At 45.4% G+C, this 261,897-nt stretch overlaps 1 protein-coding gene across 1 annotated transcript; it reads left to right on the top strand.

The window, feature by feature from the left end:
• The first annotated feature begins 32,327 nt into the window (after positions 1–32,327).
• Positions 32,328–166,993, top strand: LOC125944714 (uncharacterized). Its single transcript, XM_049665694.1, has 2 exons — positions 32,328–33,100; positions 166,835–166,993. The coding sequence occupies exons 1-2, from the start codon at positions 32,351–32,353 to the stop codon at positions 166,838–166,840; spliced, it is 756 nt and encodes a 251-aa protein (XP_049521651.1). The 5' UTR covers positions 32,328–32,350; the 3' UTR covers positions 166,841–166,993.
• The last annotated feature ends 94,904 nt before the right edge of the window (positions 166,994–261,897 follow it).

Genomic DNA, 261,897 nt, shown 5'->3' with positions numbered 1-261,897 from the left:
CGTCAGCTGCTGTGTGGCTTAGGATCGTCTTCGACTTGATCTAGTTGCTTTCTTGTCTCGCACGCGGTCGTCTCGTGCGTACCCGCCGGCAGGCTGATCCCGCTAATGTGAATATATAGCTCGCGTGACGACGTATCGTCCCCGTGGCTTTTTTTCTCGGTCGCCTCTACTTTTGTTGTTCGGTTAGCCTGTATAAATCAAAGCCGTTCGTATGCCTGCTCCGCCAAGCCGGTGCATTTGTCGTTTGTTGTGTCCATCGCTTGCCCTTGCCGCGTTTTCGCTGCAGCCTCAATTAGTTTGACTTCGTCCCGCGTTGCTGATGTCATCCTCCTCGGATTTTGAAATTCCATTTTAGTGGATATCCAGCGTGAAACTCAGCAATGACAATATGAAAGCTTTAGTTCAATACGCGAGCGGCAATGCGACGTAGCTATAGCTTCCTCATGTGCTCATGTTTTCCGCCTGCATCAGTGCAACTCAGACCGTTGACAGTGAACAGCCGAGTTAAATCGGCCATGGAGTGTGATGTCATGGATATTAGGTTGACTGATAACCAGCAGATACCGGCTGTCACGCAGAGAATGACACAAGAGTCTCGATAAGAGTCTGTATGCAGCAGTCATTAAATATACAAAGCACAGTCGGGAGAAAAAGTCTGGGGACTACGGCACAGACAAAAAAAATGTTTCTTCTAGTACAGTCGTGCAACGGTCAAATTGTCTCAGTGTATTTCATTGGTCGAAGGGGCATGCGTAGGCCGTACCACTTCAGTTGAACGTGCATCCCTAGGCTCAGGAAAAAAAAAGAAATTTCGCGGCATCTGTGTTCCCTAGACTTTTGGTTGCGACGGTACTTACAATACACACACCAACAGGAAAAACCTTTGAATGTGTAATGCCAGAAGAAGCTCTTCGAAGTAATTTAAGTTAGCACGAAGCAACATACAGGGTACTCCAGTTAACTTTAGCTAAAGTTCAAAAATATATCGGAAGCACTTTTAGCCCCGAAAACAACCTACAGGGGCGCTGCGAGAGCAGCTCGCTTGTAGTCAGGGCAAGGACTCCTGACTGTCGTTGGCGGCAGTTCAGCCGGTGTGCGCTCGCCTTCTGCAGTGTTTCCATTCGTTCGCTCTCGCTCCCTATTTATGACGGTCTTCTCAAATATATTTTTACGATGTGTTCGTTCGTTAAATGTTATTCCAAGAGGTTATTTTCTAGACAACGATATGTTTCTCAAAGGCAACATTACACAGCCAGCCGACGGAGCTCAGTCCAGCTCGGTGCGGGTTTTTCATGTGTGGTTCCACACTCTGCTGCAGTAGCTCACGTTAATATTAAAAGCATGACCTCAAGAACATACTGACACGTACACATGTTTATCTTTCACCGGTGGCCGCTTTAACATTGGCTGACAAATGTTAAACGTTATCGCTCGGCGCAGGACGCGCCTGCATTGGAAGCTTCTCGGACGTTATCAATGCTTCTATCCGTCGTCTGTGGTCACCGACGCCCATGTAATCTGATTGTATGAGCGACGCGACTTGTCTAGAACTTTCTGGAAGACACGCGGGCATCAGGGATTAATCTGGAACCTTCGATGACTCAGGTATAAAAGCCGACGCGTTTCGCCGCTGATCAGATTTTCGACGATCGCCGACTGTGTTCGCCGCTATCGTTCTGCTTTGAGTGTAGTTTGTTTTTGTGGGCACAGGTTCGCCCAATAAACAACCAGTTTCGTCACACACAGTTTTGTGACTGTTTTCTCTACCGTCACTACTACGTGACATCTGGTGGAGGTGCTAGTTCGTTCATGCACCGAACGCCCCCGCAAAGCCGCGACCCAAGCCCGAAACCGGAGAACGAGACCAACGTCGCCAAGGACCAGCGAGCTAGCCGTAGGCAGCAAGGACTTGTACCGGAGTTCGGACTTCTTCCAGAAAAGACCACTGCAATCAAGGCCAAGTCAACGACCAAAATGGCAGCACCAGCGTCCCCCATCCTGCTGCAACAACCTCGGGAACCACCGACCTTCCGTGGATCATCGGCTGAAGACCCCGAAACCTGGCTGGAGACATACGAGCGGACCGCGACGTTCAACAAATGGAGTGACGATGACAAGCTGCGCCATGTCTATTTTTCGTTGGATGACGCTGCTCGGACCTGGTTTGAGAACAGAGAGACCACCCTGGTTACGTGGGACCTTTTTCGTGAAAACTTCGTGAGGACCTTCACGAGTGTCGTACGAAAGGAGAGGGCAGAGGTTCTCTTAGAAACCAGAGTGCAATTGCCGAACGAGAACATCGCTATCTTCACGGAGGAGATGACTCGCCTCTTCCGCCACGCCGACCCCGACATGTCTGAAGAAAAGAAAGTTCGGTTCTTGATGCGGGGTGTCAAAGACCAACTATTCGCCGGATTGATGCGCAACCCGCCCAAGACTGTCACCGAATTTCTTTCTGAGGCTACAACGATCGAGAAGACGCTTGAAATGCGCGTCAGGCAATACAACCGCCGTGCCCTGACCAACTACGCCGACGCTCAAGCGCTAGGCGCCGACGACCTGCGCGAGACCATCAGAGCGGTCGTTCGCGAGGAGCTGCAGAAGCTATTTCCAAGGTCGCAGCCTCACGTGGCATCTATCGCCGACGTCATCAAAGACGAAGTTCAGCGCTCACTTGGAGTAGAGGTGGGCAAAACGGCTCACTTCAGTGAGCGGCTCGGAACGGCTCCGCTCACTGAAATGAACCGGCTCATTTGAACGGCTCACCGGTTCCCTTAAATCTGTAGTCTGTCTTATGTACAGTCTAGCTATTTGGCTTTGAAAAATCGATGTATGCATTAGAATAACCGTGTTATATGTGATTTCGCTATGTTTGGAGAATATTTATCAATTACTTATTTTCAAAACGTGAATTTTTAATTGTAATGTACCTTTCTTTCCTGATATTGAGGATAAAATGCTTATACTACTGTAAGACAGAATGCTATGTATTTTTTAGAAAATATAACCTCATTGTCATTACAGGAGCTTTTCTGTTTTTGTGGTGTATTAAAATCAACTTTGGTCAAAATAAGAAAAATTATTGTGAGCGAGCGAGTGCCAGTAGCGCGAGTCGGCCCACACCGGCCACCAATCGTCGGTCAGAAATCGAAAAACATAGAAACCCAGCAGAAGACCCAGCTCTGACGGAACGGTTCGGCACGGCTCATTCAAGGAGAGAGGACCGGCTTCCTCACTCCGAAAGAACCGCCGCTCACTTACTTAACCACGGCTTCCTCTGTCTTCAAAAGAGCGGCCCACTGCTGAGCGCTCAGGAGCGAGCCGGATCTTTTGAAGAGCGAGAGAGCCGAGGCGAAAAGAACGGCCCGCTCCTGAGCGCTCAGGAGTGAGCCGGATCTTTCGAAGAGCGAGAGAGCCGAGGCGAAAAGAACGGCCCGCTCCTGAGCGCTCAGGAGTGAGCCGGATCTTTCGAAGAGCGAGAGAGCCGAGGCGAAAAGAACGGCCCGCTCCTGAGCGCTCAGGAGTGAGCCGGATCTTTCGAAGAGCGAGAGAGCCGAGGCGAAAAGAACGGCCCGCTCCTGAGCGCTCAGGAGTGAGCCGGATCTTTCGAAGAGCGAGAGAGCCGAGGCGAAAAGAACGGCCCGCTCCTGAGCGCTCAGGAGTGAGCCGGATCTTTCGAAGAGCGAGAGAGCCGAGGCGAAAAGAACGGCCCGCTCCTGAGCGCTCAGGAGTGAGCCGGATCTTTCGAAGAGCGAGAGAGCCGAGGCGAAAAGAACGGCCCGCTCCTGAGCGCTCAGGAGTGAGCCGGATCTTTCGAAGAGCGAGAGAGCCGAGGCGAAAAGAACGGCCCGCTCCTGAGCGCTCAGGAGTGAGCCGGATCTTTCGAAGAGCGAGAGAGCCGAGGCGAAAAGAACGGCCCGCTCCTGAGCGCTCAGGAGTGAGCCGGATCTTTCGAAGAGCGAGAGAGCCGAGGCGAAAAGAACGGCCCGCTCCTGAGCGCTCAGGAGTGAGCCGGATCTTTCGAAGAGCGAGAGAGCCGAGGCGAAAAGAACGGCCCGCTCCTGAGCGCTCAGGAGTGAGCCGGATCTTCGAAGAGCGAGAGAGCCGAGGCGAAAAGAACGGCCCGCTCCTGAGCGCTCAGGAGTGAGCCGGATCTTTCGAAGAGCGAGAGAGCCGAGGCGAAAAGAACGGCCCGCTCCTGAGCGCTCAGGAGTGAGCCGGATCTTTCGAAGAGCGAGAGAGCCGAGGCGAAAAGAACGGCCCGCTCCTGAGCGCTCAGGAGTGAGCCGGATCTTTCGAAGAGCGAGAGAGCCGAGGCGAAAAGAACGGCCCGCTCCTGAGCGCTCAGGAGTGAGCCGGATCTTTCGAAGAGCGAGAGAGCCGAGGCGAAAAGAACGGCCCGCTCCTGAGCGCTCAGGAGCGAGCCGGATCTTTTGAGCCGCTCTTTTGAAGAGCGAGTGAGCGGTGGTTCAGTAAGTGAACGGTTCAGTAAGTGAGCGGCGGTTCTTTCGTTCTTCAGCCGAAGGCGAGGGGGTGAAGGCGACTCTTGCGAGGAAGGGCGGGAGGGCAGTTGCTTTCTCGTACCGCTAATGGATGGCGTGGAAGTCGCACCCAGCAGAAGACCCGGCTCTGACGGAACGCATCGGCACGGCTCTCTGAACGCGAGAGAACCGGCTCCCTTTCTCCAAAAGAACCGCCGCTCATTTTTACTGAACGAGCGCTCACTCGCTCTTTTAAAAGAGCCGCTCAGAAGATCCGGCTCGCTCCTGAGCGACCCATCTCTAACTTGGAGTTCCCGATGTGCAGCCACAATCGCCTCAACCCCAGCCGGAAGCGCTGACGTACGCCGCCGTCGCCCGTCGTCAAGGCCCCCCTCCGCGCTCGCGCCAGGGCCCCGTAACGCCGCAGTTCCGTCGTCCACCGCCGCCGCCGCCAGCACGCCCGCCCGTCGCCCAGCGCAGCTACCAGAGGAAGACGGACATTTGGCGCGCCCCTGACCACCGCCCGCTCTGCTATCACTGCGGGGAAGCCGGCCATGTCTACCGCCGATGCCCATACCGCGAGATGGGCCTACGAGGGTTCGCCGTCAACGCGCCGCGTCCACAGCTTGGCGAACGACCACGTGACATCGCCGACTACCTCGCCGGAGCCCAGTGGCAACCACGACGACCCTCACGCTCGCCGTCACCGGGACGCTACATCTCGCCGCATCGCCGTCAGTATACCGGTCCCACCCGGGGCCGATCTCCGAGCCCTTACCCGGGAAACTAAAGGCAGCAACCGATGGAGGTGCGGTTGCTGTACGACGCAATGCCGAAGATCCTCCGCCGCCGCCGACGACGACGACGATTCGCGAATCATCACGACGAGATATCAGCACGCCGCCTAGCAACAGCCTTGACAGCACTTCGCCGCCGCAAGAAGACCGGCCGACGCGACGTAGCAGCAGCGGAGCAAGCCGACGCAGCCGTGATCCGACGCCACGACTTAACCGTAATGCTAGACGACGGTCTACCGACTTAGACGTGCTCATCGATGGTCATAACGTCACCGCTCTCGTCGACACTGGCGCCGACTATTCCGTCTTCAGTGGCGCGTTCGCCGCCAAGTTAAAGAAGGTGAATACTGCCTGGCAAGGACCCGATATCCGGACAGCGGGAGGCCACCTAATAACGCCGGCTGGAATCTGCACAGCCCGAGTCACGGTAAACAACCGCACTTACCCGGCGAGCTTCGTAATCCTGCAGCACTGCTCCAGGGATGTCATCCTAGGCATGGACTTTCTAAACCAATACGGTGCAGTCATCGACTTAAGATCCAAGTCGATAACGCTTTCAACGCACAACGCGCTACCACCGGATACAAGCATAAGTTACCATGCCTTGAATGTGCTTGAAGAACAAGTCACCGTTCCGCCTCGCTCCAGCGTAATGATTTCCGTCGGTACCGAAGTGCCTGCAGACATGGAGGGCATCATCGAGGGCGATCATCACCTACTGCTCGACCGTGAGATTTGCGTCGCAAGAGGCATAGCTAAGCTACGTTCAGGGAAAGCAAGGGTGATGCTCACGAACTTCAGCCCTGAATACAAGCACATTAACAAAGGCACCACGGTCGCCTACATCGACGAAATGGTACAAGCCAGCAGTGCTTTCGCCTTCACGGATTCCAGTGCACCTGCAACGACGACTATAATACCTGAGCCAACTTTCGACGTCAATCAGAACCTTCCCAGGCACAAGAAAGAACAACTAAAAGCTCTGCTCCTGCAATACAAGGACTGCTTCTCGTCGTCGTCAAAAGTTCGACAAACCCCTGTCGCCAAGCACCGCATCATCACCGACGAAAATGTCCGCCCACTGCGTCAGAGCCCATACCGAGTTTCGGCGCGCGAACGTGAAGCCATAAGGCACCAAGTCGACGAAATGCTACGCGACGACATCATCCAGCAGTCCAAGAGTCCGTGGGCGTCCCCCGTGGTGTTAGTGAAGAAGAAGGATGGAACCCTACGTTTCTGCGTCGATTATCGTCGCCTCAACAAGATCACGAAGAAGGACGTATACCCCCTCCCACGGATTGACGACGCCTTGGATCGACTATACAACGCAAAGTATTTTTCGTCGATGGACCTCAAAACCGGCTACTGGCAAATCGAAGTCGACGAGAGGGACCGGGAGAAGACGGCCTTTATAACACCAGACGGACTGTTCGAGTTCAAGGTCATGCCGTTTGGTCTTTGCTCGGCACCTGCGACTTTCCAACGCGTCATGGATACAGTACTGGCAGGCTTGAAGTGGCAGACTTGCCTCGTCTATTTGGACGACGTCGTTGTGTTTGCCTCAAGCTTCGAGGAACACCTCCGGCGCCTTGAAACAGTTCTTCAAGCAATCAAAACCTCCGGACTCACGTTAAAGCCAGAAAAGTGCCGCTTCGCATATGAGGAGCTCTTGTTTTTGGGCCACGTCATCAACAAGTCTGGAGTGCGCCCCGACCCTCAGAAAACTGCGGCCATCTCCAACTTTCCTCTGCCCGCTGACAAGAAGGCAGTGCGTAGATTTCTTGGACTGTGCGCCTATTACAGGCGCTTCGTCAAGGATTTTTCACGGATCGCAGAGCCACTGACGTATCTCACGAAGGCTGACGTCGAGTTCAAGTGGGAGACGCCGCAACTCGAAGCATTTGAAGAACTGAAGCGACGCCTGCAATCGCCGCCAATACTTGCGCATTTCGACGAAAACGCCGATACCGAAGTCCACACCGACGCAAGCAGCGTAGGACTCGGCGCCGTGCTTGTGCAGAGGACTGATGGACTAGAAAGGGTTGTAAGTTATGCTAGCCGGTCGCTATCGAAGGCGGAAGCAAATTATTCCACAACAGAAAAGGAGTGCCTCGCCATCATCTGGGCTACATCAAAGTTTCGCCCCTACCTCTATGGCAGGCCCTTTAAAGTTGTGAGCGACCACCACGCCTTGTGTTGGCTAGCTAACTTGAAGGATCCTTCAGGTCGCCTCGCACGATGGAGTCTGAGACTTCAAGAATTCGACATCACTGTCGTTTACAAGTCCGGGCGAAAGCACTCCGACGCCGACTGCTTGTCTCGCGCCCCCGTCGAACCGCCGCCACAGGACGACCAGGATGACGATACTTTCTTGGGACCAATCAGTGCCGACGAATTCGCCGAACAACAGCGAGCCGACCCGGAACTAAGGAGCCTTGTAGACTACCTGGAAGGCAAGACCGTCATTGTGCCGAAGGTGTTCAGGCGAGGATTGGCGTCGTTTTTCTTGCAAAACGACATTCTCCTAAAGAAGAACTTCTCGCCTCTCCGAGCCAACTACCTCCTCGTGGTACCCTCAGCATTGCGTCCAGAGGTTCTGCAAGCTCTCCATGACAACCCAACGGCTGGACACCTCGGTTTTTTCCCGCACGCTCGCGAGGATACAAGAAAAATACTACTGGCCTCGCCTCTCTGCCGACGTCGCCCATTACGTAAGGACATGCCGAGACTGTCAGCGACGCAAAACACCGCCGACAAGGCCAGCCGGACTTCTACAGCCGATCGAGCCACCTCGCCGACCGTTCCAGCAGATTGGGATGGACTTACTGGGGCCTTTTCCGACGTCGACGTCCGGGAATAAATGGATCGTCGTAGCTACGGACTACCTCACCCGCTACGCCGAAACAAAAGCCTTGCCCAAAGGCAGTGCTGCCGAGGTAGCCCGATTCTTCGTTGAGAACATCCTCCTGCGTCACGGTGCCCCAGAAGTCCTCATCACCGACAGAGGTACTGCCTTTACGGCAGAACTAACTCAAGCCATCCTGCGATACAGCCACACAAGCCATCGCCGGACCACCGCCTACCACCCGCAGACGAATGGCCTCACCGAACGCCTAAATAAGACCATCGCCGACATGCTGGCAATGTACGTCGACGTCGAACACAAGACGTGGGATGCCATCCTTCCGTACGTGACCTTCGCATACAACACGGCCGTGCAAGAAACGACGCACATGGCACCGTTCAACCTGGTCTACGGAAGGAACCCGGCAACGACGCTTGACGCCATGCTACCGGACGTCACCGACGAAGAAAATCTCGACGTTGCCACCTATTTGCAGCGTGCCGAAGAAGGTCGACAGCTCGCCCGACTGCGCATCAAGAACCAGCAGAGGACCGACAGCCGACACTACAACCTTCGACGACGCTACGTCGAGTACCAGCCCGGTGACCGTGTTTGGGTCTGGACTCCGATACGCCGACGAGGACTTAGCGAGAAGCTGTTACGTCGCTTTTTCGGACCATATAAGATCACCCGACGTATTGGCGCACTGGACTATGAGGTCGTGCCAGACGGCATTTCGCAATCACAGCGGCGCCGGGCACGACCTGAAGTCATCCACGTGGTGCGTCTTAAGCCTTTCTACGCCCGCTGACAAACTTAGGTACTTTGTTACTTTGTTATTGTTTTTTGTTATTTTGTTTATTACGCATGGTTTTGTTTTCGCTTTCGTGTTTGTTCGTAGCATCGGGACGATGCTTTTTAAGGGGAGGGTATTGACACGTACACATGTTTATCTTTCACCGGTGGCCGCTTTAACATTGGCTGACAAATGTTAAACGTTATCGCTCGGCGCAGGACGCGCCTGCATTGGAAGCTTCTCGGACGTTATCAATGCTTCTATCCGTCGTCTGTGGTCACCGACGCCCATGTAATCTGATTGTATGAGCGACGCGACTTGTCTAGAACTTTCTGGAAGACACGCGGGCATCAGGGATTAATCTGGAACCTTCGATGACTCAGGTATAAAAGCCGACGCGTTTCGCCGCTGATCAGATTTTCGACGATCGCCGACTGTGTTCGCCGCTATCGTTCTGCTTTGAGTGTAGTTTGTTTTTGTGGGCACAGGTTCGCCCAATAAACAACCAGTTTCGTCACACACAGTTTTGTGACTGTTTTCTCTACCGTCACTACTACGTGACACTCCATTTAATGACCATTCCTGCCGTGGTGAAACAAGCATGCTACAAACGCTGGCTATATGTACAACTTCTACAATATTTACTTCGATTGTAACGCGTAAAACTCTGCAAGTTATGAAATTTTGGCATTTTTTAACAGAAACGTTTCGAACCAGCTAGACGACAGAACTAACATTGCAATCTAGAGTTTGCCGGCGCCGTTTGCTTTTTGAACTGCTTCACAAAATTGGGCCATTGTTCACCAGTTAATTTTAGCGGTAATTTGAATGGAGCCTATGGAAGCTATGAAGCCTATAGAGGGATGAAGCCTATGGAGGCTTCTATCTGTTTGCAGCAAATGAAAATGCATGGATCACTATTTATTCCGTTTTAAGTACTAAACGCTCAACTCAGTTCAGCAATATTTATGTGCTTGTTTCCTTCAGGAAGACTTATGACGTATATGTTCCGCGAAAATGACACAGCTGCTTGGCCCAACTTATAGGGCGAAATATGCCTTTTAGACAGTATGGCTGCAGTAAAGATCCGAAGCCACATTTATTAGTAGTACGGGGCACATTGAAAGTATCATCATTCACCGGAGGAGATCAAAAATCAAGTGAATTCGTATGAAACCGGTATACGAGTTTGTATTTTATGCACTGACGAAAATAGTAGTTCTAAGTTTGTATAATTAAACTCAGCAGAGAAATAAAAATCTTCATGAAAGCTTCGCAGGCAGTCTCGTGCTAAGATAAGGATTTATGATCTTGGCACCAAATACGAAGTTTGCTGTTCCGCCGTGTAAAGTGCAATGTCTGCCGTAGCTAAGCACTAAGGGAATGTTAAGTTTTGGGCGAAGCATCCTACAAAATTTTTCATGCTAAATTTGCAGAGATTCCTTTTACGCCACATTTATAGACAAACATAGAGCGCCTCTGCATTGCAAAAGTAGCAGGCTCCTTCAACGGTACATAGCTTGTGGTATTCAAGCCGCAAGTTTTCACAATTCGCGCGGTTTCGACAAAGAAACTGCACTTTCGACGTCACACCCCAAAGCAGCCGAAACATCCTTCAGGAAGCACGGCTGGCGCACCCAACACCCTGAGAATGCACGAAGCGAACGAGCGCGCGCTGCAGCGGAGCGAGCCGGAGTGAGCGGCGTCCTGGCCGTGACGTCACTCGCCACAGGGCGCCACTACAACTTCTCGCCGCTAATAGGAAGACGCGACCACATACATTCCTTTCGCTGGTTATTGTACGGAGCAAGTCGAACTACTTTCGCATTCAGCTTAATGGCATAACTGTTGAAGATTTCAAGACTAGGACTATCCGACTAAGAGCAAAACTTACAATGGGACCGTTGTAGAACATTCTCTGAAACATAATTTTGCAGCTTATGATTTCCTACTTGTTATGATCATTCTATTTGTGCGACTTAAAGCAAGGCCGCTAAATATTAAAAAATACTCCATCTCCCGCTAAAGGGAACCATGTGTGGATGCGAAGCAGCGGGGAGATGGTTAGCTTGAGCGGGAGATGCTTGAGCGGTTAGCAGCGGCCCGAGCGCTCATCGTGGCGCTGCACAAGATAGAGAATGAGGCCTGCGCGCTCCGTCATTTTCATACCGCGGAACTACCGTGGCGCCCCCAGCGAAGTATGCAGCTGTCGCACCACTTATCGTGCGCGCCGCTCCAGATTCCAAGAAGAGAGAGAGGGGGAGGGGACGCGCATGCGCTGTGGGGGTGTGGGACGCCGCGGGACGCAGGACGGACAAAGCCCCCGGCATAAGCTGCTTCGCATCTAAAAGAAAGGCCCATGAAATTCCGGCTAGTGCGCCGCGATTGCAGTGCTCTCATACGTACCTCGGATGACGAACAGCGCATTTAGACTGGTGTTCCGCCTCTTAAAAAGTGGCAAGGGGTCGATGTAGGTGTCTGCTTATCGCTATCATGAACTGCTGCGACGGATCAAAGGACATCACTTGCGTAAATATTCTTCTTTCTGAGGTTTTACGTGCCCAAACCAGTTCTGGTTATGAGTCACGCCGTAGTGGAGGGCTCCGGATTAATATTGACCACGTGGGGTTCTTTAACGTGCACTACAACGCAAGCACGCGGGCGTTCTTGCATTTCGCCTCCATCGAAATACGGCCGCTGCGGCTGGGATTCAATCCCGCTACCTCGTGCTCAGAAGCGCAACGCCTTAGCTGACTGAGCCACTCCGGCGGGTACTGGCGTAAATCGAGCGACCAACGCGGGCATCTCGGCCCTGTCAGTTGTTAAGCGGCAGGCTAAACTGTAATGGTAGCGTGGTCGTGGTTGGCTCTCATGCAGGCAGTGGTGCCACACCATGGCATATGGCGTCAGATGTTTTTCAGTAGCAAGTGATCGAAAGCGATATACGCCCATTTTACACTATGTTATCGGGTGTCCTGAGAGAGCTCTACGTTACACAAAATTTATATTTGGCAACAATAGGCAGCAAGTTGCTGGGTATGTGTAGGTAAAAAAACCTAAGTATCAAAGTTAATCAAGGTCTGTGAAATGAATTCTGTATTTCAGCGCAACGGGGCGTATATCTTTGAGTTTCATAAACGGTGCCAATTTTAGCACGCAGTTCTATTACATCTACAAATGCGATCAAAATCAAGCTTAGAAAAAATAGGCACACCACAAATGAAATGTGTTTGCTAAGAAAATTATGTTTGTAGACTGAATACAGCTTCTGAAAAAGAAAAAAAATTAAGCAACTGTTTGAAAGTGGCATAACCATTGTTTTAATGAAGTAAAATTTGCGTGTATGAAATAATGTCCTTGTAAAAATGTTTTAGCAAGTTCTCTAAAGTATATTATGCTGGCAAGGTTTTAACTTTACCGCTCAGATAAGGGCGACAGTTTTAAGTCTATGATTTAATTACAGGCAACTGAATTTCTTATAGACCCGCCGGGGTGGCTCAGTCAGCGAAGGCGTTCCGCTGCTGAGCACGAGATCGCGGGATCGAATCCCGGCCGCGGCGGCCGCATTTCGATGGAGGCAAAATGCAAAAACGCCCGTGTGCTTGCGTTGTAGTGCACGTTAAAGAACCCCAGGTGGTCAAAATTATTCCGGAGCCCTCCACTACGGCGTGCCTCATAATCAGAGCTGGTTTTGGCACGTAAAACCCCGCAAAGACGAAGAATGAATTTCTTATAGCAACAACTTGAAAGAAGCAGCTTCGCTAGAAATTGGGTTGTGATTCTGCAAAGTAGCAGTAGACTGCGATCCTTATCCTTTTTTTTTTCAATTTTTTGGGTAGTCCGATTTAGGGAATATATTTTGAGCAGTTGCGGAAATAAAAGAGATTTGAAAGTCAGCGTCCCGGTGCGTCGCCTTGACGTCTGTTTGCGCTGTTAAACATTCAACATGATCCAGAACCAAGTTGCCACCAACAACACGCCATAACTCAGCTTTTGGTTCGGAATTCACGTAAAACTCTCGGCGTATAGCTTTTTTCAAAATCAAATGGAAGTTCGCAGCAACATGTTTCCCATACTTTTCATTCACCTGAAGCACATCTTGATCGGGCTTTCGAGCCGTCTGTGATAACATTTGCTCGTCTTAGTTTTAAGTTGTTTGCGTAGTTGCTACAAAATATTTGCCAAATTTGAAGGTATGACATGAAACGCTCTCGGTCCACTTATTTTGCTATTCTTCACCACTAATTTATATTTAGCTCGCATGGATTTACGTGTCAGTCCCTTCGCGGTTTTGTAAAGCAGGTTGTTTGTTGTATTGCTTCAAAAGTCACATTTTAATGAAAGGCTGTCAGTAATACATCCATGCCGAAGAATTTTCTGACACAGAAACATCTCACAAACATAGCTGACGCGACTAAACTGATGTTCCGCACCATATTTTTATGCTGCATGCTGTCGCGATCGCTGTCCCGTTCTTCAGCGAAACATCAGCCAGCGCGAAATTCTGTGCCTTCATGACTGTTATCAAACTGGTTAACAGGACAGACAATTTGATAACGTCCGTGACGGACTTCTGGTTTTCAGGCTTTACGTTGTCCCCGTTTCCTTTTTGTTATTTTGCCATTCGCTGTCTCACTTCGGAAAGAAATGCTCCACCGGTATTTCCGTGACTAACTCTTTCTGACAGGCCACGAAGAAGTTGAAATCCCTCTTGGCCTTTGTGCCATCAACGTGGGATGGATTCACTGCAGATTTTGTTCGCAGCTGTGATTCACTGATGTGCGATGGTAGCTTGAGATTGCAATGTGCCGGGGGGATTTGAAGCGGGGAACTGCCTGTCTTGATGAAAAAGGTGTGTAGAAGGCAACTTCTTAGTTGTTCTAACGTTTTCGGAAACAATGAACTTCAGAGGATTATTTTGTATGGCCTAACAAAATTCTGAGGGGTTTTTTGTGACGAACGTCGTTGCTCTTGATAAGCGGAACTTCTACGCTACAACGATTTCAGTAAGTTATAAAAAAAGAGGCGGAATACGCCTCTTAGGGCCGCAGTGGCTCACTTGAAGTTGTAGCGCTGTCGTGTCGTGGAAAGCGCGTGCAATTTTTACCTTTATTTCTTCTTCAAGTGATAACCAAACTCTTCTAGGCATCATAAAGTTTAATTGATTTTATTTTCAGACGTGTAGCATGTTTTCTATTTTAAAAACTAATACACGAAAACAATTTTGTCTTTGTTAAGAGCAAATGAAGACTTCCGTGCGATATAAGCATGCGACGTGCTGCTTTGTGCAGTGTAAGTTGACCACCTATGCACTTTCTTGATCACATTAATTAACTAACAGTGGGTTATTTGTTTATACGGCGCACTGCCCAGAATTCTTGAAGTATTCTTCAAGCAGGTCACCGTTGCTTAGTGTTACAGTCATGTCTTGTTACTGTGGAATCCGTTAACGTCGACACGTCGCAATATGGACAAAATTTTCAGTGACCGGTTGGTGGCCGTGTGTGTACGAAAGTGGAAAAGGCATGCATTTTTGTCTCCTTATTAAGGACATTGGTTCGCATTGTGATAGAAACAGCCCATAGGTGCGCGCACGAAATACGTATCTGTTGGTACTAGTAGCACCATGACCAGGGAGAAGTGTGATTACAAAACACTTCCCACCCGCACTCCCCCCCCTGGCCCCATCTTTACGCCTCTGTTGTGTCATGCAATACCATAACGACGCTGATATACAACACGACGCGTGCTATATAGAAGACAAAGTTTAACGCCTTCTGGTAAGTTCTCACTGGAAAATAAAAGAATGACAGGCTTAAAACGTAAGCGGATGGAGCTTTCTGCTCAACTGAAAGCATAAATATGCATATTCGAAGCAGCGACACCTTCAGCATCTGTGCAGTATGTGCAAGAGTGGAGCCAAAAAATTCTCGGCATTTTTCTCGCCAAGTCAACGGTGCACGCAATTTTGAAGGAATCTGACAAGTGGATGAAGGTGCCAACAGCCAGCTTTAGTTCCTCACGGCAGCGATCCCCCAAGATTGAAAACATTGGAGGAAGCCCTCAACATGTGCTTTACGGAATTGCGTTCTACAGGCGCTGTCGTGAGTTATCAGATGTTACAAAAGTAGGCGAAGCAGTTTGGCGTAAAGATGCGTGAGTGATTGTTTGCTGTCACTGTCAGTGCTTCTGACGCTCGGTTCGTCAGCACGTTCGTGAAATAAGTCATCGTCCCTGCTACCTTCGTGGCAGTACTCTCACTTGCCCGCTGCGACGAAAGTACGCTGCAGGCGTGCGAAAATTAGCTGATGCACGCGCACGGTATTAGCACCACGAACGTGATTGCTTCTGGGTTGGAATTTTTCTTTCCAAATTTTGGGCTGCCAATTTGGGAGGGTGGCCCCAGACTTAAAGGTTTGCCACCTTCACGTTTTTATTTTTATTTTTCTTTCTTGTTTTCAAGCGTTTATGATCTGAACTACACTAAGGGCTGGATCTGCGGGTTCAAGGCAAGGCTTGGAATTTCAAGTCACCGTTTTCATGGAGAGAGTGCAAGCGTGAATGCAGCCACCATGGCTGACGCCGCCTCGAAATATTTCTTGCGCAGTATTCACCGGAGAATATTTACAACCGCGATGAGACGTGCTTTTGTTTTACAAGCTAGCTCCATCTTCAACCCTTGCATCTGAACATATGCCTGGGAGAAAGTGCAGCAAAGACAGAATCACTGTGGGATTTTTGTGCAATACGACTGGCGGTCACAAAGAAAGCCTATTGTGTTGGAGAAGAACGCAACAATGGAACGTGGTGTTTTGGGAAGACCTTTGAGCTGAACCTCAATTGCTTCTATAATTGAACTCGGAAGGCATGAATGACAAGTGAAATATTTGAAAGCTTCCTTGGAGAATTTAACTGCTCTTTAAATGCTCAGAAGCAAACGGCTATTTTGCTGCTAGACAATGCATCATGCCACTCCATTAGAATGACTTTTGAAAACCTCACGTTAAAATGTCTGCCGCCAAGCATGACAGCTTCTTTCTGGCGTCGTCGGCACAGCTCACGAGGAAAACCGCTGTACATTACACGATCCAAAGCAACGGTGCTCTCACTAGCCTAAACAAAAGTACGACGATGCAGAGCTTCCTTCACTCTCGGCAGCCAGACGATTTTATTAAAAAAAGCAGTGATGTAGCAGCGGTTTGAAACAACAAAAAATATCCATTTTGGCTACAAAAAACAGCCTTCGTGAAATGCAAGTTAGCTAAAAGCGAGCGCTTCTTCTATGTGAAGTGGCAAGCCTGTCCGCTACTTTGAGGCTGACACACCACTTTTCCATACAGAAGGAACATGGGCTACGGTTTCTTCATTTAATGAGCATGGCGAAGCACGCTGAAAGAAAAAAAAAAAGCTTATCAAAACTTGGCACATTACGTAAAAGAGAGTTCTTGCTGTGGTTTTAATAAGCAGGGCCCATTCATCGTCCATACTTTATTAACGCTATGTTTCCTAAACTTGTTTCTTTAGCGCAGGATTGCTGGGTAGGCTGGCATTCGCAGAGCAAGAAGGCGAACCTCAGAGCAGTTTAGTGGGAGTATCTACGTAATGACGCAACTTTTAGAGCACTGAATATGTCGATACGCTTATGTCGCGCTGTAAATCATTCCTTATTAGAAAACTCACCTAAAACCTGCAACAATCCAGTAATGCAGACACGCAAATAGTGCTCATTAGGTTTTGTCTTTCTTGCATTTCAACAGGCATCCTGAGATACCATTTCTTGTTACCTGCCATTATTATTCGCATTTTACTCTTATAGACTCCCAGAGAACACAAAAATACTTGTTCAACATAATTGTTTTTCAAATCGTTCTGGGGAGAGGGCAGTGCTTTGTAGAGCCTCACTGAAGACTGTGTTGCAATGGTTGCGCAAAGGTGTCACCGCTAAAAATGAAATATTGTTTTCCCTCTTACGAAATATTTGCTATTACTGGAGATAAACACTTCTTTCATGGCGAGCAAGCTTTGTAAGCCATAAAATATGAGTGTACCCTTCGCAAGCACAAGATGAACAAAATACCAATCAATAATGAAAAATGGTCCAAACAAATGAAGTCTGTCACACATGTTGCTTGCGTTTCTTTACTCCTTCGCGAAAATCTCTCCCCGTTTTTTTTTTTCATGGCCCAACAGCGATTTGCGCCACCTATTGTTGCAACACTTATCGGTGTCGCGCGCTGGTCATTAAAGGGGACAAACAAGCATAATTCCCGAGAGGGACGTGCTATCAAGTATCCTTATTTTCTCCAACCAGATAGTTTATGTCCGCATAGAAAATAAGGCTCTCCTAGCACACGCAACAACGAAGGGTCGTTTCGTGTTAAACACTTGATACTTGCGTTTTCACATTTCCTACTGGAATCGCAAGTTCACGTAAATGAGGAGGTCATGCTCTCACCCACTCTTGCCACAATGTCGACACCTTCGTATGACTCAAGTGTGCTCGCATTTTTAATGCAATAACACACCGCTTAAACTGAAGGGTTGAAGAGGTAGGCAGAACGTCTTCTCTATAGGGCGAAGACGTTCTGAGGCTATGTATATTCTTACATCATTTGCTTCTCTGAAACATGGGGGGTGTATAGGGTCACCGAAGTAATGGGGTTCTGCTGCGACAGCTGTCTCATTTCTTCACAACAGCCGCTTCGCAAAAGCGTTGTTCAGCGATCTTAGTACAACTGCATGTCATATATAGTATATGCTTCACGAATACCTGGAAAGACATCGGAGTCTGCGCCCAGGAGTCGTCAATAGGCTTCATGGGGAATGTGCGATATTCCTTGCTTGGCATAGTTTATAGGAGATCCGCACTTGCCGAAATGCCTCCTTCGCGGGGCCGGGGCCGCGCGTTAGCGGTGGCGCTCTTCGATGAGAATAGCCCGGGACTATTGTGCCTTTTATTCCTCTACATTTTACGTTTTCTGTTAAGCTTCTACAGAACATTCATTATTCGCGTAAATCGGCGTACGTGCAATATCATGGAGAGTGATTTGTTCCCAAGATATGCTTCGTTGAACCAACTAAAGGCTAACAGCTTTGCCGTGAAAGTGAGTGTGCGTAACTTCTAGCTGTCGATGAAGATAAAAGTTATGGTACGCTTTCTTCACGGAAATATGCTGCGCGTCTCGCAGTGTGTTGCTGCAAGGTCGGACACACCATGGCTTGTGATTCAACACGTTTTAAGGCTTTAACAGTTCCGCTAGCTCTCTAAGGTCCTCCATGGTGGCTGAGGGAATTCGTGCTGGTATCTCATCGTAGGATGGCGCCGTGGGCCCCCAATGCTGTATCTGTTTATAAAGAGACTTGCACATTGTACATACTATGTGTTCTGTCTAAATGCACCACTTTCCAAAATTAAACAAGATTCGCTTATATAAACGGACATCAGACACGTGCACTGCGGAATTGATTTTCCTCTTGGATACATGAACACAGTTCTGCGTAGATGCATAGACGTATAAACACAGATATAGTGTTTTGTGTATATGTGTGCATGTGTCTGTGTAAAACACACACCCCCACACAAGCTGACGAGGATGTCGTAGTTTCGCCATTAAATTGTAGCCAAATATCTCGAATTTTCCTTTCTGTGGCATCTTGGTTGTTCAAGAAAATTATTGGCTTTGGCATCTTGCCTCATGCGTCTGGATGGAACCAACTTTATGGTACTGCCAGCTCCTCCAGTTACAAAGAAAGCGGCTTGATTAGGATTTCGTGGGTTTTAATATTTACACTAAAAAAAAAACTTGCTGAATTTTTAATGAGAGAGTTGTTGAGTTTCAGCGCTACACGTGTCATGTTCCCTTCTCCGAGTTCGGTGAACGTCCAGTCGTTGGTTTTATTTGTTGTTTTCTTTTCATATTTTGCTGTTTATTCTTGTTTCCCAAACAGCTCACTGCGAAAGCTAGTTGCCTCCGTCCTTTGTTTAACAAGGTTATTTACTCTTCGACGCCAAACATGTTTCGCAACCTGCAGAACAGACAAATAGCCAAAGAAAAGACGCCTAACACTGTCTGCATGCGAACAGCACTAAGATATCAGGTTGTCATTACAACACGCATTAATAAACTGGATTCGGTTGTGCAATCACGCTTCTATCACAGCGTGCGGCAATAACGATCAATAGCTACCGCTGTCACTCTCTCACTATATAATCGCGGTAAATGTGTTTTTTATATGTTGCAAAATTGTAACGTTATCTTTTTTTTTTGTCACATACAAGCCATGCATAAATAATCTAAGGAGCCGACCTGTTGTATTCCCGAACTGTGTAACTGAAGCTTCACCGCGTTGAGTCGTCGTGGGTCGGGCGGCCCAGCAATGGCGAAAGCATCAGCATAAGGCCAGAACGTAATTATTTATGTATATTGAAATATCAGTGCACGCTAAAATGACCAGGCAGGTGAAATTATTCCTTAAGTAGCTGCTATGGCCCCTCTCGTAGTGTGAGTGAAGTTTGTGGTGATTAAGATAACTGAACACACGAAGAGACAGGACAAGCACCTATCATTACTATGTGTGCATTCGCTTTGTGTTTACCTGTTTCGAGCAAGAGTGTACTTATTTAGTGCATTTCAAACTGTCGCTCAACTAAATCATCTCCTACTCGACTCCGATAGCTAAGTAACACTATCCTTGGCACTATTCTTGGCGCTATTAAGTTCGAGGTATACAACATCAGTTGTTCTTTATTGAGAAGTTTTGTTATTTTCGCTATGTTGAATTTTTATTTGAAGCAGCAAGGAAATTTAAAAGTGTTCTTAGTGATTGTGAAAACGAGCCACTGTTGAGATGAGGAACTTGATAGAAGCTGCTCGCGATTAATTAATTTACCCCATGCTTTTGTGTCTCAATGAATTCTTTAGGAGTATGCATAAAATTTAGCTCCCTCTTAAAGATTTACTTTTATGAGATAACCCTTGAAGCGATGGTAATGAAGCGAAAAATTGACACAATTTATTCAAGTGACTAGAAAGCCGAATTTTGATATAGGATGGTAATTTTTTATTTAATCATTGCTGAAAATCTGTGTGTTTGCAAAATATAGAAGCATGAAGTTTAGAAATCTGCAACTCTGCAAGAAAAACAAATCGAGGGACTAAAACTGCTGTAGGCAATAGAACAAGAATACGGCAGAGTAGAGCCTATATACCATGCGATGAGCGAAAAAAGCTGAAACTGTGAGAATACATTAGACGCGAATGGAAAATGTGCATACACAACTGGTTTCATACCGCATGCATACCAGCACGAAAGTACTGGAGCATTAAGCTCAGTCGTGCCTAGTAGTTTTCAGCGCATATGCCTCGTTACACAAAGGCAGCGCAGTCTTTTCTCTTTACTTGAAAAAATATTACCTGGAATCCAGCAATGCTCACTGGTGTGATAAACCACAATAACTAGGGTGCGAAATTTCGTTCCAGAATATTGTCAGAAGAGTGGCACCACAAAACCGCATTAGCATACTGATCGCCATCACATAAATCCTAATGTGGTTTCCCATATTGGAGAATGCATATCCCAATATTGAATCGGAAGGAAAGAATATCAACATATTCGCAGAGCAACGGAACTGTTAGAATTCGAAAGGCCGTAAGTTATCGGTCTGACGTGCGCTTGGATGCTTCGCAACAAAATGAGTAGATATGTCCTATTCTTAGTCCTCGAAGGTTTTTATCACTTGCGCAGACTAACTTGCGTATAAATTGCACCGGATATCGTCAACAGCTTGGCACTTGGTACACAGTTTAACAGCGGAGCTGTTGAAGATGGCCGTTAATCAGTTTGTCGTCCACAAAAAATGTGGGCCGATCCTGGCGGTTGTGCAGAAAGGGTCCAAGAGTAATGGCACATACCCCTGTGAACTAGCGAAGGTGTTTAAGCGTAGCCAAATACGTGGTCAATACCTTGCGATAGTCAATCGATAGCCAATCAATATGTAATCGATAATGGATCAATAATCAATAAATTCTTTAAAATGGTGGGGATTACTTGGTACTGCTTAGCCTAGCCCAAATACGTGGCCAATACTTAGCGATAGCCAATCGATAACCAATCAATAGCTAATTAATAATCAATCGATAATCAATAACTTCCGGAAAATGCTGGGGATGACTTCGTAGTGCTAAGTCTAGCCCAAATACGTAGCGAATGCCTTGCGGTAGCCAATCAAAAGCTAATTGATACTCGATCAATAATCAATAATTCAGGAAAATTCTGGGGATGACTTGGTAGTGCTTAGCCTAGCCCAAATACGTACCCAAAGCCTTGCGATGGCCAACCAAGAGCTAATCAATAATCGATCAATAATCAATAAATTCCGGGAAATGCTGGGGATGACTTGGTAGTGCTTAGCCTAGCCCAAGAGCCAGGACTAGCTAGGTGCCCATCAGCTCCACTGTCTCTTTAGCATTGCGCCTCCAGTGCAAGCCACGCATTTTTTTTTTGTGATAGACCAACTCAGTAAAGCGAATCAAAACCAACTGCAAGCCCATACGGGCGGATCGACGCTTATAGACGCGGAGAGCTGCGCAGCTGGATTCTGCATAGTACCATCCCTTGGTTTGTCATGGTTGTTCAGGATGCATCACTTCTAAACAAATGCCGAAAGTGCTGTAATCACCGCCATTCTACGAAAACTGAAGTCCTTTTTTGCACAATATGTCTAGGTACTCAAAGCGTAACAGCAAGCGCTGCAACGGCTATTTCGTCGCCTTCCACATCACAAGTTCACAAAGTAATCTTTTGCGCTGACTAAAGACCACATGAACAGGGTTTTTAGTGCAAGATTTCAATGGTTTCTGTTTTACAATCTAAATCTTGGCTATGGGAAAACAGAGGCTCTTTCGCGTGGAGCACTGTCATGCCCCCCCCCCCCCCCCTTAAAACTAATAGCCTCGAAGAACCTGCTGCACACAGATAACGCAACCGGTTACCACGCTTGAAAGCTACACAAAACGCTGATTAACCCTGTAACCCTGCGTGTCACCAAACGGCTCACTCGCAAAGAGGCTAGCATCTTGTATGGCAGTAAAGCTGGATGCACCTTCGCACAGGTATAGCTGTTTAGGACTGGAGGATTAAATTTTCCCGCCTTCTGGCTTACATGGTTTCGTAGGTTGTGGGGTACAGTTCATCTGTTTGTGCCCGCAGTTGGAAAAGGAAAGAAAGGCTTTTCTTCCTGTCCTACAAAAGAGGGATCTTCCGCACGCAAGCTATGACGACGTTCTGGGAAGTCCTAGCCCATCTTCTAACAAGAGATGGGTCAGCCCACAACCTTCGCACAAACTCTTTATGGTGGCTTTCTCCGAAATTGCTCGAAACGTGGTCAATACAAGAAGAAATGTGCGAGAACTCACCCAAATTGTTACTTGACAAAATAAAAAGCCGCAGTTTCACCCGAAAGGCGAATGATCAATTACGATAGCAAATTATTACAGAGCTATACGGAGTAAGGATAGTAGTTTTATCGGCTGCATAAACGTCGACGCATTCGCTGACTAACTGAATTAACAAGCGCAGTGTCAGCGCGCACAAGCAAACATGAATAGGTCACACTCGATGACCACAGACAACCACTGTCAAAACGCTGGCGTGAGAAAGCGCTGCAGCAGCGAGCGAAGGATCGTGCGGTCTATCGCTTCAACGGAATCTGTGAGACGAAAGTATAGAGCATACAAAGGTAAGAGCCGTGTGGAGATCGCTTTCAAAAAATGGTGCACGCGACAGCTCGCCATCGTGCAAAGTACAAGTACGCATTTGCTGGCAGAGTAGAAGCCACAGCCCCTCCATCTCGCGCTGCCTTCCCGCTTTCCTCCTTTCGCGTGGGAGGTTCAGCTCCCAGTTCTCCTTGCACCCGGTGGCAAGATACGCATTTGGTGCCGCACCTAAACGTCGCCTCCCCTCCCTCTATTCCCCCTATGGCCTCTCGCATGACAGAATACGTCGCGTTTCCTCTCCGCCGTGCGTTCACCTCCGTGAAAGCGCGCGTCCCTCGCACGCTTTCGCTCGCACATACAGCATGCGGCGCGCGGCGATGATATTATCACCCTTGGACCTTATACGGAACCTCACGACGACAGCGACACCGACGCCGATAGCAGAACTCTGCTTGGAGTGTCCACATAAATGCTATTGCAATAAAACAGAAAACAGCTCATATTCGTGGTGCTGGCGATTAGACAGGGCATACAAACGGGCATAAAATGTTGTATGCTCACTGTTACACGCCTACAGTAGCAATACCTGTCGCTATCAGGCAAGCAATAAAGCAGGTTCCGCCTTCGCGAAGAAACGCCGACTAATTATTCATCAAGTCAAGCATATTTCTTCTTTTGCTCACTCGAAAGAACGTGGCTTGCGCGACCAAAAAGCTTTACGTTCCGATAATTTCGGAACAGTACAGCAATCGACTGAATGTAATCAAGTCTAAAACTTTTCTTCCGGAATTCTCCAAGCGGATAAAGGCATCAAGTTTTGAAGAACAGAATTGCGGAAGCTGCCGCAACTCATAAAAATGCATTTACTTCGCAGGTTTGTATTAGCATCATGAAGCTCATCTCGTGCATGCAAAATTTAGTGCAGCCGAACCATAAGAAGGCACACCTTCTTTCGCTGCTCTTGTAGGCGGTCTGGACAGGCCGTAACAAGCCATGAAGGCGAAGATGAAGTGAGGAGGTGGTTTCGCAATTACGCCCACTCCACCTAGTCCGTCTAGACTGCCATTCTTTGTTAGCCCAGGAGGTCAGTCGTGCGTAAACCACGCCCCAGCTTAAGCGTCCTTCCTTCGCGTTCAGCGTCTTGCTGTCAGCCGCACACTTGGAAATTGAATCCTCCGCGACTATGCGGTGCGAGTAAATTTGCAATGCAGATGCGTTTCCGACGACGTTAGTTCGAGGGGCTTTGGCTGCCGCCGACACTCCTCATTACGGTGCCTCCCTGCAAGGTACACGACGTGACTCCACATTTGCCTCGCATTGTCTTGGACTCCCTGGTGCCTGCCGGAAGTCGCCGAGTCTGTGCTTGCCTCTCACAGGCTTCTGAATCCTCCGACGGACATCCGCGGCTGACGCGGCTTTCCGAAACTTAAAATGCAGGTACATGCTGCATCATCGCAGAGGGGCTTGGCTGTCGGCTAATTAAAATACGGTTCCAGAACGGCGACGTACCTGCATGTTGTTAAATGTAGCACCGTCTGCATTCTTCTCTTAGAGGACAACCGAGAGCTTGAGAATTTGCATGACGCCCTTGTTCGATGGAGCATGAGTATGGGTGAAATGAAGAAGGAATGAAGAAAAATAACGAGAGCTTTTGATAACCTTTTCACGAAGCAATAATTACGTTTTGCCGAAGTTTTGACTATTATGGTTGTGATGATTATTTACATGACGGCAACAATTTTGGCAGGCACATGTACAAAAGACTGCACGTCTACGTTATCAGTAATTCGAAATAGGTGTTTAGGCCTCCACGAGAGTTATAGTGTAACTTGTTACATAGTACAACCTAATTATTGGGTATGGGCTATAATTCATATCAACGTAAACAGCACAGCCGAGGCACGTACGAAAATTCCAACTATCAAGCAATCAAATAGAAATGAGAAGGGTATTTAAGAATTAAAAAAAAAAAAACGCCCGCTTGCGAGCTAGTGTGTGGAACATGCTTTTGTTTTCTGAAAACTTGGTACGAATTTTTATCGTAGGCAACTAGCCCTTACCACGCAGATGATATTTGTGATAGGTTCGTTATTCCATGTGTTTCAAGTGGTACAGTATGTAATACATAAATTGTACTGAAATAGGCACAAAAAGCTTTTTATTTCAGTGCCACGTCATTAGCGCAGGAGTACAGAAGAAATGATGTGATAACCACTTATTCATTATTTATTACATAAAATGCGCTAGTTCTATTTCTAAGTTTGCAATAACATAAAGAAGACCAATTTTTATTTTTCGCCGGGTACAGGCAGGCATGCAGGAACATTTCCAGAAAGCCCAAACAATCGTAGCTCAGCCTTTTATGCGTTCTTCTTGCCCTTGTGTTTGAACAACAAAAATGACACGACTGCACGTGATGCCATGACTTTCCTTTATGTACAGAAGCCGAGATGCCACTGAGGTGCACAGGAAAGAATACTGATTACGGGTTCTCATGGGAACTATACCAATGCCTACGACCAATTGCAAAAAAAGTCCCTTTATTCCTTTTTTTATATTCATTTCAAATTTTGGCACCATTCTTTTCTGCCTCGTGTCGATCCGCACATCGAGGCTTAAGGCCAAATGAATGAACATAAATAAACGTTTGAGCACTATCTGGTTACAGTTAACGCGATGGTGATCATCATCGCGTTAACAGTATGCAGATGCTTGTGAAACGTTTCTTTATGTTCATATAATAATAATAATAATAATAATAATAATAATAATAATAATAATAATAATAATAATAATAATAATAATAATAATAATAATAATAATAATAATAATAATGTTTTTTATCATCACACTGATGAAGGAAGCTGTAGGTAAAAGCTGCTCTTCGTAGATGCAGCTTGACAAAGGCCCACAGCTACCTTTGTAGCTTTTTCATTTGACCATAAGCCTCGATGCGACAACCAACACGTCGACGTACACGGTGACCCACACGGAGACCCACACGGCAAGCGTTAAATTTTATGCGCATGTTCTGCGAATTTTACTGCACGTGTAATTTTATGCAATTTCCACGACCATATGAAGAAACAAGGGTGGCTGCCAACTTGCATCGATGTTTCTCGCAGTATTCAATGTGATAGCCTGAACGGTCACGTATCGAGACTTCAGACTATATTTGTGTGCGTGACTTCTAAATTACAAATGGATATTGTTTTCATTATTCTGCGGGACTGAAGAGAGAAATGTTTTTTTTTACTTTTTTAAATTTAGGGTGACCTCCATTTTTTCGCCGAAAGTTCTTATGCTCTGTCATCAACACTTTAGTTTTTCAAGATTATAGGCGTAACAAAGCGTGGTCGACCACGCGTTGTTTCGTCTATAACGAAACGTTCCGTCTATTTCTCTGTTCATCCCCACATAAATATGAAACAATATCCATTTGTAATAGAGAAACCAGGCACAGAAACATAGTCTGAAGGGCCGAAGTGTGACCGTTCGGGCAATCACTTTAAATACTGTGATAAAGATCGATGTGCATAAAATTTAACACTTGTCGTGTTGGGTATCTTTCGCAGTAATATAGAGATAAGAAAAGGCAGAGAGGCAGACAGACAGACAAAGAACTTTACTGGTGGTCCTGAGGAACCGCTTTAGGGTACCTCCCTTTTCAGGGAGTCCTCGTAGCCGTCGCGGGGCGCACCCAAGTCGGGGTCGGAAGATCGTGGTCTTCCGCCCTGTCGAAGGCCCTCTGGACAGCCCGTAGTTGCTATGAGAGGTCACCGCTCTTAAGGGCTGCCTACCAGTCTGTTAGAGTGGTAAGTGATGAGCTGCCTAACGCAGGGCATTGCCAGAGCATATCAGATAAAGAGCAGTACGCCTCCCCACAGTCTGGACAGTGGGGTTCTACATTAGGCGCGAAGTGACTGAATCGGCCCCTGGAGGGGAACGATCCCGTTTGGCGCATGCGAAAGGCGGACGATTATGGTCTAGGGAGTTTAGGATGTGGTAGCGGGTAGGCCCGCCGAGCAAGTTGATAATGTGCCAAGATTTCATGGAAGGTGAGGAGCGAATCCTTGTACAGTCCCCGTGAATCCCCGTGAGTCTGCCGGAACCGCCGCGGTGTGTAAGACTTCGCGCACAGTCATGGGCCAAATCATTGGCGTTAACAACCTCAGAGTGCACATTGATTCCCATATGGGCCGGGAACCATTTGATGATATGAAAACCAGCAGCCCCCTCGGTCCCGAGGATGGCCGCCGCCTCCTTTGAGATTGAGCCGGAGGCGAACGCTTGGGCTGCAGACCTAGAGTCTGTAAAGATATGGGGACGTAGAGGGTCCTTCAGTGCTATAGCTATAGCAACCAGGCTACTGTTGCAGAAACCTTCCGCACGGATGCTGAGTTAATCAGAGTGCCATTGGAATCAACCGAAACTACGGCATAGTGATCAGAGCACCCGTACTGGGCAGCGTCAGCGAAACATGCAAGATTCGGAGTGGTCGCAGCCACTTTTAATAGAGAACGAGCCCGGGCTACCCGGCACCCTACATTGTATGGAGGGTGGACGTTACGTGGCAGGGGATCTACCTTGAATGTATCTCAGACCATGGGTGATAGGGCCGCGTAGCGCTCCGTGATTATCTGGTGACCGCACCCAACGGATTCGAGGATGCGTCTCCCCGCTAGCGATGATGAGCGTCGTATTATTTGGGCCACTCGTTGGGTCTCGATCACCTCTGACAGGGTGTTGTGCATGCCTAGTAGCATGAGACGCTCGGTTTTGGTAGTGAGTGGTAAACCCAGCGCGCGCTTGACGCTTTTGCGCATGAGGGCGTCGATTTTGGCCTCCTGCCGTTTAGACCAGCGCAACGCGGAAGCTACATAGTTAACGTGGCTCATAAGGAACGCGTGGTAGAGCCTGAGGAGATTGCTCTCACATAACCCCCCCCCCCCCGGCGGTTCGAGACCCTGAGGATAAGCCTAAGCATATTCTCCGTCTTGGTGGTGATGCGGGCTATAGTCTGTGAGTTGCCCCCAAGCGATTCCAGCAAGAGTCCGAGGACCCGGATGGTATCCACTCTGGGGATTTGTTGTCCGTCCCTCGTATAGAGGGCTATAAGAACTTGATCTAAGGGTGCGGAGCACCTATCGTAAAAACCGGAATATAGGTCGAACTTTTTTTTTCAGAAAACCATTGCGAAAAGTCGACCCTCGTCTTATATACCGGACATTGGCGGAAAAACTAGGGAAGTTTTGCAACAATGGGCAGATAAAGTAAACAGCCACCTTCGTCATCGCATTCAGGCTGATTTTTCACATTTTGTTTCAAAATGAGCGGAAGCCGACGGCAATTCACCGTCGCCTTCAAGAAAAAGGCGACTGAGTACGCGGAAGCCCATGGCAACCCGTCAGGTTGCCGTGGGCTTCGTATCGTGCGACCATCGACCCGCGTGTTGGTCAGCACCTTATCATCACGGCACGGAGCAGCATTTAAATAACTACTGTCACCATTGTGCAACCGGCTGAGTCGCATTTGTTTAAAAGTAAGGGTGTCTTTCGGTACTTTTGCCATTGAAAACGATTTTTTTTTTCATTTTTAGAATTGGCTAGTTGGGGGGTCGACCTATATTCCAGTTCGACCTATAGTCCGGTTTTTACGGTAACCCCCCATCGCGTGGGCCTATACAATAAAAGTTCGGACTCGCTTGGTGACAGACTCAGGCCCGTGTCTAGTAGGAAATATTCTGTGATGTCGAGCGCCTCTTGGAGCGCACTCTCAACTGCAGTGTCAAACCCTCCCATGCACCACATGGTAATATCATCCGCGTAGATGGCGTGAGCCGTTCCTCTTACTGAGGCCAGTCTTTCCTAGAGGCCCTTCATCGCGATGTTAAACAGTAGGGGAGAGATGACCACCCCTTGCGGAGTGCCTCTCGCTCCCGATGTAAATTCCTTGGATTAGACCTGCCCTATTTTGACAGCGGCCTTGCGATCCCTGAGGAAGGAGGTAACGTACGCATGGATTCGGGGCCCCAAGCCCAGGTCCGAGATCGCGTCTAGCACGAACCAGTGCGAGATGTTATCAAAAGCCTTGGACAAGTCTAGAGCCAGGATGCCCCAATAGTGTCTCTAGTGTCGTCATCAAGGATTTACCTCTTTATAAGTAGCATGGCGTCCTGTGTGGAGAGTGCTGGCCGAAAGCCGACCATGTTGTGAGGGAATAACTCATTAGTTTCTATGTGCTTAGATATACGGTTGTGAATGGCATGTTCGGCCACCTTGCCCACGCAGGACGTGAGCGAGAAGGGGCGCATGTATTCCGGCGCAAGAGGTTTGCCTGGTTTCTGGATGAGCACCACTGAGACTGTCTTCCAGGAGTCGGGGACGAGGCCCGTTTCCCAGATTTTATTCACTTCCTCGGTGAGCAACGCTACTGAATGTCCGTCCAAGTTTCGGAGGAGCTTATTGGAGATTTCATCCGGGCCCGGTGCAGAGCAACCGTTGGGCGTTTGGAGCACCTCCCAGATTTTGGAATCTGTGAAAGAGGCGCCGGGCTGGCCCACAGCGCCACCAGAGAGATTAGCCGGGTTGTACTTGCTTTGGTACCCTAACCTCGGTGAAGAAGGGGAAAGAAAAGAGAGAAACGGCATAGTCATTTCTTTCTTCTTCTTTTTTTTCCGTAAGAGGCTATGGATAAGGAAATGGAGAATGGCAGCAGGGCTATAGTGACATTACGTGCAAGTGATGATGGAGTCAGTGGTGACAAAATCTTCTGTGAACGCGCTGTCGTCCAGTTAACTATAAGCAGCCCGCAAGCACAGTCAGTTAGGATTATCTTAACTGCCTGCTGTAAATTCGTTCTTTGCATGCTTTGGGGAAGTAGTTAAACTATGCTCAACTGCTTCGTAACAATCACAATAGTTGCATGGGTCATTTGTGATCATTACGATATGTTTAGACGAGAGATATAGAAGTGATGAGGGAAAGGCACGGAAGTTACCCAGACTGAGTAAAGTTGGCTACTGTGCAATGGGAAAGGCTATACATTATAAAACGAGCTAAAAATTAAAAATAAATAAAAAACAAGAAAACGAAAAGTTAACAGCTGGAACAAACATGATCAAGGGTTCACCATTTATTCAATCACAAACGGTCTAATCATCATCATCATCATCATCAATATCTGACAATTTCTTTATGTCCACTGCAGGACGAAGGCTTCGCCTAGCGATATCCAATTACTACTGCCTTGTGCTAGCTGACTCCCACTTGCACTTGCAATCTTACTTATTTCTTCACCTCACCTAAATTTCTCCCATCATCGACTGAGCTCCCATTCCTTTGCCACCCATTCTGTACCTCTCATGGTCCACCGGCTATCTGCCTTACGCATTACATGACTTATCCAGCTCCATTTTCGTCTCTTAATATCAACAAAAATGTCACAGCTAGTTTCGCCCTAAGGGCGAAGCAATGAATGCGATAGCAACACAGCAATGTCATACGATGTAAGGTGAGCGGCTTTGGTAGCAATATAAATTGTAGTAAACATGAGCTGATTAAGTAAGCAGGTGTGCTGCGGCGTAAGTAGACCGACATGAAGAGAGACTCGATGACCACGAGAAGGCGCGTGTGAAACGGTGGTGTTGATGAGAAGCGCTTCCCGGGGGCAGTGCGTGCGAAGGGACACACCTGTAGCGCTTCACTGCCGATCCGGGCAGCATTGCATGTGTAGCGTGCGTTGGAAAATGTGGCCCGACTATTACTAACTGAATGAACAAGCGTGGTGTGAGCGCGCCCAAACAAACATGAATAGATCACACTGAATGACTGCAGACGACTGTCAAAACGCTGGCAGCAAGCGCATATACGCCGCAGCGGGCGAAGGTATGTGCGGTCTATCGCTTCAACGGAAACTGAGCGGCGAATGCACAGTGCATTAAGGTCAGAGCCGTGTGGAGATAAGAGACGGTGCGGTCGAGCGACGAGCGCGGTTGTTGGCAAAGGAGAAATGCGCCCCCCCCCCCCCCCGCTCCCTCCGGCGCTGGCTTCCCGCTTCCTTGCTTGCGCGTGGGAGAGATAAGAGACTGTGCGGACGAGCGACGAGCGCGGTTGTTGGCAGTGAAGTGCCCCCCCCCCCTGCTCCCTCCGGCGCTGGCTTTCTGCTTCCTTGCTTGCGCGTGGGAGATTGAGTGCGTTCGCTCTCCGTGATAGCGCGCGTCCCCGCACGCTTTCCTGGGGCATACGGCGCGCGGCGACGATTTTATCTATACGGAACCTCACGGCGACGGCGACGGCGACGACGACGGCGACGACGACGGTGACGCCGACGGCAGAAATTCGGTTGAAGTGTCCATATAATTGCTATCGCAATAAAAAGTCACAGGCCTGCACGGCACACGCAGCACAGTCACAGCGTAAGCTGGTGGAGTGGCTCTAGAGTAGCTCCAATTTCGGTACCACGCACTACAGGGCCTTCGCGGCAAAGTCTTTTCGCCTCGTTTTGACGAGAACGATCTGAACTGTCCGCCCGGCGTCGTCGGCGAGCTGCGGCTTGTAATTCTCTCTGCACAGCAGTCTGCTTAGCCCGATGATGCCTGGTTGTAGCCGCGCACGTAGCTCTACGATTCGCTTCTTCAGCAGCGGTTCGTACCTTGCGAGGAGACGCCATAACGTGCACCGAAGAGGTATCCAGAATACCAGGTACAGTTACATGCAGCATGCAACTACTATATGCAACTTACATGTCAGGCACGATGCGCTTGCAGGCACCTTAACTAGAAGGCGTTACCATAGTGGCGGAGGCTCGGGATCGCTTTGATTGCGCGCCTCGTCTGCACCGCATCTTATTGTCTGCGCCTGCGCGCTTGCCTAGGGAGCGTTTATAGGTCATTTTTCCGCTGCGCGATAGCAATCGCTTGCGTGGCTCAGTGGTAGAGTATCTGATACCCACGCAGCGGGCGCGGGTTAGATCCCGGCGGGAACAAGGTCCTTTTTTAGCATTTCCGGCGATAGCGGCTACGGCCACAGGCGGCAACGGAATCGGCGGCGGCGGCAGTCACTATCACGAACCGAAACGGCTATTGGAATGAGCCCATAACAGCTTACGCTGTAAAATATCTGCTATCCCCGTTGGCTCTCCTATCAACACCCCCTTCCTGCTGTCTCTTAACGTTATGCCTAAAATGTTAGTTCCATCTCTCTTTGCGCGTTCCTTAACTTGTTCTCGAGCTTCTTTGTTAACCTCTAAGTTTCTGCCCCATATGTTAGCACCAAGAGAATGCAATTATTGCACAATTTTCTTTTCAACGACAGTGGTAAGCTTCCAGTCAGGTTTTGGCAATGCGTGCTATATACATTCCAACCAAATTCTATTCTTCTGTAAGTTGTATTGTCCTAATCAGTGTCCCCTGTGAGTATTTAATCTAGATAAACGAACTCTTGCGCAAACCATAGAGATTGACTGGCGATCATGAATTGGTGGTAATCTCTATATACGGAGGAGATCAGTGTACACTTCTTTCCTGGAGTGCAGTATACGGTACGGTATTACCGCAGTAAGTACGGTAACTTGGCACTGCTAAAGCTCTCTATTAACCATGTTCCTGAGCAGGGTTCTCTTACTTAATGGGAAGAGAACCCTGCTCTTCCGTGCCGTGCCCTCTTACTAAATGCCGGGCCCTCTTAAGAGGGCACGGCAGCTTGCTGGCGGACAGCATGCCTAAATCGCCATTACTGCTTGTGCAGGTTTTGCCGTGGTTTTTCGCCGTGGTATCTACAGCAAACAACGGGACTCAACCAGGATTCTTCGATGTGCCGCAACGTGGCAATGACACTGCGGACCGTCTACTTGTCAACGCCTACCCCACAGGAGTGACGTCATCGCTGGACAACCTAGAAAAGGCGCATCCCGGCATCGATTTCTTCAGAGGGCACGGCAGCTTGCTGGCGGACAGCATGCCTAAATCGCCATTACTGCTTGTGCAGGTTTTGCCGTGGTTTTTCGCCGTGGTATCTACAGCAAACAACGGGACTCAACCAGGATTCTTCGATGTGCCGCAACGTGGCAATGACACTGCGGACCGTCTACTTGTCAACGCCTACCCCACAGGAGTGACGTCATCGCTGGACAACCTAGAAAAGGCGCATCCCGGCATCGATTTCTTCAGAGGGCACGGCAGCTTGCTGGCGGACAGCATGCCTAAATCGCCATTACTGCTTGTGCAGGTTTTGCCGTGGTTTTTCGCCGTGGTATCTACAGCAAACAACGGGACTCAACCAGGATTCTTCGATGTGCCGCAACGTGGCAATGACACTGCGGACCGTCTACTTGTCAACGCCTACCCCACAGGAGTGACGTCATCGCTGGACAACCTAGAAAAGGCGCATCCCGGCATCGATTTCTTCAGAGGGCACGGCAGCTTGCTGGCGGACAGCATGCCTAAATCGCCATTACTGCTTGTGCAGGTTAGTCAGCGTGGTAATTTGCCTGCTTATCGTAGTGATAATAGGTTTTTGTTGGTCATGCCGTGCCCTCAAAAGTGTTCTGCAATTTTGTCTGACTGCTGGTCGATGCTCATGTTGTTGCTTGTGTCCGGTGACATAGAACAGAACCCTGGGCCGAAGGTTAATGAAATGTTGCAGGTTATTATTGATAAGCAGGAGGTTGGAGACCGCAAGATGGACCAAATAAGAGAGGAAGTTGCGGCTGTTAATGCTAAAACTGATAAGTTACAGGGTATTCTGACTTTGTTTGAGGAGATGAGCAACAAAATTGAAAAATTGGAATCTGTTGTCCAACAGCAAGCATTGAAGTTAATCGAGTATGAAAACAGAAGTAGGCGTAACAACCTCCTAGTATTTGGAATCAGTGAAAGTGCTGATGAAACAGAAATTAAACTCAGAGAACAGGTCCTGGACGGTATTTTTGACAATACTTTGGGGGTCCCCGTCAGGACAGTTGAGAGAATTCACCGTATTGGAAAAGCGAATCCGGATAGGTCAAGACCAATTATTATGAAGTTCCTTGATTCCAGGGAAAAGGACAGTGTACTAAAGAACTGTTTTAAACTGAAGGGCACTAATGTTCGTGTCAGCCAAGACTATGCTAAAGAAACAGCGGAAATACGAAGAAAGCTATGGGAAAGTGCAGCATCGGATCGGTCAAAAGGCACGAAAGTCAAGCTTATCTACGATAAACTTAAAATAAAAGACAAAATGTACACTTGGGACCTCACACAAGATAAGCGCACACTATGTGGACACGAAGAAAGTAGATCCGGTAAAGAAAAACAGAAAAAAGTTGATACGGCTAGCCGCCCGCCTAACTTGGACGATTCAGGAAGTTCGATGGTGACGCCCAGCTCGTCACCTACGTCATAGCTATGTTTTCTTGTTTTAAACGCACGCAGCATCGTTAACAAAATAACTGATCTGGAATTTCTACTGCTTTCACAGAGCCCTCATATGGTTTTGATAACAGAAACCTGGCTGCACTGTGGTATACAAAATGACGTAATTATTCCCCCTGGTTACCAAATGTTTAGGAAGGACCGCGATTCACGTGGCGGAGGAGTGTGTATCATAATAAAAAATTCTGTCCATGCGACCCTAATTGATAGTGACATCCCTGAAACAGTTTGGTGCAGGATTTCTTTTCAAGGTGTTGTTTATCTCGTCGGTGCAATATATCGGCCACCTGCGACTTCCCTGGACATGCTAAACCAACTGAGCGCATTCTTGTGCGACAATGTACATAGGAACACACGGTTAATTATGGCCGGAGACTTCAATTTACCACACATTAACTGGCAGGACCTAGCTTGCAGCGGCGTTGAAGCATCCAGCGCTGACAAACTACTAGATTTAATGTTTTCTTTTAATCTGAATCAAATCGTTCAACAGGATACAAGAATAACTTCTAGGTCGCGGTCATTGTTGGACTTAGTGTTCCTATCCAATAATATAGAAAATCATTTGTTGACAATTGAGGACGGCATTTCTGATCACAAAATGATTGTAGTGAATGTGACCGCTAGCAATGTGCCCCATAAGAAATACTCTACTCTAATTACGATAAAAAACTACAAACGTGCAGATGACAATTCAATTTTAGATTTTTTGGAATTTTCGTTCGGCCAATTTGAGCACCACGCAAAGGAAAAATCTGTAGATGAGCTATGGCATGAATTTAAGGATGTAGCAAAACATTGTGTGGACCGATTTGTGCCAACTCAAAAAAAGAAGTCTAAACAGCGCCGTCCTTGGATTACCCGCGGTATTATTCACATGAAAAGAAAGCTAAAACGACTGCGTAAAAAGAAAAAGGGTTCGGACGAAATAGCGAGACTTCGTGCAGAATTAAGACGTACTCTGACACAATCCAAAAAGCAGTTCTTTGAAAAAACACTGACAGGGTTCCTAAAAAGTTCTCCACAAAAATTCTGGAGATATCTCAGCAGTAGGAAAGATAAAATTGAAGAAATCGTAAAAGGCACTGGAACGTTAACAAAGACTGCCGACATTGCTGAGCATTTCAATTACTTCTTTCAGTCTGTGTTTACTAACAACACAAACGCGAATACAGGCGAGCATTTACAGTATATTATACATTATCCAATGGAAAATCTTGTAATCAAACAAGAGGGAGTATTCGAATTGCTGCTGAATTTAGATGCAAAAAAATCTAGTGGACCCGACGGGGTTTCTGCTGATTTTCTGAAACGCTATGCCGAGTGGATGTCCTACTACCTAACGATAATTTTTGAGAAATCATTACATACGCATTCATTACCCAAGGACTGGCGCAGGGCCGTAGTTATACCAGTGTACAAAGGCGGTGATCGCACGCTTGTAAATAATTACCGTCCCATTTCACTCACATGTATCAGTTGTAAACTTCTGGAGCACATCATCGCAAAACACATCTTAAAATTTCTAGAAGAGAATAGATTACTTTACTCATACCAGCATGGCTTCCGTACTGGACTATCCACCATTACACAATTAATCGAAGTGGTTCATGATCTTGCTGCAGCCTTAGACGAGAAGCACCAGATTGACGTCATTTGTATAGATTTTGCAAAAGCCTTTGATAAAGTGCCGCATGATAAGCTGATCTTTAAACTGAGAGAAATAGGTATCGATGAAAGGCTAGTGCTTTGGATAAAAGAATACTTAAATGATCGCAAACAGACCGTAAGTTTAGATGGCAGTTTGTCGAGTCCACTCCAAGTGCTATCAGGTGTTCCTCAGGGATCGGTGTTGGGTCCACTGTTATTTCTTATATATATCAACGATATCCCATGTGTTGTTGAACAACCGGTGAAACTGAAGCTTTTTGCAGATGACTGCCTAATTTATTCTACCGTAACCAATGTTCAGGATCAACTCAGAATTAGTCGTTGTTTAGAAAATTTCAGTCAATGGTGTAATTTATGGGGAATGAAAATAAACTACTCTAAATCAACATACACACATATGACTAGAAAAGTAAACGTCCTACCTTTTAACTATTACATCGATGGTAATTTGTTAGTTCGTGCTAACCAGTTTAAATATTTGGGTGTTACAGTCACGCATAATCTGACATGGCATACGCACATAGAAAATGTGTGCTCGAAAGCGAACCAGAAACTAGGTTTCTTAAGGCAAAAACTACATCAAGCTTCGCGAGATGTAAAGCTGATAGCTTACAAAACTTTTGTTAGGCCGTTACTTGAATATGCCTCAGTCATCTGGAGCCCTCATCAAAACGCATTGACTACAAGGCTAGAAAAAGTTCAACGTCGTGCTGCGCGCTTCATATGCGCAAAGTACCGCAGATTAGATTCTGTCACACAGATGTTGCAGTCATGTGAATTGGAAACACTAGAAACACGAAGGAAAAGGAATCGGCTCAAAGTGTTTTTCAGGATACTACATGGTCATTTGAAAATTAACAAAGATGAGTACGTGCAACTCCCAGGGAAACGAAGCAGTCGTGTCAATCACCAATATGTTTTGAGACCATACTTTGCTCACAGTGATGTGTTCCGCTATTCTTTTTTCCCCGCCGTGATTGAACTTTGGAATGCGTTACCAAGCTTTGTGGCAAATGCCAGTGATGTTTGTGAATTTGAAAAATCGTTGAACGCGTATTTCTCTGATTTCGCTTCTACTTGATGTACCTGTATATATGATTTGTCTGTATTTAAAACCCTCCCTGTAAGAACCCTCAACAGAGGGTTGACAGTATGATTAAAATAAAATAAATAAATAAAATAGGGCACCTTGTGGTGTATATTTGCCTGAGCTGATTATTAGACATTGAGTGCCAAGTTTCAAAATAATAACAACAACAACACCAATAATAATAATAATAATAATAATAATAATAATAATAATAATAATCACTCAATCGTTTATTTATCGTGCCTAGGAACAACCATGCGGTCTGAGTGCTGGCACACGCATACATAAAAAAAAAAGAGCGGCAGGGGAATATCAGTAAAACAAAAAATGAATAAAAGTAACAATCTTGAAAAGAAGAGTGTACATACAAGAAGGCGCAAGATGAATGCATAAGAAAAAGGAGATAAGGGGCAGTTGAACAATATGTGAAACTATGAAACTAAGACAGAACAACGCAAAGCTCGAGAAAGAACAAAGGCAGAGGGTTGTGAAAAATATCAAGGCCATGCAAGTGGGCGTTATAAAGACTGTATTCTGGGGACGGTTGAGTGTTGGTGATGACAGGCAGCAACATGGAGAGGTCTATGTTCTTTGGTGATCTTGCGCGGACCTTGATCATTGTGTAAGGTACGTGATTGATCTCACGGACCTTACACAGTGGTACAAAATTTACTGAATAAGAAAAAGAAATGCTTGCTATTTTCTGGGTGAAAGTCATTACTTTGGTCTCAGCAGCATTGAAGGTGAGTTTACTATCTGTGCACCACTTAGAAAAAGAAAACAGGTCAGGCTGCAGGACGCGACAGTCTAATAATAATATTGTTAATAAAAGACTGCATATATGCCGCTGTATACAGTTCGTCGGAAGTTCAGGTGATAACGAAGTCCACTAAATTCTGTCCGACGATTACGAGATGCACTGACTACACCGTGCAGGTGTCTTCTCAAGAATCCCACATAAAAATTGATTGAGACCATATATAGATATTGCTCACATAAAACCGAATATAACGATGTACGTTTGTGAAACCCGTATGTTTCTGTAGACCGTAGATGGTGTAATGACCTGTCTATTTTTGTCGAGTTATGGCTGTAATGTTTCTGAAAACAGCCTACTTCGAAGTATATGAACAATCGACCAAAGTGAATAGACTTGTTCACGTCTTTTGTCTAAATGCATCGCATAACTTCATATTGCCGAAAGAATAAGTCAATAAGAAGGCAAAGTGACCTGCAAGAACTCTACAGCCATTGTATATGATATACAGTGGCGAGCAAAATTTGGAGACCATGGCATAAGCAAAATATTTAAATATATTCAAGCGCTGCTTGGCGTCCTCGAAATGCCTAAATACGTTGTATTGGTGAAACACGTGCACGTAGGCGTGCGCTCTTGATTTCAGCCGGCATGCCCAGGCTGCGAAGAAAAAAAAATCGTGGCACGTTTGGTCCACAAACTTTTGCTCGCGACTGTTCATTAGAGTTAATTATGACCGCTGTCGTGCTACTTCCGGTAAAACGCTTCTCACAGAGATAACCGAAAATGTTTTGCTTTACGTTGTTGACACGTTATCAGCGCTTTGGCTGCATTTGCAGCTCTTACTCTCTGTTCCTGACGACCAGAAAAAAACTGAGTATATACTCAACTGTGGTCGACATTCACTACATTCCGCGCTGCACCCGTCTAAAATGAGCAAGCACAAACGTTTAACGAAATGGAATGGCCATAAAGAGGAATTTAGTGCTCACTGGCGTTGAACACCGAGAAAGAAGGTCGGTATTTTTCAGGCATGCCAGCGTACTTCCCAAAAACAAGAGAAATTATAAATGCAGGAGATGGGCTGCTTTCAATAGCGCAGCTCCGGTGATAGGCCACAACATGACCAGACCCCGTGTAGCCAGCTCAGCACAATTTGCGCGAGTGGCGTGCCGATGCCGCCGCTTTCGGTAGTTGACGCGGTGACCCGACAGCTGCAGCCCCCTTCTCCGCGAAAGCGCATGGCTTCTCTTTGGACGTCGCGCTCCGTGATTCTCTGGTGCACTGGTCGCCCTAGGGCACCGCTCATTTGAATACTCATTTCCATCCACGGCCCGGCTGCCGCGTGACCGATCGTAATGACACTCTTAGTGGCCTTAGTGGCCACTGAGAGAGACAGAGATTAAATATGCACCACCGGGCAGTTGACCCTAACTCCCGTGCTGACACACGCGGAAATTGCTTTAATTTGCGCCCCCGCTGGTTGCGAACATGGCCTTGGCGGCTCGGCTCGAAGCCTGGAGAGCTGCGAACATTCCAGCAATACGGCCATACTGCGCCACAGTGAGCCTCGGTTTGGGCTCTTAGGCTTTCTTGCGTGCTGTTGTTTTTTCATAGCACGGATTGCGCACGTCAACGCTTTATCAACAGTTTGGCACCGGAATGACAGCTGTTGAGCCTTAATCTTGTCAACGCTTTCAATCTTAGCTCCGTGTTGCCGTTCGGGGCTCCCGCGTACTAATGATAATTTCAGCAGCAACGGCGAGAGCATCCTGCAAAACGGTATGTGCTGCTCCGTGTCTTAATTTCTCAAGTACCACAAATAGAATTGTTACACAAGCGCGTGTAGAATACTTACTGGCCAAAACATTTCATCGGATAAACTGGCTCGTATTTACATAGCGAAATACGTATGATGAAACAGCGTGACTTGCATCCATGTTTGAGTTCATCACGTGTGGTTGTTGTTGCGTTGGAAGAAACTCTTCATAAGAATTTAGGCTTAAGCCATCTCACCACGAATGTCGCCGTTAATGCAATTATCATTGAAGCAATCTAGCGACGCACCGTACTGCAAACGCGGAAACTGGTATGCAGCCGGGCTCTTAACATATTTATGATTTTGGGTTGTTCTTCGAGTTGTACTTAAAAGACGGCGAAAAGGATTGACGACTTGTTTTTTTCGGACGGTCGCACTATATATGCGGAGTCTATGGCTCAATTTAGAAACGGATGCTCTTCTATTGACAGGGTAATTGAGTTGACGCCGTAGAACACTGCGGAACATAAAAAAACATGGTGTGGTTTAGCTTTGGTCAACCCTGGCTGATAGCGAAAGCTTCAATGTGGCTGAGGTGTGGTTTCGCAATGACATAAAAGCATGATTGCAATGAATACAGTGTTTATTCATCATTTTTTACGCCTATGAAGACACTGCGGTGATCAGTAAAGTAGTAAGATTTGGTTGCAACTCGCAGCCGGGCCCAACTCTACTCGGGCAACGGCGGCAATGTCTCCTTTCAGGGCTCCGTAAAGGCCCTGAAGGGTCCGACGTAGCGTGAACGCGCGCACACGTTATGTCACGTTGGCAAGAACAACAGCGGCTATAGTTAGACCGATGGTTCGACGTTCTGGCGCCGCCAACGTAACCGGACGCGTGGCCAATGCGCTCCGACGCGCCTGGCGTCTATACGTAACCGGACGCGCGGCCAATGCACTCCGACGCGCCCGGCGTCTGATGACGCTCGCCCGCATGACGCTAACCCGACTATAAACGCGCCTTGATGCTCTCTTGTGGTTTTTTGACCTCTAGCTCTCAAGGTGAAAAGTGTTGAGTCGCGGACAGCTGCACGATGTAGCGTAAGGAAGCTTTCGCTTCGAAAGAGGCGGCACTGGCGATTTGGTTTTGGCTTAGTGTTGCGGCTCTGACTAAGACAAAGCGTTGCTGCTCTGATGCCAAGTTGGCGTCAAAGAGAGTCATTGAAGAGTGGCACACCCACAGTGACCCAAGTTCGTAGCAAACAAGTTTATTAAAGAGCAGCACAGAACAAGTGGCCCCATACCCAGTGCTCCAAGCCGGCGTCAAATAGGTTCGTTGAAGAGCGGCATATATCCGTGACCCAAGTTGGCCGGACGGTTGGTTTCGAACCTTGCTCCTTCAGCACAGCAGCCGGATGCACTACCCATTCACCATGGGCTACCCAGTGACACAGCGCCAATCAATTGGCTGGCAGCACATATATGCACAAAGTTTTGCTCTTTTACGGAGCCAACTAAACGCAGAAAATTCCTAAATGTGTTCGCCTATGACAATGAGCAAAACGAGGACAAGGCGCAAGCAGGAGCCAACGTTTCAACAAGTGCACTTCTTTTTTTCAAGGCGGCATATGCTGTCCTCGGCACAATATATATAGGTACGGTTCTTCTAAAAGGGGGAGAGGGTGAGGCGTGTGGCTGAGGTAACGACCGAGGGTGTGTTAGCGGCGAGGGTGTAAAATTGAAAAAAAAAAGCGTGTGCTACTTAACGTTCATTGTCTGTCTGTATGTCTGTCTGCTACTTAACATCGGGGGAGGAATGTGAGCTAGTGCCGTGTGTCAGTCGGTTGACGTGTCACAGTAAGCCATGAAAAAGACAAGTCTGCTTGTCGAAACGTTGGCTTCTGGTTTCCCCTTGTTCTCGTTTTGTGCATCGTCTTGAATTTCCATCTCCCACCTTCCCCGTGTTTTCCATGGATTTCACCTATGACGTCACATAAAAGAACCACGCGAGTAGAATATTGTAAAATTAGATTTGTCACTGTACCTTGTTTCACACTTCGTAAAAAAAAAAATTGCCTCCAACCAACATTTTCTCCTTCGCGGAAACTTGAAAGAGCGCTTACCAGGCCAAAATATTTTTCGAGAAAAATACTTTGGGGGAAACTTATTCGCACAATTACCGCGTAGCCCAATTTTTTCCAAGAGAATCGGCGATGGTCATTTTTGGGGTCTGGAACGTTTTGCGTCTGAGACGTTTCACCTTTTACTGTTGTGCTAGGTTGAATTTAACAGTTACGTCTGATTAAATTTTCTGGTGGGCATGTAATAGACGGAAGAATTTTTTCAGCTCGTAATTGCCCATAATTAAAAAAAAACGTTGTATAGTCACAAAACATATTCCTTTTGAGTACGTTCCAGAATATCTTACTTAACAGTACACACCGGATCAGCGCTTGTTCCGGCACAAACTCGTACGCACGGTCACCCTCGCCCCCCCCTCCCCCTTCCCGCGTTTCGCCGCGTATAGGGCCTAGCAAAGAAAAGTTCAGTTCTAAGGTTGTTAACTTGCCGAAACTAGCATTTAATTATGAGGTACACCGATTTTCGGGACTCCTGAATAATTTCCACCACTTGGGGTTCCTTAACGTGCCCCCAACGCACGTTACCTGGGCGTCTTTGCACTCCGCCTCCATAGAAATGCGGCCGCAGCACCCCGCAATCGAACCCGCAACCTCCAGCCCAGCGTCGCCACGCCAAAGCCACTGTGCTTCCACGGCGGGTCGTAGCCCTAGCGAGAGCAGCTTGCGTTGATATATGAGGTGCCATAAATCGGCCAGAGAGTCGCGATTTCTCTTCCGAAGGGAAACGCAATGGACCGAAGCCAACTTGCTCTCGATGGCCTTCGGAGGGGAATTGTCAGTCTGAATGGCGCGGCCTGGCGAGACGAATGATCTGCCTCTTCGGACTTCCGCTCGGCCATGTGTACTTTCCTGCACCAGGTATACGTTCTCTACGTCCGTGGCACTAAGAGCTAGCCGTGCTTCTCGGCTGACTGCAGGAGGGCTTTCGGGTATTGTTTCTGCAGAAACGATTGCGCCAGAGGGGCTGGCAATCGTTCTCCTTTTTTCTTTTGTGGTATTTTGTATCATTACTTGCCTTTCATGATAACATACAGTAGTTACCAAGCCTGTCTCTACCTATGTCATTGTTCTGATCTTTGTTTTTGTTTTTTTAGTTGATTCCTGCTTCTACACAAGACGCATTGTACGGCTTTGTGCAAAATGAGCTGTGGTCAAAATAGAGCTAGTTTAGAGAAGAGCTTGCGGGCTGTGATGTCAAGAAGAATGAAAACTTGCCGTTTAATGATTACAAGACCGCAATACGCTTTAAGCATCCTATCTGTTCCTCGTATCTTACTCCAACTCTTATCTTATGCTTTTCCCATCTTACTGTGATCGCATGACGCGTAGTTTTAGTGCGCTAGTCGCTTTCTCTGGTACTACACAGGGTGCCACAGGTGCGTTCTCGATGTCACCGAACCAGCCATGCAAATTCTTGCGCACACTTCCTGCTGGCGATTTAGTAAATGACACCGTCTCTGCCCATCCCTCTGCAAAATTCACTGTTGTTGGCTGAGTGGAGGCTGCCAGTGGCAGGCATCATCCAAGCTTGGCCGCTTTGGCCCAGTGCTAGACAATGTAAATAATGATGTCTCGAAAACAAAACAACGCTCACTATATCGCTGAACGCGATATGCCTAAATAGGTATGGATATACCGGGTGCTTATTTTTAACTCCGCCACATTTAAGGATTGCCTGTGGAGGATGGACAATTTTAATCTTTGATCTAAATTACTTGATGAGGCGGCCATTACTTCAATGAGAAATCAAAGTACTTAATTAAACAATGAACACAATAGCCAAGTTAACTTTTTAATTAATTATTTTACGGCGCATACTTCATAGTAGCCGGTTAGTTCGCAAGGCGTATCCACTCGGAATGCTTTCTCTAGGACTGCACCAGGTATGAGATAATAATTTTCAAAGTGTCCGACCAAATGCATTTACGTTCCAGTTACTTTTATGCTTCACTGCATGAAACAGCGTTTTCTTAATAAAAAGTAAGTGGAACGCCACTGCATTTCGTTGAATACTTTGTCAATAATATCTCGAAACTGATGCAGTCCTGAGAATTCTTTCGAAGTGGATACGCCTTGCGAACTCAACGGCTACAATTGGTAGATTTAAATATTTGCCGTAAATTAATTAGGAAGTGAGAGCTCATCAGTTAATTTTTTTATTTGTCGCTGGTTGGGTGGCACTCTTTGCACCAACAATAATCTCAAAATCACAGTTTTTTATTCAGTGAGATCCGGTATTTGAGCTTGGCATAGATCATCAACTGTGCCCATTCGCTTGAGTTAACCAATATCTTCAACTTGACTATGCAGTTTGTTCGCGTTCACACTGTTAGCTGTCTCCCACATTTCACATTCCGTGTCCCAGACTGGTCAGCACACAATGCGCGCTGTCATTAGCGTTCGGAAAAGTAAGCACACAAACTAAATATTGTCCTCATGAAGACAGAGTTGATATGTATATTTCAGTGAACAAATCTACCAGGTACACGATTACTAGAAATTATAGCTAGCGCTTGCATGGAACCGCTTTGCTGCGTGATTAAGCAAATGGAAAAAAGAACAATAGTCGACTTGGCTGATGCCGAGCTGTAAGATCAGGTCTTCTCCTCCACAGTCAACGAGTGTGTGTATGAAAGGCTCTACGGCATATGTGTATCTTAGACGAAGAAAATAGGTTTGTTTATTCAGCACGACGTATTTAAACACAAATATCCGTCTTTGTCTACGAAATTGCCGACTTCGGAATATAACAAGTAAGACGCTGCTTGCGCATACAGTTCTAGTTTCTTAGCACACGGCAGAAGCATTTTGAGAAATGAAATAGTGCTTCTGTAAACATCAAATACGGAGAGAGAGAAATGAGAGGGGAAAATCAGGGAGCCTAACCAGAAGACAAGCTTGTGGTTTGCTACCCTACCCTGGGAACGAGAAATATGGAAAGCACAGCGGTGAAAGAAAGCAAACGTGCGAGAAAAGGAAATTGATGGGTTAGGGCACACATGCAATTATTGTCAAAGTCTTTCTTATAGGCCACTTGAACGTAAGAACATCAGCGGAACCTTGACCGACTTGCGGTGTGACAACCATGTTGTCTGGCATTCCACGATAGCCTGCACCGAAAGCGGCTGGTCATTGAGACGAGCCAGTGCGCTGGCAATCAAACTGTTTATGTGTGCTGTTGCGAACAGCATCACAAAGAACATGTTCGATAGTAGTCTTGCTAGCGCAATCGCCACCGCACTCGCTCTTCATAAGCAGATCGAGCAGCTTCATTGGCATGCTCGTTGCCCATTATGCCGCCTCTTCGTGGAAGCCACTGAAACGTGACGCCATGTCCTTGCTTGAGGGGTTGATGTACGATCTCTCGAGTTTCTAGAACTAGTTGTTCGTAGGGTCCACGGCTTAAGGCGGAAGGCCAACAATGTAGAGTTGTTTCGGAGTCACTGGAAGGTATCGGATTATTAAAGTACTGGGCTGCATCATTCACGGCTATACGTCGTGTATCAAGTGGCCTCTCTAACAGCAGAGTGTGAATTAATTTTGGAGTCGGCAGAGCAGCATGCCTTTCCCCCTTTCATTTCATATCAGATGCAAAGCTCAACCACCGATGATCTTTTTTTCTGCTGCTTGAGACTCGTGAAGAAAGCAATGGTGAATAATATTTGGCTTGAAGACATATATAGACGGAAAACAAAAATGTATGACTGCTAACTGCGACCGACACGGGCACAACGCCTGCTTACATTTCAAAATAGATGGAACAGAAACTTGCAGCTGGAAGGTATTAAGAAGTAGAAGAATAGAGAGGGAGAAAATTAGAAAGTGATTAATCGAGAGACAAAGCCTTAACGGACCAGAAAAAAGGGAAGTTGAACCCTGCAAGAACAAACAGGAATAAATGGCCGTCCCAAGCTCAGAGAAGAGCAAGCACTGTGCCTGCGTGACAGGGGAGGACGCACTTTAATTGCAATTTGTCGGGTGAATGCCCAGAAAGCTGCCATAATAAAGTCCGAAAGAAAAAAAAAGAAAATGGGGCTGTGCACAAGAATATGACAGAGATCAGGAAGAACTTTCCAGCATGGCATGGGAAGAACCCAGTTCTTGATGATCGAGCGTGAGCGCAAAGCCAAAAAGAGATCGTCCTCGGATCACCAGAAGTATTCGCTGCCGGCAGCTTTCGCACTTTTTCTTCCGTGCACGTTATAGTTGCGCCAGCTCAGGAATAGTTCCGGGTTGCGTGATGATTTCGTGGATGAAGCCTTGGAAAATCATTTTATGGGGAACTTCTTCATTCGCCTGCTTTGTGCATTTTCTCTTCTTCCTTTATAGCACTACCCACATGCATTATTCTACATTTTATTTTGACGTTTTTTTTTTCTCCGCTAGAAATCTTCTCTCAGCGAAAAATGTGAAAAATAACTAAATGTTTATTTTGGTTCTTGCTTCCATTCGTCTTAGTTGACTTTCTGTATTGGAGCTTTACCATTTCTTCGACCTCCAATTTTATAGCTGTTGTGGTTTTGTCTCGACGTTCTTCCTTAACAGTTATTGATCTTGCACTTTTCACGGAACAACGGAACGCTTTACTGGGAAAAGCAGTTTCGATAGAGCAAATTTCACGATTGCGTTCGTTCGGTGGCTCGTTCGCTCGTCGCCCTGTGTTTCATAACCATCACGAAAGGACGTAAGCAGATAAGTATGTGCTGGCACCAAACCAGTGATATTGCGCTTCCAAGCTTGTTATCAAACCACTATGCCACGACTGATTTAGTTAGAAATGCAATTGCGATAGAGCAATTTTTTTTTCGTTCGTTCGTTGGTTCGTTCGCTCGTCTCCGTGTGTTTCATAATCATCATGAAATGACGTAAGAAAATAGATAGATATCTGAGAAGGCATCAAACCAGCAATATTGTGCTTCCGAGCTAGTGATCAAACCACTATGCCACGACCGCTTTACTGAAAAAAAATAAGACAGTTGCGATACAGCTAATTTTGTTTGCGTTCGTTCGTTTGGTTCGTTCGCTCGTCGCCCTGTGTTTCATAACCATCACCAAAGGACGTAAGAAAATATATCTGAGCTGGCACCAAACCACCAATACCCGCCGTGGTAGCTTAGTGGCTATGGTGTTCCGCTGCTAAGCGCGAGGTCGCGGGATCAAATTTCGGCCGCGGCGGCTGCATTTCGATAGAGGCGAAATGCAAAAACGTCCGTGTCCCGTGCATTTGGGGGGCCCTTTAAATATCCTCTGGTGGTCAAAATTAAACCGGAGCTCCCCTCTAGGACGTACCTCATAACCTAATCGTTGCTTTGGCACGTAAAACTCCAGAATTCAATTCAAACCAGCGATATCGCGCTTCCAAGCTGGTCCTCAAACCATTATTTCATGACTGGTTTGCATGAGCGAGCCCAACGTACATGCTATTGGTGCTGGTAGACGTAGGCACAATTATATTTGGATTCTATCGTGCAGCGTATCAGAGCCTCTAACTGTGCCATAAGTGAGAAGCTTGCTGAGGAGCAATGAGGTTATTTTGTTTGCGTTTTCACCGGAAGTGTCGCGGACCTAATACAGGGAATTGGCCAGAAATTGGTTTGGTACTAAGTAAACCCCACCTAATGGAGCTCTCACATGCCGAGCTCGTCTGGAACTTCCGGCATGCAAATGGATGGAGCCTTGTACAGCAGTTTGTTGCTTCGGAGAAGATGCATATTTCTTCATATTGCGGCCGGGGTAACTTATTATCGCTGTTGTACCTGAGGCAAGTGATTCATCTTAAAGTTTCGAAGGAGTGTAAACTATTTCTTCCTGCGGTCACGTGAGAATCGTATCGTCAAACGTATCGAAGAATCAGAAATGGTTGACTGTTGTGTGCCGTGAATTAGTTGAAAGCTACTGGACCGCGATATCCTTCCCGTGGGTGATCTACAATCAAATGGCACATCTAGCTTTATTAAGCTTAAGTTTAAGCGCTTACCTTATGTTTAACGTTGCCTGCCGTCATAACCAACTGGTATATATATATATATATATATATATATATATATATATATATATGTATCCCAGGTAGCATAAAAGAGATGCATAACGTTTTCGTAGCGTCTAACCGAGACGATAAAAACGGTTTAAAGAAAACATCAGTGAGACAACTTCGTCGGTAAAACGTCGTATACATCGGCTAATTTCCGGCTTAATTGCTTTTCTGAGACGATCTATGACATGTCTTAAAGACGTATTCGAAAGGCTCGTCTAGAAATAGGATTGGGAAAGAAACAAACAAGCCCTTTGCGAAAGGTATTCATATCCAATTTCTAAGCGTTTTTAAGTCGTTATCAAAAAGCTGCTCTACAAAAGGTCTTCAAAGGTTTACGATAATCTGAATCTAATTTTCGGGGGTTCCAGATGAGTCGAAGCATCGGTGTCGAGTGCAAAAGAGCTCCTGGTGCAGTGCCGAGCACTGTTGCCTATCGACGCCGACGCATCCTCTACCAAGTCACTTGAAAATGATCATGTCCACGAAAGTGAATCTAGAATACTGCCTTTGGTATGCAGCAACGATGTTTACAACTAAATAGAAATGAAATCCCGCTGAGAAAAAATGGGCGCGTCTGGACGAGCGTCCAGGCCAGGGCTCTTGCGCCAAGTGCGCATGGAATGAGGACCGTACGACAAAGCAAAAGTTTATTGAAAAAGTGCAAGATTTCCGCAAAATGTATAAGAAATACAAAGTAAATTGAAATAAAAGTACCCGAACAATGACTAAAGTTCGCAGATACAATTCTTAATGAACTAGAAACTGATAAACAATGACTACAATATTCAAACAAAATTTGTAAGGTTTCTTATTGAGTAAATAAACAGCCCATGCAGTCAGATGAACTGACTAGAGTTATTTAGAGATTTATATCACAGCAACTGCAAGAAGCAGACTCAGAAATGTGAGATTTAATCGCATGGTAGCTGCCTACAAGCAATCTTACCAATAATCTAGAAGCTTGAAATGAACACAAAAAGGAATAACGCCGCATATATAGTATCAAAAACAAATACTGGGAACATGGTAAAATAAATCTAATGCTGTAAATTAAAAGAACCATAAAACCAAAAAGCAACAATCAAGTAAAAATAGTATAGAATGCTTAAACGCGGAAATCAGTGTCACAAGTGTGCACCATTGTATTGCAGTGTGCGATGAGACTGAGTAATGCTACATAAATAAAATAATCTTAGAATTCTAGTACACGAGACATGGATGTATAAGCCTCATATTACAAACTTATATAAACCTGGAAATTAAAACTATTGCACTGGAAGCTTCATTCAAGTAACCAAGGAAGAAATTCTTGGTTTATATGAAAAGCATTGTACAAGAGGCACATATGTATTATGAAAAAAAAAAAAAACAAGCATAAGGTCGCAATGAATCATCTGCAAACCAGTGAATACGTTTGTACACTGCCATGTTACACTTTCCACACATCTCCTGTTTCCTAAAGTAAAAAAAGCACTCTGAATGACAAGAAGCTTTTGCACATGTAACCCCGAGCAAACGCTTTACCAGTTCGCCCTCTAGCAGCTATCGTCATCTTCCTCAGCTGCTTTTTATACAGGGTGTTTCACGTAACTTGGCCCAAACTTTAAATATGCAAATGCCACGTAGCTGGACAGAACCAAGGCAATGTTTGTCGCCGCTTGGAGATACTCAGAATATTTTTTTAATTACACCTAATTAGATAATTAGTCTTCATTAATTCTTCAACTTCTCGATAATTATAATTAGATAAGTGTCAATGAGAAAATTGTAAAGCAACATGAAAACCACCCGATACAGCTTTCTGTTGCTTAATACGTGCTACTTGAAAGCGTTTTTACCGATGTAATAGAAGCCCTCGAACACACTCCGAACTGCCGCGCGACTGGCCGCTCGAGCCAGTTTGCCTGTACTTTGACACTTATCTCATTGACACTTCACTATAAATGAGAAATTGAATAACTAATGAAGACCACTTATATAATTAGGCGGAATCGAAAATATATACAATCTGAGTATCTCTAAGCGACGGCAAACATTACCTTGGTTCTGTCCAGCTACGTAGCCTTTCCACATTTTTGAAGTTTGGCCCAAGTTAAGTGAAACTAGAGACTTGGGCTAGTCGGTACATACTCGACAGAGGAACAGCGCGAAAAGACGAAGGACAAAAACAGGAACACACACCAGAGCTGATGTGTGTTCCCCCATCTCGTCCTTAGTCTTTTCGCGCTGTTCTCCTGTCGAGTCTGTATGCGGTGAACTCCGGCGCGTGTCTCGTGCTGCGAGGTTAAAAAAAAAGGAAGAACAAGAGAGCCTCTTCTGCTTCTGCCATCGGTCCGAACCGTTCTCAGGTCTTTCACTCAAGGCGAGACTGACGATATTCGAGGTGCTACAGCGGAACGGTCGTTGTTGCTGCAGCCACTCTTGCTGAATTGTCAGCGATGCGGTGGGCCAGCTCGGCATGATTCCCGAGAGACATATCTTCTTGTGTGGCAGCCAAGGCGACCACCCAATTCTGCGGAAGGCGCTGAAGGAACAGTTCACGCCGCACCGGGCTGTTTGCGTCCAGCCTACAGTAACTAAGAAGCCGCCGCATACGACGTAGAAGTTCCGACGGTCGACGAGCTCCTGTTCGTTGAGAAGCTGCTGAAGCCGCCTGTGCGCAAACACGGACTTGCGAGCTTGCATCGTCGATTTGAAGTGGTAATATGGTGTGGTGTCATTGGGCGAGTTCACAACTTCTCGAAACTCCTCAGCCACCTCTGTCTGTAGAGAGTACCGAGACAGCACGGAGAAACCACGCGCGCTGCGAGGTAATGTGCCGAAGGTCGAATATGTCCTCCACCTGAGTAAATCAGGTTGCAGGATCTTGTGGCCAAAAGGACGGCAGGTGAATCTTCAACGTGGCGAGGCCCTCTGCGCTGGTCGTTGGTCTCTCTTTGGTGGCATCGTCCATGATAGGGTGCTCGCCGTACGATCACGTCCGGGTCACCACGTTATAGCGACCGAGGTTAGGTCGACTACAACAATGTGTGTCAGCGAGCGGAAGATCTGAGAGCCGTTCGGACCGATGGCCGGAGCAGAAGCAGCTTTTATTTTCCTGCCTTTTTTTTTTCATAAGTTCGCAGCACGAGGCACGAGAAACACGCGCCGGAGCACGCAATATATAAAAGGCGGCCGAGGCAGATTACGATGGCTGATAGAATCCCAACTTTCACATCCAAAACTATTTGGCACACAGTCCAGGCAGAATTCTATTAATGAACAGCTTGGGAGCGCACCACTTGTGCCTCTTGCAATGGAACTGTCGTACATGCTGGTACTTGAAATGTTTTTAGTGTAGACACACTTGTTGGCCTGGACAAGTACGCCCAGATATTTGCACTAGTGCCCCATTTTGTCGAAGTGGACACGTATACTGCAGTACGCTGGTAGTTGAATTGTTTTGAATGCAAATGCAGTGGCTTCAGCAGAAAGGCTTGCCCACATACTATCGCTGGCATATACAGGGTGTCCCAGCTAACTTTAGCCAGATTTAAAAATATGCCGCTGCACACTAAGACGACGTGACCAAATGCATGTTTCGGACTATTTTGGGGAGGAAATCACACTATCTTTTGTATTCGGCTCAATTGCATAATTGGCTGATATTAAATAACCAACAAAGCAAAGAAAACTTATATTATTTAGTTGTAGAGCGGTCTACAAACCGTCCGTTTAAACAGTTTCTTACTTTCTATCTATTAAGTATTCGTTTTTTCCCTCTTACTACAGATGCCTGCGAAACTAAAAAAATACCACGTGACATGCTCACTTGCGCGCCGTGATTGCAGTGCTGCCAGACATTCCGAACGAACAAACATTTAGCAGGGTGTACTGCGGCTTAAAACGCGACAGGGCAAGCGTTATCCCAGCGCAAGCGATAACGGTTGCTGGCGTAAATCTAGCAGCCAACGCCTGCGTCGATGCCCTGTCGCCTTTTAAACGGCAGCACACACTGCTAAATGCTATGTTCGTTTGTACGCGGAGCGTTTGGGGGCACTGCAATCACGGCGCACAAAAGGGGATTGTCACATGGTATTTTTTTTTTGTATTTTGAGGGTATCTGCATATAAGCGGGAAAATACTAAGACTTATGGGAAAGTTAGAAACTGTTTAATTGGACGTTTTGCAAACCACTCTTCTTTCCTAACTTCGTTGCTTCAGAGGTTCGTTCATTATTCTTAACTAATTATGCAATTAAGCAGAATAAAAAAAATATTGACTTACGCCATACAGTGGTAAGCAACATGGGTTTGGTCGCGTTAGAATGCGTCGACATATTTTAAAATTCTGGCTAAAGTTAGCTGGGACACCCTGCATATGCATTTGCTCTTCACTTGGTAGCACCAGAGGTAGCACTGAGGTATAGAACTGAAGACTTCCCTCTAGGTGTGCTTGAGAGATAAGTGGGGAGGCCTACACAATATTTCAAATTTTTGCAGCCTGTAATGAAACATAACAGCACAAGTAAGCTACAATGTCAAAGACACTAAATTTTTTCTGAGTTATGAAAGTGATAGGTACATAAACATGCAACTACAACACTGTGTCCGGATCATAAAAACAAACATAATGAGGGGAACTATAAAAATTATTGCAGGAACTGTTTTGAAGAGACTGCTCAATGAAATCACATATGTAGATTTTACATTAACTTTACCAAGCATTTCAAGTGAAATTAGCGACAGCTTATGTAATACCATATTAAATTGCGTTCACTCGCCCTTCCTGTGCTAGCAGTGCGATTGCTTGCATTTCTTCAGCGATTTGGAGAACGCCCTTTAAAGCAGATGAGGGAAGATGTCCCAATGTATGTTCATGTGTTCTCCCGCACTTTCACCATAGGCCGCTGTGCTGATGCCAGTGGACTGAATGAGAACGATCTGTTGGCACATTGCAAGGGAGCAAGAATAATTAAAGCCGCTACGCGCTTAGAGCATTACCACGTTTTAATTCACCTGTCACCTGCTCACTACCATTCAAGACACCACATTCAGTCACAATGCATTCGTCCGATACTTCTGCGGTTATTGGTACACTGTTGCCCTGTAACTGTATTTTGTACTTAGACCTCCCCGCAGCGACCAATTTATGCAAATAATCATGCACGAATCCATTCCGAACTGCCATGGTTAAAATGGCTGTGTAAATAACCCATCACATGGACTCTAAGCAGCAAATGCTATGTACTTTTACCCTTCAACTTACTTAGTGCCCTGACATGCATAAATAGAGGCTTCTCTGCTCTGTCTGATGTACGATAGGAAAGTTTGTTGCACAAGGACCAAGAACCGCGGCATGCCCTGTTGCGCGAAGTGTACGAAGAGCGCACAGATTGAAAGAACCGCGCGAGCACTTCTCAAGCACCGTGCGTACACTGGCACACGCACGAACTCGGCAGACGGCCGACTAAATATCGCGAAGGCCGCGCAGCCTAAAGTTCGACACCAGTCACAAACTGCAAATAATCGTGACTATAGATGGAGTAACATGATATTTTACGACAAGGGGATTCACGATTCACATCTGCAGTATCCACTAGCGAGTTATGCAGCGTATATGCGGTATATATTCGCGAAATAGAAAAACTATAAGAAGAAAAAAAAGCTCCAATAAGCAGCGCAATATATCGCAACCATGTCGAGGTGCCAAAGAAAATCGAATTTGCCTGTGTCACATTGGAAACGAAGTTCCTCTAAAGACCATGAAATACCAATAACGTAAGATAAAACGGGCCAAAACACAATCGAGAGAACCTGAATCGCAAGTGATAACACCACGGTGTGGTACGCAATATTTTATGGGTGCGCTGTAGCACAAGGCACGGGAATAGGACAGGCAATTGACCTCATTTTTTGCGCTACCGTACCCGTAATGAATCATTAACAAAGAGCCTGTATGTCAGTTCTCTTGTCTGCAACATTCTTGCGAAACGGGAAACTGAAATACCGCGATCACAGCTGTCTAGAGGATATAGGCAAAGTGCGCAGAGACCGCAATTCCCGCCTTTCTTCGCATCCTGCCAAACTTGATAGTTTCACTCCTGACGGCGGATCCCGATGCCAGGCACACAAAAGCAACATTTCTTCGGACCTTCATCCTCATACTGAGCTTAACGACTTAAATACAACATCACTGAAAAGGCTCCTGACATAGCGAAATGAGAATCAGATTGAAGATCAAATTAGTTCCCTCCACTCGGCGCTCTTTAATGAAAAACTAAGCTGCTCAACAAATTAAAACCATAAAAACAAATCACTGCACACGCAGTGTCGAATAAGACAGCACAAAACTGCAATACTTGCATAAGTGTAAAGAAAATCACGAGGACATTCGTCACACTTGTTTGTCGTGCCGCGCGATGAGGAAAAGGACGCAAGAAAAGCAGTCTAACTCGTGATGGGAAAATCCAAGCTACCTTTATTAAAACTAAAACCAAACTACATTTACGAAAACTATAAAATCAAACTACAACCACACAGAACCTTACGCCACACGGCACGACATACATACAAGGCTAGAACAGCTAGGATTGATAGGAGGCCGAGAAATAAACAGTCAAGAGAGCTCACGGTACGGTGTACATGAGACGAGGGCTTGCCGAAGTAAGGGGCGATGACGTGACGACGTCGGACACGCCTCGATGGTGGAGACGATGCGAAGCGACCGAACCGGACGGAACCGGAGACGACCGATCACTGGCGCTCATCGGTCAGCCTGCATCCGAGCCGCATGCAGTGCACGTTGCAGGAATGGCCAGCCTGCCCAGCGGACAGCTTGCGCGCGAACCGCAGTGCTCGGTGCATATGCGGCCATTAGCTAGGCCGAACAACTGGCCAAGGAAATTCCTTGCCCGCGATCAGCAATGCTCGTGGCAAGTGTTAGCACAGCAGGCCAAGCCACGCTCCGAGCTGCAGTACTCGCGCTGGCCAACGCCTTGGCGAAGGGCAACGGTCGGGCGGCAGCTGCATGGACGGCCGCGTTCCCTGGAACCTTGATTGTCGGCGTCCGACACATCGGCCTGCTGTCTTCCGTCTACCGTTGACTAGCCACGTGTCTCGCCACGAAGCATTTCGCCACGTGCTCGCCATACGTGGCCCAATACCACTGGGCCATCGCTGATTTGGCGAGATCACTCACATGCGTGGTCAAATCGCGAAAGAACCGGCGCGCACTTCGTCGTCATCGTTTTCTTTCACTCATCACGATGACAAAGGACAGCACAACCGAAAAACAGGCAGAAACACACGACAGCCCAAACCAAGCACAATTACGGAACAATGCACAGGCCGGTTTCACGCGGGAGCTGGCAGCCGCGGCCACAAGCTTGGACATGTACACCGTGGTCATGTGACCGATGTGACGACGGTATCGCCACCTTGCGTAAGGTTGGATAAATCAGGAATTCTCCCGCCAAAAACGGCGCCGTCGAAAACCCGGTACGCTGGGTAATTGAACTATGACAAAGAAGTCTGGCACAGCTGTCGACGACACGAAGGACGCCGACAGGAAGACACAACTGCGTAGGCTTAGCCAGGCGCACCAGGAACAGCGTCGAGCCCGTGCCCCACTTCAGTAGCGCTGGCAATCCGGCTGCGGAGCTCTGCACGGCGTACTTCTTCTTCCTTAAATCTTCCCCCCTCGCTGAAGACGGAGCCGCACAGGAGGCCTAAGGCGTCGTAAGGACGAAGGGCTCGTGATACGGCTTGAGCCGATCGACATGGACAGTTTCGCGGCTTCGGCGACGCAGGTCCGTAGGGGGCGTCAGAGGTTCGATGACGTAGTTCACCGGAGAAGTTTGCTGTAGAACCCGGTAGGGTCCATGGTATCGGGATACAAACTTGGAGGAGACACCTGGTGTCGAAGTAGGAGGCACCCACAACCAAACGAGAGCGTCAGGCGAAAACTGGTTGTGGGGGCGCCCGTCGTCATGACGAAATTTCTGTAGCGCTTGTTCTTGCGTTGTTAGAGAGCGAGCTAGTTGCCGACATTCTTCTGCATACCGGGCGGCTTCGGAAACCGGTGTACCCTCTGATAAGTCGGGACGGTAAGGAAGAATAGTGTCAATCGGAAATGACGGTTCTCGGCCGTATAGAAGAAAGAAGGGAGAAAAGCCCGTCGTTGCCTGGGGTGCCGTATTGTAGGCGTACGTGACATAGGGAAGGATGAGGTCCCAGTTTGTGTGGTTGGAGGCGACATACATCGAAAGCATGTCGCCAAGAGTTCGGTTAAACCGCTCTGTCAATCCATTTGTTTGCGGGTGATATGCGGTGGTACAGCGATGAATAATGCGGCATTCAGTGAGAAGTTCTTGAATGACATCGGCGAGAAAGACGCGACCTCGGTCGCTCAGGAGTTCGCGGGGGGCGCCGTGACGGAGAACGAAGCGTTGAAGCAGGAAGGAGGCAACGTCACGAGCTGTCGCGGCTGGTAGAGCGGCCGTTTCTGCATACCTCGTGAGGTGGTCTATGGCTACAATGACCCAGCGATTGCCAGCAGCTGTGTATGGCAGAGGCCCGTATAGGTCTATTCCAACGCGGTCAAAGGCTCGCGAAGGGCACGGTAAAGGTTGCATTGGTCCAGAAGAGCGGCAAGGATCAGGCTTGCGGCGTTGACATTCTGTGCAAGAGCGAATGTACTTTTGCACAAATGTGTACATACCGCGCCAATAAAACCTATGACGTAGTCTGGTGTAGGTCTTGAAGAGACCAGCGTGTGCACACTGAGGGTCGGCGTGGAAAGCGGCGCATACATCAGTGCGGAGCTGCCGGGGTATGACAAGCAGCCATTTGCGGCCGTCGGAACTGTAGTTACGGCGATAGACGATTCCGTCGCGGATGGCGAAGTGCGAAGCTTGTCGGCGGAGCGCTCGGGATGGTGGGCGTGCAGGTGAATCGGAGATGTAGTCTATCAAAGATGAAATCCAGGAGTCCTTGCGCTGCTCCAAAGCCATGTCGACAGAAGCGAATGGGGGAACTGGGTCATCTAGAACGGAGACACTGACAATTTCGGCGTGGACAGGCGAGCGCGAAAGAGCATCGGCATCGGCGTGCTTCTTGCCGGAGCGGTAGACAACACGGATGTCGTACTCTTGGAGCCTCAGTGCCCACCGGGCAAGGCGGCCGCAGGGATCCTTGAGGGACGACAACCAGCAAAGTGCGTGGTGATCGGTAACGACATCGAAGGACCGGCCGTACAGGTATGGGCGAAACTTTGTAATGGCCCAGATGATCGCTAGGCATTCTTTTTCAGTGACTGAATAATTCGCCTCAGCTTTGGTGAGAGTGCGGCTCGCGTAAGCAACAACATATTCCTGGTAGCCGGGCTTTCGCTGGGTGAGCACAGCGCCAAGACCAACGCCGCTAGCATCCGTATGGATTTCCGTGGGAGCAGTGGGATCGAAATGGCGCAGTATCGGTGGTGTTGTAAGCAGGCGCCGTAGCGTCCCGAAGGCCTCGTCGCAAGGCGGTGACCATGCGGAAAGATTGGGGTCTCCCCGAAGAAGCTCTGTCAGCGGTGCCATAATCGAAGCGAAATTTCGAATGAAGCGGCGGAAGTACGAGCAGAGGCCAATGAAACTACGCAAGTCTTTTAGAGTCGTCGGCCTTGGGAATTCTTTAACAGCACGGAGCTTTGTGGCATTGGGGAGAACGCCATCCTTCGATACGACATGTCCGAGAATTGTCAGCTTTCGTGCCCCAAAGTGACATTTTTTCAGGTTGAGTTGGAGGCCAGCGTCACTGAGACAGCGTAAAACCTGCTCCAAGCGATGAAGGTGAGTAGGAAAATCTGGTGCAAACACTACTACATCATCCAAATAACACAAGCACGTGTTCCATTTGAGGCCTCGAAGAATAGTATCCATCATCCGCTCAAAAGTGGCGGGCGCGTTGCAAAGGCCGAATGGCATCACACGAAATTCGTATAAGCCATCTGGTGTGATGAAAGCAGTTTTAGGCTTATCGTCTGCAGCCATAGGCACTTGCCAATAACCAGAGCGTAGATCGAGGGAGGAAAAGAACTCTGCGCCTTGTAAGCAGTCTAAGGCGTCATCGATCCGCGGCAATGGATAAACATCCTTTCGAGTTATTTTGTTTAGGCGACGGTAATCCACGCAAAAGCGGATCGAGCCATCCTTCTTTTTAACCAAAACAACTGGCGATGCCCATGGACTGTCGGACGGCTCAATGACACCACGCTGCAGCATTTCACCTATTTGCTCATCAATGACGCGTCGTTCTGTCGACGATACGCGGTATGGTCACTGCCGTAGCGGTGAGTGAGCACCAGTGTCAATCCGGTGACATACAGTCGTCGTTCGACCCAAAGAAGTGCTATGGCTGTCAAAAGCAGGGCGAAATTTCTCGAGGAGACGGAGAAGGTCATGGCGTAGCTTGGAGTTTAAGGCGCTGTCGATGACGTGGCTGAAAACGTCTTCAGGCGATGTGGCAGGTGCGGGACTACCGGAGAGGGTGTTGACCTCGGACGATCCAAAAAGTTCCAACGTGGTAATGGTGTCGTAAGGCTCCACAGTGCCGAGAGATTCACCGCGAAGCAACGTAATCGGGAATGGGAAGTGGTTGTATACAGGAAGGTGAGTCGCGCCTGCTTGAAGGCCAAGCAGCGCGGTTGGCAGTGGTGAGATGTGGCGACGAACGAAAGCAGTGGAAGGTGTGAAGAGTACGGTAGAGTCGCAGGCAACGGAACAGGACACAGGTGCCAGAACGGATGCGTGTGGAGGTATCTGGAGGTCGTCAGTGAGGGACAACTTGGTGCGGGAAAGCGAAACGTCGTCAGATATGGCATTTCCAAGCGAAGAGAGGGCGACTTCTGCACGGGAACAATCAATAACAGCTTGGTGACGGGAGAGAAAATCCCAACCTAAAATAATATCGTGGGAACAGTGGGGAAGAACGACGAACTCGACGAAGTAGAGCACTCCTTGAATTTCAAGTCTGGCGGTGCACGCAGATACTGCTAGTCTTATGAAAACGCTTTCAATACGTATTCACCCCTCGTTTTAAGCTGTCGTGCCTGCGACGTTCTTAAAGCGTCGAATTTGGCCAAAAATCTGTTTTAGACGTTGAATCCAGTAATACGACGTTTTGAAGGCTTTGTATGCTACGTGAGTATATATATATATATATATATATATATATATATATATATATATATATATATATATAGTGTGACCATTATATTTACGCTTCATCGTTTCATCTGTAAATACTGTTCATCACTACTTGAAACCATCGTTGTGGGGCTTTGCCTTGGGACACCAAAAAAGAGACTTGCGACCTAACCATTGTCGAACAATATATATATATATATATATATATATATATATATATATATATATATATATATATATATGCACAGTGTTCCACGTGCTGAACCTAGTTCTCGCGATTACAAGCGACTAACGTCGTAACCAAGGGGCTGATGTGACAGTATTTTATTAATACCGCAGATAAAATTGATATACTGGGGCAATTTTATTTGCTTCACGAAGACGACTTAGATTGCAATTTGGCGGATGTTCGGAAATGGGCACGGGCCTTCTTGACTCTTGCGCCAACTATATGTCAAATTTCTACTACTGTGTGGCCTTCATCTCCGTAAAACGGCTACCATTGGTCACTGAGCGCTGTTTTTTAACTATACTCTTCATTTATGTATTATACTTTACAACCATTTAAAGTGAGGAGGAGGGAGTGGGGTGAGGACGCCAGGAATGTTTGCTATGGTGCATTTTTTTCTTTTTCTTTGGAGAAATACCCTTTCTAAGGATCACAAACATTGTTCTGTTTTGCCGTGTTCATGTTTCCACTCTCCCGCAGTCGTCATCTAAATGACCATTTGTGCATCCTAACTGGCTCACAAAATGACGCAGTCAATGTACTGGCCTTTTTGACAGATCGACTATTCTTGAAACCTTTGATTGACTGGGAAGGAAACGGTAAGATAAATTTGACGAAGCACTCGGGAAGGCAGACGCCAATACTGCTGAATGCCTTTTAAAATGTGATCACGGAGCGCGTCGAACGAGTTGCAACTCGTGCAGTACGGGTTGCGGGGCGTCTGGGATGGCACAGTATACTTATTAAGAAAGTCGAGGGACAGCGATCTTTCGTTGAAAAATGGACTTACACATATGGCGACCTGCAGCGAGCTGTTTAAAGCCTGCGTTTTTTTTTCTAGGGACGCCACTGTGTGTGAACTCGAAAAGGCGTTTTTGTTTGTTGGTTTGATGATGGACGAGCTGGCGGTGAACCACAGTCAGTGCTTCCTCACTTGAGTGGTTCGATTGCGCAATCTGCGAATTTGAGAGAAGTGTGGGATCAGTATAGGCGCGTTAAATTTAATACAGACACTTAACAATTGAATTAACCTGTCCGTCACTTCTTTGAAAGTTTTTATATATATATAAAAAAGCTTCTGTCAGACGTGAAACAAAAAATGAAAATAAGCAGTCAACAGTGAATGAATAACTCCTCGCCACAGGCTAACTGCCATTATTATTTAAGAACACGCAACAAAGACCTTTTTCAACTCTTTTGCTTTTGTGTACGTCATAGTTTTTCAAATTTATTACAGCACCGGCTTTTTCTAAAGGCTTTGCTTACCTTAAAGAGCCTTTTGCCTGGCCCCATTAGAGCACAGCACATAAAAAGTTTAAAGGTTTTTCTTGCCTCTTTTTCCATCAGCTAACTAGCACGTAATGAATTTGCAATCAATGCAGCCCGTGCACACGATAAATCTATGTTTCTTAAAGCTCACACGGGGAAAAACGAAAACAAATCTAGAGGGCAATCAAATAAAGGCACTGCCTTATAGTTACTGCCTAAGTACACACTCTAGTGTTCTTAATCGCTCTCTTTTAAAATAATACATGCGCGAAATAACTCAATAAGCTAATACAGGATTATGTAGATTGTTATCCATCGCTCTGTCCTAGCTGTCACAAGGCAGGCTTACAATAAAAAATGTAAGGTGTGCTTACATTTAAAAAGAGAAAAAAGTAAAACATGTGCTTTGGAATAGACTGCGTGAGGTTTGAAATGTAAAACACTTACGATGCCTTTCTCTATTCGACGTGCCCTTATAACGCCATCAACTCGTCTGGCTATTTTATGAGGGAATGCTATGCATTTGTCCTGCCCTTTGAAGACACAACTAATTTCGACTTATTGTTGTAGTAGCCGATGTCCAACTGACATTTATTCATAATTGAAACTATTTTATTTACTCGCTACGTTAGAAGGGAATAGCAGAACTCTGAATAATAAAAGCAATCATGAAGTGAAGTCCGGAAATTCATACCAATAGGCCTATCACAAGAAAGAGTTATGCGCGGGACTGAAAGGTGAAGCTCCTTTATTTTGAATTCAGAATGACTGTGTCGCAACCCAGTTCAGTAAAGCGGTCATTGCAGTCCAAATGGCTAGTTTTTTAACATTATTCTACTCCTCGTTTCTGCTCCGCAAGGGCACTGTAGCCAACAGAACACTTTTTTGCTTTCGTCTCTGTCTTCCCTCTTGTTTTTTTTTCTCTCATTCTATCTCTCTCTATTTGGATGCCTCCAGAAGCAACGAGTATGCTGGGATGATTGCAAACGAAGCATCAGCCTCGTCTACAGCCGGCAGTCGGTCACCCTTGTGATTAAAATTGAAGCTAAATGGCGCTCCATATATGCAGTGGGGCATCTGGCTGATGTGCGGTTACGCATCAAGAGTTTCAGGAAAACTATTTTCAGCAATGCCGTGTTACGTCACCATTTGTGTACCGGGCCATACAATGTCCCTGTAATGGTAGTTGCGACAGAGGAAATAAAAAGGCAGGGCCTTACGTTCGAAGGGAAAAAACCACATAGATGGAGTCGATAAGTATAGGGCAAAAAAAAAAAACATAATAAAAAAAAACAGAAACCGAGGACATGTCAATGTCGCCGTGATTGTCAAGAAAATCACACGGCTCTCATCTGTCTTCCTTCACGCCCGTTCCCGTGCACAGCGATATAGGATATTTCCGTATGCCTCACTTCCGTGTATTGCGCGTAACATTCACGACGAGACACGACACCACACGTCATGCAGAACACACGCAGGTCATTGCGTTACGCCCTTTCTCGTTCGATGAGCGACAGGAAGCTGAAGATGGATGCAGCAAAGAAAGCGTCCAGTAATTCTCATGTGCTGCCTGCGACCATATTCGGTGGTGATTCAAGAGTGATAAAATCAAGCGCTCCTACCGTGTAATGTGTTAGTGCAGTTAGAACAACGGACGTAGTGATCTTATATGCTCCGCTTCTCGCGTATGATGCCGCGTGGTGTTTTAAGTACTAACGTAGCACGCGGAGACAATTGGAGCCTCTAGATAAAAACTGGACAGTTGGATAAAAGCCGTACGCGAGCGTGTCATGCCGGTGCTTGTAGACTCTTACAAATATAATAAGGATATGAGCAAATAGATCCGTGATGCATAACGTCACGTGAGTAGACAGAACACAGCACAAGGTTGCAGAAGCTTTTTTTTATGACAAAGGCTGCATAATTATGCTAATGTGTGGATCACATGAGAGAGAGAGACAACGAGACGTTGTTCCAGCGCCGGAGCTCAAACTCAACTTATCTTTTATTTCATCGGTTCTCAGGCAACTAAGCTCCCGCACCTCATGGTATGGTATGGTATGGTGTAGTATTCCACCTCGTGACCTCGCCTGACCTCGTCTTCTTTCCTAGGGCGGTTGTGTCGATGTCGCTGGCGCTACAAATTATTGTTTTCCTTAAAAAAACGCTGTCGTAGTCTGCATACGGTTTTACAGTTTTAATAGGCCAAGAGAAGGGGCTAGGCTGAATCAAACACGCGCAGACAGTAACCAATCGGAGCGCGCGCCGGGGATGAGGAGGGGAGGCGCCGGGGTATAATAGCAGGTGTTTGCGCCGTGCGTTTTTCGCACGATGGAGCGGCGTCCACTGACCGTCTACCACAGCGATCACAAGGCTGTGCGTAAAGTGCAGGAAAACACCCGACGTAACACCTACGAAAACCCAAGCAATAGGAGGTATTAAACAGTGAATAAAAGCGTTTTCTACCTTACCTTGATGGTAATGTCTCGGTAATAAAATGCAGCCAATTCCACAAAGTGAAATCGGTCAAAACATCAGAGATATGGTCTTACCTTTGGTGTAAAATGAAGACTACCACAGCGAAAAAAAAAGAAACACACGCGGCAATCTCAGAAACAAAACGACCACAGCTCCGCTGTTTCGACAGATTTCACTTCGTGAAACTAGCTGCATTTTTTTATGGCGCGTTATTACAAGGCACAAGTTGCGCGTTGATTCAGACGTCCGCGGTCACCAATTGTGGAGCCCATGAGAGAGAGACAACCAGACGTTGTTGTTGTTGTTGTTGTTGTTGTTGTTGTCGTTGCCTCCACACTTGTCTTGTTTTGTCTCCCAAACTGAGGCTCATACCCACTACGGGGGATTGGCCAAGGAGTGGGCGGTTTCAACTACGTTTATTAGAAATTTAACAAAAACTAAATTTGAAAAGCAATCATTAGAAAAATACTATTAAGACGTTTGCGATAAAATAATATTGACATAAAGTAGTGAAACAATAGTAATTATTAATAATTAGTAGAAATTCAGCAAGGTACATTTTTTGTACCTCTAATGAAATTCCAGCGCCGGAGCTCAAACTCAAATAATCATTTATTTCTTCGGTACCCAGCCAACTAAGCCAACTAAGCTCCCGCACTGCTTCTGTCTGACCTCGCCTGACCTCGTCTTCTTTCCGAGGGCGATCGCGTTAATGTCGCTGGCACTACAAATTATTGTTCTCATGAAAAAAATGGTGTCGTACCTGTATGCTGTTTTATAGCTTTAATAGGCCAAGAGGAAGGGCTTGTCTGAATCAAACACGCGCAGACAGTAACTAATCTCTTGATATCCGTCCACCTTCATTGATCGTTTTGTGCAACTACTCAGGAACGCCTAAACTAATATACGCATCGCATGGCATGGCATGGCAAGAACTTTATTTTGGTGCAGAGAAACTAGGGCCCGAGGGCAAAAGCCCCAGGCTACGTCGGTGGCTCCGTCCACGTAGGCACCGGTAGCCCAAATGTTTTCCCGATGTCGTGAGCTCTCCAGACGCCTCATTCTTGGATGACACAGTGGTTCAGGATGCAGCACCTTGTTTTTTGTGACTTTAGGTGTTCCCTAATAGGATAAGCTAACTGGGCTGTTGTAACGAAGCTTTGCTGTCGTAACTACGGATTCTTTACTTATACAATGACTGTGACAAGCGCAACTCCCCGCAGGGCCTCGCAAATTCATATCGCCATCTGATCTTATTGAAATGAAGAAAACAAGACAATTGAAAACAAGCGGTAATGACGTCCAAACAACTCCGCAATCCCGACAAAAATGGGCAATAAGAAATTTATGGCGATGTAGAAAAGGAAAGAGAGGATTTTCAGAGCATATAGAGGCCCATAAACGTCATTCCAGTAAATTTCCACTGCCGACAGGCTGCATTTATTTTTCAATGTTCGTTTGTGTCAATATGCAATTTTAGGCAGCGATCATTCGAAATGCAATAGTTTTTTTATTTACGCATGTTAAAACTCAGCCTTACCGAACCTACCTACAATAAATGCACCTCCTCATTCTTTAATAGCTTTAGAATATAAAAGCCTCCAAAGTCCTTCACAGTCAAATCTTCATTGAAAAACAAGTCCCTTAGTCACACCACTTTCATTCATAAGCAAGACTTGCGCTCATTCACATCCGGAGAGCCGATGATAGAGCGAAGGTGAGAGATCAACAGAGAAAAACAAAGCTAACAAGAATAGCGGATGAAAGGAATGAAATACTAGTGTCCTAAGCTACTAGTTTTTTTTTTCTTATCTTATACTAGCCCACCATCTCACAGCACACGAAATGTTCATCCATTTCTAAAGCGACATGCGAGTGCACTTTCAAAAAAGTAATTTTTCTCCCCCTACAAAAACTTTGGGCGATGGAAATAGATGCGAAAAGCTTAAGTACCGCGCCCGTATTGCATTCCAACACTAGCGAAAACGAGTCTCCTTTCATGCACTCCTTTTTCTTTTCTACTATTATCCTTTCGGCCATGGTCCTAATACTACAAAGAAACAGACGCGGAAAAGTAATGCGTACGATGGCATATACCAGACAACGGAGATGTTGTCCGAGAGGGATCCCACACCGGGAGATTTCCATGTGTTCCACCTCGGGAATGGTCCAGTTGGCATTGACGGATTGTGATGATAGATGAATGCGCTTCCACAAATGGGCAACAATTACTTTCTACGTCTTCTTCATCTTCTCTACTGGCACACAGTAAAGTCTTTGATCTTTTTTTTTTGTATTGGTATAGAATACTGAGATCGAGTGATATGTTTGCTGATGCACTCATTTCCGTTTGTTTCTTTTTTTTTCAGAAGATAGGTGCAATATTTCAAGGAGCACTGAAGGAAAATATTAAGTCGAGCTTAACTGAAATATCAGGCGTCTCTTACAACGAATTCGTTATTCGTAGAGTGAAGAGAGCTTTTGTAGGCGAGAAAATGACGAAAATTGAAAATTCGAGTGGCGCAACATATTCTAACCGTTCACGTGACGTCAGCACTGACTGATTCAGAGAGAGAAGCCGAGAGGAAGGCCACGTGGGGATTACGTCACTTTGTCCATGTTGGCGTGGGAGCAAATTTAGCAGAAACAGCACGCATTGACTTTTTGGTTTTATGGCCTTTTGCCGTCCGCACTTTATTACGGTCATTAAGTAAAAAAATAGACTTATGTCTCATCAGTCAGTCGACCTTAAGCGAATAAGCTTCGGTGACACGAAAGGTACAAAAAGGCTATGAACCCTCGAACTTTGTTGGGAGACGAATGCACACCGATTGGTGGGAGTCGTACACTCGGCCTTTGGTGGGAGTCGAACCCTAGACCTTTGGTGGTAATTAAGGCAAGTTAATTAAAGCAGAAGTATTTAAGATAGAGTTAATTGGAACACTCGAACCCACGACCTTGGTTGGGAGTCGAACCCAGGACTTTTCGAGTTAAGATGGGATGACTAAGCGACGCCCACTATGCAAATTAAGGGGGACGACTAGGCGAATTAAGCGGATAAGCTAGCTAATTAAGAGGATGAGCAATGGAATTAAGAGAAATAATAGAATGTGAAAAACGAGATAGTGAAACAAAGTACGTCATGTGTCTGTCTTTAATGCATCGACACTCGGGCTTCCGCCTTCAAGTCGTCGTAAGATAACACAAGAGACCATGTGAATTTTTGGATGACACAGTGAGTAATTAGGGCTTATTTGCCTATATTAGAAGGTGAGCTTATTTTTTACACTTACAAAGTACTGAAAGCCGGATGTATCGTTTTGAGCATCTGGGCGAGTCGCTCCGCCTTCAATTTTTGCGCCTCTGAAGTCACAGGCACGGACATGGCGTTACATGTCAGGACTGTTGAGGACGTACGAACGGACAGATTAGTTCGACTTTTACAAACTCATAAGTTGGATTCAGGGTGAAACATGTATCGGGAAAAAGTTGTGTCTTCATTGTCCACGAAATACGGTACGCAAGACTACTTCATCTTGCTTCTTTTTTTCAGCTAGCGTACTTCGCCTCATTACAACTGTGCTCTTGCAGCCAAAGCACGCTTTACAGTGCGGTAAGCAGACAGCCTGCGAATATTTCACACAAGAAGATAGCTTAACTGGGTATCCCGTGTGATTATTATCTATATATTTGTATTTCATGTGAGCGGTATGTTACAATTTAAATATGATTATGTGATATCGTGGTGTGTCTGTATAAAAATAATTTGGAAAGATCTGCAGATCTTTACGCAAATAGGCATCGTAGACGGCAAGCAGTTGCTATTAAGCCTTGTCTTCTTTAACCTACTTAAAGGATTCTGACTACCCTGTGTACCATGATAAGGCAAAAGGAGAAGAGGCATTGCATTTTGTTCTGTTACCTTCAGTAAAGAAGGTTGAAGCCGATGACGAGGAGAGCAACACTGCGTGCTTTATCGTGGCAAAGCTCCAGGCGAACAGTTGCTCAGGATTCACAATGCCAGGAGGAAAAGCGGGAAAGGTGAGAGCCGAGTGTGGCACAGACACATTTGCTTCAGTATTTGTATTTTTCATTTATTTCAATACCCTAAAGGTCCAGAGGGCTTTACATAGGGGGGAGGGGGGGGGGGGCTATACACGACGGGGAAACAGCGCAATAAATACGAAAGACAAGAAGGGAGACAGTTAAGACAAGAAGGGTTTTACAAATACCAAGGAAAATAACAAAATATCATAAGTACTATAGAAATGGGGTGTTTACAAATCAAAGCAAGAAAGTAGACTAGATTTTATCTCATAATCAGGAGGCATACTACATTCACAATGACGAGATTAGGGTTGCTGAGTGTCGATTCAATTCAGACACATCAGCAATTCTGTCTTAAAGGATGATACATTATTAAGGCTAACTATTCAGTATTCAGTAGGCGGGAGTATTGTGTTTGCCCCTAGAATATGTGAAGAGGAAGCCCGAGGACTTGAAAGTAAAGCAAGAGACATTGAACTCAGCGCCAAAGAACAAGCCCAATAGAAGCATAAGTACGCCTGGTAAAAAATAATCAAGTCGAACCGCAAAACGATGATGCCACTGGGCGCGCGCTTTAGCACTATCAAAGAGCCGACAACCGCTTCTAGGGGCCATTGAACGCAACTCGTTTGGGAAAATGCGTAATCTTTACGATCACCCACTGTCTCAGAACGACGTGGATCAGGTGACATAACGTGTGTTGCAAATGACGATATAAAATTTCGCAAGCTAATCTTACGAGCCTGCGGAATAGTAGTCTCTCTGGTCGTCTTGTTTCAATCTTCAACACTGAGCATCGTTATGGCTCGCTTGCGAGGCTATCTGTCGTGCGGTAGCGCACAACCATTTTAAAAATGCAATACAGTACTTAAAAAGCAGCTGCAGACAGCGTCGTAAATTTGTTTCTTTTTTTAGTCTACATTCGCCAAAAGATGGTAGATATGGCATCATGAAATAGTTCGACACTTTTAGGATCACAAACCTTTGTTAGGAAATAAGAAAATGAACTCTTCTTGATATTTTTATTGCGACCGCAATTACATGGACACTTCAAGCGGATTTCTACCGTCGGCGTCACCGTCGCCGTGAGGTTCCGTATGAAGTCCAAAGGCGATAAAATTGTCGCCGCGCGCCCTATGTGCGAGGGAAAGCGCGCGGCGGACGGGCGCTATCACGGAGTGAACGCACGGCGGAGAGCAAACGCGACTTCCGTCGCGCGAAAGACCGTGGGGGTATAGGAGGGAGGGAGGGGGGCGACGCTGTGCTACTGGCACCAAATGCGTATCTTGCAACCGGGCGCAAGGGAAACTGGTCACTCAATCTCCCACGCGAAAGGAGGAAAGTGGGAAGGCAGCGCGGGAGGGAGGGGGGGGCGCAGCTTCTACTCTGCCAACAACTGCGCTTGTACTTTGCGTTGGTGCGGGCTGTCGCGCGCACCGTATCTTGAAAAGCGATCTCCCCACGGCTCTGACCTTTGTATGTGCTGTGCATTCGCTGCTCAGTTTTCGTTGAAGCGATAGACCGCACGAACCTTCGCTCGCTGCGGCGGCTGCGCTTGCTGCCAGCATTTTGACAGTGGTTGTCTGCGGTCATCGAGTGTGATCGATTTATGTTTTCTTGTGCGCGCTGATACCACGGTTGTTAATTCAGTTAGTAAGCGAATGTGTCCATGTTTATGCAGCCGACAAAACTACTATACCTACCTCGAATAGCTCTCTACTCATTTGCTACCGCAATTGATGCTTCTCCTTACGGGCGAAACGCGACATTTTTTTTCTCTATAAATCATCTGAAAGCGCCTACGCTACATTAACTGTGCGATCACTAGATGTACATAATGCAAAAACAGAAATGTGAATATGATATCTTTCTTTTAATTTGTTTGTGTTAGGTCACCTCACATGATATTGATGCATTTATCTGACATCTATTAATTGTACCTTCGGAATCAGTTAAGTGTAGAGTACGAACAGTTGGTCTAGAGAGAAAAAGATATACGATAGCGAAAGGGGGGTAGCAAGAATGGCTTTGATTAACGCACAGTGCTACCTAACAATGACAAAATACCGAAGAGCACTCGAGGAACGCCCGCTACGACTGAAGTAGGACAGCCGTCGAGGAAGTCACAAGCAAGGGACGTGAGGTATACATCCTAAGAGATGATTTATGAAAGTCAGTCAGAACTAGCAATTACGGGCTATGTCGCGTTGACAGACGACAATGCCTGGCACTAGATGGGATGAAGGAGGGGTAGCAAAGCATAAAGGAATAAAATATAAAGCAATGGCGCGGCAAAAAAAAAAACGGAACCATAGAAATCTATATGGGAATGGGGAGGGAACACAGAAGGGTTTCCTATACGTGGACAACCGGCAAAGACTGCCAGGGGCCGATCAGTTCCCGTATCGATTAGTTGCCTTGTTTGTTCTTCGCATCAAGTATCTCTTCTGGTGCAAATCACAGCGTCTTCGCGAAGGCCGTCCTTGGACAGTACGATCTGCTATACTGGCTATGGCACCGCGAGCGCGAGGAATGTAACGACAAAACCATTGAGACGCAGACAACCAGTAACAGTGTTCGTATTCGACGTTAATCCTTCCATGCTGTCTTCTCTCCCTGTCCTGTATATTAAAAAAAAGTTGCACTTGTTCGCGTGTTGTCACCGAATTTAGTGTCTTTCACTTAATTTAGTTCCTCGTTAATGGAATATGCGCGCTGCTCTACGGTAAAAGCGGAATGACCGCCATGGCTAATCGAGATAAGTCTTTTCGGTGCAATCTGACGACAGGACAAATAAGGAAGGCGACAAATAAAAATGCCGTGGAATTATGGAATGTAAAACAAGCAAGAGAAAGACAGTGTTGACAAAAATGGGCAGTTTCGCACGAAGGCCAGCGATATAAATGTTTAGCGTTGCGTACCAACTCCTCGGGTGCTATTCAAACTATACGTGGGTACGACATGGCGCGACGCAGCACGCTAGGCCAGGGGCTTCACGCTAGGCAACGGCCACTCGGCAGAAAGAACCGTGCCGTGGCAGCAACTGGGAACCTCACAACGCTGGAAAGATTAGGCGTGCTGCTGTGGAGGCGCCACAGTTCGATGCTGCACGAGATTAGGCTGACGGGAAGCCACCGGCGTTAGTTAGATAACATTATCTTATAGTTTATTATCCGTTCCGCTCGTACCAGTGCATACAGACAGCAGCTAGAGTGCTTATAGTGTTAAACTAGCCTGCGAACAGCGACCGTTTTCTTTTTTTTTATTATTTCTTATTTCGAGGAGGCTGCCTTACGACATAGAAAAAAAATTACACCATCTTCCCGTAGGGGAACCCTGAGCAGTATGCGAAGCAGCCATGGGGTCGGCTCAAGTTCCCATTAGTTTCAGTTCGTCGTTTCCGTTAGGTTGAGGTACGTAGCTACCGTTATATTATTGAGATAGCAATTATATGGACACTTCGACCGGATTTCTGCCGTCGCCGTCGTCGTCGCCGTCGCCGTCGCCGTGAGGTTCCCTATAGATAAAATCTTCGCCACGCGCCGTATGCCCGAGCGGAAGCGTGCGGTGACGCGCGCTATCACGGAGAGCGAACGCACTCAATCTCCCACGCGCAAGCAAGGAAGCGGGAAGCCAGCGCCGGAGGGAGCGGAGGGGGGGGGGGGGGCGCACTTCCTCTCTGCCAACAACCGCACTCGTCGCTCGTTCGCACCGTCGCTTATCTCCACACGGCTCTGACCTGTATGCGCCGTGCATTCGCCGCTAAGTTTCCGTTGAAGCGATAGACCGCACGTACCTTCGCCCGTTGGTGCGGCGTATGTGCGTGCTGCCAGCGTTTTGACAGTCGTTGTCTGCAGTCATTCAGTGTGATCTATTCATGTTTGTTGGTGCGCGCTCACACCACGCTTGTTTAATCAGTTAGTAATAGTCGGGCCACATTTTCCAACGCACGCTACACATGCAATGCTGCCCGGGTCGGCAGTGCAGCGCTACAGGTGTGTCCCTTCGCACGCGCTGCCCACGGGAAGTGCTTCTCATCAACACCACCGTTTCACACGCGCCTTCTCGTGGTCATCGAGTCTCTCATGTCGGTCTACTTACGCCGCAGCACACCTGCTTACTTAATCAGCTCATGCTTACTACAATTCATATTGCTACCAAAGCCACTTACCTTACTTCGTATGACATTGCTGTGTTGCTATCGCATTCATTGCTTCGCCCTTAGGGCGAAACTGTGACATTTTTTTTTACTGTCAGCGACAAACTCCCCCGGAAGGCGAAGTGTTGAGCCGTATACGAGTTCAGCCGAGCAGCAGCCAATGTTCGCTTTCAGAGCCGTCCTAATTCCCAATAAAACCAAGGGTAGCGCTTCTACCCAACTGTGACTTGAAGTTGCCGTCAGGCTAGTCTTTAGCTGGCGATGGAACCTTTCCACCATACCGTTGCTGATGGGATGGTAGGCAGTGGTTCTGATGCGCATGATTCCCAGGAGCCGCCTGATGTTCCCGAATAGGGCAGGCTCGAATTGTGTTCCGCGATCCGTTGTCACTGTTGATGGAACTCCGAATCGTGCTACCCAGTGGTAGATGAAAGCGCGGCCCACAGTGTCGGCGGTCATATCTGGGATGGGGACGGCCTCCGGCCACCGCGTGAAGCGGTCTACGCAAGTTAGTAAGTAGTTTTGCCCTTGGGAAGAAGGCAATGGTCCCACAAGGTCCAAATGCACATGGGAAAATTGAGTGTCCGGCTCGGGGAAGGATCCTAATGGGGTCACCGTATGGCGCTGAACTTTGGAACGCTGACATGATAGGCACTCCCGTGTCCAACGTCGGACATCCCGGTTTATTCCGGGCCACACGAACCTAGTTGTGCACAGCCGTTGAGTGGCTCAAATCCCCGGATGCGAGAGGCCGTGCAGCAATTCATAAATGTTGCGGCGAAGATCATGGGGCACGAACGGTCTGGCCCTACTTGTGGACATGTCACAGCATACCGACCCTGTCGGTCCATCCACCCATTGTAGCTTCAAGGCGCTGGTTGTGGACTTCAGTAGGTGTTTCAACTCCCTGTCGCTGTGTTGAGCGGTCGTTAGAGCGGTGAAGTCAATGCCGTTTGGTAGGCTGATAGCGTTCACTGGGCTGCGCGAAAGAGCATCTGCCGCTGCAATGTCCTTCCCGCTGACATGGCGTATATCCGTCGTGAAATCTGCGATGTATGACATTTGGCGGAGCTCTCGTGCCACGTGTGCACCGGGTCACCAATGGTCACCAATCACGTCCGGGTCACCAATGTTGGGACGCGCTGCAAGGCTGAGCCAAGCGAGTACAGGCAACACGCAACCCAAACAACAACTGCTTTTATTCACTCCGAATAAAAGTGACGTGGTTTCTCGCGCATGCGCTCTGGGCATTGCACACGGAAGCGCAGTTTCGTGGCGCTACAATATTTACCGTTTGGTTTTCATGGTAACTTCCAAACTTTTCACTACAGTGGTGCCCCGCAGTGGAGTATGCAGCGCCTACCGTCGCACCTCTAACCTAAGCTGCTTCGCATTATCGCGCCGGGAGCCGCAGGTGTTGCCATTCTTTGCAAAATCCGGAGAGGAGAGGAGGAATGCCGAGAGGAGAGGAGATGAGACAAGGAGGGACGGGGAGGAGGATGCGCATGCGCAGTGCGGGTGTGGACGCCGCACGGCGGATGGATTGAGGGAGGGAGGGGAGAGAGTGACATAGCCCCGACCATGAGCTGCTTCGCATCTAAAAGCAAGCTCATGCGAGCGCCGGAAGGAAGAAAACTGGCCTGACTGCGCCTCCGAGCCGATTCAATGGAGCCTTTACGGTGCCTCCTAGTCACTTAGTCGTTTTTTGCAGCCAAACGCACTCCGCGTCGTTATAGACTAATTCACCACCTCCGAACGGTGCGTGAGCCGTCGATCGCACGCAGCGCGTCAACGCCGACGACGGCGACAACGCAGACGCCGACGGCGCGAACATGCCTCTAGAATCCATATAATTGCTGTCGCAAAAACTTAAGAAAGTATTTGTTAAAAAATATTGTAGAATAATCTGCCTTTTTATGGGGCAGACCTGCACCCCCAGTGCGGTTTTTCTTCCAACGGTGCTTGTACCGGAATTCATGTCGAAGCAACTCACAATTGCTTCAAATACATTCATACAAAAGAGCGACAGCCTCTTCACCTAAGCTGATGTTATTACTTGGAATGGGCTGTGGATTGCGAGGACTATTGTATTTTTGCTCATCACTTGGCGCTCACCACTGCAACTTGGTTTTCACTATGAGTGTGCAATGCTTTTATCAAAGAACAGCCAGATTGTGTACAACTTCACTATAGTGGGTCTGATGTCGAGGAGATTATTTTAACTGACGCTGCAGCCAAAGATATTAATGTTTAAGTCTGAGTGATAATGAACGGGGCACTTGCTTAGATAATATGCGTTGGAGAAGCATCTTCGTCTATACGTCACTGTTGCATAGGCGAAGATGCTTGTTCTGTGTGCAAAAAGCGCGCGACTTTAATTTATGCCTTTGCCGTCATTAGGACACAGATACCGCCATATCTTCAACTGGCTGGTGAACAAACCGCCATGTAGAGCGAGATTCGTAGCAGAAAGCTCCAAAACACAAGGACCAAAAAGAGGAACTACAACACAGCCCGTGGTATCGGGTTCTTGCCAGCTGTTTCTTTTTTTTTTTTGCGCTGTTCCATGGGTAAGCTGTGCGTGGCAATCAGCTCTACAAAGCATATACATAGAGCCCAGCACAACTGAACCGGACGAAGAACAAACGGAAAGTTGCGCAAATCGCCATCGCCACAGTAACCGAGTGATTAATGAGTGCTGCCACAGCAACTCATTGTGGCGGATTTCTCAACCGCACCCGGACCATGACGCTTCTTCACAAGGCACGCCCAAAACAGCGCGTCCTTTCGGGTCGATGGGGCGAAACAGTGGCGCAGTAGCACTAAAAGTATACATTAGGAACACACACACACAAAAAGAAAAAAAACACAAGGGAGTCAGGAATAAGCTCTCTATTTGCGTAGGAACACTCCCAGGAGTAGATTAGAAAAACACCCCTATACTTCTTATACAGACCCCATCAATAATTTAAGTGGAAAAACTTTCGATGCCAAGGCGTTGTACATTTTTGTTGTTTCTTGACCTGATTTGCAAAAGGTGATCGCTGTTCTGCCTTCTTGTTTGTAATCGCATTTGGCAGATGATGTTTTTAACGATAAAAAACAAGAAGAGGTACGATAACGGTGTAACTCGACACACAATTTTGTTTTCGAAGGCATGTAAGCCGATGCCTGCTAACAGAGGAACGAGTGTTGTAACAGTCCGTGCGTGGTTCTTTCTTTAGAAACATGATTATATGTACGACAGTTTCTTAGGATGCCAAATACACAGCTCGCTATTCATATTATTTTGCAATGAAGAAAATGAAGTTTCCACAAATATATGTGTGAAATTGTTGCTATTTCAAAAAACAATCTTTTTCGTGGTTCTCGTTTCTCGCTTGGGGAGAAAGGATCGAAGCTTTTCTTTGTATCTAATCTTAACTGGATTGTTTGTCGTCTTCAATGTGAAAATCGCATTTGTACTTCGCTATTCCGATCGATACACAGAAGTTGAATTGATAACGGCAAAGCAGAGAAGACGTTAGTTTATTTTGACTTCAAAGAAAGATACGCTAATGGCCACTTTTATGCCATGGTCACTGCTCTGTGGCATTCTTCCGCTGGTGTACTTCTCAGCCGTACGACTTAATTACCAAAACCGTCACAGCCGGCGGCCGAGCGCCAAAGGGAACGTGGTCATCAATTTATATCCGGCTTTCCACGCATAAACCAGGCAGCAACCTCAGTCGACCCAGCACAAAGTCCTCAGAACGATCCTCAACTTGCGATATTGACTGTCTTTTTCATGCAACACAGAAACTCCAGCTCGCGCTTAGTTGAGCGCCTGCCTTCTCTCACCACTGAAGAAGAGAATATGTTTCTTTCGCATTCCCCTATCGAATATTGTGTCCCTGAGAAGCCATGTAAAAACGATATGATGATAATAATCTTTCAGATACGTGGCAACCGGTCATGTGATGGGATAGTGGAGTCTAGAATAGCGTGTCATATATATATATATATATATATATGCTTTGCACCTCGAAGAAGCAGGACGTGTATCGAGTGAGCTCCTGAACAACACTTTGCAATATGGTGAACGCGGCTTCAATCGTGTAGCCGGGACCTCAAAGAGGTGCGGCATAATGCTAACGCTTTTCTCTAACACTTCTCTAAATCGCTTCTGGTTGTTTTTAAGTGCGAAGCACTCTCGGGGTCCGGGCTGTTGGCGTCTAAAGTGATGTCATGTCGTCGTGGGCACGCGCAAATACAAGATCTGCCGAAAACTCGCGTCTCGTTCACTTGGTATATACCAAAATTGGCATGGAAGGGTACGAATGTATGCATAACATGACTGATAGATCTTGAAACCAATAAGACCCCATGCTCGTCACTTACGTCACAATTAACGATAATAAAATCACGTGTGGCACATAACCGCATTGGATATGCGGGTATGAGCAAGGGATAACCGGGAATTAGCAGAAACTCGTGAAAATCGCTTCCGAAACGCCAGTCTGGTACCAACGCAGCACAAGAGAGGGCGCCATCCCCCACAAGCGCTCGATTCTTCCTCACTTGGGCAAGGATAACAGAAGGGAAACACCGGCGTATCACTGCTTCGCACTTCCCCAGATTTCACGTCAATGGAGCTGCATTAGCGCTGGATTTGTATTACAGAAGCGCAGAACTTGAGCAGGATTGCAGCTACATAAAGAGCAGGATTTGAGGAGGGTTTGAAGTACACAAGCGTAGGATTTTTTATTTCGTTTCTCTCTTTCATTTAGACATGTCTCGAAAGCCGTCTATGCCTACATGCAGACGTCCTTGAGCTGTTTATTTTGACAAAGATTGCGCTGCAATGTACAATACACCCCCGAGGTGACATGCGCTCTCTATTGAAGTATTCTTCCCAGTGCCATACTGCCCTACCACTCATTCCCTCAAAAACCCAATTCTCCCTGACCCCTACTCCACACATTAGGTGGCTGACGTAACGCCGCCACGACCTATGATAACGATTCCGCTCTGTGTTGGTAGAATTGGCCCTGGGGCCACAGCAAGCGTATTGATTGACCACAGCAAGCGGTGGCCTGGACTAAGGATCGCTCATAATGATACATATTATCGCTTTTGTCTTCTCTGTTTCTTTGTTTCACTGGTTTGAAACCCGGTTGAATGAGCCTTTTGAGGTCGCGTCCCCCCGTCTAATACTGCTACATGAATACATTGGAGCCCACCTATAATAAATATGATATTGATCGGTCCGTCATGTGGGATATGGTACATGTCGTTTTTATCAATGAGGATTTTTGTTTTTTACATGGACCTATTTATATTTCGCTCTGGGCTTTCAAGCCCAATTCAGTTATTCTTTTCGTTTTACTTGCGGCATTACATAGATTGAAGATATATGTTTATGTGCAACACGCGTTACTCTGGCAATGTTCCAATTCACTACAAAAGAAAAAAAAATCTAGAGAACGCAAATAAGACACACGTGTTGACGGAAACTATGAGTTATCTCTTATTATTTTTATGAGACTGGCACCAAATCACCTGCATTGATCGTAAGCTAGGGCAATTCAGCTCAAATTTTTTCGTGGCCAGGAAATAATTTTCCGGGAACATTTTTCTGAGAGGCGTACGCTTTCCTCAGACGAAAAGCAGACTCAATGGGTGTTTACGAATGCGCTCACACGTACCAAAACTGTAATGCTCCTCCATGCCGAAGAAAGGTGTTCACATGTCACGTTACTATGTCGCATGCAGTTGCTCCATCTGTGTTAGCCGGTCAATCCCTCCCTGTGGACACTAAACACGATTTGAAATGTCTTTCTACGCAAGTGCTGTTGCCAGTGCAGTCACGTATAGCTCTCTTTTCTGCAGTAATGGTGGAGGGAGCTTCCCACTTCTGAAAGCACTATATTCACAAGATGACCTGAGCTGAAAGTAGCCACTGCTTCTACACATCCTTGTCAGAAAACAAAATGAGAAAAAGCAGGATAAAGGAAATGCAGTTCTTCAAAACTGGTTGCTGTCAAGATTTAATGAAACTCTACATTTTTGCTTTCCCTCCAGAGTCATGTATATTGTATTGAGAGGGCTCGGTAGCGTGCTTCAATTGACACGCCAGAAAACTATCTTATCAAAATTTATCCGTAAGGGTATAGAATTCTATGGGTTGAAGTACTTTGCACCAAATAAAAATAGAGAGCCACAAGAAGCATCTACATACCGTGGTTTACTGCTGCGATGAGGAAATGTCGTATGCACACAGAAGCTAGGAAACTAACTGAAACGTCGAAACTGTGTGTCTCACTTTAATTGCTTTTGGTCACTCGCGCACATCAATACAACTAGGAGAGTAAGCCTATAACAGCTATGATAGGGAGAAAATTGTGTTCCTGTCATTTTTGGTTGTAGGTGAAGCTTAAAATGCTTCATATTACATTACTACACTCGACGCTAGCCTGTTTTGTGAGCCGTTTGAACTAGTTACAAATGATAGCTTGCGAGATTAAGAAAAAAAAACACCTCTTGTGTTACCTCTTGCGTGATGTCACCCTCGATGTCTCCCCGGTTTTCTTGCCAGACAAGGCAACTCCTGGTTTCTTCCCAGTATTTTTGTTTAAAAATAACACCCGAGTTTTACACCCCAATTTCTAAATAATATAAAATCCGAAAACAAGAGGCCCTAACTATATTTTATATTAGTTTCTAGTTCAGCTAGTGCTTTTATCATGCTGTTGTTAACTAAACCAAGTTTGTATTGGTTACACAAACTATACGTGTACATAGACATAACCTGAACATAAATATAAAACTGAATATACTGTTTTATAAAAAGATACCCAGTTTGAAAAAAAGTATGAAACTTCACATAAATAAATGAACCGCATGCTTTTGCAACACGGTAACCTTACTAATGTTTTCATTTGCGGTTGTTCCTCAAACGAGTAGCTTGGGGAACAGTTTAGCATATTTTGTTATTGGTGAAAAAACGATCGCTCTAAAGAAGCATGTTAGATACAGGGCATTCGAACAAAACACAGTGTATGATACCAATCCTCCTAGACAGTTTACTAATCACGTGATTGACGTTGTCAAATCATGTAGATTCCCAGTGTTTGTTTTGATGGTGCGAGCTTTATTTCCACATTATTTAGCTTATTCGGAGTTAGTTCAACAGACTTGTTTCATGGCCGGGGCAAGACTGCCTTAGCTTTAAAACTGCAAAAGTTTAAGTGGTTTTGAGTAACCCAGTCAATTATGTAATCTAGTGCATGATTACTCCTCGCTACTAAGTCTGAACCCAAATTTTCGGCAATAAATAAACTGATGTATAGTCGGCATATGTTATCAATTTAGCTGTAATAAAGATGGTTGCATTCTCATTATTGTAAAGTATAAATAAAAATGATACAAAAAAACACTACAAACTTCGTTCTATGTTGTAACTATGATGAGATTAAAAAATGTGCGACGCGTCTAATACCATAAAATTTCAACTTTCTAATCAAAACGTTGTGTTTAACAAGGTCGAACGCTTTGGAGAAGTCCAAAAATAAGCCGAGTATCATTTTCTGAGATTCAAAATTTTCCAGTATAAACTCTCTCTGTGCAAGAAGAGCAAGGTCTGAGAATATCGCTTTACGGAAGCCGTATTGGGCGGTATATATATAAGAATATTGCGATCTACGAAGCCTCACAAACGTTGTAAATTAATATTTCAGACCCTTCAGAAAAAACTGCTAATGTCGACATCGTTCTGTAGTTTCTCATTTCATTTTTGGCCCCTTTCTTAAATATTGTAGTTGCTTTGACGATTTGAATGTCACGTGGAAAGATTCCTGATAATAAACTGTGGTAAAAAATACGGCAAAAATGGTGTCAGAAGGTCGATTGCACGTTGCACAGGATCTCTTTGGAGTTGTGGCGCTTAAGTCGCTTTACTGTTGCTTAACCCCATAAATGACGAGGTAACTTCATTTTCGGAGAGCGATGTAAAAAATTAATTACCTTGCTACTATAAGGGACCGCCAGTTATGCGGTTTAATAATTACGAGACCTGTCCTCCTTTTTCTAGTCAGTTCGCTTCTTCCCATTATTTTCAGCTGAATATCGACGAGTCCCATTAATTTCCTTATTCATGTTGGGGTCACTCTGGTTCTAAAGTTACACCTGTTCGTTCCCGAACTGTCGCTTTTTGAGATGTCAACTATTTCCAATGTTTCTTCGTTATCTTCAAAGTTTCAATCCTATATAGGTTAGTACAGATTAAATGGACTGAGGAGATAATTTTCGATGATAATGGTTAGCTACGGTTTATAACAAGGGAGTGCCGACTAATTAGGTTCGACCCCTCTTTATTTGTCCGGTAATTACCATCTCCTTATCCGGCTCCTACTCTATCACAGCTTCAAGACGATGGCTATCAATCACGAACGCTTGATCTTTCCAGAAGTCATTGAATATTACCTTTGTCTTTCGCTTGTTAATCCTCAAACCATCCTTGTGGTGGTTGACGTCCTCAATTATTTATCCTGATCATTTCCAGCCTTCTCGAACCAGTGAGGTTGCTCGACCGTTGAAGAGCATTGTGATGGTTTTCAGTAACCGTGATAATATCTCTAATCTGGCCACGCTGAAAATGACTTATGACTAATGATTGAGGGGCGTGAACTACCAAAAGGGTGGTTTGAGGATGAATATACGAACGACAAAGGTAATGTTCAGTAACCTCGGCTGAAGATGAAACTGTGATTTTGCGCTGTGTTGCTTAGCTAGTGCCAACCACCAGTGCTCGAGCCTTAGACTTCCTTTGTTTGGCCAAACTACTCGGTTCCGCAGAATAATCGGCTGACGTGATTTATTGCACGGATGCGAGCAGTTTCGGAATATCCTACTCTTAAGCGAGTCTACTGACTCGGCTTACAGAAGCAAAATATTGCCGTGATTCTGTTCATGTCAAAAACAAATAAATGAACCTGTTTTCGTCGAATTCTTTAGTCTATGTCTTGATGAATTATTATGCTGTTGGCACTGAGCTGAGTTTCCGGCACATTTCAAGCCATAAACAATTCCGTGTTCGGTCTTATCGGGAAGGGGTACCGTAAATGTAGACGTGCGTTTAGTCAGCACCATAGATGTCTCGCAACCAGCCGCGGCATAGATCAGTGACTGCTGAGTACGAGGTCACGGACACGGCGCCCACATTCCGACGGGGACGGCTTGCAAAAACGCTCGTGTATAGCACACGCATCTCGTGCATGTTAAAGAAACCCAGGTATTCAAAATTAGTCCGGATTTGCACACTGCGGCGTGCCTAATAATAAGACCGTGGTTTCTGCATGTAAAATTACGGAATTTAAATCAATCATATGTCTCACCAATTTCTTTTCAACTTATTTTCAACTTATAGGATATTGCAGATAACTCCTGATAATCGTGAACGGGGCCTGTTAAGCCTTTGCTCGATATGGTTATCGTGTTGAACGTGGTCAGGTTAAATTTCCATTCACCATTCGAATTTTCTTCCATTCACAGGCCCAATGCATGCAATGTGCATATGCGCGTTGGAGTATAAGACGACGGGATTAAAAATGCGAGCATCTTATAGCGACAGGCGAGAGGTTAAATGATCTCACGTTGCGTGCACCTCAATGTCGCTACAAATTTACAACTATACGCCAGCAACGCGCCGGTCCTAATTAGAGAATATTTTTATTAGCATCGCACTGCGCAAGCGCAGAAAACAGTACCGAGCGTATTGTCAGGTGGGAGGCAGACAGCAGGGGCCACATTCACAAAGCTTTTCTTTCGTAAGTGCTCTTTGCCATTGGCCGGCCGCCTTAGATAATAATATGTATTGCATCCGGATTGGCTTAAATTCTTTCTTACGAACAATTATAGCGTAAGAAGTTTTTGTGAATTCGGGCCCAGGATTGTTAGGGATGGGCAAGTACTATGAACTCATCTAAAACAGCCCGTCTGTATTTCTTCTACAGGATATGGTTTGCTTATGGCTCGCATGGCTAAATACAACACAAAACACACGCACTTTAAGAATAAAGAAGGTCATTTAAAGAGCTGATTGATGGCTTCATCATGAAAACAAAATATTACTGTCTATAAGAATAATCAAGGTGAAACCTAAATAATCATAACGCAACATTGAGGGATTCAAGGCATCCCTGAGATTAGGAGATGCCTTCGATACAGAAGATATTCTTCGGAAGTTACATATGTCTATTAAAAACGTTTCTGCCCACCGAGTTACCGAGGCAGATAGTCGTAGGTATTCAATAAATGGCCGCCTTCTACACAAGGACTATTCTCATCACCATCATCATCATCATTATCATCATCAGCCTATATTTATGTCCACTGTAGGTCGAAGGCCTCTCCCTGTTATCTCCAATTACCCCTGTCTTGCACTAGCTGATTCCAACTTAAGCTTGCGAATTTCCTACCTACATCAATCCACCTTGTTTTCTGCCGTCGTCAACTGCGCTTCGCTTCTATTGGCACCCATTCTGTAACTCTAATGGTCCACTGGTTATCTACCCTACGCATTACATGGCCTTCCCAGCTCCATTTCTTTCTCTTAATGTCATCTAGAATATCGGCTTTCCCCGTCTGCTCTCTGATCCACACCACTCTCTTCCTGTCTCTTAACGTTAAGCCTAACATTTTTCGTTCCTTAGCTCTTTGTGCGGTCCTTAACTTGTTCTCGAGATTCTTTGTTAACCTCCAAGTTTCTGCCTCATATGTTAGCACTGGTAGAATGCAATGATTGTACACTTTTCTTTTCAATGACAGTGGTAAGCTCCCAGTCAGGATTTGGCAATGCCCCCCGTAAACTCCAACCCAATTTTATTCTGTAAAATTTTACGATGATCAGGGTCCCCTGTAAGTACTTGACCTAGATAAACGTACTCCTTTACAGACTCATGAGGCTGACTGGCGATCCTGAATTCTTGTTCCCTTGCCAAGCTATTTGACATTACGTTTGTTTTCTGCATATTAATATTCAACCGCACTCTTACACTTTCTCGGTTAGGGTCCTCAATCCCTTGTTGTAATTCGTCCCGATTGTTGCTGAATAGGAGAATGTCATCTGCAAACCGAACGTTGCTGTGATATTAACGCGGCAGCGCTAAGGGCCCCGTGTCTGTGGTGGGGAAATTGATCCCGAAAAACCCCGACCACACAGGCCCTCCGCATGGCGCAAGGGATTAGTGAACAAAAAATTTATTTCTCAAAGTAAAATTCGTCAGAAAAATTGCAAAGTACGACTCAACTAAAACCTACAGAAAAGATAGCATCGTATTGAACTTTATTATACGAGAAAAATGCTTGTTAATCAGCCAGGAATCGTTGAACGCTCTCGCGTTTCACTCTTAAAGGCGAAGCTTAAGCGTCCTCCTATTATGAAGGTGTCTACTATCTATTTTCGCCGTTGATCCTCACTCCTAAGCCTTCCCAGTCTAAGAGCTTGAATACTTCTTCTAAGCATGCAGTGAATAGCATTGGAGAGATTGTGTCTTCTTGTTTGAGAATTCTCATAGAAAGCACCAAATACCACGCAGCATGACGCAAACGGTAAAAACAGCCTTTAAGCGAAGCTTTATAGGCTCACTTGTGTAGGGGCTGATGTAAGCGCTATACGTGCGGTCATCATCAGCATTAGCTCGTGCGGCGTCGCCTTCTTCCGAAGCTGGCTTGCTGGCACCCCTGGGGTTGCGCTCGTGCTCGGGCTCGGCATGCGCTCGTGCCACTGCTCACGCGTTCGTCGTCGTCGTCGTCTTCACAGCTGGCTCTGTTGCCGCTCATCTATCCAGCGTAGAGTTTCACTTCTCTTCTGTCGTAGTAATGGGGAGGCCGCGCTTACGGGTTATGAGCCATTGCTTAAGGGGGGTATGAGCCATTCATTGTCTTACCGTAAGGGACAGATTTCATTTTGAAGCAATTTAATTTCGGAGAATAGCAAGTGGCAATGGCGGGCGAATGCTCCTGACCACGCCGCCGAGCAAACTCGAGACATCGAACGAAAGCGACAACAGCGACGGAAGGAAAACTTGCACGAAAGGGAAAGAAAAGTAGAAGGAAAGGGAAGGACAAGTAGTACGAAAGGGAAGGAAAAGTAGTAGGTCAGGTATGCACACGACAAGCTTCGCTTACCCCAATTTTCTCGATAGGGAAAACAAATACTACGTCGCCGAGTCCCTGCACTCAACTTTTATCTTCACAGGTCCTTAGTGCTGATAGCCTTCCTGCGAGACACGGGGCTCAACGACACCTGGTGACACACCCCTGATCTCAACTCGAAGGAGGATCAGGCGGAACAATTGCCGGCTATGTATGCCAGGCTAACCCCGCCTGCTTCAACATCACCACCACCGCCACCACCACCTTCACAGGTCAATTCTGGCCATATCCTCTTGGCGTCATTTCTGCAATGAGAGTGATTCGCAAAAAAATTATTTTTAGCGATAGGAACGTTTATGATAGTCTTTGTAATTTATGTACGGGACACGAATAGTTCCCTGCTAGAAATGTGAGTTTATTTTCCCCTTCTTTTGCATTCATATTTATTTACTGTAATATTTAGTACGTACAAAGTTCATATTTATATAGTTAACGTTTAATTTCACAATTTTATTGTGATAGCAATTATATGGATACTCCAAAGCAGATTTCTGCCGTCGGCGTCGCCATCGCCGTGAGGTGCCGTATGACGTCAACGGCGACAAAATCGTCGCCGCGCTCCGGACGCTGTATTTGCGAGTGAAAGTGCGCGAGGGACGCGCGCTTTCACGGGGAGCGAACGCACGTCGGAGAGCAAACGCGCGTTCTGCGCCGTTGTAGCAGTATAGTAGTGATTTTATTGAAGATGATGATGCTCCTTTAATAAAATCACTACTACTACTACTACTACTACTACTACTACGGCGCAGAACGCGCGTTTGCTCTCCGACGTGCGTTCGTTCCTCGTGAAAGCTGCAGAATTAAGCGTCTCTTTCCTCCTTTCCATATATAGAGAGCAAACGCAACTTTTTCCGTCGCGCGAAAGGCTGTGGGGGGGATGGGAGGCAGGGAGGGGAGGCGACGTTTAGCTGCGGCACCAAATACGTATTTATATAAAAAGTTGTCGCAGTTTCACCTGAAAGGCGAAGCGTCAATTGCGATAGCAAATTTGAAGAGAGCTATACGGAGTAATGATAGCAGCTTTATCAGCTGTATAAACTTGGACATGCAGCAGCACCGGCAACACGCAGAACTGTTGTCGACGCCGTCGGCGTTTTGCCCGCGTTCGCTCAAAATGCGTGTGGCGTTGGTGACTGTTGCTGGAGCCTCTGATATAAATAGGCACTTGGTGCCGCAGCTAAACGTCGCCTCCCTTCCCTACCCCTACCCCCCACGGCCTTTCGTGCGTCGGAAGAAGGCACGTTTGCTCTACATATATGGTGATTGTAGAGGAGGAAAGAGACGCCTACTTCTGCAGCCCTTAAAGGAGCACAGCGCAGAACGCGCGTTTGTTCTCCGCCGTGCGTTCACTCCCCGTGAAAGCGCGCGTCCCTCGCGCCCTTTCACTCGCACATACAGCGTTCGGCGCACGGCGACGATTGGCGCTGAGCCGTGCTCCCTCAAGGGCTGCAGAAGATAGCGCCAACCTTTCCCTTTCCCTCAAGAACCACTTATCGCGGCGACGATTTCATTTCCATTGACGTCATACAGAACCGCACGGCGACGGCGACGGCGACGCCGACGGCAGAAATCTGCTTTTGAGTGTCCATATAATTGCTATCGCAATAAAACGCCGCGCGCGTTCGGTGCGAACGCGGGCAAAACGCCGACGGCGTCGACGACAGTTCTGCGCGTTGCTGGTACTGCTGCATGTCCAAGTTTATACAGCTGATAGAACTACTATCCTTACTCCGTAAAGCTCTCTACTAATTTGCTATCGCAATTGATGCTTCGCCTTTCGGGTGAAACATTTCGGGTGAATTTTTGTTTTCAGTTACTAATTTAGTTTCCGTTTATTTTTTCCAAACTATTATTATTTGTTGAACATTTGCACAGCCGATGAATCGCTGGTCCCCCAGAATGGATTGCGCCATTTCATCGAGGAACAAACAAACAAGCAAGCAAACAAACAGAAAACAAACAAACAAGCAAATAAACAAACGAACAAACAAACAAACCGGAGAAATGACATCAGCTGTTTGTTGTTTAGAACCGGCAGCTAGCCGATCGTGTGGTTAACATTTCTCGGCGCATCGCCGTCCGCACAATATAGCCGCTATGCGAAGGTGTTTGCAATACAAATTTCAAAGAGTTTTCGTAACGTAAATTTTCGGATCTAAGTAAATATGCGTGTCATTCTAAAACAGCTATAGATTCTTTTGAAGTTACATTGGGAGCAAGAGATGCCGCTATAGGTGCAAAGATGATCTGTGGAAATGTATTCTAAGTTTTACAGATTTTACTGTTTCACCGCCAATAGTTTCCCGACATGAGTATACTCATGTGAACTGTGACTATAGTTTGGTGGTCTTAAACTTCTTTATCTTTCATTTTTCGCAAATGTGTTAAAAATTTAAAGCAAGTTTTGCAGACACAATATTTTGAGGCATTATCAAAATCCAGCAAAATCTGAACATGTCGTTAAAATAGTACAGACATACTTACTTTAAAGACAATTTCATTTGCACGTTAGACATAACAACGGTTAAGAGTACGGGCAGACAGGCCACATTGCTAAAAGAGTGCGTTTGCGTTCGTTTGTGTTACTGTCGTGCAAGTGGAAGTTGAGTGATTCTATAATCTGGTTTTCACGGTATCTTTCTAGCTGCGTATTTCAGGTGAAAATCCGCATTCGATGAAGCATTAAAAGAAACAAAAGAAGCGTAGTAACTAGAAGTTTTTATTTCTGTGTTGTTGTTTTTGGGACGGCGACATTAAACAAATATGTCATAAGCGAGTACAGAACATCAAACAATCTTAGACATCAAAGAAAAAAAAGATAGCTTTTTTCTCGACTGAGCTTCCGGGTGAACTAACTTTATCATGCAAGCTAACTAAAGAACTATTCGAAATAGTTAATGAAGGGTAAGTACAAGTCACAAAATATAGTCACTCACGACTCACGGACCACTGGCGTTCAAAAGAGCACAGGCAACCTCTCTATCTGTCTTTTCAACGTCGCTATTGGAAATGACCAATAAAGCTTCAGCGTACTAGAAGTTACAGCTTGAATGATATTGTAAACATTAGGAAAGAATCGGAAGCGATATATTTTGTAACTTGTGTGGGAAGTATCTAGCGTATGTAATGCGGTCCTGTACAAAGGGTTGGGGGCCAGAGACCAAATTTTCTTATGTTTTGACTGGTTGCCCGGATGATCTCGTTTTGTTCTCTCCATGATACCCGGAAGTTCTCGTTTCATTGCCGGGCTAACGACTCTGGCTTTTGGCTCAAGGTCACTTGAGGGTCGCCGACATTGGAAGCTAAAAGTATTTCATGCTTTAAAAAATCGGGTAGGCTGTATCTACGACACTCAGGTGCGTGAAACGTCTTAGGCTTACTGCAGAGGGGTAGAGTAGTGAGATAACCAATTACACAACTTACATTTATTCACACATTTCAAAGCTAAGAAGCTGAACCTATGTTACAGGCAGTGTAGTATAGCTAGCCTATCTAAGTGTCTACTGCGCTTCCCCTTCCACCATGGTCAAAGAGGTTGGGCGAGTGTTGGCATCCCTTTGTCTTGCTGCCCGAGTCTCTGGATCTTACACGTTGACTCATAGGGCGATATAGACGACTAAGTTCCAAATTTCAGCAGCAAAGTGTACACTTGTAAGCTTTATAAATCCTGATGAGTACAGCATTGAGTGTGATGAATTATAGCTACTATCACTGACGGAGTGAGCTCTCTCAAATGCCACCACTTCCGCTCAGATCGACAAACGTGTTGCCGAGTTATGCCTCCCTGAACGTCGAGCAAGAGGCTAAATATCGCCCGATTGAGTCATGCGTTAGCCCGACTATGGCGCTATCTGTGCACGAGACAAGTGCATGTCTAGTTATGGCTTCTTTCTCTACTCGACGATACCAAAGTAAGATGCGCGGGTATGATTGGCGATGGTCAAGCGATGACAATATTACATGTTTTCTTTAAGCGCGGTTGTAGCGAGCGACCACCTGTGCTGACTGAACTGAACGACGCTTGACGTCAAAAAAAAGAAAACTCACTCCTAAGGAGCAAACAACAAAAGCAAACACACAAAGAAACATAACACGCGAGCTTCGCATCGAGTATAGGTAGACGTCAACATGCGGCCTTTCGTACCAATCCATAATTCGCCTTCCTCGCCACATCCCCCTCAGCGTTGCTGCACATGACGCGGAGAGGAGCAAAGTGTGCGAAGAAGTGAAGCGAGGAAGAACGCATAAATAATTTCGCGTCCCTATTTTTACTTGTACCCTTTGGAAACGAGTTCGAAAACGCCACCGCTAGGTGAAAGTGAGCGCCTTCCTCATATGTGCTTCTCACGGGGGCTTTCGGGAATTCCTTCCGAAGCGATTCTGGTTCTCCTTTTCTTTGTACATGGTTAGCGTTCATACCTGTCTTCATGGCGCGTGAGCGCTCGGTATGAAAAACGTTTGGCGCGGTTGACGTGTTTTCAAAAATGCGACGGTGGCAGGGAGAACATTTGAGGAAAAAAAATAAAAGTGTATTCGTGCTAAGTCACGTTGTGCGACAAAGCGGCTCTGCAGTGGTTCGTAAACAGGGACGAACTCATCGTGAATTAGAATAAACGTGGAAAGAAGGGGAACCGAGGTGTCAACAGTTGTGATCCGTATTATGTCGTATATATTTTATCCCGTTCTCCAGCACCTGAAAAAATTCTGAAATGCGCCTCCTTAAGCGGGTCGCATTCTGCTTGCCAGGGAGAAAGAGTTTGAATCTAGACTGAATTCTTGCCCTGACTCTATCGGTTAAAAAATAACAATAAAATAACATCCATTCTACAGGAGACATGCCACGTGGAGCGCTCCAACAAAAACGCAAAGCAAGTAAAAAGTGCGCAAACTTTAGCACACAGGCAAAGCTGTAATAACTATGACTAATCCAATGTTGAATTAGTATTGTTTTTCACACTGCTTCGCATTTTCTGATATATGTAAGGTGCCACTCAAATCGTGTTTTTTTTTCTTGCTTTTCTTTTTTTTTTTTTTTTGGGGGGGGGGGGGGTACGTAGCGCACAGTTGAGTTATGTTTTGAGCCAGGAATGGCGGCAGTAAAGCCAGCATATGCGGATCTCATGCTGGTGCGTGGTCTAATAGTCTAGTTAGAGTAAGGTAAAATATGCAGCACAGCCTGAAAAAGGGTCGAGAAGGCTACGAAATGGAAATAGGCTGCGATATACGTGGTGATGAAAATAAATGACGGGCTCACTCATTGCCATATTGCGGTACATTGGAAAAATAAGACTAACACGCTTATATCCTCCGTATTCTACCAAACAACATACCCATTCATCGACACCGCTAACATTTTGGCGTTAAGAACCATCACCATTTATTGTACGATCGCATTTGAGCCCTGAAACTAACTGGGAAAAAGGCAACCAATGCGCCTTTAGGATCCGAAAAACCCAATTTCAGGGCGTTATATATTTGGATCAAGACGGCATCCGCCAAGGCACCAAATTCCATTCTGTGAGGCCCTTTCGTTTGAAGACCTATGGGTGCATTTCGCTTTCTCTTGGTCGTCTCGTTTGGTTATTGTTTTAGCCAACCCTTCAGCGAATGTTTATTATGGCGAACGACAGGATGCATTGCCTGGAAAGTAAGGAAATGAAAATAACAGGCGACCATAGGCACCCTAGGCGTGCAATCTATTTGGGCCTGCGTGACAGCAAAACAATGGAGACGTCACTTGGCAATTGTGCCACATCGTCCCTGTGGTAATTGCGAGAGCGGTAATGAAGGGGACTGCCACCACCTGGCATGAGCTTGCGCGATTGCACGAGCGGTTAGTGCTGGCTGTCCGTGGGGCTAGAATTTATTTATGAGCTTGTCGTATGGGTGTTCACCCGGTGCTAATGCAGTCATAATAGAAAAAAGAAATGATTTTTTTCGTAGCAGCGTCGAGCTGCTGCTGTTCTTTTTTTTTTTTTTTGGTGGTGTTCCTAATTCAAATGCCCCATGCACATGAGTGAGGATGGACAAGGGTTTGCGTTTCTTTTATTGGCAAACCCTGGCCTGTATTTATTTGTTCGATAGCGTACTTCAACTTCTGGGCGAAGCCAACGTTTTACACCTTTCGATATTCCTTTGGCGGCTGTCTTTTCTTTTTTGTGAACTTCTGCTTCAAGCGCTACTGCATGTTAGATTCAAGCGCCACTGCACCTTGGCACGTTAGATTCTCAATTTGCTCTCTTACTTGATTGGTTCAATTTAATTCAAATATTTTTTTAATTATGTACGCGTTTGTCACTGTGAAAGCTCATTGATGTTCTGTCTAGGCGCAATTGAAGTGTACGTTAAACATCGGCATGAGCCACCGGAATGACTCTATATTATGCCCGTCAAATAGGTTTCTTTATTTCATTGCTCACCGCGGCAAGCCACTTTGCTGATATGCTTAGCGCTAAACACGGACATCAATGTCAACATTATGGTCAATAGCCGTATACTAATAAAAGTAGCACTCGATCAATCTAATAATCAATTAATAAAACAATCTTTTATTTATTGTGCATAGGAACAACCATAAAGTCCAAGTGCTGGTGCAAGCCTACATATTAAAACGAATAAAAGAACGGCTGGGGAATATCAGTAAGATGACCACGACGACATCAGTAAATGACCACGATGACATCAAGACGACGGTATGACGACAAATCTATGACGAAGACTGTATACGCCGACGCAATGGTTACGAAGGCATAACAACAGTATGACGATAATAAAATAACCAGTGTATGACGCCAATGGAGTGACGGCAACTGGATTATGAAGCCTGTATGGCGATGATGGCATTATGAGAGTCGGATGACGAAGCTGGAGTGAGAACAGTGGCACTGCTACGATGGCATGATGACGACGATGGTGTGAACCCACATGCTTGATAGCGACTACCTGACGACGGCGGCAGGACGACGGCAGAATAACACTATTGAATAACGTACGACAGCATCATGGCAATAGAATTGCGAAGAATTACTGACGTCTACGAACCGACGTAGGACGTATGACAACACCGGCATGATGACAACGCGATGAAACTGCGCGGAAGTGAGGACGACAGTAAAACGACAGCGTCACGACGGGGGCATGTCGACCACGGTATTATGGCGAGCCATCGGCATTTACCCGCCGACAACGACGTGGCGCCAAGGTGCTCAACCCCGCACGCCGCGCGCTCGAACTAGAGTTTGAAACCAGCAACGAGTCGGCCAGGGCGTTCGGTGATTTCGGCTGTGCTCGACCGATGAGGAAATAAATATGTGGGAGATCATCGACCACACGTCTTTCCACAGTAGGATGAGGACTGTGTGATATGACGACGGCATGGCGAAAGTGGAAAGATGATGTTAGAAGGACGATGATGGAATGGCCACAACGGCATCACGAATGTGAGCCCTAGAGCACTGCACGGGCTCGGGGATACCCGAAAACCCGAGCCCGACCCGGCCCGTGAGCCGGGTCGGGTAGAGCAGCTTTTTCACGGGCTCGGGCCGGGCTCGGGCACGGCGTGTGCTTTTTGACCCGGGCCCGGGCCGGGCTCGGGCTTTCTGGTGGTGCGCATGCAACGTGCAGCGAGTTATTCTCGGGCGTCTCAACTCTGAAAAACATGCATTTTTTGGTCTCGGGCCGGGTTCGGGCCGGTTTCGAGCCGGGCTCGGGCCGGTTTCGAGCCGGTCGTGGGCCGGGCTCGGGCCTAAGGTAAAGGGGTGGCGGGCCGGGCCGGGCGGGTAACGTAGATTATTGTCTTGCCATAAAAGCCCGTGCAGTGCTCTAGTGAGCCCATACCTAGCGGCCCAAGGTAGTAGCCAACTTGGCCCACGGGGATGGATGGATGGTTGGATCGACGGACGGATGCACAGACGGACGGGCGGACTGATAAACAAAGCAAAGAATGCTAATCGCATTAATAGACATGCATTCAGCACGGCAAGGTACGACCAGCCACCGCGGTGGCTAAGTGGGAATTGTGGCCGGCTGCTAAGCACATTTGATTGACATGATAATTACAGTATTGATAATATTATTAATATATGATATATTGTCAGTCTTAACTCAACCTAATTGTTTTGAATGAATGAAATGATGATTTGAACTGGAGAGAGAGTAAAAGAGGAGAAGGGAAGAAAGAGAGGTAACTAAGGTCGTGCCCACTCTGCTATCCTACAGCGGATGAAGGAAAAAGGCGGGAAAAATGGAAACGTTAGGCGGTGTGCAAAACAACAGCTGACTTACCTTGGTACGTGAAACTGCATAATTTAAATAAATTGTGAAACAGCAAACTACGACCATATGACAAAAATAACTCACTGACGGTGAAATTTGCTGCCAGGAATATTTTTTGAGCCTGAAGAAACAAAAACAGACAAAACAAACAAAAAGAAAACACATCTCACAAATTTTGGAAACGCTATGAAAGAGTCTTCTGGCCAAAAGCAAAGAAACAAGTTAACGAACGAATTGCCTCTTTTGTTTTTAAGAAGTGGTTGCTTTTCTTTTACCGCGAAGTTCGCCTAAAGCTGGCAGTGGTTCCAATGGGTCGTTAACGCCCCTGTTACGTTTCGAAATTTTGTTTATTTATTAAAGTATTTAATTGCCTCAAAATAGGCTACTGCAAAGTACTGAGTTGCGAGTTTTGTTTGCAAGCTTCGCAAATCCTCATTGTTACATTTATAGAGCTTGAGAGCGCTCATTAGTTTCCCGCGGTGGTTGCCCGACGGCGCTCATTTGTTTCCCCATGTGGCAAGTAATTATGCGAAGCATCTGCCACCAGAAGCGAGCAAGAAAGAAAATTAGCTGGGCACAAAATTTTCCCAAATGGTGCTGTTCTGTACTACTTTCATTAGTAACGGAGGTAGAGGATGAGGGAGAGATGGAGGAGGAGGTGGAGGAAGATTGGTGTTGCTCGATGCACGCGGATCTAGCCTTGCAAAAGCTGCCGGCAATTACGCCGCCTGAACGCTACCTATCAACCGATATGCTTTCTGAAACACTCCGCAGTACAACTAACAACATCAGGTATAAAACACAAGCTCAAACCGAGCCCCAAGGTAGATATTTCCCTCGGCTATTGCATTTCACTGTCACGCAGCAAGAAATCAAGAATTTATATAAAATTCAATAAACAAGCAAATATACATATATGACAAAACAATGACAATAACACCAATAACAAATTTATGTTCTAAGTGTTCATCTTGAGTTCACGAAATACGCCGCTGAAGGAATGACATTAACAAGGAAATTGCTCTCCAATCCACGTTGTGAAGGTGGTTGGACAGTGAAGCTGTCAACAACTATAACGATTTCCCATTGCAATGTTAGTTGAAATTAATCACATGGCTACGTTCACATACGCTTTGCCTAATTACTAGCCTGAGAGGTTTAAACGGCCTACGCCGCTACTTCGTGCACATACAAAGAGTCGAACAGAGAGAAGAGAAATGCACCTAACCACACTTTCACCACGCATCGTATGCACGCTGCTCTTCAGGAGCCCTCACTATACGTGACCTTCCTATACCACTGTCGTAACACAAAATGAGTTGCGAGGCTTGTTCTTCTTTCACATATGAAAGTGTAATTATGTCACTCCCTACTTCGTATACTACAGTTGCCGCTTCCTGGCAACTGCAGCTTATGCAACTGTAATCTTTACAGGGAAACGATTGCAGCGAGCGTTATGCACGAAGGCGAGCTTTCTGATTCTTTCTTTTATTCCGCGCACGGCCGGCACCGGCGCTGCCGTGGATGAGCGGACGCGAGCGCACTGTGCTGGTGTTGCAAAGAACCCCGCGCGCTCCTCCCGCTGGTTGGTTGAGTTTTTGTCATTGGACACGACAGAACCATTGGGAGGTAGAGCTATACAGCTGGGCTTTCCTAAAACTAGGAAAGTTACACAAGCGCCCCTCTACAGTACAAAAATTACTTTGGACCATGGTCAGGGAGTTATCTGCAACAAGAAGCGCACATATCGTCAATGGCTTTTCAGAGGATAAAGAGTTACATCAGCGCTTGTGATAAGTAGCCTATAAAGTTACGTCTGAAGTAACGCACCTATGCTATGTACTGGGGACGGAGCTCGAAATGAACTTAGTGTTTCAAACTACAATCCATTTATTACATGATTGACTCTTGCTCCAATGGATCATGCCTACAAAGTACATAGGTCAATCGGTCAATTTTTCGTTGTGGCAGTTTTACCTTTAATTAATACCAAGTGATTGCGAAAGTCGGCAATGCTAGCTGAAATAAAGTATACGACGTCCAGGCTACTTGATAATTTTATTCTTTTGCGTTATTTTGCTCTCTTGTTTTTGATAAGGCAACCAGACCATCAACCTTCTGGTCTTTTACGTATCGAAGAGTATGTGATTTTTTTTTTTCAAGAATTAGTTGGTCCTCAAGTAAACAGTGGAATCAATACGGCTGAGCGCTGAAGTTGCTGTGAATTTGTTCTGTGAAAACTGTTCCTTCAATAACAAATATGTGACCATTCTCACACTTGTTCTCTTTAGCACTGCACTAAGCGTTGCATGTAGCCCTTAAATTTAGATTTGCACTAGTCATCGCAACAGCAACCACTTTAGTACATGTGGTCAAGGTACATCAAAAAGGAGAACAGGTATTCACAGGTTTCTCACAGTGTTCTCGTTTCGTTACAGTAATTGTACTCGAATTATTCCGAAACTTCAACAAAACGCTAGATCTTTGCAACGAGTACTTTCTGTGTCCTGATGCTATGATGTCGCTACGGTCATTTTGTTGCGATTATAATCACGCGCGTAGTTTAAATCCATAGGGCGGAACAACTTCCAAGTGTTAAAGCTCCTTAGGCTCTGTTACGATAGCGTCGCATCAATATATCTCTTTCGAAACTGGCTCTAAACAATGTATACATAAAGAACATTTTGTGTAACCTTCCTGTTCAATGTAATAATGCAGTATCACATGCAAGGTGGCAGCGCGCGTTTGCTTCAATTTAAGCTTTTTTTTTGGTCTCATTAATATGAAGTTCCCCATTAGTGGGCCCTTGAGATCGCTTTATTAATTACGGAACGCTCCCTCTGAGCACTTTATTTTTCTGCAACGAACGGGCGTTCCCAGCCACGTAAACAGAGTAAGTGGGAAAGTGCTACGGCTGAAGCGAGCGTAAAATCAATTTACGGCTTCACATCGTTTACGAAAAAAGCAGCTATCATCAACAGGGCTCTTTTCCCAGGGGTCCTTAAATCCACGATGTTGCAATTAGAACTTGCGCGTAGTAGGAATGACAGTAATACAATTGTTGCAGATGCCCAAGAGGATTGAAAGGGAAGTCTCCCCTGTACAAAAAAAGCTGTCGCACCTTCCCTATTGATGCAGCTCAAATAAAGAACCATGATCATTGTGATTTCTCTTGGTGTCGCTACGCGTATGAGTTTTATTTCTGTTTATTGTTTTTCGCCCGATTTTCTTTTCATGACTCCCCAGACGCGCATTGCGAGATCAATTTTCAGAACTCTTTCAGTGTGAGATAGACCCAATATGACGTAGTTGAAGAGTTTCTTGTTTTGTTACTTTCTTTCTTTATACAGCCTACTCCAGGTGTGTCATCTGCGCCATGGGCCATTAGAACTTGACTGTAGTCGTCTTTCAGTTTGTTGGAATGTAAAACTAATATACACAGCAGCTAAAAGCCTGAAAAATGTGGCGTTGGTCAAACTAGATTTATTAGCAATGCCTCTGTGGGGTAGCATAAAAATTGGACGACGCTTAAGCTTCGCCTTTTAAGAGTCGAACGCGATAGCATTAGCGGGCCCCGTTCGCATCGCATTTTTCTTTCAGTGCCTTCACTGCAATACTGAACGTAGGAAAGCCAGCTTACAAAGACCAAGCTTACACTGATCCCCTTAAAGTCGGCTTCGCTTTCTCGTAGAAATGCATTGCTGGGAAGACGTTTCTTCAGGTGCAATATAAGTGGTCTTTTAATAAAATGTGAAGGCCCTAGCAGCTTTTTTTATTCTTTTATTAATTGTTTGCTACTGCCCCGACGAGCGCGCGTGCCCAAGACGCATTAGGCAGGTGAATTCCCAATTTGACCTCCCGGGGGGGGGGGGGGAGGCGACGTTTAGCTGCGGCACCAAGTGCCTATTTATATCAGAGGCTCCGGCAACAGTCGCCAACGCCGCACGCATTTTGAGCGAACGCGGGCAAAACGCCGACGGCGTCGACAATAGTTCTGCGTGTTGCCGGTGCTGCTGCATGTCCAAGTTTATACAGCTGATAAAGCTAATATCATTACTCCGTATAGCTCTCTACAAATTTGCTATCGCAATTGATGCTTCGCCTTTCAGGTGAAACTGCGACAACTTTTTTCTTGTTTAGTTTGCAATGTAACAGAAAAAATGGAGTAAAGCCCGTTTCACATGGTGCGATTTTGCAGTGCGTTTTTCGCAGCTACGATTTCCGCAGATGCGAAATTCGCAATCCCGTTTCACATGGTTCTACGGTAGCTGCGTTTTTCGCATACTCGTTAAGCATTCTGACTGGCGAAGACGTGTGAGCGAGCCTCCTCCTATTGGTCGTCTGTTTGCACCGCTACAGTGGCTACCACCGCATCTGCGTTTTTCGCAGAGAAGTTCAGCACGCCGAACATCGAAAAAACGCACGCACGAAGGGTCCGACGGCCTATTTTACGCAGCTGCGAATTCGCACGTGCGAATTCGCAGACAAAATCGCACCATGTGAAACGGGCTTAAGACATGTAGTAAGACAGTAAGACTTCATTTACTTACAGTCGTTACATACAGTGAGAAATGCTATGCGTTTGAGGTTGTACACAAAATAAACAACAAATTTGAACCTCTCGTTTCACTATAAGCTGGGTTTCCGTATAGGGACGCAGCATCACTTGTTTCAGTGGGGGGGCTCAAAATGAGATCGCGGTTGTTAAAAGCAAAACTACAGAATTTCTTTTAATTCAGCGTTTGTTTTAAGATCGCTAAAAACGCTGGTAAGGTTCCTAAATATTTACCGTTAAGTTGTCTGGCCGCTGTGATTTTGTAACTGTGGGCAAAATGTAAAAAGCGAAAGCCAGCTGCAACATTTACTTACAGTGAGTGAGACGTATACAGAGTTGTAAACACGAGATGGTCATCAAAATATACCGCTGGGGGCCACTTGTTTCTTGGTGCTAGCGTAAGTACGTTATTACTCAGCTTCAGAAATTAACTCACTGGCAAACTGTTAAAAACATTCCCTATGTATTGAGGTCATACGCGATTGTGACCCGCCATCTTCGCAAACTCGTAAGCATTGTTGACCGCTGCATTGACGCAAAGGTATGAACTCTGCCATCCAGGGCCCATATTCGCAAAAAGTATCTAATGCTAGAATAGTTCAAAAGAGCAAATTCCAGCCAGTCACGATGCGGGCCAATATTTTAACGAAGGTCCCCGGCAAAGCGAAAGGGAGCTTACAAAAAAAGGCTATGTAGATTGGGGCCAAGATTATTTGTTTAATGCCAAAATCGGAGTGCGAGTTGTCCTACTGCTACGGGCTTTCTTGTCGACGGCACCGACAAAATGAGCGTGCCGAACATCGTTCGATGGAATCCCGTGCGATCGGCCGCCGCACCAACAACGTGATAGCTGCACCGCCTTCACTTGTACATATATAGTTAATCGCGCTCACAATGAATCAGAACATGCCTACCAAGTTGAAATTCACAAGCTTCAACCCCCTCAAGCCGTGCACATGAAGTTTGAGCCAATGTTGATCCCGTTCAGCACAGTTTAGGCCTGGTGCCGTCGAGTTCGTGCTCCGGTGGACCTGAAGTAAAATAAAGCAGTTAGGACGAAAGAAACTGCTTTTATAGTTCAGTTCTAGCCTTAGCGATTTGAAATCAACTACTCTTCACTTCACATGGCGCGTACACAATAAGCGGCAAGCGTCGACACAGAGCTGTGCCAAGATTTGTACGTCAAGGTTCCCGTACGCTGCCGGTCGCATTCGCTAAGATGGGCGGTTCTGTACGTGTTGTCACGCTGACACATTTCTTGATTTCAGAGATGCATTGTTTACCTCTGCGTCAAACGCAAAACATGAGACGGTGTATTCGGTAAAGCAGCATAAGCAACCGCGTCGCTCAGTTACATACATACCAACGGTGTCAGCGATGGCATCCGCGTTTTCGCGATAACGCGGCCTATTTAAGTTAAATTATGGGGTTTTACGTGCCAAAACCACGATGTGATTACGAGGCACGCCGTAGTGGGGGACTCCGGAAACTTGGAGCACCTGGAGTTCTTTAACGTGCACCTAAATCTAAGTACACGGGTGTTTTCGCATTTCGCCCCCATCGAAATACGGCCGCCGTGGCCGGGATTCGATCCCGCTCAGCAGCCCAACACCATAGCCACTGAGCAACCACGGCGGGTAACACGGCCTATAAATGAGCGCTTATGCGAGCACAGTTCTTTATTGCGATAGCAATTATATGGAGACGCCAAGGCGGATTTTGGCCGTCATCGTCACCGTCGCCGTGAGGTTCCGTATGACGTCAATGGCAATGAAATCGTCGCCGCGCCCCAGACGCTGTATGTGCGAGTGCAAAGGCGCGAAGGACGCGCGCTTTCACGGGGAGCGAACGCACGTCGTCGAGCAAACGTGCGTTCTGCGCCGTGCTCCCTAAAGGGCTGAAGAATTAGGCGTCTCTTTCCTCCTTTACAATCACCATATATAGAGAGCAAACGCGGCTTCTTCCGTCGGGCGAAAGACCATGGGGGGACGGGAGGCGACGTTTAGCTGCGGCACCAAATGCGTATTTATATAAAAACGTTGCGAGGCGAGAAGGTGGGTAAGATTTCCAACGCTGCTCGACGAGTGTCCCATTCTGATCCCGTCGAAAATCTCCGAGCTGCCCCCAGAGGCATCGGCAACACTCAACAACGCCGCGCGCGTTCGATGCGAACGCGGGCAAAATGCCGACGGCGTCGACAACAGTTCTGCGCGTTGCTGGTGCTGCTGCATGTGCAAGTTTATACAGCTGATAAAACTACTATCCTTACTCCGTATAGCTCTCTACTAATTCGCTATCGCAATTGATGCTTCGCTTCTCGGGTGAAAGTGTGACATTTTTACAGCGTAAGCTGCCAATGGTATATATAGGCTCATACTCCAATAGCCGTTTCAGGTCGCGATGCTGCTGCCGTCACCGCCGCCCCGTAGCCGGTATCGCATGCGAAAAAAAGTACCCGCTCTCCGCTGGGATCGAACCCAGGCACGCTGCGTGGGAGGCGGATACTCTACCACTGAGGCACGCAAGCTTTTTTTTTTTCTTTATTGTCACATTGAACACACCAATTACACAAAAACATACATTCGAGGGAACAGACTCCTGGAACTGGCTTCGCGCTATCCCGTTAATATTCGGGCATGTTTAACAATACTCCAACTCTTGGGAGCCATTCAGGCTCTGGGGTTTGAAACTGGTACACAGTAATAATTCTATTATTGCTTTCCTTGAAATATAGCCGTATCAGTTTCGCGTCTATGTCAGCGTTCCGCAAGCGTTTGCTATCCGAGAGTGGGAAAATGTACTATAAACACGCCCTATGCAGGCGCGCATGCGCAGACGAGATGCGATTCAGACGCGGAACGCAAACAACGTGGTCCCAAGCCTCCGCCGGTATGGTGGCTCCATCTAGTTAAGGCGCCGGCAAACGCAACCTTTCCGACTGTAAATTTTGCGGCCGCCTTAACTAGATGGCGCTAACATAGCGACGGACGCCCGGGTTCACGTTGATTGCGCTAGATTGGGGGCGTTGCAATAGGAGTTGCATTGTCGGCTGCTTGGCTGGGTCGAACGACGCTAGCCATTGGCGATGGAACGCGTCGGCTTGCACGCGTGACGGCGTCCCAAGCGCGTTCTTGACGCATTCACTCAAAATACTAGGTAGTACTGTCGAAACGCTCGTCTAGCTTACGCTGTGACTGTGCTGCGTGTGCCGCGCAGGCCTGGCATTTTCTAATAATCCTTTATCGGACGCGCAAACTGTAAGTATGATGACGTTAAAGAAAAGCGAGAAATTAACAGCCTGTAATATATGTATCTGGATCACAGTTGCCGTTATTTAAGTGGCTCGGCTGCTCATATATAAACTCGTCTCAGAGCGGAACAACGCGGCCCATATGCGCAGATATATATCTTTTGCTAGGTTTTTACGTTACTTCATAGCAGCGATGCACCTTTTCCCCAATATTTGTGGCTAACAACGATCTGTGGCTGTAGATGTCGATGCTAACTAGTGTGCCGCTTTGGTAAATCCGATGTGGAAGGCTGCGCTCGAAGAGTTCTTGAATATGCGAAATGTCTAAAGAATGTGTAATAACAATACTAAAAGCGAGGTGCAAGTGCGGAAGTCAGCGACAGCAAACTCTAAGGCAGCCGTGCAGGCAGATGGAATTCAATGTGTGCCTTTATCGGCCGCGCTGTTAATACAACAGCAAACTCAGGCCTGCTCACCCAGTAGTCTGTGAGTGCTAAATCGCTTCTAGGAACAACATGCTGCCTTGGAAAAACCATTAATATTCATTCGCGATCCACGAAACGCACAACCGAGGCGCACTCAACATGGGCGCAGGTTCACAAATCAACCGGCGAAAGCCCCAGCACCCTTCAAAAACGTTTTCAGCGACGTACGGCAGAGGGCAGCTCAGGACAATGAAAAAGGCGCATTACCGCGGCGCATTCAAAAACAGAAGAAGGGTAGCATACAAATAGAACTTATCTAGCCCTTGTGTAATCGATGAGAAGCTTTCCGCAATGCGTTCTGTTTTCTTGCAAGAACAATAAATATCGACAGACCGCCATTGACGAGGCTGTCGAACAAGTTTAAGAAAAAGAATGCACAAAACATTTTCGTTTTGCGTATGCATAGAGACAGACAGACAATGAACTTTTATTGAGGTCCTGAGGGAATGCATAGAGAGCTTCTGCTTTCTTTCTAGTGCAGAAGCAAAACTAAAACAAGTTTTGTTATGTAAGGAAATGTAAGCGATGCTCTTGAACTAGAGGGACCCAGCCGTGCCCTTGCCTGCCTCTGTTGTTGTTGCTCCGTCCACTAGTTCTTTTGGGGTGCAGAATAATTCTGACCTTGTATTTCTACGGAGAGAGTAGCCTTGTTTATGTACTCTCAATGAAGTATTTGTGTTATTCTCTATTAGTATTTTTTTTTTGTTCGCTCATTTTCGCAACAATTTTGGGATAGTGGACTCCTCAGCAGTCAACCTTCCCTTACTGTCACAGTTAATAAACAACAAAACTTAACGTTGCTTGTGCACTCGTATTGGCTGAGTAAGCTTCGAATTTTTTAATGTTCAATTACAGCTGATTAATGCATGCAGCGTTACGCGAGTGCACATTCTCGCGCGGCAGCGACTAATAAAAATTGGTAACGTAATTTTCTCGGTTGTGTTTGAAAATCGCCAGCCTGCTGAGAACCTAGGCCTCCAGCTGGATTAGATTCTCTCTGTCTGTAGTGAATACCTCACTCTGTTCCTGCTGTAAGAAGAATGACGCGAAATAATATGCGTTCGCGCTTCCGTTCACCTCTTAAGGAAACACTTACCCAAGCTGGGAAAATTGCAATTTTTACCTGTTTCTTCATTCATATTGTGAGTGTGCTTGAATACCGATATAACTCCTCTGCTAACTTTGTACAAGCCACCCTATGAAGGTCATTGTGGCACACAATTTAAATTTGGTTTTTCAGGTTCATGTGGTTTTGGTGCCTAGGACGCTTTAAACTCAAGCGGCCCCTCAACGGCCTGTTTAGTTACCAGAGTGTTCATGTGATGCAGTGGCGAACACTATCGCTCTAGTTGTGGTGTTAAACCCGTTAAATGCTTTACAAGTACTTTAAAAAGACAGCGTAGGGTATTAATCATGGCCGACTTGCCAATGCGCCCCGCCATTGGCTGTGCGAGCTCGGCAGTTTTGTATAGGCCACTATAGACCCCACTTTGCGACGACGGCTATAGTAGTTGACGGCTCACATTGGCACTTCCACATCGTAGGGCCATCGGCAGGTGGCCGTCTTCTATCCGGTCGGAACGAGGTAGTCTCCGACTATTTCAACAAAATTCTCTCTTGCTTGGCTTAGTAAATGATGATTAATGCGTGCACGTCACTTTCACAAGGGGAGTGCTTGCGGTTTTCCGACTTTGCGTGACAGGCAGGCGAAATGGGCGCGGCCCACAATTTTTTTTACCAAGAGCGGATGTATAATGGTGACAAAGACATAGAATTGTGAAGAAATGTTTGACTAACTATGACGCAATCAGTGTAAAGCCCGTCATAATGAGATGAGAAGTCTTCGCGGTTGCATGACGTCGCCTGACAGACAGGCGAAGTAGGCGTAGCCCAAAGAATTTTGACCAATCGTGGACGGCTGACGGCGGGAATGTAATGGAATAAGAAGGAAATGGCTTTACGTTTCATGTCCCATGAATGCGAACATGTAACGTCCCGCTTCGTAAGAATGGTTAATTCAAGTGCGTTTTGAACAACGTTTCTTTTCATTAGACGGTATGATGGAGTAGCTGGTAAAGTGGCATTAAGGAACTAATTAATTCGAAAGTAATATACAATCCACAAACTTGGTAAGTGCAGCGCGCGCGCGGTACATGAATTACGTGCCTAGATCCACTTAGCAAGCAGCAAAACAAGGTAAAAAGAAGTTTACGGTCATGCGTCCAAATTCTGGAGTCACTTTTAGACATTAAATTTGAATCCTCAGGGTCTGGCAGACGGACTACGCATTGCTTAAACAATTCTGCATAGTACTACTTCACTGAAAACGCCAATGCTATTATTAGCAGCAGAAAAGGAATTTGCAGGTTCTCTTTTCACGTGAAATAGATCAAGATGGCCTGCCATTCTAAGTATGCAGTTTTGACTCACAACTGGCAATAAAGAAACTTGTAAGGAGCACTGAAGTGCGTGTAGAGGGCCGCTAACACTAGAAGGATTATACAACCGCATGTCTGAGGTGAATAGCTTTCTTTTCTCCTGCAAATGTGTGTATGTGTGTGTTTTGGAGAGGGGGGGGGGGGGGTTGCGCAAAATTGTACAAGAAAACAACCTTGCTTGCATTCCCTTTCTGGACAGACAAAAAGCAAGGAATAGAGCATATAAAAAAGTATCAATAAATAATCAAAATCAAGTAGCCGCACGAATCTAGTACCCACACGATAGTTAGTAGTAGTTTATTGATGTGAAAAAATAGAGAGGTCGGCCGGAATATGGAGCATCTGGCCTGCTACTCTACGTAAGGGAAGGGGAGGAGGGGAAGAAAGAGGGTCACAATGGGGGAGGATAATGGGAGGAACTAGGTGAAAGGACACATTGCACAGATGATTATCACAAGCGTGAGTCCAGGCCCGTGTCGCCTAAGAAGCAGAAAAGGAATTGCAGGTTCTCTTGTCACGTGAACTAGATCAAGATGGCCTGCCATTCTAAGTATGCAGTTTTGACTCACAACGGGCAATAAAGAAACTTGTAAGGAGCACTGAAGTGCGTGTAGAGGGCTGCTAACACTAGAAGGATTATACAACCGCATGTCTGAGGTTCTTCATTCATATTGTGAGTGTGCTTGAATACCGACATAACTCATCTACTAACTTTGTACAAGCCACCCTATGAAGGTCATTGTGGCGCACAATTTAAATTTGGTTTTTCAGGTTCATGTGGTTTTTGCGCCTAGGACGCTTTAAACTCAAGCTGCCCCTCAACGGCCTGTTGAGTTACTAGAGTGTTCATGTGATGCAGTGGCGAACACTATCGCTCTAGTTGTGGTGTTAAACCCGTGGGATGCTTTAAAAGTACTTTAAAAAGGCAGCGTAGGGTATTATTCATGGCCGACATGCCAATGTGCCCCGCCATTGGCACACGAGTTGATGGAGAACTCCACGGAATGGACTGCTGCTACTATTGACAATAATTTTTTATACCAATACTTGAAGTCTTCCCGCTGCATTTTTCGCCGTATGTGTCGAACTATCGGCCGCACAAAAAAAAAATACCCTGGCAAGCTTGCATTGTTTTGAATTTACTTCGTGTATTTCTCTTTGTTTATTTGCGTGAATATGTACAAGACAACACTTTCGCGTTACTCCCGCAGTCATGTGATTGAAAACTGACAGACTACGGCCCCCACTACGTTTGCTTTCCGCATTGAATTTTGTTTGTTAGAGTCCTTACATATACACGAGTATTTGTTATTACGTAGTGTTTGTCTAGCTTATTCCATGTGCGGGCCGTAACACTCAATCATGAAACCATTTTTTTTTGTTTCTGCATTTACGAGTAGCTCTCGCATAGCCGTGTCCTAATATTTTTATTTAACATGCAGCTCCACGGAAAGATATAGCTCTGATGGCCTGATATCCTGTCCTTTCGCGTTAAAAGCATACGCACCTTTGTCATATTTAACACAGTTCTGTTTTTAATTACATTAAGACAGATATTTCTAAACTTTTAGAGTGGGCGTTGGTATTTTTATGATGTGCTCACGGTAATATGCTTAGACCTGCTCCTACGTTGTAGGTTAAGATTATTTCAGAAAAAAAAACGTTACTTGAACAAACAAATGATTATTGCAGTATTGTTCAAAGTTCTGAAACGCAGTTCAACACATTATTGCAATAGCATTTATACGGACATTCATGGTTAATTTTCGCCGTCGCCGTGCTGTCACATATAAAATTCAAGTGCGAGGTAAATGAGCGGGCCGCGCGGAGTTTGTTGGTGGTCATGTGATGTGCTGCGGATTATAGGGTAAGCATGCGAGGGTGAGCCAAGTGTGGTTCTGAATTCATGCGTGTCTTTCCACGCTGCCAATGTTGAAGGTCTTGCAATTGAGCCTCAAGGATAAGCTAGAGGAAGATAGCGCGCGTTTTACTTGTAGCCCAGCTGTGGGAGCCACTCGCTGCCCGCGCGGCCGAGTGCATACGCAACCCGCGAGCCGTACGTGTATTGGAGGTCATGTGCTGCTAGTGCCTAGCCTGAAGGTGAGCACGCAACTTCACTGGCGCTGTCTTCACACGTACCAGGTGTTGGAGGTTGCAGATTCTGAGTTTTGGAGAGGCGGCTCAGTTGAAATGACAAATCGAACGGTAGAACAAAACGTTTGTTGTGGGACAAGCACGCTTGCTTCACGCTGCAGGCACTCGTTACCACAACAGCGTTCTTATGACGCCGTCATCGAGTGAGATCTGTTCATATTTCTCGGTGCGTGCTTATCACCATGTCTGTTTATTGTTAGTAAGCAATGTGTTTACTGCAATTCCTATGGTTTAAAAACTACGAACCTCACTTCATGCAATTGCTTAATACTTTGCTATCGCTATGCGTGCTTGGCCTTTTGGGCAAGACAGTGACTGCTTTGTGCTTTATATAAAAAATTAAGCAATACTAGATAGTTTGCCCATAATAGTATGACTCCTACTGCGCTAGTTATGAGGTTCCAAGTATTTCTTTAACCTTACGTAAGATCATGCTCGAATTGTTGACAACATATTATGAATAAAAAAATTATCGTAATTACTTGGGTTGGTACGAAAAGCTCCGCAACCGTAATATCGCTGCTCTTCCACTAAAGCATATTGCATTGCCACACAGAAAATACAGCGTTATAGCCTCATTCTCCTAGTTAACTAAGAGAACATGAAATACCTTCTTTCGCAATTGAAATAAACGTTAAATGTATTGCTAAATGAGCAACATTTCCCATGTTTGTTTTTTACAAGTGCCATCAAGTGAAGCATACAGAAGAGAATTAGCCAAATCCATGGCTTCCGAGATTTACGACTCGCGTTTACGAGCACCATCAAGTGGAGCGAGCAGAAGTATTTTCCGTTCCAGTAGCCTCGTAGCTTAACAACGCCTTGCTCAAGGTTTGCCTCAATGCATGCACCTCAGACCTTCTGCGTACCGTAAGTGCACGAAGACAGTAAAAGTTGCTGTACAAGCCGAAGTTCTCTGGTGATGAGAGAGGACCGCAACAATCCTTGTTGTATGCTGCGCTGTTGAATAGATCGATGGACCGTCTTTGACGGCTTACTCCTGATTCACGCATGTGAATCAGGAGTAAGCTGTCACGTAATTTCGCCACAAGTAACCCCAATGACCACTTGGTGGATGAATTTGCCCTATGATACAGGCTCAAAGTGATAATGGTTACTGGGCAATGCACACTGATATAAATTTAAAACAAATGTTCAGACTTGCTTATGCAAATATCCGGTCGATCGTATGACTGGGGTTGGTATATTATGCGAAGGATTCATAGCATTGGAGCTGCTCAGGTCTGTCATGGACTCAGGGTTGGGGAGTTATCCGAGTCTATCCCATATTGCGTAGGATGGATAACCGGTAGACCATTAGAGTTAAAGTCTCTGGAAGGGCGTTACGGTGGATATCCAACTTCTTCAATGGCAGATCAATATTTATTCAAACAAGCGAATGAAAAGTTCCTGTCATAATCTTATTCAAGGAATCCCACAAGGCAGTGTCTTAAGCCCATTTCTCTTTAATTGTGTAATGGCGGATTTACCACGGAGACTTCCACCTGCATTACACTACTCTATATATGCGGATGATGTTTGTACTTGGGCCTCTGGTTCATGTGCTAGCCTTGTTCAATAAACTTTGCAGGAAGGCCTAAACATTGTGGAGAAATTCTTAAAAGAAAGAGGAATGGAGCTGTCTTACAGTAAGACGGCTGTGCTACCCTTTACCAGACGATGCCTAAAAGACTTTCAGCTGTGCCTTGAGGGGCAACGTTTAGACCTAGTAAAACAACACAAATTTCTTGAGGTTATACTAGACAGACAACTTTCTTGGAATGCTCACATTAAAGAACTCGAAGAACAAATAAAGTCAACACTAAATGTTCTTCGCCGCGTAGCAGGCACGACATGGGGAGGGTCGGTTTCTTCACTACTGAAAGTACATAATGTGCTTATAAAGCAAAAAATAGCTTATTCTTCGCCTGTTCTGCATGGAATCTACCGTTCATCTGAAGAGCAACTTCAACGATTGATAGCTAGGAGCCTTAGAGTATGCTTAGGTGTCCCCTAGCAACCTCGAGTTCTTTAGTAATTGCAGAGGCACGTCATCCTCCATTCCCCTATTATGAGGACGGTTGAAACCTGTCGACACTACTTTCGCGTTTCAGTGCAGCACAAAAGGCACCCACTAGCAATTACACTTAATAAGAGAAACAGGGCGAACATCAATACTGTGATTCAGGTGCAAAAAAATCTACTACGACAACGAATTTTGGATCTCAGATATTTCCTACCCTCCATGGCGACTTGTCGCACCAAAATTGAACTTTCGGTTGACGGAATTATTCGCAAACGAGACATGTTTATGTTAGCAGCCCAACAACTAGCGCTGTACCAGATATACTTTCGGTACCCTGGATACATTCAAGCGTATACAGACGGTTCTTGTCAAACAAATTCTTCTACAGCTGCCTTTGTCATTCCAGAATGGAACCAAATACAGACGTTTTAACTGTCTCACACGACATCATCAACTACAGCAGAGCTTTTTGCAATATTGTCTTTGTTACAATACATAAATTCAACGCAAAAAGGGAACTAATGGGTCATCCTTTGTGACTCAAAAGCAGCTTTGTCATCACTTCGCGGTGGCATCAGCAATCCCCAAAACATGGCGTTAGTTTATGAGACACTAAAGGAGCTCGCAAAGGAAAGTGAAAAAACACGCACAATCATGTTCCAATGGATACCTGGCCACTGCAATATCCCTGGGAATGTTTCAGCAGACATGGCTGCTAGGCAAGCGCATGTTAATACCTACCACATACGGTCTCCCTCTAACGCAAGAAGAATTGCGGCACATACTAAGACAGATCTCAGTCCGTGGTTGCGAAGCGACATGGTTTGGTAAGAATTAGAAATCTTCAGATTTATTTCACATTGACCCTGCTCTTCAATTCAAAATCCCGTCCACATTGAATACAACCAGAGCCTTTGAAACACTCATTCACCGTCTGCGGCTCGGTACCGCGTACACAAAACATTTTCGAAAAAAAATTCAAGAGCTGATAGTCCGGAATGTACTTGTGGCCACGCGGATGAGGATGTGCAGCATCTTCTGTTAGAATGTCCGCGACATGACACACACAGACAACGTTTAGCACGCGATTTAGAGACATTAGACCGCAGGCCCTTCAGCCTCAGGAAGATATTAGGTCGTTGGCCAACATATTCTTTGCAAAGACGAGCGTTAATGGCCCTCCAAAGATTTCTTGAAGTGAGCAATATTGAAACTATTGCAGTGAGCAACTATTGAAAAGAGTGTTTATCTCTGATAAACTCACTCTATGGTCAATTCGACACCTAGGTTCATGTACTTTCATTTGAATCGAATCCATGCTGTCTTATGTGCCGTGATTTTATTATAGTTACGTGACCGGACTTTGTGTTTACTTTAGTGCACCTACGTGACTGAACTTTGTGTGCCGTTTTTCTGAGTGGACTTTCAGTTTTAGTGTAGCATTAGTGTACTTATGTGACCGGATTTTGTGTTTAACTTAATGCCCCTTTGTGACTGAACTTTGTGCTGCTGTGTTTCTGAGTTGACTTTCAGTATTAGTGTGGTATTAGTGTACTTATGTGACTAGACTTTGTGTTATTGTGATTTGGAGTTGACAGTTAATTTTAATGCCTGTAGGCTAATTCTTTTTTTTTTCTTTCATACCTCTATGTGAAAAGGAGTAGCCGGCGCCAATTAAAGGCGTCAACATCTCCTAAATGCCATATAATAAAAAGAAGAGTTACAGAATTGATACCAAAAGAAGCGAAGCGCAGTCGAGGACGGCAGGAAACTAGGTGGGGTGGTAAAGTTAGGAAATTTGCAGGTGCAAGTTGGAATCAGCTAGTGCAAGACAGGGGTAATTGGAAATCGCAGGGAGAGGCGTTACTCCTGCAGTGGACATAAATATAGGCTGATGATGGTGATGATGATGATGTTCCCATATTTTGTCTAGATGTCGCCAAAAGCTTTTAGAGCGTCATTAAAATATTCAATAAATATTTTACACACCGTCTTCACAATGCTTGCATTCGCGTAGTCTATATTACTTACCTTTTTTTTTTGCTTTGAAAAGAAAAGACTCCAAATCCATTCGTTTTCTACTGAAACCCTTTGATCAAATCTCAAACCGGTTCCGCAGAGCTCTGACACGCGATTAAATGAACAAAAATTGCGTCTATCTAACCAGCTGTCTCTGATCTCATTCCCTATGCAGAATGGCATTTAAGTGCTTACGTATACACCGGCAGAATCATCTGAATTTCATTAAAAAGCTGTCTTTCTCTCTCTCTCTCTCTCTCAAGTGGCATCATCGGGACGATAGGCAAGTCATTAGGCTGGCTGCTGCTGTATCGCATCAGCGCATGATGGAGACATGCAAGAAGTAGACACCACTTTCTGCCAACAAGCCACTGATGATCACGAGCTGTTGTTGGCTGTCGAAGATGACAGCGGGACCTGTCGTTTCGGTGGGACCTCAAAGACTTCCGGATGGAACCATTTAAAACAAGTCCATTTACTCTATGATTTATATGCAGTTAATATAGTTTACACCATGTTCGTGTTGTCGTAGTATCGGTGCCCTGTAAGCACCTTTGCACATCAGCCGCGATTCCACCATATGTGGTGTCACGTGTGGGACTGCGCGGTGCCACGCTGATTTTTATCTACATGGCCACAGAACATGCACAAAGCACAACATTGTGGTTTTTCTTCTGTAGTCATGTGCCTCTATTACAAAAACGGAAATCAGTAAAGATTCATGCTATTAATTTTTTTCAGCACCTCAGAAATGAACAACGGAGTGTGTTTATTACTTGGCAAAACACCTGTCTTCCTTTGAAACACATTTCTACGCAAGTTCGGCGCATGCACTAAAGCCAAGCGCTGACACTGGGGCTGTCACAAATAGTTGTATCGTCCACAGCCGCGCAGCAAAATAATGTACATTTCAAGATTACGCATTTTTTTAATTTCGTGAAATCAACATACTCGCAACCAAAAAAGAAATAAATAGCATACAGCCATAAGAGTGCGCATATGCTGTGTATATACTAAGGGCTTGCACCAATTGTCCAAGAACATTCTCTTCTCACGTTCTTCTATAAACAGAAATGCAGCGTTGAAATATTCCACACGCACAAAGCAGGGGAAAATAACTGCTTGTGCCGACCGCAAAGGGAACTATAACAGACTGGAAGTAGAAGTCAAATAGGACGGAAGTGGGCCGTTATTGACGGTGCGAATGGAGGAGTCAACATTACATTAAGCCATAGAAAAAAATAAAAGAAACAAGCCCATCGCACTCCCACTAGAGAGTGTGGAGCAACCAACCAAATATAGATAACAGCAAGAAGTTCTCGAGAGCAATGCTGCAATAAATCGTATTATTTATTTATTTCATCATGCCAGTCTCGACTGCCCGACAAAGCATTTCTCTCGGTTAAGATATAGCCTGGAGCTCTGCGAAAACGTAGATCTTGTTATGTGTCGGATGTTCTCCCCGTTTGGAGCATTTTATCTTCTCTGGCAGCTCGAGGCCACTACAATTTCGGCTGGCCCATCGAGGAGCAATAACCCGGCAGTCCAGGCAGACCAAGTTAGAGAACATATTTGTGACCCCTGGGCGCCGTGAATTATTACAGGGGCACTGGCACAGGGTAGTTGAAGGTTCGGCTCGGTTGCAGGTTGCCTTATTCAGTGGCTTGTGTCGCGCGCCAAGCCTCGCTTTCTTAATCTTGCATTGTATAGTGCCATGATAGAATGCGTAAGCGCGACTGACCGAGGACGTAGAAAGAAACAGACACACAGAGACAGCGCTACTTTCAGCTATAGATTTTATTTTCGCACGCACCAATAAATATATACCGAACGAGCGGAAACAAACAAGGTGAGGTGACGAAACAAAGTGATGAGCAGGACGATGTGTAATTCAAAGGCTCGTGAGGCCATTTCGTCAACCTTCAAGGTCCACAGGGACATTGCACTTAAGAAAGTACAAAATGAAGCAAGGAAGCTATGCAAAAGTTTCAGACTAGACGGCTTATCCCGGTCTATCGAAAAGAGCACTAAGGGGGACCTCGACTTGTACTTTTCAGCAAAAACTCACAAGCCGGAATGTCCCCTCCGAGTGATAGTGTCAGAGAATTCACCCTGGTAGAAACATGTAGCTACGTTTTTACGAAAGTATACTTGAAGCTCTTGCCAATCGACGACCCATTTTTGGTTACTAAGTCTCTACAAGTGGTGGAATTCTTTTAAAGACTGGCAAGATATGCACCTTGTTGCTTTTTCAATTTAGTTAAAGGACCTGTACTATTCTCTCCCACAAAATGACTTGATGAAGTCTGTTACTGATTGCATTGACAAGATTGGAGCAGTTTGATTTCAAAACGCTTCCAGTATGAATTGCGACAATTTTCTAGAACTGGCTAGTTTTGATGTTAATTCGACTTCCGCGACTTGGGAAGGAAGTGTTGTTAAACAAAAATGTGGCATATGCACTGGGTCGTGTATTGCCCCCTACTTAAGTGACTTGTATCTAGCTAACCATGACGAGGTTCTTGATGAACGCCTGGTGAATAACACCAATGTAGTGAAAGTGTTCAGACTTGTCGACAACTTTTTAATTATTTTTAATAACGAATCAGCTAATTTTGGCTCACTGGTTTCAAAAAACCCTAACCAAGTTCACGGAAGTGTTGTCCCCTTTGTCGCTGACGCATGAAGTCCCGTAGGCAATTTCATAAGGTTTTTCGACTTGGGATTGTACTTTTCGCCACAGAAGGTCTGCTGGAGTTATCAGCCGAGAGGCAATAAGCCAGTCCTATCATATCCTTCCGCTCATTAAAAACTCGTAAAACGCGCACTAGTAACATCTTGTTTTAAGAATTCTTTCATGAAGTCATCTGACCACAAAGTGGAAACCAGTTTCAGGGATCAGGCTACGCGCCTGGTAGATTCTGGTAACCCGTTGCCTATGCTTACCTCGGTCGCGGAGGGCTCGAGCAGGAAGTATAGAAACACATCAAAGGGAAGCAGTGCTCTAAAGGTCGCTGTGGTACCATACATTCATGTATCTCGCATAAACTCAGAACAGCGGTGAAATCGGGGATGTACGTGGTTTGCTCAGCTCCTGAGCGTCTACAGAAAGCGTCTACAGAAGCAAGCAGGTTACTTCGCAGAATCCGCCTTTTTCATTTTCCCGTGCTGCCCTCTGCCGCGCGCCGCTGGAAACGTTTTGGTAGGGGGCTGGGGCTTTCGCCGGTTGATTTGGGAACCTGCGCCCGCGTTAAGTGCGCATCGGTTGTGCGTTTCGTGGATTGAGAATAATTATTAAAGGCTTCTGGGGGGCAGCATGTCGTTCCTGGAAGCCATGTAGCACTCACCAACTATATACATGTAGGGTAAGCAGGCCTGAGTGTGCTGTTTTGTTTACAGTGCGGCCGATAAAGGCACGCTGAGCTCCCGCTGCACACATTCTTTAGACATTTGCATAAATAAGATGTTTTCGAGCGCGCAGCCTTCCACGTCGGATTTAGCAAAGCGATGCACTTGTTTACATCGGCATCTACAGCCACAGATCGTTGTTAGCGTCAAAAAATGGGGGAAAGGTGCATGTATGAAAATGCGCTGACATGAAAGAATGTCGAAACGTACAATAAAACGCACATATCTGCTCATATGAGCCGCGTTGTTCCATCGTGAGACGAGTTAGTATGAGCGGCTGAGCCACTTAAACAATGGCGGCTGTGATCCAGTTACAAATATTGGGCTGTTAATTTATTACTGATTCTCGCTTTTCTTTAATTTCACGATAGTTAGTTTGCGCGTGTCATAAAGCATTATTAGAGCAAACTGTGCTCGCATAAGCGCTCATTTAAAGGCCGTGCTGTTCTCCTGCAAAAACGCGGATGCCATCGCTGACACCGTTGGTATATAACTGAGCGAAGCGGCTGTTTATGCTGCTGTACCGAATGTACCGTCTCTTGTTTCGGGTTTGACGCAGAGATAACGAGTACATTTCAGGAATTAAGAAATGTGTCAGCATACCAACACGTAAAAACCCACCTATCTACGTTGCGAATACCACCGGCAGCCTACGGGAACGGTGACGTACAGATGTTGGCACAGGCGTTGGGCACAGCGCTGTTTCCCCGCTTGCAGCTTATTGTGTATGTGGCCATCGACGCGAAGAGTAGTTTATTTCAAATCGCTAAAGCTAGAACTAGACTATAAAAGCAGTTTCCTTCATCCTAACTTGCTTACTTTTCAGTACAGGTCCGCCGGCAGCGGGCGCGAACTCGACGGCGCCAGGCCTGACCTCCGCTGAACAGGATCAACATTGGCTCTCAAACTTATGTGCACGGATTGAGAGGGTCGAATCTTGTGCATTTCAACTTCGTAGGAATGTTTTGACTAACTTTCAACGCGATTATTTATATATACTAACGAAGCCGTTGCGGCTATCGCGTTATCGGTTCGACGGCCGATCGCGCGGGGTTCGGTCGAATGATGGTCGGCACGCTGATTTTATCGGTGCCGTCGACAAGAAATCCCGTCGCAGTACGACAACTCGCGCTCGTCGGTTACGTCTTGTAGGCCTGGTATGATAAAATGGTCTCAGCGACACAGTGCTGAATGGTCGGCCTATCGTAGGCGTGCGCGTCTTGTCGGTCTCGTATCGACCCAGTGTTACCGCGCCTTGAACGAGTACGTGAAGTCGGGCACACGCTGCCACTACCAGCAAGCGAGGACCGACACTGCAAGAAGTCTTCGTCAGCAACGTGTTTTTAAGTGTCGTCCAAGTGTAACGCAGGGGTTTATCGATAAATTTGCTTTCACAGCCATCAATGCAAGGCGGCAACTACGTGGTTCCCTGTGCAGTCTGGACGAAGCCCTCACCGCTTTCTGTTAAAAGTGGAGTTACAGTCTTACGCTACGCACGTTTTCGGTACCGCACCGACGTCGAGCTACCAGTGAAGTTTCAGCGAGGTACACAGCACGAGTTTGCACTTGCAGTAGCGCGCGTGCGAGCGCATTTTTTTTTTCGGGGGACGTTTCCCCGAGACGGGGCCGCACGGCCGCGCGCGCAACCCTTCCAAAACGTTTCGCGACTAATCCGCCAGGGCAGGGCGCATGCGCCGTAGCGCCGTGAAAAAAGGCGGATTATCAGACGAACGCATGTTCTACTAAACATCGCCAAGAATTTGTACCCTGCCCTCATAACGTTGTCTATGCCATCCCGCGTCCGTGCAAATGAACGTATATTGGTCAAACTGGCAGATGAATCAATCGGAGACTAAAGAGCATCAATATAAAGTCACCAGTGTAATCTCGGGCCATAAGGGCATTAATTGCCGAGACTGAGTCTCTGCAAGCCCATGTTTAAGGATACTTCTGTTCTGCATAGGTCTCATAGCAGGGTGATAAGGGAGATTCTGGAGGCCTATGAAATTGCAAAATTAGGAGAAAGGTGCGTGAGCAAGCCTTCAGTGTCGCTATCTTAAAAAGAGATACCATTCCTAGGATTATTGCTGTAACTATTGCAGTGTTTGTTTTGATGCTTTGGACATCTGCACGTTTCATCGATATGCACCCCTGAATGTTCCGTTTTGCCTTTTTGATCTTGTTTGTCTCCACTCGTTCGGTATATATTTATCGGTGCGTGCAAAAAAAATGTCACAGTTTCGCCCTAAGGGCGAAGCAATGAATGCGATAGCAACACAGCAATGACATACGAAGTAAGGTGAGCGGCTTCGGTAGCAATATGAATTGTAGTAAACATGAGCTGATTAAGTAAGCAGGTGGGCTGCGGCGTAAGTAGACCGACATGAGAGAGACTCGATGACCACGAGAAGGCGCGTGTGAAACGGTGCTGTTGATGAGAAGCGCTTCCCGTGGGCAGCGCGTACGAAGGGACACACCTGTAGCACTGCACTGCCAATCAGGGCAGCATTGCATGTGTAGCGTGCGTTGGAAAGTGTGGCCCGACTATTACTAACTGAATGAACAAGCGTGGTGTGAGCGTGCACAAAAAACATGAATAGAACACACTGAATGACTGCAGACAACGACTGTCGAAACGCTGGCAGCAAGCACATACCGCAGCGGGCGAAGGTACGTGCGGTCTATCGCTTCAACGGAAACTGAGCGGCGAATGCACAGCGCATAGAAAGGTCAGAGCCATGTGGAGATAAGGACGGTGCGGGCGAGCGACGAGCGCGGTTGTTGGCAGAGTAGTAGTGCGCCCCCCCCCCCCCCCCCCCCGCTACCTCCGGCGCTGGCTTCCCGCTTCCTTGCTCGCGCGTGGGAGATTGAGTGCGTTCGCTCTCCGTGATAGCGCGCGTCCCCGCACGCTTCCGCTCGGGAATACGGCGCGCGGCGAAGATTTTATCTATACGGAACCTCACGGCGACGGCGACGGTGACGCCGACTGGCAGAAATCCGGTTGAAGTGTCCATATAGTTGCCATCGCAATACAATAAAATATATAGTTGAAAGTAGCGCTGTCTGTGTGTCTGTTTCTTTCTGCGTCCTAGTCGCGCGTACATATTCTATCATGGATTCTAACCAACTAGCCAGCCAACGTGTTTTAACCATTGTATAGTGCGCTGTTTTTTTGCAGTGCAACCGGTATTAACATGTATATATTTGTTCGTGCGTGCGAAACGTGCTTCTCAAGCTTTTGCCTTTAAAACCGAAGGATTGATTGCTGGCGGAGGCACAGGAAAAAACAATATTTTATTTTTCGGTTGCGATATGTCCACAGTCTGGGTTTATTATCCCTCGCAGCCAAATGAACAAGGCGAAGTCAACTTATGCAACGAAAGCAGGAGAGAAAGGAGAAAAAATGCAAGTCGCAGAGGTGAACGACGATTACAGAAGAAAACCTGGTGTCTCCCACTAGCTGCACTGTGACTCTGGCTCCACGCCATATCATTGGTGTGTATTCAGATGCACTGCTTGCGACGCACAATGCCACTAAGGAACGCGGGCATAGCTACAATTTCTCAAATAGACCGGCCTTAGTGGCCGATTGTAGCTGTGATTGGCAGCAGCAAGTGCATCTACTGCTTTGGCTGTTTCCCTCTCCCCGCGTTCTTTCGCTTTCTATATTTAACCCCTGACCCCGGTGTAGGTTAACAAACTGCAGACGCATGTCTCGATGACCTCACTGCCCTTCCTTCTTTCTCTCTGCCCTCTCCTACGCTCGTCGTGTATACTGCTGTATCTAGAAGCAACAAGAATAGCTGGCAAAATACCAAGGAATACGGGCTCCCAGAATAACATTACAGGATAAAAGGACATTGTCGCTGTATTTGTATCGTCTCTACATCTCAGCTCCGTACCGCGCTGTTCTAGCGGTCCAGTTACCATTGTCGTGCTGAAGCTGAAATAAAAATTGCGGCTGAACAAATCTCACGATGAATGTCCGGCGTTAATGTGATTAGCAGTGGAGCAATGTAGTACTCACCGTATTGCCACGCGTCATGTACGAGGAGTGTATGCAGCCAGGCTCCCTTCGCGTGCTTCGCTCTGGACACGCTGCAACAATGAGCGGCACCGCCGCAAAGTCCGCGGGCGGCGCTATTTTTTACCCATACGGACAAGATTGTCTAATTTATATATGACGCAAGTGCGATTTCAGTCAGCACCAGATAACTCTAAATGGTATTTTTTTGCTATTGAATAGTGGCATATACTATGTGGAACATAGTTACCCTAGTTGGCGTCAAAGAGGTTCATTGAATTGTGGCACATACCAAGTGGCACATAGCCAGTGACCTAAGTTTGCGTCAGATAGATTTATCGAAGAGCGGCGCATACCTTGTGTCGCCTAGCCAGCGACATAAGTTGACCCGTTGGTTGGTTTCGAGCCCCGTTCTCTCAGCACAGGAGACCATGCTCTACCCATTGGAGCATGGTCTCCGGGCGGGAGAACAGTTAGTTAGTTAGTTAGTTAGATGACAGATAGATAGATAGATAGATAGATAGATAGATAGATAGATAGATAGATAGATAGATAGATAGATAGATAGATAGATAGCCCGCGGAAAGGGCGAGTAGTTCCCGGCGTCTAGTACCCGAAGAATCGCATTAAAAGCTTACAAAGTTCTGGCAGGAGAAAACTCTGCTGCATAATACCGTTTGCTAAACGGAAATGCGAGATTTTTCTCTGCCTTATTGACCCTTTTCACGGAGCAGTTTGTTCTCGAGAAACGAGATGGCGCTTTCAGTGGCGCGCCGTAGGTTGCCTCAGCGAAAACGCACGAATACGAAACCATTACCGCTTCTGCCCCGTTTCTTTGCGATCAGCTGTCCGAAATGCAACTGGGCTTCCGCTCACGCACTGTGCTCTATTAATGCTGCAAAATGTGGAGCGGTGGATTGAAGACCTGTGCTGTACATGGCTTCAAAAATAATGACTGGCATATTAAGGAATGGCACGAATACGTGTGACCAAGTTTACGGACCATTGCTACATACGGACAGCCTGTGTAGCCGGCCCTTCTCAATGCACTACTTTCCCCGGGGGTAACAACGTTTCACTCATCCGCCAGCGTTGTATCGCTAACTTCCAAAGAAAAGTCTACATCCCCGGAATGTCGGCTAGAGTGAGTGCCGCTTGAGTACCGCTTGACAAAGGGAGTAGCGCCGCTTCCTAGCATAGTAAGTTTCGCGCCCGTTATCTACACACATCCACTCCAACTTGCACGAAAACTTACTCACACTCTATCGCCAACGCATTAATCATAACTGAATGGGTACACACTTGAATCAATGCGCCAAAGCATGGGTGACAGCCACTACACCGACAGCACACGGATGGTCAAAGCAGAATGTTTCATAACGGTCCACAGGAGTAAGCGAGCTACTTGCGATAATACATTATTGCTACAAGCTATTACAAAGTACATAACACCTACATTCCAAGCCTTGTATGCAGCAAGAACAAATATATTGCCACGGAGCATACCCGCGAGCAATTAGGTAGAAAATAATCATAGTGGCCGCACCGACGAATTTCACTGAGTCAGAAACGTGACAAGTGGCTGCTTCAAATATTTGCTAAATAAAGAACGAAGAGCAAAACGCACTGATCCTGATCCAATTCGTAAGCGGAATGTTTGGGTAGCTTGGAATACATTCTTTAGCCTCGCTTTTAGAACAAGTACGATATACGCTGCTCGCGCCGTTCGGACAAAGCTTAATGAGCTCAGAAAACGCTTTTACGTGTCCTCTGAAGCTGCAGGCAAAGCTTTGTCTCGTCTACCCAGTCAGCGTCTACGGTTATCGCACATTATCAAATGTTCGGCGTTTTCGCGATATTTGAGAATAATGAAAAAAAAGACGGAATAACGGGCGACACGCAAAAATTTGCATTATGGATTATTGTTAGCAAAAGCTAGCTGCGCTCAAGATATTTGCAATGAGAACACAGAATGCTTTATAACTAAACTTGTAATGATTTATGGAAACAGTATCGACTAGCTGTATGCTCACTGCCCAGCTAGATCACTCAAGAAGTGAAAAACTTCCGCATACGTACTACTACAAAGTTTGCACCGACAGATGTATTGGGTAACTTGAAATGTTCCGGTTCAAATAATTATAATTCCTTCAGAAGCACACATGAATATGGAATAGCCACCTGAAAAAATAAAAAAATAATGATAAATTAAGTTTTATTGATTTATTCAAGAGCAGATGTTGCTGAGGTCCAAAGCTAGCCGTCTGCACTTGCTGCTCTTTTCTTTTTCTAGAACGACGAGTGCATTGCCCATAACGAAGCGTTTTCTGGTGGGGCTGAAGAAATGGTATTTCTCATGCAGTTTTTTTTTCTTGCTTTCCAATCAAGGCGGGAGTTGTGAAAGTAATTAGCGGTTGAAACTATGTACCGGATTAAAAGAAACTGCGCGAAAGCAAAGCAGAGACTGCACGAAGAAAAATTTTGTGGTTCATTGTGGAGGGGGGTTACTGTTTTGGATTCTTGGCCTCCAAAATACCAGTTTCGAATTAGCTTAGTCCTGCTTCTCTCATACTGATTGAATTATAACTGCACGCTTTAATTACCTGCTCGACCTACCAAATTTGTGAAACCAGGTTTTTAGATACATTGAGCAATACCCAAAATCAGACTAATTGAAAAGGCAAGGTTGGACTTCATTGCTATTAAAATAACAACCGCAATATTTGCAAGTGGACGGTCATTTTCATTTTATTGAGGGAGTCTTCCCGCCCGTTCAAATATTGGCACACGGCTATTTTTGCATTCTGTCTGTGTCTGAAGGTTGTTGCGGTGACCAAGAATAAAACTTGCAGAAGGTTGTAGCTAACGATGTGACGTGGTTGGAGATGTGACGGCTTGGAAAGAGAACAGAGAGTTTTTGGTAAAAAACTTATTTATCTCGTTGTTTTTCTGGGAAAAGGGTTCTAATTAGGTAAACAAAGGGTTCTAATTTACCTAAATAAATGTAGTTCATCGATCTAAATCATGTAATATTTAGGCTGTCACTTTGTCACATTTAGGTGACATCATTTCATCCGCTTCGTGTAAATTATTTGATCGTGGTGGTGTGCTGCATTTCCATGTTTTGTTGGTAGATGCGTCATTTATCACGGGATACAGGACCCAACCTTTAACAGTTGAAAAACGACAGGGAAGGCAGCCCTGGTAAGGTTTTCATTCACAATTATTTATCACAAACAACATCATGAAATTCTAAAGACATCGTCAGGAACTTGGTAAATAATGTTACGTCTTCATTTCTTCAATGATTTACCAAATATTTTTATTGCCGAATAAGAAAGAAGGGTAAAAGAATGCTCTATCATTGTAAACTATTTGAAGTAGGTCACGTAAGAGAATTATGACTGCTTTCTTTGAAGTAGGTCTCGTAACTTAATTATGACTGCTTTCTTTGTCACCATTTAGCAAGTGTAGAGACGCGCCCAAATTTTTGATCTCGTTTTTGTCGTAAGGGCGGACCCACAACATTGAATTCACCGCGTAACAAATTCATTGCATCCGCATTCCGAAAAGCTAAACTTCCGAATCTGTGCAAGACAGTATACGTCAGAGAGCAGAAAAAAAAACTGCAGCAGATCCAACGAGTTGAAATCTATGTAGGGAATGTAGTGGAGAGGGTATTATTGAGAGGCCCCTCATTATATCTGAGGATTCACAGACAGGGGAGGGCAAATGATCAGACGAAGAGTCGAAGAAGAGGTAGTGACGGTGGTTGGAGACAACGTAATAGGTCTGTCGATCTGTTGCTGCAGTGTGTCTGATCTAGGCGGTATATAGGTATGGGCAGTGCAGAGAAGGACCAACATGTTTAACTCTCTCTTTTCGTTTTCTCCGCGTCTCTCCGTTTTTACTCGTGTTTCTAGCATTTACATTGACCTAACAGTGTTTTCGGATTGTATCAGGGTGTCAAGATATTATAACTGACATAAACAATGCGTTGTAAATTGCATTTGTTAAGTGAAATGCTTCTGCAAATGCCTTCAGTATAGGTAAAACGCCCATGGGTGTCTCCCGGCCACCGCAATTTTGGCTCATTCGGCATGAAATCAATGTATCTTGTAGTTTTTGTTGCAACTAAAGATTATTATTGTTACATTTATTATTATCATTATTTTATGATAATTGTTGTTGTTGATGATGTTATTTGCACAAGACGTCCTACAGAAAAACAATTTAACTATTAAAAATTACAATACTTTCTACAGTGCCCACTGACCAATGGACCATTCCTATCTGTAATACTGTTTATGGGTTGCGAATTTATTAATAAAACACTTTATTCGAACTTCTCAACCATCAGGTAAATTATAAATAATTTCGTATTATAAAATACCACTCTATTGTCGATAGTTTTAGTCTCTAGTTCGTATCGTGCGTTGCTCTTAAGGCAAGATATAATTGCCCAGTCACTCTGCATTTGTTGTAAAAATTTCAATGTACACTCAATGCGTTTCTGCTGATGTTTCGATTGGTTCTGATGTTCATGTACAAATATTTTGTTTTTATTGGTGCTGTGTCATTGCCAACGCCGAAAACGCCGATAAGGTTACCTTGGAGTCGTTGATTAATGACATTTTTACGTAGTCCCCTTTTAGAAAACTGTATTGTGAAGAAATAATTAATTAATTAAATAATTTTTTATTATTGATAACAGCTGTTTCTTCTAAAAGACACTACACATACCTGCTTGATCAGTAGAAATGAAATATTTTAATGCATGTGCAGCGAACAGCCAAGAGCGGTTCCTTGGCGTGAGGAAGTTAACATCATCGCTGTCACATTTGTTCACATCAGGGTATGCGGAGAGACTCAAAACGGAGTACCAACCAGTCTAAACCTACACCGTGTTGAAGTATAGCGGGATTGTTCTACATAAAGGGTATTGCTTCCCGCCAACTCTTCCCTATGCGTGCACCAACGCGCAGCTTTTGCCTTTCTTCTATGCTAAGCGGGGCAGAGTCAACCACTGGAAGGGCGGAGTCAGTGGCTGAGTGCTCGAAAAAAACAGTCACGCGTTATCTTTCTCTTGCCGTTCCGATTGTATAGGAATGCCTACGCCATCGTTGCCTGCGCGTCATGTAGCAACCATCGCCAGGGATGACCCCCAGCATCTTCTCTGCTTGCCCCTAAAGACCAAGTGGACGCTGTGGCACTCCGCTCGCGCAGCGACCAACGGCCAATGAAAGGTAACTATGGCCGGATCACTTGTTGTTATTGGCTACTGGTTCTCTTTGTGAATATGTAAGTATTGCTTTGCGCAAACCTCAATTTCTCTTTACCTACTTGTAGCCACTTACAGACTCTGCAAACTCTGTCAGTTTGATAGAGCACCAAACCGGCGACAGAGATATGTAAACCAGTGCTCTCTGTGGGAGTGTTCCCACTTGCACATTTCATTCAAGAGCGTTGAATATACGTGTTATATTCGCCACGTACGTTTGCAAGACGGCAACCAAATCGAGTTTCTCTTCCCTTTCGTGTAGATGGGAAAATAGGCACACTCAGACTGGGAACCTACCCCTTTTCACAAGATTGTTATTATTCAAGGTTCGTGTTCTCACACGCTGCATTCTCTCTTCGAAAAAAGAATCAGTAAGCTGCGCATACACAGTCCCGTGGGAGTTGTATGGTCCCTGGAACTTTCACATCCGACATCGCGGCCATATATTTGGGTGAAAGCTTAACACAATTCATTGTGCAGAGTTATTCCCTGAACTGTCAGTCTTCTAAAGAATAGGCATCGTACCAGCGCTTCTCTCAAATTTTCTTAGCAACAGTATTCGGCTCATTCTTGCAGATTCACACAGCTGAAAACTCAAAGGGAGAGACGCCATAGAGCTCATATACGCCAAAAATATTTATCTTAGTCACCTCGTGTTTTCCTTCTTTTTTTCATTCCTTGCATAAAATACGTCCTCCTTGTTGCTGTTGCTCTTGGTGCCCCTGGCGTAGTTGCATGATCCCTACACTTCATTTAAGTTATGCACAATGGGGAAAAATGAGTGTTTACGGAAGCGGATATTGTAGTTGACTATATATATTGCCATATTTTTGCGTCCCCTACATGAGAGCGTGTATACGCCTGGAGGCACTAAAAAACTGCGGATTAGGTGAGTTGCCATCAATATGCGTTTGCGCAGTTTTTTTGAATAGCCAACTGCGACTTCTGACAAGAGCTAGTGAAATTTGAATTTGAGCGAAAAGTCGAAGAAATATTTTTTTAGCTTGTTCTCTTACCTTTCGTGCTTTTCGATACTCAACGTCTCGCAATCTTGCCTTGCATGTTGCTGTGTCATGTTTTCCCATTTGTCGTACTAGCATACTGCCCGGCAAGGACAATTACATGCATAAGATCCTGTTTTCGAAGATTAAGTCCGCGCATCATTGCTTAGGACGATGTGACACCCTAAGAACCATTCCTGGGCCCCTTCCTAGGTATCACAACACTTTGGAAAGCAATGAGAAAAAGCGCGAGGAGATATCTGCCGCAGAAGCCTCTGCACTAAAGCAGGGTTGCGAGTAAGAAAAAGTACGTCTCCCTATAGGGAGACGTACCAAACTAACCATGTTTTATGGATTCACCGTTTCATCCTTTTGCGGCTTTTGCATGTTTTCTCTGTTCCTGGCAATGCGCATTTTTCTATTACAGTGGATAACAAATCGTCCTGCTGATATATATATATATATATATATATATATATATATATATATATATATTTTTTTTTTCTTTTGTTTTGCCTTACTGCGCTTCAGGAGAAAATGCGGATAAATATCATTGTCTGTCGCATTGCATTTGCTGAGGCAGGCGAACTTATTGCCTGCCATGCTTCTATATATTAAAGAATTGTTCTGTTCAATAATACCGGCTAAAGCGTTTTGAAGACAAATTACCTGTGCCCTATATCCCCGTATACTCGCTAGGTATGTTTCGACATGCAACATTCCACTCTCTTTTTGCCGACTTCGATCCATACGTACGTATATCACCATTTGGCAATCGCAATCAGGCGCATTTGACCTAAAAAAAGCGGCAGAAAAGAAAGAAACACATTATGCAATGTTCTTTTCATATGATATTAATCATGATAATATATGATATTATAACGTACCTCTCTAGCAACAGACAAATTTATCTTGGGTACAACTGTTTTAACGCTCCTGGATGCTGGACGAACTAACTGTAAAGCAAGTAATTAATTCCTTTGTTATAATTAAACTATGGAGGCTTATTATTTCGTGTTGGTCATTTTAAGGAAATTCTTGAAATATTAAGAGTATCATCTGAGGAAGTGAATTTTGCCGCGTCGCAAAGTGCAGTTATTGAGCTAAACCATGTCACAAACCGTGGTTCATTCATTGTAAAAACGTCCTATGCATTTATTGTCTACTTTTCTTAAGTAGAGGCATAAAATATATCTGAAACCGCTTCGCGACAGTTTAATTTATCGCCCAAAACGTAGTCTCGTGGCCACAATAAAGTTGAATGTGAATGTAAAAAACCCCGCTTTCTAGTAAAATGAAGAAGTGAGGCTTGTGAAAGCTGTTGCAAAGAAGAAAAAGGATTACGTTCGCTGCTACCTCACGTGGTGAGATCACATGCGTAAATTTTGATGCCCACAAAGTGACTTTGGGACACTGCGATGGGGATACGGAGGCCACCACCACAATTTGTTTTACTTACTGGAAATATTCCTGCTTTAATGAGAAAATTACTTTTTGTTGTAGCCTGCCGTTAAAAATATATGAACCAAACTTATAATGGGCCATTTGTGAACTAGCACAACGTGTAAAAGTGTTAGTGCACCACTTTTTATCGCGCCTCTAATGCAGCGATATAAAGTAGAGACGGCGGACACCTGCACCCTCTCATTGTAGCAAATATACCCCAAGGAATACATCGGGCTTCGACATAGAATAGCCGCAACGGGAGAACTTATAGATGTTCAACGAGCAAGAGATGGAATTACGCCGCAATCAGCGTCAATGAGTCGCGAGCAGTGACCGTCCGTGCATAGACCAGGCCCTGTTTTCTCAGAAATGTCTAACGCAAGAATTGTTTGTGAAATATGAAATACAAATTACAAATTCTAGCCTATGTTCATGCTAAACATATTAGCGAAAGCGGCCGGCCAGTGGCAGACGACTACTACTGGAGAAAAAAAATTCGTGAATTCGGACGCAGAATTAATTGTTCTCGCACCCGCATATGGAGCAAGCAAACTCAAGCTCGGCCACGGCAGCCATCTGTTGGCGTGTTATGTGCTAAGGTGGCGGGTCTGTTGACGGGGTGGTTTACAACACCGTGCTGATTAAACGGAGGAAACACCGGTAGCAAGCATGCACAAAAGAGAGGATGGGCACAATCGCGGCTGTCCATTCTGCCAATTCCGGCAGTCCCCGATAAAAGATGGCTGTCACCTACTAGTACAAGCGCTGGAGAGTCTAGTCTATTCACATGATTTGTTACCTCAGCGTGCAGAGACACTATTCCAATTTGCTCCCTCGCAACGCTCTGTCGAGCCGGGAAGCCCAGTTCTGAAAGCAGCACTTTTTTTTTTCTTTTTTGATGCGAAAGCTTCACATGGCTCGTTGAGTGAAAAAGCCGTCGGCGTCTGTTTTTCATTGGCTGTGATGCCTCGTCATGAGCGCGTCTCGCGCACTCGTGACGTTGGCTCACGCTTACTGGCTCGAACAGCACGTACCGCTTTATAGTCTGAAGCGCATATGCATCGTCCGCGGCCGCAGCCTCGGCAGTAGCGAAACGTCGGTGGCATGCGGCGTAGGCCCCGCAGGCTGCTGCTGCTGCTTGCTGACTCGAGCAGCACGTACCGCTATGGAGTCTGAAGCATCTACATCGTCGGAAGTCGCAACCTCGGCAGTAGCAAAACGTGGCCGTCCACGCCAGTACACCGCAGACGAAGTAAGGGAGGGGAAGAAGCGCAACAAAGCGAGCGAAGAGGCAGGTCAGCTAAATACACCATCGTTGTCAACTCTCCCAATACACGGCGGGCGGAATGAGCATCAGCGCAAACATTACTCGCAGCGCACAACTCGAAGGACCACTCAGCGGCGTTGAATTGGACATTTATGCCTTCGCATTCAGAACTCATCAAAAGTGCTTAGATGTCCACGGATTTTGCTTTGTTTAATTGATTGCAATGAAGGCTTGCCTTAGGGCATAACGTTTGTGTTGTTTTATACAGGTGCTGTAAGACCTGTGATGTGTATGAATTCAAGCAGTGCGTCAATTATGGACTTACAGCTGCTGTGGGAGTTTGCGAAATAAAGACAGTACATTTTGCTGAATCAGAAATATTTCATGAAGCGTTTCCTTGTTACCTATTAGTTTCACGCGGAATTGAAGTCCTCCCATTGAATATAATTCAGTTTCCACAGCAAGGCAGTCAAGCCTAACAATTTAGCAACATACTCTAATTTTGTTGGCTTTACTTATTGGTACGACTGTTCGCTTTTACCAAGAAATGTTGTGCAAACGCAGCATAAACGAGGGTGGGTGCTCACGACGAAAAATTATCAGCCCAATTCGTTATGCAACCTAGCCAGTTATATATGCGGACGTTGATTCAATGGACGTAAGCCATTTATTCACCAGTACTACGCCGCAAGTGTGAGCCTAACCCACGTGTTCCGGGTTGCGTGTATGATGCTCGAAAACTAAGCCACCGCGGCGGACGTCTTCTTGTCTGTTTTGCAGCGTATATATATATATATATATATATATATATATATATATATATATATATGTACAAGATGTATCTCTGAGACGGTTAGCCAGCACCACTCACAGGCCATGGCGATTGATGTGGCAAAGATTTTCAACTGCAGAGGTCACATATTACGGGAACCAAGGAACAGGCAACTGGCCAACCCTCGCTCATCGCCTGTACTATACGGTACCACTTTGATGGCATGAGGTGGGTTTGCTGGACAGCTTGCCACTCTTAAGCCAACTTACACAAGGCACGACACTTGTTTATAACGCCAGAATGGCGTGCTCGATCCTACTTGAGCGCCGTCTATCGATAATACCTGGTTCAAGACTTGCTCGACGTGAGAATACGTGATTACATTTAAAAGAAGACTTGTCTCCTCTCGCCATGTTGATTAGTGCATGCTCCTGCACTTGCAGTCTGCGGTTCCTCGCCTGCTGAACGCAAGCGGAGATCACACGATAAGGTGCGCGCCATGAATGTTTGGTGTGCGTTAAATATGGAGCTCAGCTATGATTTAATCACCCTTATGCCATCCGCTACATCTAGTGTCACGTGCTCACTTGCGCATAGCCAATGGCCCAAGTCGCCTATTTCGCAATTTCGCACTTATCCAGTGGCAGTTATCCCCATTGCACACACCCAGTCGTCCGAGTTAGCTATTTCTGCACATACCAGTGGCACATGCCTAGTTGCACATACCCGGGCAAAGTTTTCTATTCCCAAGTTTTCTATTCCTAAGTTGTCTATTTGGGCACACACCCAGTGGTACGTGCCAAGTGGCCCAAGTAAGAGTGGAAGAGGTTAGGTACGGTCATACTGAAAAGTACTTTTGATGTTTCCAAATGCTAACCGCAGTAACAATTCAAGGCTGGGATAATTTCACTATTCTGTATCACTTCATTTCAGTGTCGTGCTTCCTGAATGGTTCGAGCAGCGTTCCGTTTGTTTCCCTCAGGATCGGCCTGTCTTGAAGCATTGGATCATCAGAATGCAAGTGAATCTAGCTAAAGGAATCTTTATCTGATAGGACCCAAATTCGGCAAAGGATAAAAGCTCTCTTTCACCAATAATGTTAGCAACACGAAACAGTACAAAAAACGAATTCACTTTCAGTCCAACGTGAACGCTGGAGCTGCAACTTAAAATAAAACAAAACAAAGGGGCTGAAAGCTAGATACATCCCACGCCGGAGAAGATGTCCCCACGCCTTTATGCTAGGACATTAGTACACTGCATTCGAGGCACGTCGAGTGCATCGACTCGGATTCCATACATCCGCATTCCAGCCACGTGCTATAAGCATCGTGTTGCCTGTGAGCATGCTTGTATGTTATCTCATAATTGCAAAGCTCTTGACATTAGTGCCATTGCTGCGTCACTATGGCACTAATGACAGACGCTGTTCAGGATGAAACGATATTGACAGAGGAGTAGAAATTAAAAAAAATTGGGAACAAGTCGAAATACCATGAGTAGTGTTTGAGTTGTTACAGAGAGAAAATAGCCGGCACTCACTGTGAAAGCATACTTGGTGTCTATGTGACGTGTAGATGGTAGCGGAGCTCAGTAGTGTAGCTTGCTTTACCGTTGAACCACTCCTGTGTCTCTTGCCCCGTGTTCATTGTTTTCATTTATTGTAACGGGTATGTGGTTGTTACTGAGCATATTTTTTTTCTATGTGCCATGTAGATGCTTGTTCCACTGAAGCATACGTTTTATCAGAGGTTCTCAACGAGATTTTGATTTCAGAATGCCACCTGTCATCACGACAAAAAAAATTGAGTAGTTCCAACCTTGAAGCCTGGCAGGACAACGCTTTCTTCAGATTCATTTTGTCACGTCAACTTCACAAGCTGCCTTTGTCAAAAAATCAAAAACAAAAATAGGACCCTCAGTCTTCAATAACGGGTCGAGAACATTTAGATGCTCTTCATCAGCAAGGAGGGGTTTCGTAGACGTTTCGCTATTGATGCAATCATGGACGCGGTCACGGAAAACACTAACGTGAATATAAGAAAAGTTACAGTGGCTGTGTTTAAATACATTAAGTAGAGATTTGATATCAAAAGCAACGCCTATGCGCTGTACGGCTTCATTTAATTAGGCTTGGCGGGCAAGTCTGATCACAGAATTTCTAAATGATAGAAGTGTATTCGTCAATAGAAATGATATAAGGGGCAATGAGCACCACGTAAGGCACGGGGAAAGAGAGACCTCAAGATAAAATAGGAGATGAAAGCCGAGGGGTTTACCATATTACCTGTAAAGCTGGCTACTCTGCACTGGGGCATGGGCAAATAATAAAAATGATTAGGACAAAATTAGATATGAAGAGATTCCGATTCCGTACGCACATGCAAGAGGAAGGCAACTGACCACTACAGTTTTTCATCCAGTCCCTGATGCTTTTAAGGAAGTCACAGTTTCCCCCGAAAGGCGAAGCGTCGATTGCGATAGCAAATTAGTGGACGAAGTAAGGATAGTAGTTTTAACGGTCGTATAAACTTGTAAACATAGCCATACTAACTAAATTAATAAGCATGGTGACACGCGCTCACAAGCAAACATGAACGCACCTCACTTGATGACCGCGGAAGCTCGCTGTCAAAACGCTGGAGTGATTGCGCACGGCAGCAGCAGCGAGCTAATTGACCTTCGTACCGCCGCTCGCATCAACGCGAACTCAGCCGCGATGCTGTTTCCGCGAACAGCTGTGTCCCCGCCGCAGCTGGCTTTCAAGATACAGCAGCTCGGGCGGGCGCACACGGCCGCTCGGGCCACCGAGAGTAGAATGCCTCCCCTCCCCCCTCCGTAGCCTCCCTCCGGAGGTTGCGCGCGACGGGAAGGCGGCGCGCTTCCTTCCCGCTTTCCTCCCTTGCGTGCGCGAGATTGAGACGCGATCGCCGGCTCACCCTCTGACGCATTCACTCGCACATTGAGATACATATTTTATGCCCTTGGACTTTATACGGAACCTCACGGCGAGAGGATAATACTCGAGAGGACTTTGTCAGGCACAAAAGGGTGCTAGCAAGCTGTCTGAGATCGTCGAAGCGTTGGCAAAGATCGATCACCTCAAGAACAGTGCGGGGTTCTTGGACAGGAGCGTCGTCGGACAAGAAACACGTCATCGGCACTTCCTTTCATGATGTGGTGTACATTATTTACCTCCGTCATTGATGCATTCACCTGTCCACAGAGGTCGATGACGCTTTCTATGTAGCTGATGAACGTCTTACCAGATTGTATGGGCCGGCTTTGCAGGCGTTGTTCGGCGCGAAGCATGAACACGGCGGGTCAGCCAAAGCCTTCTGTGAAGCTTGACTTTAGGTCAGCCCGTGGCCTCGTGCGTCTTCTATGTACAGGGCTACAAAGGCGCTGCTGCGTTTTTTGAAGTGCACAAGCCTGTATGACCGCCTGTGACGAAACTCAGCGATGAACGCTTGACTCTAAATGTGAAAGGTGTAAACTGTGAACTTTTCTCTTCCTTCTCCTCTTTCAATCCTTTCTCCCCCTTCCCCATTGCAGGGTAGCCTACCGGGCTCAGCCTGGTTAACCTCCCTGCATTTCCCTTATGACTTTTTTCTTAGGTCAGCCCACGTACGAAGTGCGGCTTTGGGGTTTCCGAACCACGAATTGGGGAACACCTGTTGAAAAAAAAAAGTCACAGTTTTGCCAGAAAGGCGAAGCATCGATTGCGACAGCAAATTACAACGTAAGGATAGTAGTTTTATCGTTCGTATAAACTTGTTTACATAGGCACTCTAACTAACTTAACAAGCATGGTGTCACACGCGTGCAAGCAAACTCACTAATCTCACGTATATCACTTGATGGCCGCGGAAACTAGCTGTCGAAACGCTGGAGTGAGCCAGCGCAGCAGCAGCAGCGACCGAATTGAGCTTCGTGCCGGTGCTCGCATCAACGCGATCTTCTCCGCCAAAACACGGGGAGGGTGGACTCACCTCCCGCCGCAGATGGGTTTCAAGTACAGTACTTTCAAGATAAAGCCACGCAGCGGGGCTCTTGCGGCGCCGAATGCGCCCCCCCCCCCCCCTCCACCCGGAGCCATCCATACCGGCGGGAGCGCGCGGCCGCAGTGAGACTCAATGCATCAAGACTAGTACTTACATTTTTTTTCGTAACACTTACTGGAAACTACTTTTGTAAAATTATGGTTACGTAGAAGGTAAAAGCGTTGCAGATCTGCTGGCTTATCTTTTAACGCACTGCTGCTTTTTTCTTTGCCAGTTCGATTTAGCGGCTATATCAGTGGGCCAAACCGGAAGCCGTCCAGGGCATGTTTGTAATCAGTGAAAAGGTCTACAATTGCTATCGCAATAAAAAAAAAAAAGACGTTGTTGAGAATCATAGTGTCGTGCTATCCGTTGTGGGTGTTTGTACTCTCGTAAGATGATAACCAATCTTCGTCGCTGTCATCGGTGCCGCTGAAGATAGCAGGATCGTGCTGAAGCAAAGCATGGCACACGAGGTCTGGTGAAGCCAGAGGACAAGCCTCGCTGCCGTCATCAGGCATATGGCGGACGGCAGTGCTTGCTTGAGTAATTCCAGGGTGGATGAAAACTACAGCATTTCCAACAAATATAAGGCACGTGAATATTTGGGCACAGCAAGGTTTCCACACACATGTCGAGGCTCAAGAACCGCGAACTCCTCCCCCGGCGGAGGGATGGTGATGTGGCTGTAGAACACGCCAGTCGTGTTTGCTGTGCACTACTTTTTACGCTTTACCAATTTACTAAACAACCATCATATTATTGAAGCGTGAAGTAAACTTATTAGATAAGAACAAAAAAAAATTGGAGGACGCTTAAGCTTCGCCTTTAAGAGTAAAACGCGATAGCGTTATGGGGACTAGGGAGCCCACATGCAAGCGCTTGCATGTAATGGGGACCCGTCCGAATCGCAACGCACGGCTGTAGGTCTGGTAGAAATGCTGGAAAAGGGGTTTGTGTTTGAGTTACTTAGTTGCAGAATTAGGTTTTCTCCTACATTCAAATTACAATCTGACGCCCATTGGTAAACAATCTGATGGCGAATCCAACGCCGAATGGTAAAGCTGTACTTTACCATTTTCCTGACGGATTTCACTGCGAGAAATTCAATTTTTGTTCACGAAAACCTTGCACCACGTGGAGGGCCTGCGCGCTCGGGGCTGGGGATGATTTTCTCCGCCACCCGCATTGCGCCTCGGTTGCGGACGCCGGATGTTCTGCGACACGGGGCCCTTAACGCTATCGCGTTAAAATCATCACTAGTAATCTGAAAAGCATTCATTGAATTCTCCGCGTGATCTGTAGTTTCTAACTAGAATCCTTCAATATTCACTGCAAAAGTTATCACAGTAAGTCAATGAAACACACTAAGTTTGTTTACAAATATTACACCCGTCGCATGTCTTGAGGTAGGCTCAATACATCTATGCTAAAACTTTGTTTAAAAAGGAAAAATTCTTGAAGCAATGAACATAATTTTAAAGATTCGTTTGATACTGAAAATCAATTATTTCTCGTGAGCAGTCTAGTTCTGATGGCAAAGTAACTTATGCGGCTTTTATTTTGGTACAAAATACGCATGGATAGGCTTGAATACCTTCGGTAAATACTGCTTTAGACGTGCTTGGCACATTTGATTTATATCACAATACCTCTACGCTTAGTTTTGTTTATTAGATGACTCAGCGTTAAGAAAAAACAGCGTAAATGATATTCATAACGACGTGCTACCAAGTGGCTCTAGAATGGTTTATTTCAGTGGCGAAATGAAATCGCTTCTCTCTCCCGCTGCATTGTCGCCAAGGCGGATCTTAATCTATTGCTTCTATTGACATAGGAAGCCGAAGCCCTCACATACGTGACATTTCCTTCCATTTTAGAAGCTAACCTTCAGTTTTCAAACTACGAACTATGTTTGCTGACTTCCGTTTACAGACTCTCTCTTCCCAAGCTTTTGAGAGGAGTAAATATTGTATTGAATAAAGAAAACGTGCCTCACCCAGTTAGAATTCCCGAAAAGCGGACTCGGATCTCAGGTCTCATTCTAGGTCCAAGCCGTAGCGCTCATAAAATGGGCATATTCATCTCAGCGGCCGCTGATTCGGCTTCCTCGCTTGATCTCCGCTTGCGTAGAGAAATAGACCGAGGGAAATCGCAACGACTGGCGTGGAAATGGAAGGCCAAAGCCAAACGCTTTTTGCGAAAGCGGTAGTTATTTGATCTTCATGGCATCGGCTACCCTTTATATTCCGAGAGCCTTATAACAGCGTTCTTGCTTCTCATTCTTCTTTCCCCAATGGAAACTCTGCACTAGAAGTAAGAGTACAGATCTGTGAAGGAGGTGTTTTCGTTCCTTCATATACTTTACTTTAGAACTCAAACAGGCTTTGCGAACAGAACGGCCGTCGCCCATTCAATTTACTCTGAGGCCGGAGACGGCCCCTTCTGCTATGATTTCAAGAAGATGAGAATACCGTGAGATTGTTGTGCGAATGCGAAATTCCTCCTAATAATAGCTAGCAGTGTGGTAGCAATAATCAAATAAATCGAACAACTGGCTTTCGAGAGATGATACGAGCTTAGCTCAGTGGTTTATTTCTTAAACGAACTGAGCTAATTTCTAATCAGAGCTTATTGAACACATCCTCGGGACCTTACCTACTGTGCACATCTAGGCATATTCTTATCTTTGCTTCACACAAAGCTGAACGCATATGAATGGCGGGAGTTCGAAGCGAGCAACTTGATTCTGTAATATGTAGCTGAAAAATTAGCAATTTCGGCAGAGAGCAGAAGCGACAGCATAGATAGAAATATTAAAGCGCTGCGCTGGAATTGCTCGGGCGGTATTCTAACAATATCTGGTGTCTCACAACACCGGAGGAACGAGTAATGTCGCCAGTGGCGCTAAAGTCGTCATGCTTCGATGGTGCTGGAGACAGAGTGTAGAGACAGGGACAGGAATACAGCGTAAATGCGCCTGGAGTGTTCGTAAAATTGTTGTCGCTGTAAAAACAAAGAACAAGGATTTGGTGTGCCATGGAGAATAGCAATGACTTTCTGATGACGGGAGTGGAAACGGCCAAATTTGCGCTAAAAGTAGTGCCATCTGACGGAAAAATAAATCTGCAAAACGTTTTCGACCACTTTGCGACACATTCATGTGGAATTGAGGTACTCTGTAGGCCTTTCCCGGGTGGTGCCCATCCCACTACATAAAAATCTAGATGTCGGTGATACAGAACACTTATGAGTGCAAACTACAGTTTGCAGAGATACTCTTCATTACGAGATACCCGTAATGTTTCGTGATAGAGCATAGAGAAGATTTCTTTCTTGACACGTAGTGAATCACGACAATTTTGCGGTCTTACTAGGTGAGCTTTGTAAATAGTATTTGTAACGTTTTTCCTGTGAAAAGTAACAAAAGCTTTGAAGTTCGCAGGCGCATGTTTTAGAAAATTAGCGTGTGCCTCCTCTACGCATTCTCTGGAGAATACCTGCATTATGGTCACATATAGCTCTCGCACATTTATCCGCGTGAGCTCATTCATCATTAAATCCGTACACATGTTTATATTTGTATGGTATACCAATTATTTTCTTAAATACTGAATATGCTTTGTTTCCTTCAACCATGGGGGCAAGAATCACGTATTTTGAACATAATGTTACGCGAATTAACGTAGTAATGAATCCACATAGCAATATCAATTTAAAAAATGCATCATCTATTCGACTGAAACTCAATAAATTGAGCCAAGCCTCAGCGCAATGTTAATATCTTTCGATTTTATTAAGCTGTATCAATCCAAAAAAGAAGTTACGTTGCTATTGCGATTTTTGTCTAAACCAATTTTGAATCGTTTTTGTTGAGTTTTAAGTAAAACGCCAACAAAAAAACAAAGAAAATTATAATTCAAGAAATGCACTCTTAATGTAGGTTGCTCCAAATTTTTCAAGAAACACGGAACAATGTTATTATGGCTCGTTAATTACATGATGAAATTGTCACTCGGAAATTTCACAATTTGAGGAAAGCTCTCGCCAGCAAATTATTATTTTACTTGTGTGCCTTTGAAGAATTGCTACCGTGCCATTATGGTAATCTGGTGGTATCAGTACAGCGCTGAACACGTTTCCGGGGATCGTACACGGCTTAATGGATTGACTGACATTGATCAGTTCATCACATTCAGGGTAGGCGCAAACAACGCTGTTTCGATTGTGAATGCATGCGATGGTTGACTTCTCGTTCCAAGTTTGTTAGCGAACTTCCAAACAGGCTATGATGGATGTGAAGGCGTCCGGATCTGAACTATAGCAGCAGGTGCAGTTCCGTCTCCACTTTGAGGCCTGAGGCGTTCGGCGTCGCTCAAGAGAGAACGAGATCGTTGGTGCAGAGGTTGTGCCAGAGTTGAAATGGGAGGCACGGTAGGCAGGTAGCCAAGGAGGCGTTTTTGCAGGCACAAGAGAGAGTGGATTAGCGGTACGATCGAAATTAAGTAAGACACCTTCTAAGATAACGATTGTATTATAAAAACAAGACCAGTTTGTTTCCGGTCTGAATGAGCTGCTCCTAAGAGGCAGTACAAATGTAGCATGTTGGTAAGCAAGGTTAGAATTCTGGCTGTGGCAGTTGGTTAGCACAAAGGTGAACCCTTAGTCAGGATTGTACAAGACGCAGATAATAGGGCACGTAGTAGACTAGTTAATTTGCTGCCGTGATGGCCCAGTGCCATCTGATGACCTGGTACCAACAGCTGCCGGAATTTCACCAGTTTTACTTTCTCCGCACCTCCGTCAGTGAAAATCTCTCCTGGAACTTCTAGGGGAACACCTTGAGGTCCCTTAGCACGTTCCTTCTCATTGTTGTTGCGGTCACATTCAGCTCCAAGTCCAGCCTTCTCATGCTTCTCCGTGGCTGGCATTGGATTCTCTTCCTCGCAGTTTTATTAAGATGAGAAGTGACCGCAGAAACAGTACAACCAATGTGGGTTACGTACTTAAGGGTGCCACGTTTTAGAGCCCAGTGGAGGCTCTTGCGGTGACCTCGGTAGGAGAGTGTACGGTTTTGCTGAGTGACGTGACTGCGGCTCTATGTGATCCAGGGTGCGCCATTTTTGGAAACACAAACAAACCAGCATGACATATGGTCGAAATACAAAGGCATTAAATTGATGTAAGGTTGCATGGTTTTACGTGCCAAAACAACGATTTGATTACGAGGCACATCGTGGTGGGGGATTCCGAATCCCGGTGCCGTCGGGAACAAACCGTTTTTTTTTTCTATTGAGTAGAGATGTTCGCTAGCCTAGTGTTCGGCTCTCGCAGTGGTTCACATCTTGAAAGAGGGCCCAATAGAGATTTCAGGAGTTGTCTCTGGGCGCCTCTTGTCCAACCACAGACGGCCATGTGGAGGAGCATCCGCCGCGCCTGGGGAGGCAAGTGCTCCCGCCGGGTGCCTACCTGTAAAATAGGTACAAGCGCGCTCCCGGCCTGGTGCTCGGCCATTATGGGACATCAACGCTTGGGAAGAGGTGTTTGTCCTCAACCCGTTTGTCCTCACATCATAGTGGGGGACTCCTAATTAATTTAGGAGTCCCCCACTATGGGATCACTAGGGGATCTTTATTATGCCCCCAATGCACGGGACACAGGTGTTTTTACATTTCACCCCTATGGCGGCCGTGGCTGGGGTTGAATCCCGCGACCTCGCGCTTAGGAGCGCAACACCATAGCCGCTAAGCCACCGCGGCGAATCAAAAGAAAGATTGACGAAATTATTGACGCCATAATGTAAAAATGGTTAAAAAAATCAGAGGCTCAATTGTTTATGCGCAATTATTATTGTGTATTTTGTTATATGAGCACAACTATATATATATATATATATATATATATATATATATATATATAGTGTTTTCTTTTTACTTCGAACACTTCTTTTAAAAAGACAGCAAATTTTACGTGAATTACGCCTCTACAGATGAAATATCTGCCCGGTAGCACACCATCTGCAAAAAAGCAAAAAAAAAACAAAAGCAATTTACTAAATAACGTATTCTATTAATTCATTTGCTAGGTACCGACTTGACTTAGTTTATTTCCGTGCTTCTACATTTCAAAATAGCGATGGAGACCGAAATTGCGGCTGTAGAATTATTCGCTCAGTTTACCTGATTACGCACTCGGAACTGCGAAATGCCGCTCTCTGTCCAACCCAAGAAGCAGGACGTAAAAGAGTGGCGTAAAACGAAACTGCCGTCGCACGTCCCTCTTCCTACGATCATCCTCCGATCAAGTATCGCTTGCACGCACAGTCGCTTCGGCAGCGGGGTCGAGACAGACAGATTTATAAATCCGTTAGCCAAGTTTCATTTTACGCACTCCTACCGTGTCACAGGGTGGTTGCCCTGCGAGGCGTGCTTCGCAGCGCTGCCTGCCTAATCAGGTGATTTAAACGAATAGTTCGACGCCACTTCTTTTCGTTCACATGGCCGTTGTGAAATATACAAACATAGAACAAGTATTTTACGGCGTTTTTCATGAATTTTCCAGTGTATATACAGGGTGTCCCAGCTATCACGCAGCACGATTTAAAAAAAGAGGAACGGCGTTACGCGAAGCTAACCTAGTGCGTATGGTTTCCAGTACAGTGGAGTAGCCGCCAGTAATTTTTTCGTTACTGAGATTTAATTAGGTAATTGTAATTAACTATCCAACTCCAGAAGTACTGTCCTAATTATGAAAGTGTCAATGAGAAGATTGTAGAGCAACATGAAAAACTCCCGATACAGCTTTATGTTGCTCAATACGTGCTACATAAATGTGTTTTCCCGAGCGTGAAAGAAGCCTGAGAATACACGCAAAATGCCTCGAGCAGCCTGTCACGCGGCAATTCTGCGTGTATTCGGGGGCTTCTTTCCCACTCGGAAAACCGCATAAATGTAGCACGTATTGAGCAACAGAGAGCTGTATCAGGAGTTTTTCATGTTGCTCTACGACTTTCCCATTGACACTTTGATAATTAGGACAGTACTTCTCGAGTTTGATAATTAATTGCAATTACCTATTAAATCTCAGTAGTAAAAATTACTGGCGGCTACTCCACTGTACTGGAAACAATACGCACTAGGTTTGCTTCGCGTAACGCCGTCCCACTTTTTTTAATCGTGCTGCGTGATAGCAGGGGCACCCTGTATACGCCATAGTGTTTGTAACTAAAAAGTTAATCAATTGACTTGCTTTTTCATGCAAATGATGTCCATCTTGGCACATTAGTAATCTGCAGTGACATGAATCGTGTAACTAATGTGGGCTTTTTTTTAAGTTTATATAAGGTACGTACGTATGAATATACATACTTACCATGTACCATATATAAACACTGGTTATAGTATATGGTATTTTAATATACTATATATATATATATATATATATATATATATATATTGTCGCGCTGACGTACCGCACCAGAACACACAACAGCCGGGGGGGGCGGGAGCGGATTGCGAAGGGCCGGCGTCGTCGGTCATTGTGGCCGCAGATGGCAACGTACGGCTGCGGAGCTCCAGGTCGGGGAAAACGTTAACCCAGCACTTCCACCAAATGTCACGGGACGTTCTTGCAAGTCCACAGGACGTCTGACTGAAGTACAAGAAGACGGAGCCGTCTCAGCATGGACACTGATCGAGCGCGCACTCCTAGTTCGTCGACTTCCTCTTTCACACTTTACCGTGCCAGTACCGATAATCTCCAGTACAATATATATATATATATATATATATATATATATATTATGTGTGTGCGTGTGACCAGGTTGGTGTGTGTGACCGCCTTATACCACCGCGGGCCCACTACGAACAGGGAACTACAGGGAACTAGCACGATTGCAAGATTAGACCGTAGGACCCCCGCTAGCTGTATCACAAGTTAAACATGTAAGCTTGATAATACGTGAATGAATAGCATTTGTGTATTTTGTTATGTCATTTTCATACCGTATTGACCAAGAACCTTCAGCAGCACGCCAAATATGTTTCACGTACTTCAATGCGCCTACGTCCCCAATACACCATACCAGATAAGATTTTGTGTAGTTCGCCAGCTATGATGGCCGATATTACTACTCCACGTTGTTCTTCGAATGAACATCTACATTTCCGTATAAATGCGAAACACCTCGACCGCGGCAGTACTGGTTTGGTTGCCTCTGTAGCCAGTACAATCTAAAGGTGGATTTCCCAACGGAATTCTGGTAGATGCGATTGCTGAAATTGCATGTCCGTATTTCCGACGCAGACAACTCACCGGCATGTTGAAATTACAACACCGATTTCGACATTTACTTTCAGTGTAGGCTTTTCTTTTTTAATGCAGTGAGACTCGGTAAACCTAAATGCCCACGCTAACCTTCTCAGTCATTCGCTACAAATTGTCATGTACAGCAGGGAACAAGATACGCCTGAAAAGAAATCACGGAAACCTTCCTTCTAAATGCGTCGCTTTCGGTTCAGTCGACACGTGCGTCTTGCAATTTGAGACAAGGCGGTTCCGAATTTCCTTGGAAGAATTGCGTTGGCAGGCCGCGACAGCGGTAAATTGCCATCGAAATGTTTCGTCGGTGAGAGGTAGATATTTGTGATTGTTACAAATATTTCCCAGGATAAAAAAAAAACCTACTTGACAGGGAGATGGGAAGGAATGTGATCACAGCATTTCGACAGCATTTTTTCTTTCTTTTTGTTTTCCAGACATTAGCTGTGCTGTCAAAATCATTCTTCTCTTGCTGTAGGACACTGCAAGGCTTGCGGTCATGAGTCTGCTCGCTGTTATTCAGGCAGGCTATTCTAACCTGACTCCTTTTTTGAATTTCTTCGCTTTTGCCTCATCTAGAGTTGACGATTACCCTCGTAGATGCTTTATAGTGGATACTGAATTACTGACATTGGGAAAGAGGAAACATGCATGACTTCAACAAAAAATCTTTTGTCTTGGGGATATAAGGACAAATAATAAAAGACACCGAAAAAATTCAATGTGGAGTGTAGTACGCTTACTTCGTTCAAAATTGTAGCCTTTGCGAAGTATTGGAAACTGCTACAACTACTATAAGCCTCCCTCCCCTTTAACCAGGGTGCCTAAACGGTATATTTTCGGGTGCGGTTTGGGTTCGGTTCAGCTTATTGTTCATGCTTGCCGGCTCCGTTCAGGTTCAGCTCCGGAGAAAAAAAATATGTCGGTTCAAATCGGTTTGCCCCTTCCCGAACCATATCCACCAGGTTCAAGCGGGTTCAAGAAAAAAAAAAACATTTGCATGCCTTTGGTTTCCGAGAAAACACGCAGCGTATTTGGGAAAACAAGTTTGCTTGGTTATTCTGTGCAGTTACGGATCGTTTTTTTTTTGTCCTGGTAAAAACTCGCTGAAAAAAAAAAACATTCTAGAAATGATGTGTCATGCAATGCTGGATACAGGCTGTTTCAGCTAACTTACGCCCAAAAATCAGGCGTGCGCTATCTCAATGCAACCATCGCATTATCTTTTACTCTCATCTAGAACAAATCAAGGTTTCTTTTTTGTATGAACAAGGGTGATTATTTAGAAGAAATGTTGAGCCCTAAATTTCTGTTTTAAAGTTAAAATACTTAATGAAAAAGCTGCGGACCAGTTGCCTAATATGCATTTGAATTCACGGTGATTCAGGAACACTGCTGTAGTGCCTCTTTTAGCATAGAAAGGATGTGTTTGAATTCGATGTACGTGTTGCGCTTCTCACGGGCATGAAAGTAAATGAAACGGCCAAATTATGATCCAATGCTGTAACCAACCTTTCACATTTTTCGTGTGTGACATCAGCGCTGAAGTGATCTAGCTGTAGTGTCTCTAATACGTGTGCTGTGTGCCTTTATAAATTTAAAGGTATCACAACAGTTTTGTGCATACTGCTACGAAAGTAGCGAACAACAAGCAAGTGGTGTTTTTCAAGCTGTACATGCAGCTTTATTCTGACAAACTATTGCTGCTTCAACTAGTCTAGGAACTGTCTGGGTGACTGATCAAGTAGCTCATCATAAAACAATTCTCTGTCTCGACCCTAGGTCATCATGTCGAACGCGAAGTTTTAGGTGCAATAAGCGAGATACTTCGCGACTTCATGCTATATCACTGCTCATTCTTTCTTGCTCGATAACTTAATGGGTCCCTTGAAGTGCAGGAGCATATTTTTCTTTTTCTTTTCTTTTCTTTTATGCATTCCATCCCGATTGGAATACGGTCGCAGCGAAAGAGAATCGAGTCTGCGACCTCTTATTCAGCAGCAAGAAGTTGTGGCTGGCGCGCTATGAGAGATGTCATAGCGTACTGCTGCTTCCTTTGGACGTTCAACGTCGGTGTGTGCTTAGCGCCTGCTGAAATGTCGATACGTGCATGTCTCTTGCGTCCCACCCCTATTTGAATCCTGCTGTTGCCGCTGCTAATCGACGTGGTTGCCTCCTGCTAAATACCTAATGTCGCAGCCACTGTCTCACTAGGTTGGGCTCTTGACGAGCTGAAACTAGAAGCGGTGGCAAATATTCGTTTATAATACTGGTGTTATTCCTAACTCAATAGGTTCGATTGATTTGCCAGTCATTACAATCCATCACCCTGTGACACGCAATGAAGAAAGCCTGAAAAAAAATCAAAGATGATTGTCAATGTAAGCGACTATGTTATGCTGGCCGCCAGAATTAACTTAACAACTATAGCAGTACGTACGGCGGCTACCGTATGCTGTCCTCGGTAACAGCGTTTCTTGAAAGCAGCAAACATTATCACCGACATGTTTGGGTAGACGGCATAAAAAGCCGCGTGAATACTCAAACGACCAAATGAACAGAGCTGCGCCTGTTGCAAACCGCTCCTATCCCCGGTCACCCTTCGACCACCGGTCTTCGTCGTTCGCCTCTTTTTGGTAATGGACCAGGAGGAACTCCCATTAACAAGACCCCACTGGTGGCAAGGTCAGTGCAGGTGTGCCTATACATCGCAACCTTGACGCGGCCTGTAAGATAATGAAAACAAGAATAGAGATACTCACCACGAGCAAAGTTATGATCTGCGGTAGGCAGCAGGACACAGCTTCCATGCACAGACAAGTACGACACATATCTGTCTATGCATTTAAAAATTCTGTACTTCTGGTGTCACAGTGGCCCATGCCCATTTTGGAAGATTGGCCCGGAATGGGCATCCACCTATTGGCGCATACCGAATGGCTTTAATAAACAAAAATCAACCAAATCGATGAATTCGTTCAATATAATCCGCTGTTACACTATGAGTTTGCCGTGCTTTAGACTAGTGTTGGGCGGATTGTCACGTGTATTTTTCTCACGTCTGGAGATAAAAGTTTCCTTTACTTCTTTTGTTCAACGGCAAAACGTATTTTTCTCTCGCACATGAAAAATTTGATTACAAATAGCTTTTGCACCTTTGAAAGGTGCAGTTAAATCATATACTTGTTTTTACAGAAACGCCACATTCAGAGCCTCAGAAGTTGTCCAGCTTTAAAGCTGAATTAAAATAAAATTAAGGCCCATTCGGCCGCAAACACCTGACTGAAACAAGTCTCACATAAGGTCCAGCCTATCTGAAGAAGAGTCGAAAACTCACGTACAGTTCCTTGGTGAAACGCTTATTTTCTAAACCTTGGGCAAAAAGCGTTGTTGCCCACCTTTCACGCTTTCAAACATTTTATTATCTTAATCCAGCGAGCAATGCATAAATGAGCAGTTATACTTCTCGCTTCAGAGTGGCATGTTTCAAGGATCATAATTATTTGCCAATGCTTATTATCAGTCAATGTTCTGTTTTTGACACACGGGAAATGTCCATGCTAAACAAAGTTTGACGGCACAAAAGATGTATGATGCTCCAGTATTCGTCAAATTTCATTGCAGTGATTCAGCCCTTTAACGAAGGATCCTTAAGCCAGCTTTGTTGAAACTTCATCCAAAATTTAGCTTTAGCTGCGCTGGGATCACGAGCTAGCTCACTGTAAGGAAGTTTACACGAGCCCGAGGGAATCTCTGTCTTTTCAGCGGTCCTTGTAGCCAGCGGTTACAACTGCGAACAAAGCTCTTCGTATTGCCGGACGCTTCGCATTTCGAAATTACAAAAAAAAAAAACAGTGTCTGCGTGAAGGCTTAGACATCTAGGATTGGCTTGAATTCAAGTTGTTACTTCAGAAGGTAAGTAATATTGCCACTGTTCCTACTCATCACTACACACAAAACAGGAAAAAAAAGAAAACATTTCAGACTCATCGAATGTTGTCCTAGAATTTACAGTGCCAAAGAATAATTCTACATTTTTTTTCTCTCAAATTCCCGTTTTTCTCCGCAATATGAAAAATTCCCCACAATTTGGCAATCCTGCTTTAGAGATATCGATTAGCTAATGTATTTTCAGGTTTTATGTAGTAAATTATTTATTTTTATTACCCAGAACAGCGATGCGCTAACGGGAACTACTACTTCATCGGTCAGCCTGCAGAGGTTCTATAAGCCTCTTTAAGTATATATGCATCTGGTGCATATGTAACCTTCATATATATATCCATAAATATATCGGCGCAGATACCGACCAGCCAAGCAGCAGCAACCATGCTAAACACGGGAGGATAGGCACAAAAAAGTGGCATTAAAATTTATATAAATATACTATGAGTGTAATGTTGTGGCTTGCAGGGGGCGTCAACATAAATATTGCATGATATTTCATTTTAGATTGGATGACAATAAAGACTATTGTACGCATCACATTTACTTTCATAGCATTTTATTTCCCACTTTACAAAACCTTGCCTTCCCTTCGAATCGAACGCGCTCGTTGGATCTGTATTTTAACAGCGAAGCTGTTTAAGCCAGCGGTAAATTGTGGTTTGTGGTGTTCGTATCAAGAACCTATCAAGAAATAAAAGAAAATAAACTTTCTTGCTCGGGAGAGAGATAAAGAAAATGAGTGCGAGAGAGAGAGCGGGTCTGCTTGGAACGCGTTGTCGGCATTGCAACGCGGTGTTGGTGTTGCAAGCTGCGCTATGCAACGCGCAGTGATGGCCGTAAGTCCAAGACGCGCGAAAAGAAATTATCATCATCATGAGTAATAAGAAGAAAAGTTCGCGCGCACTTCCGGAAAATGCTGGGTTACGATCTCCCAGCTTCGCTGTTTCAAGCGTTGCGCAGCTGAGTGAAAAGTTAAGCGTTTTTTTTTTTTTTTCATTTTTGCTTTGATGTCGTGTTGTGAAATTTGTCATATATAGCACCTTGACCGAGGTACGTACCGTTGACGTTCTTATTGGCTGTACACTTTTTCTATGATTTTTTTTTTGCTCTCCTATCTTCTCCCTACTGGTTTTATATATCTAAATTTTACTCTGGCCTTATCACAGTTCCGAGAGATGTCCTTTTATCCAGCGCTAGTTCTTTAAAGCGAAGCTTTCTATGTCTCACTGATTCGTCCGTGAGCGCCGAAAACGCACTACAGGAAAGCCAACTTACACAATGGAACTATCTAGGCATCTGCGCACACAATAGAACAACGGAGCACGGCATACGTATCATAGAACGCAACAGTTTACATTCGCAGTTGTAGCGATAAGAACATTGGAAACTGCAACGCCACGCTTCTCAGATCAACCGTATATATCCGCATTGCATTACGCGCGTCACGCAATGCATTCCCGGCCGTCACCATGGGTAGGCCGCGGGTGCAGCGCACGGCAGAAGAGGCTGCCGTAAGCGAACGTAAGCGCGATCGCGATCGCGCCCGTAAGGCCGACCCCGTGTATCGGCAACGGCAGAGCCTCTGACCATCTACCACAGTGACCACAAAGAAATACTGTGCAAGTGTAGAGTCGCCCGTGAAAGTGGGAGTGTGTGCGTGTAATCAACGGCTAGATTATCTAAAATAAACGCTATACGACTTAACGAAATGTGTCTTCATTCAACTTCAACGTTCAAAAAATACAATCCTAAACAAGCAATCAAATCACATATGCACTGCTTCGGGTCTCTCAGCATTTCTTGGGTTCGTTGCGTGGTCGTTGCCTTTGGACTTCCGACTTTGATTCAGTTTGCATGGGCGAATGCTTCGCGTTCAACCATCTTTCTTTAAGAAAGGGGCATTGATTTTTTTTTATTGCACTTGTTCCATGTAGCTCAAAAAAGGAAGGGATAATATAAAAAGGTATATTATATAATTATAAAAAGCTTACATTATTAAACTAACAATATCACGTGTCAAAAGTGTCGAAAGAGTAAATGCAAGTCGAACGATGTTCACGTCCTTTAGGAATATTACACATACAGGACGGCTCGCTGACAGCCCAACGCCTCCTTGAGATTTCGTTCCTGTTCATTGCGCTGTCACTTTCCCATTGTGCAAGCGTCTTCAAGGTAGAAGCGATGCAGAGAACGACCGTCCCGATAGCGAGTAGGGTGCGCCCTTTGTTGCAAATGCACTTTTCGAGAATCGCTCGGAACAGCGTCGCCGCGTTCCTCCGACATGTTCAGGAGCAGACGCTGTGCACCATTCAGGCTTCTGGGCACAAAATGTCACCGACTGCTTAGAATAAATGTGGAATCGCTGTCAGGTTTCTTTTATTCGAAGAAAACATGACAGAGGGGCAGTGAGAATGCTTACGAAAGAAAAATATACACGTGGGCGGTGAGGCAAAGGTCTTTTCGTTGGTGGCGTGCTGTTGACCAGAATGGTCTTTCTTTACATTTTGCACGGAACCTGGCTGCTCAACATTCTTTAAAAGTATTTTATCACTCCGGCAATCGTTTTTGCTCTTTTGAATCAAGTGTTGTGGCCATTTGAAGATCGAGCGCCCTGTGGCTGTTTTGTCCTATACCTTTTTCTTTTTGTCCTCTCGTGACTTTTGCATACACTCCCTCATCGCCCTCTAAAGGAATTCCTTTCTCGCTTTTCTGTAGAAACGTACAAAACACGCTCAGGCACTATTGGATCGCTTAGATTGATGTCGCCAATTCGGAAGTGAAACCCGCGATGCGGCTCGGCGATTTCTAAATGGAAACTGTAAAACACATGCGCAAACACAAAAATAAAGGCTCTTCTCAGTGAACGTGGCTTCAGAAATGTTCTATTTTCTTGTGTAGTTGTAACTCGCATATATGTATTTTTTGCTCTGCTTCTTCGTATACTGTCTCATTGCTTTAAGCGATAGGGCATTCGCAGGTCTCAACTGACACGAGGTGACCCTCTGGATTCGAATGGCAATCCTGGCAAGTATGCAGCAGGATCTATTGAATGCCGGCTGACAATACATTTAAGGTGCATTTGAGTGTTTCCTATGTTGGGTAACGCGTTGTCTTGTGTCACGACTGTGGCCTTAAAGCCGAAGATGCCTAAGGTCGAGCCCTCAGCCACTCAGAGTATGGGTAGAAGAATGTGACCTCCCAGTCACTTGCATATTCCTACCAAGTGTCACAAGCCGGCGCCCAGAAAGAACACCGGAACGCGTGCTCCCTAGAATTCCCTCAACAGTGGCTAGTTCACTGTTTTGCTGTAGCAGTGACGCGTCTCTCTGTAATTAGTGACAAACTGGTGGAGGTTTGCAGCTGGCAACGACGGAGCTCATGTCATGATGAGAATATGTTCTAGGTACTCGTAACCAAGTAAGAGCACCGTCGTTCAACCTGAAGTAGACGATCCTCAACCTGGTCACGTCGTCTCGCAGGTTGAACTGCGCGACGTGTTCAAAGTCAGCCGATTAGTTCTTTACGTCCTCGAAGATGTCTTGATAAAACACCTTCGGTTCTGAAGCGTGCAATGAGTCGACGTTATAAGGGTTGCACCTGCCATACCACTTTCTGGAAGCCCCGCCGACGTAGCTTCGGGAGAAGCCTACGCTAAGGGAGAAATCCTGGGATTCTCCTGCCTACTCAACGGACAGGTGTATTTACTGGTCCCGGGCTCGCGTAGTAGCATCGCATGAATCGGCACCTCACACCTCCACCACTTTCCCGTGAAAGTATAGAGACACGGCACTTCCCCGGTAAAACAGCGAGCTAGAGAAGATGGCGCGAGTCCACGAGAACAAGCATCCTGGTCGTGTTTCAAGCGCAGGCTTATGCCACCTAGCCGCAGCATTCGTCCTTTGCGAGCCTTAAATGCAGATCTGGTAATGTATCTAAGGATACATTTACCACTTTTATTTCTCGTTTTATTCTACTTGATATCGCAGGCACGCACTCGGTTGTGTGTAAATAATGTCAAAACACCAAAAGAGAAATATTTGAAACAATGTCGCCCTGTCTGAGGGGCTCCATATGGTGTGCTAAAATGTTATTACCTCAAAGGAACGCTATGCTATCGATACGCTTTAATACAATGGCTAGAAATGTAGCCTCCACAAATTTGTAAGAAACACATAAACAAAAGCCATACACATATCCACGGCCTTTACCCTAAAGCCAGATGAGAAGATATTCAATGTACTGCAAAGGTGGAACGTGAATGGAGCTTAGCAATTTGTTGCTGTTAAAGACTAGTGACAAGTGTCTCTGCGTGGCGCTACATTGATAAGCCCCTTTCCTGTTCTGTAGGTTATAGCAAGTGATAAGGAGCCAGGTGGTACGAATTTCAAGTCAGAAAATTTAATGCGGGTCCAATAACACCGCGCAGCAAAGATCAGCAGGCATGATAAGGTAAGGCAGTCTTTTCGACGCATCGTTCAATTTCCGCGTCTCTACACATTGATTCACTTATTTTGCCTCTTTTACCTGGTTTCACCTCGTGCCGCTTGCTTCGTTTGTCTTCCTTCACCTCGATGCTTCTCCTTGACACTCGAAGGCCGTAGGGGGCACCTTAGCGCCTACCTTGCCGACAAAGAAGAAAATAAAGTATGACAAAGAACAATTAGTGAAATTAAGAAAGAAGGAATAAATAAAAAAAAAGGAAGCTTGGTTTCAGAAAACAACATGCAGCTATAAGTGTGGATGCTTAAACACTTTTATTGTGGGGCAATAACAATCGTATAAGCGGATAACTTGCAAAGAGAGAAAAAAAAACGCCTAAAGTGTGGGTGCTGGACATAGGTAGAAAATAAGCAAAGCGCAAAATTCAGTGGAGAGCATGATTACCTGCCCTGAAAAAAGAAACTGAGCGGACTTTTTATGACTATTGTAATACGTCATTCTCTTGCACCACAATAGATACTGAGAGGTTCGATCGCGAATTGTTTTCTTTTTTGTCTCAGTAACGTGTTGAATTGATAGGTTGATAAATTTGAAACTTTAAAGTAAGAACGCTAAAAACAGTACCAAGACGTGAGTATTTGCCTATACCCTCGTATTGCTCCTGTTATTAGCGTTCTTATCTTCAAGTTCTTATGGTGTCTCGTTTAGATGACAGTGCAAAAGGGTTGTAGAGCTCTTGAGATGATGGGGCAGAACGAAATGAGTAATTGATGACTTCAATTACAGGAATTTCTGAGCTCTGTGGGGCTCTGTGAAGCGCCCCTTTTTGTTGGACAAAACAGCTTGTCCTTCTTTTGTCCAACTTCTCGATGAGACATTTCTGTACCGTGCTCTAGTGTGTCCATCTTTTCAACTAACAACAACAAAAACAGACCACACCGGAAAATTCTGATAATTCCTGTTCTGCATTATAAAACATTTAACACATATAACTATGACAAGTTCCTTAACAGATATTGTCTACAGGAAAGCTTTGAGAGACATTTGCGAATGCGGAACGGTGCATGAGATAATGGACGCCCATATCTGCCGGACGTGTCCCACTCGCAAACGTCCCTCAAAGCTTCCCTGTCGAGAATACATCGACGCTTTCATTCCGCTTTTCTCTGGAGCCGGCTCACTCTCTGCGCCACCCTCATTGTAATTTTCCTCGAAACTCTCGTGCCCCATATTCTGGTCTTCCTGCAGTGAGCGATGCTTGAATATAATTTCAGAGTGAGAGACGCTGGGCTCTAAACGTGGCTTATTTACAATCTTGTTATTCTCAATCTTTCTCACATTTTCTGCTGGTGTTCCACGATTGTCATGACAACATTGGGGTGGCAATACGACTAGCAACGACTACAAATGCCACTATAAGGTTGCTATAATTGGCATTATTTTAGGAACACACCGTAAACATACCGCATATTATTCACACAAGGTAGGTGTACTACATCGAATGGAAGCTATATATGAAGTAGGGGGCGTAAATTATTATTTCATTAAGCGACAATGGAAGGGCCACGTGCACTGCATTCATACCATGTACACTCAACGCAGGTTGCAAAAAATTTTCACCTTAAGCGGATTAGGAAGCGATGAGCAATATGACAGCCTCTAAGGACGTTGTTTTATGGCTAGGAAAGACATTTGCTGGCCAAGTCGGTCACCGCAAGAGTTATGAAATCTGTGAAGACAGTTCCGAAGAAAAAGCAACCTCTTCAAGTACTGTGAAGAGACTAGAAGGATGTGGAAGACATTACACGTCAGGCTGCAAGAAATTGTGGTTAGGGACATCCGAAAAAATAATTTCGTGCACAATGTTGCCAGTAAATACGGCACCTATGAGGATACGCTACAAGAAACTGTTGACAGGATACACTTCAAAGGAAACCATGACAGAACAATTAGTAAAGAAAACAGCATATAAAGTTAATTGACTGACGTCGTGCTAAATGTTATTATGCTGTCAATTTTTTTAATTGTGAAAGAGTGTCGAAGGTTCTGGTGTGATTGTCTTCGACACTATTCTGATGGCTCGTGCATGAATACTGCTAGTTAATCCGTCATAACTAAGGAATCTTGGTAGATTCTGTGGTGTTAGCACCGGCTTTATTGTTAAAGAAGCCAATAACCTTTGTGTCATGGTTGCGTTGTAAAGTCGAACAGGTGATTACAAAATACATTGTCACTGCTTTTACAGTAATCCTTCTGAGCTGTGCTAGCGCAATTGCATCTGAGGGGGCAAAATATATTTAAAAGGAGCAATAAAAGCACAGGCCCTTTCGTTCATCCCAGAATCCACACTTAATGTCATAACCTCCCTTCTTCATCTGGGTGGAGCAGGGACGCCTGCTTTTTGGGCTTATTCGGGAATTCACACTATGGCAGTCTCAAGAGGCTTACGTCTTCCTCCATTAAAATGACAAAGGAAGGTTACAAATAGGAACGGACAAGCAGCACTCGTAGAGGAGTGGACAAAAAGAAAGAATAGTAATGAAGAGCGAATGAGATGAAACACTGCACAAAAAAAAAAGAAATTGAGGGCACTTTAGCGCCGGCAAAACCCGAAGAGCCACCAGTTCTGCGACAGAGGGAGGGGGCGAGGGGGGGTAAGAAACAGAAGACGAGCCGTTGGAAATCATGTAAACGCCATCAGCCTAATGAGGCGAACACGACCGTCTTTGGCAAGCCGACGGGAAAAAGCAGAAAGCCCTTTTGCTTTTTGTGAGTTTCACTGCCTAGTTTTTTTCTTGGAGACTTTTGGTTGCTTTCGTTTTCAGTGAAACAGCATTTTGTTTTGCTTTTTATTTATCTCTAGGTATAGCTGGAGAGCTGTATATTTTTTTTCTTTGGGGGCGGTGGGAAGGCGGCTTTGGGCTTTTCTGGCCGTGCTTGTACCACACTTCTTTCTTCATTTATTAAGTGACAATATTTCTCGCCGTATTTCTTTAGTTCTCTCTAGTGCCTTCTCTTATGTCACGATTCGTATTCCGTGCAATTTATTCCGGCGACCTCTACGGCCTGTTTCTTTCAATATATTCTGAGTCAAGTACACGATCAATATACACATTTCTTTTTTTCCTTTCAATCTACTCTACTTTCACCACAATAACAAACCCCACAAAAACAAATGTACTTTCACTACTGTACTACCCTTCACCTGTGATACTATAGTGATTGAAGCGGGCATTTTTTTTTCTGTTGTTCTACAATCCCATCACCATTTTTGTGTACTACCACTTCGGTGTTTTTTTTTTTTTACAGCAAATATTTCATTTGAGTTTTAAAAACTGTGCGTCCGGTGCATTTTATTTCACTGCAATGCAATTCTAGACAAAGAAAATTATTCATGATAGCATGCACCCTATTATTTACTGGAGGAAAATATCAGCAGTTATTGTCTAATTGGTGATTAATGAAACTCATGAGCTAGTGCGAATAGCCATCTACGCGTTTTCGTGCGTAAATGTGAAAATTTTGTTGTGGTTTCTAAAGCGTTTCTGATTTTATGCCATTGCACGAATTGCGCCATGCGGAATCCAGTACAAAATTCATAAGAACTTGACAAATCTCATTAGAAGTAGCATCAAAGCTTTTTTTTTTTTTGATGAGCTTATTGACAAAACTTTCGAATTGTGATCGTATGGGGCTGAAAACATTGAGTCTCACTGCTTCTGGCACACTAGCAACTAAGTTGAAGCTAACGTTGATTCTGATTTGCTATTACTACCTGATTAATTATGTAATCTTGTTCAAGAAAGATTGGCGTTGGGCCGTCAGCGCATTTTAATATCACTCTAATCCACCGATATCCCAGCTTTGCCATGATTGATGTAGAGCGATACTAACAACTTTTAAAGCATTTAGCCTGTAATCTAGGCCATAAAAAAGTCGCAGGCCTGCGCGGCACACGCAGCACAGTCACAGCGTAAGCTGGTGGAGGTGCTCAAGAGTAACTCCAATTTGGGCACCACGCACAACAAGGTCTACGCGGCAGTCTGTTCGCCTCGTTTTGACGAGAACGATCTGAACTGTCCACCCAGCGTCGACGGCGAGCTGCGGCTTGTAATGCTCTCTCCACCGCAGTCTGCTGAGCCCGATCAAGCCTTACAAGTACAACTTACATGTCGGGCGCGCCGCGTTTGCAGGTACCTTAACTAGATGGCGCCACCATAGTGGCGGAGGCTTGGCAGCTCTGGAGCGCGTTCATTGCGCGCCTCGTCTGACTCGCATATCGTCGTCTGCGCCTGCGGACACTGCGTTTGCAGGCATCTTACCTAGATGGCGCCACAATACTGGTGGAGGCTCGAGTCGTCTTCCCCTGCGTGCTTGCCTTATATATGGGTATTTTCTGCCACCCGATAGCAAGCGCTTGCGTGGTTCAGTGGTAGAGTACCCGGCTCCCACGCAGCGGGCGCAGGTTTCATCCAGGCGGGAATCAGGTACTTTTTTCGCGTCTCCGGCGACAACGGTTACGCGGCAGACGCCGGCGGCGGCATCATCGCGACCCGAAACGGCTATTGGAATGAGCCCATAACAGTTTACACTGTACTATAGCCTGACACTTCGTCCTCGGCCAGAGGCTGTCCACCGGCAAACTTGGGCTTGATTCGCCGAACTACAACAGTTCCCAGCGATGCGAATCTGTATATTACGCTGCCGTTTTATAGAAATGCGGCTTCCGGCACTCCACGTGTGTTATTGGTAGCAAAGACCCCCACAAAGCAGAGGGCAGCAGTGATAACGGGAAACGTCAGCTTTTCTATCGAATGGTCGGGTAACACCGAGGTACTGCCGATAATTAACAGCCGAAACTCTTCGTGCCCAAAGATGTATTTAGTGGTAATTTTACATAGCAGCAGCCGGCCTGATGCGAAATGTTCTAAACACAAAATGTTTAGCAAAACAAATCCTGAACTGCTCAAAAGAAATGTCGTGAGCATTGCACTCAGAATACATCAAGCACAAAGCGCAATAGAAGCGGCAGTGTCCTTTCTCAACGAATCCACGTCAAATTGTATAAAAGCGTTTTCTGCAGTATCCACAATTCCCCTAGCGACTAAAGAGAAACAATAAATCAGTTTAGTTCGGTAAGGTACTCTTGAACAAATCCACATTTGTTGATTTCATGCTAATGTGTCGGTTATTAATAATAAAATATGGGTCATTTTTTATTTTTCAGCGACACCACGCGGCTGGTAAATCAGTGTGACGTGACGAATTTAAATTTTTTTTGCATGTGGGCCATTCTGATTTATTAAATGTCATGAAACTTGCTAAGTTCAGGCTTTAGCTCCTTTTTAATACCTAATGTAGTCCACGTTTACAGATGAATCTTTAACTGGACCCCAGGGAATGACGCCAAGGTTCATGACGCCATGGTCAGCTGGTATGTGTGTGTGTGTGTGTGTGTGTGTGTGTGTGTGTGTGTGTGTGTGTGTGTGTGTGTGTGTGTGTGTGTGTGTGTGTGTGTGTGTGTGTGTGTGTGTGTGTGTGTGTGTGTGTGTGTGTGTGTGTGTGTGTGTGTGTGTGTGTGTGTGTGTGTGTGTGTGTGTGTGTGTGTGTGTGTGTGTGTGTGTGTGTGTGTGTGTGTGTGTGTGTGTGTGTGTGTGTGTGTGTGTGTGTGTGTGTGTGTGTGTGTGTGTGTGTGTGTGTGTGTGTGTGTGTGTGTGTGTGTGTGTGTGTGTGTGTGTGTGTGTGTGTGTGTGTGTGTGTGTGTGTGTGTGTGTGTGTGTGTGTGTGTGTGTGTGTGTGTGTGTGTGTGTGTGTGTGTGTGTGTGTGTGTGTGTGTGTGTGTGTGTGTGTGTGTGTGTGTGTGTGTGTGTGTGTGTGTGTGTGTGTGTGTGTGTGTGTGTGTGTGTGTGTGTGTGTGTGTGTGTGTGTGTGTGTGTGTGTGTGTGTGTGTGTGTGTGTGTGTGTGTGTGTGTGTGTGTGTGTGTGTGTGTGTGTGTGTGTGTGTGTGTGTGTGTGTGTGTGTGTGTGTGTGTGTGTGTGTGTGTGTGTGTGTGTGTGTGTGTGTGTGTGTGTGTGTGTGTGTGTGTGTGTGTGTGTGTGTGTGTGTGTGTGTGTGTGTGTGTGTGTGTGTGTGTGTGTGTGTGTGTGTGTGTGTGTGTGTGTGTGTGTGTGTGTGTGTGTGTGTGTGTGTGTGTGTGTGTGTTGTGTGTGTGTGTGTGTGTGTGTGTGTGTGTGTGTGTGTGTGTGTGTGTGTGTGTGTGTGTGTGTGTGTGTGTGTGTGTGTGTGTGTGTGTGTGTGTGTGTGTGTGTGTGTGTGTGTGTGTGTGTGTGTGTGTGTGTGTGTGTGTGTGTGTGTGTGTGTGTGTGTGTGTGTGTGTGTGTGTGTGTGTGTGTGTGTGTGTGTGTAAAAACTTTTTATTTACAAAAGTCCCGAGGCTCAACTCTTTCAAGCTGAGGCGGGCCGCACCCACGATGGCACCGTTAGGCCCAGCCCTTCAGCGACATCGTGGGCCCTCTGGACAGCCCGTAGCTGATCTTGAAAAGATGAACTCTGTGCGGGAAACTTATGGTGGCGCCACTATCGGTTTCTCGTGTTCTCGTTTTTCTGGCTTACGAAGCGTTTTCTCGCGGTAAGAATATCTTTTCTGGCATAGCAGAACGATATTTTACTAAAACAGCCCACGTAATGTTTCTCTTGGGCACTCATTTAGTGCCCCTCTTTAATGCACCAAAAATCTAGCAAGGCTAGATTTTTGTTGGAAGCGTTGAGCTTCATGGAGGTGAAGAACGAGAAACGGAGTAGCGCAGATATTTCAGTAAACATCAAAAACGATTCGCCTATTGTACCAATTGTACTCGCTACAAGGAAATAGTAATGGAATACAGTTACAATCTCTTCATCTGCGAATGTAATCGAGTATGGTTACAGATCACTGACCCGCGAAGGCAATTGAGCAATTGCTAAAATGTAATCGATTGCTTTTACGTTACTATCTTCCCAACCTTTATTCACATTGCACAAGCAAAGTAAGTATAACGAGCTGGCCTGCTTCTTTCAGGGAGTCCTCTACAGCTTTTCATACGTTATCTTTATTACCAATCGCTTTTCAGAATGTTTGTCGGGCATCTTCTTTTCTTGTAAGGCCATTATTAGCGACACTGAAAACTCGCTCAATGTGCCCTCTCGAGTTAAGGGCCGTGTTTGAACATATGAACACCTTGCGTACAAGATTGGGCTATAACACTTCGCGTACTATAACAGCACACCTGTTATATCGCTTTGGTAAAACTGTGACTCATACCGTAACGCGTTGGGACGCGTCCCGAAACTTCATTTTCTTCATCGTCAGCTTTAAGATGCATGCGCTCACTTTTTTATCAGCAATGTTTTGCTGTACGACGCGCTTGATGCGCCAAGTAAGCGGTAATTTTAAGCAATATTAGGACGTGTTCAATAACAATAACGACGTGATTGACTTTGCAGAAAGGCGCCACAGCGCCACAGTACGGTCGGAGACGCACTGCGAATTTCGGGGACGAACATGTCCCGTAACTTCGTTCTTCATCTCTAGCCAGATGAAGCGCGCGTTCACTTTTTATAAGTAAACTGTTGCTATGCAAGCAACAGTTTGCAAGCGTCTCAAGTGCTGGCTTGCATGAGTTTCTTTTGCCTTTTCAGGCCCATGTCCGTGGTGTCAGCCTCCCAGAAAACGAATTGCTGGGACGCATTCTTTCAAACCTAGAGCGCCAGAAGAAAACCGCGAGAAAGCGATTAACTTTCGCTTCGATTAACTTCGATTAACTTTCTGTCAACATGGACCTATTTGGGTGCCGAACCACACAGCAAAAAAAAAATGCATGTTGTTGCTGATGAAACTATGCTTAAAGTAGGACACAAATCATCCGCGCCAAGCTTGTGCTTTGTCCTTCAGGTGACTGGTGGCTGTACCTGCCGTTCCTGGGGTAAGGAGAGTTGTGCTGGGCACTATACCAAAAAAGTAAAGTCAGTCAATCTGCTAAAACAGCGGAGATGTGGTTCTCTTGTGTTTCTCTGTGATTTTGTGTGATTGTGTGATTATCTGTGGATTTCTGTGATTGTGTGTGAGTTTCTGGGATTATGTTTGTTTTCCAGTGGTTTTCGCGTGATTATGGATGATATTTTGACTTTAATGCTTAACATTCCTTGCTAACTCACGGTCGAGGAAATCTCTTGCACCGTCGGTCAAAGGGATCTCTCGGCGCTTGCGTATTTGTTCCGCCTCTTGCTGGGACAAATCAGGGTTTCCTTTCCTTCAAGTACACTTGACTTGCGTTTCTTTCTTGCGTAGCTCCGGATCAGCCTTCCACCACTGCCGTTTCGCTTGCGCTTCCCGCCGATGATCCTCGTTGGTAGCGGTTTCCTGGCGGTTACCTCTGGCTTGGGCTTCCCTCTTGCGTAACTCCGGAGTAGCCTCCCGCCGCGGCCGTTCCGCCACTGATTCCCGTGCTCGAAACGTGGAATTCGCCCGGCGACGGCGCTCCCGCTCTCGGGTGAACTGCCGCAGTCGCTCGCGCCGAGCGGGATCCATGGAGAGATATAAGTGGTTCTTGAGGGAAAGGGAAAGGTTGGCGCTATCTTCTGCAGCCCTTGAGGGAGCACGGCTCAGCGCCAAGGATCCATGGAGAGAAAACGTGCACGCTTGCCCTCCCTCTCTCCCGGCGCCTCCCGCGCGCTTTGATTGGTCCGCTCCTCAGCCGGCGCGGCCTCTGATTGAAGCCAGTGCCTCTAGCTGTGGGTCTGGAAACCTAGGCCCTGCGTTACACCGGCGGACAGACGGACGGCGCAGCCTCGACCTACAAGTATTAACCGCCGTTAATACTTGTTTATTTCTGTTGTCCATGTGATTCCCAGAACGTTTGCAGGCATTTGTGATCATGGTCCTAACCATGCCTTCGACAAGTTTACATTCGACGTACGATGTAAACTTCGACAAGTTTACATTCGCGGCCAACACTGCACAAAAATGGCTTAGGTAAGCCAGTCCTTTTCACACTTCGGATCCAGAGACGCAGATAAGCGTAATATCATCTGCATATGCAATCACCTTGAAATGTGCCCTTCCCACAGCAATTACATTGATTCGAACATCTGATAACAGCGTTCGACAGACGGGCTCTAGATAAAGTGAAAACAGGATACGCGACAAGAGAAGCCCCAACTGAACAGTTTACTCGTTTCACCGATGACACGCAGCCATTAATGAGAACGAGCGCTAAAATGTCTACGTAACATATCCTAAGGTATTTGCAGAGACGAGCTCCTACGCCGACTACCTCTAGCAAGGCAAACGAAAACGATTAAACCACACGATCAAAAGTTCAGGTATTCTTATTCTTTCGAGGACAGAAGATTCCAATATTTTCGAAGTATTTAGAACGTCTAGACGGCGCTGCCTTGTTAATGTGGCTGGATGCGGGGGTAAACAGGAAATGGAACAGTTTCAGGTTCTATAACTAGATATAAACTGCATTGAAGTTATTTGATGAGCGCTTTGCTCCGGAACATATATCTTCAGTGACGCGAAAACATCTTTGTTGGAACTGTGGGGAACTAATATGTTCTGCTCTGTTATAACGCTCAATTCATGGAGCGAGACGTTCTTATTTGTTTAGCCGTGTTCGAAAGTTGCCAGTGTCCACAGACGCAACATACTTCTTTTTCTGTTTTCGGAAAGAGGCTCTACCGGTTAATAGTTGGGAGAAGTGTAAAGGTTTTCGAAATTGTTCCTTGGTCTACAAACTGTGCCCTATGTCATGTTGCAGAAATCTTCTGCGAGGTGTTTCTTGATTGTTCTAGTGCTTACCTTGTTTGAATGTGGACTCTGCGCGTCTTAAACATTGACTTCTATTCCAACTACAATATTGTTAAACTGCTAATTGGCTGCACCAGCCGTAATAGCCGGTTCTGTGAAGTCGTGGTGCTTCTGGGTCTGCTTGCGATTTGGAAGACGATGCGTGATTGCGTTATGGCCAGAGAAAGGCCCAAGCATGTGTGGCGGCATCTTCATGACGGGTGCCGGCACACTAGCATGCTGGTGGAAACCAAATGTCCTACTGGCATGGACGTCTGGAAGCCTATAGAAATGAAGCTGATGTGAACACCTTGGCCTCGCTGAAGCAAGCGCCACCCACCATCCGCATTTCTAACATGACATTTATGTATGTATGTGGATATTGGAATATTAAAGCGTTAAAAGGAGAAAACAAAAACAATAACGAAAGAGAGCATCAAACTTTTGTAGTAGGGAGTCAGGGTTTGACACCGACCACTGGTCTTCGTTATTTATTTATTTATTTATGTCTAGCGACAACTAGTGACATCTAGTGGATCAAGCTGACCATTGTTTACATCTGGTGTACCAAACTGACAAACAGCAAAGTGAGTAGAAGAGCCAAAGTGAGATATCGGTTTTAAAGTTATGAATAAATTACAAGACTGCCAAATAATGTAATCGGATAAAGTAAATAAATAGATGTAATTAGTTACGTACAGGTTTCCTAATTATCGATTGACATACTTCAGCGGAATCCGTCGATTCTGTTTCCTCGTGACTTTTCACATTCTTTATTATGGGCCCGTCGAAGCTGTTCACCTCTGATCAGGAAGATTGCTGAGCTGAATGTTGCGGTATCGCCTCGAAAAGGACAGTCCACTGTAGTTTCGCCACCAGCAGTTATGATCTGAGATGGACCTGTGTCAACTGACGTCGGTATGGATTGCCTCTTAAGTTGGCGCAATCACGGAAAGTTGCATCAGGGTAAAATTGCATGTGCGATCACTAAGGTCGGGATGGGCAGCAACTGCCAGTTTATGAGGAATTCTTCTGACGTACGAGCAGCACGGTTGCAAGAAAACTTCGTGTTTAACATATTCATCGAATGACTTCTGGCTGCAGATGCACGCTCCAGGAATTCAGGGTGCAGTCTCTTTCACCATGGGCGAAGCAGCTGGTCATCAGAGAAAGCCTCGTGCTAATGGATTCATCGAGACGTGAGATTGAGGGACATTCCACTCGAGATCACAGTGCCTCAATAGCTTTTTTGGAATAGCTATATATGAATGGTAACGAGATCGAGAGCGGCACGCACGTGTTAACCTTGTAATGTCCAACGTATAACATACAGGGCGTTTTTTAGGGTGTACAGATTTTTTGTAAAACAGGTTATTAGCGTAGCGAGCACTGGCGTTATCACTGAGGGGTTCCTAGGCAAGGGGACATACATTGCTGCTAATAACGTGAGTTGCAGAAAAATAATTTAGGAGAATTAACTTTTTTAGTAGAGCCTTGTGGAAGTTGTATATGTGGCACATTTGGAAGCAGTCAGATTTTATTGTACCCTCATGTTTTTCAAACCTTGAACATTTTTCCTAATTCAAGGTATTCATCATCGAATTTCAACCCTCAATCCAAAGCAATATTAAAACAGCGCGTCGCTGCTACGTCAGACGAAAAAGCCTCTTGCAGGCTGGAATATCGCGGCAAATGCTCATACGGCATGTATGTTGTCGCTGAAGCTTGCCAGGAAAAATGTGCCGTATCAGTGCACGCCGCTATTGGCCACGACGTTCAATTTCAATCTTCGTTGAAACTTTTCGTGACGGAGCATTTCCATCTGGGCAATCCATCTGCCTCCTCGAAGAGGCAGGAGGTGTATCATGTGAGCTCCTCAACAACATTTTCAAATATGGTGAAGAGAATCGGGGAGACTATCGCCCCTTGCGGCGTCCTTTGTTCTCTTCAACATCGCGATGCTAGCACTGACCAAAGAGCTGCGGAAGATCCCAGACCTAGGTTACGCCTTATACGCAGACGACATCACCTCTGGGCCACCAAGGGCTCCCTCGCGCAAAAGGAGGCGATCCTTCAGGAGGCCGCGACGGCCGTGGAGAGATTTGCGGCAGCGAGCGGGATGCGTTGCGCGCCCGAGAAGTCCGAGGTGATCCGGGTGCATGGAGGAGGAATCTACAAGTCACCCGGCCCTATCGAACTCTATCTAGAGCACCACAAGATCACGGAAAGCAAAAAGACTAGGATTCTGGGTTTTTGAATCCAGAGAAACTTGAAAGCCACCCACACCATCCAAACCCTAAGGTCCACCACCAACCAGATCTCGCGTATTATCAAACGAATAACAAGAAGCCGCAAGGGCATGTGAGAAGAGGACACGCTCCACCTCGTCCAGGCTCTGGTGATCAGCAGAGTAACGTTTAGCATGCCGTATCACTACGACTCGCTAAACAAACGCTACCAAGAACAAGTCGATGCCATCATCAGAGGCGCGTACAAAACGGCCCTGGGTCTCCCTGTTACCACCTCAAACGAGAAGTTAGCGGCTCTCGGGATTCACAACACCTTCGCTGAGCTGTCGGACGCGGTTATGGCTACGCAAAAAGCCAGACTACAGAACACGGCGGCGGGCAGAGCCATCCTCCACCGGACCGGCACGGCAACGGAGCTTCGTGCCCTCGATGGGCAACGGTCACTCCCGCCCGAGGTCAGAAGCAAGATCACGGCGAACCCCATACCAAAGCACATGAGTCATGAACTCCACGAAGGACGACGCAAGGCGCGGGTCGACAGACAGCGCCGACAATTCATGGGTGACCCGTACGTAACGTACGTGGACGTGGCGGCGTACCCTGCAGGGGACCTCTTCGCAGTAGCTGCCGTGAAGGGGAGAGACACCTCCTTAACCCTCACGACCTCCGTCAGGGCAGAGACCGCAGCTGCGGCTGAGACCATAGCCGTGGCGCTAGTAATAAAGCAACATGACAGGGTGTGCAGGGAAGCTCATGTCGTTATCGACTCGCAACAGGCCTGCCGCAACTTTACCAACGGACGAACACCGGTGCTGGTGGCTCAGATTCTAGGCGCGAGGCTGCAAGAATCCCACCAAATCACGTGGACGCCGGGTCACGCGGGACTGGAGGGGAACGAAAGGGCGAACGCCTTAGCTCGAGCGCTAATTAACCGAGTGGGGCAAAACCAATCGTCTGATCAATCCCCACCCTTTACCTTTGTGCCCCTGCCATCAAATTACTGCGACCGACTCGAGATCCAGCGACTCAACCGCAGGATTTATCCTCCCCCTCACAAAAAGCTCAGCACTGAAGAGGCAATAGCCCTCAGACTTATCCAAACAAACACATTACCTAAACCTACACAGATACAGCAAAATATACCCACAAACATATCGCGGCATCTGCCCCTGGTGCGGCGACACACGCCCTACACTCTTTCACATCTCGTGGGAGTGCGGGGGCAAACCTGAACATTTAAAGACGCCTAACACGTCATTTGAGCGGTGGGAGGTACAGCTGACCGGCGATACCCTGGCGGGACAAGAAGCTCTCGTCCAGCAAGTACGTCGAGCAGCCATGGCCAGTGGAGTCCTGGAATGAGGACACCACCCACTCGTCCTCAAGATCAACTCGATGGTCTAAATAAATGTTTTTTTCTCTCTCTCTCTCTCTCAAATAAGGTGAAAGCCATTTGACTCGTGAATCCGGGACCTCGAAATGGTGCGACGTAATCCTAAAGCATGTCTTTCACCTTTACCGCTATATTGCCATTCACTTTTTACCATGCCTTATGGCATTTGACATCACAAAAAAGTAGTTCTACTACAGTTATAGTAGAACATGCTTATGGCTGCACATCGCCTTCTTCCTAAGCGGCAGCTTTCCAGTCTCTTGTAAGCTCGCTGTCTATTGCTGCTACGAGAAAGTTGCTGCTAGTGGATCCCCGACAGAAATGTGCCCACGATGAGTTTGCGTCTGCACCTGCGTGTTGAAACGACAAGCGTCTCAAAGTGCTAGCTTGTAAGTGCCAAGAACTGCATGGTAGGCATGGCGTCCTTTTTTCGTTTTATGCATGCGCCTGTGGCCTTAAATTTAAAGCCTACAAGTAAAGTGGAGTCTACAAACGTATGCATAAAATCACAAAACAACCTTACCAGTGCCAGCTATCGAGGTCCTTCATTACTTTATTTCTCGTCACGAAACTTTCTCGAGAGATTTATATAGGAGCAGAATGTGCATCAGAGGTACTATAGGGTAAGTAGAAGGGCATTGTGAAGTGGTAAGGTTTGATAGTGGACTTTCGTAACCGAGGTGTGTTGTCTCGGTTCCAGAGGGAAAACAAAGCCTAAAGTCGAATGAAAGGTAAAACAAATTTATAGGCATCGGCAAAAAAAAAAAAAAACATTAGCTCTTATGGGTAATTTGCTTAGACAATCTCAAAAACCAAGAGATAAGGACAGCACGGTGCGTTAAAATAATGAACTTTCACTCGATGCAATCCAGTTCTCCAGAAGTACCTATTCACTCAACACTAACCACGCAAAAAGTGTTATAAAATAATCCCCGAATCTCAGTTCATGATGGCAGTTGTTTGTGAGGACCTAAACCGGTTCGGTGACTTGGTCGACGAACTAGTAGAACTCAAGCCTCTGCGTCGTGTCACTAACAGCTTTCCTAAGATGCTCAGGAAATAACTAGCCACTGCGATTCTATCGACAATGGTTGCTGCCAGGAGTGCAAATCCCATCGCGGTAGTGTTCGGGCGGCTGAGTGAAGGCCTACTCGCACTTCTAGCACAGTCTTCTGCGCCTAAGCTGTATTGCCATCGAGGTGCCGTCAAAAGTCGTCACTCTCGGGAGACTCCGGGTCATCGGGGAAGCTTTCATGCGGTTGTGGGTGAAGGCGTTGTACGCTGCTGAGCACGCGGTTGCGGGATCGAATACCAGCCAAGGTAGGAGCCTTTCGATGCGGGCGAAATGCTGAAAACACTTGTGTACTTTGATTTAGGTGTACGTTAAAGAACCACGGGTGGTCCAAATTAATCCGGAGTCCCCCACTACGGCGTGCCTCATGATCAGAAGATGGTTTTGGCACGTCAAACCCCATAATTTATTTTAATTTTTTATTACACTATGCAAAATTTGAGTTATAAAAGAAAAAAAATGTAACGGAAAATTTTAGCACTGAATTCTGTGCTGATAGCGCCTATGCCGGGTGTCATGTGTCTGCGTTATCGGGCGCTTTGGCCCTGATGTGTGAAACGTTGTCTGTCCGTGACGTCACTTGTCGCATGAGTGTTTTTTATATAGATATGCTGCTTGCGGGAAATAAAGGGTTGTTGTTACCGTGCCCGGTATCGGGAGTCAGGCTCAGTTCCTTCCTGCCCGCAACCCGGCTGCGCTCGGCGTCCGGCAAAGGCCGCAACACCACATGGTATCAGAAGTGGGGTTTTCTGGCATTCGAGGGGCGTTGCCCTAACTTCGTCAACCGGCGCCATGCCAGAAGACAACGCAGTCAAGCCCTTTCACGACATGTTCGCGGTTCCCGCTACGCCAAGGTTTGACTTCGACCGGACGTCCGAATGGCCTTCTTGGATCCAACTCTTTGATGACTACCGTTTCGCCTCGGGCCTAAATGAGCGGAGCGAAGAAGCACAGGTCCGGACTCTACTTTATACGATGGGCAGGCAAGCAAAAGAAATCTTCTCGACTTTTGCATTACCCGAAGAAGAACAGAAGCACTACGAATTTGTCAGAAAGAAATTCGACAATCACTTCGTCACCGCAAGGAACCTTGTTTATGAGAGCGCATGCTTTCACCGTCGCGTTCAAGAACCTGGAGAGTCAGTCGACCCATTCCTTACCGCGTTGCACACGCTGGCGGACCGGTGCGACTACAAGGAAAAAGACCACATGATTCGCGACAGGTTAGTGGTCGGCCTGAGGGATGCTAAGCTTTCTGAGTCGCTTCAAATGGATGCCAATTTGACTCTCGCCAGTGCTTTGGCAAAATCGCGCTTAAAGGAGACCGTCCAACGACAGCAGCAGCAACTGCGAGAAACCGGCGACGAACCCTTAGCAGCGGCGACCAGCAACCTTGACACGATCAGCAAGCAAGGGCAGCCCGGAAAGAATTCTTCAGGACAGCATTCGGGCAGCTCGTCAAAGAACTCTTCACCTGGAATACAAGATCGGCACCCCAGAGCACAGTCCTACTGGCCAGGCACCCCCGGGTCATGCCCCAACTGCGGTCAAGGAGCGCACCCCATAGCCTCGTGTCCAGCAAAAGCTGCGAAATGCAACTACAGCGGTCTCACAGACGTCTAATGTTTGGTTGGTTTTCCTCTACGAGTGGCTTGTACCCAATATGAGGGATTGGCCAAGAATCAGGTGAGTTAGGAAAAAAATTTGTCGTCTAAAAAGAAACACTAATTAGAAATTTCGAATGAACAAAGAATGAAGTCAGACAAAAATTTACGTATTTAGCTAGGAAATCGTCCTCATTCAGTTATGAACCTTACAAAAGCTGCATCAACATCCGTAAAAACCCCTATAATAATGTCCTATAAAGGAGGCTGCCAGATGTATAATATCGGGAATGGAAAGATTCAATCTAGCAACTTGAAAATTTCCTTCTAAAATATGTTTTCTTAATCATCTGAAACGGTGGCATGACAAGAAGTGTTCTATCGTCTCATCGTCGCCACAATATGAGTACGAGGACGCCCGACGAGATCTATGCAGATAAGAGTTTAATGTAGCTACTCGATAGCGGAACTTCGTACATATGTCTTCAATTCTTCTATAGTACGCCAGAAGTTTCTGCTCCAAGGGAATAGGATGTGTCTCCATTTCTTTCTTCTCTCCTTCCTTCTTGGAACGTCAGCGTAGTCTCCTCTTACTGGCTTTTTTCGTTTAGTCTTTCTGTTGACACGTAAATCTCCTGCACATTCCCGGTGTCGTTATCGTTTTAGTCGTCTTCGCGCCGATCACGAGCAGACGCTGAATTCAGGCACACAATGCAGGCGTCAATCTGCCGCGCTGGCATGGCTGGGGCTACACAATCAGTGGAATCTTTCACAAGGAAATACGCGTTTCCGCCTATTTATTACACTTTCATGCACCTAAACATTTATCCTACAGGCTGAAAACTTTTTCTACAATGCTAGCCCGTGTTTACAGATTATTATTTAAATTTGGGCGCCTTAAGAAGAGTACGCCGGAATTGGAGACTATATGTCGGAAAAATAAACGGAACTCATACAGGTTCACTCCCAAAATATAGTTTTGGCTTAAGGCCCCCACTCACTCGGACCCAGCCTCATTAAAATTCTACTAAGCCTGTTTCCGCACGTACTCACAATCACAAAAATTCTAGTCGGCCGGGCTCAGTCAAACTCAGACTCACAAGAATTCTATTCAACTTGGCTCACTCGGGCTCACGGGTCGGTCGTAGTCTGAGCGGGCCTGAGTGGGACAACTAATGAGTGAATTTGCCGACCCACGCCTGAAGGTGACTAACAGTACAGTACCAGAATTACCGTGGTAATGCAGTGCCAGATTAGGAAAACTGCTCTTGTATGTGACGGGTAATATCAAGAGCCTGTTTAGAGCTTTCGGGTAGTGTCTGATACTTGCGAATATTTTCTCCCTAGCACGCATGAAACCTTTCTATCATTAAGCGCACTAATTTGTTTCATACAACATTTGACCTCGCTAGCACATGCACTTCATTGTTTAGGCCAAAACGATACTGCGCTAGTATTGCGTTGGAAACGGGCACCCAGAAAGAGGCGTTGGGCTCGCGGAGGGAACGGCGTCGCCATCTATCACGAAGACACCAAATCGCGCGAGATATTAGAAGCCCTCCGAGATTGGCATTCATAGGTAATCTCGGATGCTATGCAGTGTGTTGCCTCCGAGATTCTCAATGCCATACATGTCATTTCAAAGGAGGCGCACCAGAGTGAGGCTTCAGTTTGCAAACCTTTGCAATAGATGGCGACGCTAGGCCGCTTCCCGAATAATAAGGAATAAAACTGATTTCTTTTTGGAAATGAATGCGGAACCGCACATTGCTGTCATTACGCCGCTGTTAATTGGCGCCAGCAAAACAAGTGAAATGGAAAACGAGAGTTCAGAATGTATTATGTCATTACAGCAATATTATATTCTAAATCATAAGACGGTTTCACAAAACAGTTATTGACCTTCTCACGGGTCTTCATAACTGCGCGATAAAAGGGAAGTCGATTGAAACACACCCACATGCAGTGGCGCACCGACGGGGGGGGGGGGGGGGGGGGGGGATTCGGGGGTTGTAACCCCCCCCCCCCCTGAGGCCGACTTAACCCCCCCCCCCCTTTTGTTTAACCCCTTTTCTTTCCTTAGGCATTTGAGTACTGCAACTAAGATGTAAGACGCGCAATCGTCTGCACACTCGCAAAAAGCGCATTTTTTTGACAATTTGCTGTGAAGAAATCGAAATTAGTGCTGTTTAGATGGTATTGGCAAACTGTCAACCCCCCCTGGCAAAGATCCTGGGTGCGCTACTGCCCACATGTATATATATATATATATATATATATATATATATATATATATATATATATATGCTTTGGCGCTTGGTGAGGGTAAACGTTACCATCTTAAGCAAGCATGTCGGGCATATATGCGTGATCAGCAGATGTCTCTTGCGGAAGTTCGTGGTGGGGTATTTGTGTAAAATTTCCGCACGTTATAAATGCTGTCAGGCACAACACGCAGAACTCCCATTCTGTTTCGGGGTCCTAATTATAAAAAAATATGAACTGTATGCTCCTGTACATTATTTCCGTAAGTGATTCTGTGAGGGATTGGTGTGCGTATATCTGTTATATAATCGCAAATGACGAGGTTTTCTCCTTTTATATTAGAATACATTTCCCCGAGCTTAATTATTTCGCGCATGTAAGCATTACTGCTTTTTCACAGGAAGATGTCAGTCGAGCTCTAATTCTTACATCATTGTCCCAGGCTACGGTAAAACATACTTGAACAGGATATTCAAGGTTTTATTTTTCGTTTTGCACACACACACACACACACACACACACACACACACACACACACACACACACACATATATATATATATATATATATATATATATATATATATATATATATATATATATATATATATATGCCCGCGCCTACACGCAACATTGCCGCGCGACTGACCATTCGAGGCACTTTACGTCTATTCGCGGGCACCTTTCAGGCCAAGATAAACGCTTTTATGTAGCACGTGTTATGTAGCACAGAAAGCTGTATCGGGAGTTTTTCATGGTGGTCTACAATTTTCTCATTGACACTTTTAATCTAACTACAATAATTGAGCAGTTGATTAATAATTACGACTAATTATCTAATTAGCTGGAATGCAAAAAATAATTTGAGTACGAGTATCTCCAAGCGACAGCAAACATTACGTTGGTTCGGTCCAGTTACGTGGCATTTGCATATTTTTGAGGTTTATCCCAAGTTACGTGAAACACCCTGTATCTGCTTCAGGTAAACCACGTTGAAAGTAGCGCCCGTGTGTCTGAATTGGTCTGCATCTCCTCCGTAGACCGCGAGCTCTTGCAACAATTATGACTGCGACAGCAGTGACATGAACACTCCAGGCAAATTTTGCCGTCGGCGTCACCGTGATGTTCTTTATAAAGTTCCAAGGGCGATAACACCGTCACCACGCGCCGTATGCTATATGTGCGAGTGAAAGCTTGCGAGGGAGCCGACGATCGCGGCTCAATATCGCCCGCGCAAGGGAGGAAAGCGGGAACGAAGCGCGCCGTCTTCCGTAGCGCGCTAGGTTCGGGGGGATGGGAGGGAGGGGGGCAGCATTGTACTTCCGCAGCAACTGAGAATTGCGCGGCCGCAGGCGCCATATATTGAAAGCTATCGGCGTTGAGGGTAGAGTATAGGCACCCTGCAATGCAGTTTGGCTGTACATGTCGCGCCACCTAGCAGCGGCGGTGAGCACCCGCGAGTAGGCCCTTACTGCCATTTCACCTTGGTCCGTATGGCGCTCAGGCGCGCCTGAAAGCTTCCTTTTCAGAGTTTTCAATGGATTCACCGCGACCACTCGGCAGCTACTCCGTGAGAAGTGTGAACAAAAATAACATGCGCATATACTGCTGCTTTAGGTATTTTCACAACCGCGAAGGGGATGTCAGCATCAAATTGTGCCGCTTCCCTTCAAGGCTGTGGGGAGAAACCCGGTGACTGAAGGTGGATCGTCGTGGTTGGGGCCGTCAAGTAAGAGTCGCTCTTGCGAATTTCTGTTGAACTATGACGCAAACGCAAAATTAAAAAATTAAAAAAAACACAAGGCAGCATCCATGAAAACGCACAATAAAGCGACAACTGCATAAACACGCGTGATCTGATTCCCGCTGTTGTAAATTCGTTTGGATAATTGTTGAGCTATTCGCGCTCCAAAACAAATGCGCAGTGGTTGTTATGTGTCAAATCTAGCTTCGTAAGCGCTCCGCGTTGGACCTTTGTACGCACTGTAGTTTTTGTTGTGCATTAATAAGCCAATGTGCAGCTCCTTTCTGCGCCTGAATCAAGACGCGACTGCTGAAACCAGGCTCATTCATGCCGACGTTTTCTCGCGTTTAGAACAACAGAACTAAGGCTGGAGTGCACCGCAGCACACATCGAGTATTCGCAAAATAGCACTTCTCTCGCGCACGCTAGCACACATTTGTTCAGGTGTTGCTTAGTGTCAGCTGATTGCTCTCTGTTATGTTTCAGCGATGATGACCTCTCACACTGGAGCCCGAATGACAACACCAGATTATGCTCGAGGCACTTTGTCAACGGAGAATAAAGCGCCATAAAGAATAATTCAAGTTACCTTCCAACTCGCCAAAACCTCGACAAATGGGATAAGCAAGGCACGCTCGAAGTATACTGAAGATACAAATGAAAGTTGAAAAACGTCTACGGCCGTATTTGCCCCCTTAAGCGGAATAAATTATTTATTTGTTCACTTACTTTGAGTTCGACGTCGTAAACGTGCTTTATTTGTCGTGACAAGAACTTTGCTGCGATGCCCGTCCTGTTTACTCTTTTGACACGATATACATGGTTGTTGTCGTAAATTTGACGTCCTTTCTCGAGTGTCGGTGGTCGAAAATGGGCCTCAATGTTTTCAATTGCCTTAAAAACCACAGTTTAGAACGCCCAACTTGTTTCAAATGAGCGCCGCAGAAGCATGCCTTCGTAGAAGTGGCCGCCTCGGTGTTTCGCGGAACTGACACGGCGGCGCTGACGGCTGAGCCGATCGCTGCGCCGCCTGACCATTGAAGGGAGCCTATAGGCGCTTCGGCAGCTCATACCTTTGTGCGTGCTGCGTTCTCGCCGCTCAGTTTGCGTTGAAGCGATAGAAAGCACGAAGTTAACTACGCTCGCTGCTGCAGCCGCGCTTCCTCACGCCAGCGTTTTGAAAGCGAGTGTCCGCGCTCATCAAATGTGATGTGTTCACGTTTGCCTGTGCGCGCTGACACCATGCTCGTTAATTTTGTTATTAAACGAATGTTTGCAAGCTTATACGGCGTCAAAAGTACTTACTAAGCTTACTTTCTATAGCTGTCTATAATTTGCTATCGCAATTAATGCTTAGCTTTTCAGGTAAGACTGCTACTTTTTAATAAATAACTCGTTCGAACACAAAACCCGTAACACTTTGTTTCCTAGGTCACATATTCTACCAGATGTACAAAACAGGATATAAAGCACGTCTGTGTCTTTTGAGGTTACGCAATTGGGAACCTAATAATGAGCCATCAAGGCGTTCTTCGTGAAAATGATCAAGAATGTTAGGCGCTTTACCCTATGTGCATGGGTCATTCGTCTTTCATTTGCTGGGTTACATCGGCCTTATCATGATCGGCCGTCAGCAGCTAGTGTCCTTATCCGACACAGCGTAGTGTTATCGCTTCTCCATACATTTTCTGGCTCTCTTGTGTTGCTTTCGTCATTAGTTTCCTCGCTTTCACCAGGCTTCCAATAATGCTCTTCGGCGCGTGCGTGGGTAACTCTAAAATAGACGAGCTGTTTTTCTGTCTTTTTTTTTTTTACTTGCTCTAGATTTATTAAGGGGTCATCGAGGAGCGAGTCACGTTTCAGCGAATTCAGAATGCTTGCGCACCTAGTAGTACAGCGCATGCACGGCTTTAAATTCTGCATACTGATGTGCGGCAAAGCTATGCCTTCTTGTGCAACCGCTATATCGCCTTACTCAGTGTGCCTGGCACGACGCTGCATGTCAGTATATTGCATGTGGCTACCGGCTATGCACTTAGTCTACCGTTGTTATGGCAACACTTTGGTAATTCGAATAAACGTTGGAAGTTCCCAGCTTGTAAAGTTTGTGCACAACTGCAGGGAGATTAGGAAGAGTCTATATAATACAGTTTACAACAGAGCTGATCTCGTTAGAGAGGACTCCAGACGACAAAAAAAAAAAACAATGTGGTCGTTTTGTGCAAGTATGGAATGCTTCGCGCACTTATGCGTCGGACCGGAATGAGCAATCCAACATACATCATGTCGCATTATAGGGAATTCCACGAAAGTCAATAAAAATAATCTGTGGTATCTTTTAACAAAGGGAACGCGGATATGAAAAGTGCCTTTCCTTGCAGCGGTGAGCGAACCCTATAGCATCGCCTGTATTTCTGCACCAACGCGATGACCATACTATGGAGAACGCTTGCGTCGTGAACCCGTATACTACAGTTTCGATAAGTTTAACTTAGACTATTCTCTAGCACTGTGCGAGCGATGGTTTTTTTGGCTTGCGCCGATGCTAAAGGCTCCTTTCAGGCATACTGTACCGAGGAGGCTATAATCAGACAATCTGTTATTACTGAAGCTGATCATTTTTTTTTCTCTCTCTCTTTTTAATGGCGCGTGTTGAACGTTGCAGATTATTCAGGGTGTCCCAACTACCATGCACCAATATGCCACGTAGCTGCACAAAACCAAGGCAATGTTGTTTGCCGACGCTTGGAGATACTCGGATTATTTTTTGCATTCCGCCTAATTACATAATTAGCCTTCTCAGATTTTATAATTAGATGAAAAGTGTCAATGAGTAAATTGGAGAGCGGCATGAAAAAATGCCGGCTCTCTCGTAATCGAGAGTAGATGAAAGCATGAAATGGCTACAATATGGCGTATTTTGGTGCCTGTGGTGGCCACCGCCTTCAACCGCTTTTCTTCTTCCAACAGTGCAGCGCGCTCAGCGTCTGTCCTCACTTTTTCTTCTTGTCGCGGACCGCTCACGACTCGCGGACCGCTGGCGTTCAAAAGAGCCCCTGTCTCAGCGCCCTGTCTCAGCGCCCTGTCTCGTGTCTCAGCGCCAAAAGATATATATGGTGCCCTCTATATGCCCTCTATACATCATCCGTTTGAGTGCCCGGATGCTCTCATTCGAGTAGCCGGATATTCTCGTGCGAGTGCCCGGATAACGGCTCTGGCTTTAGGCTCAAGGCAACTTGAAGGTCGCCGACAACGGGAGCTAAAAGGATTTCACGCTTAAAACTCCCGATACAGCTTTCTGTTGCTCAATACATGATACATAGAGGTGTTTTTCCGAGCGTGAATGAGGTCCGTAAATACACGCAAATTGCCTCGAGCGGCCAGTCGCGCGGCTAGCATGGGTGTATTGGCGAGCTTTGATTGATTGGCCTATTCGGCTAGAGAATAGCCACGCCTCGGCACCCACGGTCATTAAAGCCCCGCGAGGTCCGAAAACAAAAGCTTCAATTTTAATGGGAAGAAAAAGAAAGTATAAGGAATATTACTACTCACCACGCTGTAACTCTCTAGCTACATCTTTCGACACATGAACGGTCGAGCAGGCTACGTGACCATTTGTTCCCCCTCTTTCAAAGGGAATGTCAATGAACATCACCATTATCATCATGATCATCAACAGAAAACGTTTCGTTAAGAAGTAAAGCCGGAATTTTGTGGTGATTTGGCATAGGCGTTTCTGTAGTGATGGTGCTGTACGCTAAGGACAGCCCCACTTTCATGGCCACCGTCATTCGTGCGAAGTTCCGTAGCCGACACAGTCGCTCCGTAACAACACATTCATGCCCAAATTTCCCGCCCAGGCAGCCTGATGTTCCATTCTGTACCATGAACGTAGTTGCAAAGATTCTCCCCTGAATGATGCAATCGTGCCGCAATCGGTTACTTTAAGCACGCTATGCTTGACTGTTTTTATATTGGGAAGAACGGCCTCCAAGACGGTTATAGAACAGTGAATAAAGTGACGGTGATTTTTGTTAGGTTTCTGACGTTCTCCGGCACGTAACAATCATTGATAACTCACGGAATTCATATCACAGCGTGATTCGTGCTTAGCTATTTTCACATATTGAAAGAGGCGTGGTGCCAATTATAGTTTATATGTCTTTAAGTTCCATGCAGGGAACATAACGCAATATCTGGCACGGATAACCCGATCTTCAGCTTTGAAGCTTTAAATTAATAAGTTAATTTACAGGGAATAAGGCAATGTGCAACTACCATATTTTTACACCATGCAATATTACGATGAGCAGAGGCAGCGCCTTCAATAAGTATTCTCTCTGTCAAGCATTCGAGGCTTCTTATTCCTTACATGACGATAATTATTGCCGACGTAGACAAACATTCTATTTTTTTTTTGTTTTCACACAAAAAGTTCCAATGCTCTCCATACCAGGCTCTAGTCCTCCGTGAAGCAAATGTAAAGTGGCGCCTGCCTTTGCCTCAACGCGCGTGTGTCACACTGCTTAACATGCTTCAGCAATTGAGTCAATTTAACGAAATTGCCGTAGTGCAATTGTTAAAGCAACTTGTTCGCAACTCGTTCGCAGCCAACTGTTATGAGTTCGGTTACCGCAGGGAGGAAATATTATTGATAAGCCCTTTCTCCGCGACCACCCATGAGAGTATGTAATGATTGTCATCATTAAACAGTCATGCTTGAAGGAAGCATGCGGTGCAGAACTTCATAAAAGTGCGTCGAGATGGGGTTATCTCGGCTCTAGGTTCGTTCTGGATCTGCCATTGTAACACCCGGTCGATGCTCCCGATCTCCCCATGGAAAATGCCTGCTCCGAAACGGGCAGCAAATGCTGCTCCGGAAGTGCTCGAAACCTACCATTAGCCAGTGATTGCATGGTCTGGAGCATAGGACGCGTCGCTACAATAAAACGTCGCGTTGGAAGTTTCTTCACGCAAAAGGGATAGTATCCCCCAAAGACGTCCACTGTAAGTACGACCCGTTGAAGAGACACTAGCGCTTGTCCGGAATAAATGAGACGCTGGCTTATGGGCGTCAGAGCTACTGTCCGGCACAGGCGCCCGTGATGTTGTGACCACATCTTTATCAGGGTGCAAGTAAGCTTTACCTACCGTAGACACCATTTTTTTAATGCTGTTAGAGTGCGCCGGATTACTCATAATTACAAAATATTACGTTGCGGTGACATCAGTAAAGAGGCACACTGGGTAGGTTTTAAGCGATGTGGCCTGCCGCACAAGCTCATAGAACGAGCATGTTATATCAGATATCGGCTGCGTTTGGCTGCAATGCAATGAGCCCGCAGAACCCAGAGGATGAGCAACGCGCACAGGGCTCAAGATATGGAAGCGAAGTGACAAAAGCGTGTGTCATGCAGTCTAGGCACCATGTGGATGCAGAGTCATCGCCAAAAGCCCCAGACATCGATCAGTTAAGACTGGGCTTTCTTTGCCCGCTCAAGCGTTGCACTACGCACACGCACATTGCAGTCTATAGTTAGGGAATTCCTTGATTGTTACTGGACAAAGTACTTGGTATGCTGTGCTCGCTCGCAGACAAATGCTGATCAGCGAAAGCAAAATGGTGATGTGGCGAAAACTGTCACGAATGTGGAATTTGCCGTCGATTTCTAGTTATATACTTCGGTTACAGATGAGATATGTGAGACATACTGTGCTATCGTTGTGTCAAATACTTGTCGACGTACATTTCGCAAATAAATCTGACACACTGGCGCAATTTCGTCGCAGTGTTGTCATTTGTCAACTAGCTCCAGTGTTCATTATACGCGAAAAATATGCCGATAAGTGCGTAGCTCTACTGGTGATAGAACATTCAATTTTACAACATAGCCATTGTAATGTCGATACTTGTCCGTAGCAAATGAATATCACAACCTTTGTTGTTGGCCCAGAGCACAGCCTTGGAACCGCTTATCAAAAAGATAATCATTAGCATTCCACACCAAATGGCACACGCATATATATCTGCAGCAGACAATTATATAATCAGATTAGTCGTTAGAAAGCCTATTTTCATTAAACGTTTTATAGGTTACACCTACGCTACTAGTAATCGTCAACACAAAACTTTTTTTGTCCGCTGTAGACTTCTCTCAACGACATACAAAAATTAAGCCAGTTCCAAGCTTGTTAAATTGATGAAACAGCGGAGCTCTGCGAGCGTGGGTGTATAGCCTGAGGCGGTGAAGGCCAACGATCATTACCACATCAAAACGAAGCCCATCGTCGTTTTCTATCGCTAGATACCTGATACCGTGGGAATCTAGCGGGAGTTCTTTTTTAACAGTCCTTTGTAAAACATCCCAAAAATACACTCCTTCCCAACAATGCAGGAAAACGTGGTCAGTGGCTGGGTATTACTGTGACCCAGACGCACGACTTGCGCGAATGTACTTTCGAGAGAGTGTAAACGGCTTTCTGGAGGTGCAAAAAGCGCACGAATGGCCACTGGAATGGCGGTCGCGGTTAGAATCCTTGACAAAATTAGGAGAATTTTGATGTGATTGCAATCATGCTGGTTGGTAGATGTTACATATGCTTTTCACGTGCTCGTTCTTTGAACTCGAGTGTTCATAAATGAGTGAATTTTGCAAATGAGACAATAAACAAAAAGAAAAGTGGGTGTATAGCGTAGTGGGTGTGAAGCTCGCCTTTAAACCATCAGTACCAGGGTTCAAATCCCACCTCGCCAAGAAAGTTGATACTGTTTTTTTTTTCTGTCTCATTCTTGTGTCACATCTTGTCTAGCTCCGGTTCCCTGTATTCGTTCCAAGAGGGCCGAGAACCACGTGAACTTCGTTTTTGCTTCTTCAGAGTGCCAGTTTTTTTTTTTCCACCGCATCCGCATACTCTCCTTTGCGTTAGACAACATTTCGAGCATTCCGTGGGCGTCTCAACGCCGCAGCGCCTCGTTTAATTACCACTTTCAGCATCCCCTGCATCCACTGCTGCTCGAAAGAAAAAAAGGAAGGGTGCCTAACGCGGCTAATTTTGAGCGGAGTTCTCGAAATTAGGCACCCCAAACGAGGAGACACATCAGCCTTGCGGCTAGAAGGAGCGGTGGTGAGCGGTACGGGCCAGTAATCATGCCCTACGTTGCCAAAAAGAAAGAAAGGAAATGAGATGGTGACAGCTTTTGGGTGCCCACGCCGCCTGCATTTATACGCAAGACCAGAAACTGCAACGTTTTTCTTTCTGCAGGTGGTGAGTGGAAAACTCGAGGAGGCCAAAAATAAATTGCCCTTGCTCGGTCTCGGTTTACTATGAACAACAAAACAAAACGACACCAACAGCCGCGACTTGCTCGCTGGAACTCGGAATTGCCTTCGCCTGGCAATTTAAAGGTATATATATATATATATATATATATATATATATATATATAGACTCCTCGTACATGTAGGAATCTATCTGAAACTAAGCTTTCGTGAAGCGCCTAATGAAATGGTATAAATTTGACCATTTCATTCCTGCATCTTTGGCGTAAAGGGAATTGGCGTGCGTGTGTGCTTTCACTTACCCGTGGGACAAATTTTATACAGGCTTGCACATCTTCATTTCCTTTTATTTATTTAAGTGCACCGGCCGCTCCATAGCTGATATTCCGTTGTGGGTATGTCTTATAGTGTGAAAATGATAACAATCAAAACACCGAACACGTTTTTTGACCGATTCCCCCTCTGTGGGCATGCACCATGCGAAACCAGCTTTTACCAGGAGGCGCTACGGCAGCTTGAGCGCTGAAATATGCTAACGCCATCCGATAGGGGGACCACGAAAATGGTACGACATTTTGGATAACAGACGCGCGCTTGCATCAACGTTCGCTTTAGTTTGATGAGTTCAGCCAAGCTCTGGCCATACCCATGCGTGTTGAAGTGCACGCAATCATATATTCTAGCACGCCGATTCCCAGTCAGGTTAGGTTAGGTTCGGACACACTTACTTTAAGATGAACGGTGAAATTGATGAAGCGAAATCGCAGCATGAGCTACTGAAAACTGCTTCCACCGCTTGCTATAGGCTGTGCGTTATCGCGCTGCTGTTAGCACGCGAAGTTTCAGCGCTGGTTGCCCATAGCATAGAAATAACAATCATCATCAACACGGGATAATACTCTCAAATAGCTGGTTGGGGCGATATGCACTTCCCGCTTCTTGGCTAATCCCCCGTTGTGGCTACGGGCCATAGTATGACAATAGTCATAATCAACATGCGGACACGCTTTCTTTATTAATATGAACTGAAAGGAGATATTTACACCGTTATTGGCGCCGGATACTTATTTTCGCAGGGAAAGCAAGACAAGAGCACGAGAAAGTGATATATGCACTGGCATTCGTACAATATTTGCAATAGTACTCACACGCTGCTTGACCGAACCCCCGTTGTTGGTGTGCCTCATAATAAGGAAATCATCATCTTAACACATGGCGACCACCTGAAAGTGCTGGCTGGTGTTGGCATGAGAGCAGCGTAAGAGTGGTTGAAAGGGGAGGCTTTAGTATAGCTCTCCTTTTCGTAAACCAGTTTATTCCCCGATTATATTTTTACCGTCATGCTACATACCCGTTCATTTGTGAAACGTTGCAACTACGGCTAGTAAATTCCGATTATAGTTGCATCGTACACCTTCAATGAAGTGCCGGTGAGACCTGGGCATTTGCTCAAGGTAGTCGTCGAAACTTTCCTTCTCCTAACCATACGTTTCAGCATGAAGTATATCTTCAGTGCTTCCCGTAAGGAACTTTATGCTGCACTCATACTCTGCTTGTTCCCAGTTCCTTCATCTCGTGCCCATTATTTGGAATGTAATAATCATGATGGACTAAGACGTATAAGCCGAATGTGCGTTTCTACTGGTGTAAAAACCTTCTACATTAAATTGCATTCAGCAACCCTTCCTGTTAAAGTTTGGTTAAAGGATACAGGTTGTTTTGTACCATGGTGGACCAACTATCGTCTATGTCCTATCTGAAACTACTGACTATTGTTTTGTACTTTGCAAGGACGCGGTGTTCTTTTGGGACCTTCTACAAAGGAGACTGAAAAAGGACATAGGCATTACGCCATATTCAATGCGTTTTCTAATATTTAAGCACTCTGGCGATTCTCCATGTGATATGCTTGTTCTGTTGGGACTGCATTGTCTTTGAAAACGTCGGATGTGTGACAGACACGCTGAATCTCCAAGGTCTACGAGGTCATCTTTCCGCAAAACTGTATCGTATGTGCGTAGTGTGTATGCGGCGCAAGAGCAGCCACCAGGGTGGATGTATTTATTTAATGAATGTGTTAGCCTAGACATTGCAGACCTTGGCGTCTAATTTCAATGAAATAGAGAAGCAATAAGGTTGCTGTGGCTTAATGATTAGAACATCGGACTGCTGCGCTGGGAAACGAAATTTGAATCCGGCCACCGGATGCACTTATTTGTTTTTTAAGTGAATACGAATCTACTAGCGACCAAAAAAACGACCGAATGACCCAGGCGATACCATGGAAGCGTAGACATAGAAAACTTTTCTTTAACAAGGCTACGGGGGACGATCTAGCCAAGCGGAGCCGCTATACAGTCTCGCCTTTAAAGCATCACCGAAACTCTAGCAGATCATTTGTAGGATAACGAAAACTTCTACGCAAAGTCCAAAATTTTATACATACAGACATCGTCAACAAAACTTCGGGTCATGTTGTGACTATCTGCTATGGTACCTTATTTTCGCGCGTTACCTTTGATATTTCGGATTCATTAATATTAGAATGAGGCACTGAAAGCATTATTATACAAAATTAATTTGAAGTCCCCCACTGCAGCGTATCTCATAATCAAATTATGCTTTGGGCAGGTAATAACACCGCAATTTAATTTTCAATATGTGTGTTTCCAGTACCACGAGCACTGGCCTGGAAGGCTTCTGCCATCCTCCTCTCCCACCGGTGCCTTCTCCCGTAGCCGCCACAGGGAGAGAGGGCAGCTGGAGAAGAAACAGCTGTTCTTTCCGAGCGCTCCACCACAGCACCTAAACTTTGAAACGCTCTAAAGTGCCTCGAGCGGCCAGTCGCACGGCAATATTGCTTGTATTCGCGGGCTTCTTTCACGCTCGGGAAAACACCATTATGTAGCATGTATTGAGCAACTTAAAGCTGTGTCGGGAGTTTTCATACTGCACTACAATTTTTTCATTGCGATCTTTGATCGAATTATGTTATTTGAGAAGTTGAATAATTAATGAAGACTAATTATGTAATTAGGCGGAATGCAAAAATATAATCTGAGTATCTCCAAGCAACGGCAAACAACATTACCTTGATCATTTCCAGCTACGTGGCATTTGCATATTTTTAAAGTTTGGCTAAAATACCTGGAACACTCTGTATACAAACACGGTGTCAAAGTTCCGCTTCGGTTGTGAAGAAGCAACACTGCTAATACGTTGTTTACTCGTACACTGTGTAAACAAACACTCACGCAAGCTAAATAGTGTACCAGGGTGCTGTGCTTGCATTGGGCCTTTAACACTGTTGAGAGAAAAGGCGTAGGCGACGAGCACGTCCTTTTGCACAAAGTTAGAAGCAAACTTGAGCGCTGTCAACTTAGCTTCGTATGTAAGCAGCTGCTTCGTCGCCTCGTATCGGAGACTTCTTTCTCTTTGGTCTCTAAAGTACCCCAGAGAAAACGGATACTAAGCTGCACCGTGTGGTGCAAGATCTCTAATCCTGTTTTCAAACAAGCTTATGTTTGGCAAGATGATTTATCTACTTAGTAATAGCGCTTGCTAACAATAAACTTAGAACAGCGTTATTGTCGGAATAGCTTTTGATGGTGGTTTCTCACCCTTGAGTACCCTTTTTTATTCTCAAGAAGTAAAATAAGCAATGTTTCATTGAAACCGGATAACAATGGACACACCATACGGCGTTATTCTGCGAACCGTATACTATCAATTGTGGCCGGTTTCGGCAGCTGACATTTTCTTCCGTAATGGCTTATCAATGCTCCATTAATTGCGTTTGATAAATCACAGTTGCCCTCCAATTTTTATCTCTCTTTGTCCTCTTTCCAATCCATATTTCTGCGACCTCAGCGCATGGTATACCAAGCCGGAAACTAGCATCTGGTTATAACCTGCCTGCCTTACCTCTCTCTCTCTCTCTCTCTCTCTCTCTCTTTGTATCAACTTTACTTTGCTTCAATGATACGGCAACTGCTTCCTCCTCGCATGCTTAGCTAGCGTGCTAAACTGGTGTGGCTATAGCCCTGAAACAGTTTGTTCTGCGAACGTTTCATTATTTCGTGGAACACGTGATTCGTTTTCCAGTGTCACTCGCTGGCCTAGCAAATCTCGCAAACAGACTCTTCGTGAATAGAATTGAAGTATGGATCTCATAACTAAATTGCATTTTTCAGATATTCTTAGGAAGCGTGCCGTATTTGTGTTTTATTCCTCTTTTCAGGTGCGAACGCTATATAGACAACCGATCTTATAAGACAGACCTCATCGGCATTCTGTTTCGCTTCTTTCATTCTCGTTTGCAGCTTGTGTTCCCCATGATGATCTCATGTGCGTCGATGCAGCTGCAATACATGAGATATTATACTGAGCGCATGTTTTGTCGACGACGGATGGACTAACAGCCGGCTTAAGCCGGTCAGAATTTATGTGTGCATATGCTGTATTGACAAATAAACTTTGAACTTTGAACTTAAACAGCTCCGCTGTTAAATATGTTACCAGATACTATGCATTTGATTTATTTCTAGTTCATGTTACACTGAGCAAATTTTCTTCATGATTGAGTTGTTTTGTTGGAGGATCTTTCGCTTGTGTACATGATAATTGTTTCGTACAACCATACTGATGTATATCTTACGCAAGAGTGCACCGTTAAGCAGCTACATAGTAGCTTATTTTTTCTTCTCCCCAGCCATGTAGACGTAAATTCATGTCTGCAATTAAGACTCGGACTCAGACTGAGGCTAAGAAGTAGGCTGAAAACTGGTGTTAGCCTGTGACAACCGGCACCGGAAAGAGCACGATGTAAAACACTAACTCTGTGTGAGTCAACGAATATCCAGCGCCGCGTTCGAGCCTCCACGTGTACTTTATCATTACTATTTATCATTTGAATTATAAAAAGTGTTCATGACTTGTCACAAAGCTACATCAGTCTGAGTATGAAATGCATACCTTGCACTGGCAACACTGATTCCAACTAAATTACCACTAGTGAGGGGTACGTATAACTATTTCTCCATTATATGTTAGCACTTGAGTAGGAAAAAGGTTACCCGCTGTGGTGCCGTAGGGGAAATGGCGTTTCGCTTCTAAGCCCGAGGGCGCGGGATTGAATCTCGGCCGCGGCGACCGCATTTCGATGGGGGCAAAATCCAAAAACGCCTTTGTACTGTGCATTGGGTGCACGTTAAGGAACCCCGGGTGGTGTAAATTAATCTGGAGTCACCCGCTATGGCGTGCCTCGTAATCATATTGTAGTCTTGGCTCATAAAACCCTACAACTTCAGTCATTTTTATTTGAGGAACCAGGTTGTTTTCATGTTAGGCATTGCGTTCTTATGTTAAGTAATTTTAATTATTTCTTCTATTTCTCAAAATTAAAATCTAAAAATTGACTCGCCAGCTCGGCCCTGCGAAAGTGCATGCCTATCTCCATTTCATGGACGACAGAATGTTTGTGGAAAATCAGAGTTAGACAAAACAATAAATTCTTCGTGAGTATATGTTGCTGCTGCGGCTTTGCGTGAGTGCGTTCTGCCAGTGATTTTAAATTTTATTCTCCAGAACTCTGCTGGGGGAAGAAAAAGAGCCAGCCATTCCGGTCCGAGCAATGAGGGCACCGTTGTCACCGTTCAAATACTAGGTCATTAGCGCGTAGGCGTTCGACGTTGCTTCAGCATGTGTCGCGCTTTTCTGGTTCATCTCAGTGCACAGTTCATTTAAAGTATATCTCAAAGCATCTCAAGGTGGCGTGCAACGAAGGGTAGAAAAAAAAAACGCTGAAACGAATACTCAACGAAGAAGGGTTGGCAGAGCAACGTTGTATACGTGCCGAAAGGGCTCGACAAAGTTATGGAGTCAACCAAACATTCAATATAAGCAGAGAAATCAATTCTCACCGGCAGCTTCGAGTAGCCAGTGCCAGAGCGATCGGTGGGTAGCCATCCTTCATTCCATTCGGAACGGAGCAGTCTCCGTCTGTTCCAAAAAAATGCTTAGCATGATAATACATTTTTATTGCGCAGACGTCACTTTCACGGGCTGCGTTTTCGCGGTTTTCTGATGTCGCAGACAGAAAGGCGGATTCGGTGCAGCCCGAAAAATTTTTACCTATAGCGTAGGGCTCATGGCGAAAGAAGCGTAGAATTGTAAAAAAAATGCTTTTTTTGTTGTTCGGACTAATTATGCATAATCCGTGTGTACACTCCTGTTGCAGATAGACAAATTGGGGGTGGCCCGAAACACATTTCACCAATCATGGAGGGCTAGTGGAAGAAATGGAACAGGAACAGGGCCCGAATTCGCAAAAACTTCTTACGTTAGAATTTTTCGTCAGAAAGAATTTTAACCAATCCGGATGCCAGACATATCATTAGCACAGGCGGCGAGCCAATGGCAAACCGAACTTACGAAAGAAAAGCTTTGTGAATTCGGCCTCATATTGGAATAGCTTTGCGTTATGATGGCCCTGTTTTCTACGGAATCACGTAATGCAACAACGGATGCTAGCGTAAATGCCCTCGCTACAGTAAATATACGCCTTCAAGCGCACCTTACAATGACAATCGTGGGCGGTGATTAGTCCACAATTTTTTTTCACTTCCTCTTTTTTTTATCCTGCTGTTATTGGGATCTAGTAAGTGTCATCGTAGATAAATTCATGAAGCCGATGCACGAGCATGAGCGACGCACGCGCGATGCAGTCAACAAGCTCGGCGCAGTGACACTAACATTACAGTCGTGTTTTCAGTTCATACTATGTAGTCACCGTATGATGTAACCATACATAAACAATCGACAGGTGGTTTTTTAAGTCAGTATCACCTGGGCCCGAATTAAGGAAGGTATTTGTACAGGGTCATCAACTTTTAAGCAAGACTCATCACTAGCATTTTCGGAAGAGGTAAAAAACCAAGTCCACACGCTACACCAGTCCATCCATAATTTCCCGATTCCTTATCGAAACACACACAATGCATAAAATAGATAAATGGGGAAGCAGGTGTCACAGTCACGAGGCTGTGAGTGATAGCATTGTCTAGATTGCATCGGCCTAGTTTATTACTGCCCTATGTCTGCACTTTACTCGTCAATAAACCGACCGATCACCAGACAGAAAACCAGGAAGGGGAAGGGGCTGTAGGCAAAGTTCTAATTACTCTCTGAGACGAATGCTTTGAGTTCCTCGCATCGATTCCTAGGACTTCGCTTCACAGCTAGTATAGTGACTCGTGCACGTAGGAACGTGTACGTATCATCACCAGCCTATATTTCATGTCCACTGCAGGACGAAGGCCTCTCCCTGCAATCTGCTTTGAAAGGTTCATGAACTTTCGCATACTTGATGCTGCAAGCCACTTCTTAATTACCAATTTTCCTTGGAATGCGCCAATGGAGTAGCGTCAGAAGCACAACAGCTGCCTACGTGAAAAAAAATGGCAGTGGAAGCTAAACACATAAAGGTGATGCCAGTGTTGAAATAAGAAATGTACAGTCAGATATAAAATAGACGTGACCATGTTGAATACGAGCACGCAGGCCATGAGTGTACGTTCTGTCACCATAGCGACCCCCAGAAATCCGTGTAGTATCGAGCACAGTCTTCAGTTTTACGCGTGTCACATACTGCGTGCGTTATTTAGCTGACAGTTTTTTTTTCTGTCTTATCCTGCTTTCAACGTTCCATCACCCGCGGCGACGACTGGAAACGTATCTGCCAATAACGTCGGGGCTGTCAGCCTTTCCACCATCAAAAGAGGGAACCCGTATTATGTGTTTGTGTATCGACATCAGCGCCAGATTTACTGTTTGTTCAGTGGGTTCTTTTATAGCATGTTTCTTTACTTCAGACGCATGTCCTTTCATTTGATGCGGTGGACATTTCAAGCAAGGTCTGTTCTTGACCCCTGGGCAGAACCACTACCACACACGCAAAGACGAAAGCAGGGTCCACATCGATACGACAGATCGTTTGTGCGTTGCGAGAGGAAGACCAAAGATGAGGCAAACCCAGCAGCCGGAAAATCACGCCGACAGTCTGCAAATACATGTCCGGCAATAAGCTTGCCCCGTTCACCATCAGAACGTCACAATGCGATCTATCTAGTGGACTCTTTAAGCACACAAATAAGGGAATCGGAGGAAAAGAGAGGGAAAAGACTACAATACTCGGATCTGAGTTTCGTGTTTGTCGTTTTCGTTAGAGCATCCTACTTCATACACCACTCAATTTCTTGAACTTTTTTTATTAGTGTTTTTTTCGACGTTTCGTGCTTGTTGACGCTGATGATGCTCTTTTCCCAAAAATTACTTCTCAATATCAGACACCAGGCAGCATTAATGATTTTTGCTGTGCTCCTTACTTAGATTTTTTTTTTCATTTCTTTCTCTTCAGCAAATATCTTTAGTGTTCTCGTTGTTCACAATAGTATACAAGGCAAAATAATTCTTTTCAATTTTTATTGGTAATACGTGCGTATGGCAACACCGAATGTATATTTGTTGTGGGGTCGGTTAGAAAGACATCTTTGTCTCCAGCTCTGAGCATACTAGACTAAGACATGAGCTATATACAATTATGGGTTGCAAGTTGCAGGAGCAGGGGAAGCTTACCTGTCATGAATGACTCTCATTCACTACGTTCTCATGGGATGGCGCTGCGTTAGAAAAGGTCGCAGCAGATGCGAATGTTAAAACTTTCTATTATTGTGTAAGGTCAGCTTGCCGTAGTCTAAGCTGAAATGTGAACGAAAGAGAGTAAGAGAGAGATATATAAATGAGACGGGAAAGGCAGGGAGGCTAACCGGAAAATAGATATCGGGTTTGCTACCTCGCACTAGGGAAGAGGTAAGGGGAGACAGAAAGAAAAAAATAAAATGCATACACATAGAAATAGAGGGAGATGAAAACACATGCGCACGCGCACACGCACACACACACCACTGGTGAATGTGGCTGAAAAGATGTTGTGTAAACTCTGTTATGGCTTGTGTATGTACCTATACTATCCACACTTGCTAACATATTAGCGAACTCCGCCACTATGTTTAACCTTTGAAGGATTGCGTTGCCGCGCTACCAGGAGCTCAATGGCGTTTATTTCGTTGCGAACGTTCACTCGATATCTACACTACATCAAAATATTGTTGAAATCGAACTGTCAGTGAAATATTTTAAAATTGTTGCCCGGTTCAAAAATAATAGGATTGTGGATTTCAACGTCCTATTACGGAAGAATGGGTTAGGAGCAACGCCGTAGTGTAGGGATCCGGATTGCAGTTTTGAAGTTTTATCACGTGCGAACGTATGGAAGAAAAAAATACAGGCCTGCGCAGCACACCCAGCACAGTCACAGCATAAGCTGGAGCATTTGCTCCATAGGAGCTCCATTTTCGGCAGCACCCACTAAAGGGTCTTCACAGTGAAGTCTCGGCGTCGTTTTTCACGAGAACGATCTGAACCATCCCCGCTCGGCGTCGACGGCGAGCTACAGCTTGTGCTCAGCGCTGTGTTGAGCCCGACGTTGCCTGGTGGTAACCAGGCGACGCTTCTTCAGTAGCGGTTGGTACCTTGCGAGGAGGTGCCATAGAGTGTACCGAGGACTAACACAGGCATCGAGGCTACGCAGTCATATTCCCTGACCCGTGGCATAATACGATGCTAATGATTATTATTAATAATATTAATATTTATTGGCATCCTATTTGCAACGTTAACCACCGCGGCGCCCGCGAGCGGCAACATTTGTAGGGGATCACCTTCGAAGTAGCGCAAGGAACGCGCTAGGCACGCTGTCGTCTGTAGACGCTGACTGAGTTAGACCGTTAATGCCAAACTACACGTACGCTTGCCGGCGCGCGAAAGCTCGTGCTTGCGCCTTGTGTATGCCGCGCCTCGCGAGGAATGGCGGTTTGAAACTACAAGATGCGCACCCACTTCGCTCACTATTTTCGCCTTGGTAGACATCGATTCGTCTTACAGCGTAAGCTGTTATGGGCTTATTCCAATAGCCGTTTTGGTTCGCGATGCTGTCCGCCGCCGCCGCCTCCACTGCCGCCGCTGGTGACCGTAACCGCTATCGCCGGAAATGCGAAAAACGGCACCCGGTATCTGCCGGGATCGAACCTATTTTACCACTGAGCCACGCAAGCGCTTGCTGTCAGGCAGCGGAAAAATGCCCTATAAACGCGCCCTAGGCCGGCGCGCAGGCTCAGACGACGAGATGCGATTCAGACGAAGCGCGCACTGCCAGCATGGTGGCGCCATCTAGTTAAGGCGCCTGCAAACGCAGCGTGCGCCCGCGCAGACGACGAGACACGATTCAGACGAGGTGCGTGATCCCGAGCCTCCACCAGTAGGGTGGCGCCACCTAGTTAAGGTGCCGTTTTGAAGATTCCAATAAACAATCATGATCATCATTATCAACAACAACAGTGACCATGCCACGGGTCAAGGGATTGAGATGTGCGCCACGTATTCTGGATACCTCTTAAGTACACGTTATGGCGTCTCCTCGCAATGTACGAACCGCTGCTGAAGAAGCGAATCGTAGAGTTACGTGCGCGGCTACAACCAGGCATCATCGGCCTCAGCAGACTGGCGCGCAGAAAGCATTACAAGCCGCAGCTCGCCGTCGACGCCGGGAGGACAGTTCAGATCATTCTCGTCAAAACGAGGCGAAGAGACTTTGCCGCTAAGACCCTGTTGTACGTGATGCCGAAATTGGAGCTACTCTTGAGCCGCTCCAGCACCAGCTTACACTGTGACTGTGCTGCGTGTGCCGCGCCGGCCTGAGACTTTTTATGAGGCAGCCAGAACACTGATATTTGTCTGGCAAACATGTTTGTGCTCGCACCGCGCTTCGACGAGTACGATGTATCCTGCACCCTCTGTGCATGCGTAGGTGCGCGGGCCTGAGCTTTCGCGCGCTAGCAAGCGTGCGTGTAGTTTGACCTTTATACCCCCCAAAACACTTTTAAACTACCATATTTACTACCCTACAGGTGCAGAAGCTGCCAGCTTCGTTTTGTACGGTATTGCTTCGTGATAAAACAAATGCTACTAAATGCCCTCCTAGTAACAAATACACGTCATAAAAAACAGAATTACTTTAATGTAACAAACCTTTCTAACATTTGTGAGCCTGCTTTTCTAACCATTAGGTAAGCACACAATGACAAAGCATCGTTCCATGATTAAGTGAACGTAGCGTAAAACAACAAGGACAGAGAAATAGAATGGACACCACAAGCGCTTACTCGCAACCAACCGTTTATTCAAGGAACAAAAACAGTAAGAACAAGTAGAACGAACTGGGCAGTCGCCCATTTATGGGTGAAAATCGTAAACAAATAAGTAAGTGCGAGTAAGTGCTTGTGGTGTCCATTTTATTCTCCGTCCTTGTTGTTTCGCGCTACCTTCAATTTTCATGGAACCGTACCAACTCGCCTCAATTATCAACCTTGCTAAAATATCGCCATCGGGAATGCCAAAAAATTTGCGTGGTGGTGTTGAGCGACGTACGTTGGTACATGGGACATATTTTCGCTGGAGCGCGAGAGCCAACTCGTGTCAAATCAGAACGTTGTTTTTTTATTAAGTGCAAAAGAAAAAAATAGTTTTTTTGTTTTTTAGGCGCAGGCGACTATTCCTTGGAGTTTTCGCGCATTCTGTCCCGCCGCCACCTTGTTTGTACCGCAATGTAGCCTGCATGGTGAAAAAAAAAAAACTTTCATTTTAATCGGGCATGGGGAAGAGTGGATCCCCGGGGTGAGTGGAGCCCTCAGTTCAGAGACCCAGGGGCGGTGGCAGCACTTTTGCCTCCGGTAATCTTCCGATGCCAAGCTGGTAAGCACCATCTCCCACTGCTCGTGCGTTGCGTTTAGGTTGGGCGGTGACTGGGGATTTTTTGGCCGGCCTATATGGTGCGGTGTAGGGTAGCTTGCTCTGTACAGAAAGGACAAAAGGGTTGATAAATGGCGGGGCACATCGCGTGGAGGAGCGTGAGGTGAGGATAGGTGATGGTACGTAAATGCCTCCATGTGGTGGCATCAGCTCTAGTAAGGGAAGGGTGTGGAGGCAAGATCGTTCTTCTCCAAAGGCGGTAATGTTGAAGTATTTCATGGTGCGTGCGTAGTGCTTGTGGACTGGGTGCTCTTCCATCTCTTGCCGTGGCCGGTTGCAGTGACCTCGGGCTACCGTGTGTGCCCGATGTTTTCCGCCGACACCTTCGTATCCCGGTGTCAAGATTATCGTGGTGAAAGGAATTGCGTTGAGACTGTTGGGGATACCGTATCTTACATTATGCAGACGGCCATTCGCGTAGGCTCGACACACTGATAGGCGGTCTGGGAGAAAATATTGTTACGGGGAGATTCTGTATACGATTGATATATTTACAAGGCAAGGCGCACAATGCTACAACAATGGTAAGGCGACCGCATGCACACCAGATAGCCACCCCGTCGTCGTCGTCATCGTCCAAGCACCGACCACAGGATCGCCCCTCGTGACATTACCCGCTGGTGGCAGAAGCACTGGCCCGGTGCAATAGGGGCTCGGGCCGAGAGTGGTACGGTTTAAGGAGCGAGACATGGACTAGTATCACTCGCGATTGTTGCAGAGGTGGACTTAGGATTTAGCGGGGCGATCTCATAGGTCATAGGTCACATTAGTGACTTTGCGTATGACGCGGTAAGGGCCAGCATAACGTGAGAGGAGTTTTTTGCATTGACCAACGTGACGTGACGGGAACCACAAGAAGACGCGCGATCCTGGAGGGAAGTTCACCTCTCGTGGTCGGCGGTCATAGAGACATTTTTGATTGACCTTCGAAGCCGAAAAGCGATCGCGGGCAACCTGGCTGGCGATGTCAGCACGGGCAAGAGCATCACGAGCATAGGCAGAGGATGTGTCTGCATGAGGATGGAGTATGGTGTCCATGGGCAATGGTGGGCGTAGACAAACAGTAGAGAAAAAGGTGAGTAGCCAGTTGTGTCGTGATGGGAAGAGTTGTAGGCGAAGGTCACGAAAGGCAAGTTGATGTCCCAGTCTCGATGGTTCTCCGACACGTACATAGCAAGCATATCTGGGGGAGTACGGTTGAGGCGTTCGGTAAGGTCAAAATTTGCTAGAACAGGTGGGTTCATTAGGATGACAACTGGCGATGAAAAGGCATCCGTTTGTTCACGACCCTAAGTGAAAACGATGGCCTTCTTGAGTAGGCCAGTTAGAGGGCGGTCTTAAGCGGTCTGTGGATGGTACGAAGTGGTGAAGTTGTGATTGGTCGAGCCGGAACGAAGAATGTCGTCGACTACTTTAGACAGGAAGCAGCGGCCGCGGTCCGTGATTAACTGACGAGGAGCACCGTGGCGCAGGACGACATCGTGATGAATGAAATCGGCTACACCAGTAGCACAGCTGGTGGGAAGTGCTCGTGCAACAGCGTACCGCGCTGCGTAGTCAGTGGCGACTGCAACCCATCTATTGCCAGTGGTTGACATGGGGAAAGGCCCTAGAAGATCGAGTCCCACCCGGAAAATTAGTTCATCGGGAATATCAAGGGGCTGAAGGCTGCCAGCAGGCAGTAAGGCAGGAGTCTTGCGTCTCTGGCAGCGGTCACAAGCCGCAACGTACTGTCGCACAGAACTGTTGAGACCAGGCCAAAAGAGGCACCTACGGATGCGATCATACGTGCGTGACAAGCCTAGGTGTCCGGCGGTCGTGTCTTGTCGTGAAGCTGGCGCAAAACAGCAGAGCGAAGATGTGCGCGAACAACAAGCAAAAGCTCAGTGCCATCAGGCCGGGCGTTGTAGCGGTGTAAGGTGTTGCTGTGCAGCACAAACACCCGTAGGGAAGGGTCAGGGTGTTTTGAGTTGAGACCGTCTATAGTAGGCTGCAAAGATGAGTCGTGGCGCTGTTCGTGAGCTATGTGGATGAAGTCTGTAATGGTCAGAACGAAGGTGTCAGGCTCATCTTCCAGTGCATCAGGGGAATCGACCGGGTATCGCAACAAGCAGTCGGCGTCTTGGTGAAGCCGTCCAGATTTGTAGAACACAGAAAATGAGTATTCTTGCAAGCGGAGTGCCCAACGGCCAAGGCGACCAGTGGGGTCCTTGAGCGAGGAAAGCCAGCAAAGTGCATGGTGGTCAGTAATAACTGAGAAGTGCCTGCCATACAGGTACGGTCGGAATTTTACAAAGAGCTCAGTACTCACGTTCTGTGATGGAGTAATTTTGCTGCGACGGCGACAGAAGGCGGCTTGCTTAAGCGAGCACGCGGTGTAGGTCGTCCTGCTGTTGTGCAAGTACGGCGCCTATATCGTGGCCACTGGCGTCGGTATGAACGTGCGTGCTGGTTGACGGGTCAAAATTTGCTAGAACAGGTGGGTTCATTAGGATGACAACTGGCGATGAAAAGGCGTCCGTTTGTTCACGACCCTAAGTGAAAACGATGTCCTTCTTGAGTAGGCCAGTTAGAGGGCGGGCTACTTCCGCGAAGTTCTGGACAAAACGACGGAAGTACGAGCACAGGCCAAGAAAACTGCGGACGTCGTTGGCCGACCATGGAGTAGGGAACTGACTAACCGCGCGGACTTTGTCAGTCTGGCTGCATGCCTGCAGCGTCAACAAGGTGGCCGAGGGCGCAGATTTGACGGTGCCCAAAGCGACATTTCGACGAGTTAAGCTGAAGACGAGCACGGCGAAAAACATCAAGCACGGTGGACAGGCGAGTGAGATAGTTTTCAAGCGAAGTCGAAAAAAAAAACGATAACATCGTCCAGGTAGCAAAGGCATATGAACCACTTGATGCCTCGAAGAAGAAAGTCCATCATGCGCTCCAAAGTAGCAGGAGAGTTACATAGGCCAAAAGGCATCACCTTATATTGCCTGAGGCCATCAGGAGTCACGAAGGCGGTCTTCTCGCAGTCTTGGTCGTCCATAGCAATTTGCCAGTATCCTGAGCGCAGGTCGATGGAACCCTGCACGTCCACCAAAGATGTTACGGGGAGATTCTATATGCAATGGATATATTTACAAGGCAAGGCGCACAACGCTACAGCAATGGTAAGGCGAGCGCATGCACACCAGCTAGCTACCCCGTCGTAGTCGTCATCGTCCAAGCACCGACCACAGGATCGCCGCTCGTGACATTATATTCCCTCATCCTGTCCCGATACTGAGATGGCTAGGGCGATGGCAGCCTCATCTGCTGTGGCGACGTTGTGGGTAACTCGCGAACCTGTGTTTTTGGCTGGCTTGGTCAGAATTGACTTAAGATGGCCGCACATAGCTGTTTATTTAACCATCTACAGGAACTATTGGAACATGGCCAGCGTGGGCGAACACCTTACTCTTAAGTGCTCGTCTATGCTTCTCTTGATTGAAGGGTGAGTGCTGCAAAGGATATCAAGCCCCGTATTAACGAAAAAATATCCTATGGTAGAACCTTTTGTGAGAGCAAATGCCAGCCTGTATTGATGCTTCACATATTATTATTAACGAAGGTAGCCAGTTAGCGGCAAACATCACTTACGAGCGCAAAGCTCTGTGAATTCGGCCCCAACTGCTGCACTGATGAAGAATAGTCTGAGAAGCATTGGTCCAACACTAATGTTCCTCTTTTAGCCCATTGTTCATACCATGAACCTACATTACTAAAGGGTGAGGAATTGAATGAAAGGTGCACAAAGGAGAAAAAAAAAGACAGGATAAAAGTAAACCGATAGATTCTTTATCGACCTGCGGATATATAGGGCCAGCCGCTAGTCTTTCTGTCTACATATCCACCTCGATAAATGGCAGAAACTAAGCAAGATGCAGCGAGAACCATGGCAAATGAGGAAAGATAAAAAACAAACAAAATCTCACCGAATGGCTCTGAAAGCGGAGAGACTTGGTAGCTGTTGTCGAACAAGTGATAAAAGAAGCACACGATCCATCAACGTCTCCACTGTCGGTGTTCAGACCACACGTGCCCCTAGTGCTTGTTCGCACCTGACCAACGTTGTGTGGTTGTGCTACCGCGCCAGGGTCGAAGTACAGCAGCCTGTCGACAGCTAATGACATGAGGAACTAATACCCCTCAAAGTTGCTGTACCTCGGCCTTCCATTCTACGGCTCCTTTGGCGTCTTTTAGTTCCTTATTTCTTTTGGTTGAATGTTTTGTTTTCGCATTAGGGCGCCGTTTCTTTGTTCAGTATAGTATTGATCGCATTAAAACTGCATTGGAATATCAGCTACTGAATTGTATCGGAGTTTCAGCGAACAGCCGAGGCTCACCTTCTGGTACCCCTCGCTCTGATAACCTTAAAGGAGCAAGTTGTTTGTACTAGATGCGCTGTAAAAGGGACAGTTTATCCAACTAGGACAAACCATGATATCCAAACTTTACAATTTGTGCTACCGACAATCATAAATACACACAAAACGGTTGAAAGTAATATACGTAGTCTTACACCTAAAGAATTTGATCGATATTTTGTTAAGTCCAGTATATAGGTCTTTCTGTCTTGTGTAATTTGTTCACGACGGACTTCCGGAATACTTCATTTTTTTCGATAAGGTAAGCAAGGACCTCGAATTTTTGGCACTACATAGTTAATGCTACTTCCGACAAGCCGACATGCCTCATTTATCAGGATCATCAAGACTCCTTTACACATGCATATGAGCACGACTGCCTTGTGCGTATCTCGTAGTGTGAAAGCTTTTACTACATTTCACGTGTTTCACTGAGCGTTATCTCTTCTATATTAACCCCGTGGGGATACTACAGTGCGATAAGGCCAAATCACCACTGTTCGTTGAAAAGAAATGTGACACCAGTACTGACAATCCAAGTTTAGTACAGGAGACAGAAAAGAATGACTGCGCGTAAGGCTTCCCCGGGACCCGTAAAACGGATGCAGGGCAAAGCGTATGCGCTTTGTCAGCCGCTTTCTCACACGCATTTAGCAGACTGTCAGCAGCGTTTAGAGCTCCAGAGATATGGGAAGCTCGCTGCAGAGGCATCCAGCTGAAAAACGCCGCCTCATTAGTTTGCGTTAGGCACAACGCGCTCACTCAACCCCGATACAGCTGCTAGCAGGCTAGGCGCACTCTGTCTCAGCCTTTTGTTTCAGTGCCACGCGGTATGTTTTCTGGTGCAAGGGCATCTTCATACGACGATGCATGCGGCACGATGAAAGCTTAAAGTGATGTCACCTCGTTCCGGTACACTGTGCCACTGATGATGTACACAAATAACGTGACATCGTTAGATCTCTGTACAAAAATGAGCCCATGGCTTCGGTAGTAGTGTTTGTATTACTTTTCTATACTTACTTTCGCCAAACTGTCTTCAGAAACTCTGTGATCGTGCTCACATAAATGACCTTTTTGGGGCACTCACAAAGTCGATATGTGAAGCCAGTCATGTTCTGTAGACGAAAACTTGTATCCTTATCGGTGGAATCCCGCAACGGACGTGGTTCCACCGATAGCGGTATATACAGGACCTCTATTTTGGAGAGAATTTTGTGCATCCTAAATGGGTGACTGTACAGTTGAGCCGCGAACTTCGCTCAGTGTGCAGATATATTTATTTGCATTGAAATAAATTATCTCGAATAGAACCCTGATTTCAATATAGTGCTAATACGCTTTATTTTGTTGTAATTGCCAGGGCGCTGTTAAATAATGAAACACGTATCGATGGCACGCACTTACTACTGGTTTGAAAAAAAAAATAAAAGGCTTATAGATCAAGTAAAGTTTGCAGAGTTAGACAGAGTTATAGTAGTGCATGCTCTACATGTAACGGAGAACACGTCCACTGGAACCAGGTGGCATCACTATTTCCAAGTATAGGATGGCGTCGCATGTTTCTTTACATTAAATAGTTTCACAAATAACCTTGTTCATTTGTTTAGTCCTGCCATACACTGTGACTCAGTTGATTAGGTTATTAATACTTAATGAAATCGTTCATTTTGCAAGTAGTGTAAAACTGGGAACGGCCACCTGAGCAAAGTATCCGTGAAGCCTTAAGGTCAGCTTCGGCTTGCCTCGTCCTTGATTTGGGTATGATCTGAACAAGTGTGTTTTATCTAATAATATTCGAAGCAGCTTATCCCCACGTCTGTCCGGCAGTGGGCCGACAGGAAAGGATAATCTAATAGTGAAGAAAATGAGGCCCTGAATTTTTCATTGTAATCCTAATTGCTTTCGCCTTGTTTCCTGGTCCGCCGTAACGGAGTCCTCCGTTCGTCATTTGATTCCTGTATCGAAGTTCCATCGTTTCATGATTCCCTGAGTTGTATTTTTGTCCACGCACTACATCTACGTTGGCTTCATTCCTCACGTATTGTGTCTTCTCCCTAAGGACACACGGTTGTTGCATGATTAATTGGACTTTGCAAGCCTTAGACCGACAACAATAATTGGTTAGTTTATTTACTCTCCAGATTTCCTGCCGGCTCACCCTATTGAGCAGCGATGTCGATGGCTATATGGTATCCGGATTAAACAAAGTTGTTAACTCTAGGTCATTACTAGCGCATAAAAACTGCGCACATAAAAGACGGATCTTAGGCCAAATAAAACCAGCTGTTAGCGCTTGTGATGTTGCCATGTGTTTCTCCTTGTCTCAGTCGGGGTGAGTTTTTATCTAAAAATTTAGGTGATTGCCTTTCTCCCGGAACAATGAAAAGGATGGACCCATAAACCGGCTGCCGCCATTCTTGCTAATTAAAACCCTCAGAACGTTCAGTATATCGTGAACACAGTCATGCGCAATACTTCAGGATATTCTGCTTAGGTTCGCAGCATTGCCTATAATTGGCGCACAGTGGTTTTCACAACCCGCAAGCTAAAAAAAAATAAGCTAGGACTTTTAGGCGTGAAATGTGCGATGGCATGAATACTGATATCTTCTTTCATCATTTGGTCAACTAATTCTATGAATCTGTGGGTGTAAAACAAAATAATAAATTACTCTGCCGGCCATTCATGAGACACCATACCACAAGCTATGCCATCTGATTAAGCTGTGTAAAGAATATTCATGGCTGTTTTTCAGAATAAAAGGATACATTCAACCATTTTGGACATTCCTAGGCATGAATAAAATATATTGCATTCTTTTGGGCGTATTGATTACTTCGTGGGTTTCTCGATGACAACAGTGGCACATTATCAGGGGTTTGTCCTTTTACACCCCGCCATTCATGCCCTGAAATTTACTTTATTCGGAGTGAGCGCCACTTGAGAAGGCGAGTGAGAAGCCGAGTGTTTTTGGCCACTAGGTTCTGATTTCCCGAGTGGCTGTAATGCCGTGGCGTAGAAAGAGAAGCAGGCAAGCCCACGCAGTGGTGACATAAGAGTCAAGAGACAGATTCACGCTAGACAGAAATCACTGGAGCAGCTTCTGTAGCCACTCCAACTGTACCGCATTCCAGATTATCAACTTGAGCTTTGAATGTCATGTGAGCCGTTCGTATTTCCACTGACATTTAACTTCTCTCCTCAGTCTTTGTTGCCATTGTTTGTATTTACAGGTTGCTCTAGATTTTGATTTTCTGTGACGTACATACTGTGTCAGGTATGATACGAATAGTTTAATATCTATGTATGTTTTACTTGCTAAAATCCGACATGAGAATTATTTTTCATGGTTTCTGTCCTTTGCCACCTTTGGTCAATCTATAGAGTTGTCACTCCGAAGATGAAGGCATAAACCATCTAGCCCGGTAGAATAACATATTGAGCATCTTGTATTTGATAATGTGCGAAAACTTCATTTCTTGTATCTTCCAACGTCTCTGACTTGGTATTCTAAGTTCACTCTCTGTGCTTTTCATCTCCCTTCTTAAGGAAACATTTCCCCGAAACTCTCAACCACTTTAATTTCACTCATGACTTTGCACACTTACCTGTAGCAAATAGTAAAGCCTCGACTTTCTAATACTCCAAAGTTATTGCGAACTTCCGCGTATCTTTATGCACATAATCTATTTATTGTCTACAAAGACAGTGTTAAATCATGGCACTTTGCTAGACCATGAACATTCAGTACAATCTGTATATTACATGCGTATCATTTTTTTTTTCGAGTTCACAAATCCTCCCTCTGGAAAGTGCTAGCTTCGTGTCGCTTTCTTGGTGCAGGGATTGCTCACTCTACATGGCCGAGACCCCACATTTGCATTTGACCACCGCCTCTCCCGTCCTTGTTCCGTGCCATTTCTCTGGATCTCTCGCTGTATCGATCGAGAGGCGTGACCGCGGACCTCTTTTGTTGCCCCCTCCGCGTTCTCTCCCCTTTCCCCTTCACTCATTATCACCGGCACAAAGCCCTCGTCACATTGGAAAAACCTTGTTGTCCCAAAGGTTGTAGCCTGCTGTAGGGCCGGAGAACAGAGCCATATAGGCTCAAAGTTGTCGTAAAGAAATTGAAGCCCTTCACTTCATTTGTTGTTTACACACTTCATTTGTTGTTTACACATCCTTTTAGTTTAGGTGAGTTTCCATTCTCCTCTGTCTAACTGTCATTAAGTGCGACTGATAGCAGCTTCAAGAAAGGAAGATCAACCAAAAAGCTCTGCGGCTGATGATACAAGTGCAGCACTGGAAGTGCTGCTACAAATAACTGACTCCCTTAACGAAGAAGTGACTAACCCGTTTTTCGCAAGCTATGTGACCGCTTTTCTTTTGCGTTCATTGTTGGCTTTCAACAGGATTCACGTATGTTAAGTCCACAAAACGTAAAAGGAGTGTTATGCGTTGCAAACACTATGCATACATGGTGTACTTGGCAAGTTCACAATATATCTCGTCTTTATTACACGTGAGATCGGTGGCTGGTTTGTGGCACTGTTAGTACACGGTTGACTCTACCGGGTACCAGAAATGAACTTGTTTTGAAATGAAATTGTTTTACTAGCTACGAAAAGAGGTCACGAAGCATGTATATGGCACGTGGCTACTGCTCCTTTTTTGACATCGTAAAATGTTCGCGAAATGCTTTAAATCTTACAACCAAGATTGAAAGGAACAAAGGTGATCATAAGTTATAAATAAAAAAGTCCCAGTGTTTTTCGACTGGCAGATATCTGGTCTTTCATGAAGGCGACATTTCAAACACAACACTCGTGACCCTGGAAACAAGAAGGACGGTAAGAAAGGGGAAACACGAAATTGAATATCCAGGAATAGAGACGATATAAACGCTTTATCAAGTGAAACGAACAGAACTGAGATTCGGTAACATTCATGTGCTTGTGATTCCCCACGAAACTGCAAAATGGGGAAGCAGTGCCTCGCGCCCATTTCTTCCAATACCCATGAACCCAGGAGTTTTCTTAACAATATTTGCCTTCATTCGAGCCGATGTTTATTGCTCCCAAAAGACTCCGGAAATATTGCCTATAAATATTTTAAGACGTATTTACTATTGGCTCGAGAGATATTGCCTATAAGGTTCAGCGCAAAACGTCTTAGTGTAATCCGGTACTCGCGAGATACTGACGATGAGAGGCAAGACAAGAAATGTGTTTCAAAAAACAGTGACTAGGATTATTCTACGCAACATTACGGTTGTGATGTGCTTTCTCGGAGGAGCACTTTTTCTGATTTACCAGGCGATGCATTTTCTTTGCATCAAAAGAGCAAAATGAATAAAAACAGTTACGGTGATAACCAAGATAAGTTACTGATCGCTTTCTCTGCGGTGAGTGCAGTAAATATCAGCCTATGTTGATTCCCTTCCTTTTTTTTAATTTTTGTTTGCATTGCGCCTTCTGAATCTTTTACCCAACCCTACCAAACCTTATATCGCGCATCAACTGCAACAAACTTTTGCGGACGTCGTGCATTGAAGGTAGAGATGGCTTTTCTTTGATTTTTATCCGCGAAATGTTGTCATGACTCATGCGAAGAAAATCAGGGACGCCAAAAAAGAAAAAAAAAACATAGTCGAGCCTGAGGACATCTGTAAATAAAAGTTTTCACACACACACATCAAGCGAAAAGTGTTCCCAGCATTCTCGTTTTGTTTGTCCCGTGGCTTTCTACTTTTATTGCGAAAGTTTTTTGGAGAGGAGTTCTGGCTTGGGGGCAAGTTGTACAATAAAAAAAAAAGGAAGTCAAGACTTTTTTACCCAGGCCTCCTTTTTTTCTAGGGAACCTGGAGCGAGAACAGCCGGCTGCTCGACTCTGTAAGGGTAGCTGCTTTTATTTTTATTTACAGAGGTTCCTTTTAAGCCTAAACGGCCAGCTGTGCGTTGGTCATTCTGTTTGATTCGAAGCTTGAAGCGAACAGGCATCTTGCCATACGTGGTGGTCTATGCTACAACAATTTTTTGTCTCGAAACTTGTTCAATCGAAGAGCTTCGAGAGCTTGTAATGTTTTGTACCATAACTTAGGAGCTTATGCGTAGAAAACTGCGACTAAACAAGCGTACTATAGGGCTATTTGTCGTGGCGGAAGCCCAGAAAATATTTATCAGAGGCTATTTGGACACAGATAAATACGAGCGGATATGTAAAGTTTCGTTGTGCGAAGCAGTTGAAAGACGTCCAAAAGCAGCTTTAGTTAACAAAGTTTAAACAGATATATAACTGTAAGAAATCCAAGAAATTTCAAAACATGCTGTAAGCACATATTATTTATGGCATTTACTGCTTTGGCAATGATTGTTAAAATGCAAGAATATCCGATTGTTTCTGTTGTGATATTCAAATACTATAAAAGGAACAGCTTGCTCACTCTCCAGCTAAATGCCACAAAATTGAGCGGTGCACTTCAGTACAGGCGACTGAAAACTCTGTACACGTTTGCTTACTGCGAAGATATCCTGTTATCTTGAAGGCTTGCATTTTTTTCAAGTTCTCCAATTTAGAATGTCAGTGCACTCAATGAATCGCTGTGGTTCGAATGACACACCTACACATTGGTTTTCAAGCTGTTAGCTGCCTTCAAAATCTTTTTTGTCACTAAGCATCTGTGCTTCTAATTAAATAATCTTATCGCAGCATCTACGTAGGTATATTTTGGCTCTTCTACATATCAAAGGTATATTTGATTTAATTTGACAAGGTCCCGGTTAAATATGGCTGCAATGAAAAAATTCAATAACACAGTTTGAAGCAACGTCAGAAACAGGACAATAAGTTCATCGCTCACGTTCTATTAATAATGCTGGTGCACGATTAAACGAAACACTTTAATGTTAAAAGTAATATGACACTTTAGTGTTACGAGATATATTTCTCAAACCAAGTACTTTTTTTTGAAAAAAAAATATATAAGAGGGAGAAAGATGTCCGTGGTCGTTAGGCTGGGAATAACAGTTTGTAATATACGAAAAAGAATGTTAAAGTGCGCCACAGGAGTTTTTTTTTCCTTTCTGTTTGTTTTACAGCATCCCGTAGAGAGTACACAGACGCAAATGATCGGTATCGTTGTATGGCAGATGATCGATTTTGTAACAGCCAAGCTATCGAGAAGAAAATGGCCAGCCCATTTTTTTTTTGCTAAGTATCCTTTCAGAAAAGCGTCTACACCCGCGTGTTTACACCGCGCAAACACAACAAGGGTGAGACAAAAGAAGCATTCTTCTTTTGAAGGAACACATCCTTTCTTTCATTTGCTTTTTTTTTTCTTTCTACTTACGTGCTTATTACAGCAGTTTCCTCGTCACGACCACGTCATAATTACTGTGTAGCGTGCTTGCAGGACGTACTTGCCGGAACATCACCGCTTTTCTTGTCACGGCTCTGCGAACTAGAGCTGAAACACGAAGAGCGCTAATTTATGCATCTGGTTCAAGCAGTGTGGCGAATGGAGGTAGTCGGGTCTTTTTTTTTTTTTGTCTTCATGAAAGCTTCATCGTTCCTTGCTTTTCTTCTCTCATTTCCTCTTGGAGCACGCACACACAATTTTTTTTATATTTTGAAGACAGGTGAGTTGTTAGAAATTCACTGATTTGGCAAGTAGCCCAAGTGTCTACCTTCGTTGTTAGAACAGTGCGTTTGTTTAGAGCGAAGTTGTTAACGGAAATAGAACCGCTCAAAAACGTTATGCGCCAGTTTTCACAGTTTTATAAAAACACGAAATCATTCACGAAATCTGTATTTTTATGAAATGTGAGGATTCTTAAGGGAAACAACCAGGCAAACTTCAAAATGTCTACGTAAATTAGGAGTTGAAAATTGTTAAACCCTCGTTTTCAGCCCACAGCGAGCTCCATACGAAACGCTTAAAAAGCTTTCTCTATTCCGCGGGCGCACCATAAAAGGCAGAGATTTATATTTTGAAAAAAAAAAATGGTGGCCACTCTGTGGGAGACGTGTACCTAAAGTTTTAAGTGTCTAGGGTAATCACGTGTTACGAAAATTGTTACTGAATACTCGAGTTCTCCCAATTTTTATATTTTATACAGGGCATGTAGTTGCTGTTCCCCGGACTATTTGGTGAACTATGCGAAGCACGGTGTTTATATTTCGTTGCAGTATAGGAAGCATGTCGTGCGCGATGAACGATGTATATTTCTTCTCTGTAGCTTTGTTACAGATTTTGTGGAAAGTTACTTATTCAGACGTTCCTGAGTGTCATACTGCCACTATGCGGAAAGACCTGCGTTGCACAATCTTTGTATTTATTAGCAATAATGGGGGGAAGGGGATTTCTCAAATGTGGTGTGTCACGAAATATTACTTTATTGTCTTAATTAAGAGCATTACGAACAATTCTTGAACCCTTCTTTTTTCCGTACTTCCATGCGTGACACGACGTTCGCTTGGTGTCCTTGAGGAACTTAACGATGCACCTTGTTTCTGTTTGGTGAAAGTAACGGCCAGGTAATGAGTAATGTGTGGGTTCAAAGCTGAAAGCGAGGGGGTTCATTCCGGTTTTAGCAACAAATTAAGTATGCAAGTGCTCCGGAGCGTTATGAGTGTTTTAGGAGCATGCAGAAATTAGCCCCTTTCCATGGCTGAACAAAAAATCTCTTCAAGATTAAATGTAAAGAAAATGAGAAGGCTATGGCAAATCTTAGTGCGAAGGTAAATGCACGTGAAATAAATGCTGCTTTGCCAAAAGAAATTTCAGAAGTGTTCAAATGTGTTATATGCCCGTTATTAGGGATCCTTCCGTTGAAACCGAGATAACAATATTTAAAACCAAATTTATGTTTATTGAAAACGGAGGTCATGTTTAGTGCAATGTGTAATAGAATTAATTCATCTGGCCAGATTAGAAACGTTGCAAATAATTACTGAAGTTTACTTATTTTCGCATATTTTTCTCTTATATTGCTTTCTACGGTGTTCTCTATGAAAAAAAAAGAAAGGAACTTTATATCTGTTTAAATTAGAGGCAGGTTATAGGTAGTCGGTAAACAATGTTCAAAGTGTGTGGACAAATTGCAGGCCTTAGTAGTAAATTGCATATGCAGGTTATCTGGAGCGTTATAACTGCGGAACAACGCAGAAGTTAACATGCTGCTCTGAGGCAATGGTAAACAACAACATCCCATATAGTAAAAATCTGCGGGAGCCCTATGGCCAATATTCTCGCAAAGTAGAGTGTGTGAAGAATAATTATACTCCATATATGAAATTTCTTTACCAAGTGCCCGAATGCGTTATATGCTGGAAGGTTTCAAACGTACCAGACATACAGGGGCAACATTTAAAAGGGTGTGAGGTAATTACAATATACTGAAAAATTTAAAGCAATTGCTTGAAGGAAATAGCTTCCCTAGAAATTGGATTGCTATTTTTCAAGGTCACATAAGTGTGCAGCTTTTTTTTTTTTTTCACCTCTCAAGTTCGTATACAAAGCGTGCGGCGGTTAGTCCTGGGAACTTATTTGGCAGCTCTACTGGAAAATACACATGTTGAATGGTTTTAGCGCAGTACTTACGAATAAGAAGTCGTAAAGTGGGGTTAGATGTTCGGTTAGGGGACGCCCAAATAACTAAACAGTTACTGCTAACGCAAACGTTTATAAGAACAAAAGTCTGCCAAGAAGTCATGCGAAAATAACATAGCATGTCTTCTTGGACCGGTGGATCGCTTCATCTCATAGTGCGTAAACAAAGGGTTCAGCAAGAGATAAGAAAAAATAGAATGCCTTTGCAGATGTACGCCAATTTGAGCAGCTGGTACATGAAAAACAGCGAAGTGGTATAAGCGAGTTCTTACTTCCTTCGGTAGTACTAGGTGGTCCGTTCTTCCAGCTGCCTTAAATCTACCCCCAGACTTTGCAGCCGCTTTACTGTATATTGCGTGATACATTTACTATACCCGCGAGCCAATTCAAGTGCATCACTATATGCCAGCTTCGTAGTTCAATAGTTGGTGTTATATGCAATGTATGTTCTTGTATTCTGCGCCGGCTCTACCGACATCAGCATCCGCCTGCGCATTCCAACGGACTCGTATGGCTGTATTGCTGGCAGGTATCGGTGACGATTCCTCTCCGACGCCAGCTGCGCGACCTCACTGAAACCCTGGTAATTCCCGGCTGATCTTTGATTGACATTTGACACCAAAAACGCCATCAGCTTTCACCGCCACAGCCGTACTAACTCCTAGCTGACCTCCAACGTGGAGTCCGTTAACGCGCCGTAAAACAAACAAACAAGCTCATGTTCAAGTAATTTCAGTTCAAGTACTACAAGAAGATATTTACATCGGGTATGATATAAAGGTGGGACCCTATAACTCTCGTAGGAGTTGTGAAGGGGGCCCCTATGTTATATGCTATAAACACTAGAGTTCGTGAGAAAAAATAATGTGTGAGACAGTACACATATGGTACATACTCATTGAGCAAGTGACACGAGCATAAAAGAGTGAAGGTTAGTTTTGTATACCTGATAAATGGCTGTTGTTGTGTTAGATCTGTTTGTAATTTATTCCAGAGCTGCGGTGCGGCATGCGAGAATGTAAATAGTCCATAATTAGTGCGTAGATTTTGGAACGGTTAGACTTTTCGAGGGGACTGATCGTAAAGGGTATGTGGTATTTTGATAAATAATTTTTACAGAAGGACATAGTATAACTTTGTACATGATTTTATAAAGCAAAATGAGAACGTGGTAATCAATGCAATGTTTCACGGGTAGTATATTAAGTAAAGGGTAGGCGAATGTTCCTGAGTGGATGGATGGAAAAAACTTTATTCCGGTTCTCTAGAGGGTGTTGCCCTGGCTAGTCCCATGTTGGGACCGTCCGTTCCTTTTAGGAAGAGAATAACTCGATGTGCTGCGTTTTGTGCTGCAATAACTGGCCATAAAGTGGTGTGGTACGTGAGTCCATATACATGTATGGTAAAAGCATATGTAATATGCAAATGTATAAAACTGACATAAAGAGTACGGAGTGACACAGGAAAAATGTAACGTAGTTTATAAAGTATTGGGATTTTCTTATACATGGTTAGTGTAGTTTCATGAATATGTGTATGCCACTTTAGTTGACTGTCGAGGTAGACGCCTAAAAATTTCGTCTCGTCAACCCTTTCCAAAGGAGAGTTGTTGAAGTTTAATGATTTAGTGCTCATTAGTCAGGTGTTTTTTGCTGGAAAAGCTATATAGTTACTTTTCTTTGCATTCGCGAAAACAAACAAACAAACAACTAAACAAACAAACAACAAACAAACAAGCAAGCAAAGCTTGTCTACTAGATTAATATAAATCACGCAGTGCCTATTTATATATTTCTTCCTATTCGAGTGAACTATGTGCAAGTTGGCCTTTATTTTATAATCATTGATATATAGGCGCCCTGCAGATGTAACCTGATGACGATGAGGATGATGGATTTTATTGGCATTCCTTTAAACCGGGGCGATGACAAATAGTCACCTAGCCAGCTTGAGTAAATCAGGCAGGTTTTACATGTTTTTGATTCTAGCATTTTGTATATAATAATATTTTTTCTCTTTACTAAAACTTCTGTATCTACCTTGTACTGCTATAGTTACGCAAGTGGTCTGATCAATCTCCTCCCTGTTTTTTTTTTTTTTTCACCAATACTCTCAACCGGCGGTGGCGGTGAAAGCTGACGGCGTTTTTGGAAGGTGTACGTTACCTACGTGTCACGCTGGGTGAATACTTCCGCATTCTATTAGGATGTGCTGAGTGGTGCCCGGATTTTTGCTGCAGCAGACACATGCCTCATCTTGTTACAAGTATTTGTTCCGGTACGTTTTTGTCCTTAAGCAACCAGCTCGAGCCTCAAATAGCAAGGCACTGCCCATTGTGTTATTCTACAGATTTACCGTTCTAATTTCTTGTCATTCTTGTAAATCTCCGTCGTCTTTTGGTTTCCATTTTACGCATCCAATTTACGGTCTCTATTTGTCTCGCTTTCTTTTGATGACTCCTGGTCGCTTATTTACACTTTCAGTCCTCCTGTACTTGGTTGCCAACTTTCTTGACATCTTGCTCCAATCTGTGTCCACGCTTTTCAAGTACAAATACTTCCATGCTTTAGCCGCCCATTCATTTTAGACCATGCTCGTGAGTCTTTCTTCAAAGCTAGTATTGCTCTGCGCTTCTCCGACTCCAAAAGAGGCCCTACCCGTTGTCACCCTGCATCATAGCTGCATTTGTAGATTTACCTTCGACCCGACGAGGGTGCCTCTAGCGGCGGCGTGAACGTATACTGAGGGAAAACTCAGTGGGGCAGTGGCGGCAGCATCAATAGACTGAGTGCTGACCGGCTCTTATTTCATTTTGTTCTGTTCTGGATCATTTACACTTACACTGAGAACCTATACGTTCTCGACGTTAAGGACAATGGGTCGGCGTAAAAACCGCCACACGTGCTGTGCTGGTGAGTGCAACAGTTTACAGCAATGCTCCAGTTACGAAGCTTTTTGCCGGCACGGATATCAGAGAAGCAGCGACCGGATCAGTGGACCCAACTTGCTCGTCGAAGAAAGCTGCGCCTACACGCTCGGTATTTTCTTCGTACTTGTGCTGTTGACTAACGGGCGCGTCGTGGAGTTACCTGCAGTGCGTTTCTTTTCCACTTGGCTGCGATTGTTTTGTTCGCGGTACAGGGCATTATGCGCCTGAAGTTGATAAAAGTAAAATCCAATACAAACGGCTGCTGAGTGGCACTCGGCCGTTAAAACAACTATTTGGGTCAGCAGACATACTTCCACTACATTGTCAGAACTCCTATTAAGCGGTAATTGCTTCACAACATTTTGAAACACGCAAACACACACACGCGGCGTTGTGCCGACAGCAGTATGGCAACGTCTTGCAGGTTGCCGTCCCGTTGTACATATTCCTCTTTAAAAATTGTTTACGCATTAAGCAAAGTTCCTATTCCACAATGTACCATTGCTGACTCTGCCAGGCAACAAAGGCTCTGTCGAACACAGACTATGTCGAAGCAACAATCGTTGTTTTGCGACGGCTCAGGCGGAGTGTTCCAACATTGCCGATATACTATAGTATGCTTCACCTCAATACAAACATGTTGTAACGTCAATAATTTATATTGGAAATAAATTAACTTAGCACGTAGGGTTCCCGCCTATGACAGTCGTAAAACACCATCCGAAACAGAAAATGAACCATAAACCCTGCTTCCCTGCGGACTAGAACCTTCGCATCGTCGTTGGTCCTGCCTCTTGGGCAATAAAATGTTGGAACGGTCTGTCGTCTTCTTCCCATTTGATAAGCAGCTTTCTCATCGTCGTTTGGATTAGGTGATTTGAGCGGGTTAGAAATGCCGTTAGTTTTTGCAAGGAGCATATTTACTAACGGACATTCGGCGTACGCCACACCTAAAGCACCGGACACCACGATGAACACTTCTTTTCTTAAATAGCGTGGCTAGCCACCAAATGGTCTTAGTTTTGTTTATTTCTGCTTTTTTTTTTTCTTTTTCCCTTGGGTTGCCACACGGCATAACGTCAGCAGTGAACTAAATATAATCAGGTAGGCGCGTTTCATAGAGATACAGCAATAGTGACTGCTGCTTTCGGCTCGTGAATTTTCTCATGCCACGATATGCTTTCCGTGACTAAACAGGCATGTCACTGACTTCAGTACGAGTTCGACTTTATCTCATGAACTTGCAGTGCAACAGCCGCACTTTCCCGCGAAACCGGTGCAAGAGTCGCAGAAACCTGCTTGAAAACTATATCGAAAGGCCTGAGCTTTATTTCAGTTTTTTCGTTTGCCTAAAATTATCCAACATTGAGGAGGATGATGATAAAAACTTCATTTGTCGCTAGGGTCGCAACCCCCTAATTCCAGGGCGTTGCGCTGAATAGGTAAACATTCTGCCTTTTAATTACGATCCGTTTTCTTCTAAAAAGTGACTTGTTCTGGCTTGTATATGCCATTGAGTATCGCGCAGACATAGTGAAACTTTACAATGAATCGAAGCTTACCTCGATCTTCAGCTCTACGATGCTGCCCCCGCCGTTCAAAGAACGCACCACGACACAGGATGGTAGATTCACCCTTTGATGTCAACATATATGATTTGCTATGATGAAGGTCGCATACTGCGTGGGACTCAGTTTTATTTGCCTCGGTGAAGAAAACAGTCGGCCCACAGAGACGTTTTGCGTGCTCGATATTTGTGCTAACTTACTGTGTGTGCCCGGTAGCAGATGCGAAAGAGATAACACCCGTCATAAATATTATTATCACAGTGTCTTTGATCTCAAGTGCAGTAATTACTGACGCTAACAATAAAAGGTGTTAATGGTCGCGAACTGAATTAAGAATAGATGTTTAAAACGCAGCGCATCTGGGTGAACGCAAAAGACAGAATATGCTGAAAGCAAAGATGAGAGACCAGCAGGAATGCGTCGTTTTCAGCAAAACTAAAATGAAACACACGTGGAACAATAACGACCAAACATATAGATTGTACACGCATATAACCGCGCATATAAGATGCGCGAGTGGTACCGATTTATGCAAGTGAAACCGTGTTCAACAATTCACACGAAGCTTCATGCGGAATCTGGAGAAATCACGCAACATTATAAGTACTTCTTGCGCAGACTAAAGGAATCTGTGTTGAAACTCTACGATCTCGATAGCAACGTTCCAGGGGTTTTTTAATATTCGAGTATTCCATTTCCAGCTGGTTGTAGGAGCGCGTATCGAGACATGATCAACTTCAGAAACATTTTCAGAGCTAATTGCGGAGGCCACGCTCCGCTGTGCTGAGTACGGTGAACGCCACCTAGGTGGCGTTGGTAGTGCTTCTTGATGCCAGCGTCCCTTCGAATGCTGGCATCGAGGCGTCGTAGTGATGAGACCACCGAAGCGTTCACTGTCGGTGCGCGTTAGTGTCATAATGCAGTACTTCTCTTTTCTGCTCGTAGGCGGCGGCACCGCCCCGAGCAAGAGCGCGGGTACACGGAGGAGTGTTAGATATATAAGGCGCGTCTGTGTAGCTCTCTGCAAATGCGTTTGTGGCGCAATGGGTTAAACGCTCGGCGATCTATCGTCGCGGACCGAGAGGTCGTGGGTTCGATTTCCAAATTTTGCATGTTTGTGGAACTTTTTCTTCTGGTTTCTTTCTTTGTATTATGTTCGTGTACATTGTAAGAACGTCATATCCGTGACGGAAATACGTCAGTGAAGTCTTGGTGGACCCCGGCATAAAACACTTTCGTGTTAAAAAAAAGATTCCAGATGTACTGTCTTTTAATGCACTATCACATTTGCGCGCAAAAATATAGACATAAACTTGATAGCGAGCAGACATGAAGCCGTGCGAATTACACGTGCAGCATTCTATTAAATTTATTTGTTGTTCTTTTTCTCTCGTCTTCAACTTCTTGCCATGACTCTGCTCAGCTCACCGATAGAACGCACACGCTAGTTGCCCCAATAATTGCGTCATCCAGATAATTTTGAATATAGTTTCTCATGGTTCGCTTTATGAGTCCTGATAAAATGGATGAATTTCGCTCCTTTTATTCGTTAATTGTTAATTAGCATTCTGTTTGTAATATGCGGATGGAGTTCCAACTTATGCGGTATTTTTGCTAACCGGTGTAAATTATTTACTGCAATTAGGTGTCTCACTTCATGTCAACATTTTATATATAAACAAAGTTCTGAAGCGTACAAAAAACACGCCCTCTCAGTCGCCTTCATTGGTTTGTCTAATAAACGTCCTAGTTATTGTAAGACAGGCTCTGGTTTTCTTTATGGTCAGGCGGATAGATTGCAAAGGGCACTTATGGACGCATTGTACTTCAAGCGCCTTTGCAAATAGGTTTCCTTGAAGTTTTGCTTCATTAAAGACCATGAGAATTCTAGCTTTTGCTATAGAGACATATGCTTTTTAACTACCCCTTCCAGTTGTAGTTAATGGCACGACAAATTTGTTTGCAAATTGGTAGTGACGACTACAAAAATTAAGTGCGCTTTGAGCTCAGGTCAGTGTCTTATATCACAGAGCGGAAATGTTGACCAAATTCTAAAAGAATAGAAGCAACCTAGTGAAAAGGTCAGGCAGTTTGTCGCTCTCGTAGTTCGAGCTTTCGTACCCGGTATTTGTGTTTCTCTATGTCGGCTGAACAAATCGCTCGGAAGAATCCATTTTTAAGCATGTCTAGATGGGCCCGCTAACCTCTTTCTTTCTTTACCCTTTCACAACGCGCCCGATCTTTTTTTGCAGTCTCAGGGCGCGATGCGGGGATCTGGCACTATGTCGGCAAAACATGCGATGCTGATTTTTGCATTTCAATGAGAGAGATTTTAAATATATATATACGACCTTGCGGCTTCTTCTTTGTCGTCGCTATTCCTTGTTTGCACATGCGTAACTTCCGACAATTCTCCAAATAATTGTATTGTAGCATTTTAAACTCCGAGACACTAAACTCTTAAGTCAGTGTAGACCAGTAAATGGCTCCCTTGTTGCGTCAGCAAACTCCTAGTGGCCATGGAATTAACTGTGTCATCGCCAGTGATTTACATCGCAACTGAATTAGTCAATGACCCTTTCATTTATTATCTCAAGACACATGCTGCAATTCGAGAATTGATTAGGGCACTGATAGGCACACATGACATGTAGACTATCACGAACTTCCATACATTTGTCCTCCTTAAACTCTCACACCATACATAGGTGTGTCCCTTAGCTTTGCCCTTCATAGCGCAAGGGAGTGCGTTGGGCAAGGTATTGCCTCCAACACAACGTGTAGCATAAACATGTGCAAAGTATCTTGCCAGAAATTAAGGTGCACAACTCTTATAAAACATATCTGTTAAGAAGCGCAGGAAAATGACCTTCAACCTAACCCTTGCTTAGAAGTCCTTCCGAACAATTTATTTTTTTATTAGAGCGCACTTCTCTCCATGGATTCAACATAAAAAGTCGAGCGTTATCACATTCACATACATAAAAAAAAAACTTAAAAGCTAGATACTTACGCTTCCATTGGCTGAAGCTTCCACGTTCTTTGCTCTTACCGACGAATTCCTTTACGCAAGTTTAGCGAACTTGCACAAGGAACCCGAGAGAGCGCAGTGTCACCTGCAGGTTTTCCTTCCCTAATGAGGCATGTTGGCAGATCCGCTCTGAAATGTTTCGGGAGGTAATCCTCTTTAGAAATTGGGTTATTCTGCTAGCTCCAACGCATTCTTCTTTGCTCGTAAATTTATATAATTTTTTCTTCGCTTCGACATACCTCAAATACTGATGCTGTCGCCGCCATAAGTGACTTAGTATATAGCAGTGTCTCTATTCACCTTTCGCGATGAATATAATCATCCTCTTATAAATTGTGAGGTTTAACGTGCCAAAACTGTATGGTGGACCATGAGGGATGCTGTAGTGGAGAGGGCCGGGGTAATTTTTACCCGCTCTCGTTTCTTTTCCTTTTTTTAACATGCTCTCAGTGCATAGTGCACGAGTGTTCTTGCGTTCGGGCCCGCCTCGTAATGCCAGTATGGCGGCCCGGATCAAACCCCAGAATTCGTGCTCAGTTGTGCAATGCCCTAGCCATTGAGCTTATATATATATGTGCATGCATTTCAATTGCTACAAAACGCTAAGGACATTTGTTCGATATATACCTTACCGTTTTGAAAGCGGTATTGTTCATGTTCCATATCACAAGAAAAAAACTTGCTACTAATTCCAGACTAACCTAACCTCTCGCACAAATGAACGAGAGGCATGACATCTTATTTGGAAACTCTAATATAAGAGAAAGAAAATGCTGAGTTGATTTTGCTGTGCTTAGATTTGCTAAAAAATTAAGTAGAATACTTTAATAGTGATAATTGCTAGTACCCATCGGGTAACATCCTTAGTTTCTACATAATTGTGTGCTTGTTTGTTTTATACACTGCCGTCTGACAAAATGTGAGTAATAATATTCAAAAGAACGAATCCCTTATAAATATCTCACATATTCAACCATTGTGCTTTATAGGGACAGGATGCGTAACTTTATGTTGCCTATACGTGACGCAGTTCAGGATTTAAGCATAAAATACTTTTAGCTCCCGATGTCGGCGACCTTCAAGAGACCTTGAGCAAAAAAGTTGTCGCAGTTTCACCGGAAAGGCGAAGCATCAATTGCGATAGCAAATTTGGAGAGAGCTATACGGAATAGTGATAGTAGCTTTATCAGCTGTATAAACTTGGACATGCAGCAGCACCGGCAACACGCAGAACTGTTGTCGACGCCGTCGGCGTTTTGCCCGCGTTCGCACAAAATGCGTGCGGCGTTGGTGTCTGTTGCGGGAGCCTCTGATAGGCACTTGGTGCCGCAGTTAAACGTCACCTCCCTTCTCTCCCCCTTCCCCCCCCCCCCCACGGCCTTTCGCGCGTCGGAAGAAGGTGCGTTTGCTCTACATATATGGTGATTCTAAAGGAGGAAAGAGACGCCTACTTCGGCAGCCCTTAATTGAGCACGGTGCACAATTTGTTCTCCGCCGTGGGTTCACTCCCCGTAAAAGCGCGCGTCCCTCGCGCCCTTTCACTCGCACGTGCAGCGTTCGGCGCGCGGCGACGATTTCATCTCTATTGACGTCATACGGAACCTCACGGCGACGGCAGAAATCTGCTTTGGAGTGTCCATATAATTGCTATCGCAATAAAATCCAGAGCCATTATCCGTGTACTCAAGACGAGAATGGGGCGAGAACGTAGTGAGAACATCCGGACATCGTTGCTGACAAGGAAATTTATATTTACCCGTAGTCACGCGTACAACTGTTGTATGAACGTAGAGTATAATATTGCGAGAGCAAAACGAGACCATCCGGGCAACCAGTCAAAACTTAAGAAATGCAGTATCTGGCCCCCAAGCCCTCGTACAGGACCGCATTACATACGCTGGTTACTGCCCAAACAAGTTACAAAAAATGTATTGCTTCCGATTTCTTCCTGAAGTTTATTCACAATATCACTCAAGCTGTAACTTCTAGTACGCTGAAGTTTAATTTGTAATTTCCAATAGCGACGTTCAAAAGGCAGGTGACAGTGCACCATACACTTTATTGTGCTGGTATTGCGCCGGTATTGCGCCGGTCTTGCGCCGCCTTCTTCGAGAGATGGCGCCACGCAGCGTGACCAGGCCGGCAGTGTCCGGTGTGCCGCGGAGTTGTTTGGCCGAGACAGCTCAAAGCAGGTTCATTTCGGCTCAGTAAGCTTTCAGGCCTGCCTCGCAGCACCAATCTGCTTTACCGGTAGCCATTTCACGCTTACATCTACTCTCGATTACGGGAGAGCCCGATGTTTTTTAGAGCACGGTAGGATTATAACGCAATTACTTTAAAGCGAAATCCTTCGGCATCTATGTTTTGCGGTGCCCTTGGGGAAACTGCGCCATGACGAAAAATAGCCGACGCCGCAAAGAGTAAAAACACTTAAAAAGTGCTGGGATTGACGTCACATTTCTCAGGGAGGTTTCTGTAAACAAAGTAAATTTCTTTGAAATTTATTTGAAAAGAGAATTTGGTACACTTCGGTCGGGCTGGGTATGAAACCCGGGCCTCCGGGGCGCGAGACGAGCACGCTTCCCTGAAGCCGCGGCTGCTCCATGCTTCTGGCTTACTAAAGGTGTGCCTAGTGCAAGGTGACTGCACACGTCATGTCGCAGCCACCTCGCGGCCTAGTTAGTGTGCGCGTCATTGGGCGGCGCACGTGATGGTGTGGAGGAGGTGGCGCCATGTCTTGAGTGTAGAAAACGAGCACATTGATGACGTTCCGAGGTCTTCAAACGGTATAATGCTTTCGCATTGCCACACTAAAGCAGTCTTAAGTGTCTGCCAAATTTTAAGTTTATTAATTGCTGTCAGGCCGGGTGTTGTTGTGCAGAAAAGCGGGCGCCCGCGCTCTGCGCATTGACGTCACAGTCGGAGCGACGGCGGGGAGCGATGGAGGAGCGTGCACACTCTTGCGACTCGCGAGGATGGCCGCGCAAGTATGCCGCTACGGAAGAATTGCGTGCCGCTGCGATTTAGGGAGGAGGTCGCTTTAGTGCCACACGTGTACTTCCCATTGCGGCTCTTTATGTCTTGCCAGAAGGCCAGCCCCGACTGTGCAACCTAATGCATTACCAATATGTCTCAAAGACGTCTAACCGCGGTTGTAAAGCTTCATGTATTACCAATTGTGCAGAAGGCTTTCGCCGTCTTGTGTTACAAGAGTGCAACACCTGCCGAACGTTTTTTTAGTTCCTTACATGGGAGAAGACAAAAAAGCAGGATTGTTTGCTTACCTGGTTGGCCCTTGGCTACATTAAGGCCCTATTTCAATGGCGAATAAAATATTTTTATATTTTCGGGTAATATATTTATAGCTAACCATTAAAACAATTTTCTCTACAGTGATCCCATAAAGTGATTGTTCTTTTTCTGGAACGAAGGGCAACTGAGGAGTAAATGTTTCAGGTGTACTGCCTAAAACTTGACTCCACGACTGCAGCTAATTCAAGGTGAAGATAACTTTCGACCAGACTGGTACTCCACCTTAATGAGATGCCAATCCTTACCATTGTTATAAAACACGACGTGGAATTTAGTTACACAATTTCTACTGAAAGTATAAAGCATGTATGTAATGGGACCACTTCTGTTTATACATAATTGTTAGTCTGCCCACCATTCTGAACAATGCACATCTGGTGATTGTTTTATTACGTTACTTATTGAGTAATTGATGTCACTAGTTGGTTGACCAGGTGCTGTTATTTTTACATGTTACTGTATGCAATAATATAAAACAGCACCCGCATCAGTGTTAAGGGAATCGTGGTTAAAATCCGCGTAATTTCGTGGAACCTTTGTCGTAATTCACTTTCGTTTCCCAAGCTTCTAGCATGAAGTGACGAAGGATCGTGATGTCACAAGGAAGCATCGCGTTACAGAGATACCCAGATACCAAGCACATAACTGCTTATCTAATAACGAACTAACCTAGCAGAACAAGAGCAACGTTAGGCTCGCAAAAAACATTCGTAGACGTACGTTTATGCAGCTAATTCGCATATAAGGTTCTCCCATCAATGTCTTAGAGCTCCGAGACCTTGAAAATAATTTATGCTTGAAGACGTACATAAAAACACTCTTTCCATATTTTAATTTCACTGTCCTTTTTTTTCTTTTTCTTAGGTGTCCTGCTTTACAGCGTTTTACTGGAAAGGAATGCTGAAAGAGACCGTTACCATTGTATTAGCATTAACGTGTGATCCTGCAACCATGAAGGCGAGATCAAGAACGTGGAAAACATTCAGAGCTGTGAGTAGCAAATAAAAGAATTAAAAATGGTACCTACCTCAAGTTTGTTGCTTTATTAAAATATACTTGCCTCATGACGTTTAAAAAAGGAAAAATGTACATCTAGAGGAATAGTAATGACAACCTAAACGAGAAGGAGTTTTTAGCGGACCGATGCTGAGGGTAACGTATCAATAAAGGTTGACACGAGAAGAGAAAATGTGGTGTTTACTCAGCAGGAAGAGGGAAGGGTGGATAGAAAGAAAGCAGAGGATTATTTGTCCGCAAATAGACCAGTACCAAAGACCATTCAGACAGCATGTCGCACATATAAATATATTTCTACTGAATAAATAGAGATCCCTTCTGGAGAACAGGTTACGATGGTGAGTGCAGCACCTTCTCGTCCATTGAGCTATCAAAAGGAACGAAGATATTGAGAGCTGGCCCGACACTAAAACAGCGTTGACACGAACCGGTTCTAGGCTAAGATTTGACAGCTGCGCAAAGGGGGGCGTATATAAAGAAACATATATTGCGCCACAACACAGTGGAAACGGCAATGTCCTTGTCTCGGAGAGCTCCTCACTATACAGCTGAATGCGCATTTGCCTTGTGGCGCGACGGCTTCCTCAACTCACAGACGAAGATACATGATCATGCGGCAATACGGAGATGGTGGTCGCGGTTATAGAAGCGAAAAAAAGATAGCAAAGAAGCCTCTGCTGCAGAAGGGCATAGCGTAGTATGTTGGAGTTTTATACGAATACGTCAATAAGTGCAGGAGCTGGCCCTCGCAGAAGCATTGGTTTTCAGAGCTGCTTTCAGCTTGCACCACTGATCAAGCCAGTCTAGCTACTGCCACTGTTGACCTGCCCGCTCCCGTTGCAGACAGCCGTGTCGGCTTCTGGGGTGGCTCATTAACGCTATCTTCCATTTGGTCTACGCAATGGAGTTGGCCGATATCGAGAGGTTTTCAGCGTGTATGAAAGAGGGACTGATTGAGTGCGACCGCTCATTTATTGTGCGCCATGCTCCCATCGTAAAAGAAGACCGCTCATTTATTGTGCACCAAGCTCCATTCGTAAAAGAATGAAGATAGATGGTGTTGGAAGCAAATGAGACAGGAGTGCGATGAGCCTCCAGTGGCAGTTTCGTTACGTCCTGAATAGACAGGAGCGATGAAGTTTATAGCATCCGGGTACTGATGGTAGAAAAATCTGTATTGCGGTCGTTTCTTACTCTGCGAATTAGCGTCTCGAGCACTTTTCTACAGAACATAAGGTAATCAGAGCAATAATGACGATAAATGTACCGAGAAAAACGACGAAAAAAGTGTCATTAAAAGTTATGCGCCACTCACTGTTTGTTTTCCGCCCACTTCCCCTCCCCCCCTTACTTTACCCTCAACTGCCCACGAATTTCCAAAGAAAACGACCTGATAGAGTAAAGGCTTGCGTTTCCATCATCTTCCTAGTTAGTTGGAGGTATCAGAGGCCAGCACTAATGGAAACCAGATTCAGTTTTTGGGACATAGTAGGGCTTGAAGGTGATTAGCGTAAAAAGTCACAGATCCGAAGTCCCGGTAAGCAGTAGTCAGCAAAAAAGTGTTGACGCCAATGTTGCCGGCAACACGAAAATAAAGTGTTTTGTTACTTTTTCCACCTTTGCGTCTGGTTGTCGTCTTAGGCTAACATCAACGAAAAAACGAGGATGGTTCGACGACAAACACGACAGCTCTGATGACAGGATGACGAAGATACGGTGGCACAAATGTTGAGAGCCTAAGTTCGAGTCCGGAAAATGCTCAAACGTGATTTTCTTTTCTGGAAAGTTTTGGATCCAAGAAAGCATGATGATGGTAATTAAGACCCTGATATCTGGGTCATTCAGCCACAGAGGTTGAGCGAAATGCGCTTAACAGCCGTCACTGTAAAGATATGTGGGCCTACTTTCCATGTTCCTTGTTACATTTCTCCTACTCGTAGTTCCCGCTTTACTGATAGAAGAATTCACATCCATAATGTAGCTTATCACACCGCCCATTAACGTAGCAGGACAATGCCTTGAGGAATGCAGACAATGAATTAATTTCGCGGCCACATGAATGAATGGGATGTTAAGCTCGGTCTCACGCAAACTCCCACTACGCTCGATTGTTTTTCCTCGCCCCTGCGCACCTTCTAGTATCCTCAGTAATTTCAGTGTGACGCCTCCGCTCCTCCGCGTCCTCTGTGGTACTTCTAGACAATGGCCACTTTCTGGATCGGTTCAATCTCGCCTGCGGGTCCTGATGAATGGAGGCTAAGCCCAGGAAATCACCGGTGTCCATTGTGTCAGGACACTCCCTTTCTTTTGTAGTTCAGTCACTCTTGTGGATGACCTACGGCCTCCTGCTTCCTGTCAACGCGAGAGGACAGGGCCAAAGTGAGTACCTATCCTGTCGTCTCGATGGGCGCGCTCGTAAGCTGGAAGAACGAGCACCAAGGCAAGGTTGGGGGTCAAAGACTAATGGTTGAGGAAGATGTTGCGATCACACGAAGTACCTTGAGTGAAAAGTAGCGCAGAAAGCAAAATTGCAAAGCATGGAACGAGGCCAAGCGCTACAGCACGCTGCTCCATTGATCGACTTGGGCCGAGAATTATATACGCGATATGAAACAGCAGGTGCACAAAATAAACGAGAATAAGGGGAACCGAGAATCTCGGTTTTGGCTAGTCACAATTATAGCAAGCCTCGCACGGTTGACTTAACTGGCTCTTACATGGTGATATATGCATGAAATGCGGCTTTTATACCGGATGTAACTGAAAGTGAGCGTAAAGAAGAGCTCTCCCGCTTTTGTGAAGGTTGATAGAGGGTTCGCTGACACAATAACTGCCATCTTTTTTAATTTCGAGACGCTTCTGCTATCAATTGTGCCTTTGTACATTTCTGCCAAGAAACTACGTCTCACTGAGTCGAGACTAGCATGGACACCTGCTACAAGTAAGAGGAACAAGAGTGAGGTGGGTTTAGCCTTGCAAAACCTGAAGGTAATTGCTCCTCCGGGGTGCAGCTTGTCTACTGCGGTCGAGTTCAATGCCTATCATTTCACTTCCAGGGAGTATTGGCAGCGTCGATGGATTCGAACCGGGATGTTGCAGACGGCTTGCCATTAATCCCAACTCGCCCAGGTAGTTCGCCCACACGGCTCAATGCTATGCGGTATTTGTATTTTTCTTCCCAATCGCATAGTGCAAGTGTTCTGTGACACCATCGCTCACGCAGAATCCAGTTGTCTTTTTGCAGAGCTTCCTGCCTGGTAAGTGAAATTTGGTACGTTTCACCAGCAGTGCAATTAAGGAAGAGCTATCTGTGTAGCTGTTTTCCCCATGAATAAAATAACAATGCTTCGACACTTTTGGCGGAGTGGCTGACAGCACAAGTGCGAATTGAAGATTGATGGCGACCTTCCTCAGTGAGTGCGACATTCGGTGCAACGCGAGCAGTAACCCAGTCAGCTTCACTCGGTGCCTGAAACTGTTAGCATTTGTTGCTCTCATGTCCTTAATCATTTGGAGCAGAAAATTTGCGACCCTCAGTATAATGGAGCTAGACGATTCGGCTTCCAAAATCCTACCATTCTGAGCAGAAATGTTATCTATTACCCAAGGGTCATTGTATCAATAGTGTATTTTACAACTTTGCTATGACCTAACTGATACAAAACAAATTCTTATTCTCGATGCTATATTTGGTATTCTTATATGGCAGTAAAACAAATTTGACAGTGTCCTTTAAAAATTTACTGGTGCTTCTATTTCCATTATTTTTGTTGTTGGTGTATAAAAGGAGCCTTCCTCATCTACAATGAAACCAACTGACTTAAATGAATACCTGAATATCTGTTCTTTTAACTTTTGTATGGTTTGGGCTTCCATTTGCTTCTGACATAGTTGCAAAAAAATCCGATTTTCGAACCCTACGCCCACTGTAATCAATCAATGTGGCGCCCTAAGCAACGTAAGAAATGGATGACTCAAAAGACGTCACGCTGAAAAGGGTTTATTATCAGGTAACTAAAAATAAGCAGACCTTTTTTTATTGTTTTCTGAGAAAAGTGTGATTACTTTCATAATATGAAACATACCTGTCTAAATGAAGGGCATCCGTGACTGTTTAAAACTGGATGTTTGAGCCCTCGCACGGCAGCCTTGTTCATAATACCAGTTGGTTGAACATATATGCCTACCCACTTTGACGAAGTCGGGAGTGTGCTGGAATATCGTTGTGATGTGTTTCGTTGTCACTGATCTCGGGGGCGTGCGGGTGTTATGAGAGATGGAGAGGGAAGACGCATGGCCACACAGCAAGCATATTTTAATCTCACACAAAACCAAAAACCTCAAACCAAAAATTCAAACACACCCTGAACTAGAACACAATACATAAATAAATGTTAACAAAAATATACAACCGACCAAGTCTATCCACGTTCATGCCCTTAACTTTGCCTACGTTAGTCCTAGGCCTTTCTTACACCAAAGTCTGGCATCACTGGCCTACTGTAGTGACGATACAAGAAAGTCGTTCTTACAAAGTTCGTCGATGGGGTTGCTCGTATCTTTCCAGCCGGAATCTCGTAGCATCCTTTTCCATGTGGCCGTTTCGCCGATCTTCGCATCAACGTTGCTGCATAGAAGTCTGTCCTTCAACTGGCTCGTCTCGGAAGCCTGGGTAACCCGGTCGCTGTTGCTGACGTGGCCGGGAGAGGTGACGGGTTAGGCCTAGCGACGTCCTCGGCCGCTGCTTCCGTCTCGCTCCTTTCCCGAGTGCCGACGTGGCGTTCCGGGGATCATCGAGCGTGCCGGTCTGCCTTGGAAGAGGGGTCCTTTCTGGGGTGCCCGGTCCTGCCGTGAGAGGCTGCAGCCGGTCCAGGAGCCTCACTCGAACTTGCCGAGGTCGACGGCCACACCATGGACGGCCAACGTCACGGACTCGGCCAGACCCCCAAGTCTCCCGTCGCCAGAGCGGTGCTGGCGATGCGACCTTCCTGGCCCGGAACCACGTCGATAATGCTCAGACAACGCCGTTTCTCCTTCGATCACGCCTCGGGTCACGCGCCTCGCGCGCTCGTGCCGTTCCGAACGCTCCGCTCACATCGTCTTTGTCTTCTTTTATGGCGCCGCCGGCGTCTTACTCATGACATGGCTCCCCTTTTTAAGAGTTTTTTTCCAAAAAACTGCTTTCTCTTGTCCTCAATTTTCCTGCTGGACTCTTCTTCTGAGGCTTGCGGACTTCACTTGTGCTCGCGGCTCGATTGTCACCACAACATTTTCGCGCACATTTCACCTTTCACCGCACACTGCACTGCAATGGTCTTTTCGTAATGTTCATTGTCCCAAAACACTCTACATGAATAAACTTGCTATTTACACACGTTTGTAAAACTTGACAATTCCAGTGTCCGAGGGCGTTCCTAATGATAGTCCTTTTGTAGCCTACCAGTTATACCTGTACTATTTTTCCGCCTTTTTCGGAGCTCCCACGCTTCCCTACGTACGGCCTGCTTCTTCCTCTTTCCTCCTCTAGCACATTTCTTGGGCGGTTTGGAATGTCCCTGCCTTAACTCTGGCCTCTTAATCCTTTTCCTTGACGTCCGCCTCTTCTCATGCATCTGCATTTTAATACGCTGTTTTCTTTTCCATCTACTGGGAGTTTTCTTTCTACCTCCATGCTTTGCGCGTTTTAGGCGACTAGCGCATCTATCCTCCCTCTCATTTCTTTCGGAGTTTGGCTGATTCCTCATTTCTGATGCCTGTCGATCACTGAAATCGTTTTCGATTATCACCTCACTGTCATTCCGAGGTGAATCTACTTTTTCCTCTACTACGCCCTTACGCGTTCTGTGCGAGTTCTTCCTACCCTTGCTCGTTGTCTTGCGTCTCGAGTGATTCGGGTATCTGCCAGCTTTCTCATTTCTCTCTGAGGTTGGCTGACTTATCGATTCTGATGCTTGGCTATCCTTGGAATCATTTTTCATTACCAACCCCCTGTCGTTCTGGGTTGAAGCTACTTTCTCTACACCGTCATAGGCGCTATCTATTCTGCCAACGTCTTCTGACAGATTTCTGCTGTCCGGCGGCTCTGCTACACTAGCGGGCCTACTCTCAATCTTAAGCTCAGCCTCACGCTCTTTCATTTTCAATGCCTGTAACTGCTCTCGCAGCATCTTAAGCTCTCTCTCCTGGAGCTGTTTTCTTTCCTCGTAAGCTTTAGTAACTGCAGCAAGTTCTGCTAATCGAGCGGCCTCTACGCGCTTCCTTTCCTCATCGATTAATTTGAGGCCCTGCTCCTTGCTGAGCTTCTGCTTGCGAATAGTGGCCGATATCGCCTCCCAATCCATCTTTGCAACTTCCGAGAATCAGTGACTGGGCTGTATAGAATCCGGGACGGATCCTGGCAGGCTCGCCAATTGTGATGTGTTTCGTTGTCACTGATCTCGGGGGCGTGCGGGTGTTATGAGAGATGGAGAGGGAAGACGCATGGCCACACAGCAAGCATATTTTAATCTCACACAAAACCAAAAACCTCAAACCAAAAATTCAAACACACCCTGAACTAGAACACAATACATAAATAAATGTTAACAAAAATATACAACCGACCAAGTCTATCCACGTTCATGCCCTTAACTTTGCCTACGTTAGTCCTAGGCCTTTCTTACACCAAAGTCTGGCATCACTGGCCTACTGTAGTGACGATACAAGAAAGTCGTTCTTACAAAGTTCGTCGATGGGGTTGCTCGTATCTTTCCAGCCGGAATCTCGTAGCATCCTTTTCCATGTGGCCGTTTCGCCGATCTTCGCATCAACGTTGCTGCATAGAAGTCTGTCCTTCAACTGGCTCGTCTCGGAAGCCTGGGTAACCCGGTCGCTGTTGCTGACGTGGCCGGGAGAGGTGACGGGTTAGGCCTAGCGACGTCCTCGGCCGCTGCTTCCGTCTCGCTCCTTTCCCGAGTGCCGACGTGGCGTTCCGGGGATCATCGAGCGTGCCGGTCTGCCTTGGAAGAGGGGTCCTTTCTGGGGTGCCCGGTCCTGCCGTGAGAGGCTGCAGCCGGTCCAGGAGCCTCACTCGAACTTGCCGAGGTCGACGGCCACACCATGGACGGCCAACGTCACGGACTCGGCCAGACCCCCAAGTCTCCCGTCGCCAGAGCGGTGCTGGCGATGCGACCTTCCTGGCCCGGAACCACGTCGATAATGCTCAGACAACGCCGTTTCTCCTTCGATCACGCCTCGGGTCACGCGCCTCGCGCGCTCGTGCCGTTCCGAACGCTCCGCTCACATCGTCTTTGTCTTCTTTTATGGCGCCGCCGGCGTCTTACTCATGACAATCGTCTGGCTGCGAACAACCGTGACACAACGGGAAAGACATCGATCATGGTTAAATATTCTCGAAAACTCTACGTTTTCGATTCGACATGGCAGCCTTGTTCGCAGAGCTTCTTGCAGGTACCTATCGCTATCACTGTTACTACGTAGGTTACAGCACAGAAAACGTACTGGGCTTGAAAGAGAAAATTGTCGTCCACCTGATAGTTTAGCCCAAAACTACATAGGAGACCAAAACGAGTTTCTCAGAAAGAAAGCACCGCAGTTGCATAAAAATTGGACCTGGTTCGTGGATCGAACTGGGCACCAGCACCATTCAGGGGTAGTCGCTCTACCATCTGAGCTAACCAGAAGGCCAGCAGATTGCTCAGAGAAGTCGAATTATTCGACAAGGCGAAGCACAGGGACCACATAGGTTTGCAAATATACTGGCCTGACTTTTTTTCAGGTGGGCACATTCATTTCCTTCAGGTATGGTATGGTATGGTAAAACTTTATTATTGTCCGTCGGAACGCGCGTCAGCACGTAGCGGGCCGCTCTATTGCATTCATTCAACTCAAATATTTTCGCATTAATTCATTTCATTGACCAAATAGAGAAGGGTGCCTCAAAATTGTAAAAGGAAAAGTGAGTAGAAAATATAATTTGCTTCTCCTATAGCTCTTCGGAGTGTTCAGTTGGGCGAGCTGGAAGTACACTGTGGTTGTGGAGGTGACTGAAGGGCGATCAACATTGCCGAGCGAAATTACAGATGTACACAACACGATGCGGTGGTCGGGCATGGCCTGACTGTCCCAACGTGGGAGCCGCCCGCAGCGCGCTGAGTCACGTACCTCAGTATTTTCATAAAAGTATTGTCCATCCATCCATCCATCCATCCTGAACGCATCTCCTTTGCACCAGAATATTAATTTAAAACGTCAGTTGCTCCATATCTAAATACAGCAGCTTGCTTTACAGGAGAAATCCCGGTTCATTGAATCCCCCTGCAGTTACTACACTTATTCCTGTGTTCGCTAACGTCTAACCAATATTTACGATACCACATCTGGAATAACCGCAACAAAGAGACAAATACGAGCGCTGTCTGTCAATGTCGTCATGTTGTTTCCGCTTCCCGCTACGCACGCCTGTGACATAACTGACTACAAACTAGCCCAATCTGCAACCATTCGTAAAGATGGCATATTGGGCTGCTAGTCTCCATACGTTATGAGATATAAGCCTGAGAACGTGTGGTTTTCCCTGCGCCATAGAAAACTTGTCCCTATTTATATTCCAACGTTTTACTCACCGGCGACTGTAACATGCAACCACTTTAAGATGACGACGGCAATTGGCACTCTCAAGGAAAGAGGGCCCTTCAATCTCATCTTTAGCGTTACTGTTGCTTTACAAAATATCTTCCCAATGTCGTTTTGTACACGATGGCGGCGCTTCTAATTACTCCGTTGTTCTGCCAGGGGTCCAGCCGGAAAAATAATTTCTCGTGAGAATGGGCCGACTTTCGACGGCTCAAGAGGCTATACGCACTGCAAATTCTCTTTCATGCCCACCCATCGTAGCCTATCGCACGCTATCTTATTTCGCCTACTGCAGCAAGTAGAGATACACTTCAAAGGTCATTCAAAAAAAAAGTTCAACTGTGTTAGTAAAGTACCTATAAGAAGCCCCAACAAAACTCATTCTTACTGTGAGGGCAAGCTTGATGAGCCAGAAAAGGCGCAAAAGCGAGATATGAGTGACGAAGCCGCCTTGAACTTCTCATACCAGCTTACAGTAACATCATAGATTTGGTAGCGTCTATTCGGGCGCAGATATTTTTATTTATGCAAGATTGACTGCATTCAATTCTAAAAAAGCCGACAACTTGGCAAGTTTACAAATTTTCTACTATGCCATAACGACCCAAATATGAGAAAACACTAATATCCCTCATGTCACACTATCGTACCAGCGCTTGGGCTCCGTTGGAATTAAAGTACAAAGCTGAACGTTTAGTCATCATTTCCTCTTCTATAGTCGGGTACAACTTTAGAAGGCAGCGGCATTTGCCTCTCAAAGGCGCATGCACACGAGTCTCCACCAATGAGCTCGCACTCTAGACTCACGTCATGAGCCGGACGGCCGGTGACCCCGCCGACGGAGAACATGGTCGCCCGCGCTTCGAACTGGGAGGGACTTTTGAGCGGGCCTATTTCCTTAGCCGCGGAGGCAATTGGCTGCCACACTTCGGTCATCTAGGCGGGGCTTCTCCTGCCTTCTTAAACTGTACACGACTGTAGTAATTTGCATCTTACCACTTAATAACTGAAAAGTGGTTTTGAAAGCTTTATCAGTATCAAGTGATTTACTGCTCGCCTTCAGAGTTCGTTTAAGCAAGCTTCAAACGGTAACACGTCGTCGTCTCGCTGCCAGGCTAGTACGTCGTTTTGAACTGCAGCTCCTCCCTCCCACCTCCGTTGCAAAGCAAGTCCTACGGTGCCCTGCTAATGGTCACAATGATTTGCGTGTTCCAACCACAGTCATAATGCTTTCAGCACCGTCTTCCCCGGCTGCCGCCCGCGTATGCGGCGGCATATGCCAGACGTACTCCGGTGCAAACGAGGAAGTGAGTAGTCGTCTGCAACGGAAACGATGTCTCTGGTAGCGCTGCGCTGCTGAATAGTGAATCTCGCTGCTCCCAGCATTTCATTTCGCTAGAGTATAGCAACGTAATTCTTACCTGGAGTATAATTTACACCAAAATATTGACTCACACGTCAAAGTAGTATCTGAGAGTTATTTTTTTTTTATTTATTGTAAGGATTTCTTCCGTACTCCTCTTTTTACTTAAAAAAATGCGGCGGCTCGGCGGTGTTGCATAAATGTGGGCAGTTTCAGACCCATACATAGGTACATCATATGCAAATGTCTCTGGGTGCATAAAATTGATTTCAGCAGGAATAAATAAGAAATGGTTGGGTTGTTCGGCCGGTCAGAATGCTGTTCGTGATTCGAGATAGTGGTAGAGGTTCGAGGTAGAGGCATAAATACTTCTGTTCGCACGACGGCTGTGTGAATCGAAGCCCGGCCGCGGCGGTTGCATTTCGATGTAGGCGAAATGCAAAAACGCCCGTGTGCTTGCGTTGTAGTGCACGTTAAAGAACCCCAGGTGGTCAAATTAATCCGGAGCCCTCCACTACGGCGTGCCTCATAATCAGAACTGCTTTTGGCACGTAAAACCCCAGAAAGAAGAGGAAGAATTTACTGTTTCCACTAGTGAACAAAAACTGATCTCGGAAGGACCTTCAACAATAAGAGTATTTCTGTGCCACCAAAATATCGCTTAACCTTCTTATCTATCCCTTATATCAAATACAGTCTAGAGCCTTTTCTTTCTTTTTTGCAACTATGGTCATATTAGGGACGCAAGTGCGCCTTTAGTGTTGAGCATAATTGCGAAGCCGTGTTTTTACTTACTCACTATGCAATGCAATGCGTAATTTTACAAATTAAAGGCCCATTCTTCAACAGGTGTTACCACAAATTGCAAATATATGGAGGACCTAATCCAAGAACTATTGTGGAGTGGGTTAGCCCCAATCTTACAATTTACGCCCCGCCTTACAATATACGCCATATTCGATCATTCTCAGCTTGCGATTACCTAAATATCTGGCTGTTGAAGGAACATCTAATCTATCTTTATCTTCCCAAAGCACCTATAAGAAGTGGACTAAGCGATGTAATACTCTATTTTTCATGGCACCCTTTTATTCGAGCCAGGGTTTGTTCTTGCTCAGGGTAAATAAAAGCGTCTTAAAATTGCTGATTGTTAATAACGGATAGCTTTTATGTGTTTATTATTTCATCTGACGTGACTGTCATGGTTGAATGGTTCGGTGCCCTCTTAGATGAACTTTTCCTTACCAATATTCAATTTCTTTTATTTTGTCCCATGTCACTGATCACTTAAGCTGAGATTAGAGCTTGCTTTAGGCGGCCTCGCTATAGCTCAGCGGCCCACTAATTGGACCTCATGTCCTGTCTACAGCCTATATACAGAATCCCCCAAAGCTCCAAGCTTGCCAATTAGCACCACGCGACAAGGTTACTTGTCAACCAACCCAGCTCGATCGTGGGAAATCCACAGGCATTGCTTTAACTAATTTTGTTACCCATACTTCCATTTACAATATGTAAGTCTACTTTTCATCATTAATATTACTATTCTTAAGTGGATATTGTCACGTAGTGGTGACGGTGGAGAACACAGTAACAAAAGCTGTGAATCACAAAACTAACGTCTTATTGAGCGAACTTGTGCCCAGAAAGGCCAGTGATACTCAACGTACAATGATAGCCGCAAGCAGAGTCGGCGATCGTCCAAAATCTTGCATCACACATTGAACCTTCCAGCGTAATCGCCGGTACTCGTGTAAGTTGTGCAATGTGAACTACTATTCTCGTCTCGCGCGCAGTCTGATTACACAAGGTTCAGCGACAACATAAACAACAGATATACCCTGCGATAACAGTCGAGAAACTTCAGATCTACGCATAAAGGAGCATCTTGCGCGGTGCGATAACTTTGAACATTTGTTAGCCGGCGAAAGACGGTCAGCGGGAAAGATGAACCATTCACGTGGCAATATGGTAGAGACTGTCAAACACTTTCAAGTCACGAGTAACACCGCTAGGCATTATGTAGATTGTAATAAAAAAAGGCCAAAGTGTAGTTTAAAAAAATTAAATTATGGAGTTTAACGTGCCAAAGCCAGGATATGATTATCAGGCACGCCGTAGTGGGGGACTCCGAAAATTTGGACCACCTGGGGTTCTTTAACGTGCACCTAAATCTAAGTACACGGGTGTTTTCGCATTCACCCCCATCGAAATGCGGCCGCCGTGGCCGGGATACGATCCCGCGACCTCGTGCTCAGCAGCCCAACACCATAGCCGCTGAGCAACCACGGCGGGTAGAAGTGCAGTATAATTACGCAGCAATGGCGGGGTAAACAAAAAGTAAGATATTTTTATTTCTGCTATAATAAAACTGCGACATCGAACTCCTTAATGTGAGACAGCTGCATCATCGACAGGTAAAATTCTGGCAGAACAAACCTCCCAATGAATGTCTGCGTTAATGCAGTTGGAATTAAAGCAAATAAAATAAAGCAAATAAAGCAATTAAAGCAAGACTCCGGAAATGTAGACCCCCTGGGGATCTTTAACGTGCCCCCTACTGCACGGGACATGGGTGTTATTGCAGTTCGTCCCCATCGCAATGCTGCCGCCGTAGCCGGGATTTGATCCCCCGACTTCGAGGTTAGCAGCGGAATACCATATCCGCTAAGCCACCACGGTGGGTTTGGCGTGAAAGAGATTCATTGAGCGCCACATACCCACTTTTGTACACCTAGTGACGCAAGCTGGTGCAACGGTTGGCTTCCAACACGGTTATCTCCGCACACCAACCCGATGCTCTAGCTAATCGGCCATAGACGACCCAGTGGTCCCTGTTGGTGAGAAAATGGTTTGATACGGACAAATATGCAGACAAGCATACAGCCAGCTGGGGGAAGTTCGAACATAATTTCAATCACATTATTAGTCAGGTGCTTCTGAACAGTTCGGGCTTCTCAAAGAGAGGTACTCGAGAATGGTGACGTGGTGTAGCATGAACAAGATATGAGGCAACAAACAGAGTTAACTCCTGATGGGAACCCTATGTAGACGCATCGCCATATCCTGTGGGGTGACGTAGCCGCAAGCGGAGATCTGTGGCTTTGTCAGGGTCTCAGTTTCGCTGTCAGCCCACTCAGGGTTTTCTATCCGTTCGGTTGCAGACTAGCACACGTCTCAAGTAAGTGGATAAGGTAAGCGAATGCATCTTTTGAACAGTCAGATAATTTGTTGTAGCTCTCCGGCATCAGGCCACTCTGTAACGTCAGGCCAGTGTGGCGACACTTCCTTTCAATAGAGCCTGGAATAACTTAGTTGGAATCGGTGCAATAGGCTGTAGGAGTGTTCGGGAAAGTTGTCGATGGCACCTCCATCGCGCTGCTGCATCAGCCTCCTCATGATCCTAACTGGGTGCAAAGGTGTCCATGTACCTTTGCTTATGCATATGAAGGTATAGTCGAACCTGACTATAATCAACCGGAATAAAGCAAATTATTTTCTATGCTTAACACGACACGTAAGCTTACTGACGGATACTCTTGTCAAATAACTCCCTCATAATGAACTCTATATTGGATATATAAAACTTGGGCCACCTATAGCGTTCAGGCAAGGCATTTTTTTTTTTTTGCACTGGAAGGACTTTCTGCGGTTGATGTGCTGCGCCGCTAGTGTCCCACAAGGAGGTAGTTGGAGTAGAGCGGATGTACACAATCACGTGCATTGACAATGCCAGTCTTAGTGACGCTCAAAAGCGGTCTATGAAAGAGGCAATATTTGCTGCATACTACGCGTAGTTTTGTTTCCAATAAATGGCTTCATTCCTTGCTTTTTTTTTCATTGAAGGTAAGAAATCTCTATATCACGAAAACATCAGTAAGGTTTGTTTAGGTTCGTTGTAGGCGAGTTTCAGTATATAAAATTATCTGTTATATCACATAAGCATACTGGTTATGAGCGGCTTCGGCAATATTCACGGGGAACTTACGCAATCACCTTTTATTATCTCGACTTCAGATGGTCACAATGTTATTGAGTCAACGTATTCTTATTCAGAAGACTTGGAGGAATCATCTAAACCACTGTCGATTATATGAACTTGCTATGTCCAGCCACGGCACAGAATTTCAAGGGCTTACACATGTCTATACACTTTAGGAAACTGTATTTCCCGTCCAGGTTGTCCTATACATGTTATTTACGGGGGATTGCATGACGCGCTTGGCCGCAGCTCGTTTTGAAGCACCAGTAAATGCGACCTCTGTACATGCCTAAAACACGGAAAACATCGGCGAGAGTTCAATGAAGATTGACACGAAAGTAAAAAGTACAAGACACGCTGCATAGCGCTTACTGTAGTACAAACAACTAGAAGGCTACAGCGTCGGGAAGAAATGAAAGGCCGACAACTCGAGCGTATACAGAAATGAAAATTCTAAGAAACAATGCTGAAAAGCCGTGTCAATGGGCACAATCGGTGAACTTGTTAAGTTACTTTTCTCCGCTTGCACACTCCGCTAGACACATTGCACTGGGTGCAGCATGGCGTAAGCTTAGTGCTGGACGGGTTACTTGTGTCTGTCGGGGTGATTTTCTGGCAGCTGGATGGCGTCGCCTCGCGACCTCATCTCGGAACGAGAAACCAATCTATCGGGCAGAACGCACCTTGTTTGTTCGTTTCTTGTTTGTTTTGATTTCTTTTTCTGCCTTTCGGTAGCACCTAAAGTTAGCAGAGCTCAACGGTTGAGTAAGGGGCGTAAGATGAAAGCCTGGGAGATTGCATGAGACAGAATTTGTAGTTGAAACACTTAGCAAAGAATGTGTGGACAAAAACGTGAAATCAGTCGTGGCTCCTCAGACGACATGATAAAAGAGCACATTTTACAGTCCCAGCAATTTGGTACACTCAGCGTCAGTGCCAGGATGAATGCTGTGGAGTCGCGAGGAAACTAATAGTTCTTTTGAACTTTCTTCTGATTAAAGCATCTGTTCAATGCTATAGCTCTGTAGAACTCAACTAACAATGTATATTGTGGCCGCAGTTACTTATTGGTATTTTGACAAATTAAGAATCAGTAAGATCACGAAGTACAGAAAGCACAGACATGCGATCACAGATGGTCAAGATTCCCGCAGGGTACTATAAAGCACGGGATCACCTGCAGCATAATGGTCAATCACTGTCCTCGCTTCAGCGAACAGAGACGATTGCTCGCGACTGAGCTAGCTCGCGTTCATCACAGACTATTGTTTGAACAAACCACTTTGGAATGCCGACCTCATAAGCCCTTGCAGCAGAGGTTAAGGAAGGTACTTCTACAATTTTCGAGGACGAAACACGAAGAAAAACAGCTTGAGCCCTTATTGGTGTTGACTCGAAGAGAAACCTTGTTCTGGTAGCTAAGGAGGATAGCAGCACTTTGATATTCTGTGTGCCTGCGTTAGAAAGAAGAGCAGAAGTGAAAGAAGGGTCAGGCCTAATGTTGAACGGAACAAATTAAGAGAGAAACTGGCAGCTTCTAGCAAGTTTTTAAATACTCAAATAACTCGACAAGTCACTGACGCATAGACACTGACACTAGAGCTGCGCCTGAGTCTGGCGCAGCTCTAGTGAAAAACAGGGATCCCACTATTGCTGACACCATATGTACTGCCGTTGGCCTAACGGTTCATCGACAGTTCTGTACTGCGAGTAAACACTGTGGACATCCACTACTTCAGTCAGTTTATTTGGCAAAAAATGTTTCCGGCGGTATAGTAAGACAGTGTGCAACGCAAAATTAGGTACAGAGGCGTAATTTGGTGAAAGTGGTGGAATTGTTCGATGAACTAAAGCCCCGTTCTGGACAATTGAACCATGTCGCCAAAATTTGGCAGCACTCATCTCACTATGACTGTTTACGGTAATGCGTTAGCATTGACTGAATATAGCCACGCCACGTATTGTCACCGTCACAACGATTTATGTATCGTGCACTGCGTCGAGACTCCCCTTTCGTGCTTCCTTAAAAACACTCGGCGTCATATAGCACCGCCGCCGCGAAGCCTGGTTCGGCATCTGAAACGCATGCGCGCCGGTGCGTGCGAACACTGAGAAACGCGTCATGCGTCTACCGGACTCCTCCCTCACACTTCTTTCGAGAGAGGCAACGTCATTTAGAGGCGCCGCCGAGAAGTCTGCGCACGGCGTCCGAGATCAGAAGCATGGCACGTCGCGGCCTGCGAACGCTGAGAATTGTTCCTTCGCTTGACGCATACTCAGTGACTCATACTCAGTAGCCCAAGTTGGCGAGAAGTTAATTGAAGAGCGGAACATACCCAGTGCATTCATGGCGCAGCTCGCTAAAGCGTTGATGTGAAAGGAGTTGATTGAAAGAGCCATTTACCCTGTGCATTTGTGGCGCAGCCTGCTAATGCGTCTGGTTGCTGTCCTTCAGGAACCGGTGTGATGTGGTTTCGATTCCGCTCAGCCTCGAAGAAACAAAAGGGATCTGATTCGCCATTGCAGAGCGGCACATTCCCAGTGGCACATGCATAGTCATGCAAGTTGGCGTCAAAGACGTTCATTCAAGAGCAGCACAGACCTGCTCATCAAGTCAAACCAGGACTTGATTACGAGGCACTCGTAGTGAGAGACTCCGGATATACTTTGACGCCTTTAACGCGCACTCAATTCACGGTACACGGGCGTTTTTGCGTTTGACTCCCATCGAAATGCGGCTGCCGCGGTCGGGATTCGATCCCGCGCTCCCGGGCTTATTAGCGCAATGCGATATTCACTACGCAACCACGGCGGGTTTTCACCATACCCAGTGACCCAAGCTGGAATCAAAGAAGTTCACTGAAGACATGCACAGACCGAATGACACATACCCAGCGCTCCAAGTCGGCCTGAAACGATTTCTTCTAAAAGTTTTACCTGACCAGTCCCGCACCTGCAGTAACCCACGTGAAAGAGGTTCGTTGAAGAGCGGCAAGTATGTACACATTGCCACATACTCAGTGACCCAAGCTGGTCCGATGGTTGATTTCAAGCCCTTTTCCCTCAGCACGGCAGCCCGTTACGCTACCCATTTGACCTAGGACTACCCAACGACCCAGGTAGGCGGGAAAATCAATATAGAATTTTTGACACCGGAGTGTGCACGGGTATATGATTTTATAAATGCTTTTAATCCTACTTTGCATATCTTTGACGTCAGAGGGTGCGCATGTGATAAATATGAAGTGTTTGTTCTGAACTAAAGTATAGTTGCGAGTGCCACGAGTGTCGTGTATTCTTGTGGCTCCCCGCCTTGTCCTCGTCAGTGCGTTGATTCACCAACACGTTATGATGATTAGCTACTCCACTCGTTACTGAGAATCTGGTGCCCGTACGCCACAAAAGCGGTTTGCATCCAGCAGTCATTTGAAACGCCCTCCCTACCCCCTTTCATCCGCCCATCTCTTTTGATACGCGCAAATAAGCATGGCTCCCTTGGAATTCGAACGACAACAAATACTTGAGAATATGGAATAGCTCGAATGCTGCACTAGACTCGAATACTAATTAATATGCAAAATATTCGCACAACCCAGTTTTGAGTACAGTGGATTGAATATTTGTTATTCCATAAGAGAACTAGATTCTAAACGTTTGATATTTAGCTCTTAGCAAGCCGCTCCTCTTCAATGAATCGCATTTATACTCACTTCCATGTTAAGAATCTATAGGTAGCCGTATATTCCATAGACCTTCTTATCAAAAGCCAACAACCTGCACCATATACTGGCCAGTAGCAGCACACGCTGGTCAAACTGAAGAGAATTGAAGCAAGGGCCACCCGGTGTGTTCTAGCGCAGTCCAAAGTCAAGACCTCTTCGCCTACGCTTCTGTGAATAGGCGTAGCCTTGGACAGCCGCAAATCGACTCTTTATATAGCCCAATAAAATACTATTTTTTCTTCTCACGAGCTTTTTTCTATTTATTGATCTTGCTCCCGCGGTTGCCGAAATAGCCTCATTAAACTGGAAACTCTCCAAGTCCGTACTGAAAGGCGCTTATGCAAGTGAGTCGCTGAACACTCTATATCGCTATTGCATATCGGTGGCACCCACGCATTCCGTTTTTGTGAGGTACTTCTGGGGAGATCACAATATCTGTTTGGAATTTACTTTTGTTGCATCTAATTCTCCTTCGGTATATATATTTTCTCGCATTTGTTTTTAAAGCCTATACTGATAAAAGTCGTTTTAGACACAGTGCCGATATCAACTCCATTTCTCTCAACAGTCCCTGTGATCAACTAAAGCCCTCGTACCGTTTCGTCGGAGGCGGCAATCTTCGAACCAGTGAGAATGATCGGATATAATGAGGGCTGCAGCTTTGAGCTTCACAAAGTGCTTTTTGCCAACTTCAGCTCTCCTGCTCTTCTTTTTTTCAATAGTTATTTATCATCCGCTTTGTCAGAAAAGCCATTTTTGTTTTTCACCATTTTTTTAAACGAGAAGGTAAAAAAAATGTTGCAGACACCGCGCTTAATTAGTATTGCGTAATAGACGCGCCTATAGTCGAAGTCCTTTTCATGCTCCTTTTACCTGCATGGCTCTTGCGTTGTGTCAAGGCACAGCCTATTTCCCTTTTGTGCTTCACCACCAGCGCTTTCTTCCAACAGTTTCGTAAATATTAGGTTGGTTTAGTGGAGAAAATTTTTCCTTTTTAGAAGGGAGACTTAAGTTCGCGACATGCTCGCTTTGCAGCCGTAAGAACAGGGTGTAAAGCGTTGCATTCGTTACGGAGATGTAGACTAGTTATGTGATGCAGACCAGTCACAGGTCGGTGTCCTTTACAAGTGTGCTTTACAAGTGTGCTTCACGGTGCGCTTTACGATGTGCATTAACAGGTACATGTGCATTAGCACGTATAGAGCACCAGAAAGCTGTATCGGATGTTTTTCATGTTGCTGTGCAATTTTCTCATCGAAGCTTTGATAATTAGGAGAGTACTTATCGAGTTAGATAATTACTTGCAAAAACCTAATTAAATCTCAGTAATTAAATAATTACTGACGGCTACTGCACTGTACTGAAACAATATGTACGAGGTTTTATTTGAGTAACCCAATTGCTCTCTTTTAAAAATTCTTGGTGCATAATAGTTGGGACACCCTGTATATATAAAACCATGTCTGCCGAGATACTGACGAATCCAGCCGGCAGGAGCCACGCCAAACAAAGGGCAGTAGGAAAAGAAAGCTTCGCTTTAAAAATGAATTACCGATCCCTTTAAGAATACACATTGAATACCCCACAATAACTGAAAACTCACCGTACAAGTCCCCATCAGTTTAAGCATTCGGTGCGGCTACAGGTGACGCAGTAGATAAGATGGAACGAGTTAGTTATAGAAGGAGGCTGACGAATAAATTTTGTTTCATAAAAACGTAATCTTTACTTCTCATTCGGCACTTAGTTTCATAAGGAGGAGGAGGAGGAATAAACTTTTATTATAGAACCAGCACTTCATGAGAGCCGGGCCTAAGCCCCCCATGAGGGGACGTCGAGGGCTTGCCTCGCCGCAGCCTCACGGGCATGCTGGGTCGCCCAGGTTTGGTCGTCGAGGGCGGAGCTCCGCAGAGCCTCACGCAACCTCGACGAGACGGTCGGGGTGTTAATGTGTGTGTACTGTGCTGGACATTCCCACAGCATATGCGGAAGCGTAGCCGGGTGAGTGCCACAGCACCAGCAGTTGGAGGTACTGTACACTTCAGGGAATATAAGGTGGAGGCGGGCAGGTGAAGGGTACGTATTTGTTTGTAGCAGACGCAGGGTGCTAGACTGCGCCCGGCTGAACTTGGGGTGAGGTTGGGGGAAGGTTCGGCGACTGAGGTAATATGCCTTAACGAGATCGTTATATGTAGTCAGATTGTCCCTGGTGTCCTACTCATCTCCAGTGTCTCCGGCGCGGTTGTCTAGGCCTCGCGCAATGGATTGGGTGACCTCGTTGAGGTTGGGGAGGTGTGGGTGGACAGGGCCCGCATGGGTCGGGATCCATGTCAGGGAGATCATGCTGTCTTTAGAGTGTGGTGCCTGGCGGAGGATACGAAGAGCTTGAGGAGAAATGCGACCTTTGCTGAAGTTAGTGACGGCTAAGCGAGAGACACACGATGGTGTGACAGGTGGGATCTAGAGTGGCCAGGGCGATGGCCACTTCGTCAGCCATCTCGGCAGTGGGGGTAGTGACGCTGGAGGCGTGGTGTAGGACTCCATCACGTGTGGCGGCGGCCACAAATCGTGTGCCACGCGAATGTTGGGCAGCATCAACAAATGGGACGCCAGGTACATGAGCAAGGGCTTTTATGATAGCTCCAGCCCAAGCTTGGCGCCGGGCCCTGTTATATTCAGGGTGCATGTTTCTAGGGATAGAGTCTGTGTGGATCCAGCTACGGATGTCAGTCGGGATTGATTTTTTGTGGCTCTGTTGCTGATGGTAAGTGATGCCAAGCGTGGATAGAATAAAGCGTACCGTTTCAATAAGGGTGAGCCATTCAAGCTGAGGGCGTTGTACTTCAATGAGCTCAGCAAGGGTGTTGTGGACTCCTAGTTGGTTGAAGAGTTCAGTGCTGGCGTAATGCGGGAGGCCAAGTGCTTGCTTGTAGACCCCTCGTATGAGGATGTCGAGCTTGGTTTGCACAGCCCGGTACCAGTTGAGGTACGCAGCAACGTAAGTAATGTGGCATATGACAAAAGACTGCACGAGGCAGAGAAGGCTTTCTTCTTTGAGTCCCCCTTGTCGGTTCGAGATACGTTTATGAAGGCGTAGGGTATTTTGACATTGGGCGCAGATCTTGTTGAGAGCCAAGGCGTTGGAGCCGTTGGTAGAGATGACGAGACCAAGGACCCGGATACTAGGGACGTGTGGTATAGGACCGCCAGCTTGAAGGCGTAGGGTGATAGCGTCACAGAGTCGGTGGTCAGATTGGTGTTTGAGAGGGCGTCCCCGCTGAATGGGCTTGTAGAGAAGAAGCTCCGATTTAGCCGGCGAACAGCGCAGTCCGGTTCCTTGGAGATAGGCTTCAACCGTGTCCATCGCCGTTTGGAGGGCTGACTCCACTTGACCATCACTGCCTCGGTACGGCCAGATGGTGATGTCGTCGGCATAGATGGTATGGTTGATATTGTCGACTCGTTGTAGTTGCTGGGCAAGGACAATCATGACTAAGTTAAAAAGCATGGCAGAGATAACTGAACCTTGCGGGGTGCCTTTGCTGCCAATGGGAAGCTGGTCTGATCGTAAATCCCCGGCCGAGAGGGTGGCGGTGCGATTGCAGAGGAACTCACGGATGTAATTGTAGGATCGCTCTCCCAGGTGGAGGTGGGAGACCTGGTCAAGGATAGCTGCATGGGAAAAGCTGTCAAAGGCTTGAGTGAGGTCAAGTCCGAGGATGGCTTTCGTGTTACGGGAACGGTCATTTAGTACTTTATGTTTGAGCTGCAACATAGCGTCTTGAGTAGAAAGGTGGGGGCGAAATCCAATGATGGTGTGGGGATATAGATAGAGTTGTCTTCGAGGTAGGTGTTGATGCGTGCTAAGAAGGCGTGTTCCATCACCTTGCCTACGCATGAAGTGAGGGAGATGGGCCTTGGGTTGTTGAGGCTAGATGGTTTGCCAGGCTTTGGGATTAGGATAACGTTGGCAGTCTTTCAGGCAGCTGGGATGGTGCCATTGCGCCAGCATTCGTTGATGTAGTCAGTCAGATGGGGCACGGACTCATCCTCGAGATTATGAAGGGTTTTGTTAGTTTTATAAGGAAACAATATTTTTTTTATTTTTGTCTTCTGACTTAGTGTTCGCGTTGCCTACTGGGCCGAGGCTACGTGTTCATTAACCAATGCAGTAAGAAAGAAAGACGTTCGGGTGGGGACACTGCAAGAGTGCCTCTCCGATTATCGCCTTCTCGTGATCCTTTCATCCGTGTACGTGGCTTATCTCGAACAGTACATTCATTGCCATTCTTTCAGTGGTATGAATAGTTCTCTTCGTTGCGCTGTTCTTCGTTCAGAATTGAAAGGGCTTGTGTCACTCTGTCTACAGCGTGCGAAAGCTTGCGGAATCAAGCTTGTAAGGCACACTTAAAAGAAAGGCTGAATGAGGCAATACTGATCAACTCATTGAACTGATCAAATGACTGGTTAATTCATAGATTCTTACATTTATCATTCGATCGATTGATGGATCTGTTGGTTTTACGGGAAGCAAACACACGACCGTGTGCTCAGACGCTGAACGCCATAACTAGAGAGCTACCACATATGGTTTCGTGCGGAACCGATGGTGACGCAGCAAACTGCATCCTTGTGACTTGATCTTGGGGACTGCGCTTTACTGCCTGCTTCTTGCAGCGAGGAATCGCTGTATTTTCATTTGCTAGCTGCCTTAGCTCTCAATGCATCCGTTTGTGTAATAGCGCCTTCCGGTTGCTGTATGTATATTTAGCGTAAATTTTATAAATTCAGGGTTATTGAACAGACACTTAGTTGAAAACTAATTTTAGCTGTGTTAGTAAACACCCCTTTGCAACACTAAAAAAGACTTATATACTTACTCTGAGCACAGGCTTGTTCAGCAAGAAAAGGTGGGAAAAAAGAAAGAACGGGTGACGTGCTACCTCGAAGTTTCCGCACCAGGTCACCATGACGTCACGGATTTCGAGGGCGTCTGCTAGGGCTTAGTTAACTCATTGCCGGTAAAGAGTTACTAGGAAAATGCCTAAAATACAAAGGCTGGCGTTCACAGGTTTATAGAATCCTTGCTGAGCCACATACACCGAAATACGAAAGGACAATGTGAGTTTTAATTCGTGACGTCACACTGATGCAGCATAGGTGGAGCTTTGGCGCGAATTTAAATACATGAAACGATTGCGTTCGCATTCTTTTCTAGTAATGGACTTTTTACAGCGAAAAAAAAAATAAAAGAAGGTTTCAAAGGAATATTTTGTCAGTTTAATAAAGTAATTTAGTGTTCTTCTTTAGTGTACCTTTGAGCCAAGAAAAACAGATGGTCTTATCCGTCTCCCATAAGACAGCTGCAACTACAGCCAAGGAGGACAACCACAATAACAGGACTGATCATGAAAGATTATGCCGAATTGGCTAAACTATAGAGTGGTTGTTCGCATCATTGGATATATCTTAGCCATGAGTAATACGCACTACTCATCGCAGGAGCAAAGGAAGCTTATTGCATTAGTGCCGCGTCCGTGTAAAAAGTCCTTCCTGAGGCATTGATCGTAGCTCGTGGCACAGTGAAAGCCTAATTTTTCCGCGTGTGTCAACACTGTTACACGCGGGTGCGTAATTTTGCTTTGTCCACGGTTTTTCGAGAGACCTTCCAGACATTCCACAACAGCCAACAATATGTTCTTTTGCTGAACATTTCTATAGTCTCACGTTCATATGCTGAAAATGAGGACCTAGAAGGCTTGGTTCGTACAACCAGTGTGGTTACATATGTCACAAGTAAGAACTTGAGGAAAGTTTCAAGAGCAATGTGAAATGTATGAAGTGTCGACATAAAGCACTGCAGCATCTAAATATATCTCTTGCACTCTCGCTTCGTGTGTGGATGTGTGCGCGCTTGCGTGCGGGCGCTTGCACACGCGTGTGTATCTGCGGATGCGTGGGCGAGTGGGAACAACCACAGACGCGTTTGCTTGGGTTGGTTGTGCACTCTTGTTTCTGGTGTATTTTTATCAACTTTGTGGCCAAGGCGGTGCTCCACTATGCCTCTATACGCAGAGTAGAACTGCCTATCTGCAGCCCAGTGTGCTGCAAGTATGCAAAATTTGGATCTATACAATATTTTTTACACTATTTAGTACAATGTTGCCGACTCTTTAGGCAACGGGCGGGTTTGGGACAGTTGATAATTTATAGTAACAAAATAACAGAGCGAGCAAATGATGAAGTCACAGAACGCAATTACACATAGCCGGTCCCGTCGCTTTCTCGGTCCTCGTGGCTTACTGGCATTGCTAATTTGTTGCCGACTAATGTAGTTTGACAAAATCAAGAAGGAGAGACTGCTCGGCCGCGTGAAACAGCCTTCATTGTTGGCCTCTTCCTCCATGCAACACGGCGTCGGGGTCCCTTCGTTTACGTCACATGCGAAGGTCGCACCCTGAACCTTCAAAACAAAGTTAAGACACTGCCATGCAACATAGGTGGCAATATGCTGAGAGCAGAATACAGAATGGTGGATAAAGCAGTATTAATAAAGCTTTAAGTCCGTGGGATATATTTACGATGGAAGACCGCGTCCTACACAGTGTGCAACAGTTGAAAGTATCTCTTTCAACATCACTCCGGGAAAAATGAAAGCTTCTTTACAGGCAGAGTATCTGGTGGTTCCTACGGACTGGTGCTAAGAGCAGACAGAAGGGTGAGGAGCAGGGAATCTGGTCGACGTAAATCAAGTCACCTGCCGCGTCGCCGGGCGGCCCCGACTATTACTTCGCGCGTTTTTGTGTACTCACAGTTTACTTTCTGCTCCACACACACATACAGACAAGTAACCGGGAAAGCAGGCGGCGCTAACAAACCCTAATGTGGCGCGATGCTTGTGTGGCTCGTTATTCATTCACGCAAGGACGGTTTATTTCATTCGCAGAGAACGAGCCATCATGGAAAGCAAATAATGCAAAATCTCTCTGAAGACGTTCTTGCGACGACATCGTGTACGGCGTTTTAAGAAGTGTTGGCAACAGCGAAAGCTTTCTAGCAAAATGTAAAAAAAATACCACTTGAAGGGAAGGCGCTATAAAGAGCCGACGATGCTCCTTCTTCTTTAGTCAATGCATGAACAAAGTTAAATGTGCTTCCTTATCTGAGCAGGCCAGGTACAGGAGGCGTCACTGTGTTGCCAGCATATCCCTAAAGACCCGTTCTCTTGCATCCTGACGACATTTAGCGCAGGTTTTCGTTGGCTTAGTACGCTTGGGTGGTTGCCTTTTCGCAACATGAGTGGCAGAAGTTCGGCCTTTTACTATATCGCCCTGGCTCATGCTACTTCGGGTTATAATTGTTGTCCTTGTTTTTTGAAGGAGAAGAAGGAGAAGGGGAGAGGGGAACTTGGCGGGCAATGTTAGACTTTGCGCTTAAAGGTAGGGAAAAGTTTTCACCGCGTGCATAAGCTTTCAACACAGCAACTTTCTCAACGTATCACGCTAAGCTGACACACACCTACGTTTGCCGGCTTCTCTCCCTTGCCTCATTAATTTTTCACGCCAATTCACCCATGAAAAGAAGGCGCCTCTTTAGAACCCTTGCTTTACGTATTAGAGCGTTCTTTAGCTTCGTATTACCCTTCATCTATCATCTGTGTCCCCCACCCCGCCCCCCTCTTTTTTTTTTTTGTTCCGGTAAGGTATCCCGAAATCTTCTTTGCACCATTGCCACAGTATTTCTTTTAATAACTTAGGAAAAGTGAAAAGGTAGGCCTCTTTATGGCAGACTATCAAAATGTTCCCAAAAATACTACTCAACACAGAAAGAAAGAGAGAAGCAAGCAAGATGAAAATACCAACAAACACTACATACAATGACACAAGCACACAAGTAGTGTCACCCCCACCTTATGTGTCGGAGGCATAGTATAGTTGTCTAGTGCAGTCCGCACATCGCATTAGAAAAATGCCAAACAGCTCGAGATAGCCATCACCTAAACTTGAGTATAAACGCAACACGCAGAAGGCATAACATTCATTCACAATCCGACAACCTGAAATTGCTCCTGGAGACAGTCCGTGGGATCACTTTCCGCTATATCGTGAAGGGCGCTGACGGCATGCTTCTGTTTATTACGCCACGGGCCAACCACTTTACTTTCTCATGGAGGTCGTCCTTCAAGAAGGTTCAAGCGGTCACGCATTGAAGCCGCTTTTGGTAATATTTTTTGGAATTCTGAAGAATAAGCTACACTTAAGTGTTAAGGCCGTCGCAGAAACTAGTTTGAGGAAGTTCTTCACTTTATGCCACACAACTAACCAGACATAAAGCTACATCCAAACGAACACAATAGAGGAGCTCATCGAACGTGCAGTAATTTTTTTTTCCAGTTTGATGAGAACCGCAGGAATGAGTTGACTTTGTACAGGTGTGATGACTTTGCTTGCTTGCATAGTGTTTCCGCAAGGCTCGACGAACAGTTTTGGAGTTTGAAAAGTTAAATGTAATAGGAGTCAATGTACTTAATGCTTTTGCTTTTTTGTGTCCCCCGAGTAGAAAAACAAACCAAAAAATAAAAATGGGGGAAACCCGCACCACCGGTTGGTATAACGGGCATAAGGCCAATAATAAAATAAATTAATAGGAGTGGCTATACCTACTCAATGGAAATTTAGGAAGAAAAGCCAATTAAAAAAATGGCTGCGTATCTGCGTGCTTCGCTGCAAATGTCGTCTAAAGACGATAGTCTTCTGCCGGCCGTACAACATGAGTGCAGGTCTGATCCGCGGCCACCCGTGATGCTGTTCTCGTACCATTTCCGTCCTGGCATGATAAATGCAATGGAGGTTTGAGGAGGCACTGCGTGAGACATGGACGCCATCTGGCAATACATCGGGAAACATGAGCTTGTGCAGAGGGTTTCCTTCCTCCATGGCAGAGGGCGCTCGTCGGCACGCAGTCGGGGAAACACGAGCTTGTGCAGAGGGTTCCCTCCCTTCGTGGCAGACGTTGTTCGTCGGCACGCATAGCATGGCATTTTCAGCGCAGCTTAAGAAACTAGGGTCTTTAGAGTTACGTATCTATGTATTTTCTATTAAAGGAACACACCTCCTAATACTTACCTAGTGATGTTGTGCCTCAGATATGCGTAATATTTACTTTTTGATCGATAACGTTCACAAGTATGAACAGCCTTACCAGTTTAATTAGTGTGGGCGGTAAGCAAGTGGTCCAACTTTGGCCGGGTGGCTGTATCGGTTGACAGACAGACAAACAGAAAGACAAACAGACAGACAGACAGACAGACCAAATTTTCAGCGTTTAAGTTCCCCAAGAAAGACTATCGTCTTTAAATTACAGGCGGGTCAAAGCGTGTTGAATGACGCAAAATTAACTGGTGTATATGCGGAGTCTGTGATTTGAATGGAAGAACCAGAACAAGTATAATAGACTAAGCTCCTGTGCTGCAGTAGCCAATCAGTTACCCCTGTCGATAGCTCGATACCCATTGAAAACAGACTTCCCGACTAGCCCGAGAGCAGCAGTCAATTGATTTTTTTATAATTTTGTCAGTAGCAAAGTGATTCCTTTAGCCAGAATATATCACCCATAGTCATACTGTTGTCACTCTCGGCAATGCATCTTGCAGGCTGGTAATATTTCAAAGTGCGCTTCCATTCGGGACGATGCCTCTATACTTAATGGGCAGGGAAATGCAAAGCTGGAGTGGAGCTATCGCTTGATGTAGACCCGTCCAAGAAAACGAATGTGTAGCGCTCCTTAATAGGGCACATATCATGGAGCATGAGAAACTTTCGCCATGTAGTGTACGGCAGATTTTTTTTTTTATTCTCGGAATGTTCAGTGTCATGGAAGGCTTGATGAGCTATCAAAGAGGATAGTTGATGTCGGGTCACATAAAACATACGTAGTATAGAAGTGTACTTTCATCGGCTCCTATCATGTCACTAAATGGTACATTTTTTAGAAAAAGTTTGACGCGTAGTGTGTGAATATCATGGAATGTCGATAAGCGAATAAAAGGGTAGCAGATTTTTTTAACACGAAGAATTTGCGCAGGTGGCTATTTATCTCCCGCGATAACAAGGATGCTGAACATTGAATGCGGCAAACTGAAGCATGTATTAAGACTGCGGGCTATCATGGGGGTTACCCTGCGTTCCTTTGACATGAATACAGTTTGCATAACTAGTGATGAAGATGCGAAAGTTTGCCTTTCAAGAGCTATACAGAACTCTGAACGTGATTCACTTGTGCCACCTCATTTCGCGCCTGTGATAGATTGCAGAACGTTCAATGCGCAATAGAGTCTTCTATGTTTGATATATGATCCCTGCAGGGAAGTGTTCAATGCAGTGGGATACTTGGATTGATGTGTTTTAACACACCTATATCTATGGAGATTGTAGATGTGGGCAAGGTTTTGTGGGCAAGAGCTCTTTTTCGGAAAGCTAAGGAAGAATGTAAAACCTTGAGTAAAAAAAAACAATTATCATTATCCCCAAAGCAAACAAAGCATCAAGCATTGAATCATAGATTAAAATATTTAAAAAGAAAGAGCGTGCTCAGCGGGAAACTCGTTTTAATCAGAAAAAAAAACCCTGAACAGCAGTGCGAGTATCTTTGCGGAAGTTATCAGCCATGGACGATCTGAGCAGCAGAATAACGCCGACCAATTTGGCAAATGTACTCCAATGTAGACCAACTTGGCAAATAAGTTCAGAGTAAATCCACAAATTGGAGGACCTTTTGTGCAAACGAGTAACTGTTATCCACCTGAGATCTGCAAAAAGCTAGAAAGGACACGCATGCGGATTTGTCGGAAAGAGAGCGTCGTGGTTGAAATGACGTTTGTCCTGGTCCAGGGATCAACCAACTTGGCCAACTTGGTAAACAAAGTGGCATTTTTAAAGCTGTATTCTTCTTTTTACTGAAAGGTAACGCCGACGAGAGAAGAGTAAATGAATAATAGTTTCAGCTACCCAGCAGAACGAGCATAGCAGTGAGGATACCTGGTCATTCATGTGACGGTTAAAACTTATGCCATCTTAAGGCCAATAACACATCATGAACCAGCCTTCACTTTTTTGACGTCGCCAGAAATCTCTGCGCAAGAAAAATTATTACCTGTCGGTAATAAAAAGAGGTAGTTCTTTTAGGTGACAACTCTCTTTTATAGTGACATGCCACTGGAACATATCAGACAATAAAAAGGGTGACGTTTCCGATTATAAAGATAATATGGCCAATAAGAGACGCCTTACCTAGTATGACCAAGCACCCACTTTAACCCGACGGGGTTTATTTATCGGACGTCAAGCTACTAAACTTGCTTATAGCCGTGGTGGCCATGCGCATAGTTACAACGAAAGTGGGAAAACCACCATAGATGCAGCTAATAGGCAGTAAGCGAAGGGAATAAATAATAACCTTAAAATGTGGCCAATAGGTTAAGCTGACATCAAAAAGTCAAAGCTAAGTAATTAGTCGAGACCATGGAAGAAACTATACACTCCGGTGTTTTAAACTCCTGCCTGCGATATGTCGGTTACCATGCGAGTGCTCCCCCAAACATTCATACATGGTTCTTTATAAAAGTAAATTTAAGTGTAGTGTCGGAGGCACTTTACTTTATCCTAAATTTTCATCAGGCTGCGTTCAAACAAATCTAACTTTTACACCGACAAGAGCAACTTCAGAGATGCGCGCCTTTCATGGGCCAATAGAAGGACGGGCGTAAGCATTCTGGGGAGAGTGGGAACGAGAGCAATGTAGGCTGAAAAGAAAGACTCAAGCTGTCAATGCAAGACTGTTTGCAAATTTCCACTATGAAGTTCACGAACGTTCAGGAAAATCTGCTCCGCCAAAAGCCAGAAGTCCCCATAAGATAGACGGACGATGAACCTTTAGGCACTATACATTATTTGCTACGAACTTTGTCAGCCCATGGCATCTGCTGCGCTCACTGTCCCTGTGTGCACACAATTATGTGCTTGAAGTACGTTCAACGAGTCCAACGGTGAAAGTAACTCGGACTCTCTTCACATAAAGGCAGAACGCTCTTTTTGAAACTTGCTTTCATTTTGTCGTCTTTCTCTTCCTTTAGAACTGGCTCCCAATGGTCGACGACATTTCTAGCTGTTTGTATGCGTCTGGGACTGATACAGTCTGCAGCAGACATTTCTCTTATAAACTACGGGACAAGATTCTTTTTGGACGGGCATGCTTCTGTCTCTTGAAAGGGCTGGACCAAGATCGTTATTTATTTTATTCTGTGCAAAGGCTTCCTGTGTGCGGAGGCAGACTGCAATTTCGTGCTGCCTGAATAGAGATGCCCTTTGCCAAAAGAATAACAACAGCTTTTTAGCAGCGGCACATAGGAGGTTCGGTTTCGTTGCTGTCAGTGGGAATCTCCGCTTTTCTGCTAGGAACCTTCCCGAAATAACAAGCTGGAACTGGTAACTGTAAAAATAACGGCTGTGTTGCTGTCGCCTTCTATTGTATGGCTGGTGTTACACACATATAACGAACGGTGACACATGTTCAAGACCGTGCTGAAGGCCACACTGACACCTTATATGCAGGAGGTTTAATGCAGAATGCTTAGTCTTAATCGCATTCTTTTGTCGCATTTTTATTTCTTTTCTTACGCGAGCGTTGCTTTTTCCTTTCCATGCGACAGCGGCAAACCATTCCATATATGGTCATATGTCACAAAAACGTGGTTCGAAAGTACCGGCAAGTATTAGCGAGGAACATAAAAACACGAGACATATTATATAGCCGCTTATAACATAGAAGGCTAGAAGCAAGAGCCAGTATTTCGCATGCAGACGTGCGGCGATTGTTTCCAGTGCATTTCTGAGGCTACCGCGAACATGTACGCTTCAGAAGAAATAAGAATCCGTTTCGAATATGTATTTTATTGCGATAGCAATTATATGGACACTCCAAAGCGGATTTCTGCCGTCGGCGTCGCCGTCGTCGTTGCCGTCGCCGTCGCCGTGAGGTTCCGTATGACGTCAATGGCGATGAAATCGTCGCCGCGCTCCGGACGCTGTATGTGCGAGTGAAAGGGCGCGAGGGGCACGCGCTTTCACAGGGAGCGAACGCACGTCGGAGAGCAAACGCGCGTTCTGCGCCGTGCTCCCTGAAGGGCTGCAGAATTAAGCGTCTCTTTCTTCCTTTCCATATATATAGAGAGCAAATGCGACTTTTTCCGTCGCGCGAAAGGGTGTGGGGGGACGGGATGGAGAGAGGGAGCGGAGGCGACGTTTAGCTGCGGCACCAAATGCGTATTTATATAAAAACGCCGCGCGCGTTCAGTGCGAACGCGGGCAAAACGCCGACGGCGTCGACAACAGTTCTGCGTGTTGCTGGTGCTGCTGCATGTCCAAGTTTATACAGCTGATAAAACTACTATCCTTACTACATATGATCTTAGCCAAAAGGCCGAGAAGCGGAAGAAGGAGAAGCGGAAAGCGAGAAGGAGGAAGAAGAAGACGAGTTGCTGCTGTTCCTGCTTCGCTCTGGTTTTTCATTTAACTTTGTGCGTACCGACGCCTCCGTGGCGGGTACAGTATCGAAAGCAATGACGGACGTTCCGCCCCCTCTGCCGCCACGGTTGGGGGCTGGCCTCCAAGCTGAACGTCGGTCTGCTGCGTCCGACCATATGTACTTGACTCTGCTAGGGTCATCGAGCGGCTCTGACGTGGACGACATGGAATCCGACGGTGGATATACAGTGGCCACAAACCGCCGGTTGAAGAGGAAACTTCTTATGACAGTGGTTAATAATATCACATTCGGTCTGCTGCGTCCGACCATATGTACATGACTCTGCCAGGGTCATCGAGCGGCTCTGACGTGGACGACATGGAATCCGACGGTGGATATACAGTGGCCACAAACCGCTGGTTGAAGAGGAAACTTCCCAGGACTTCAAGCGTGAGTGAGCTCAACTACAATAAGCCACCCTCACAGCAAACATATACAATCGCCTACATCCCCTTCGCTGCTACTGGCAACCTCACACATGACTCTGCTCGTGACTTCCCTTTTGCCGTTATGACATCAACGCCTTGCTACACAACTCATCAAAACGTCTATGGAGCGACAATGGGACAACCCCGAACATCGACAAGAGCGCCTCTATAGACTTGACGCCGGTTTGCGATTCCGACTTCCACTTCGGATGCGGAGAGGCCAGGAAACACTAATCCATCGATTACGGCTTGGTGTGGCGTACACTCGCAAATACCTTCACAAGATTGGACGAGAACGTGACCCTGATTGTAGCGTCTGTCACACTCCCGAGACAATAGAACACATACTTTGCGTGTGCCCTCAATATGCGACCGAGCGAAGGACACTAAAATGTAGTGTTGACTGTTTGGACTCCCGCCCCTTTTCGGAAGCCAAGGTTTTAGGCGCATGGAGAAGCGTTGATCATGCACAGCGCACCATAAGATCACTTTAGATTTTTATGCGTGAGACGGGCTTAGACGGTCGTCTCTAGGACCTGTGCAGTGAGCAGTGCGCGAAATGTGTTTGTGCGATGACGTTCTGTGCGGACAACACTACTCCTGCGTGTAGTGTGTGAAAAGTGCACAGCCGCGTATTCGACAACGTGTGTAAATAGTGGCTCATTGTACGATATTATAATCACCTGTCACCTACCTCTCTCTCTATCTCCCACTTCCCCTTACCCCAGTGAGGAGTAGCAGGCTAGAGACACGCTCGCCAGGCCGACCTCTCCTCCCTTCTCTTCATTAAAATCTACTCTCTCTCTCTCTACTATCCTTACTCCGTATATCTCTCTACTAATTTACTATCGCAATTGATGCTTCGCCTTTCGGGTGAAACTGCGACAATTTTTTATTTAGGATTTATAGCACATGTGCATGTTAACTAGATTTAGGTTCACTATATTGGAAACTAACGCAACATCATGTGTTCCTTTCCTTTTTTTTCCCAAATTGTGTTATTTTATTCAGTCGTATCAACAGGTTGTACTCTTTATTTTTATTTTTTACGGGAACTGTTGTGCGCTGTTTCCATGAGCTGGTAAGGTGCAAAATGGTAGCCCCGCACTGGTCGGGAAGTTTACTTATCAGGCAAGCCAGGAGCAAAAGCACCTGTCAGACGTGTACTGGGTACGTGTAAGACGCCAGACGAAATCACTTGTCAGACGTCTGTCCTATGTAATTGGAAACATATTGGTTGGATCGATATAGGTGCATGACATCCGAAAGTTACAGAAAGTTTATGACCTGTGGACTCAAAATAAATGTTTTGCATGAGTAGGTTGTTTAGTGGGCAGAGAAAGAGGCGGTGTATGGGCCTCGCAAACATGAAAATTCGGGCATTGTAGGCTTCAACTGTGAGATTTGTGAGTTCCAGGTTCTTCTGGACAACTTCAACTTTCATTAGTTAAATGGGAAGGGCACATCGATTTCGCAGCTTTAAATTACCATGAATCATCCCTCAAGGGATCGCATCTTCATCGTTTATGCTCGCTGCAATCATTGAGGGTTTATGTATTGTAATCTGAGGGGTCGCAGAAACGCCTTCCGCGCAAAGAGCAACTTAGTAGAGCCGGTCATTCAATACTGAGACGTGATCATCGTATGACGTTTATTGTGGTTACCTCCTGTTATCTTTTTCTGGAGAAATCAACGAAAAAGCCTCGAAAATATCGCCATAAATTCCTATTGTGTCCAATAGAGGGTGTTCACGCCTAGCACTTTACACTATAATGACTTTTTCGGCTAAAAGTTATTTTTATCCAACTATTCCTAAACTTCTTTTTGATTGAGCAATGGATGTTAAAACTACAGTTAGCACCAATATTTGCCTATCTTGGGGCAAACTTGTCCAGAGCGTTGATGAAAAGGGCGATCAAAAATCTCTGCCAGAGGCAGAAGGCCTATGACTTAAAAAAAACACAGGTTTTCTCTCAAATTGAATGCATATATATGGCACACTGTTGTGCTATTTATATGTTTGTTTCTCCACCCTTACCTATGCACCGAGTCCTTATCTACTCGCATCATTGTTTATCTCGTCTGCCCAAAGGAGTATATAGACTGCCCGCTTTAGCGTAATGAACTGCGTCCATTTCATTAATTACCCTTGCAGAATTGTGGAGTGTAGCTCTGAGAGTTACGGAAAACTCGCTTTGCACGCCTAATTAGAGACTCGAGATTGATGATGCTGGCGTTGGCAGAAACGACGACGTTTCCCTGTCGGCGATTTAGGCTTCGTCTGTCTGCAAAACTGGCAACCCTTTACAGCGCCGGCTTTGATGAGAAGAGAACCAGCCTTCCCGCTGATTGAATGCGCGGCAATGTTGCTCAGCTTACGTGGCAATTAGCGACTGATGCCCCACGCCGACCAATAATTATTTTTGTAAATGTTTTATGATATATTCTATTTTCCTTTGGCTTTGCAATAGGAAGTTCATCGCTCGTTATCAGCGAGCGAAGGCCGAAAGTCATTTATTCCCTCGAAGCAGTACTGCAATGCTGCCACAAGAAAGGCACCACATTTTTATTTTCCTCCAAGATTAACATTTAATTACAAGACTTCGTCAACGTAAAGGTAATTGCCTCTAGCTGCTGCTCGATTATAACATACAATGAGACATTTTAAGCTAGTATTCCTTCAGAAACCACTAGCTGAAACAAGTTGCGTGGATGTTAATCTCTAAGGTCAGTTATTTTTGAGTTGTAAATTATTAAGAAAAAAATCAGAATTAAGGCACGATGTCATTCTTTTAGGAGACGCCACATGTATATTGAACTGACAGCCTGCAATGTCTTTCACCTGCTTTCTTTGGCCTTCCAGATGTGTGGCGCGTGAAAAGCGACTGTTCAAACACATTCACGGACATGTTCAATTATTTATTGCTTTAAGTGCCATGCTGAGACGGTATTGCACGGTTGCTATCTACTGCGGTCGATACAATAAATTACTTTCATTTATTATTATCGCCTTAAATGTGTTTTACTTGCTTTATTTATTAATAATATTATATTAGAAAAAAGTGACCCAATGCGCCGGAAAATATTATGGGACAAGGTGGAGTCGACAAATAATGGTCCGCAACAGAAGAGAAAACGCTATCCTCCAGATACAAAGGCACTGCTATTGATATTCATTCTTCTATGTCAACGAAAAGCGTCAAGGAAGTCCAATAGTGCATCGGAGCCTTAGGTAAAGGCGACAGCCTTTCTTTGATATTAGCTTTTGTTGCAACTGCACTGCAGGAAGCCCGGGAAAACCTGCGAGAATGCCATACCAATCTCAAACTTCCGGGAGCCAGCTGGCCATCAGCATGCGTCAGTTCGTTGTCTTCTAAAGCGCAATTCTTCGCACCTTGCTTATCTCATTCTGAGCCACCTCGCTCTCACTCTCTAATTACATTGTAGCCCTTCCCGAGCGATTATAACGTCATACAGCTTATTGCATACCTATGTCATCTCTTCAGCATCCAGGTTAAGCCCGGCCTTATCACCCCCACCTTGCTTCTGCCAGACATCTTCTTGTTCCTACTATACGTTCTCTTTCCGTAGAATGTCTTCGCGTCTTTGCTTATTTCTCTAATTTCCAGGCGACCCTTAACCGTCCTCCACTGCCACCTTCAGTCGACACCCTGCCGTGTCATTGACAAGCATTGCGTTTCCCGCTGAGGCCACAGGCGTTTAGTTTCTGCGATCCCTGTTTAATATCTGGTCGATGTTGGATTTGCCAGGGCGATATAAGTGTTAGCCCGCTAAGTTATGTATTGAGGTCACAAAGTTCTTCTCATCGAAGGTGATACCTGGAGGAAGAGCAGGCCCTTCTAAAGGGTGGCATGCAGATTAAATGCAGCCTCATTAATTCAGTGAGCGTCCGAATGACCCCGTGTAGGTGCTATTCCAAGCTGCCGAGAGGGCTACTGCGGCAAATGGCGATGATTGAAGAAACAACGTCTGAATATGAGCACTGGTTTCCGAATAGAACTGCCTTCATAAACGTGTGGGAAGCGGTCCAGCTATATGTATATGTATATGTCCTTTAAGGGTATGGTTATGCCTGATACCTGCAACTGAATACAAAAAGGTAGCGTTTCACGCTCACTCTCATCCTAGCCCTTCTAGTATTCTATTATAGAGGGGTTAACTACAGATTCTTAGAAGCCAAGATACTCACGTTCTCTTTGATGCAGCAGCAGCGCCATCTTACATAATGACCACCTTATATAAGTTACATAAGGACGGTGCTTCTGTTTTCTCGCAAGTTCCAAGCCCTCAGGACAAAAATTATTTAAAGCACTTAACAAGGTTTATTGCAGTGTGCAGTGTTTAGGAAATCGTTTTATATTGATGAATGGAACCAATACGCAAGTCGCTAATGTTAAGGCTTGTTGCAAAACTTCTCCCCTAACACAAGAATATAAGATACTGCAGCATTAACACTTCCCGAAAAGCTGAATGTCAGAAAATCCAGTTCTAAAGCTATACTACCCGCACATATACCACAACTACACATGTTTCAGAAATGCCGCGTTGCACAGAGTGATGTTTTTATCTCCACGCATACTGCGATGTTGCTACTAACAGCTATACACCCTTCTTGAGACATTTTTAGTGAAGCAGACGGTGGGACCAAGCAACAGGTTGTTAGTTTTACTATGCTGAGAAAATAAAAGACGTTAAGTTTAGTGGGGGTGACCCCATCGTCAAACCCTATATATGTATTTCTTCACGCGCGCACACACACGCACACACACATGCATGCAAACAAAACACATACAGACGTACACATCACTTTGGATGAACTGGTACAGTTCGGATATGCCACACACAAGCTGTCATTTGGAAGAAAACGTTTTTGGCAATGTGTTTATTTGTGCGTTGTTATTGTCTTAACTTTCTGTATTTCCTACAGTCCCTGCGATTCTCATTGTAAGCAGCCTGGATTCAGTCTGAAGCGCACTTACCGGAGCCACGAAGAAAGAGAAAATGCTCTTTATTTTGGAAATCACAGTGGTGCATACTACTCAGCAGTAAATGGGAGGGAGGGGAAGAAAGGCCCTAGTAGAAGGTGGATAGAAGAACAGAAAAAAAAAGGTGTGCAGGTCTAGTACTTTTATCACTACGCTGCTTGCGCAACACATCAAACATCATCTTTTTATGTTTGCTCATGAATGCATAATATATACACTACTAGTAAAACAAAATGTCGCAGTCGTTCCAATGTACAAACAGGCATCAACGAAATATTCCACGCATCAACGATATATAGGAAAATCAACGATATAATGGTTTGGTTTCCAATCGATCTAGTTGGAAATTAAAACTCAAAATTATGATGTTCACATTCGAAGCAAGGAGACGTTAACGTTGTGCTTCTGTATCGACCAGAATGGGCCTGATTAGAACTCATGTTTCTATTCTGCATTTCTAACCCGGCGCTCGTGTAGTCATATATTATGATTCTGTGACGCGATTGCAAAAAATTTGGTTTGCGAATATTTTCTATAAAGTTCAAACTTCTCAATCTCGGGTCTGGCTGTTAAGGTATAATGTCTTTTTCACCTTTGTCGCCATTAATACACTGGTGAAAGAAGTGTACGCGTAGATGTCGATTTGGTGTTCGAAACACGAAGTTTGCGAATTTTAGGTCTCCACAGTTGGAACGTGCAAAACAAACTAAAAGAAATCACGAGAACCAACCATTCAACCTAAGTCCGTTAACCCATACCTTCGTACTGTCGCAATAGCAGCAATGACTGGGATAAAATAAGGTGTAAAAATAAACGTAAAATTTATGTTTTGGTGTCCGAAAATTGAATCTATCGTTCGTCTTTCTGAGGCTACGTTTGAATGGTGCTCATTAGCATACTAAAAAAAAAACTGGTTCGTCAAGCAGCCTGCGCACGTTGGCAAACTTTAGCGCTTCATGCTGTGTCGTGCAGAATTCTTGCTTCTTTAACCAGGTACACCATAATATCACAGCTTCTGTAGCCCCCGAACGTGAACAATGTGAAGATCATATTAGTTCGGTACAGCATTTATAAACAGCATATATTTTTTGATGGTTTCGGCTGCAAAGCAGCCCACACACTGCTATATGGTCGACAACGTTTCTTCAAGAAAATATTGTGACGTCATTGTTTTCCATTTCGCTCGCTGTTGTATATTTTCCCCCTGTACCATATGCTCCGTAAGGGGAAAATTATCTGATTCGAAGTTTTGCATTATCTTATACAATCTTGTGAACTCGCCATTCTATCTCAAGACGCTGTGAATTCCACCTATCCACTTTTAAACTCCCCAAACGCCTTGTCACAATAAAGGAAACTTATTTGCGAACATTGTTCATGGCTATTAGATCCACATAGTTCAGTACGACAATATACTACAACACAGTACAGCACACATCAACACCGTACCAGGGAGCTCTCTATCGCAGTATCGTCGGTATCATCGCCGAACTGACATAGGCTGCTTGAATTTAGACACCGATCTTTTAGAGCCCGCAGCAAGCTCTAAAAATGACAAGGCTCTTAAAAGTCATGTGTCATATTTTGTAAACTGTCATGTGAGGTAACCGATACGGGTGTGCTTGTTGTGTCGATGACTTAAAATATATTTGACATTGATAACTTGTATCACATTTGTAAAGCATCATTTGTAAAGTGCAAGCTACTTGCGCTGTAGCTTTTATTGCCGCGCCTTAGGAGAAGGCAAGCGCAATTAGCAGAAGAAGCATCAGGACAGTAATAATAAATGGTCTCTTTGAGGACAATTCGCAATCTTTTGTGCTCAGAATACAATAGCAATCTTAAATACTATGTCCAAGTATACTGCATGTGTTTTGCGATCAATATCTGAGATCGTTCACAATAAGAGACTTGAGAAAAGGGCTTCGTTTTGGTGACATAACTTCACAGCAGGGGTGAACATCGAAAAATTTTCCGAAATCATCCGCATAATTATAAAGAGCTAAATTTTCTGCTACGTTCCTAACGAATTACTTTGTCGGGCGTATTGTAATCTCAGAAATGGAGTTAGCCATTACTCAGAGCGAGACGTTTTGCAAGAAACTCGTTTCCCCGCAACAGTTCAGAGAACGTACTGAAATTACAGCGCAATGCATTCGTATTCCAAATAATTGTCTCAGCACTGTGGTACAATGCAGTACAGAAAACCTAACTAGAATAAGAATGCATTTCGCTGCAGATTTTCAACACGGAGTTCTACAACGTTCGCCTTCATTCAGTCCATCTGTTATATTCTACTAGCTTCATTGCTTTACTCCCTGTGTTCAGGTACCGGTAATCACTGAGCTCTAGACTGTTTCGTATTTGGCCTGGCATCAAATGTTTTTATCACAACACTCCTTCCCTGGTTCCTTCAATGAACGTGACTCCCCCTTCGTTGCTTTGATTGCTTTTGCTGTATCCTTTTGTTACTTTTGTGCGCAATACAGGCCCGAGAAAATGCACTAGTTCATCATGCATGCAAATGGAGCCGCATTAGGTGCGTTCTGAAGACTTTGTCACGAACGTAATCACGCTTTCACACACAAGATGTGCATTGTCGTCGTGGAGAGCCTCCTGTTCTCGTCCTTACTGACGTCATCTTCGCGTACAGAATGGCACACACTCTCGAAGGAAATGTCTCATTCGTTTTCCTTCTGCGTCCGGCATCGCCTTCGGTGATTGCTTCCGCTTGTATCCGCATATGCGAAGGCATCTGTCCACTAGCGTTCCTGATAGCCCAGAGAGTTTGCTGTTGTAGGTGATCATCGTGCGTCTGACGCTAATGCCGGACGAGCGAATCCGTTTCTCTTCTTCCCTCGCTTCTCAGCCGTGGCACCGTCTGTTTATCGCAAACGGATGCGGCCACCTGCGAGCTGCATCTGGTGATGTCCTACGGCAAAACGGGGCGTATTAGATGGAGACTGAACAGACAAGAGAAAGTCCAGTGAAAGGTGTCCGGATCCAAAAGGAGGACCATCAGCTGACGTTTCTACAAACCTGCGAAATCTAATTTGTGCTCTCTAGGACTGTATGTGCGCGGCCCGATGACATGTGTCAAAGTAGGTCGGTACTCACAATATTACCAGTTCAGGAAATTTTAATTTTAGGCACGTTACGGTGACAAGATAGCCCGTGAACGCGAAGAAATTTTGATAATGACAAAGGGATTGCTAATAAGACACATACACAAAGCGAAGATGGGGGCACGAGTGCTCCTGTTGTCGTTTTTGTGTCTGTCCCGCCTCTCCTTTCTTTTCAATTTTAACTCTTACCAACTAGTTCAGTTAATGATTCTTCAGTCGCAGAAAAGCTTGAAGCTTACATACAAGGGAAATGACTTTGTGTGTCTTATAAAGGCGTTGTTCTTCGGTAGAGAACTGGATTTAAAAATTTTCAATTTCAACGTTGGCTTTGACTGTTTAGTTGAGCACGCATACCAAGGGTATGCGATTCAAACACCTTGTGGTGTATATTGTGAAACCACTACCGGTGAAACCGTGATTACGTGCAGCTGTACTTCGCGTCTCCGTGTGGAGAGCATAATTAGCTGCACGGCGAAATAGCCCTGGACATCGTCATACCAAGGGTAGCAGTCCTTAACATATCAAATAAATGTTAGCGCAATGAAGGTTAGCAAGCTGACATTCAAATAAACGAAGCAAGCATTAACTTGTCTCAAGATTTAGGTTAGTGTCCAAAGGGACAGCCTGCAATAAAGTCCACCAATAGGAAGCGAATAGGAGGCAGACAGGTAGACTAATACCAGTAGGAACAGTTGCTTAGTCAATTAAGCGTTTACCTCCCACTTTATTCTCGTGCCAGTTAGTGTCGTTTTCAGTGAAATATCATATAAGTATCTGGTATGCAGTGGAAAAAATATCTGATTCTACACAATGCATACATTTTTAGAATGCGGCAATGTAAAATAAGATACGTTATAAGTAAGGAAACGGTTTCTTTGTATTTTTTATGCATCTCCGCAAGGAATGTTCGGTCCAAAGAACCAAAGAAACTTTACTGAATTATTTTCGGTAACCTATCCGAGAGTTCGTTTGATCGAAGATCTATAATGGTAACGACCATGAGCGCACCAATAGGCGATGGTTACTTCCTATTTTACTTTTCATAACTTTTGAAGACAGTCTTCAGCTGACGAAAAATATTAACACCAGAGCAACAGCCGTAAATACGACAAGAATATATACTCTGTTGATGTTTTTATCAGCTAGAAAATAAAACCATCTGAGCCAGCGAACAAATTGCATTCTTTAGGGCTGACCTACAAATGGCGATAAAAAGCGGCGAACTTTCAGGCAACTCGAGTCGACACGATCAGTGCCTTGTGTTTATTTCGCTTCGAGAGACTACGGTAAGTAGAGGGTAAAAACCTAACTAAATGACATAACGTTTGAAGGAGAAAAATAAACGAGCATGAGGCAACTAATATATAAGGTAAAAAAGGGTGACAAGGCATGGAGCAAGTTTACAGGAAGAACGGAGAGCGCTATTCAATGGTGTCAGGCCAGGCCTGGAAAGCGAGTTAACGGTTGTGAATAATAGAAGCGAGGCCCGCCGTTTTTCTCTCAGGCAAACCCTGTTATCGGGCTCATTAGTGCAAGCCGCAAGGGTCGATGGCTGCAGGTCCATTTCCACCGCTTTCTTTGTGACCCTATTGAGAGACTCTGCTGGCGGGCTGGCTGGAAATCTTGTTCGTGACTCTGAGCGTTACTGCGGAACATGCCGGATACCGATGTAACGTGCGAAATTTTGAAATTTATTGGTTTGTTCCTGTTACAGAGAGATGGAGCAAGAGCACGCGTGCTTCTCCAAAAGGTGACAAATCACGGCCCTGTATCCACTTGTACCCACATGTATTCCTGTTTGGTCCAAAGTAAATGAGCTGTTTGTCAGAGCTTCATAAATAAGATTGTTCCTATCGTGATCACTGCCGAATCTAATTAAGAATGAAAATGTAGTCGCCAGAGTGAAGCTAGAAAAGTATCTGCTTATGTGTTGCCAACAGGTTCTCTTCTTTCTTCATGATTTCTTCATTTAGACAGCATGAGTGAAACATTATATTGTTGATATTTTATGGGAGGACGAATGTTTTTCTCCTGTGTTTCCGTATTTGTTGAGTGGCCTGGACAATCATCCACGATTGGAACAAACAATGCTATACCAGCACTCGCAAGGAACTTTGCGTGGAAGGCTATCTCGACGTTGCTAAAGTTCCTAAGCTCCGCGGGCATGTATATATTAGACTGAATGCTGCCTGATACGGTTGCTACAACTGGATTATATATGCGGTTAATTTTGTTTACGCTCCGAACTCTTTCTCTCTTTATCTCCTTAATCCTTCCCCCCGCGTTCAGTGTAGTCGACCAGAACTGTGCTTCTAAATAACCTCCATGCGTTTCTACAAATCCTTTTTCTGCCTCTTGTAGGGCCAAATAGTAAATCCTTATTGAAAATATTTTCTCATTAACTATGAAGAAAATATATAATCGTATTTCTTGTCCTACCATGTTGACTTGTCTTGTTTTATATTGACAATAAATTTGCTAGAGTTACCTACCGCATCCACTCCATGCAGACAGCTGCTGCCCGCTGCCATAAGGAGGGAACAACGTAGCTGGGGCCATATTCTCCATGATCGAATTTATTTCACACGAAATGATGGAGATGGCACCGAATTGGCGCCCTAATTACTCGCCGTGGCTCTAACCTGCCTATGTCTACCTGTGTGCTTCCCTACATTGTTTACAGAGGGTAGAAAGTATCATCCGTCTTTAGCAGAGAATTCAACTTCTGAGGTGATTTTTATGAAATAAAGTTTTGAAGAAAGAAAGAGGGGACAAGAGCAAAAGCCTGCTAGGCCGAACAAATACAACAAGTACTGTATAGTCGACGTACCTACGCACAGTTCTTCCCGCCCCGTAATTTTGCAGTAGTAACACTACGCAGTAATGTCGATACTAATGTTGACAGAGGCGGCACACGCCAACATTTATGACAACTCCGCTCAATGAGCCAGAAGATGGACTCGCGGAATCGTGAAAATGCAAGTAAAAGGAAACTGCTGCAGGTACCAGCAAGACGCAAAGATGACATAGCTCCTCAGCATCAGCTCACCCAGAGAACATACCCGAAGGTCACCGGCTGACCGCCACACCTCGTCCTTCTTATGAAGTTTATTGTGCCTGTCTCACGGCAGCGACGTTGGTGTGCAAGAATCTAAGTTATTTTTATCTGCCTAATGATCGAGAAGTTTAAAAATACTGGAGGTACTTTTAAAACGATAGCATTTACACCTATCCTTCAAGGGCGACTGGCGTGGTGGATTATCGTCGGAAGGAGCCGAGGAACAGGAGAGCCCGTGTTAACGATTTATGTCTAGGGCTCAGGAGGAGACGGATACAGGTGATTATGTCAGCGTCAAGTATCAGGATGGCGTCATCTTCTTCCTTCGCTGGCTTTGCGCCGATCGCGTAACCTAATGCACCACCCTCGCAAGTAGGCGAAGATCGAAGAGGCCGGTGGTCGCTATAGCGCAGTGACGGCATCACCAGGCCGAAGCATCGCGAGAACGTCGGGTTGCCGAGACGTTCGAGCTACCTGCCACCCAGCTTGAAAGGTGCTCGTTCATTGAACATTCGCCATGTCGGAAAGAAGACGCCAGACCCTGGAGCAACCCGAAGGTAAACTTGAAGCCATACGGATCACGAGAAAGCAGAAACGTTAGTAAACGAGAAACAATATTTCACAGTTTGCGTCAGGGCCGAATGAATTCAATCGTGAAATTGTAGGAAACGACTTCGGATTGCGTGTGTTAGACTACCGTTCTCTAATGCGAAAGTGGCGCTACAATCGTCTATAGCTCGCCAATGAAAAAGAACGCCGCGTGGGCATTCGCACGCGGACTAGAACACAACAAGGACCACTCAGGTCAACAACAAAAACATGCAAGCACGCCCCTCCTGAGTGGGCACGACTACGTGCCGCTCCCCGACACATCACCATCACGGCTGGCCGGCTCCTATAAACCATGGCCGCGACGGCTCCCTCTCCTCGGCTGCCTCCACAATGCTATTCACAGGAAAAAAAATTGCACCAAGTCTACGTTGCATTCGCGTGGATAATGCCTCAGAGTGTATTTCATTAAAGATTTCAGGTTCATGCTATTCTAATGTCTGGTCCATGATCATCGACTGAGAGAATTCCTCAAATTCTATATCTGCTAACACCTAGCTCTCTCAGGGAAAAATAGGTGGAGTCTGCTGATATTCAGATAAATATTTACCTTGTATATCCTTCGACAATTTAAAAGTAAATTAAAGCAGAGCCATTTCTGAAGCGTTTCCACCTATCAGTAGTCGGCTATATGTTGGCAAACATCTATTCTACCAACAGGGATTTTCAGAATAATAATTCGACCTTCTATTAATTTGTTCTCGACGAAATAAGTGACAATACAATTTTCACTCAAAATATTCTGAAAAAATTGTGAAGCATCATCATCAATAAACGCTGGTTCCCTTTTGCATTTTTTTTTCTTACAGGAAAAAATGCTTTTACACACATTCATCTCTCTTAAATTTTAACGTAAACTGGCTACCGAACGGTAAAGAACATTAAAGTAGTTTAAGAAGGTTTAAGCTCAAACCTTCTTTACCGAGTGGTACGGTAGGTTTGACCTTTGTTAAAGCAAAATATGCATTTCCGGCGATTTTTGGCGGGCTTATACTTTCAATTTCCAAGCGTATTACTGCCCAAAATTAACGTGGTTGCCTCAAAGCAAAACTGTGAAACTCAGAAGGCTAACAAACGGCGCTGCGCATGGCGTGTCCAGGAATGTCGGCATTGCTTACCTCTGGGAGATGTAAGAAGAAGTTAACGGATTGGGTACGCGGTCATTTGCCCTCCTCTGACCTGCCTGACTGAGTGCCTGTCACGGCAGTCTTGCTTAACTCGTGCATCCTCCCTCTGGAGACGTCACTGGTTGTATGTCTTGATTGGGCCAAGCGACAGCCTGAGCCCTGCGGGAAATCAATGAGATAGTTCGCGGTGTTTTGTTGCTCGCATAGGTTGTGTTATAGACGTGCCCCAATATTGCTTTCGACGTGATTTGCGCAGGCTTCTCTGCTTCTGCTGCCGGCAGATTAACACTTTGCCTTCACTTTGTGTTTCGTTCGCGCCTTGATCCCCAGTTAAACGCTACCTCCCATCCATCCTTTACTTCATATACGTAAAATCTTAACATTATAGAGGTGAAATAATTCTAGTGTGCGATCTTCTCGCGTGCTTTACCTCTTTGAAAATTTGTCAATTAACGGTTGAGTGGAAAATAGTAAACCTTCGTTTTCGTTTCGTTCACAGGCGTTGTATGAAACGCCTGAAATGTTATCCCACTTTCCTGGAATGGCGTAAAACTGCAGACATTTCTTATTTACAGGAGGTGGGGGTCACTCTATTAGTGTGGAGATCTGGAAGTTGTAATGGGCCATTAGGTGTTTTTATATTAATTACTGAATGCTCGTCATAACATTTTTATCTGCTACACGAGGCGTGTAGTTGCCCATCCCCGGTCACTTCAGTGAACCAGGCGAGTCACAGTGTTTGTATTTCGTTGAAGTAGGAAACAAGCTGCGTGTGGCCAATGACAAATGTTTCATTTGTGTAGGGTAATTACAGCCTTTGTAGAAAGTTGCTTATTCAAGCCTTCCAGAGTGTCATACTATCGTTAACCACAATGTTTCTCAGAGTCCTAAAACAACTGTACAAGGCACAAACGTCAAATTCCGTGAACATAGCGCGAGTGTTAAATTACTTGTTAAGAACATTGGCTTTCCAGTTACTTTCTTAACAAAACATCGTTATATGCATTGAAGTACGAAAATAATATGAACGCGAATGCATTTCTCCTCAATGCATTTGCGTTCAAATTCAAACTGGTGTCATCCTGAGAATTCGTTCCAAGTGAATCCGCCTTGCGAACTTCACACTACAATTTATATATTGCAATATGGGCCATAATGTAATTAGTTAAAAACTGAATTAGTGAACTTTTGTTAATTAGTTGATTTTGCACTTGAATGTTTTGTGCAAGTAATGTCCGCCTCTTCGCGAAGCGAGCTCATGAACTAGAATTGTCCTATCTGCCGCAGGCAACCTTTAAAACATATTGAAAGTGTTCGCTGAAACACCCCGTATGATCTTCATCCGGTGTCACCGTTGAACTAAACACCTTGCTTATGATTGTAAGCACCACCTAAAGGTTTATGTGTTGGCAAAATTCAATATGGGCGGGTAATTGCTGCCTATGCAATAAGTGGTGCATGAAAGTGCTCTGGAGCATTATGCATGAGTGCAGTTTAAGGGCGCTGCAAAATTTAGCCCGCTTCCCTGGTATAAATAGAAATACCACAAAGATCACATTAACGAATACGGGGTAACGCAATTGCAAGTTTCTGTGTGAAGTTAAATGTGCGTGCAACAAATACAGCTTTTGTAAAAGAAAGAGAAAAGAAAACTTAATCAGGAAGTGCTCGATAGTACTATATAACCATTTACTCCGTGATTCTCAGTGTCCTGAAGTAATTCTATGTTGTATAAAATTCATATTTTGCGAAAAAAGAGGCCATTTCAGGATTGTGATCAATGTTCTGGTGAAGTAAAATGTGTGTGGGTGTGGGAGCCTTCGCAAAAATTTCTTAACGAGTGCTTGAAAGCGTTATATGTTGCGAATGTTTCAAACGGGCCAATCATATACGGGTATTATTTTAAAGCTTCGCCGGTTCAAGAGAATGCAGTATCTTCTATTTCAGGGCCCGATTTATGTTCGCGCTACTATTGGTAACCTGTGTTGCACCTGATTCCTATGACAAAACTTCTCTTGTCGCCGTATGAGACGTTTATGGTTTGTGTCATCTCAGACTAGGAAGCATTCATTCAAGATATATCCTTGACTGCTGCTGCCACAGCAGTAAACGTTCGGCAGACCAAACTTTGTCCAGCACTAAGTTTATCGCATTTAATTGCGAAGTCACTAGCGGTTCCAGAGAGCAAAGTCCAAACTACGTGACCAATTTGCGCACATGCCTCTCGTAGTATACCAGCTGCAAGAAACGGCAGCACTGGGCCACGCACAGACCGGAGACCATTACTCGCTAGTTCTTCGCATGGGTTTCGAGCAGAACTCGAGTGGAAAGCCGAGTGGACGAGCGTGCACAAGTTCGCCGAGGTGAGGACCGCACCGCCCCACACCGTTGCTTGGAAACTCTCTCGGTGGCTGCGTTCTCCCGCAAGGGTGAAGGCTCAAGTGCGGGCTTTTGCGTCGCCCAGAACACAGTGTTTTGAGGGTACTTCATGCGCCGCAATTAGTGCCCACTTGTGTGCCGGACATGCGACGCGCCGGCAAGCCTTATTTGATAACAGGCTTTCTGACCGTACGCTGTCCTTTGGTGACATTTGTTTGAGATCTTCAGGTTGCTTTCGTTTGCTTTGCGTATGTAACTGGAAGGGAAATATTGTTTGGCACGTATTTCAGGAGCATCGCGCAGCTGACAGATAAGAGCTTTGCCTTCATAGGCACTGTAATTTTGTCACATCTCTCTTTGTTGAGGTTGAGGGTTATTTAATAAACGCTGACAAAAATATAGAAGAATCTAGGGGTTTCCATTGACTCTGCGAAAGACAAAAGCCTGACAGGGCACAGGGTCATAGAACTCAATTCACCTCTAAAACTTACACAGTGCTCAGTTTGCAAATCCCGTAGCAAAAGTTACCTAAATACTGAAGAAAACATCGCAAACAAAATAACGGGGATAGATGAAATAGGTCAAACCGCTGGATGGGTATGTCTTATAGCAATATAAGCAAGCGCACAGAAAGTGCATAGCAGCAACTGCAGGAAATATATAATGTGCTACAACACTTGCGTGTATGAAACACATGGAATACAAGAATATCTACAATGAAATGACAAGAAATATGCAACTGAACCTGAAAGAGGAGATGCATTACGTAGGTATTTAAGAGCATATGATTGCTATTTGTGTATATAAAATACCTAAAAAAAAATAACAAACCACAATAAAAGAACGTTTTGGAAATGCGTTTACAAGTTTTTATTGATATTAAATATAAATATATTTTCCTTTAAAAGCTTCTACTATGGTAGCTAAAAAGAGGTATTGATTTTTGAAAAGGCACTATTTGAAAGCCGAGAGCTTGCTTAGTTTCGTTGGTGTTTACGCTTTTCTAGAATGCGCTGTTATAGGGTAGGAACGTGTAAATATCAGTACTACGTTCTTGTGATTTTCTTCGTTTTTACCTTTCCCGCTCCCATCACTTTTTTTTCCTCGTGAGAAGAGCTGCTTTTCCAGAGGCGCACACCAGACGAAAAAGATAAAAGTAGCGTTGTTGGGAGAAAACTGAAAGTGACAAGAGCAAGGTGCTGTGAAATGCCAACAAAGAGACGAAAAGCAGGGTCCCTGATTGATGCTCTTCCGGGAATGCTGAGACAACTTGACTCTAGGATGACGCGCGGTCTGGCAAAGTCCAGCTTAAGAGGTAGGCAGTGTCCCAGAATGCAATAAACTGATGCTTGCCAAAGCACTTTAGCTCTTCTGATATCAGTTTATTCAATTCTCATGATTTTTTTTTCTTTCACGCGGAAGAGTTTTGTGTTCCATGGCTATGGACGAAAGCTATGGCCAGGAAATTTGATCAACACCGCAGTATACTTTTGCCGTACCTTCTTTGAGGCCCCATTTAGGATTTTTTTTTTTTTTTGTTTTCAAGAGGCTCGCCTATGGGTAGCCACGTTTCTTAATGTACGAAATGTGATCTGGCTCAGCTATGGAGAACATGGTAACAGTCTTTCTATGGACATTTATTTATGGGGTGCGTATCGCTCCGGCAGAAAAGAAACATACAGAAGAAAATAATCGTAGAACAGTACGCATTTGTAAACAGTTTTCTCAGAGTGCGCGTTATTTTCTGAAAAAATATATATATAAAACTTCGCCGTGGGCCCAATACGTTCACAGACTGTATATCGGCGACGCTGGCTGTTCCCTACTTGACCCCAAAGTCATTAAGTAGCGACTATCAAATGCCATTAGAGTGATAAAATTCACTACTGAAATGACAGAGATGGGGCTTTTCATGAGAGCATGTTTTTTATGTGTCATAATTGTGCGCTACACGTAGTAGAATATCGAACAAGAGCACTCTTGCAAGGCTGTCGCCAGGATCTTTTCAAATGTACGAAGCAGCTATTAGTACGAGGGACTTCCCATAGTAAAAAAAAAAAATACCATCGACACTCACGATGGGTGTCGATGGTAATGCGAATAGCAATCGAGCAATGTAGCGACGGCTCGTATTGCTGAAGTTCACATTGATTTACCACGTGTAGCGGTAATTCTGAGACTTTCAGTGCTTTGGCTATGCACCACAGACTCAGATATCGTCCCAATTTTCGCTGTGGCATTCGCTTGACAAGGTCGCCCATGAGCATGAAGGCATGTCGACAACATTACCGCGATTGTCTGACAATGACGGCATGATTAGCGACTGTTTGACGATGATGGCTGATGACGAATAACCGCGATTCAATGACGACAGCGTGGTTACAATACAATGCCGGAAAGGGATTGACCTCGATGGAATGACGAAGTCGGCATGATGGCGATTGCACGACGGCGATGAGATAACATAACCGACCTGTTGACAATGATAAAACGACCGCGTGACGACGAATGCATGCCGATGTCGCTGCGACGACGATGGCGCAATGCCGATGGCATGACGAGAGTCGTATGACAAAGCTATAGAATGAACGAGAAGAAAGAGTCCGAGGGGCCCTATTTTTAATAAGCATAGCATAAGAAGCCAACAAACAATGAGACCAAGGGAAACATAGGGGAAACCTTGGTGTCATTGTTTGTTGGCTTCTAATGCAAAGCTAGAATGAAGAAGATGCAATGACCATGACGGCATCTCTACCCCGAACACATACCTAGTGGCGCAAGCTAACTTGGACCACTGAGCTGAAGTAGAAGGCGTGACGACGAGCAGCATGGCGAGAGTCAGATCAGCACAGCTGCAATGACGACGATGGCATGACAGCATGACGAGTGTAGGACAACAAAGCTGGAATGATGGCTAAGCAACGACCACGACGGCATCACGACCACGAGCCAATTTCTAGTGGTCCAAGCAGTTAGGCAACTTCTGCCACTGGGTAGATAGATAGATAGATAGATAGATAGATAGATAGATAGACCAATAGATAGATAGATAGATAGATAGATAGATAGATAGATAGATAGATAGATAGATAGATAGATAGATAGATAGATAGATAGATAGATAGATAGATAGATAGATAGATAGATAGATAGATAGATAGATAGATAGATAGATAGATAGATAGATAGACTACAAATGGTTGAAGTAGGCAAAGAATGCTATTCGTATTAAAGAAACTCAAGGCATTAAGCTGCTACTAAACGAAAAAAAATATGGTGTACAGTAAGTAGATCTCATCTCAAAACCAGAGCTGTCAACGCAATAGGCAGGCAGGCAGGGAAGGCAGGTAAGGCAGGTAAGGCAGTGCAGGACAGGGAAGGCGGGTGGGAGGGAGAAATTATTAAAGCGAAGCTTTCTTCACGAACCCTGCCAGATTTTCCTGACCATTGCTGTTGTCTTGCC

The sequence above is a fragment of the Dermacentor silvarum genome, chromosome 4 (assembly GCF_013339745.2).
Source record: "Dermacentor silvarum isolate Dsil-2018 chromosome 4, BIME_Dsil_1.4, whole genome shotgun sequence".
In the NCBI taxonomy this organism is placed as follows: Eukaryota; Metazoa; Arthropoda; class Arachnida; order Ixodida; family Ixodidae; genus Dermacentor; species Dermacentor silvarum.
This window is presented reverse-complemented; position numbering and strand designations above follow the sequence as displayed.

What these genes read in the sequence shown, in the direction of transcription:
- LOC125944714 (XM_049665694.1), top strand. Translation starts at nt 32,351, where the DNA reads ATGCCTAAATCGCCATTACTGCTTGTGCAGGTTTTGCCGTGGTTTTTC.